A 279,995-nucleotide genomic window follows, 5' to 3' on the forward strand; every position below is an offset into this window, starting at 1 on the left:
GCGACGCGGGGGGTGCTAATTTCAAATCACGAACCTCTTTGTTGAAATGTTTTGGGTCTGTACCCACAGAGATGAATATCTACCAGCTGAAAACATATCCAGTTAGTGAGATCATTGTTCACTGATACATTTTCAGTCATACATCTAAATTATCAGTCTTTTATGCTTAAAATGATATTAACTTATACTGCTACAAATTAATCCAGACATAATGAAGCACAGAAGTGCTGTTTGCCTTTGGGGCCAGTAGCCAATACATAATTAAGACTCATTACTTTGTTTGAATAAATCCATAAATGGGATGAGCTTAATGGGTGAATCACTGCTGGTATGTATTTATTTAATATTAAACAGTGGTAATAGAAATTACACCAGAAAACATTCAATTCAGTTTTATTTATATAAAGCTAAACCACAACAGCAGTCACCTCAAGGCAATTTATATTGTAAGACAGAGACCTACAATAATGCAGAGAAAATAATGAGAAATATTAGGCATCAAATGCACAAAAGCAATACTATAAAAATTATAGATATTGTATTGTATCAGTGGATATAATTACTTTATGTTGTAGACTGTCAACATAAAACCATGTTAGAATAAACCAACAGCCAGCTGGTTTAGATATTCAAAACCTGTGTTATATATATATTATTTTTTTTTCTCTGGGAAATTTACCACGATGAATTTTAAAAAGTGAATATATTCAAGTAAGATAAAAGTACCTTGAAATTGAACCAAAGCACAGTACATGAGCAGATTGCACCTCTGCTGACAAGTACGTTGGACACTGGTTTAAATTGACAGTGTCCAATTGCTGCAACACAATTTTTATCTAAATCCTGTAATTTAAAACAATTTTTTTCAATAAATTCCCCCATTTTTCTTTGTTCTTCTGTGGGTTGTTGTTGTTTTTGTGTTACCTGTATAATCTGTGAGTCTCGAGTAAACATCCAGTGACCTTAATAGTAATACTCTACAGCTTCTTCTTTTTAAAGCATCTTCCATTGCAGTGAAACATTTGAACAAAAAGGCGCCAATCAGATGGAAAAACAACACAATAAGTGTATGGTTTTAGACTCATTTGACCTTATGTGGTTACAGTGACAGGGTCTGTGGGTTAGAGAGTTTTTAAAACTTTGTCTTTAACCTGGTTGACTGTAACAACTCACAGGTTCAATATTTAACAGCATTTTAGCGTTAAAGCAGAGCTGCTCTTGACTCATTTTCAGTTCAGGATATGTGACTATCCACTGTGAGGCAGCACAGAGCCTACAGTCCAACTTGCAGCAACACAATTGTTAAAGTTGTTATGTCCGAGAGATAAATATTCAGAGATAGTTGAGTAAACTTTCATGAAGTGTCAGCGATACTTGTTTTGCAGAACAACAGTTTTGAAATGTAGTTGATGAAGGAAGCGGTGCATGTATGAAGTGTTTTTGCTTCTTTTGCAAGAAATTTTATGTCGCATCAAAGGAGAGAGTTGGGAATTTGGAGGTATGTGTGTGGGGTGTATGCAAGGAAACAGAAACGTGTAAAACAAGAAGAGAAAAAGGAAAAGGAGTACAAAATATGGGATGGGGTGACAGAGTGAAGCGGGGGAAACACTGCCAGAGAGCGTGAACATGCCTGTGAACTATGAGAGAGGGATGTGGAGGGGAGAGACGGAGAGAGAGAGAGAGAGAGAGAGAGAGGAGGGGATTGCCGCAAACAGGGATTTGCAGCAGAGTGGACAGAAAGAAAGGGGGCAGTGGCACTCAGTAGCAGAGTGCTATACACACTCACATGCGCACGCACATGCACACACACGCTGTTTCCTCTGTGTCTCTTTCCAAACGTGTCAGTCAACCAGTCAGTCGATTATTTGTGTTTGTGTGTGTGTTCAGTGGGGACGTTGACAAGAGCTCGTAACCATCCTTCTCTATGACCGACGGTAAGATCTTTTCAGTCACTTTGCCTGTTTGACCGTCTCTCACACCGGGCCTTTATCTCGGCCTGCTTTCACTCTACTTTTTTCTCTCATGTGTGTGTTTTTGCTGTAACTCTGGTCCGGAGCCAGACTGAGGCCTCCATGGAGCCCTGTCACTGTTTGCTTTCTTTTACAATCCATTTTGAGCCACAGGGGGTGAAAGTAATGAGCAGTGAAGCAGAGGCACTAGTCAAAGGTGGACTTTTTTAATTAGGTGTTCATTTTATTAATAACAACTATTACATCTGAAGGAGTGTAATTAGTATTGGCGGAAACCACTTACAGCTTTCTTTGATGCACTTACCCCTGTAGCATAATGGAAGTGTTGAACTTTTCAGTTATATTGTGAGGACACTACTTTTAGCCTCTTCATTTGTTTTTGAATGTTTTGACTTATTATGTTAATATTTAACTCATTTATCGTCTCAGACTTTCTATAAGTTACTCTAAAATATTGTCATGTAACTCTTTTTTTTGTGTAAAACGAGTTTTTGAACATGAATTTGACAGCAAATGCATAAAAAAGGTCACATTTTACTATCTTGATATGTTACTTTTAACTTGTTATCAATTTTTGCTAAAAGTAAATTTACAGCTGTATAGAATTTTAGAAAGTCGTGGCCTCTGGATTAAAGTCTGAAGTGCTCGATAATTGGATTTGCTCTCTGAGACCTGTGGATCTTTCTGTCAAAAATGATTAAGCCTGTGAATTCCTCTGCTTCAACTGCTTATGAGTTCAGCGAGCGGATGTTTCTAGATATATTGCATTTCCTGAGCAACCTGGAAAGTATTTCTACATGGAAGTATTCCAAATGCAAAACCTGACATGCAGAAGAAGATGTTGTCAAAAGGCATCTGGCAGCACATTTTATTCAGTTTCTTCATTTAGCAAGGAGATCTTAAAAAGAAGAAATGTGACGCTCAGTACTGATATAATTACAAGAGAGGAAATGCACTTTTTAAGTGCACGAAACTTTGTGTTTTTTATGTACACAGACTGCTTACATGTGTGGGATGCAAGAGGTGTGTGCTGCAGATTCGTGTGTCAATATACAAACACAGCCTACCTTGATGTTTACCCATTTCTAACTGATCCTTTTTTTTAAGGCATTTCATGATAGAATCAGTTTGACTGATATATATATATATATATATATATATATATATATATATATATATATATATATTTCAGTCAAACTGAAATGGTTAAATTAAAGGGGGTCTTTAGATGTATTCATGAATGAGCTGACAGAGCTTGGGAGTAGTGCAATATCTAATTTAAATTCAAGGCTGGAAATTAAGTTCAAATGAAAATAATCTGGATGTAGATGTAGGAGGAGCTTACCACTCCTCTGCAGCCTAAGGCCTGCAACACAACACACCTCAAAGATCATTGTCAGCTTTTATTATGGGTAATGTAGGCTTCCAGTTTTAATAAGGAAAAAGAACGAGTGAAGTTAAATAAAAAACACATATTTCTGGTTCGATGCATCATTTCTTAGCTTTCTTTTAATTAATTATGAGCGCTAAATCTATGCTGCACAAAATTAGTAACATTAATTACAGCTTATCAGCTCTTTATAGACAACATCAACCACCCATTACTCTTATCCCTTCCATCCAAACCCTTTTTTCCCTTTTTGTTTCTTCAGGACAAAAGAAACAGAGACAAGGAAAAGGGGACATACAGTTTCTCACAAAAGAAACTCACCAACCAGTGGACTTTCTGACATCACCGCTGCCGCTGTCTATGAGCTGCACTGAGTCAGAGGACTGGACTTTTCAGCAATCCTGACACACGTAAAAACCCTGTTGAAGCTCCCGCCAGCAGCAGCAGCGACAAACATCATGTCCTCTCCTTCCCTCCCCATGCCTTCTCTCCCCCCAAGCCCTTTGGCCATGGAATACCTAAACGACTTTGACCTTCTCAAGTTTGAGGTCAAATCTGACACTCCTCCGCTCCCACCTCCATGTGCGTACCCTAAATCTGGTACCCATGACCCCTCCAGCTCTCCGTACACCAGCCACCCACCACAGGACTCCAGCTTGAGCTCCAGCCCTTACAACTCACTGCCACCTTCGCCCACATTCAGCGATGCCCACCCACCCCCTTCGGGCTCTTCTTCTCTCTCTTCATCGTCCTCCTCCATCTCCTTTCCCCTCTCCATACCCAACAGTCTCACTTCCAACATCAGCTCCGGCTCTCAGGGGAACGTGGAAGGCAGTCCAGCCCATGGCGGCCCTCAAGGTCCGACCCCAGCCTCTCTGGAGGACCTGATCTGGCTGGCCGCACTGCAGCAACAGTTTGGAGGTGAGGTGACGGGGCCCGCCACTTTGCTGGGAGCCTTGGGAGGGGTGCCAGAGAGAGGGGACCGAGAGAGAGGGCAGGTGAATGGCTTCCTGGGGTGTGAGGATGCTGTGGAGGCTCTACTGAACTCAGCTGCAGCAGCTGTTAGCTCACAGGTAAGAATTTCTTATGCTATGTCAGTGTTATTATTCATTATACATATACCCACTAAACAACTGACTTTATACTTCTCTCTCCCTTCATCATTTGCACCTCCTCTTTTCAGTTCCCAGGTCTTTCTCAGAGTTCAAGCAGCAACCTGGGAGACTCAAGCAGCGACAGCGGAGGTGACATCTCCTGCGCCAAAGCAGCAGACATCTGCCATCGCCCACTCGTCTTCCTCTCATCAGGCCCTCCCTCCCTCCCCAACACTAACCCTGCTTCTGCTCCATACCCCCAACCCCTCAGCCCCCAGGGCCGCCTTCATCACCACCAGCATCACCACCAGCATCACCATCATCAGCATCACCCGCACCACCCCATGCATGGCAACCATCACCATCATCACCACCCACAAACCAATCAGGTACAAATCTATCCAGAATTGAAGAGAGGGCCTAATTATGATTATAATATTCAGCAGGAAGCGTTAATCAGTAAACCATGAGAAATTCCTGGAGGGAAAAGACGTGAAGCGAGAAAACAGTCGCATTAAAAGGCTGGGCGGAAGGAGGGAGCGATGGTCCAGCAAAGGATTAGGATTAGGCCATTACAACATGGTTATTAATGTCTTTGTCTATCTGAAGTATCACTTTAAGGATTGTTTTCCACATGGCAACAATAAGGGAAGATAAATCTTTACCTAAGGGAAAATTTGGGAACATTTTTTCCCAAAACAGTTTAGCAGCTGCAGGTATTCTGTAATTTAATTTAGTTATAATCTGACATCTGTAAATCTCTAAATGTTAGTATTTTAAAAGGTATACTGTAAATTTGCATTATTACAATAAAGGATGCACCAAGATTTTGGCTCAATGTTGCAGATTGTTATGTGATGCCAGTTTGGTGGTGACTAAATCTTGAAAGACCTAAAAAAAAAAAAAAAGTTAAGCCACTTTTTCTAATTACTTTGTAATAATTTCTCAGTTTTCGTTACAAATAATGGGGAATAAATAGAAGCAAAGGCATAGAAGCTCATGGGTGGTGCATCCCTTCATTCATTAACTGTATATACAGCCGGCCTGTTATTGGTGTCCTCAGGAAGAAAAATGTTTGTCGATAAGTATTTCTGCTTAAAACTACATTAGTATCTTATTAATAACTCAGTTGTGAATATTCTGCTCTGCATGTAAAAGGTAAATAAACTTTGTAATCTGTGTTCTGGTTGATCAAGATGTCTGGGTGGATCTCTATATGGAACACAGTGTGAGCTTATGATAATATCTGCTATTATTGCTGTGGGTAATCCTGATAACTGTCTCCCACACTTAGTCAGATTACATGACAGATTATAGACATGTGGTGCCAGAATGTGCCCCCTGACAGCCAGGCACGCTCACACACCACACACACACACTCAGTTTGACACATCATGTGTACACCATTCATGCCATATATGAATCTAAAGCTTTGCCAGAACCAGCTTCACACCCTGCACACCCTCCCATAATTTCCTGCATGTGTCTTGTTGCCAATTAATGGTGAGAAACAGCATATTCTTTATGTGTGTCGTCTCCATCTGTTCCTCAGTGCGGGGCGAACGAGCGTTTCTCTGATGAGCAGCTGGTGAGCTTGTCAGTGCGCGAGTTGAACCGACACCTGCGTGGAGTGAGCAAGGACGAGGTGGTGCGCTTGAAGCAGAAACGCCGCACGCTAAAGAACCGAGGCTATGCCCAGTCCTGCCGCTACAAGCGTTTACAGCACAGGCACGCTCTGGAGTCTGAGAAACATTTGCTTACCCAGCAGGTACACAGTCTTCAATTTCTTTTCATAAGTGTCAAACCTGAGATTTTGCCTCTTTTTCTACACTGGCATTAATCATTAATATCAGCCAGCTTTTTAATGGGAAATTCTGGTTTTAAAGTAGGTGAGGACAGCAAAAACATGCAGCATCTGACATAACTGCTGACACACTCTGCAGATAGAATAAATAATGCACTCCAAGTGAGCATCTTTGCACTTTAGCTCAGCGAAGCGCAGATAAATTACAATCTTTCTACTCCTTTCTCATCAGTTGGAACAGCTACAGTGCGAGCTGACGCGAGTGCTGAGGGAGAGAGACGCCTACAAGGCTCGCTATGAGAAGTTGCTCAGCACAAACCATGGTACCGGTGGTGACGCCCAGCCGACCCACACCAGCAACCCACCTTCCCCGCCCCCTGACTACTTCCTCTGAGTTTAATCCACAGGGGTGCACAAAGAAAATAGACAAGCCAGCGTGGAGCAATCAATAATGAGTAATCAGACTTGGAGCGAAGAAACAAGAACGCGTGTGTGTGTGTGTGTGTGTGTGTGTGTGTGTGTGTGTGTGTGTGTGTGTGTGTGTGTGTGTGTGTGTGTGTGTGTGTGTGTGTGTGTGTGAAAGAGAAAATGGAAGAGAGACTTTGGAAGGCTGTTTTGGGGATCATACAACTGTGAAAACCACCCTTGAATGACTAAAGGGGAACTGACTGTTAATTGATAGGGTTAGACTCAGCCCTGGGCTGCTTCACAGGCTCAGATTTATTTAAATGTGAATCATGGTTGCACAAAAAACTGACTGAGAGTTTCCTGAGAGCTTCTGCTGGTGATATCAGTGCAACAGGTGACAAACAGTACTCTGAAAATGGATTTTAAAAAACAGCTTTATCTTGCAATAAAACTATTGTAGTGTCTGATATTGTTATCTATGCAATATTACATATTTGCAATGTACTTTGCAAGTGAGTGATTGAGGCTCAGTGTAGTTGTTTTTTCTTTTTTTCTTTTCTTTTTATATTAAGCTGCTAAAGCTGCAGAGGTCTGAGTAGTGCAGTGGTGTTGGATGTGGAGTGGTATGGGCTTGGATAAAGTATCCATGGCATGCAGTTAAGCTAATATTTCACAGTTGCCTACCAAAGTGTTTAAGCTCACCAAGACCTGGTATTCTTTGTAAGATTAATAATCATAGATTAAAGAATGTACAAGAATATCTTCCAGTGATTGTGTTAAATGAATAGCGGGGAAACTGACCTTTTGTTTTAGAAAAGAAATGTACTTTTGCCAGTTGGAATTGGCAAATTTCAGCCATTAACAGACTTGCTGTGTGCTCTCGAGAATGGGTTTTTACATACAGAGACACGGGGATGGTAGTGTGCTTAACTCAAGCAACTGCAAATGAAAAAAGAGGCAACCCATTTCAGCAAGCAAAAAGAAAACAAAGTGTGGCATGATTTGTGTGGTTGTGTCCAGTTCTTCAGACTAGGAAGCTATTTTTGGGCAGAAGGAATACCTCTGTTAAAAAAAAAAGAGAGAGAGAAAAAAGGAAAAAGCATTGCTCTGTGAAAACACAGATCATTTTCATATTACTACAACATGCAGCACCACAGAGCTGGTCACTGTGGACTCGGGTACTGTGGGCTACTGATGCAACAGAAAATTTATGGTGCAGGGATGAAAAAAAAATGCAAAAAAAAGATTTAAAAGAAAATCTTCATGGAGACACATTCTTAATTGTCCCATGAATTTATTGCCAGGGTTAATGCATTAGAGTTATTTATTTTGTTTGGGTATAGGTTACATAAATTGTTGTTTTATTTATTCACTTATTTATTTGGTATTTATTGTTTATTTATGTACTGATTCTAATTATTTTTTTGGTTTTATTCCATTAGCGTGTATTTTTACTTTCCTACAGTTTATTCTTTTATTCATTTGTGATTAGAATTAACATTATTTTACAACAAAGGCCCTTATCATGGTTTCCTGCTCCTGTTGTAGTGTGGTTTCATATGCATATACAATAAACCAATTACTTTACCATCCCTGTGATGTGTCAGGGTTTTTTTTAACACCTTGCACACAGGTTTAAACCTCATCTCTCGATTCACCTATCCTAGCATCTGCCACTGTCAATCTCCTGGAAGCCTTTTCTCTGCAGCACCATGTCCGGCTCCATCTCTCTCTTTATCTCTGCCCCTCTATAGTGAGGCAGTGACCCTGGGTGTGTGCTGTTTGGGATGACCTCATCTTCAGCTCTACCTCCCTCTCTGTGTCTCTCGCTCTCTCTCTGGCCTGTATAATAGGAGCAGGATTAGGGCTATAATAGCGCCCTGGCTGCTCACTGCCGGAGTCTATTGTGGCTTTGTGTGGGAGGGACACACCACTGCTCATGGCCATGTTCGCACTCTGACAGAAAACATGTTCATATACACTCCTTCGATAACAGACTAGAAAATACTTTGGTGAACTGGAAATTAATCTGTCAAATAAAATATTGAGTGTTTTCAAAGAAAATAAAAAAATAGGGCTATTAAACTTTGTAAGCAAATGGGTAGGCAATCAAGTCTCTGTTTTACAGCAGGGATAACCTAATAACACATTTTAAACATTCTCACACACACACACACACACAAGTCAATTAGGAATGTGATTACTTATGTTATAATGCCCCCTAGCGGCCGCTTCCTGCATCGCCTCCATCTACCAGAGGTCAGTGAATGCTTCGTGACTCTGAGCATCTTCCTACAGCACTGCTCCCTACATGCACGCATGCATCACGCTTCACTGCTATCACCGGGCTGCATGCACCTGCAGTAAACATTTCCAGCACGTGGTAGTGGTGTCACCTCTCCTCTCTAGGCAGCAAATCAAGATCTGGAGAGCTTTTTAGGCGTCAAGTCAGTGAGTCACAGTAGTCAGTCTGTGGAGTGCTGATGATGAATGGCAGTACTGACTTACCGATCTGGACCTGGGCCCTAACCTGAGAACACAGAATGACAGCGAAGAGCGAAATGAAGAGAGAGAGAGAGAGTGAGAGAGAGAGAGAGGGGGGGGGGGGGAGAGAGTGAGAGAGAGAGAGAGAGAGAGAGAGAGAGAGAGAGAGCGCTAGGGAGGGAAGATTGAGAAAGAGAGAGAGACCGCGCTTAGTGCTTACTTTTTAGTAGCTGATAACCACCTGACAGGTGAGAGATCATACCGGGCTGTTTGATAAGGGGTTCATAAAGTGAGAGTGGTGGGTGGGGGTGGCATGGGTGAGGAGGAAGAATGGTGATGATGCTCTTCCCTGTATATCTTCTGGAGTCCTCATTTCCGATCGCTTGATTTCAGTTTGCAGATGCCGACAGATGTGCCCGAAGACAGCGAGGAGAATGCGGCCACGGTAAGGTGCAGGAAAAGAAAAAAAAGAAGGGAACTGAGGTTATGTGCTGACGGTGTATGGTATTCTTGCTGAATCTCTGTGTGTGTGTGTGAGTGTTGTAGGTAGGTGGTGGTGGTGCAGGGAGGGGGTGTCCTGCATTACAAAATACAAGGAGTCAGTTTATAATGGAGTTACGGCTACAATGACTAATTTTAACCACAATGCAATAAACAACCGATTATAATGGTGCTCAATAATTAACTCACTCGGTGGCTTAGTGCAGCTCAAACTTTAAATGTCATTTCAGCCCTCCAAGAACTTTATGTCGCCTTTCGACTGATTTTGGTTTTCATTCAACCTTTAATCTCAGGTTAATTGTCACCACTTCTCAATTCTTAGTTACATCTATTTGCAGGGAGGGCGGGATCTGCTATGTTATGGTTGTTGCTCAGTTCCAAGAACTGAAGGTTATCCTTTAAGCAACAGGTTTACCCCATTAATTAACATTAATCCTCAGAAATCCAACCAATAAATCGATTTATTAATTTCTGAAAATATATGCATTTTCAAAAATTACTTATTAAGTTGCCATTGTTGTCAAGGCAGCCACTAAAAATGAAAAAAAAAATTATACCACTCAGTAGATAAAATAATTTGGTGTGTTTTAAAACACCCTCTGGCTAAATAATCGACACAGTAGAATTTAGCAGCTAAAATGCCAAATTTTTCTCTTTAAGAATTTCAGAAACAGCTAAAACAAGAATAAATATTGTCAGATGGACATAAATCTACACTAAATATTAGAGGTGGGAGAACTGATCCGAATACCAATAGTTTATCGATATACATACGGTGCTATCGGTATCTGATCGATACTAGCGCAATAGAAAGGATACTTTATTTCTAACCACTAGGATTCAGTATGCAGCACACATTTACATTTCAGGTCTCCAAAAAAAGAAATCCAGTTTCAAAATACATGAAAAGCTGAAAGGCCTGTTTTGTTGTGTTAACTTATTATTATGGAAAATAAAAACCACAGGGATTTAGAGGTGATCTCATAAAACATGACATACTGATCTCACCTACATAAGCTGCCTTTATAGGTTAAAGTTATCAGTATCGCTATCGGTATCAGCAATACTGGCCCTCTATTTACTTGGCATTGGATCCATGCAATATCGCAAATATATCTAAAAGACTGAGGTAGGTTCTAAATGGACTGAGATTTAAGACAGTCACAGTGCCTTAGACCTGCATTATTTCCAAACACCAGCAGAGGCTGAGTCATCTGGTTGCCATTGAAAAGAAGTCTGTAGGAAATAGACCATAATGCTCTCTTGCTCTATGGTCCCATTTAAGATGTTTCTGGTGAGTCATGGTCCCAGTTGCTTGTCTCAAATCATGTTAAATACACCAGGGTCTTCATTTTTTTTTTTTAAATAATGGCTCTAATTAGATACAGAGAGACAATTAAGCAGAGCTTTAGGGCCGGTCTACCTTATGACTGAGAGGTCATTTACAGTGTTTTTTGGTTTCTCCATTGAATCCCACCCTCACTCATCACATCTGGTTCAAAGTGCTAAATTGGGATGAATTCACAGGACTTCATAAACTAAAAGGCAATGGCAGGATAGCTTTTATAGACAATCTATAGCACAAATTTGATCCCAGCTGATTCAATGTGTAACAAGTTTATTGATGTCCGAATAACTTGGCATTGCATTTAAACCCATCCAACACTCATTTAATATCTTTAAGACTTACAGCCAAATCTGCCCTGTGGTGTCATGCCAGTGACAATGGTGGAAAAAATTGTAAGGCATAGTTGTAAACCTTTTGAAAAGGGTGTCTTATAACACAACTCTCAATTTTTGCTCAAAGGTAAATCAATAAATAGTAGCAGGAGAAGAAAAGCTAAGATTACAACACCTGCTACCTAACCCAGATACCCATGTGTTATCATCTGATGACTCAGCCTTTGGGACAACAAAGCCTATTTGGGCCAAGAATTCCTGTTCTGTGCACCTGTAATTGTTTGATAATGAAGATAAATAAGATAAATTTGTTTTTAAAAAACCTAATAAAGACATAACTCTTCATCACATGACAGCTGATGGTCTTGAAATTTAATCTAAGCAAATATAATCTCTCTTTTGCTCTTTGCAGGGTTTGTTTATTTCCATGCAACCCAAATCTACTCAAACATGATTGCTCAGCACTGCAAACAAAAACCAAAAAGCTTTCAGTACCAAAGCTCTTGCCCACAGAATCTGCATATTTATATCCAGAGTCTATTTATTGTGAGGCCACATTGCTTGCCTCCTTTCGCTGACCTTAGTCAGCTGTCAGGTTGACACTAAACGGTTTCTCTAGGTGTTAAAACGTGAACCCAAACTTCACAGTATGTGTGTGTTGCTAATGTGAGAAACATTTTCACAGAATATCATGAAGAATATGATGGACTGGATCAATTTGAAATAGTATCATCACATAGTTTGACTACTTTGGGGATTTTACTGCACAAATAGCAGACTATGTATTACAGTTAAGCAAACTTGTCTTTGTGTAGGCTATTTCACTACTTAATCAAATGCATTGCTAAAAAGTCTATAGACAATAGCCATGTCATAATTCATTATATATCTAATGTGTTCCCCTTGGGCTGCTTGCAAAGAGTAATATCAGGTCCAGCGGTTAGTCAGGTTCTACTCCATCCTAGTATTGCTGTGTTGACTGGGGAGCTTTTTGTTCATTATGAGATTTATTGAAGCAAGGATTTCCAATGCTTCACTTATGTTAGTGACTAATAAGTATATCTCCCTGTACACTCTTTGAATTTTCAGGGTTTTAAAAAGAAGTTCTTTCTGTCTTTGCAGTCCATTTAAGGGGAACTGCTCATTTTTAAAACTACATTCTTTCCAGTTCAGAATAATCCTTATTTATTTTTATCCCAAACCTTAGGGCAAAGCCACAGCCAGTGCTGTGTGCCTGATGATCCTATCAGGGATATCTACAACCTAGAGCCCGAGCTTTATGATCACAAACATTTTTGCACATAGAATCCACAACAGTAAAGATATAGGGAAAAAATAAGGAGAGGTTCATGTAGATCAGGTTTTGGGATTTGCTCTGGTTGGCATGTGGGAATCACTATTTCACGAGTGTTACACTGTCTGTCTATGTTCTTCTTTCCCACCAGTGTGACAGTATGACTCTGCCCAGCACTCCAACCGTTCGCAGAGGAAGCACTCCTCTGCCGATTAAGCACCAGCTCAGGCGAGAAGAAGCCGTCCACGATGAATGCGACTGGGCGTCAGGTGCGGCCGGGCCTTCGGTGTCCCCAAACAGTTTCAGCCCTGCCTTGGATGATACTCCAACCGTGACTGTGGAGGGCAGACCTGACGGGCCACTAAGGATTGCTCTCCTGGGGCAGAATGGCGTCGGGAAGTCCTCTCTGGCCCTGGCCCTCGCGGGAGACATGGACAGGACTGCATCTGTGGATTCTGATGGTACAGTGCTGTTTGTATGCAGAGCAATGTATTGCAGTGGAGTAAGTGAGCAGCAAGTAAATAAATCACAGTGCCCATTTCCCTCCTGAGACCTAACTGCTGCTCCCTTTGTCCTTAGGGGAGGGTTATGTGCACACAGTTACCGTGGATGATGAGGAGAGCACCATCATTATCTATGACAACTGGAGACAGGTGAGCCAAACAACACTTCATAGCTCCCACTCTGCTTCCTGCTCCCTCATTAGGCCAGTGAGCCCTCTGTGCAGCTGTATACAGTGTGTTCAGCTGCTCCTCTGTGCTGAATACTTGGACTGCTTTAAGAAGAAGAAGCTTAAATTGCTCCTTTGCAGTTTAGATTTTTCAGCACTTGGTTTCATTTGCTTTTCAGTATTTGAAGAACTCTGTGTGCTGGGAGGAATAAAGCTTCGCTGTATTAAGAGATTAACTGGGGTAATAGAAAAAGAGTTTGAAAGAGCGTGTAGAGAAATTTGCAAGCAGAACTGACAGCATATTAATGCATGAACACGAGTATATCACAGCACTCGTGAGCACAATTTTATTGTTGGGGGCAGGGTAGACTGCCTCTGATAGATTACTAATACAGCTTACATTTGACATAAAAAATGGTTCAGTTACAATATATAAACAAATGCTTACTGCATATTTAGCATTTGATCTGCTCATAGTGTGCACAGTATTTGGAGCACCCTGTATTGTTTATTGCCATCACTGTAACAAAAACTGTCAAGCTCAGAGAACTGTTGGACAAAAAGGGGACAGTCAATCTGCAGCATCTGCATCTGGTCGACTGAAGGAAAGCTCATTATCAGGTTGTTTTCCACACTTTCTTATTTTCCCGTGAGTGCAGCTCTGAGGCATCAGCGTGAGGATGTGAATAGGAGAGAGAGAAACATACAGAAAGACAGAGAAGGAGTCGCCCACAGAGCTGGTGTACCAAATGACTACATTAATGTTTCTGATTTACTGTAGGTGCATGTGCGAAAACGCTGAAGCTACACTCTTGTGGCACAATCTGTCTTTTCTGATGTGGGGGATTATAATGTGTTACTCCTTGTGCTACCAGATGTGAGAAATGCTAAAACACACTAAAACTGTGGCTTTATAAGGAATCTCCATCCGTCCATCCTTCTAACTACTTGTCCAATTTAGGGTTGTGGCAGGAGCTTACCCCAGCTGTTGTGGGGCAAGAGAGGTTGGGTACAGCTTGGACAGGTCACCAGTCTGTTGTAGATTTTACATAGCGAGACAAATTTACTATTTATGCTCGCATTAACACCTACAGCCAATTTAGAAACGCCAATTATGGCTTTGAACCCTGGGAGGAAGTTGGAGTACCTTGTGAGAACCCACGCAGGCACGGGGACAACATGCAAATGCCACACAGAAAGGCCTCAGTTGGCACATGGATTCAAATCTGCCGTGAGGTTGCAGCGCTAACTACCACACCAAGGAATCTACTTATCTAATTTCCCAGTTACACCATTAGGGTTCATACGTTCCTTTTGGTCTGTGCTCAGTTGTAGACTTAATTAAAATTTAATGAAAACTCAGTGGACCATGGCAGCACTGACTAAAGACAAAGTGATGGTGAGTTCAGTTTGTGTGAAAAAATCACTCAGGAATTTGATATTTTTGGAGTCCCTTTGCTGCTGGAAGAGGAGTGTGCAGCTGTTGACTAACAAGGGTTTCAGGTAAAGTTAAAAAGACAGATCAGCCACCTGCTGGTTCTTCAAACACAATCTTTCTCTTTTCTGTATTTTTAGGGTTGGTGGAAATATTCATCAGAGCACTGGAAAGTAAAACATTATGAAGGAAAAAGATTTTGATTCATATGCAAAACACTACATCAGTTTGAATTAGAATCTTTGAGTTTGTTTTGGGTTTTTTAAATTTCATTTCTATTTTAGTGTCTTATATTTCACAAAGAACAAAAATGCATCATCCTCTGTCCCTGTGCTTGTCATTAAGGACCTGTCGGCTCTGCAGAGTGAGGTGTGCGTCTTGGTGTTTTCGGTGACTGACAGGCGTAGCTTCCACCGTACCGCGCAACTTCGGCTTCTCCTGAGAGAGACTCAGCCCCAGACTCCAATAATCCTCGTTGGTAATAAGAGTGACCTCGTTCGCACGCGTGAGGTCACCTCTCAAGGTGAGACGATTATCTTTTCCAAGTCACCTAAAAAAAAAATATTTTTTTTGATACATTACACTTTACATTACTCTTTCATATAAAGTATAAGCATTTCCTTTGGGAGCAGATTCTTTTCACAGTTTAGTTCTGTTTTGGCTTTCTTCATTACACTTGACATTGACATTTTACGCTCTTTCTTTCTCTCCATAAACAACGTAAATGTGAATGTCATGCTTTATTGCAGTGTGGGAGTTTAATTACAGTTAAAGCAAAAGCCTGTTCACCGTGACTACGCTGCTTGTCCACACGCCACAGTTTTATATCACACAGGCTATGAAACTACATACTTTTCAACCCAGTGTATGCCATTCTTCCTTATTTAAATGACCCTGCAGACCAATACTGCAGAGGGAGATCATGGTCTGCATTGAAGATGAAACTAAAGACAAATGTGCTACAGAACTATATAAAGAAACTAAAGCAAAAAATTCCAGCTTGATTTAGCTTACTTTATACAAGCTCTGTCCTGTTTACTTAATCAGTAAATATTAACTATCACTATCACAGGCGATCCAGTCGTTGTATAAACCTCTTGATGACATACTTCGTATTGCGTGTTTTGCACAGTTGGAAAACTATGAAAGATATCTCACTTAGCATGCAGACATCTTCCCTCCAGCACAGTTTTCATTACCAAGAGATAAAAGCTTGCTCTTGCTGTTTTAGTTATCTTTTTGAGACTTTAACCCTGAAATTTTCACTTTTAAAGGGTAATTGCTCCTTTGAGTAGAAGATCCTTCCATAACCCCAGCTACAAGCCTTAGATGATACACAACATATCATGGTTGCTAATGACTTACGGTGTAATCACAATATTTACAGCTACCTGTCCTTATTGATTCAGCTGTGTACACACAAATCTATTTCATTTATTCAGCCATACTTTACAGTGTGTTTTACGATGTGCTGACTGGAAACAGCGGTGGGCCTGGGATAAATGGGCACCCTTTTGTTGCTTAAGGCCAGGTTCGTGTGATGGTTTATGTTGTTATAATGGCCTTTTTCTGTATTCTGAACACAGATTAAGGCACGGATCATAAACCTGCAACGTAGTGCTCAACATTTCAAGAAGGTTTTGTGACCATAATATTTGTGACAGTATACATATTTTTTAAACTGAACATTTTCTTAATGCTTGCCTGACTCAGTACATGGAGTGCATGTACTGAGTGTTGTTAGTAAATCTCAGTGGAGTCACTCATTTGTTTTTGTGTTGGACATCTGGTTGTATTCCCTGGTGTGTTTTTGCCTCAAGTGGTGAAACATGTTTGTTGTTTCCACCTTAAGCGGGAACATTTTTATCACATATTTCCCAAGTATTGTGCTTTGTAAGAGTAGCCTTCTTAGTCGTCACTGAAGGCTGACATGCAGCTCTTCCTCTTAGACGTGCCCTGGCTTGGAACCTCTACTACCAACAATCTATTACAGGTGAAGGAGTATCAAAAGGTTTATATGGATGAAAAGACATGTGGCTCTGAATATAAGCTGTGACAGCTGCCTTTTTTCTGATCTCCTCCGTCTCCTGTTTTCCTCTCACAGAGGCTATGTCTAGTGCTGCCCTTTTCAACTGTCTGTATCTGGAGATCTCCGCCTCTCTGGATCACCGTACCGTGGAACTCCTGGAGTGTGCGGTGCGACTAGCCAGGGGCCAGTCTCCCTGGCCTCCGGGGACAAGCGCCGAGGACATGAGCGGAGGAGGGCAACGTGAAAGCATCACATCTCGTGCCAAACGTTTCCTGTCCAGTCTGGTGCCTCGGTACCCTCGAGAGCGAGAGGTGGGGAAGTTCCTGAGGCAGAAGTCCCGCTCCTGCCACGATCTGGGAGCGCTGTGATGGTGCCCCACGGGGAGCAAGTGGTTAGATTGTTAACAGGGATAGCTGGAAGGGATGTATTATACCAACAAAGAGAAAAAGATGTAGTGATGCAAATGAGTAGACAAGACAGGAGGAGTGACTAAGAAAATGTGAAGGAAACAGTGATAACAGGACAATGTTGTGAGGCTCACTCATCAGAGGATAATTGTTGATAGGATGATATAGAAACTCTGTAGACAGAAAAGGAGATGATAAAATACCGTTGTAGAAACATGTAAATAAACTGTAGTAGTGACATTTAACTGCAACCTTCACAGCTTTGAGAACTAAATAAATTGTTTTTTTGAGTCTTGAGAAAGTGAGTGCACAGTGGCCTTGAGGTCTGTTATTTTACTATCTGCCACGCGTTTTATACACTGAATAGGAAATCACATTAAAAACAGTCCAAGCCCCAGATAAAGTCATGACCACACATTTTCATAACTCATTTACAGGTTATGCTTTTCTGATGATTCATTCACTGTTTGTGAGCTATTATAGTGCGCAGTAAAACAGTGAAAGGCCAGTGATGACAGGCAGGAATTAAAGAGCTTTCTTTTTTAAAAATGGACTCAAAGAGCCCAGCATGAGAATAAGAAAAGGAGCAGAAAAAGGAAAGGGAGATTATTGTATATGGAGTGATTGTTGCCATGTTACTGTTGTCAAGGAAACCTGGAATCGTTGAGACTTACACATTATGTCCATTTCAGCTCTGTGACTGCACCTCTACCCTTTCTGGTGCATGTCGACTGCGAGAGAAGAAGGATGATTCGTGCAGCAAATCATATTTTTAAGTATGGAATTCGATCCAAATTAAAATGCAAAGACTTTTTTTTATTATTATTATTATTATTATCAGATATCAGCCTCCATGCACTCATGTGAACCACGCTCGGAACCCTCAGCACTTCCATCCTCCCACTGACACCCACACGTGAACAAAGATTTAGCACATCACAGGTCATTATACCCATCATTTGTTATCAAAGGGAGAACTGGGCTATAATACAAGTAAAAAATAAAATGGTGGCATGATATTCTGACTCATTCCCTTGGCTGCAAACTACTGGAACGAAATGAAAGGTTAAGATTTTGGATCGTGAACATGGGGTGCAAGCTCCCTCGTGTGGCTGATTTCAGGTCCTGCAGCATGTAGAACATGAAGTTAGGCATAAGAATGAGACGCAAACATAAGGTGAAGGTTTAGTAATAGAAAAGAAGTCTGCATCCCAGTTCATGACTTGCTTGCAAGCTACTTAGCTTAGGTGAAAAGCAGCTATCTTGCATGCCTCCATGCAACAAATCGCCATATTTACTACATGCAGATTCACACGGGAACCCTTTTGATTTTTAAAAATAAATACAAGTACAGATGCTTTAAGTGCTTAGACTGATATTGTAGGTATAAAAAGGATGCAGCGACTCTGTAAGGAGCAGATGAAGATGTTGCACCTGTGCCAACATTAGTCTTTTATACCATGCCCAACATTTTGCTTATTTTTAACTTGTCCTCTGTTGAAATTATCCATATTTAGCAAAGCTACTCCAAATTCAAATTCAAATTCAAATTCAAATTCAAATTTTTATTTGTCACGTACACAGTCATACACAGTACGATATGTAGTGAAATGCTTGGACAACTGCTCGTGACCTAAAGAAAACAAAAAAGGAAAAGGCTATGAATAAGAAAGGAAATAAATATGAAAAATTAAAAAGGGTAAATTTAACTAGGAAGGAATAAAATATAAATTAAGGTTAAAAATGAAATAACTGTACAACACAAATTAGAATGAAGGGTAAATTTAACTGGGAAGAATAAGATAAAATATATAAATTAAAGTTGAAAATAAAATAACTGTACAACAAAATACACAATATAGAACTATATAAGAATGTATGAAGAAATCTAAATATAAATAAATATATACACAATAACAGCAGCTGTACAAGTATTAACCGGAAATGAAGAATATAGTGACCAGTGTTGTGCAAAACCAAAGTCCAGAAAGTCCAGTGTGTGTGTAAGAACTGTATGTGTGGGTCAGTACTGTGTGGTGGTGTGATTGAGAGACCGTATCGCCTGCGGGAAGAAGCTCCTCCTCAGTCTCTCTGTGTTGGTCTTCAGGGAGCGGAATCGCTTTCCTGACCTCAGCAGAGAGAACAGTCTGTTGTTGGGATGGCTGAGGTCCTTCACGATCTTCCTGGCCTTGGTCCAGCACCGCCTGCTGTAGATTGAGTGCAGGTCAGGGAGCTCGGAGCGGATGGTGCGCTCAGCTGACCGCACAACCCTCTCTAGAGCTCGTCTGTCCTGCATGGTGCTGTTCCTGAACCAGGTTAAGATGTTTCCCGCCAGGATGCTCTCTATGGTGCACGAGTAAAAGTTCCTGAGCACCTTGGAGGGCAGTTGGAAGTCTCTCAAGCGTCTGAGGTGGTAGAGACGCTGTCGGGCCTTTTTCACCACAGTGTTGATGTGACAGGACCATGACAGGTCCTGCGTGATGTGAACTCCGAGGTATTTGAAGCTGTCCACTCTCTCCACTGGGCACTCGTTGATGACGGGGGTCTGGTAGTTCCTCTCCTGCTTAGTGCTGAAGTCCACTATCAGCTCCTTTGTCTTACTGACGTTTAGAAGGAGGTTGTTCCTCTGGCACCAGTTCTCCAGATTCCTAATCTCCTTCAGGTAGGCCGTCTCGTTGTTATCAGAGATCAGGCCCACCACGACGGTGTCGTCAGCAAACTTGATGATGGTGGTGGAGCTGGTAGTGGCCACACAGTCATATGTGTACAAAGAGTACAGCAGGGGGCTCAGAACACACCCCTGGGGGGCTCCAGTGCTGAGAGTGGTGGAGGCTGAGACATGTCCGCCCATCCTTACTGCCTGTGGTCTGTATCTCTTAAGATGAAATCCTGCTCATGGTGATAAAACCATTGGGAAAGTATCTGCAGAAAAACTGTCTTTCTTCTGGTTTTAAACTGAGGTAAAAATTGCTCCTCCTCATCTCCCTACATTAATGATTTAAATAGCCCTAAAGTTATCTGTTCCCAAATGTATACCATGACATTAAATGTCTTGGTAATTTATTCATTTTACAAGGTTGAATGATTGTACAGCATAGATCTAAAACAAGAACTAGGTACACAATTTTCAATTTATGTAGATTTTCATGGCTACTACTGTTTGATTTAATGTCCCTTAGCAAGTTGCACTTTCACCAGGCTTTTGGTGGCCATCAACAAGCTTCTTACATAGTTCTGGTTGGGATATATGACCACTCTTACTGGCTGGATTGGTAGAGTTTATTTCCTGGCACTAACCCAGCCTTTAAGCGTAGTCCGCACATTTTTAGTAGAGGAGAGGTCAGGGATTTGGGAAGGCCATTACGCCAGTTTAATATTGGCTTGCTTCATGTATTATTTGAACAGCTTTAATGTGTATTTGTGGTCATTGCCCTGTCGGAACATCCAATTGGGTCCAAGTTTTAACCATAGATGTTAAATATAGCTAATGTTGAATTTTGAGGTAGTCCATTATACCATCGCTTTTGTGCAATGTGCCAGTATTGCTGGCAACAAAACAGCCCGAGAGCATGACAGTACCACCCCGACACACAACAGTTGGTACAGTGTTACGCTTGAAAGCCAAACAGTGACAATAATGTGAAGTGGTCTAATAAGGAGTTAACAGGCCTTGGCATTTTCAGCTTAAGACATCGTAGAACCTTCAACTCCATTTTTTTTTAAAAAAAATACATGCATACACTCACTCATATCTGTATGCATGTATGTAGGTGAGCCAGTATGTATAATTTAGAACCTGGGTAATTATCTCAAAGCTCTGCACCTTTTTTAAATCATTAAGGACATATGAAGTGCACTCATTACAACCTTGGAAAAACAAAAGTTCAAAGAAATCATGAAATCCTCCAAACTATCATGGGATTCATGAATATGAGTATATAAACCCATAAAAATTAGTCTTAAAGAAAGAAAATGCGCAGAAATACATATAAGCTTTAATCATTTGTCTCTTCATGGAATGATATGTGTGACAAGCAACTACATTTAATGGGTTTTTAATAGTAAACAAAGACAGTGTGTTAAAGTGTGAAGCACGCTGGGCTCTTCAGAGGCTGCAGGCCTGTAACTTCTTGTCAGCCAGCTTGAGAGACACCCAGGTGTTGAGCATGGATGCCCTCAGTTTGCACCACACCAGGTGGTCACTCAACCCGAAGATCTGCGCTGCAAACTGGGCAGAAGCTTCTGGAGACAATACTGTGGAGCAGCCAAGACCTGCAGGACAAATAAAGTAGAGAAAGACTTGGTTACCATAAGGGGGAAAAAATTAAAACCGTATGTATGATTCACACTGCACATGTATATATTGCTGCAGAAACGATGCACCCCCCCCTTCTTCTCCAACATGTTTGCACCGAGTAGGAGATCATCTGTATCTCATTGTACATCTGTATAGTGACAATAAAGGCATTCTATTCTAAAGAGCTCTTCTCACCACTTGGCATGCGGAGGGATGACCATACATCTTGCGATCCCCAGTCTGGAGTGAGAGGAGGGCAGTTGATAACAGGGTAAGCCGTGTTACCAGACATCACTGGGCCGAGGCCGTTACTTCTCCCAGCCACAGCCACGAATACAGTGGGTATCCCATCACCTGCAAAAAAGCATAGAGAAATTATCACATTATCAAGAATCCCTAGATCAGTTTAAAGATGGAATTATGTCAATATTAAAGCACACCTTCATATTCAGCCTTGATTCGGAGCGTCTCATCTGGACCCTTGTGTGCCGAGGTGACTCTGAGGACGCAGGGGATCCCGTAGGAGGTGCACGCCTTTCTTATCTTCTCACAATGGGCCATGTCTGAGGTGGAACCCATTAAAACCACCACCCTGCTGCTTGCCTGGGGCTTCAGCAGCAACTGTAGATGCACAGAAACCATTGAATCATCAGTTTATTTCAGTTTTTGACTGCTCAAATTGTACTCGTTTTTTCCCCCGAATTGCATAAAAAGCAGCTGCAGGCTTTTGTGATGTTAAACAATGTCTGTTGGTTAAGATATTCAAAGCAAAATACTCCTACAAGATAAAGAAGAATTTAGAGTTTGTTTGCTGTACCTTGACCCTTTCAGAGACCCACTCAAAATTCCTCTTCACCATCTGCATTGCCTCTGGGGTAACCTCCTTCAGGTCTCTGTACACCTACAAAGGGGAAGAAAAAAAACAGTTTAAGGCTTGTATCTTCCCCCCCCCCCCCCTCATATCAGCATGAAATGAAAGTCAATGCATGACCTGTTTATCTTTCTGCTGGCTCCGATCTCCAGCTGGCCAAAGCCTCCATGAATCATTATCAATCACGTCAGCGAGCACAATCTCTTGAGTTTTAACATTGACACCAAATTCAATCTATAAGCAAAGAAAAAAGTCCTTAATTGTAGTTCTGCTGTAGGTACAGAAGAAAAGTGATTGCACCAAGATATGAAATTAACCAGCAGGGGGAGGTGCTGCACAGCCTACCTTCATGTCCACCAGGGTGCAGTTCTGAGTGGCCCAGGCCTTCTCCAGAATCTCAAAAATGGCCACAGTGCTGCGATTCATTATGTCCACCTCACACTGACCAATAGTGAGCCCAGCCAGACAGAATTTGGCCTCCAGCAGCTGCTCCTCTGACCACTGAGGATCATTGTTGGCATCATCCTAAAAACAATCATTGATGAGTTTGCATGCAACACTCACAGACTGAAAATGCATCGAGAGAATCACTGCACGCCTGGAAGACTCACTTTAAAGAACATCTCCATCTTTAGAGGAGAAAAGCGGTAGCCCTCTTTGACTCCTGGATTCCTCTTGAGGAAAGATCCAGTCGCCACTCTGCGACATACCCACTCAATGGGTATCATCTCACAGTGCGCTGCAATGAACGCCGTGTCCGAGTGCTGCTTAACAAAAGCTGTCTTAATGCCTGGGGGGGGGGAGGGTGGATGTTAGGGCAACCTCAAACTAATGGACAAATTTCAATATGTGCAACCATGTCAGATTAGAAAAATATAGATTTTATTTAATTTTTTATACACTGGCACACAGATGGCTCTTCAAGTTACCATGATTTAAACCTATCTTTGATTAGGGTCAAGTGGATGGGATGTGGCTGGTTGGATCGGGTTAATTCTAAGTGGAAACACATCAAGTCACAAGGCAGCCATTACTACAGCTTGACTGACCTACGCGTCACACACAAGATGGTTACAGTTAGCCAATTGCTTATAAATTAAAGTCATATGGAAAGTAATTTTGGGATCATGTAAATCTTGCATGCCCTTCACATTTAAGTATTTTTGCAAGATTGTCATTTCTGTTCAATTCACCCCCCATCCATCCATGAAACACAACATAAAATTCCGTTCTTAGTGGATTGTCATTCAGAAGGTTAAAAAAAAAAAAAAAAAGTCATTTTTAAAAAGTTGCAAAAATGAGAAGAGCCGAACTGCTTCCCATGTGTGGAAAACTGATTACCATGTACTTCTGAGATATTTAAATAAATCCAATGGCATTTCAGAAAAATCCTGCAAACTGAATAAGTGAGCCAGGGCTCTGACAAAGTGTGACAAACGTTTTATATTTTCTTAACATTCAAGCCCCCACATTAACTGAAACTGAAAAGATCAATGAGTCCAAAGTTTGTTTTTTTCCAGTAAACTCTACTGAATCAATTTACCTTTGATAGTTTGTTGCTCACAAAAACTTCTGCAGAAACAATGTGCCTAGATACTGGCCAAGTGTAAGGGACTTTTTTTTTTTTTTTTTTTTTTTTTAAATGGGAAAAAAAAGAGAGCTGCAATAATTATACACATGCGTTTGACAGAACTGCCCCAACCCACTCAGACTGCAGAATACTGTCCCCCCCCTACAAACATTCAATAAGTCCTCACCAGACTCCTGCAGCAGCTGGAACACGCAGCTCGTAGTTTTGTTGGCAATGGCAGCTTTGCCCTCCATCTGATCTTTCCTCACGGCATTCCCAGCCGTGATCTGGTCTTTAGACTGGACTAGAACCAGTCCCGGCTGGTCCAAGAGCTCGAAAATCTGTTTTGTCTTGCCCTCATTGAGCTTTTGGCCGACTTTCAACTCTGAAAAAAAAGAGGAAAAAGTTAAAACACGCACATCTAACTTAAGCGCTAACGTGTGTATTAAGGATCGTGCAGTACCTGGGGTGGATGCCATAGCGCTCGTCGATCCTGAACAGTCCTGAAAGACAAATCACAAAACACGCCAGTTAACTTATTGAGAAGCAGAAGGTGTGCAGGCAGCGGGGAGGGGAAGTGGGCCGTGTCATACTTGCGCCGGGAGCCAATCACAGTTCTCAACTCATCTAAACAACCAATCACAGCGGCGCATCTGTTACCACGTGAAAGGGAAGCGCTCAAACGTCAAGAGAAGACGTAAAAAAAAAAAGAAAAAGAAAAAAACTTTTGGAGGTTTTTCTACCAAAGTTCATCCTTTTACTCTTTGATGAGAAGGTTGTCTTATCAAAAGCTCCAACAGGACTAAATAGTGTGGTTTTTGACCTAATCGATTAATTTGATTAGAATTATTCGTAAATTCCACGTATTCCATTTAATTCGTTATGATTTTAGTTATGGCGGACCGGTTGTTAGGTTAAAACGTGTCTAGTCTGATTTAACTCTGTTACTCGTGATTTCATGCCCAATTCAGCAGTGTCAGCTGAGTTTGGTATGTTTTAACAAACCACGTTGTATCGCTGCAAGCACGTGTTTGGTCACGAACGTGTATCAGGCAAGCGCTCATACAAACACGCGCGCGCACGGTAATTGCTCACAGACAACTAGGCGCGAGACTAGACCGCAGTTTATACGAGAGGCATCGGCGACAGGCGAGCCCATGGAGTTCGAGGAGTCGGGTATTGGAGAGGAGTGCGGAGTCTTTGGGTGTGTCGCTGCGGGAGAGTGGCCCACACAGCTGGAGGTGGCTCAGGTCTTAACTTTGGGGTTGGTGGCGTTACAGCACAGGTAAGTAACGGAAAACCAGTTACTCCAAAATTGGTAACGACTGAAAAGTTACCACACTAGTTAATGACGTCCAAGCTTTGCATTTTAGATGAAATGTTTGGTTTAAATTTGAATCTGACCCAAACTTGAGCAAGAAAAACAAAAATGCAAGATGTGAATTTTTGCAGAAAGCAACCTCATGCATCTACAGTATTGTGCAAAAATATTGACCCCCGCTCCCCCTTTTCTTTATATTTTGCAGAGAAATTAGAAAAAAACGGTAGCGACTTTTTAAATATGCACAGAAATAGGCTGTATATGACAAAAACTGAGTTTTTACTACTCTAAAGAGCATCAAAGCAAATATTAGTATGACAACCTTTATTCTTCAACACAACCTGAATTCTCTTATGGAAACTTTCTTGTAACTTCTGTAAGTAGCCTTCGACACTAGTTCTCCTGGCTTGTTGAAGGACATTCAGAGTTTGTCTTTGGATGTTTGTTTCCTTGTTCTGTTTTCCCTCAGTCTGTCAATTCTGCCATCCCACATTGCTTTAAAAATGTTGAGGCTGGGCTCTGGAGAGGCCAATCCATGACTGACCATGTTTCATTGTGTGTGTGTTCTTTCTGTCCAGGTATGCATTTCCTGCATTGGCAGTGTGTTTGGAATCACTCCTGTGCTGAAAAATGAGGCATCAATCAGATGCTTCCTCGCCATGCTAGATCAAAATCTGTCAGTATTTTTCTTTATTATAATTGAATCAGAGGCAATACAACCATGATAGAACCTCCACTGTGTTTTAAAGATGGCTCTCTATTTTACCTCTTGGTTTTTTTTTAACACACTGATGGCAGTTTGAACCGACAATTGAATATTAATTAATCACATCACTGTCGTCACAGATTTTTCAGTCCAGTTCTTGTGTTATTTGGCATACCTCAGTTTTTCCTCCATGCTCCCCCTCCTTAAGAATGACATCTTTACAGACACCCTCCCACTGACCACTGAAGAACCAAATCCATCTCTTAGGTCCTTTGACAGCCCCCCCCCCCCCCCCCCCACACACACACACACACATTTTTTGTTCATTTGAAAAATGAAAAACATGAAGAGTTAAAAATGCTCAGTGACAAGGTCTACACTGAAAAGGAGTGAAAGAGCAGCCAATGTCTAGTGAAAACTATAAAAAAACTTATGTATGTGTAAATACATTACTAAGGCAAGAATAAAAGTGAGCTTTGCATATTTCCTAAGGTTTAGCTATATAAATGTACATGTGCATAAGTTTAGGTTCAACACTGTGGACAACAAAAAAAAAATCACTTTGTATAAAACCAAAAAACATATGTATGAATTAGTTGTTCCAGTATTGGAGAGTACTCAGCCATTTGATTGCTATACCATAATTTGACTGTATTTAATCCCTAATGTTTTGTAATAATTCTTGCAGTGTTATTGGTTTTCAAAATGGAACATTCCCTTAGCTATCTATATTAGAAGGACATGTTATTCTTAGAGGATCCCAGGCAAGGATTGCTGTGTTAAGTGTAAAGAGCTGCAGCCACACCATGGTTCTCTACAATGTTCTGGCAACCAAGCACTCAACTCTTTCTGAGTGGGCATTGGATTACTTCATATAAAAGCACCAAATATGCCACATGCTTCTTTGCACACTAACTTTCTTTTTGGGATAACCAGCTTTTTTGGTGGTTATGACAAAGTGCTATATATTTCTGAATGCAGCCAGGTCATCCACTTGCTCAGCGCAGTAAAGTACCTTCCCGATTCAGAGGAGGTGAATGTTATAATAAACAACAACCTTAAACTCTGCTGCAAAACCTGTATTTCTACAGGTTCTGTCCTGTGACTGATTGGGTAGTAAAGCCTGAACACGGGTAGGACAATTTCTGGATATTTATCTACCACAGAATCAATTTTTTCAATAAGCAGGGTTTTTTCCAGTTTCTACTGTGTCAGTAGACCATTTTGCTGAAATGCTTTGCAAGCTGTGCGAAAAACATCAATCACTTACTTGGGTGGTTGCCTGATTTGTGGCACTGTGATCTACCACAATGGTAGATGCCTTCTCAAAAAGGCTTTGGAAAGCATCATTAGTTTTGCCTTTTTTGCCTCAGTGTGGGACTCAACAGACAGCCTGCATACCAGAGTTGGTTTGTGACGTTCTTTGGAGAGAAATATTGAGATTTTGTAGCTCTCCAAACTGATCTCCTGCATCCTGACAGTTTGCTCTACATCATAGGACTGGCAAAATTCAGGCTGTGTCTTTAGCCATTTTTGAAAGGCTGTCTTACCTTCTGCCTTGTGTTTAAGAAGTTGGCACAGGTTTCTGATATTACCAAGCATGACCTCTTGAAGCTCAATGTTCTTGGGCTAAATACTTGAAGCATACATTCTTAAGCAATGAAGGCCTTGCTTTCTTCTGTTCTTCTTGAGCACACACTGAGAAAAAGACTACTCAATAGCTTTTCTCTTTTTTGTACAATTTTTGAGTCTACACTCATAAAAGCCAGATTTGATTGCCTAGCAGTTAGCAATTTTTTGTTTTCTCATCGACTCTGGTACAGTGGAAACACAAAACACCTTTTAAAGTGTCACTGTAGTTAGCAACATTTTATCAAGCAGCTTTTCTGAAAACATATCATATGATTGCCACATTCTTGGTTCTGATGAAATATTCGATACAGTTGTTGAGACCATGCTAGTTTTAAGTTACTGAGTTGAAGGCAACTGGATTTCTTTTTTGGTTCATGAAGCTGTCCCACATAGAATTCACACTTAGGTCTTGTGACCGAAATAACCCATCCATTTAGTCACATGTCAGCTCAACTGATGTGACCCTTAACGACTTGCATAAAAACCGGGTGGGTCAACGATCCTCAGGACACCCTCCAAGAGCACAACCCCACTAAGGGTTAAAATACTTTGTTTTTGGAACTGAAAAAGCTTCACACATGAGAGGTGAAATGTCTTCAAGAACCAAAAGGCCTGGTTTCCTTCATCTAGCTTGCAATTTAATATATCATTCTTTTTCTCCCAATTTCATTGAATTTAGAAAGCCAACCCGACAACCTCCGGTTAGCAGATTGGACAGCGCAGAAGAGCTAGCTCATCAGGACAGGGCTGTTTACACCTACAGGCCAGTGGCCACTCTTTCAGTGACGATGTGCACATCCTGGTTTGAGTGGCGAGCCGTTATGTGAAAAGGGGATGACATCTTTGAACTATTGTTCATCATCTTAGAGTGATGTGATTGCAGCCAATTCCTAACACTGTCTAAATGGTACTCATGCTACCAATGGTCATGACAGTTTGCATACTAACAACCATGGAACTGAATTTGTGGCTCATTGTTAGTCAATGGTGCTGGTTTCAGTTGTTATGCAGCTATACCGCTCAAGTACTGTACTGTAAAGTTGTGGAAAACTGCAGTCAGTCGATACTGAAGAAGTCACCTGGATAAGCGATGAAACATTTCCATTGAAAATGCTGTGACCAGATGAAGAAAATCAACTTTCTGGGATTTTCTGACATGGATTAGTGAATAACCCTTAAGACATAACAGTTTTCATTCATAAAAGCAATAGAGCTGCAGCTTTTTTTTTTTTTTTTTTTTTTTTTTTTTTATGATATATGCATTAATCAGTTCACCTTTGTTTTTGCAATCTGAAACAATCTAAAACCTAAACATGTTCAAGTTTGCAATCATAATTTTAATGTTCGGCATTTTTATTTAAAAAATGATTAACTGATTATCACAATGTTCGCCAAATAATCTGTCACTCGATTAATCAAGTAGTTGGGGTAGCTTTTAAAAAGTTGCCACAACAGCTTTTATTATTTAAAAAATACCTCAGTTTTATAATGGTCACATGAGATCAGTATATGTTACCTGTAATTCTGGCGACGGAGCAGGGGTGGCCATTGAACAGACTGAGTTGATCTTTATTATTGGAATATGGTCCGTCTCTTCTTTACACTGGCTGTGGAGTCTTTCAGCAACGAGAGGCCCAATGTTCAGCTTTTTTAGTGGTGTGTGCAGTCCAGGGTCTGGAAATAAGAAGGACAAAGGTTTACATTAACCTACTTTTTAAGTACTACTAGTGTAACATGTTAGCTCCTAGTAGGGTTATGCGAGTTGTGCATTTTATTAGAAGTCATGACCATATCCTTATCCATAATTTAATTATGAAGCGCCATGGCATATCATGGGACTTAGCCAGAAATTACAAAAGCTTCAGTCAATTGTGGATGTCACGTGACATTAAAAGGGATTACAGAAGGAGACATATTTCAGACCTTCATCTACAGCTTTCCTCTTGATTCTTCTGTGTGTTGAAGTAGTATCCTCTCTTTCCACCACACTCTCAGAAGCACCTGCAAAAATATAATATTAAAGGTAGTTACAAAAATACAAATATGCATTTTTTGCTACAAAAGAAAAGAATTGTCTTGGTACTAAACATAGTAAGACTGGCTTAAGACCACCTCGGGACTCCTTTTTAAATAAAATCTTTAAACTATAATAATAATATATTTTATATGTATATAATAATATATTTTAAAACCAAGTTGGACCAAGTTGTCTACTAATTGGAAAGTTGTTGGTTTGATGTCCGACTTCTCTGGACTGAAGTATCCTTGGGCAAGATAATGAACCTAAAGTTCAGCTGATGCATTGATTGATTTCTCATGAAGTGGTTAGAAATCTGTGCATTTTCTATCACATTTGGTAACAGATTCAGTGCCTTGACTTTGCTGGGGCTAATCTTGCATACATGTGTCATAAACCAAGAAAAGTCTGTTGTGAGCCAGGGAGAACCCTGAACTAAATGTCATTGGTTTGTTTTGTGTATGGGAAATATATTAAGACATAATGTAAAAAAAAAAAAAAAAAAAACCACATTTGTTTTTGGCTGTCCAAGATGGTCCTGCTTGATTATCTTACTCATGGTAACTGACCACTGAAAGCATTATGTAATCTTTTTCATCTAATTCATGCTGATAATAATGATGATGATTAAATGATCAGCTCACTCATCAACATGTGTTCTTGATCCAGATAATGCTCCTTAATTTTATGTCGCTTTGGCTCATAAGCATTTGATGTAGCCTCGATGGTTACTGATAAGTCCGAATCAGAGGTGCAGGTTTTGTCCTCCAAGGCTCCCTCCACAGCTCTCCTCGTGTTTGTCAACTTGCCGTCCACGTGATTTTTCTCATCACAGTTGTCAGATGTAGTAAGTCCGCCTGAATCTGCAGACTCGGCTGCTCCTGTGTCTCGCAGAGAGTCGTTAGCCGTGCGATTCATAATGGAGTCCACTTCCTCATAGAACCTCATGAGGCGTCTCGGGTCAGCTTCATCAGTCTTGCCCCTTTGAAGGGACCTGTAGAGGTACTTGAGGTTCTTGTACTTTGTGTGGCACTGTTTCCAGTCACGTTCAATGCCTTGTTGCATTAACCTGTTCGAGATCTGGACAAAGATGTCCCTCTTTCTGGTTGAGCTCTCCAGCTGCCTGCGTATGCGCTCATCCGACCAGACTTGGATCAGGGCTCGCACCTCTTGGTCGCTCCAGTTTCGACCCGTGTCCGACACTGTGACTACTTGGAACTGGTCAGAGCTGGAGTCTGTGTGTGCTAGATGGGCGTCTGGGATAAAAGAAGAACAGATATGGAAGGAAAAGTTTAATTATGCTGCTAAACTCCACAGTTGATTTGGCAGATTTTTCTTTTTCGGCATACCTGCACTTCTCCATTTTACTTCCATTTCTCCATCCATGTCGTAATCGTCACTGTTGTCATCTTAAATGATAAATACATAAGAAAATTATTTTCACGAAGTCTTGAATCTAAAACAACTGCTTGCAAACTTGATGCTTACCATCATCAATTTCAATGACCACCTCACTCTCAGAGCCCGTTATCTGCCCTGTGTGGCCTGCTGCTGTTTGTAGCCTCCCTGCTTCCATTTCACCATCATACAGTCTCTTCTGCATTTCCCTGGTCCCATTTTCCAGTCCTTTGTCCAGTAGAATGGCCTCCACTTCATCAAAAAACTTCATGTATTTCCCCGGGCTTCCTGCACTGCTGCCTCCCGCAGCGTGTGCACTTTTCGCAGTCTTATAGTCATATTTCAAATTCTTGTATTTTGTACGGCATTGTTTCCAGTTCCGTATCACCCCAAAGTTTCTCTGCATTTGACGAGCCATCTCTTGGAATATGGATTTGTTGCGCAGCGTGCATTTCAAACGTTCCCGAATGTTGCGGTCAGCCCAGACGCACAGCAGCGCTCTAACCTCGTCATCCGTCCAGTGGCGGCCTCCCTCTTCAGCCACATTAGTAGAGTAAGAAACAGCTGAATGAAATCGAGTCTTCATTCCTGTGCACACATGAAAACATTGTAAATTTTGGCTAAATGTTGATGTAGAAAAAACCCAAAGAAGAACAAGATGACTTTTATGTAAGTGTTTGAATTACTTTTTAGCACAAGCAAGCTAAGAATAGTTTTAACTGGCGTGTCTGTTTATCCTTGGATACCAGTTTTTGTTTTTTCCCAAGGTGGAAAAAGTCATGTTGTTATCATCAATAGTACAGTGGTGTTGTACATGTTTACCTTCCTGGACTGGGTAGATTCTTCTTTGATTATCCACATCTTCTTCCTCCCATGGCCTTTCAAGCGGCCTTTCTTCCACTCCTTGGCTGTAGTTTGCCGATGTGCCTGCGTCAGCCTTCCTGCTCTGAAGTCTCATGCTTCTGCATTTGGCCTGACACTCCCTCCAGTTGCGCACAACACTGAGCCTCCTCAGACGCTCTGAAATCACCTCAAATGTGCTTCTGCTCTCTACTACGTGCTGAGCTCCAACCTGGTCCCACACTGAGAGTAGAGCCAGCACTTCTGCTTCCCCCCACTGCCTCTCCACTGAGCCTTTTTCCTCCCCCACCTCACTATCACCTCCTCTTTGTCTCTCTGCTCCTCTCTCCATGTTTGAGCTGACCTGGAAACGCTTTCTTTTCCCCCAGCCTGTCTGTCTCTGCTGCCCGGTTCCCTAGGCAACCAGGCGGTTAAGCCTGAAAGCAACGCCTTCATGCTGAAAAGCAGCCTCACCACTGGCTTAAGCTGTGTGCTGAGGGGGCGGGACTAAGTGTAATCTGAGAAGCAGCTTGGTAATGGATTGAAACTGCAGCAAGGCGACTCTCCATATATGGCAGCCTCACCGCAGGGAAGCAAATCTGCTTTTTCCTTTTTTGGGGGGGGATTTTGTTTCTGCTCCATTTGGCCCTCGTTAAACCAGTTTTGATTTGCCTCAAGGCAACCGTAACTGACTCAAGTTTATTCTTGCAGAGAAGAAACAGAAATCATTCATGCAAAAAAACACACTTCCCACTAATACATGAAAATTTACACTGTAATTGTGTGTGTGTGTGTGTGTGTGTGTGTGTGTCTCTCTACTCAGGGGACAGGAAAGTGCTGGGATTGTCACAAGTAATGGAGCCAGTCCACCCACGTACACAGCACACAAGGTAACACTGAATCATGATCAGAAGCTTCTTATATGATAAAACAGAAGCACAGTTTAACCCAGCATCTCAAAAACAGACCCAGGACGTATTTGGGTTGCGTCCTGAATATATTTCCATTTGGCACAGTTACATCAAAACAACCCAGCTGGTCAGAATCACACTGAGCACTTTAATGTTTGGCCTTTACAGACATGTTTTAAAGCCTTCAGACATCCTCATTGTTTGCTGATTTTCTGCTTTTTAACATCACTTTTATTTATTTTAAAATATTTTTGTGCAAGTTAAAACCTTCACAGAGCAATGTTGTCATTTTATAGGGAATGGGATTAGTGAGCACCGCTTTTTCACCAGAGGCTCTCACTAAACTGCGCTATGGTAACCTCGGCATTTGCCACACACGCTATTCAACCACTGGGATCTCAGAGCTGCAGAACTGCCAGCCCTTTGTGGTGGATACACTGCATGGCAAGATTGCTGTAGCACACAATGGAGAGCTGGTTAATGCCCATGCCCTGCGGAAAAAGGTGAGGAGGGGGCTCTGCTTGTCCACACTGAATGTTGCGCATATCAATGTGACATAAAAATAATGAACTGAACACACACAGACACAGTTTTTCTTTCTGCTGAAATATTTATTTGCTATATCCAATCTTAACGAAGGTTATGGGCTGGATGTCAACACTTTCACATACCAGAGCTGCATCCATCATCCAGTCAAAGGATTTGTTTGACTATTAAGTGTTTTGCGCTCTCAAAAAGAATTTGTATCTGCAGTTAATGCTCGCATTAATGAGAAACAAAATGAATAGCTTTTTAAAATGTATATCTCTTAAGAACATTTCAGGCTGAAAATCTAAAAAAAAACCCCAAAAAAACCCCAATCTATAAAATGTAAGCTATATTAAACTGATTTTGCCCCAGGGTGGTTGTGACTACAATGTAGCTTGCCATCACCAGTGTGTGAATGGGTGGATGACTGGATGTGTAAAGTGCTTTTGGGTCCTTAGGGACTAGTAAAGCGCTATACAAATACAGGCCATTTAGCATAATTTAACAAATGTGTTCCCATCCTGTCTTTTTCTCAGCAACCTCTCTTCCAATCTGAGGCTAAAATACACAGGAAGTTTTGACTATATTTATGAGAATGTGCACTGAGTGAGAATTCCACACATGATTTGCCATGAAAAATCAGTACCAAATCATTAACTGCTCTCTTAAACTTCACTCCAAATTTCAAAAGTCTGAACGCTCAAACAGGCTTTTTGAAGTTCTGCCATCACTCTGATGGTTCAGTAAATCGATTACATTTACCTTGTCAAAGGTGATTTGAGACACTTACTCATGCTGGTTGTATAAGTGGATCTTGAGAAAGCTGTATTACCATAATCTGCTCGTTCGACACTGCCATTTCTATGATTATGCTTTCATACAAACCTGCACATTCACTGAGTGCATATTTATAACTGTCCTCTTTTTTTTTTTTTTTTTTTTTTTTTTTTTTTTTTTTGGTTTAAAGTAATCTTATGACAATCCATGCACTTTATATTATATATCTAGTCGACCAATTACGATGAATTAATAAGATTTTTTTTTTTTTAACGCAGACCTTGTCAGCTGGATTTGGTTTTTAACCAATTATACATAACTAACCTTTCAGAAGGAAATTTAAAGCTTTACATCAAATAAGTCCTATTCTTTAGGTAAATTTAGACTGCCTCCCCTTTTTCCTAACAAGAAGTCAGTATCTCTATTCATAAGTGGCACTGAAACATGCTCAGTCCAGCTGGATCACATCAACGTCCCTTCTCGAGTGCACTTTGTGATCACTAACAAAAATCTGTGTGTCATGTATATGTGTTGTGTTTTTGTTTGTTTTTTTAAGACAAGCCAGACCTTTATATGGAATATACAGTACGTACTACCTATTGAACTGGACGGTGAAATAGATCATCAATAGACCAATGGATTAACTTCATACTCTTAGTTGTCCTTTATGCTCAGCAGCCATTTTGGAAACTGCTTCAGGTGATTATGTGGACAATTATTTTAAAGTGATTTAGTTGATAACATTCAGTTGGCAAGTAAAGGTCACTGTTTCATTTCCAGCCAGAGACACAAATCCTCTTTGTGCATCAAGAAAGTCAGCCGGTATAAATCTCTGCCAACTTAAACATGTGGCCAACCTCTTGTGACAAGCCAGAATCTTAAAGTAGCTTTGTCTGATCTGAAAAACCCATAAATTTCATTTTGATGGCCGCTGAGACGTAAAAGCAGGACTGATTTAGAAATAAAATGTAAAAAACACAAAACACTTTTCTCCAGAGTCCTGACTCACATTATAGATGCAATAATTGAAGGAAAAATAATAAGTAGACTTATGTATATCTTTGTGTCATTATATAGCAGCTGTGCCTAAGAGCAGTTAAAACTATCATGAACATCAGGCGAGCCTAGACGTCAGTGCAACAACATGATTGGCCTGTGTCTCTTTCCCAGAGTGGCTGTTGAGTGGCTCTTTGAGGGCAGGGGTGTGACAACCATTTCCATTATAAAATTTTCCAAAGACTGCTATTCCACAGAAAATAACATTATTCCATAATTAATCAGTCACTATAAATGTGCCTTGTAGGTGATGCGCCATGGTGTCGGCCTCTCCACCAGCTCAGACAGTGAGCTCATCACCCAGCTGCTGGCACTGACTCCACCTATGGAGGAGCTAGACTCACCTGACTGGGTTGCCAGGTGACTGTTGTGACCTAATGATACATAAGCATATAAGCATAAATATTTTTGCTTTACATTACTTTAATGCTGTTTTTATTTGTTTTTTTTGTTTTTTGTTGTAGAATTAAAAACCTCATGACTGAAACGCCAACATCATACTCACTGCTGGTCATGTTCAAAGATGTAATCTACGCAGTGCGTGACCCTTATGGAAATAGGCCACTGTGCATTGGGCAGCTCGTTCCCATCTCTAAACTGCACAATCCAGGTATCTACACAGTTGTTGCATGTGACCGTTGCATCAGAATTAGTGCAACTGCAGAACACAGGCATGTTTGCTCTCAAAAGACTAGCTTTACTGATAAAAAGGACGCCTCACGAGAGGTCAATGGTTGCAGCAGAGCTTTTGGCCCTTTTGATTTTGTCAGAGGTCAGATGTGTAAGCTGGTGAATGATTAACTTGATTCTTGTTTTTTTTTTTTTTTTTTTTTTTTTTTTAAGCAGGCGCTCAAGAGGAAGACACTGAGGGGTGGGTTGTGTCATCAGAGTCGTGCAGCTTCCAGTCGATTGGTGCCAAGTAAGCATTTGTTACCTTTGCAAAAGTATTCTTTAGTATAAAAGGAACCGTAATGCCAGGTGTAAATCATTTTTATAACCTTATTTTTTTTTTTTCTTCCTTTCCCAAAGGTTTCATATCATTTGCCTTAGGCCACGAGTACTTTTTTTTTTTTTTTTTTCTATTTTGGCGCTTTACTCCCCCCCCCCCCCCCCCCCCCCCCCCCCCCCCATAAAGATGGCTTTCGATAACAATCCTGTAACCTAAATGACAAGTTTTGACTAAGGCTGTCAGTGTTAATCGCGTTAAAATGACATTGACGGCAAAACCGCGTTAACGCAGCATATCTCCGTTAACGACCGACATGATTAATGCCGACAGCCCTAGTTTTGACACCTTAGTATATTCTAGTAAAGACGTGATTCAATGACCATCGTAATAGTTCTGGTGTTTCCCAGTGGTAACGACATAGCTTTTGATGCACGCCCATTGCTGTTCGGTTCCGGGTCGCTGCTCGTGCGGCCAGCTACCTAGCCTGACTTGTCTCCCCAATGTGATGTTTGTGTATTTTATATACGGTCGGCAAGGTCAGTCTCTTAATTGCCCCTTGGGGATAAATTCTTCTGAATCTGAATGCATGAACAGTGAAATGGTGTTCCTTGAGTCCATCCGTTCATTGTACTTTTTTGTCGTTATTGATTAACAGGTACTACAGAGAGGTCTTGCCAGGAGAGATAGTCCAGATATCCAGACATGGTGTCAAATCTCTGAGTGTTGTGCCCCGACCTGAGGGAGACCTCCCAGCCTTCTGCATTTTTGAATATGTTTATTTTGCCAGACCAGACTCTATTTTCGAAGGTATGCATATTTATTATGGGTAACACACTTACTGATTACTCATTTCTTAAATGTATTAATACTGAAATATCAATGTACTACAGGGCAGATGGTCTATACTGCCAGACAGCGATGTGGGCGGCAGTTGGCCATCGAGTCTCCGACTGATGCAGACGTTGTCAGCACTGTGCCAGAGTCTGCAACCCCTGCTGCTCTGGGCTACGCTGAGCAGGTCTGTCTAGTGTGTCTGCTCCACCTCAGTAATCTTATAATATACCGGGTGGACTTACAGTCTCACTAGTTTTTCTTCTGTCTTCTTCTCACAGTCTGGTCTTCCATACATTGAGGTTCTGTGTAAAAACCGCTATGTTGGAAGAACTTTTATCCAGCCAAACACCCGCTTGAGGCAGCTAGGAGTGGCCAAGAAGTTTGGAGCACTGACGGACAACTTTGCTGGGAAACGAGTGGTGCTCATTGACGACTCCATCGTCAGAGGCAACACAATTTCCCCTATTATTAAGCTGCTGAAGGAAGCGGGTGCCAAAGAGGTTCGTTTAATAGTGTTTGGCAATAGTTGTTGATATAGCACACAACATTTTGGCAGAGTGGCTCAGAAACTGGTTGGTTTGGATTGTCTGATAATTCAGACTGTAAGTAGACTAGAAGCACAGGAAAGTAACATAAAACTGGAGTTTGTTTTTTTTTTTTTTCTTTTAATGGCAGTAAGTGGAATAAGTGAGAAAAGCCCATGTGTTTGTCACATTGCGTACTATACTTACATCAGGGGTTCATAGAAAATATTAGGCTCATTAACTGTCAACTCAAAAAAGTGGGCGTACCACAAGAGCAGTCTGAGACTGTATTTCCAATAAGACAGAAAATTCCCTCCGCACTATGCATGAATTAAAACCCCAAATCCAGGATATCTGGATCCAAATTTTGGGGGTATTTTCTTGAACATCCCAGTTATTATTTCATTGATACATGTTTATTTGGGAATATCTAATCTTGTAATACTAAAGATAGGAAGTGATTAACTTTTGGATTTTTTTAAAAGTTGGGCCAAGCCCCACGTCTGGTAAACCATTTTTATGAAAATCGGTCCCTAATCAGATTTATGGCATGAGTAACATACTCTCATTCATCATTTTTGGGCCTACTAGTCAATCTGATCTGAACCGTAATTCACATTTTAACCAAACATTCATGCAGCACTTTATTGTCTCTTCTTCTATACACATCAAGTGCTTGATGTGTATAGAAGAATAGATAAATGCTACATTTTTGCCACACTTAGTAAAGGTAAATAATCATTGTTACATGAATTAACGGAAGATACGTTTTGTTTTGTTATTTCTGACCATTTGAAGAACAAATATTGGTCCTGAAAAGGGCACCTAACTGTGTGTGACCAGAATATAGTCACACACTAACTTTGTGTTTATAGTAACCTAATTATTCTTCTGGACAGGTCCACATCAGGGTGGCTTCTCCACCAATCAGGTTCCCTTGCTACATGGGCATCAACATCCCAACCAAGGAGGAGCTCATTGCCAACAAGCCGGAGTTTCAGGACATTGCTGGTTATATTGGTATTTAAAAATGCACATCTACCATTCATTTCTTTGCCTGGTCAGAACAAAAGCTTGTGTTTAATGCTAACGCTGTTTACAGGTGCTGACAGTGTTAAATATCTGACTGTGGAGGGCCTCGTATCTGCTGTCCAGGAGGGTATTGCTTTCCATATTGAAAAGGACAAAATTAATTCCAATAACAAGTCCAACAGGAAAGTGGGCCACTGCACTGCCTGTCTGACTGGGAAATATCCAGTGGAGCTGGAGTGGTAACTGCTGCACCAACAGTAGCACTGTGGATGGTGCTGCAAACTTTAAATAAAAAAAACCCCCCTGTTCTACATATGGTTTATCTCAACATTGCCAGCCGGAACACTAAGATGTTGCACAACTACAGAAGGTTACTTTATTCAGAACCTCAGGAAGCTAAAAGTGATGCTTTTTCCTCACCTGTGGTGGCTAAGCTTTTTTTCTTTTCCTGTTCCTGGATGTGACTAATTCCAGGTGTGTATTTCTTACCACACAAGTATGTTTTTGTTTTGCAGCTGCATTTATTTGAAAAGTAGATTTCCACATGTATTCAAAGCATTTACAATGCCAGAAAAAGCGCACACGATAAATGACCAAAACATTAAATCATCTTTATTTCTGTTATTTACTTAAGACTGTTTTGTTTGGGTTTTGGGCTGTTTGCTCAAATTTGAACAATACAGGAATATGATGTATGAATAATAAACAATAACTACAATGACAAGTACTTTTTTTTTTTTTTTTTTTTTTTTTAAATAACTACATTCTCCCATTGACAATTTTATTTCAATAATGAATAGACAGAAAAAATGGACATCAAACATATATTCAAGAAATGATAGAACATATAAGAACAATTATAATCAATTAAAAATAGTTCAGAGAGATTAATTATCAGCGGGTTTCCATCGCAGAACTAGATGGTCATACATTTCATTAAATTTCATCGGCCCATCTCCTTGATGATCCCCTTCATCGCCATTTTCTGTATGTGACGGGAAAAGGTGAGTAAGAACACATCAACCCCCAAAGGCCAAAAATATCTTGTACATGGGAATTATTTTAGTCACCTGGGAGAGTAGCCACAGGTCATTTTGCTCTCTAGTGAACTTCCTGTTGAATAAAGCATAATGATTAGGTAATCAGAAACAAGTCAAGAAAACTATGAAGATCAGATGTGAAGGGACAGACAAACTTCACAGGTGCAGTGTTGGTCATTTAGTAGCTGTCATTTTTGTGCGAGTTGTATGCTACAGTGACCTCTGTCTGCTCCACTCAGTATGAGAATGAATTTTGGCTTGTACGGCCTCTCATACAAACACACAGGCGTGCTCTCTTTCTCTTTCCCCAAGTGGAAATTCACTGACAAAATACACGTCGATGGACTCTTTACATAGTTGTGATGATTAAACTTGCATAAAATAAGTCTGACTTGTAATTTCAAAACCCAAACTTTAAAGAAATATTGGGGGTTCTTACAAAGTAAGCTGACAATCAGTTTATATATTTGTATCTTCTTTAGTTTGTGTTGTCTGGGTGAGTGGTTCCTTAGAAAGCTGCACCCTAGAAAAAACATGCACAATCATGCATGCATGCATGCATGCATCCAAATTCAGTGGGTGTGTCCTCATCAAAGTCCTCTTCCCAAAATACCTGCCTGCACCTGATATGTTTAGGAGGCATCTTAACTGCACTTTTGTAGCTATGCAAAAATACATAATTTGAGCACTATCACTTGACTTAAAAAAAAGGATGAGGCTTACCCATGCCAGAAAAATCCACTGCAGATTCAGCCTCCACATATTCCTCATGTGCTGGATACTGCTGGCTGCTGAACCTTTGAAACATGTTGTGCTTACTGGAGCTACCACCACGAGGCAGCTCCAGTTCAGACAAAGGCCTTAGCATCGCTCTGCTGTGGCGTTTGGACCCTGGGGAGTATGTGCAATACACTTCCCTGAAGCGTTTGGACTGTGGATGGCTGCTCCAGTCTAGGTCCCTGTGGCGTTTCCTCAGGACAGACCGGTGTGGTGACAGTGCAAGAGCAGCCAGAGCTGATGAAGAGTGACCTCTGCTGGCCTCAGAGCTTCTAGCACAGAGACGGCATGCAGGGCCATTGAAGAAAGTTGACTTGTTCTGACACACAAACTTGTGGTAAAGTTTCATGAAATCCTCATCAACTTGTTTTGGTGAGCACGAGCCAGGGGATGAAGGCAGGACGGAATCAATGGAGAGGTGTCGTACGAGCCTGCGATGACCCCCTGCTGCTGAGGCTGACTGCGGTGAGTGTGGCAGGAAGGACTGCTGGGAGTTTTGAGAGTAAAGCATCTTCGGTGGCAAAACAGGCCTTTTTGTCGGGGAAAACAGAGAGGCCGTGAGTGATCTGGGCCTCATAGGCTCTCTGGAAGTCACAGAATATTCACTGGGGCTTCTGGAAAACAAATGAGGTGATCTTCCCAGGCTGGTCACCACTCTTGCTTTTAGGGGACTCCTGTCCCTAAAGCTCGGCGCCTCCTGCCTGACTGGGGAGCCATAGATATCAGGTCTCTGTATTGCAGCAGTGAATTCTGGTGCAAGGATGGAGCTCCCAGCTGTCTCTAATAGAGAAAGACTTGATCTTTCCTCAGAGGCTTTAGCACAAGGTCGTGAAGGACTGACGCTATAGGCAGAGGCCTGGTCTTCCAGCTGGGTTTGTTTACGAGAGGACAGCTGAGACACAGTGAAAGTCTTGTTTAATGGTATCTCTTTTGGTTTAAAGGACACAGAGGAAGCAGAGAAGTCCATTACAAGGACAGGCTTATGCTGGTGCCTGCTCATAAGGTTTTCCTCCCTATCAGGAGATTGGTGCATTTCGTGCCAGTCTCTAGGACAGGTCACAGTCTGCATAGGCGTTGTTTTGGTCCTCGTGAATTGCTCTTTCATAGGCCTGCTGGAGCTTTTCTCTGGAAATGCTTTTGTGGTCATCTTTGGTTTGCTGTTTGTGTGTCTAAGTGGGACGACAAAGGTGTTGTTGAGGTTACTTCTGTTTGATTGCTGACGCCATCTGCGGTACCTCCTCAGCACAGAATCAGCGGCTGTAGAGACATGCTGCCGATCCCAGGCCCTCTTTATCCGACTAATCATACTTGGATAGAGCTCCACCCAGGAACTGCCATGACTTCTAAGAGACATTTCCAGCTCCTCATCTTGGTCTTCAGGTTGAAGGTCCACATTGGAAAAGTTTCTCTGACTCTCATCCAGTGAGCTCACAGTCAGCTGAGTCACATCACTTCTAGTCATCCCTGTGTGTGATGCACAAGGGGAAACAAAATTGGGAATTAGACAAATAATATACTCAGTGCTTCTCTTGGATAAACAATCTTTATATATACACTAGTGGACAACCCTCTGTTTTATTTGGAAAGTTCACACACTACCAGCTTCCAGCTGCCTCACGGGCCAGGTTACCTAACTGGGGTAACCGGATGTACTCCAAATCTTCTATCTTGGATTGCAGTTGGCGATAGTGGTGTTTCTTTTGCTCCGAGGGTTCACTGTGAGCTGGAGGCCCACTCTAATTAACCCTCGCCAAAGCTAAGAGCAGAACAAGGATTACCTTTGCCAGCTGCTGTTCAAGGTGTTGGAGTCTAACACTTAAAACTACCACAATGGTCAACTATTCATTTATCACAAAGTACAGGGAAATCAAAATGTTTGTGGAGGCAAAACTTATTAAATATATTATTTAATAATTAAAGAGAGCGTGCATGTGTAATTTAAGAAAGCAATCACGCATTTCTGTTGTGCATTTCTTTGTTGTCACAAATTTAATCCAAGACTGGAAAACACTGAAACAAAAGGATTTCCTTTTTCTTACCACCATCTTCCATAGACAGCTGGATGCTGGTATCAGATGACAAGTCCAGCTGTCAAAAACAAACCATCATTAACTCAAGTTATGCCAGATATTTTGATACAGAAGGTAATTGCAGGTATATTTACCTGAGAGTCTCCTGTGGGGTCCTGTGCTGTGTAAGAAATGTTCAAGTTGTATTAGATGAACTACACAGTGAAGCAAAGAAAAAGATGCATGTTGTCATTTAAACTCTTAATTCTGAGAAATTACCTCTTAGTGACTCCTCTCTGACATCTGTCGAGCTCTGAGGAGAAAATGTGGGTGATTAAATAGTAGTAAACGCAGCTTATGGTATTTTGTGTCGTGCATGGCTGCAAAGGTCGTTGTTAGTAACCCAAACCTTCAGTTGCAGTGAGATCACCTTCTTTTTAGATAACGTCATGTAGCTGTCAAGCTCTTGAGGACAGAAAATATACACAATGTGGTCAGACAACAAAAAAAAGTGAACATTACAGATCGTCAAATATTAAGCAGTGTTTCAGGTATCAGGCCTTCACCCATTGGACACACAAATACCTATAATTGAAATCTGGTGAAGAAGATAACAGCTGGAGGACGTAACATTTTCTTCCATTAAATACAATCAAAATCACAAATCATGCAAATTGCATCAACCACTAATATTCTAATTGGAGCTGACAGAAACAGTAAAATGTATCATGTGACATGGCCTTAATGTCTGAATGACATTAAAGGAAAGCTCTGCAGTTTTGCTTCTTTCAAATTATATCCAAACCTTTAATCCAAAATTAAAACAACACTCAAAATTAGATCTGGGAAAACAAATCATCCAGGTTTATGTTTTTTCTGGGATAGACCACCTCAAATCTCTTACTGCTGGTAAAAATCTCACCTTCAACTAATTAAAAATGCAGCAGCAAGACTTAGCACATAGCATTGCATTACCCCCGTTCCTGGCTCCTCACTACTGGTTCCCAGTACATTTGATTTTAAGGTTTTACTGATCACTTTTAAGATATGTTTTGATCTCGTCTCCAAGATACTTTGCAGAAATATTATCTTGTTTGTTCTTCTTTTTTCAGCTGCTCTCTTTAGGGATTATCTTTAGCAGATTATCTACCTTCATCTCAGCCAATCTTTCTGCTCTATCACATCAACCCTCTGCATGTCCTCCTTCAACACATCCTCTGTCCAGTATATCCACTATACCTCCTCTGCTCAAACCATCTCAGCCTTGCCTCTTTAAATAATGTCCAAACCACTAAACCAGAGCTGTCCCTCTGATGTTCTCATTTCAAATCATGTTCATCCAGGTGACTCCCAATGACAATCTTAACATCTTCAAATCGGCCACCTCCAGCTGTGCTTCCCGTCTTTTTGTCAGTGTCACCACCTCTAAAGTACACATTGCAAAACTCACGCACCCCAAGATATTTAAACTCATCTACCTTCCTTAACTCTACTCGTTGCATCTTCATCCACACACATTCTATCTTGCTTCTGACTTTTAATCCTGTCCTCTCCAGAGCATACCTCCACATTTCCAAGCTACTATTATCTCACTTTATTGTCCTCTCATCTCAATGTTTGTTTTCCGTTTTTCACTGTTTCTGAATTTAGCATTTTGCTTTTGCTTGTCTGTCAAACTGCTTTGCAAACTCAAAACACTTTTCAAAGATTTATAATTAAAGTCTATTGTTTTTATTGTAATAAAAGGCCCTTCAGGCGACTATTGCTGTGAATTAATATATAAATAATACTGAACTTCATTATTCCAGAAAGAAAACAAGTCCTGTGATTGATCTAGCTTACAAACGCATCTAATTAGTTAGTTTTCGGTTACCTTTACTAACACAGACGATGTTATTAAAACCTTTCCGGCTCACTTACTTGTGGGGCTTATATCGTCGAGATCAACCTCTGTCCCCGCGTCCTGGTACTGAAGTTTTGAATACTATCAGAAGGAAACAGAGGTTGGTTAATTCTGTTGCTTTCATTTGCAAAACCCGCTGATAGTTACGTTCATGCTAACCGTCCATAGCCTTATTCACACACCTTGTCTATGATTCGATCCAGGGAAAGTTTGAACTTTGAATTGTTATTTTGCAGTTGTGTCTTTACAAGCTCATCCATGTTTGCATATAAAATTATTTTTTATCAAAAAGACGACAAAGAAAGAGAACAGCTAAACGAAGAAGAAAAATGGCGCTTTCGATTTTAAAGATTCTACGTCACAAAATAGTGGAATGTGATTGGACAGTGGACATATGGTGCCTTCCTTGATACTAGGAAATTGCGGTTGTTTCTTTATTGCGTTTAATTTGAAAGACAAAATTAAAATAGAAAACTCCGGGATGTTAGCAGTGATAACACGTAGCGGTTATTGTTCATATGAAAATGACTGCAAGTATTAATAATATTTTGTAAGCAAAATTTTAAAACGACATTTAAGGACAAATTGTTGTTATGGCCGAGCTTTGAGACGAGCATTTGAAATAACCGTTCATTGCTTACTGTAAAATCCGCGTCATCAATCTTCGACAAATGTGCTTGTAAACAAATCCAGCTTCTTCTGAAATTAGCAACACTTGAATGTTTAAAAATTTTCGGGTTTTGCCAGAATGTACACCGACAGAAGATGAGCATTTGGTCACTAAAGGGCTTCTCAACATGTCTGCTCGGACGCTGCAGGAGCTGGTCGCCGCCGCTGCCTCCCTGCACGCCGACAGGCTGGCTGTGACACACTCGGTGTCCGGAAAACCATCGGCGTCCCTCACCTACAGAGACCTGGTTCAACTCGCCGATGAATTCTCTCGTGCTTTGCAAAATAACTGTTCTCCTAGGAGCGGGGTGATCGGGCTTTACTGCAGAGATGATTTGTTTGTACCTGTCTGGATTTTGGGGTGAGTGCAAACCTTAGAGATCGACCTCTGTAATTTATTTATGGGCGATATTAGTGATCAGAATCAAGGAGACGGAAATTGAGGCAACAAAAAAAAAAAACCCACAAAAAGGAAAGTTGTCATTCCAAGCTACGATAATTTATATCAAAATATATACAGTGAATTCTTATTTATGTGACAGGTACAATGCATGTTAATAAAAGAGAGTACACAGAAGATTCAAGGATGTAGTAGAGTAGAATTTGCAGGTGACAAGATAAGATAACCTTTAGTTGTCCCACATGTGGAAAGTTTGTTTTGTTACAGCAGAAAGTGGACAGTGCAAAGTTACATAGCAAAACTTAGAAAACACTGGAATAGAATAAGATAAGATACTGTACACAATAGAATAGAATAAAATTAAAAATAAAGAATAAAATAAAACAAATGCTATATGCAACTGAGTATAATACAACGATGTCAGAAAAGAGTATTGCACTTAGTTTTATTGCTATTGCACATGCGTGTGTTTGGTCAGTTGGAAGTCTTTGTTGTGGTGTCTGACAGCAGTGGGGAGGAAAGACCTGCAAATCTCTCCGTCCCACATCGTGGGTGCCGCATCCTGCCACTGAAGGAGTTGCTCAGTGCTGTCAGAGTCTGCATGGGGTGGGAGATGTTGTCCAGCAGGGATGACAGCTTAGCCACCATTCTCCTATCATTCACCACCTCCACTGGGTCCAGAGGGCATCCTAGAACAGAGCTGAAGAGCTGTCATATTCAGAACTTCTCATTATTTTAATATTTGTCAGTGCCTATGTGCTTCTTGTGTGTTATGGCTGCATGTGCCTCACTGCTCTATAACAAATCATAACTCACAAATGACTCTGCTTTGTTTGTCAGGATCTTGCAATCCTCTGCTGCTTACGTCCCACTGGACCCAGAATCTCCTGGACTCCTCTCTGCCAGAGTCATGAACCAATGTGGCCTCAAGTACTGTGCTGTACAGACCGACCTCCTGCAGGTTGAATTTTGTCATATTTTATCAGCATTAATACAACAGCTGTGAGTAATTTTGCAAATGTAATACTCAGGCCTCACTTAACCCTCGGAGTAAAAGAGTAAAAAAAACTCATAAAAAATATATATGTGGGGTAATCAGGTTTTTAGTTTTTAACTGTTGCAAATCTGCAACGCCTGCCTTGAGAGGGTTAAAAGGTTAAACCATCCAGATGATGAAAACACACGAGAAAGGCCATGGTCTTATTTATTTATTAAGGCCAACAGCCACCTTTGTCTTTCCAGATTTAGTACATAAAAATACACACAGCCATGGAGACATCCTGAGAAAGAACCCCACCCCAAAAGACATGGAAATATAAAATAATGATAAAATTAGATATTCACAAAGCTGACACTGACCTATTACAACAAGGGCTCCACAGTGGGACTTTGATTCTGTCTGATTCTGTCCATCTAGTATAACAATCTGTGCAATAGCCAACCCAAGATTCTAATTAATTAATCCAGCTACGTAACCTGAGAACATCTTACTAGCCAGATGACTGTGGATTTTGGGGTGTTTGGGTTGAATTTTTCTTTACAAAACCCAATTCAAGATCCCCTCCTGTGCAGTAACAAAAAATATTCCAAGTGTATGTTTCCTACAGATGACTCGTCTGTAATATTAAGAGTTTTTTTTTTAATGCAATATCAGAACACCTTTGTAAATTCTTTGTTAATGAATTGTGTTTTTTTGTGAATATTTATATTGCTATTGTTTTTTTCAACTTAAAGCAATTTCAGGCAGCTCTCATCAAACACGTAACTGTGGAAGTTTGTGTGGAGCTGCTCAAGTTCAAACTGACTCTGATTCACATCAAGCCGCTGCGAGTCGCCCAGCGTGAACGAGGAGCAGGACAAACTTCATCAGTAAATGATCTCAGCGGTTCAGCTGTGGAGCAAGACGACGCTGGGCGCAGGGAGTTGGCGTATGTGCTGCACACATCGGGAACAACAGGCTTTCCAAAGACTGTCAGGGTACCACACAGGTGTATACTTCCCAACATACTGCATCTGAGGTCAGTAAGGAATCATTTATGCCTTTGCCTGTTGTAGAGTGGCATTTTCAGTCCAAGACAAATCCCTTCTCTTTCTGCTCAGATCTTTGTTTCAGATGAGGCCGGATGATGTGGTTTTCCTCGCCTCACCTTTAACCTTTGATCCCTCAGTAGTGGATATTTTTCTCGCCTTATCATCTGGGGCTCAACTCCTCATTGTCCCTAATGTGATTAAGAAAATGCCCAATCGACTAGCTGAACTGTTGTTCAACGATCACAAGACAACTGTCCTCCAGGCAAGTGTAGAGCCAGTTGTGTTTGTGAGGCAGTATTCCTTGTTTGTGCAATGCTTCATTTTCACTGTTGTCACAGGTCACGCCCACTCTGCTGTTGCGCTTCGGCCATCGTATTCTAAAACAGGACGTGCTGTCGTGCGGCTCTTCACTGCGGGTGTTGGCTCTGGGTGGAGAAGCCTGCCCGTCGCCCGCTCTGCTGGAGAGCTGGAGACATGAGGACAATAAAACCAAAATCTACAACATCTACGGGATCACTGAGGTTTCCTGCTGGGCCAGCTGTTACAGAATACCAGAGTCTCTGCTGCGGTCAAGTAACCTGTGAGTGGACCCCCCGTTTTAAAATGTTCATGACTTCTACAAGTTTGTCCTACAGATGTAGGAGTTATCTAACATTACAAACATCTCACAGCACGGTGTCTTCTGTGCCTCTCGGGACTCCTCTGATGGGCACAGTGGTGGAAGTCAGAGATGAACATGGCTGTGTTGTTTCAGAGGGTGAAGGACAGATCTTCATAGGTAGGAAAAACACTGTGAGTTCTCTGCAAATTAATCACATTGAGATGAAGAAAAACCTCATGAATTCATATGATCGTTTGTGCAGGTGGAGAGGACCGAGTGTGTCTCTTGGATGATGAAGACACTGTTGTCCCTGGGACGATGAGGGCTACAGGAGACTGGGTGAATGTTAAAGATGGACAGCTGCACTACCTGGGACGGAGAGACCGACTGATCAAACGCAATGGAAAACGAGTGAACTTAGACAGCCTGCAGCAAGTAAGATGTTTTCTGATGTATGAATTATAAGTCACGTGATTGATTCAAAAAAGAAATAAGTCCACTGGCTTAGCCTCATGTTAGACCAAGACTGACACATGAAGGAACACACATCACTCGTGCTTTTAACATCCAACAACTTTTACGTCTTATCCAGGTCACAGTGTCAGCAGAGAAGCCCAGACCTTGGTTTCTGAGGGATGAGCTTGACCACCTCCCCAAAATACCCTCCCCAAGCTCAGTCAGAGTTGTAGCAACGTGTTTCCGAGCTAGCCAAGAAATATAATCTCTCTGCCTGGCCTGGGTCTGCTCCAGGGCCTGTTCTTGTTAGAACATGCCTGGAATACCTCAACTGGGAGGCGCCTTAGTCAGTTTCTCGAGCCACTTCAACTGGATCCTTTTTTTAACATACTGAAGGCAAAGCTGATGTACTGATTGTGGTAAATTAAAGGAAAGATTTGAATCCTTAACCCCCACCCTAAAGAAATCTGGTGTCTCTGTTATGAACCAGTTTCCTCACTCAGATTCACTGTTACTAAAAATAATGAAAGACTATTTTTTCAATTTATTGTCACATACACACAGCAATAAGAAAAAAAGAGCAAACAAGAGAAAAGCAGTTTTAGCTGATTAATAATTGCGTTTTTAAACTGGTGGCACCTTTTCTTAATGCTGTACTTTAATGTGGATACTTTTCATTAATTCTTTGTAAACAAAATACCTTTTCAACATCTTTTTAACACCTTTATGATTTTGATTTACATCTCCCCTCCTGCAGGTCCTGCTGAGTCTCCCTCAGGTGGAAGCCTGCGCTGTGGGTCTGCACCAAGGATTTCGACTTCTCGCCTTTGTCGTGGCATCCACATCTGGACACCAGAAGGCAGCTTCCACCTCCGCATCTGTACAGCAACGTGCAGAACAAATTCCCTCTGCTTGTGCTTTTGGTGAGCATGCTGAGAACCTACCCTCTTCTGTCAACCCCCCCCTGGAGGAGTCAGGCGGTGCAGACGGAGATCTGAAGAAGCTCATTCTGAGCCAGTTGTCTCTGCTGCTGCCTGCTCACAGCGTTCCTGACACGCTGGTGCTCGTCCCGGCTTTATGCCTGACTGCTCACGGTGAGCTTTAGACACGCTGTCACTGCTGAGGAGAAACAGCAGCTAATTCATTCACCACTTTATCCATTCACCTTTCTAACTATCGTTTTTTGATAGGCAAAGTCAACATGGAGGCATTAGTCCGAGTTTATGAAAAACAGAGACAGTGTTTAGAGTCTTCACAGAGAAATCGCAGTGAACTGAGGCAAATTCTTCAGACTCTGTGGCGGGTATTTTCATTTTTGATGACAACATTCATGCTCTAAATTTAAATAAACCGTTGTCTCCTTATGTTCATTCTCTTTTAAACTATCTATCAACAGGATACTTTAAATCTTGCTGTAGATGTTACCGTTGACGAGAAGTCCAAGTTCCTGTTCAGTGGAGGAGATTCTCTGAAGGCTCTGCGTCTCTGTGAAGACATCCTCACTGCTGTGGGAGTGACCTCACCAGAGCTCCTGGAGGTTATACTTGATGGGACCTTCTCTGACATCGTGAATCATGTTGCCAGAGCAAGAGGAATCTTGGAGCATGAGAACAGCCAGTCAACGCCATCTCAGGCCAAGAGACGGCACGTCGAATCCACGTCTCAGGTACTAGAAAAGAGAGTGCGCAAAGACTGGACAGCAGCTGAGAGTCTGCAGGTGGAGAAACAGGCTGTGAAAGTCATAAGAAGAGGGGGCGAGGTGATAGAGATGAACATCAGATATACAGAAGATGATAAAACAGTGCAGAATCAACTCCTCGGAGAAAGGGAGTCTTGTGGAGAAGCTGATTTGGGCCTCAGTCTGAGCTGGTCCTCAGACACAGGCAGATGTGTGGACGCCTCCCCGGTGCTTCTAGTACAAAACAGAGCTGATCACAGGTCAGATTTGTTCAAAGCAACAGTGTTTATCGGCTCACACTCCCACAGGATCCAGGCTTTAGAGGTCGCCACCGGAAACCTAATGTGGGAGCGAGTTCTTGGAGACAGAATCGAGGCCTCTGCTGCCGTGTCTCACTGTGGTGCCCTTGTTGTAATAGGTAAGTGTCAGCTTTGTGAATACCTAATGTTCAGGAGGTTTTATTACTTTATATTTCTATCTTTTTTTTGGGGGGGGGGGTTCTTTCACAGGATGTTATGACGGCTGTGTGTATTTTTTATGCACTGAAACTGGAAAGACACAGTGGGTGTTTGAGACGGGAGATGCTGTGAAGAGCTGTCCTGCTGTGGATCCTCTCACTGGTCTGGTGGTAGTGGGCTCACACGATGGGTACGTTTACGCCCTAAACTCAGAGGTGAGTGCTCGATGCAAAGAGACACAAGGACTCGAATGATTCAGAAAAGTCACAGATTGATGGTTGCACTCGATACCTGTCTCACGTGTTTGAAGCAGACACTCTATTTTCTGTTTTCAGGTTCAGAAGTGTGTTTGGAAGTGTCACTGTGGTGGAGGAGCTGTGTTTTCTTCTCCACGTCTTCACGCGTCACGCCGTCAGGTGTACGCGGCTTCACTGGGAGGACGCCTGCTCTGTCTCAGCATCGTAAGTGAAGGTCGTTTTGCCATTTGGTGCACAAGTGGAAATAAGAAAGGAAGAGGCACGAGTCTGTTTGAATCACAAATTTTTGTAAAAATATTTCTATGATGACTTTGAGGGTGTTAGTTTAACGTTTAAAATGAGAAAGCTCTTCATCTTTCAGCTGTTCCCTTTAGGAGTCGCCATGCAGATCATCTGTCTCCATCTCACACTATCGCTAGCATCCTCCTCTGTCACGTCAACCCTCTGCATGTCCATTTTCACTACATTCATGAACTTTCTCTGTAGCCTTCCTCTTTCCCTTATGTGCACATTTGTCTCAAAAGAGAAATTTGCTACTGACTATAAAACATTAAAAAAGGAGAATAATAAGAGTGATGGCCCTACATGTCTCACGTGTGTTTCTCTTTCCCAGGACAGTGGAGATGTCTTGTGGTCTTACTGCAGAGACACTCCTTTCTTCTCCTCACCAAACTGCTTCTCTGAGCACATTGTGATCGGCTCGGTTGATGGACACATCTGCTGCTTCAGCAACACAGGGAAACTTGTAAGGAGCTCACTTTTTGTTATAATATTTTCCAGTTACTATATATACAAAACCTGATTTGCTGAAGATTTGAGCGATTTCGGGGGTTTTGGTTTTTTTTTTTGGTTTTTTTTACATTAAAGTCACAACCATTCATTACGACAACATTCAAATGTACTCGTATGGTGAAAAGGGGGGAAGGGGCCTGGCTATTTTCTGAATCCTCTGTGTAATTCATAACTGTATGACCCTTGTGTGTATTTGCAGCTGTGGCAGTTTCTAACAAAGGGTCCAGTTTTCTCCTCTCCATGCATCACGTCAGACCAGCAGAGACTTCTGTGTGGATCACATGACGGTTGCCTGTACTGTTTGAATTGTGCAGATGGCTCTTTGGTTTGGACTTTTCAGACGACAGGCAAGGTGTACTCCACCCCATTTGTGTTTGACGGCTCAGCTGTGGGAAAAAGGGGTTCACTGGTGGGCCTGGCCTCCACTGACGGCACAGTCTGGATCCTGGATGGAAAAGACGGACGGATGTTGGCCTCGCATACCTTTCCCGGGGAGCTGTTTTCATCCCCGGTGGTGTGGGAAAGGTCACTCCTAGTCGGATGTCGTAATGACTATGTGTATTGTCTGAGCCTGAGTGTAAAAGAGGAAACGTAGAAGGATATATTTTATTTTTGTACCTTTTTTAAAAAAAAACAATAAACACAACTTGTTTGTCAGTGAAGTGAGGTGTTTTGGGAAATAGGATTTTTAAGTCAATTCTACTTGTTTTCTGAGATCCATATGTCTTGTTACACATTACAAGCTTAGTTGAGGCATTTTTTTAGAACTCATCAATCGTTATAATTTCAAAGGGAGTCCACATCCCTGATGTGACCATCTCAGGCATGCACTCTGCCCCACCCACTTTCCGTTTAAACCAGGGTGGTGTTGGGGCCCGCCAAAACACACAGAGCTGTAAATGGAAACAGCTGTGCTGATTACTGCACGTCGCAGGTCACTGGGTTACACTTACACTGGGACAAATCTAGTGAACATACACTATATTGCCAAAAGTATTTGCTCATCTGCCTTCACATGCATATAAATGTTGGAGGAGAAGCCCTAGCTCACAGTGTCCACTCTGATTCATCCCAAAGATGTTCTGTTGGGTGGAGGTCAGGCCTCTGTGCACCATGCTTTATGCACCTGTAGCCATGGAAGTAATCGAAACACCCGAATTCAGTGGTTTGGATGGGTGAGTGAATACTTTTGATGATATAGTTTACCAAAAGTATATCAAAACCATTTTTAGATTATGTCCCAATTAGAATAATGTAAAACAGAGAAGGAAGCGAGCTAAAACAGCTTGTTTCATTCAAATATGAACTCAAGGGCTGCACCGAGACTTAGCAGTAAGGTAAACGGATTAATTTGAATTATGAATCATGTAAAGCCACTTCAAGAATAGAAATATGGAGTTTGTAATGAGCATAGTACTTTCCCCTTCGTGATTTTGAACAGTATGAGACGGCAGTTCTGTGGTTCAGACATCAGTATTTAATTTACATTATTCATAACATTTTGTATCTTTTTTTTCATATCTGTAAGTGGGACAAAAAAGTGCAAATAATACCAAACATTTTTTGTTACATACAACACTGCGTACACTACACTATTGTGCACGACCAAAGTTAGAAACAAAATGACAGTGAGTCCACCTCTTTTAGGGCCCTCTTTTTGACCGAACCTCCGGCAATGCCTTTCACTTACATACAGTACATACTTACATAGATACAGATCATTAAGTGAGTGGCAGGAAATAAGAATCAAGTTTTTTTTTTTCTTCATAGAGGAAATGTTTACATTATGTAGGATCATATCACATTTAAGAGAAAGTGATGGCGCAAGCCTACTAAGACGAGCGTGTTACAGGAGGACAGCTATAAGAGTCGTAGGTCTACAGCTAGGTGTCACATCTGTCTCCAATAAGCAAAGCCTAAAAATAAAAAATCCAAATTACATCGGCACACAGCTGTGAGGATGAGGTGCAGGTTCACCATAAATGCCCAGTAACACTTGTGGTCTTCAGTGCTGTGTTTAGGTGCACCCACCATGTTTCTTTTCTTTTTAAATCATGGCAAAATTGTACAATAGCTCCTTGGACAGCTATCACAGTCGTCACGGGCACAGTGAGAATTGTTAAGCTAAGATTTTCCAGTATGTGTTGATAAAAAAAAGGCATCTCTTGTAGATGAAAAACAAGGCTCAGAGAAAAGACACAGGAGAGGGAGAGCTGCTGCTTTACATAAATAACGCCAAGAAGGACAGAGGGGATGCCTGTAACACTTCCAGAAGCAGGTTCGTGCTGAGTTTAAACTGGTAGCCCTTAAAACATGATTCAGACAGTTACCCTCTGTTGATTAAACACTGTCATAGATCAGAGCTTCACCTCTATAATAAAGAAGTGTTATATTGTGTTGAGCAAATGATTTATTTACAACCATGGTGACACAGTTGGCTACACAATTAAAAAAAAAAGAAAAAGGTTGGCTATTGCAGTGGCCAACCATGGTTGCGATTGGCTGCAGGAGTTTAAGAGACATATAATTTATGTTTTTATACAGTATGTGCATGCTCGCATCAATTGTTTATATCTGTGTGGCTGTATCGGATTAAGTGAATGTGAAGCGCACTTTAGCATGATAATAGTACCAACCAGTGTATGTGGGGGGGTTAGGAGGAGATGGAGAGCTTTACTGGTTTCACAGTCGGGAAGAGTTTTCATTGTGAGAAGTGAGAGGTGGAGTTCTCAGAGGGGGGGGACAGTTAATGGTGACACTCCAAGTGTTTCAGAGTCTGTGGGCAGTGTACACTCTTGATGCAGGCCGGAGTGTCGTGTGTAGCTGGTGGTTTGAGGTGTTATTTGATGATCTGAGGACAGTCGCTCCAGGCTTTGGCCTTTCGTTTGGCCAGAGCAAGCCAGGCCGGCTCTGTGGAAACCTGCGGAGAGTCACTGGAGGGGAAGCGCTTTGACACCTCTTTGACAGCAGGTGGCGACGGTGTAGAGTCTGCAATCTCAACTGCAACAACAAACATGTAAAAATGTGTTACTAATCTGTTTGCTTTCTATATCCCATTATTAAACTCATTTTAAAAAACAGATTAATTTTGAAGAAGAGCTTCTGGAAATAAAGAAATTTGCCTGACTAATAACAGCAACTGTAATCAGAATAACCAGAAATCGCAGAAAAAGAGCTCATCCTGTTGTTTGTGACGCTAATAGCTACTTAGTATATTCACTTTACTACGATATATGACAATTTTACCAGTGACAGAGCTCGGTAGAGTGTTGGCCTTCTTTAGGTGCTCCCGGCGTTCAAATTTTCCCAGGAGGCTCTCTGGTCTCTTGGGCTCCTCTGGCGTCTGAGGTTTAGAAGAAGGACTGGTGCTTCCACTTCCTTTGCTGTCTGTGGGGCTCACCAGTGTAACCTGCAAAAGAGATTTGGGATCCATTCAGAAGATGGACAGTATGTTACGGAGATCACGAGAAAGTGTGTAAACGTTTATCTGTGGGGCATACACTGTCTCGCTCTTTAGCTTGTTTTTCTGCCAGCTTGGCCTCTCTTTGGCTACGACGCTCCTCCCGGTTCTGCTGCTGCTCCCTGAAGCCTTTCTGCTTCTGAAGAGCCAGTGTGATCCACAAAGGTCCAGCCTCCTTCTCCTGGACCCTCGCACTGTCCAGTGAGTGCCTGCTCTGTAGGGATGGTTTTTCTGCAGATGAACACACGATAGATGTTGTTGGAAAGCTTTGATACTACAAAACACTATTTTTAATTTAACAAAACATTCATCTCAAAATCATATTCCAAATTTTTCCACAGGACCTTTTTTTCTTTCTGTCCGACAATGCGTGTAGGTTAGTAGAAAGAAAATAGCCATTTACATAAAAACTATTCACATAATTGCTTGCGGATTTATCATTTAGTCCCAGTATATTCACGGGAAGGCAGACATCTCTACTGCCAATATCACCAACTCATGCCAAAACAATCTAGATGGATAAATGGTAATTTGATTTAGGTATGGAACATCCTTTTAAGCAGTAAATGTTGCCAAGGTATTGGCAAATCAAATGGATTTGCATTATGTAGATGAGAAGATTGTTGCTTATGTCTCTTTACTTAAATAGGAAGCTACGGTCTGGAGATGCTTGGGGATGAAGCAGCTTACACAGTTTTGTCTAAAAGTATCAAGATAAGCTTACAGGTTCATCTAAAGCTCGTTATTTCACGTGATAATTTCAGCTAACTAACAAAGATGCTGACCTTTCCTGATGAGTTCTGTCTTTCTGTCTGCCTTTTCCCTCCAGGGTATGTTAATGGAGGGGAAGAATGACCTCTTCTCCTTGGGCTCTTCTTCCCCTTGGACATGACTTTGGCTGCTCTTGTGCAGCAGGGCTGAAGGTTCCTCACTCCTTCCGGCTTGCTCCTGGATGGATGAATCCACACCCATTGTACTCTCCACTGAATCATCACTGGGAGACTCATGAGCTACCTTAGGTAGTGGTGATGGGGGAGGTGTTGGGGCTGCACCTGTAGGCTTAGGTGATGTCACTGGTCTGCGGTAGAGCGGTGGCTTGGAAAACACTTTCTCACCCTCACTGTGTGGAGTCGGGCTGGTAGACTTAGTCAGTTTACCCCGGGGGAATGCAGGAGAGGCAGATGCATGTAAATACTTGCTGACCGCGCCTTCTTTCTGAGGTGACGTGGGGCTTGATTTGTCAGAAAAGACAGAAGAGGCATCAGAGTCTGGCTCAATGGGGGTAAGAGGCGAGGGGACGCCATCAAAGCTGTCCCCAGCACTGTAGCGCTTCTTCTTTTTCTCTGTGGACTGCTCGCTGTGAAAACGCAGAGAGTAGTTGGTCCTCCTCAGCTTTATGCCAAAAGGAGAAGGCTTCTCCTCACTGTCCTGGCCCTGCTCCTCTCCCTCCACTCTGCTTTCAGATGTCTCTGTTTCACTCTGAACCCTGCTCTTCGACTCTGCCTCTTCAGATTGAATTTCAGAACTGGGAACGAGGAAAGAAGGAAGGTCTTTGGCAAACATACACTCATCTGACCCTCTTTCTATGATGCGGACACTTTTACTTGTCCTGTTCTGAGGTTTACTTGATGGAGAAGGAGAGGCTACAGTGGGGCTTCCAGGTGGAGCAACCTCCTCTCCTGCTTCCTTATCTTCTGCACCAAACACCTCAGAGTTCCTATTTGAATCTCCAAACTTCTTCCTTGCAGGGGTGATGGAGAACTTGGCGCTAGCAGACATGGTCTTCCTGAGGTTCGTGTGGGCAAACAGAGGCTGTTCTTCAGCGCTGGACTGAGACTGGCTCCTGCTCGGCTCTGGGTACTCGTCGTACTTCCCCTCTTCTACCCCCTTGAATATCTTTGATCTGATGCTTGCCCATTCTGCCAGGACAGCTGCACTGGACTGATCGGTAGAGAGCACAGACTCATTGAGTGATTTGGTTTTTCCAGACTTGCGTTCTGGGGAAGTCTTGCTCTTTGTTGGCGGTGTTCCTTGGGCCTTTCTATCCTCTCCCAAACCCAGCAGGGACTTGCAGGCGGTGTCTTTGATCTGGTCTAAATTGACAGCTGTCCCACATAGCTGGGCGCCTGTCACTAGGATAGCTGTATGGGGGACATATGGAGATGCTGGCAGGTTGGGGGAGTCTGGTCCTTCAGAGGAGGAAGCCTTTGCTCCATCTCTTTGATAAGCGACAGCAGCGCTCTGGTGGCTGGAGGCCGGCGTAACAGGCGTCAGATTGACCTTCTGGAAGAGAATCTGTTTCTCACCAGAGGACACTTTAAAAGTAAATGGCCTCTGTCTCTCCTCCATCTCCCTCCAGCGTAGCTCTTCAGCTCTTCTCTTCATCTCTTGTGGATCAAACTTCCCATCAGCCTCCTCCAATGACATCCTTCTTTGCTCCTCTTCCTCCTTTTTCCTCTTCTCCTCTGCTACCTTTTTCTTCTTTTCTTCCATTTCCCACAACCTCAGTTTCTCTGCTTCCTCCTCTTTCTTTCTTTCCTCTTCTTCTATCAGCTTCCTCCTCCTCTCAGCCTCAAGCTCCTGCTGCCTCCTTGCCTCTTCCTCATGTTTCCTCCTTTCCTCCTTCTCTTGCCTCTTCCTGTCCTCTTCCTCTTTTCTCCATTGTTCTTCTAGTCGTCTCCTTTCTTCCTCTTCTTCCCTCTGCCGACGCTCCTCCTCTTCTCGCATCCTCCTTTCCTCCTCCAGCCTTCTCATGCGCTCTTCCTCTTGCCTTCTTTCCTCCTCCTCTCTGATCCTCTTTTCCTCCTCCTCCCTGATCCTCCTTTCCTCTTCTTCTCTGAACCTCCGTTCCTCCTCCTCTCTGATCCTCCTTTCCTCCTCCATTCTCCTTCTTTCTGCCTCCTTTAGCAGCCTCCTTGCCTCCTCTTCTTCTCTGATCCTCCTTTCCTCCTCCTCCTCTATTCTCTTTTTCTCTGCCTCCTCTAGCAGTCTCCTTGCTTCCTCTTCCTCTCTGATCCTCCTTTCCTCCTCCTCCATTCTCTTTTTGTCTGCCTCCTCGCGCAGCCTCCTTGCCTCCTCTTCCTGCTGTTGCATACGATATCTCTCCTCCTCCAGTTCACGCAGCCTCAGCTCCTCTGCTCTCCTCTTCCTCTCTTCTTCCTCCTGTCTGAACCTCAGCTCCTCAAGCTCTCTCATCCTCCTCGCCTCCTGTCTTTCCTCCTCATGGAGTCTTTGTTTCTTGAAGCTTTCAGGGGACTCAACAGACGCTCTACGCTGGTCGTCTGTGGAGATGCCAGCTGCTTCGAGGTCATCTTGGACCAAACCAGGAATGGATACCTCTTGGAGGTCCTGGAATGCAAAAGTCCAAGTAGTGTCAGCTTTTTTTAACAATAACAAAGGGTGTCACAGAATAAACAAACATGCAAACCCACATTAAAAGAAACTCACCTGTGTGAATCGTCTGTGCTTGCGGGAAATCCTCTGGTTTTTCGGCTTGACGGAGAGTTTATGTTTGGCGGCAGCGTTGTCTAAGCGAGGAACTGATTGAGGGACGGCATCAAGGTTGATGGACTCAATCGTGCCAGTGAGTGGAAGAACTCGTTTGGACCTTGGAGACTTCACAGGGGGGCTGTGTGGTCCAAATGGCTGACCTCCCTGCACCTGCTTATGTCACAGTAAGAGCAATTAAACTACGACTTAAAGAGATCTCTGTAGACACAGTACACAGAAAGCAGAGGTGTCCGTGGTGTGATAAGGTTGTTTATTTATTTATGTGTTTATTTAATATTAATACAATCCCCTGATGTGGAGTGATATACCAGAATCACAAAAGGTTCTAAGCAACTTCTTCACATGTTTAGTGCTACCCAAGACTTAAACAGAACAAATGTTGTGTTAAATTAATCAAACTTAAAACAAACAAAAAACCTACCAGTCAGTCAACTCATACCTTTGGCTCTGTTCCTGGTGGCTCCGCTTCTACCTGGGCCAAAACTTTCAGAGGGCTACGCGGAACCTCTTCCTCATCTGAGCTGCCCTCATCTCCCTCACTTCTTCTCAGAGAAGGAGGCCTTTGGCCAAACTTTATACCTTGTGCTATCTGCCTCTGTGAGGATAAAAAGCAATTAATGATTACAACATATCTAGTTGGAGCAAAAAGAGAAGTGAGTGTACACCTCTGCACGGCCCACCTGCAGATTCCTAACTTTATCCGACACGTTTTCCTGGGACATGCTGTGATCCAGACCAGCCTCCTTCACCGGTTCCTCTGGAATGAAGATGCTGTCGTGTGAGAGAGCTCGAGATCCGATGGGATTCAACTCCCTGCAGGAGAAGGAGATTGTCTTCAGTGCTGCAGCGTGTCATCTGTCAGTCATTCATGCATTTATCACAAACTTGCAGCAGCAAAAAACTTTACACAGTGAAATGATTGACCCCGCAGTCCTGTTACAAGTCGTTACAGGTAAGCTCGTATTGTCAGTGAAGCCTTTTGCCTTTAAAGTCATTTCAAAGCACAGCCTCACCTTTGTCTTTACAGATTATGTCACCTTGCAGCATTTTGCAACCGCGTGATTTAACACTTTCATTTGTCTAGAAGTGAATAAGAAGCTGAGTTGCTTTTAGCAGAGAAAAAAAACAATGTACTGTTTTAAAAAAGCAACAAATTCCAACCTTTGGTAGTGTAGTGAATGGACAATAAGCTCAGTTTCTGTGTGTATAGTATAGATGAATACATGTTTTAAAAAAAACTGATCCATGTACTAACCTCAGATTTTGATCGGACTCCTCATCAGATGTAACACCATTGCACACTTCCCCTGTGGAAAAACTGGTTTTTAGCTCTGCTCCATCAAAGCCCTCTCTCGCCTGTCTTTTCTTCTTCTTCCCAAACAGTCGTCTGAACGGCTGGAACTTGCCCTGTCGCCTTCTCTCTGGCGGTAGAAAGGAGAATGGATGACAACCACAGCCACATGCAATCACATCATTAATCTTTATATCTCACCCTCGGGCGAGATAACGAGCAGGACTGTGCCTATGAGCATATTCATTGTTACACGCGTGTACTTAATGAAATGTGTTTGACGGAGTTAAAAGAAAACGAAGAAAACAGCAGATGGAATGAGAAGAAAACCTTGGCTCTTTGGTTCATACTTGTATTTACAGGAAGTGTGAAAGATCGACACCACACATAAAAAATAGAGCACCAACAGCCAAAGCAATTAAAAAAAAAGGAGGAGGTCACTAGCTCCCCTACTTACAGACTGAAAATAAATGCACAACTGAAAGTAGGGAAAGCTCAGTTATCGTCACAACTCCAAAAGCTATTACAAACTAGCCACATGTGTGCAGCACTACAGTAAATATAAAAGTTCAAGGCTACACATATCACAGGTACCACTGGAAGATTCGCTAATCTATCAGTCTGTGAGGTAATCACTTCAAGTGTGTCGATTTAGACACAATAAAACAGGGCAGCTGTCATAAACCCTGCTATTGCTACCAAGATCAGTGCTGATTCATGAGGAAGTGTTTGACAAAAGCGAAGAATTTAACTTTGGACTTTCAGTAGGTATCTTTACCACCTCGTCATTGTTCATGCCAGTAAGTTATAAACTCTTACACTAAACTTTCCCATGTGTAAACGCGAAAACGTGTCTGTGCGCTCTCTTCTCAGGATCCAAACAATAACATAACAATAAAAGTTTGCTTGAAAACATTTAACAGAACCTCATTGAAACAGTAGCTCGTGCAATTCGCGATCCATCATAATTCAAAGCTTATTGCGCATAAAAAAACAAAACAATTATGATTCTGACCTTAAGCACAATTTGATTGAAGATGCATTAGATGATAATTGTGTTTAAGTGTGATTAAATCCTGACCACTACTGTAGCAGGAGAAGCAATTCTTGCTATTTGAACATGGACGGATGACACATTATGGCAGGAGCTCATTGGTTCTTCGGCTAAAACTGTAGACAAACAATTTAATGATCTCCTCCAAGAAAATAATGTGATTGCTTCCTGTTTTTTTTCCTCTTGGTTACCAGGATCAAATAGTTAAAAACAAATTACGAGAGTTTTGGCTTGCTTCAACTTCTGGAGTCAATCCAGTCACTAAAGACTTCCTGGATTCTTGCTAGATCCAGGAAGTTTTTTAGCAGATTCTTTATCATTGAGATATAGAGCAAAACTTTGACATTTTATGTGATATCATCACAAATACATACCTAACTGAAATTGGGAGACATCCCCTGATGTTCTTAAGCTAATATCACAAACTAATCTGGATCTGGATTCTCTCTCCTGATCCAGGGATTCAGTTTGTCCACAGAGTGGAGGGACTTTTCAGCCTTGGTTGAGGTGTTTCAACAAGTACTGCAGAACATTTCTCCTTCAAAACTACAGCAGCTACCCAGCTGTGTGTCTTACTTCTGTGTGTTTGTGTAGTTGTGAAGGTCCACTCCCTGAACTAAGTGAGTGAGGTTACAAAGCTACAAAGCTACTCTACACCACTGTGCAGACAGGCATTCTCTGGGCTCTGCGGGTATCCCTTTCAGTGCTATAAGTAGAAACCGGTGTGGGATTTCACTTTGCATGCTGCTCACTAAACGAAAGGCATGATGGGAAATGATACAGTAAACTAATTTCCCCACTCCTTGACCCTGAAGAACTCGAGGGTTTTTTTGTGTATGAAAGAGGACATGTTTACACAAAAAAATATTTTAGAAACTCAGTGTCAAGGGACAGATGTTTCCATCTTGTTCATCTTATATTTGACTCTGCTGAAGTCCCCCATCATTCCAAAAAAGATCTATATAAAGATCTATATATACACCTTATCTTTTTTACCCTGTCCCCTAGCTTAAATCTTACCTAAAAAACATAACCCTCATTTTCTTTTTGAAAAATGTTCACAAGTATCAGCCAAGATAAAAACTATTCCCATTTTTTTCTATAAAAACTTAAAACTACTGTTGTTTTTCTTCAAAACATGGATGTGACAGGGTTACCTTCCATTGTGATGCCCCAGATCCCAAAGAAGAACATGTTCATTCCTTTTCTTGCAGAGACTTCGAGACTTAGCTACTTTCATGACTTAATGTGAAGCTTAGCTTAAATCTATGGGAGAAACTGCCACCATGGCTCTTTCCAAATTGAATAATAATAATAATAATAATAATAATAATAATAACTAGCAAATCCATGGCACACAAATCAGCATTTTATATTTATTTGCTTCTGTCATAGTAATACTTAAGTGTAAAACCTGTAGGTAGATGTTTGCTTGTAAAGCAGTGAATCACCAGCAGTCATTGTCTTTGGTCAGCGATGATATTATGAAAATGATGAATGAGCTTACATGACTTTGTATCATATTTGTATTTTTTTTCCCCAGTTTCTTATGGATATAGCACATGTAGGTGCAATCTGTCATATGTTACTCCAAAGGCAAACAGGAAGGAACAGAAAACACCTTCAGACATTGTGCTACGAAACCGCCCTTCAATATAAAATAAATTTTCAACCTAAACAAATTTTTAAGTCAAGATTTGTAAAGGATTCAAGACAAAACAAGGTCTACTGCACAAAACATTTGTACTCTAAATAAATAATTTAATTATTGTTTTTAATATTGTGGCTGATCTGTGTTTCTGCTGCCTAACGTGGCTTCTTGTTATGTAATGCACCCTAAAATGACCAAAATGGAAGAAAATTGATAAAATCAATCAATCAATCGAGACATATGTCCACACGAGTCAAATGGATTTGGGTTTAAACTGTGCGTTTGATAAAATGGTTACAAAACACACATTAGAGTTAGATTAGTATCTAAATCTAACTCTGAGCAATACGCAAATCTATTAAAATCGTAAAATAAACAAGTATTAGGTATTTCTTATATTTGAGGAAGTGGAATAGGATTGATAACTAAAATCATGAGTCCCTGTATCTGCATCCAGACTGACAGCGCTGTCTTTGCTCCTGTCAACAGCTGCTGAGGTAGTTTAGATTCACAACACTGAAAAAAAAAAACATACGAGAACTTTCGAGAGGTCACTAATGCTTTTAAGTGTGAAACAGTTCATGAATTATAAATATTAATCTTAGCCGTTTAACTACTAGCAATTACCCGATAGCCACATTAGCGTGTATTACGGTAGCAGCTAGCGGCTATGGCTAAACCTTAATGTGAACGTTAGGTAGCAAGCGTTATCAGTCCTGCAGATCTGTAACGGTAATAAACAGCGTGAATTTGACAAAATAACCCATTTTGTTAAGCTAAAAAGTGTTGTGTTTCTCTTGAAGTCAAAGATTGAAGCTGATAAAAGCCTACCAGCAAGTAGACAGAAACGTTGGCAGCCTACCTTAACAGCTCTAATTGATGAGCAACGACATATGGAGGTAAGGGTCTAGAAGTACAGCACTGCCTCAAGCAAAAGTAAAATAATAAGAATATATAGTAATGACAACAAATTTGTTAGACCACCAAATGAAAGGTTTATTCCCAGCTGCCAGAAATCAAGCAATAATTTTTAATATTTCTATTAAGGTTCAACCACCAGTATATGCACAAGGTCCTCAATCAAAATTATGCATTTTAATGCTAAATTTTAATGCTGTGTTTTCCAAAAAGCTCATGACATAAAGCACATCATCATTATTATTAGTATTTTTTATTTATTAGGCTACCAAATTCTCACCTCTTCAACAAAACCTTCGTTTTTTTTCTACTCTTGTGTAAAGCGCCCTTTGAAAGGCACTATACAAATCTATTATCATTATTAGATGTTGCACAAATGGAAGAAAGCAGTCTTACATATTTGTTTAATATGTGCATTGAAGGACATGTCCTGGTCAAAAATGACTCCAAGGTTCCTCACAGCGTTACTGGAGGCCAAGGTAATGCCAGAGTAAGAATCTGGTTAGATACCATATTTCTAAGATTTTCAATAACCTCAGTTTTATCTGAATTAAGAAGCAGAAAGTTAGTGGCCATCCAGGTCTTTATGTCTTTAAGACATTCCTGCAGTTTAACTAATTGGTGTGTGTTATCTGGCTTCATGGATTGACATAGTTGGGTGTCATCTGCATAGCAGTGAAAATGTACACTATGTCTTCTAATGATACTGCCTAAGGGAAGCATATGTAATGTAAACAGAAACCTCCAAAGGACCATTGGACTCTCCATTTACGTGCAGAAAATTGGAGTCGATTTGATAGATATGATTCAAACCACTGCAGTACCTGTAATATCTGTAATACCTACAGCGTGCTCTAGCAGGACAAGCACAGAGATGAGTCTACTGTCAGAGGCCATAAGAAGATAATTTGTAACCTTCACTAAAGCTGTTTCTGTGCTGTGATGAGCTCTGAAACCTGACTGAAACTCTTCAAATAAGCCATTCCTCTGCAGATGATCTGTTAGCTGTTTGAGCTGCCAGTAGTAGAGGAAGAAAAGGTTGATGAGCTTCAATACCCGGGGTCAAACATCAAAAGCAAGAGACATGAAGAAGAGAGTGCTAGCAGGGTGGAGTGGGTGGAGTTGAGTGTCAGGGGTGATTTGTGACAGAAGGATAGAAGCAAGAATGAAAAGGAAGGGTTGCAAGGTGATAGAGACACCTGCTGTGATGTATAGTTTGGAGATGGAGGCCAAGCTGAAGATGCTAGGAGTTTCGCTGAGAGTGACCAGGATGAACAAGATTAGAAGTGAATATATCAGAGGGACAGCTCAGCTCAAGTGGGAGTTAAAGAGGAACGAGTGAGATGATTTGGACGTGTACAGAGGAGGGATGGTGCAAAGATGGTGGAAAAAGGATGTTGAATATCAAGGTGCCAGGCAGGAGAAAAATGAGAAAACCTGAGCGGAGGTTCATGCAGAGGGTTAGTGTGACTGTGAGATGGAGGCAGATGATCAACTGTGATGACGCATAAAGAGAGCAGCCGAAAGAATAAGATACCTTACAGTTACAGCATTTTTTTGCACTGCGCCAGACAGCTTAAAAAGTGTTGTCACTGATGTTATCTTTTTTTTTTTTGCAATACCTTATGTTTTTGTCATTTGTCCCCTGTGGTTTTTCAAAATAGAATCAAATACATTCCTTTCTATCAGTATTGAGTGTAAATTTCCACTATTGTAACACCCTAGTTTGGAATCAGGTTAAATTTGGTAAAAAACAGCTCACTGAATGACAGAATAGTGGACTGCCTAATCTGTGGATAATCTCAAAGCAGTACTTTTGGGATATATTACAGAGTGATTATGAGGAGGCCTCTGATATTTTTTACCTTGGCTTTGTTTCTTTTCATGCCATTCTTGTGTCTCTTTTTGATCAAATTGGTGGCATCGACCTGTTCACTCTCAGTGCAAGTGCAGCGACTCATATTATGGGTACGACGGTGATGCTCTGTTTCCCTGCAGCACGCTCTTCCAGCATGAGGGCCAATCCAGTGGTACAAAGCTCATAATACACCGCCATGGGCATGCTCACACACTCATGCATGAAACAAGGCAGGACACATTTTTTCTGCAGAGAACAAGACTGTGCAGCAGCACAACCTATTTTTGAGGGTTACGTCTTGCTTCCCATGTGCTCGCAATGCAGGATGCTTTGACCCTGGTAATCCAGGATTCAAAATCTGGTGAAGGTAAAAGACGGAAGCAGAACAAAGCAGGAGGAAGCAAGCTAAAAATAACTATTTATGCAGTATGCAGTCTGTGATCCTTGATCCATAAATGTAAGGGGGAAACCAAAACACAGCAGCTGTGTAATATTCAGGTGATAATACCTTTTTTTTTTTTTTTTTAATTTAAGTGTTTATTGAAGTTAAACCTGAAATAAAATGTACATCACTTGACACATACCTTAATTTTAAGACTCACTTGGTGAATCCTGTGTTAGCCACCCTTTGGTCAGTGCCTTTTTACATGCAGCCAGCAGCACACCAAGTATTTATCTATATCCAACTTATTTTCTTTTATTACCATTTTCCAAACCTCTAGTGTGGCTTTTACCCATGGATTTCCTGTTTTAACAATCAAGTCCTGTAGAGTTTTATCTGCCAGAACTGCCTGTATATGCATATCGGTTATTGTTTTGCATTCAGTTTCCTTCCATGCTGCTACATATGATGGATCACACCAGTGCAGCATTGCTGAAATATAGTACTTTTTGTAAACATGGTAGGCCCCTGTAGGGCTGTTCGATATAACGATATATATCAGATGACGATATAAAAACATCTATTGTTTCATTTTACGCTATCGTTTGTTTCGTGGTTTCGCAAAATAAACTGTTTACGGCAATATTTTTTCATCGTTTTGATGGTCACTGTAGTGGCTATATTAATTTCTTAAAGTTCTCTCTTTCTCGTATATTTAATATAACCACAATACGGATGGACAAGCGCCTGTTTTTATGCGTTGCGGTTAGCAACAACGACGGTAACAGCATCGCGTGTCCGCTTGTTTATGTTCCACATAAACCTTTCACAATAAAGCTCAAGATCCTGTTGAAACCTTTCAAAATAAACTGAATCACATGAAAGAGCAGATTATTTACGGATGAGAAGTAAAAAAAAGAGCCGTCGGGTGCTAAAAAAATAAACCTTAGACTCAAACGTTAGAACAGGCTTTTCCCCGCAGCACGCCGTGTAATAAATACTCACAAAGAAAACGGCGGCTGTTACAACTTATGTCTAAAAATGTATCGTTTCATGCATCGGTTAAAACACTCGACTCCAGCTACATGACGCGCAGCTGGAAACACTTCCCGCAAGTCGAGCTGCCCGAGATTCACAGAATTTACAGAAAATGTTACATTTTTGTGATTTATATCATTATCGGGACGATAGAATTCTTATATCGGGATATGAGATTTTGTTCATATTGCACAGCCCTAGGCCCCTGCCACCATGCTAGGAAATAGAAGTATAAGATGTCCACTCTTTCCTTTTCCTAAAATAGGAATCTGTGGCACATAGTGGACTTGGTTTTTAATAAAGTGATTGATGCTCAGAATAATACAAACACTGCAATTCTACATGTATTTGGAAACCATATTAAAGACAATAAATATAAAATAAACTACTTTTAGACTCAAACTTTTCATTTCTATCTCATCATAACAAAACAAGCAGTGCCAGACTAAAACTAAAACTTGCTATATTTCAGACAGAAAGGGTGTAAGCCATAGAAATGTCTTATGTAACCCTAGCCCTCATATGTAATACAAAGTGACAACTTTTAATGGTAAACGTAATGCTCTGCAGCATTCACAGTTCACAATAATCCCTATTTATCTTATACTGGGCCTCATTCCCCTCGTTTAAGCTAACTTTCTCCTGATTGGTTGCTTCTTAAAAACAACACTTTGAAGAGCAGGCGGGAGGGGCTTATGAGCTCAAAACCAATTATGTTGATTTGAGATGACTATATGAGGAATATCTGCTGTCACTTACATCATAGTGAGCCAAAAGTGGGGAAAAGAATCTGCGGCAGTTTGAAACGTTTAGCTGACAAGAATTACATGTAAATTAATTGAAATTATTTATTCAAAACATAGTCATATTTAATATATATAAGTTTAACCACTAATGCAGAAAATATGAAGCATCACAGGTCCACTCTAATAGTAATATTAATACTGACATGAGAATAAGAAAACCTACAGTGTTTCTTTTATATCGACAAACTCCTCAAGCTCCAGGTTGACAGGGCCCTGGTGACAACACTTTATCTCTCTTTTATTGAATTTGAACTCACTTTCCAAGCTGTCATTTGCAATCAGTCTCTCGAGATCAAACAGAAAACATACTGAATAAGGTGATTAATATCTGCAGCAAAATAACTGGAACAGCACTGAAAACCCTGCAGTTACATAAGAAAGCAAAACCCATCATGTCTGATTGTTCCCACCCTTTACATCATCTCACACTAGTACATTCCCTAATGTCCGCAGCCATCTCTTCACTAGACCCTTAAGATGAAAAGTTTACTCCCATATATAATCTAATGAGTTATTTTCCTATTTTTTCATCTTTTAAATAGTTGGTTTCTTCAGCTCTTCTTCAGTTTTTTCCTGTGCATTTCTTTTTTGTTGTTGTTTTTGTTTTATCTGTAAGCTTCAAACTGCTGTAAATGAATTACCTGATCGAAGGCTGGGAGATTCAAAAAACTACAAAAAACCCAACTAGTGTCTAATCTTTTCAAATGTTTTTATGCTTTTATAACAACAGCAAAAATATGCACTGTCTATAGCTGGGCAGGTAGTATAAAGTAGAGTTTTGTAGCTTTTTTACTTAAAGCATCAGCAGAGCAGTGAACCATTAAAGCCATGGTTTTCATCTTACAGTCACTAATAAGCGGTATGAAACTGATGAGGGACATTTTTAAAAAATATTTCTCAGAATAAGCAACATTCAAAACTCCCAAATTGCCTATAGAGGATGGGGTTTACAGCCACTATAAACTCCTGGACATGTTATTTACAACCAGTTTCAAATTGTGATCGCTGCCAGGAAATAGTGCATGCAAAAAGGGCATGATAATTCTTTCATTTTGTGTCCATAATATTTTATTATATACACTTATTATGCCTTTTCAGCTCCCTTTCCCCCTCATTCTTGGTTCTATCTTTGTCTGAAATGTGACATTTTATCTGCTCTCACTTAAAGTCACCTGTCAGCTGACTGGCTGCCCCTCACAACTAAAAGGTTTGCACTGCATGTTTGTAAGATGACCTTATTAGGGATATCCAGTCTCACTGACATCACAAAGATCCAAGAGTAAAAGTATCCACCACTGAAACAGCATATATGTCAAATAGTCGAATCTGTTAACATTATCATTAAGACAGCTATCGATTATGTCCACCAATAAATGTACAGAATCTGTACACTTGCAATTCCTGAACACAAATGTGTTTTCATGATGTTTTAACATTGATGTGTTACTTTGTTCAATTTGCACTATGCTGTACTCACTCTCCATGAGGGTCATCGTGACCCTTGCAGGGATCACAGACAAGCAAGAACAAGGCGATTAAAGAAGTCAGAATGTGGACACACCACAAGTGAAGTAAATCTCTTCTATGAAGTCAAACCCATCACCACACCATGCAGTTCTTAAAGAGACAGTAAAAAAAAAAAGGTCATGATGCAATGAACCTAACATGTTTTTTTAAAAGGCCGTCTCTTTAAGATGTCTATAAAACTACTTTACCTGGGCCTTTGGATTCGGTTACCTCTAGGACCATGTCATGCTTAGTTTCCATGGTGTCCGTTGCTATGATCACTGCCCACCTTGGCTGTGATGAGAGAAAAAAGGAAGTGAACATGGGGATGCTGCTATTAAGATTTTAATTCAGGGAAAAGGAGGAAGAGGAAAGGGCCTGTGCGCTTTCCATTTTACTCTCATCAGAAAGGTCGGCTTTGTTAGCTCTTGCAGAATGGCTCTTGTGATTGGCTTTCCTGGGGTATGATAAAAACAAGATGAGCTCTCTGAAGTCTCTCTGCTGTGGCTGCAAAAATAGTGATTAAAACCCCCAACAACTCAGGTCTATCCAAAGTAACAGTTCTCAGCTAAGATGCAGGTATTATAAGTTGCCTCATAATTAGAGATCCACACAAACCACCTCTTATTTGCAACTCCTAAACTGGCAGGAACCAACACACCACAGATGGCTTCCTGAACCCTGAAACCCCAGCGTCCTCTGGTCAACACCTGTCTGCAGCACGCCGGCCGAGCCAGAGGTTTTCTGATGTACAGCAGAATGTGTGTTGTGTTGTAAAAAACCACAAGTGGTCAGGATAAAACCAGAGAATATCAGAGACAGTACTGAGAGAGCTGGAGAGAAGCCCGCTGCCTCCAGTGGGATCAGCATGTCGTGGGCTTCCTTCCTGAGTGTGACAGAGCTGCACAGACTCTCTCAGAAATGTCTCGCTCCAGAAAAAGGCTCTTTGTCCTGTCTGACTCCAGCCAGCACAGGACAAGGAGCAAACAAGCATGTTTGGAAGTAGGAGTGTGAACACAGACAGAGAGAGCGTGTTTTGAGGAAAGAGACTGCATGTGTTTGTGTCTATAAACGGAGATATTGTGGAATCTTGTTTTATTGTTTGTCTGTTTGGCTGCTTGTGCCAATGTTGAGAAAGTGTCTGTGTGCCGAGAAGCTTTTATTTCGTGTTTATGTGTAGTCCGATTGCTGCAGAGGACAGAGATGGGATGAGAGAAGCACGAGGAGCAGCCATGTGCTCTACAGAAGCAGAGAAATGCCTTTGACAAGGATACAGCTGCATCATAGTATGGCGGTGGCATAACACGATGCTGCGTCTCAGCGCTTTTGAACGACTCAGCAGCTCAACATCCTTCAGGCCAGACAGCTACCAGAGTCCTGATGGCATAGCTCAGAGTTGTAGCAGCTATGTGCCATAATCGCACAGCACAGGTAGCTTGCTGACAAAGCAGACAGACGAACGTGTTGGAGCTGTGTTAACAGTTTACCTATTTCAGCTGCGCAGCTCGAGATGGCTGCGCACCACTGCAGTAAAACCTTAGGGAACATCGATCTGCCCTTTTGCACAAAGCTCGTTTTACCCAGATGAATGTTCCTGCTGCCTCCGCTGTGTCTTTGGGAGAAAAACGGTGAAATAAATACAGTGCAGTGACAAAACAACAGGTCTGGGTTTGTTAGGTGTATAAGCATCAGGTGTAGACTGAAGAATGGGAGCATGGATTGGAAAGTGAGATGGTAAGCGATGGATGAGGAAGGAGATGCAATCCCAAGATCTGTTAGGTGCCCTTAGGGTTTGGACTTCGATCGTGTCTCAGCCTATACTAATCATAGAAACAGGCAGGGCCAAAGGAGACCGAGAACGTACACAGAACAAGTGCTTATCACTACAAATAGACTGAAATGGTTCTCTAGGTGCACACCTGCATATGTGCAAACACTGCTCCTGGTTCTCCTGATGTAGTTGTTTTAAGAACAGTTGCACAGAGCAGCACAAAGTGGCAAGCAATGATAGTAAAAGGAGCATGCATGTGCACTTGCTATCTAGTGCACCCTATATTGGTTAAAATAAATATCAGTGGCAAAGCAAGTGTAATGGTGTAATCAGTTCCTCATGTTAAATGTTTCTATGAAGTGAGCCGAAAGCCACAGAAATGACAAAAACTGCAGTTTGCGGTGTGGCAATTTGCAGCCATGATAAAATCACCAGTTTAACAGAATTAACATCACATTTACAGCCTGCTACAAAAAATAGCTTTGATCTCTATGTGTAGTTTCCCCTTTCTTAACAATTGCACTTTTCATAAAGCTTTGACAGGTGTGCCAAACAGACAGACAGCAGCTGCCTGCTAGGCCTCAACTCCACTGATCTGAATAACTGAATACGACCTCGCTATTGCGTTTGTAGCGTTGGCGCCTTTTGAAGAATTTTTAATGGAACTATCGAGCAAATGTCATGGTCCACTAAGAAGTACAGCTCATCTATGAAGTTTGTGCTTTAATTTTGGTGAAGGAAATTCTTGTAATTTTATTAGTTGCTGTTACATAGTATTAATTAGCAGGTGGCTTTCCATGTACGTATTTGCTGCACCCATATACAGTATGGGTGCAGCAAATATGCAAATATGGTTCCAAAAAATCCAAACAGCACCAGCTAGTCAGACGTAGGCTGTATAGGTGCATACCAAAAACAAAGACACCTCTTACAGTGGGGCAAAAAAGTATTTAGTCAGCCACCGATTGTGCAAGTTCCCCCACCTAAAATGATGACAGAGGTCAGTAATTTGCACCAGAGGTACACTTCAACTGTGAGAGACAGAATGTGAAAAAAAAAATCCATGAATTCACATGGTAGGATTTGTAAAGAATTTATTCCTAAATCAGGGTGGAAAATAAGTATTTGGTCAATAACAAAAATACAACTCAATACTTTGTAACATAACCTTTGTTGGCAATAACAGAGGTCAAACGTTTACTATAGGTCTTTACCAGGTTTGCACACACAGTAGCTGGTATTTTGGCCCATTCCTCCATGCAGATCTTCTCGAGAGCAGTGATGTTTTGGGGCTGTCACTGAGCAACACAGACTTTCAACTCCCGCCACAGATTTTCTATGGGGTTGAGGTCTGGAGACTGGCTAGGCCACTCCAGGACTTTCAAATGCTTCTTACGGAGCCACTCCTTTGTTGCCCGGGCGGTGTGTTTTGGATCATTGTCATGTTGGAAGACCCAGCCTCGTTTCATCTTCAAAGTTCTCACTGATGGAAGGAGTTTTTGGCTCAAAATCTCACGATACATGGCCCCATTCATTCTGTCCTTAACACGGATCAGTCGTCCTGTCCCCTTGGCAGAAAAACAGCCCCATAGCATGATGTTTCCACCCCCATGCTTCACAGTAGGTATGGTGTTCTTGGGATGCAACTCAGTATTCTTCTTCCTCCAAACACGACGAGTTGAGTTTATACCAAAAAGTTCTACTTCGGTTTCATCTGACCACATGACATTCTCCCAATCCTCTGCTGTATCATCCATGTGCTCTCTGGCAAACTTCAGACGGGCCTGGACATGCACTGGCTTCAGCAGCGGAACACGTCTGGCACTGCGGGATTTGATTCCCTGCCGTTGTAGTGTGTTACTGATGGTGACCTTTGTTACTTTGGTCCCAGCTCTCTGCAGGTCATTCACCAGGTCCCCCCGTGTGGTTCTGGGATCTTTGCTCACCGTTCTCATGATCATTTTGACCCCACGGGATGAGATCTTGCGTGGAGCCCCAGATCGAGGGAGATTATCAGTGGTCTTGTATGTCTTCCATTTTCTGATGATTGCTCCCACAGTTGATTTTTTCACACCAAGCTGCTTGCCTATTGTAGATTCACTCTTCCCAGTCTGGTGCAGGTCTACAATACTTTTCCTGGTGTCATTCGAAAGCTCTTTGGTCTTGGCCGTGGCGGAGTGGCGGAGTTTGGAGTCTGACTGTTTGAGGCTGTGGACAGGTGTCTTTTATACAGATGATGAGTTCAAACAGGTGCCATTCATACAGGTAACGAGTGGGGAACAGAAAAGCGTCTTACAGAAGACGTTACAGGTCTGTGAGAGCCAGAGATTTTCCATGTTTGAGGTGACCAAATACTTATTTTCCACCCTGATTTACGAATAAATTCTTTACAAATCCTACCATGTGAATTCATGGATTATTTTTTCACATTCTGTCTCTCACAGTTGAAGTGTACCTCTGGTGCAAATTACTGACCTCTGTCATCATTTTAAGTGGGGGAACTTGCACAATCGGTGGCTGACTAAATACTTTTTTGCCCCACTGTATATATGTATGCAAAGATATAATTTGCTAGGCAGTTGCATTGAAAATGCTGCAAAAGGCGCCAGGGTCATAAACTGTTGACACTTCTAGTGACTATGGCTTATCAATACCTGCTGGTGACTTGTACTACAATCTTATTTTGATTTGTTATTTTTTATTTCAGTCTTCTATATCTGTGGACAGACGCACTTACACCTGCTAATGCAGTGGTTTTACAGCAGCAGGCTGGTTTTCATACAGACCATCCAGTCGTCCACTGATGGATTCAGAGTTAATTACAGATCATTTGACTTCTACTGTCACAGTCAACTTTAAATTTAACCTGAATATCTAAAGATGATGCAAAGTATTTCATCAAATTATTTGTTAGCAGTTTCATTATTGTCAGGGCTGCACATTTTCACTTGCATTTAAAGGTGGATTAACCATTAGCTCCATGCTCTAAGCTGATTTCAGTCCACATGTGTCTTTTTAAGCTTTTTTTGCAGCTAATTTTAATGCAAATCTCCCCTCTTACAACCTTTGTACCACACTTGCTGTACAGGGCTTAAGGAAGACAAACATAAACATCAAAACACCAACATGTGCTGATGCTGTTTCTGCTGCCATGAAACCAGAGCCCCATGTGAGTTAGTGAACATACTCAGTTGTGCGAGTTAGATCTAAACCTACTTCTGCCTGAGTTAGAGCTAAGGCATAATCTACTGACAAAAGATAAAAAACTGCCATAAGGAAACGTTCTTATGGATGATGCAGTAGCACCGATATTTACAACCTCACTTCCAAAAAATGTTGGGTACAAAATAAATACAGCGATTTACAATTCTCATAGACTCATATTTTATCTTTGATAGACCATAGAAAACGTACAAAATTTTCAAACTTAAGACATTTTACTATTTAATGAAAAAATATTTAACCCATTTTGAATTTGATGGCAGCAACATGTCTCAAAAGTTTTGCAACAGAGGTAACAAAAGACTGAAAAAACAGGTATAAAAAGAGCATTTTAGAGGGGCAGAATTTCTCAGAAGTAAAGATGGGCAGAGGTTCAATCTTCAAAAACACTGATCTACAAATTGTGGAACTTTTTAAAAGTAACATTGCTCAAAGTAAAATTGCCACAACTTTGAACATGTCATCGTTTACAGTACACAATATTATTAAAGAGTCTGAGAAACTGAAAAAATCTCTGTGCGTAAAGGACAAGGCTGAAAGTCAATATTGGACACTGCATTAAAAATGGACATGAACTCAGGAACACCTCCATAAATCACCTGTGAACACAGCCGTGCATTCCACTAATGCAGGTTTAAACTTGTATCATGCAAATAAGAAGCCATATCTGAACATGATCTAGAAAAACCACTGTCGGCTCTGGGGAAAAACCTCTGTTAAAACTCAGTTTAATACTGCTGTGTGTTCAGATGAGGCAAAGATTACATTTATTTTCAGACTAAAGAGGAGGAGGACAGTCCAGTTTGCTATCAGCACTCAGTTTAAAAGCCTCTGATTGTAAAGGGGTGCAGTAGTCCTTGTGGAATTGCAAAGGCATCATCATTGCTAAATGCTTTTTTCTTATTCTTAAAATGGTAAATTTTCTCAATTTAAACATTTAATATATTTTCTATGTTCTATTGTGAAAAAATATGAGATATGCAAATCTTTGCATTCTTCTTTTATTGACATGTTATGCGCATTCTAACTTTTGTGGAACTGGAGTTGCACATGGCATTTAGAAGACTACATACAGCTTCATGAGGATGCACCTGTGCACAGTAGTGCTTGGAGCTAACATTACTGTACTGAAATTCTCATAATGCCAGTGCTGACAAACTAACATGATGCAGGTAGTCAATATCATTGACCATCTGGGGAGTATAACTGCCAGTATAGCTGTTAACTGACTGTAACTGACATTTCTCCATGGACCTCATTAATGGTCTTATTATTAACTTATTGCCTGAACTCCGCAGCCATAAAGCGTAGTGTTGAAAAACCTTAACAGAAGCACTAAATGTACAGTTTGGTCGGACAGGTCTGGAGTAAACACCAGCTGCAGTGTTCTTGGTATTTGTCCCCTCCTTTGAAAGCCAAAGGCTGCGTGTGGTGTAACAATGGATTTAGGAGTCACGTGCAACATGTATCACATGACCGTGGTTATATTTTCCACATTAGGCAAGTGTTAAGTGACTATGCTTAAGTTTTGCAAATAAGCAAAAAGCCCCTTTTCTCCTGCCTGACCATCTCACACACTAACATCATGACTCAGCATATTTTATTAGACAAATAACATACAGTAACATTACTGCACATAATAACCTTGTACAGCATGAGCAACATGATAGGTGTCTTTCAAGCAGAGAGAGACTGTCTACACCAATCTACAGCTTAAGTCAACCATCAAACAGCATAGAAGAGGCAAACCTAACTGTGTGCTCAAGATTGCTTTCTTACCCTTGTGAAGTCGCTTTGTGCGCGAGGGGATCTGCGAGTGTGTGCCTGTTCCACCTGCCTGCTGTCACTGTGGATCTAGGGCATTACCTGGAGTCAGGTGTCAAATGCGGTGAGCACTCGGTTGTGTGCGCATGTACGTCCATGTATGTGGGCGCACGGGAGAATGACTCGGTAAGCATCCCTTGATATTCTCACGCTGATGAGAATATTATTGTCCCTGTGAGGTGACGTCATATGATGAAAACTCATGTCAGTTTTGGCTCATGTGTGTCAGAGAGTGGAGCACACGCACAGTCTGAAGGGAGGAGGTGTGTCGGTGGGTACAGGGGCAGTGAGAGTGCCTAGCGAAGAGAGATGGGCGTTCTCCTGTGTCTGTTAGTGCTGCTGTGCTGAGGAGGCACAAAGTGACACTTTGTTTTCCCCGCCAGATATCCAGTGCAGGAGAACAGAGTGGCATTCAGCATTTCAACTGGCTGATGCTCATAAAGACTTTCTTTGTGGGTTAACTGCAATCATGGATGCACATGTGTGATTATAAAGGTCTGTAATGCGCCCCATCACAGCTCCCTAATAGTGTTATGGTCACAAATGTCTGTAATAGACTAGTCTGTGAAGCTCACAGCCTTTAGAGCTATCCAACACTATCCAACACACACAAGTCAGCTTGTGGAACTATTTAGTGGCTTTTTTTTAAAGTAAATATCCTTTTTTAGGAGAACAAAAGGAGCTAATTGCCCTCAATCCTTTTTTTTACATTTATAATAATGTGACGTGGTACCATAATGGCTGTGAGAATCACCACAGTGTTACTGTGTAATAAGGGCTATTCCCCCCACTCTCCAGTTTTGGCAGGATCACACTGCAGTCTCACAGGGATATGGTAATGATGGGGCTTTACCAACCTGGATGCCGCCTATGTTACAGCAGCACAGCACTTCAAAGACAGACTGTTCTCTGACTGCCTATGTGCATAAATAGAAACCTCCCAGTAAAGCAGCGCAAACATGCTCTAGTACAGATATTCACATCCTCGTGTATTCGCGCACACACGGCGAGCAGAGTGTCTTAACGATTCCACTTTGTGCGAAAAAGGCCAGGATCAAACAGCCTTCTCTATGCTAAGTGATACTGTAGCAGCCACTACACTTGGCATGTGGTAAAGCAGCCATTCAAATTTTTTATGGAAATTGGAAAGCATGGCTGAATATGTTTCTCCGTAGCACGGAAATTTGTTTAGATGCAATGTGATGTCATCTTGTGATTTATAAGAAATACACAGAGGGGGAAATGTCCACAAATAAGAACATTTTGAATGGATCTCATTAAATATACAAACCTACACAGATATGTGATCTACAGCCTGCTGCAATCCCTTGTCATTTTGATATATGCTAACATTTCTGTGGTGACCTAAATATATGACGCATGTCAGGAAAATAAGAATAACAACATAAACACAATAAACACTGTGCGGTCATATTATTTAGGTCAGAGATGTGTTACATAAACATTTCTAAGATCATCCAGGAAGGAAATTTCTAAAGAGTTGATATTAACTTGCATCACAGAGGACTGAATAATTAGGACAGGCCTCCTAAGGAACTGACTGCCAGACTGTAATTACATTTTTTTTTTAGCTTTGGAGAAGAACAGCAATAATCGTAATGCAAACCTCTGTATAGAATAAGAGAACTTATGCTTTAGATGGGCAGTGCGGAGCTTTGCACAACATGATTAAAACTGTGATTATTTAATCAGGTTAGGTATCTAGCAAATTCTTTATCATTTTTACATTTTTTACAGGGGCTGGTGTATTGGTTAGCCTGGTGGTACGGGCTGGTGTCAGAATCCAGTACTTTTATCAAATCATTTAGGCAGTCTAAAAGGACCCTGGGGCATTTTGACTCACTAGAAGCAGTAGGGTCTGTATAGTGCCATATAAATAAATTAAAATGGAATACAATTGAGTTTTGTGTTAATAACATACTGTGAGTTATTCTGCTACTATTTTGAACTAAAGGAGGACAAATCGTAGTACTTGTTTCATTTCAGTATACAGAGTCAGGTGGGTCATGCAGTAAGATGCAAACTACAATCAAATGCTGGATCCGGTCAGTGCATCACACGCTGTGCACATACTCTTGGACAGTCACTCGTTTAATGAACAACCAACCTTTCTAGGTTATCATGGGGTTTTTCAGCTCTGTTTTTCCTGATATTTAAAACACACAGAGACCAGAGTATCAGACAGACATTTTTACATCTTACAGAATTTCAAATTAAATCATTTTATTTTGAGGTCCCAGGGCCATACATGACTCAAATAAAATAAATTCATGTCTGGCACTACAAAGACACTCAGCAGATGTCTCTGCAAAGAAAAAAAAGCCAGTTAGTCACCATTGGGTGGTGATGATACGATAACGGTTTGTTGTTTACTGTGCATCAGTGGATCTGATACTCTAAAGGCTGGATATGAAGCGGCTTGTTGTTATAGCTGCTAAGTAACTCCACTTATCTGCTATCATCGTCTTTACTATCATATCTTTCTCCTGCAAAGCACGTGCTTCAGTCTTTCTATTGATGACCTAAAACATAAATACTACAGCAGTCTACATCTTCATGTCAGTCAAGCACTGAATCAGCCAACCAGAAAACAGACCAGTTTACTCCACACCAGCACCATAAACCCAGCACCAGTAACCTGTGAATTAATATCTGGCAAGCTGACATTAATATTCGCTGCCTGTGTGTCTCAGCCTCAAAGTCCATTGGTACGACAGTGTTGCAGCATTGATTTAAAGGCTTTAAATGACGCGTGGGAAAATAAATCCATAATTTCCTTCATTTCCCCCCCGCACATGTAGGCCCGCACCATATGGCCTGCGCATGGTTTTCAAGCTGGCATAAACATCCTTATAATTCATACCGACTGCCCATCGTTTAGGGGAAGACAAAGTAAAGGAGAACATCAACATACACCCTAAAGGCACCGATCGATACCTAACCGCTGATTGCAGATTAGCGGATGCCGCCGCACGGGGACTACAGTCTATTAATTGCAGACTAAAAAGCGCGTGGAGAACAAAGAATGTGGCCTCTGCTTTTCTCACATTTTTCACTGATAGCATCCAAACGGCGTTTAATTGATGAGGATTGTTTTGGGGTTTAAAAAGTAACGATTGAGCACAACCTGGCCTGTTGACATCGGCGTTTGCGCATTTCAAACCGGATCAAATTGCAAGTACCAGCCCATTTACAGCAAACACACACACACACATACACAGACGAACACACACGGATCTGCGATGGATGGAGTAGAAGATCTGAGCAGGTCAATGGGTAAAATGAGGGGTGGTCTACAATGACAAGGTCAATAGCGTCGTGAAAATGGAAGTCAGTAACCATACACACAAACCGACATGGAAGAGAAGAAGATAAAAAATCCCACCACCTTTGCTCGGAAACGCGATCCCCTCCTTCCGATCCGCGCTGAGGTAAACCCAGCTCCAGCTCCGACCCTTTTGTGTTGCTGATGCTGCGGGTGCCCGACACGGAGACGCACGCACCGCCCGACGGTCACAGCTGCACGCGTGAGAGATGGAGATGAAGATGGGAGGGTGTGGCTGCCAGAGAAAGGCGAGTGTCGGCGAAGTAACAGCGCATATATGAGCTCCGGTCACGATGCGAGCACGTTACTGTAACGTAAGCTCGTGCCTGTGGGTGGTAATGAAAGGAATGACGAACTGAATGGAAGTGAAAGCACCGAGGAGGGAAGGGAGGGCAGGGTGGTCTTCCTGCAGGTGTAAATCCTGCAAGGGTGTCTTGAGTCTGTGGTTTTCTTGTATGATGCCCAGTGATAATACAACCCTGAAGCATCACAGTTACACAGCAGACCGCTTACACCGTACTGTGGGCTGCGTGTAGGATAACCGGAGAAGGGCACATATATTCACCCCCCGTTCACCCATCCAGCATATTAAGAGAAAGACTCATGTTTTGTCTCCAATCTTCAAAAGGCAAGAAGGCATGCGAGTCTCTCAAAAACTAATTAAGTAAAAAAGATTTGAAAAGACATCTGTAATCAGCAAAGCAGCAAAGGTGTCAGTAGTTTGAAAGTTACTGCCATAGAAAAGGGAAATACACAAAGATCACAAAAATAAACTACTTTGGCAAATTTTAACTAAGAAATTCACCACCAGGGGGCAGTGTTTTACCAGCCGGTGTGTTGAACTCTTTCCGAGGTGCTCAGCTGTTCTTTTAACTTTTGGCTGCATCTCCTGCCAGTCACTGGTGAATTTCTAGCTGTAGTCTCTCTTATATACAGTGGTATCAATGATTCCAGCTTTGGGCCAGACAGTTTTGTGGAGCAGTAAGGTGCAGCTGGATTGAAAAGGTGGATAAAAACAAGGAATGCTGTACATTTTAGGCTTTGTATTGAGTGCCTAGCAGGATGTATAGTTTTGAAATATAAACAGTTTGTGTTCACAGCTGATTCATACTATATAAATGTTTTCAGTCTAAGGACCATAGATTAGTTGAGGATCTACCAAGCTATGTTTGAATGCGGAGATAAAAATCAGAAAATGCTAACTGGACTACATACACCAGCATGCATAGGGATACTTTGGTCCCCCCCCCCCTCTCTAAAACAAAGCAGTAAGGATTTTATTTTGAAACTGTATATTCTAGTTAGCTTGATCAGTTTGCGCAGTTGAAAAACAGCGAGCAAAAGCACTTTACAGAAATTATTACATTTATTTTTCAACGTCAAACAATCTAGTTTGCATCATAAATTTAAAAAATATACATTTTTTGTTTTACTACAAAAATTCTACATGGGGAAAAAAAAACTACACAAAGTTTTGTGCCTTTCTCCTATGATCTGTAACTTAATGCACATGTATTCAGAGATGATGCAGACGAAGACTGGAAAACTTAAATCATCACACTAAAAATTGCACTTATTTCTCTTATGAAATCTCAAGTAGTTTACCGTCTATGTTGTAAGTGTATTCTCAATAAATTAGAAATGAAACCTTCTGTGGTTTGTTAGGCAATTTTGAGAGTGTTTTTTTTTTCTTAGCAAAAACTGAGACTCCGATTTACCCCTGATTGAGGGGTTTTTATTTTGACAGTCAAAACAGGAAGTGCTTATATTAAAACACAAAAACACTTTTCGTGCACTTTTGAACTTAAGTATGGGTACGTGGTAGGTATTACTGTAGTTAGAGAGCAACTTAGAAAACCTGGTAGGCATCAAACAGACAAGCCGGACACAAACTATGCTCCCTCGGAGGCAGGAGTACGGCATGAAGAGGAGCGGAGGAGCGCGGAGCGGTTCGGTTATAAACTTCAGGTCAGCGATGAAGTTGAGCTCTGGCCGCCGCAGCTCCGCCGTGCTGCCGTCGCTGTTAACCTTCTTGGTCATCGTAGCATCCGGAGGCCTGCTGCTCATGATAGAGAAGGGAATGCTAAACGGCATGGAGACGCCTTCACCCCGCAGTAACGGCAGGCGACTAGACTTCCACCGGGGGCAGGCGGGGGGACGCAGCCCAGACGCGGCGGACCTGGAGTCCCAGGTAGAGGAATGTAACCCCACATGAAGATTTAGCTTAGATTTAGTCTGAATATTTCAGCATTTCGTAATAGTTGCTGATCGGTGATAAGCCGGAGGCTTAAGAGCCTTAGAGCAGTTTCCTCAGTGAAATGGTTGAAAGGTAGATTTTTGGTTGGTTTCCGTGAACGCTCGATTTAAACACCATCTTTGAATCCCTGCAGCCAACTTTGACATCATGGTACCCCTGATCAAATGTAGTTTCACTCCACATTCATGGGCGTAACTTTGTGCTGAACATTGGTGGTGGGGGGTGTAATCATCTGGGTAAATTCCCAAATGATTAAACATGCAACTATTTTGCTGGTAATAACTGAAATGAGTAAACAAAATCAACAGCCTATTTATTAATAACTGTATTGGGGGGGGGGAATCATAACCCTCCTGGAAATTATGCCCCTGTCCACATTACTGCAGTAAATAATATTTAAAGATCTTTAGTGAACTAAAACTAAACTAAAATTAGAAATAAAAGGAGTTGGTGAGTGGCTGTGAATAATACACGACCACCCCTCGGTAACACTTACTGGACATGCTCTGAACACGTTTCAGCTCCCCTCTAACAGGGACAGATGCACAAAGTGTTTACCACCTTAATACCAGCATTCACGTTAACTTTAAAGCTCCTTACTGTCATATTACATTGTGAATTACTGAGATTTTCCCGTTAAGTATAATATTCTACATTTCTGAGACATTTCCTTCTGAGATGTTTTTCCATACTTTATCTGCTTTAACACATTTCCAACTTTTGGGATAAATAATTTAACTCAAACCAGAAATCATTTTAAGCACTCAAAAGTGAACTGAAATGGAAAAATACACAGGAAACGACCATGTCATTATCTGCCTCATGAGATTTTGGTGCAGATATTTACTGACACTCAGGAAGTCCACACAACTGAGTCAAATGCCTTGAAAAAGCACTGTTTATATTCTTAAATTCAATGTCCATATTATTTTAAAGAAACTAAAACTGGAAACTAATGGGACTTCAAATTAAAAATTGTAATTAAATAAAGTAAAAATCAACTATAATAACAACTTAGTAAATTCACCAGTCACATCCACCTATAAAAAGTTTAAAGTGGCCAGAGTCTGTAACGAAAGATTAAATCGTGACATTTTTCTGCAAAACATCTACCCAGTAAAAAGTGTTGCACTTTCACACCACTGGAGGCCTCTTAAAGGGGATTCACACCATATACGAGGCTTTATTTGCAATTATACAGTTGCTGAAATGCTTTGGAAACCCACAAATACTGACATGTAACCACAAATGGGAGGAGGAGACATACAAGAAACAGCCAGAGTCAAATATCTATATAAAAAGATTTAAATGGTCCAGCTGTCCTCAAACAGCACCATTAAGGTTTCCCTGTTTATATTGATTGGTAGAATCACAAGTGAAATCCAGTCTATCAGCTAATAGACACGGTCAAAATTTCTTCAGGCTGGCTCGGCAAAGTATTTTCTACTTGTGCAAACATGTATTTGCCATACCCAACTTCAGGTTTATTGCGAACACAATACGAGGAAAACAGAAGGACTGAGATATCCTGAACCTCAGTGACAAATGTTTCAGTATTTTTTTTTTATTTGATGCTTGTTCAATTAAATTCAGTTTTATTTATAGAGAGCCAAATCACAACAATTGCCTCAAGGCTCTTTGTAATGTTAGGCAAAGACCAGACAATAATACAGAGAAAACGAGATCAGATGATACTCTATGAGCAAGCGCTTGGCAACAGTGGGAAGGAAAAACTGCCTTTTAACAGGAGGAAGCTTGCCAAGACCGGCTGTGGCCATGGCAGATGTGAGGGAAGGGAGATAGGACTAAAGACTCACAGTGGAAGAGAGCCAGAGACAAATAATAAGTAATGATTAAATGCAAAGTGGTATATGAACACAGGGAGTGTTCTTACTGTGTAAAATTAATGGAACACAGCTTGAAGTCACTGATTTCTGTTCACTTTTAGATCCTCCAGGAGATCCGTAACCGGACCATCAAAACCATGTGCAGTCACAAGAACATGCCCCACAGTGTGTGGTCACTGAGCCTCCTACAGAGGAAGACGCTGCTGCAGCATGTCCTCGTGAACGACGAGCACCGCTTCCTCTACTGCTACGTCCCCAAAGTGGCCTGCTCCAACTGGAAGAGGGTTCTGAAGGTCCTGAGCGGAGCCCTGGAAAACGTGGACGTCAACATCAAGATGGACCACCGCAGCGACCTGGTCTTCTTGTCCTCTCTGAAGCCCGAAGAGATCCGCTACCGCCTCAAGCATTACTTCAAGTTCATGTTTGTGCGAGAGCCCATGGAGCGCCTGCTTTCCGCATACAGGAACAAGTTTGGCGAGATAGAGTCCTACCAGAAAAAGTACGGCGTGGAGATCATAAAGCGTTACAGAAAAGGCCGCGCTAAGGATGCAGCTATAACAGGAGACGACGTGACTTTTGCAGAGTTTGTTCGTTACTTGTTAGACGAGGACGTGGAGCGCATGAATGAGCACTGGATGCCCATATATAACTTATGCCAACCTTGTGCTGTTTCTTATGATTTCATCGGGTCCTACGAGCACCTGGAAAGCGACGCGGAGTTTGTGCTCCAGCATGTTGGAGCGCCTCCTCATGTTCACTTTCCAGAAAGGCAAACGTGGTACAAGCCGGTCACCACGGAAACAATACACTATTATTTATGCAGCTTACCACAGAAGCTACTGAGAGAACTCCTGCCCAAGTACATTTTAGACTTTTCTCTATTCACATACCCTCTCCCCAACACAACCGCTGCACACTGTCGGCATTAAATGAGCAATGCTTTAAAGTTGTATTTTTTTTTTTTTTATAGAAAACCGTTTGTACTATTTTTAAGGAACAAATTGTATTTTCAGAGCTGTTACACAGGTTTACTTGATGTCCGCGTGCCTTTTAAAAGTGCTGATTATTGGACGAGAAAGACCTGACTTCAGAACCACTAAAGCTTGAAATCAAATTCAAAAGAAAAGGTCAACCAAACCATACGTTATGTCAGCTGTTACAGTAATTATATCTGCTCAGTATACAACAATGGAAATATTAATATGGTTGCAAGACCAAACTCTGTTTTTATTTGTTGCTTTATACACTGTAGACCTTAGAAAAAAATTGTTCAGTGGTTTTAGTGGGCATTCAGTGGTTTAGCAGGCTAAAACACGCACCATGTGCTGGGATGGTCAAGGGTTTCATATCAAGCTTATTTAATGCTCAATCGCAGCCTCTCGTTGCCAGCTCCTCTCCCTCTTTGATGTAACTGAGATTATTTACCATGTAATAAAACTGAAGTTTACCTTTTCTGATGTTCGTTTGCAGTTTTTAATTACTTTATTTATGAATAATTTAAGCATAATATACATAATACAAAAAAAACCTCACACAAAATGAACACTTGCTACATGTGGTTAAAGATGGTGGGAATCACATTCATTTTTTTGGGACTTCTTTATGAAGCTTTTGTTTTTAAATCAATAGAAAATACTTAATCTACAGTGCAAGTAACACATTCAAAAAACATTGTTAGAAATGTTAGAAAAATCTTCACCTTTAGTACAAACGTTATTTAAACAGCCCTGGTTGCCCTTTTGTTGAACGGAACAATAAAGTTTCTATGAGGTACTCCACAGGTTAAACTGTGGTTTACAGAGGCCTTCATTTTTTATGTCCAAAGTCAAGACATCACTCACAAGCTTCTAGTGGGTTCTGACTCACTTGTCAGTGCCTTCATTTAATCTTTGTTCCAATCAATCCTTGAAGCTCACACTCCTAAAAACAGAAGGGAGGAAGAGAGGTTTTAAACACATGATAATAGTCATAATAATGGCAATAAATCAAGCCTCAACATTTTCAGCCTCAACTTAAGATCATATTGGTTTTAAATGTCTTTCACCTTATTTCCCAAACTGTTATGTTTATGGCTTACTTGTCTGCTGATTTATCAGTGGAGTGATCAAGAGATCGGAGGATGGAGCGTTCTGGTGAGATGTGGTGAGAGCTGCTGGAGACGCTGAGGGATGATGAGGTTTGCAGGGTTGAGAACGACAGACCCTGTCTGCGCATTTCCTGAACTGCCCTTTCACTGAGGTGAGAGAGAGAAAGGAGGCAACAAAACAGCATCAGAATATTTGTATCTGCGGTCACGTCCTTGTAGCTACAAAGTTGATCTGACCTGATGGGGTGATGACAAAACCCCATCAGTCTTCTACGGCTGAGGGGTAAAAATGAAGAGTGAGGTTGTTTTGGAGAATTAAATGTCAGAAATCGTTTCATCCAACTTCAAATGTATTTGGCCAGTTTTTTACAGCTAAAATTAAAAACCCAATGTAATTACTCTTTTTTTTTTTTTTTTTAGTGGAATGATATTTAAGACTGCTGTTACATCAGCTGTATTTACTCGTGTTATGAAGCTGCAGTAGCTGAGTGATATGATGGAATATTGCATCAATCCTGACAGATGTGGTGCACTCAGGGTGAAATTTTGATAACCAAACATTTCTGGTTCAGAGTTAACATTACATGATTACCCAAAAAATTAATAATGACATTTTTCCAATGCAACACACTGATATCACCTGCTCTGTATTAGTAAGTGGTTTCATGGGATGGATAGAGTTGCAAAAATACTTTTTTTTGGCACTTTTGAGATTTTCGGTCTCATGTAATGAAAATATTGATTTCTTTTTGATTAATCTAGAAACAATTGCTATCAGATTCATCAATAACGCCCACAGATAGACTGATAGGTTACTTTATTAATCCCCAAAGAGAAACTGCTGTTATAAGCATCACTGTAAAGACAAACAGTCGTGTAGCTCACCGCTCAAAGCGCTCAGTGGTCAGCTGCCTTTTCAGAACGTCAATCTCTGTCTGCAATTGAGAGACTTTGCCGCGAAGCTGGGACACCTCCCTGGCATGCTCTGCACTTTACACAGACACACAAGTTACCAACTTTTTCTTTAGGAAGGAGATTTCTTTTAACAAGTAGAGTGAACGGGATTTATTTACGTTTTGCTGTCAGCCAAGGTGAGCCTGTCTCGTAGCACTTTCAGCTCTGACTCTCGTTCGCTGGCTGTCAGATGTGTTTGAAACTCCTTTTGCCGATTTGTGGAGAGCAGTGTCTCGAGGTTACGCACAGTCAGCCGCTCGCTGGCTAACTGCTTCTTGAGAATCTCCGCCTCTGACCGGACATCCTCCAGTTCTCCTGTAACCTAAAAACAAAAAGCAAATATCATAATTAAGTTTGAAGGAAAACAGGATGTGAACAGTTTCCTGCCAAGACCAGAAAAAACACTGTAATAAATAAGCCGGCACCACAGCAAGCCTCACCCGCTCGAGGTCCATGCTCCTGGAGGTGAGCTGACGTGCAGTGAGCTCCTTGCTCGAGTCTAGTTTGACACATAGCTCCCTAACTGAAGCCAGATCTGCGAGGAGAGCAGCCTTCTCTTCCTGTGCTTTGTGTAGCTCTTCCTCTAATCGGGACATCCCACGAACCAACGAGGAAACTTGCGCCTCGTAAGCCTGGATCGCCTGCATGTGCTTGGATAAACAGAAAAGTGAAAAAGGGTGCATTTCAGACACATTTGTTTAAAGACTGAAATTAACATTCATTTAACTTGTTTACCTAGAATAGCAGCTAGAAATGTCTCTGTAATCTTTTTCCAGTGCCACATCTCACCTGTTGGATTTCCTTTTCCTGTTGGCCGACTGCATCTCGGAGGTGTCTGCGTTCTGTGTCTGAAGAGAGCAGCTCCAGGCGGATGGAGTTGCTGAGGCCTTCAGCCTGCTGTAACTTTTGGTTCCGCTCCTCCATCTCCATGTGGGACAACCTGAACCGCTCCAACAAATCCCTGTTCTCTTGTTCCTGTGGGTCAACAGAGCTGTCAGAAGAAGGCTTCTACAAGGGCTTCCAGGTAATTATAATATGTGTAAAGTCGCAAACATAAAATACAGGAGCAAAGGGATATGTTCTTGCCTTTGTGGCAATCAGCTTCTCTACTCTGGCCACTTCAGAAATGTAAGAATGGAGCCTCAACTTGAGCTCATCCTTCTCATGTAAAGACTCTTCCATTTCTGCATGTACAGCCTGGACAAAAAAGATGCAAGTAGCTAGTGTCACTTCTATTATTTTGGTACATGACACAGAAGACTCAACATTGATTACAGTAATTGTGATTTTTTTTATTTACTTGGTTCTCCCTGGTCATTGTGGCTAGGTCATCTTGCAGTCTCCTGTTCTCTCGGACTGTAATTTCCTTCTCTCTCCTGAGTCCAGCCAGCTCCTCCTGAGACGCATCCAGCTGTCTCCTGAGGCTGTTCAACTCCCTCTCACGACTGTTTAACGCTCCTTGAAGCTGACTGAAAGAATTTAAAATATTGGTTCATAAAAAGAAAAACTTTATTTCTTACGTTGGGTTTTTATCCTAATATTTACTTAAATAAAACCGACATTGAACCCCAAGAACACAGTACTCACGCTAACGAGCTGTCCATGTTTGTGACTGTGAGTCTCACGTCTTCAAGGGTCTTTTCCTGTGTAAATATCAAGAGTTTACCTCATTAATTTTTTAAATAACATGTTTTAGATGCAAATGCAAAGTGCATTTTAATAGAAAACCCATGTGTATTTAGTTACTGTATTTATTCCTTCCTCATGTGATTCCAGTGTATGAGTACAACTCATCATCCAAAGCCTTCTTTTTGTACAAATCCATGGTTTGTTTCTTGAGCCACAGATTAGTTCATATAATATGTTCTTTGCAAACAATAGCTAGAGTGGACACATCTCTCCATTAGTTATGTAAAAGCTTTCAGTTATAAACCGGTTCTTGTGTGACACACTCAATGTTTCGATCATGGATTCAGTCTCAGCTTCAGACCCACTACTCCCATAATAAATCCATTAAGTTTATCCGGAGGGACAAAGAAGACAGAGCTATTTAGTTAGATCCACTCTTCTTTTGACCCAAAAGACTGGGCCACAAAACACTGAACTGGTGTACGCGTACTAGGCACAGTTGACTTACACAGCGTCCAAGCACAATTCCCCATCCAGGTCCAAGTACGCTTGTGTTTCTCTCAGCATCTCAACTCCTCTCTCGTAGTTGCTCTCAATTGCACACATGGTTTTGAAAAGTGCTCTTGTAGAGCACAAAGAGGCTCATGATTTTATTTGAAATATTTTTCTTTTGGAAGTGGTTATGGAAGTGGTTGTCTTACATGCCTCAAAGAGTTAATTATTTGACAGCAATTTTCACAGAGACAGCTGGCACATGAACTGGACATTAGGGGTCAGATGTGAGATTTGACCTTTAAGATTTCACATATGGACATGAAATTCGATCCTTTCATAAAAGTTTGTAATCTTGAACCTTAAAAAAATAAATAAATAAATAAAATAAAAAATACTACCTTGTTGGATAGTTCCTCTTGAAGAGCAACCAGTTTCTCAGTCTTTTGATCCACCTCATCCTGCAGAGCATCTTTTTCTTTATCCAGGGCAGAGATTGACTTGTGAAGAACAGCTACTTCCCCTTTGTGCTTGGAACTCTGCTGACTCAGCTCCCCTGGAAGGCAAACTAAAATTCAGCAAACAGGAAACAGAGCCTTACAGAAAAAGAAAAAAGCGTAATGACTGTTTCAACATATTCACCTATTCTCTCCTCAAGTTTTTCTATCTGCACATGGGAAGCATGCAGCTCATTCATCTTCACAGATAGCCTGTGCTGAGTATCAGACAGTGACTTCTCCATCTGCTCCTGTAGCAGCCTACAGACAGGCAGGGAAAATCCCATCAGCTCTCCAACAACTGGTGACAAGTATAACAATCCCTTAGTGCAGCATCAAGAATGATGATGTTTCAGATGAGGAAGTCTAAAGAAACCAATATGTTCTATTTTTGAGCTTAATACATTTTGGGTACTTTTTGTATTTGGTGTGATTAAAAATAAACAAAAAACAAAAACGTTGCTACTCCGTCCTATAAAAATCATAAATCAAGGTCATATCTTTGTGCACGAGGACAGCTTCCAACACAGCTCCCAGAAGTTCTGTTCGGACCACTCACAGAAAACCATCTGCAGAGACTTGCACACAGAGCAAACATAAACTTGAACTAGAAGTTTAATGCTAAGAATCATCACTGATGATGAAAGCTGTGTATCTGGCTATGATCCAGTCAGTGACTAATGAGCAGTTTTCTTTAGAAAACCCAGCAATATCCAACCCCAGTGGTCAGGAGTGCCACCAAGAGAATACTGTTTAAAGACATTAGATATTCACAGGGTTAGACACAGATTTACACACAATTGTATCCTCCAGGGTCAAATTTAAATAGGGTAACTTTTTGTTTTGTGAAGTGTCGAGAAACTGTTCCACTGCACCACATATATAATGTGATAAATTTGTGATACAATATTATAAAGCATTTTACAGAACTGAACTATGGCACCATTAGTTGGTTACATTATAAAGATCCTCAAGTGGAAGTGAACACCGCTGATATAACCAGCAATTCAAACCTCAGAGCATTACACTCAACCCTCTGCTGGGCGACCTCCTCTCCATTGTGGACCATAGCAGCAGACTGAACCTTCAGCTCCTCCTCTGCAGCCTCCTTGCTCTCCTTTAGCAGGGATACTTGTGATTGGAGATCCAGTCTCTCCCGTTCCAGCTGCACTCCAAAAATATACATGAACATTACATAATATCACAGTATAGTGAGAATTCAAGTGCTGGAAGGTTCAAATAACTAAACCTATTAAATGAAATATCCCAACTCACACTCTTTACAGCATTCTCCAGGTTAAGAATCTTCCTCTCTTCCCCTTGTCTGTCTGTTAGAGCTGAAGTCTGTGCAACCTGCAGATACATGTGCACAGCATGTGTCTGCAGAGCTGTAACGGCGCATCAGAATCACGTGCAGATTTAAAGGCTGTATTCTTGCACTGACCTTTAACCTCTCCATCAGTGTGTCTCTTTCAGTCGTCATCTGCTCGAGCTTTGCTTCTGCTCGTTTGATCTCCTCCTGTAGTTTCACAACATTACTCGACGTATCTACTCTGCGGGTAAGCTTCAGCTCATCCTGAGTCTGAATGAAACAGAATCATATCATGTAAAAACAAAAAGATTTATTCAAATGTGTTATTGGTGCAAATGTAAAGCATCTAAAACTTACTTGTTTAAAGAGGGTTTTGAAATGATCCCTCTCATTGCTCAGGGCCTTTATATTATTTTGAATGTCCTCCATGTGCTTCTCAAAATCCAAGAGAGCAACCTTCAGCTCATCTCTTTCCTGAATTACACGAAGCAGCTCCGCTTCTGCAGCACCTCCCTGAAAATTTGAAGTCATTGTTCTTTAGTATCAGTTTAACATGAAACTACCTCAATTAGAAATTTGCTAGTTTCTTTTTTATTGACTCTTACCCTGACTACTTTGGACCCAGGACTCCTGCCCCTGCTTGGGCTACGGCTAGGGCTTATGTCAACACCGCCAGCTCCTCTGGCTCTTTTGTAACGCTCAGATTCTTTGCGATAGTAATCCCTCTCCTCCTCTAGACTCTTGACAAATGCATCGAGACGAGACGGAGAGCGTTCCCTTCCACAAACGCCATATTTAGTACGCATGGCCTCCAACTCCAGCACCAGCTCTTTGTCTAGGATATAACATCAAGTGCGTATATAAACACTGCAATGCATATATAGCTGCTGAGGTATTTCCACTGCTGCTCACCAGCTGACATCATTTTCTCTACTTTGTCCTGAAGCCTGTTTTTCTCATCCTCCAAGAAATTCACGAGTCCCTCCATCTTCTCATTCTGCTCTTTGAGCTCCACCAGCTGATCTCTCAGACGATCTTTTTCAAAGTCACTTTCAGATTGCTCCTGAAGTAAATAAGTAATAGAAGTTTAAGCAAAAGGTATATTATACTGTAAAGTAGGAAATCTAGAGTTAGAACAGTGTATACTACTACTTACCCTTCTTGTCTTTGTGATAATAGCCTCCAGATCTTCGATCATTTTCTGCTGCCTTTGAATTTCTTTCTGTTGAGAAAACAGTTTGAAGTCCATTCTTAATGGATGAATTACACTGAATGCTTTTAAGCCAAGAACTCCAGGATCATCACATTGCTTACTTTAGTTTCTTGTAGCTCCATGTCAGCAGTTTCCAGCACGCGCTCTTTGTCCATCTCCATTCGCTTTGCGAGGTCGTCGATGTGCGTCAGCTCTTCACACAGTTCCAGGTTCTTTAAAGACAGATTGGCTACTTCGGTGGAGGCGTCCTTTTTTTTCTGCTGCAGTCCGTCTATTTTCTGCTCCAGCGTCCTGTTGGTCTCCTGTAAGTAATCAATCTGCACACAAACATATCAAGAGATTGTACTAAACTACCAGCAACCATTCAAACCAAATTTCTTTACTCCACTTTTATGCTGTGACTGTAGAGCTTGCCTGCAGGTTAAGATGGGCGATTAGTTTTTCGTTGCTGATGTTCTGAGCCTCAAGAGAAATTATGTCGTGAGGTCGGCCGCCATGAAGTGCGCCATTCAGGCGGTCAATCTCTTTGTCCCTCTCCTCCACCTAACAGAAGTGCGTTTTAAAAAATAGAGCTGATTACCTCTATGACAACTTAAAATATTCACAACGTAACAAGCACCCACTTAACGTACCTGAGTATTTAAATGTTTTGCAACTTCTTGAGCATTTCCAAGGTCTAGTTTCAATTTGACAACACCTTCCTGCAACTCCTGAATTCTACACAAAAATTGGAGCGAGTCAGACAGAATAAATGCAGATACAAACATTAATAATCAACAATTTAATTAAGCAACTACAACAACTTTCAGTCACAAAAGAAAACAAACCTTCCATCTGCCAGCTGCAGTAGATCAGCTATGTACGGATCATCAGGTTGCTGCACAGGATAAGCTGATGTTGAAGACGGAGGTACTAGTTCGTCAATCTGCATTCTCTGCCGTCTGAAAGGAATACTGCGTTTTTTTCCACCTGTTAAAAGCACGAGAGGGGTCAAGATTAAATATACCTAGATGGAATATCATTTTAAGTCCACTATCTAAGAGTTTAGGCCTTACCCCTCCCCTGTCAGTACCTGGTGTCTGAACAACAGCTTGCAGGTTCTTCTCCTGAAGCTGCTGAATGCGTTCAGATTTAGCCTTGCTATCCTTCTCCAGGCAGCGAACCTTGTGCACATACTGATTATTTAAAAACTTCAGATCAGTCGTCTCATGGTCCAGTTTTCTGATGTTGGTTTTGAGCTCTGGAGCCAGACAGGAAAAAAAATGTTGTCTGTTGTGTATGCAGGTGATGAATATGAGGAAAATGATTCAAACTGTGCTGAAGAGCCAGTGCTTGCTTATTATAACGCAGTTATTACCACTAATGACACGCTCTTTCTCGTCCTTCAATTTTAGAAGCTTAAGGTGTAGCTCATTGTTTTCCCTGACCAACCGGGCATTCTCTGTCCTGTATGGCTCCAGAAGAGAGTCTACGTTTCGGTTTTCTTTGTCAGACTTCCCTGCTGACAGTTTGGCATTGCGCAGGCTTTCAGTTGTGTGGACCAAGTCACTGTAACACAAAGAAAGACATGGCTGAACTACACTGGACCACATGGTGATATTAAGAGAATGAGGGTACATGGTTCAGAGGTTTCACACCTGAAGAGTTTCTCCACAAGTGGCAGTGACTCGATTCCCAGCGGTTGCCGGTAGCCCAGCTGGTCCAGACGTTTTCGCAAATTAACAAACTTCCTTTCTGCATTGCTGGTCATGGTTGGGAGCCGATATTGACCTTGGTGACTGCTATCAGCCTAATCGCAAATAAGATGACGTTAAAAGGATGTCAGTATTGTCTCACATCTGTTTGTTGCTGTTCTAAAAATGAATGTAAATTTCAGGGGATACGCAGGGGACACAGGCCCCAAAAGATTTAAAACACGTTTGCCCCTCCAATAGGTTTAATGTTACTCATCAAAGAAACATTCTCATAGAATGGGTCATGTTTATTCCCAAAATGTGTTTAGGAACTTCAAGTTCCAGACACTTTTGTGCTTCAAAACGGGCCCTTCAGGATGATTACATATGCAAGCACAATTGATCTGCATGGAACTTACATTACCTACCTATGAAAAAAAAATACATAAGTTAATATTTTAGAATTTTTCTGCTAAACATAAAAATACAATCACTGTCTTCTAGTTTGCCAGCTACTTTGGAGGTAACATTATTGCGTTAAACAATAAGTAACTTAACCTAATGCATTTTTTTGAATGTGCCAGATGATTTTAACATGACCAGACATTTTGCTGTAACACATCTGAGTTAAGACAGGTTTATTTATCACTGATCACATTTAACCAGGTTTCCTCTCCAAATAAAGTATCAAATCAAGTTAGACCACTCCAACTTTGACATTTAGCCTGTGGCAAGAACAGCCAAGAAAACAAATTCATAAGATATTTACTAAAATGTTTATTATTCATAATTGACTGTGTTGAGTTTATAGAATGGCTAAAAGAAGTTAGCAAGTTTTTTTAATGTTTGCTAACGTTAAGCAGCAAGTTTAACATTAAGCATGTTAGCTCATCAGAGACATTAGCCTTATGCGTTTATTAACACTGAGGTAACTTTTTGTTGTCGTTTTGTCGCCTGCAGTAGCCTGTTAGTTAGCAAAGCTTGACGACTAACGAGCTAGCGTTAAATCCCAGAACGATCACAGCTTGTCTTACCCTGGAAGTGCTTTCCTAGCGGCTAACGTTAGCCCGTCCAGCGTAATTCTACATCACCGACAGTAAGTTTCCATTTCCTTTGACCAATGACTTGCACGAGCCACATTATAACGTATCATATATGTTTTCTGGTAGTGTTAGACAATCTTCAATTCTGAGTTGACACGTTTCCGCGGTAAAGTGGTTTGAAAAGAGCGCCGATGGTCTCCGGTTTGGATTCGTCACCATGGAAGTAAGAGTCTAGGGGAAGTATTTGGAGCTGCGTGTTTTGTGCACCGGTGCTGCCCGTTCTGAAAGCGGACGGGTGGTGTCGACAAAGTTATTTAGCCCAAACAGTAAATATTAACGCAAGGGCGTTTCCAGATATTTTCGATCGGGGAAGGGGGGACTAATATCAAGCAGGGGAGGACCCAACAGGAAATCAGAACATCTGAAGAGAAGAACTGGAAAACCATTGAAAAAAACAGTCACAGACCGTCGGGCACAAACGTTTAATAGGCCCAGCCGACCTTTTTGTTTTTTCTGTAATTTCCTTCTTTTAGTTATATTTATCCTGGACTTTCACAGAGGTTTACAAAACACACAGCTTGCATCTTTTTCTGATAAAACTGAGAAACAACATTTCTGTGGTCCTGAGTATTATTTGCCACATTTATGTCAGGATCTTCAATTAAAAGTAAAATATCAGTTTAGCCCTGTTAACTTGTTCAACTTGGTTAATCTAATTTTAACCTTGTTACTATACTATATTTCTAATGGGGTTTTTTTTGGCTCACAAAGGTTTATTTAATAGCTTTGTAATATGAATAGTTTATTTGACCAAAAAATTGGAAATAAATACTGAAATTACCAATAAAAAATTTGCTTAAATTAATACTGTGTTAACTAGAGTATTCAGTAGGAGGGTGACTATTACCATTGATGGGTTGTTTTTCCTAAACACACTGTAGTTATCATAACCAAGTAGCCTAACAGTATAAAAGTTTTAGCATAAAAAAAATAAATTACCTAAAGCAAAAGTAGTCACTACCAAGTGTATGTATACATCACTTTATTGATGCAGCTGGAGATGTATAACCTTTAAAGTAAATGTGCGCAGTACAAAATGCAATGTTTGCATTCAACTGTAAAGAAAAAGCAAAATAACACAGATATACTTTAACAAAGTATATTAAAATTGTACTTCAGTAAAGTTACGCTCCACCACTGGTCCTATCCCTGCTCTCATCCAGTATCGAGAGTAAGGACACTCCCCTGACTTAACGGTAAAACAAACAGAAATGTGCGACAAATACTAGGAGGGGTTGTGCAGATGCTAATTTATTATGTACATATGGCATCAAAAAATAATAAAAATATGACAAACAAGAAGTATTTAGAGAGCTGTTGTTAAATCTCAACGAAACACACACACAAAAAAATGCAGCAATATCCCTAGCACTGTCTTATGTACAAATTCCCTTTCATTCAAATAAAAACACAAAGAGGAAATGTTCTTAATTCAAAAAGCATTAGATGGTAGTTTGTAAATTGCTAGTGTATCTTCAGCCAGTGTGAGCCAGTAATGAATCATTAAGGAAAGGTGCATAGCAGCAAGATTAATGAGACTGAGCAATGCTGGAGAAGTACTCCAGCATGTCCTGGATTGTAAACTCCATAGTGATCCCAGAGCCAGGGTAGCACCTGCCTATGAGATCTTCAAAGTGCTTGTACTGACGGATGAACTCGTCTTGCATGGAGTGCCACACCACCTAGAGGAATAGACAGGAAGTGCAACAGTTCAGAGGCAGGAAGAGGCATGCAATGATTTTAATCCCCTAAACTGTTTTTTTTCTCACCTGCAGCAGACTTTCTTCTTCACACAGGTGTTTGTCCACCTTCTTATAAAGATTGTCGAGTCCCTTTTTCACCTCTTTACCAGGATACTCTTTGATTACTTTTCGCAGCTCTTGCTTGTTGAAGGCCAGCTGATAGCTCACCTCCTCCTCACGAACACCCTGGGCTACACGTGCTTCAACTCCTTCAAAGAAATGCTGCAAGCGAGATGACAGTTTGCCTGTTATAAAACTCTGCTTATATTCGTAATACTCCAACTCAGGCTAATAAAGATGACTGAATTTTGTGGTCACTTTAACTCTTCTCACATTCAGTTTTTCTAGAGGCTGGCCCAGAGAATTGATTACGTAAGACTGTAGATGGTCTGTGTATTTGTGCTTGGCCTCTCGTCTCTCTGCATCCAGGCAGGAAATCTTTAGACGTGACAGCGTAGAAAAGATGTGGTGGAAATTCTCCATCATCACGACATCTCGTGGTGTTTTCTGGCTTTCATTGGCAACCTTCTCCACTGAGAAGACAATAAACAAGTCAGAAATTCCAGGACACCACATCAACTTCACATGATCCTTTTCCAATAAATAAAAACTTGCTTAATGATCAGTGGTCTCACCGTTCATGAAGACGGCCCTGATAAGCTTAACGTAAGCTTTGTCCAGGTCTCCTCGACGCTCTGCATTGCGAAATATGGTTTCAGCCAGTTCAGCGAATTCCTCAAACCCAGTGACAAAAGGCAGGATACCAACTTTGCTCTTCTTGGATATCTTAAATTCCTCCATTTGTCGGATCTGATTAGACTGTAAAAAAAGAAAAGAAAGAAAGTTAAAATTTATTCCCAAATTCAGCCCAGCAATGACTCCTTTGACTGAAAACAAACAAATAAACAACAACACTAGTAATTTCCCACAGGCCCTGGATTATCACAGAAAATGAATTCTGAGTAAAATTTTGCTTGGCCTTTTCACAAAATGATACTACTGTTATGATTTTTGAGGAGTAGATCGCTATAAATAAATTCCTCAGCATCAGAAAACTACACTTTGCCTTTATGACTTCATTGTAAACTCACGTGTTTGGTGTCACAACACTGAATGCAATATCCAGGCATGAGTAGCCGTGCTGCACAACCATTCCTGACCCACAGTCACCCAGCTGCAAGGCTTTCTACCACTTTAGTGACTCCAGGTTTAAGGCACGTCTGTGTTGCCCTTACCTTTCAGACCCAGAAACTTTGTCCCTCTTTTATACTATTTTGTGGAGTTTGCATGTTATCCCTCAGCCTTTTTGATTTTCCTTCACCTACTTTCACTTCTTCCTACAAGCCAAAGATGTGTTTGTTAAGTGGTGATTCTAAATTGGCTGGAAGTGTGGATGTCAGAGCGTGTTTCTGTCTCTTCGATGGACTGGCGAGTGTCCAGAGTGTACCCCCCCCCTCCACATGACCCCGAGTTGCTTGTGGGTCTGGAGTTGGATAGGCAGTTAAGAAATTAGACAGACACATAGTGTGGCAGCCTTCAATAAACCTACATAATATTCCTTAACCAGACTTGAATTTAGTGATGTCAACAACAACAACAAAAAAGGCACTACTCACAATGCATTTGTCAAAGTTTCTCTTGACAGTCACCAGCACATTTCCCAAAGTTGTGCTGAGATAAGAGGCCGGGTCAACGTTCTCAGCTGTCCACACATGGTGACTCATCTTCACCAGCATGTACAGAGAGTGGAAGCTGTCAATCTTGTCGCCCAAAGCGATGAGGCTGTTGAGCTCTGTCTCGATGCTCTGGAAGATTTTATTCATCATCAGCCGCACTATATCTTTCCTGGAAATAGAAAAAAGAAGCGAACAATTGCATTTAAAAAAAATAAAAAATTACATCAGAAATATTAGCAATGATCTGCAAGAACTCACTCTGATGACAAGGAGTGTTTGTGTTCTGCCTGGGGAGGCTTTTTAGATGGCAAGCTTCCATCGAAATCCTCCGCCTCTGGCTGACAGGACAAAAGAGATCAAACATGACAAACCTAAACAAACATCTGTGGATGCATATATGAATGACACTGGATCTGATAACACGCTAACATCTGTCATCACTGTTTTATTCTACGCTTTCAGGAGAAACAAATGCTCCAGTTTCAGATGCTACCACACAAGTACAAGCACTGCTATTGTTGTGAAGTATTATAATTCATTTAGATGACATTTGATCTTTCTGTTACAGCCATTTCCAGTATGTGATCAAAAAAATACCTGTGCGAGAGGGGGTGCAACTGTCAAATGCTGCTGCAGCTTGAAAAACTTGCTGATGAAGTCTTGTTCTGCAAGACACAAAGGCTCCAGCTCACTGAGGACCTGCTCAAATATCTGCAGAGACAAAAATAAATAAATAAATAAATAAATGTAATTTCTCAGGATGTACACACATGTTGCTTTATTTCCACTCCACTTAAATTTCTGGTAGTGTTACCTTGTCGAACTTGGTCCTGTCGGCCACATCGAGGTCAGAAGCGGACATGTTGCCCATGTCCAGTAGTGATGAAGACTGGGAACGCCGGCTGTTGGAGCCCTGCACTGTGAGCTTATTCAGGCTTGAAGTAGAGCCTGTCAGCTTCCCAGAGCTGCCATGTAGGCCTAATGTAGCACAACAAATATGGTATGAGTTAATGGCTATGTTTTGTGGGAAGGCTAATACAAGTCAGTTTTCCAAAAATTCTACAGTGAAGGAATCCAACTTAACATCAAATTAAATGGTTAGATTTTTGGCATTTGTTACAGAATGTGTGGTAATGTACTGTGATGATTTAGCCCAACCAACCAGGTACAGGGTGAGGTAATGGCTTGTATTGGAACAGCAAAGGGGTTTGATCAGAGGATTCATTTTAGTACAGCCATGTAGTGATCAGAAGCACAGTTGAAAATTGACAGTGGAACAGCTCCATTTCAAATGTCGTACTTACTTTCTGTTTCCTGTTTGAGTGCACTCTCTTTCCGCGGAAGCGTAGCTGCAGCCAGTTAGAAAGGCGGGCATCAAAGACAGACACAGGTTAGGCTTAATACATGCAGCATGGGAGGGGTAAGGCTAGATGTTAGATGTACACATATGCTGACGTGCACCACAGTGACTTAGGTAGTAGCTCGAAAAAACCTTTGGAAAACAAAGTCTTTGTTTTTGTTTTCAGAAGGAAAAGCTAATACAGAGTGCAGAAAGCAGAGTCCTATAAATCTGCCAAACCTAAGCTCATCCAGGGGTTCTGTGCAGATTATACATATTGAGAAACAAAGCATGTAAAGTCCCTGTGCAAAGGGAAAAGGAGACATTACTGAAAGACAAACTTTGGATGCAGGCATAAGATTATAAGATGGAGAAGCCTGCAACAGCAAAGATGGTGGTATAAGAATAATTTCAGGGGGAAAAAAGCTATTTATAATCTTATTTTAAAAGCTAAAGCACATAAATCTTCAAGTGTTTTGTTTTTTAAAATCATATTCAACTGGTGATTCTACAGATGCAGTTTTTAATGCTGCCGTGATCATTAGATAAAGCTTCAAAATAACTGTCCAAATAAGTGTCTAGAGGGATTATCAAGAAGGCTGCCAAGGATGCAGAGCTGTGAGACCTGTTCTAAAAAGATTTTGGTAATGCTTTTGGTACCAGACATGGTGCAGAAATGTTTGTAAAGGTGTGAGAACATAATATAAGAAGAGGATAAAACAGTCAAGAAATGCAACAAAATTCATTCCTTTTGAGTGAACTACATGATGGAAGACAAGCATAGTTCATGTTAAGTTTAACGTGGGAATCATAGCGCTTACCGAACTTGCCCTTCGGGTCTTTGGATGTACCCGCCATTTTTATTTTGGCAACTTCAAAGAACTCTTTGATTTCTCGCTCATACAGTTTGCTCATATATTCAACATATGTCTGTAAAAAAATGAGAGAATATTTGTTAAGATTTACGACTTGTTACAGCTAAAATGTGTATTAACATTTTGGAAAACATACATTCTAGGAAAGCATTATATTATACTAAGAATCATGTGCTCTCTCCTCTTTTCTTTGCTTCTAGTTTATTTCTTAGTCTTTTTTAACCACTCTCTGCTTCTTTAACTGTATTAATAATGCTCACAAATGTCCGCTGTACTATCCAAACCCCACAAAAAGCACACTTCCCAAAATGTCAAACTGTTTCTCAAGTATTTTTGCAAAGTAACACTGCACTGACCCTCGACAGGCCTTCGTACTTCTCCCTGTGTGTGTTCTTCAGCCACTCCATGAGCTTGGCGTAGCGCAGTAAGTCCCTGTGGAGAGGGCTGTGTTTGGGCAGGGTCAGCTCAGCTGTGTGCTGTGACAGGGTTGAGCTCTGGTCATGGCCCTGAAGATCACAGTGAGAACAGATAATCATTAGCAGTATATTCACCAGAAGTATACATTACAGGAGAAAAGTTATAATATGCATTTTTCCATATATGCACGCAAACACATGTTATGCAAAAGGAAGACTTGGCCTGCTTCCTCTTACAATCATCTGAAGCATTACCTTAGTGTACTGGATATCCAAATGATGTTAAAGTAAATAATCTAAGACGTTCTTACACTCCAGAGCCACCACATTCTCAGCCAACTTCCTGAACTGCATCTCTTTTGATACCGAACTGATGTTCTTCCCACTTTCCCCTAAGCTTGTTCAGTCTCTTCAAGACATGCACGCAGACAGGCACAGCATCTTATGATATGAGACTATTAGCAAAGAAGCCACGTTAGCACACAAACATAATGAGCCCTGAGCCGAGGCATTTGCCAGAGGAGGAGGAGGATGGACAGAGCCTCTTCAGCTTTGAGATCAAATGTGAGATGTTCAGTAGTTAGAAATATATCCCATGCAATACATAATGTGCTATGGTGAAAAGCTTGAGCTCTCATGGCATGTATGTTTGAGTTATATGTGAGAATTCAAACATTAGCAAAATGGGGCACGTGGGGATTGCTGTGAGGGTACTCACTGGAAGTGACAGACAGGAGGACCTATAGAACTGAGGGATGGTCATTTTGAAGTGACTGAAGTGGTTGAACTGACACAGAGACAAAGAGCAGAGTGGGATGATTCAAAGTGGGATACACAGAGAATCAAGGATAGGTGAAGGGAGACGATACAAGGAAGCCCAGGAAGTAAGTCTTAACTAAACAGAAAGCTCAGTAGAGGAGAAAGAGAGAGACAAAGAGCTTGGAAAAGCAAAGGATAGACTGATGTCCTCCATTTCACAGCAGACCAGGGACGAGGATACCAAAACATTTCATTATTAAATCTGCTTACACTACTTTGTTCAGCCAAACATTTACGAAACCAACAAATTTCAACGTTATCAGTACACCTTGTTCAATTTCACAGTTCAGTAGTGCTGGGGGATTCAAGAGACATTTATTCTGATGAGATTTTCCTTCTTTAAATGTTTAGAATAAGACAATGAAAATATATTCCTGACCAAGCTATGCCTGTTACCTGATGAACAAACACATTGTTGAGATGATTCGTGAGGCGGCGAGCAAAGGTGTCTCTCAGTTCAGCAAACAGGAGCTGTTGCTGGTTCACAGCCATGAGTTTTTCATGGCCTGCAGAAAGAAAACAACAAGACTTTAATCTCATTACTTGTTTTTTTTAAAGAGCACCGGCTCATCAACCCAGTCAGCAAGTAATCAAGAAAACGTCATTTTTAAACTTACCTGGTCTGAGAGCCACATTCATACACTGCAGGAGAGCCTCAGAGGCATTGATACAGGCCTCTATACCTTTAGGGGATGTCAGATCTCCCTCCTGTAAGGCCCTGATGTGTCCCTTTGATAAGTCCATGTAGTTCTACACAAGGAAAACAAAATGAAAGTCACAAATCAAAGTGTCGTTGTCTAGCAAAATCTAAATTTGGTTGAAAGTAGAATTGCTCAACTGATCCTCAAGTGGCCTTTTTAGACTGGTTCTAAAAGTGAATTTCATAAACGCAACCTTTTGAACTTTATCAAGTCCTAAAAATCAGGAGTGTGTCTGCTTTGACTATGAAGTGGACATGGGTGGCTTCACCTTAATTTTACTTGTCGTGTGATTAACTGAACTAAAAAGGCGCCCCAAAAGACTTTTTGTACGTTACTTCACTACTTCTTCTTCCTCTGAAAAACAACATGGCCATTCCCCAAAAAGTTTTAAATTTCCAATACCCTCAGATCCACTGAGGCTTAAAGTTTGCTGCTTATTTTGGAAAACATTTTAATGTGCTTCTTACCACTAAGAACTGGATCTCGTCCAGTAGTTTGCCATTGTTGGTGTTGCTGATCTGGATGAGACGATTGCTCTGTGAGATCTGGTCCATTTGCTCCTTCACACTCTGGAGCATCTCTTCATAGCTGCTCAGCTTGCCCTCGATGGTGTCCACCTCTCCCAGTGCCTCATCCAGCAGCTGCATTAGGATATTGACCTGCTTCTCTGATGCCATGATGGACTGAATGTTGGCCTTATTGTAAGAACAGATAAAGAGATATAATTACTATCATTTTCTTTCATTATTAATGAGAGTGGTTTTAGGTCATTAAACAGATGTCACTCTTAAAAATGGACAATGAACTGGCTTTACTCACCCCATCTAAAACCTGAAGCTCCTTGAAGAGCTTCTCAGCAAAAGCCTCTGCATTGGAGATGGCGTACTCGCATGTCACCATCATGCTCTCAATGTCTTGCTCTTCACGGGTGCTGAGTTCCTGGTATTCATCCAGAGCATCCTCATCTCCCCCTGCAACACTCTGGCTCTCACCACTTGGCACAGACTCTAAGCCCAGGAGAAGAGAACAAAAACATGTGCAAGACATAAGTAGAGTGGCAAAGTTCAAAACACATGATATGGCATCTTCAGACTCAATCCAGTTTTCTTCCATTATTGAAAGAACATCTACAGGCACAATTACACTGAGTAAGGGATACCCAGATCTTTCATGGTTTTAAGAGTAAAGCTGTACTTATTTTGTATGAGTGATGAAAGCGTAGCATGACTATGAGCAACAAATGAAAAACAATATTAGATAGTGGCAGGAGGTTGAAAATATGAAGCATGTCTATCAGCTTCCAAGTAAAGAAATTACTGTAATAATTAATCTGTATGCTGAAACAACTGAACTAACAATGTACTTTACTTCTTTTAGCTCCAATTAAACTACAGGTGTGCATTAAATAGTGTGGGATATATTACTAAGGTTATATACTGACATATCCATATGTATGAAAAGGGACAATTCACAGCAAAATCAAATATAAATATTTTCACTCTGGCCTCTAGAGTGCGACTTGCCCAGTTTTGGAGATAAACAGCTGTAGAGATGCCTTGAGGAGCTCAGGTAACAACATAAGTACATTTTAAAACTCTGCATCAATATCTTTCCATAGTATTATGATCCAATTACTTAAAAAATGTACCCACCAGGTTAAGAGCAGTTTCATGTAGGAACTATTTTCAACCTGATAAACTACACCCAACAAAAGGAAGTACACACATAGTCATGAGAAGAAGTTCATGCTCAAGGCTCAAGAAAATGACACAGGATCTACACATGAAAGGAGACCTATTATACTTTCCTACGATTTTCAGATGTGGCTACTCATTAAGAAAGGTTTCAAATAAGTCAGTCAGTATATATATGCTAGAAAACCCGATAAACCAAAGGCTCATGCTTCAACCTGCTTGCTTTTAAGTACATTTATGCTCAATTAAGAGGGTTTTTTTTACTCTTGTATCTCTATGATGTCAAATAGAAGTAAGAGTGCTTGGTCAGTATAGACAGCAAAAGGCAAATAGTCCCAACATCAAACTGTTTATAACGCTTGTTTTTTTTTGAGCAATTGGCTCATGATTTCTAGAAAGAGGTATACTGCTGATTGTTTCAAAAATATTCTGTGCACATCAAAGTTCACATGATATCTAGTTTAATTATAATCAAGAGAAGACTGGTTATTTCCTCCAAAACTGAGTCCTTCCATCCAATTTTTTTAGTTCAGGGTTGTTGTGGAGCTGGAGCCTATTCCAGCTGTCATAGTGCGAGAGGTGGAATAACACATAGAGACATACAACTATTCACACTCAATTCCACACCTATGGCCAATTTAGAATCACCAATCAACTAAACATGCATGCTTTTGGACTGTGTGAAGAAATCAGAGGTACAGAGAACCCACACAGGTGCAAGGGAAGCATGCAGATTTAATTCAAACACGCTCTTGCTCTAAGGCGATGGCACTCAAAACAATATAAACAGATACACAGCTACAGGCCAGAGGACAAGTATGTAAATTTGATTTTGATACAAACAGTCATTTTAATGTGGAACGAACATGGGAAACAAGGAGATTAAAAACATGATCTAAATGTCTGTAGACAAACAAAATGAATCATTTCTATTTACTTTCTAAGGACAACGAGCCAAATAGCAGCAGTTTTAAGGAGGTGAAAGTCTCTGGTGAGAATGGTGGTTTGATGTAATGAAAACACATGAGGAACGAGGAGGGGGAAGTTAAGTCCTACCAACCTTCCGCTTTAGGAAGTTCTGGCCAGAGAAAGTTAAAGAGAAAAAAGTGAGAATAAAGAAAGACTTTAACACAGAAAACCATACCACAAACCAGGAAACAGAGAAGAGGCAGAATCTTTTTGAAAACATGCCATTAAAAATTTTACTTAAAAAGAAAAATCCAGGTGGAATTCTCACTTCCATATTAGATTACCTCAAATATGTGCACTCTAGTGTCAACGGCAGTGGTTTGAGATAAACAGACACACCTTTAAGCAAATGCAATCAAATTGTAGCAAGAGGCATGCCGTCACAGGGATGGCTAATGGTGGAGTATTTATTTACGCACCTTCAAGCAGCTGAGAACTGACATTCACAAACTCCACCTTCTTCCTCAGATAACGCTGGTTCAGCTTCCAGATGCAGGAAATGAAGGAGTTTTTTTCAGCTGTACTGCTGGCCACCCACCGGTAAACTTTCTCAAAATGAAGATCAAACTCAGGATTTTCCTAAACCATAAAAGTAAAAACAATATCAGCTTTGAAAACATGTTTTCTAAGTGAAAACACAAAAAAAAGGTCAGAGAAATGTATTATTTCTCACCTTGCTTGCATCTTTGGCATCTACTTCTGTCAAGTCTCTGAGCTCCCAGGTCTGCTGTCGCTTGTAGAAGTCCCCCTTGTCCGATTTTTTCACTTTTACTACTTTAACCTGGACAGGCCTCTCTGTGGTAACTGGAAGAGCAAAAAAAACCAATTACTTAAAAAATTACTTCAAAAGGCTTCTTATCCTTACACATTATTTACAGCCATTTATATGGTGACTACCTGTAGCACACAAGAAGCAGTTCTTCTTCTTTTTTCCTGCTTTGCAGACATTAACAATGCCAAGGAGACGCTCATCATTGGGTGTGAAGATGTCCCTCTGGAGAGCATGCTTTATGGCTGTCATGATGGATGCTGTCATACAGAGACCATGACATAAATAAATGCTTCTTTCAACTTCAGGTACTTGGAAAGTTAAAGCTGGTTGTCTGTTTTAGGGACTTTGAATGGTTATCCACACCTTAATTTCATCCTGAGTGGACTACTTGAATAGATTTTATTCAAGTATCAGTCTGTCACTGCCTGGGTGACTACAGCAGGTCCAAAACACAGCAGCTTGGCCCAAGCAAGTTTTTTTTAATCGGATGTTTCCTAGAAGCACATTGTTACTTTTTAAGAAAAATGCTATATAAATAAAGTTTATCATTTCCTTCATACAGAAAATTTTGGTGATTGCCCCAAAGAAGTTTAGCCTCTCCCAAAGAGGTTTTTATACTCTTTTGGGAAATTTTTGTGTATCAAATGGTAAGAAATAACAGGATGCACACTGCAGTTTAATAAGGTAACATCATTTCACTGCCTTAACTATAACTGATGTGCCAAAAAAAATGATAAGTAGTATCATATAAAAATTATTTGATTTTGATATTATTATATTATTTTATATTTATTTCACATTTATATATCCTGTATTTATCGAGGTAAAAAGTATAACTGACACTAAAAATGCCTTTTCCAAGACAGTTCCATAAAGATCTTTTAATGTAGAAGACGGAGTAGGTACAATAGTGCAAAGTCATCAGGATACTAGAAAAACTGATTTCTTTATTTTATATATAGTGGTGTGAAAAAGTGTTTGCCCCGTTCCCGATTTACCATTTTCTTGTAAGCTTGTCACGCTTAAATGCTTCAGATCATCAAATAAAATTAAATATTGGAGAAAGATAATATAAGTAAACAAAATTCAGTTTCTAAATGAAGGTGTTTATTATTAACTGGTTGGGCCACCCTTAGCAACAACTGCAATCAAGTGTTTGCAATAACTGGCAGCAAGTTTTACAGCACTGTGGATTAATTTTGCCCCACTCATTGTTGCAGAATTGTTGTAATTCAGCCACAATCGGATTCAGGTCAGGAGTTTGACTAGACCAAAGTCTCAAGTTTGTTCTTATTAAGCCATTCAAGGGTGGACTTGCTGGTGTATTCTGGATTGTTATCCTGCTGCAGAACCCAAGTGGACTTTAGCTTGAGATCACGAACAGATGGTCGGACGTTCTCCTTCAGGATGTTTTGATAGAACCATGAATTCTACTGTCCATTTACCACAGTAAGTCTTCCAGATTGTGAGGCCGCAAAACAGCCCCAGACCGTCACACCACCATCACCACATTTTACTGTTGGTATGATGTTCTTTTTCTGAAACGCTGTGTTACTTTAAGCCCAATTAAGATCAAAATGAAGGGTGGTCAAGATGTACATTTAGTTTCATATCCCTGATTGAAGAGGTTACGTCAATGCACATAAATAGTCGCTTTGTGTCTTTGTGCATTTCTAACGCTGACATATTTAAAGGACGTCGATTAAAACTACAACACAGTGCCCCAAAAACTAAAATAAACGTGCTTTCGAGACAGCTGGTGAATACTGCAGCCCTGAACCCAGAGACATCGGTGACCCTTCCTGCTGTCCTCTCTGTCGGTTAGCGTCTGTTAGCTGGACAAAGCTAGCTGCTGCTGTTAGCATAAATGACGCCGGTTGCATAAACCAGGCGAAAAGAGTGCGTACACCCGCGAAATACTCGTATAAACCACTGTCAGGGTTTTTATTCAAAATGCACTCTGTGTCCATTTTAACAGAGATATAATACAATAGCGGTTACCTTGTTTTTTCAGCCCTCCAGCCCTACGAAGCACCGCCCTCTTACTTCCTGGTCCTCAGATGGAGCGGTCATGTGACAGCAACATCCTCCTCCACCAGCAAACGCTAAAAATAACACTACAAGTCACATAGATTCTGTGCAGTTGTTTAACAGTTGCTCCTCGTAATATAACAGATCTCCTCGCTACAGAAGTGTAGATTTGTTCTTTATGTTCATTATGTTGAACAACAAAGCATTTATTAGTTGAGTCCTGTACCACATGTTGACGCAATGTCCCACGCACTGAAGTCAAAGTAAACTTTATTGTCATCTCCGCTACATACAGTCCAGTATATAGAGAGACGAGACGACGAGGCTCCAGTTACAGCAGTGCAAATAAACAAACAACAAATATAAGAAGAGTAAGAAAATAAATATACACTTTAGGACCAGGGGTAAAGGGATCAATAACGATTTAAAATTTATAATTTACAGTTTGATGATTTAAAGTCTCACACACAACCTGTCGACAGGGCAGTGGGGCCGGCTGCTTCCAAATAGAGCACATTTCATTCATAATGTTGTAAATCCAAGCCCATTATGTATTCATGATTTGTTCCTGGGTTGTGCGAAATTCCAGAAATACACCTTAGACAAAGTGAATCTGTGAACTAGGGTGTAGGTCAATTAGGTTCATACTGGAGTGCAAAATTAAAACCAATGGAAGATGGACAAGAAAAGTTGAAAGCCATCAGGTGCTCAGTTTAGAAAAAATAGGGGAAAAAAAGAGGAAGAGAAATGAGCAAAAGATAGAGGTAAGCAGATGTGTCATTGGATAATGGCAGGTCATGTATCCTGAAACAATCAGAATCACAATCAGAATACTTTATTAATCCCTAAGGAAATAATGTGGGTTACAGTTGCTCCAAAAAGAAATGGTAAAAATAGTAACAGTACAATACATAATGTTACAGATTTTAATATTAATTAGTCATTGTCAATTGTTGATTTGTCCTGTTCTCATTGTATGACGAATTATGATGGCTGTTTGGTAGCTGTTTGCATACTATGCATACTTTCTCTCTCTTCATGTTGTTAGTGTGTGCGCATTTTTCTCTGGTGAAATTCAGTATGGTTCTGACAACAGTTTTATGTGGTTGGGGGGAGGAGGGGGGGAGGGATGCCAGAGGGAGTGTTCACTCAGGGCGCCAAACAGGCTAGGACCGCCACTGGGTAGACCCTACAATAATACATGCAGAGAAAAACCCCAAAATCATCTGACCCCGCTATAGGCCAGCACTTTGGAGACAGTGGGAAAGAAAAACTCCCTTTTACTGGGAAGAAACCTTCGACAGAACCAGGCTCACGGGCAGCCATCTGCCATGACCAGCCGGGGAGAGAGAAAAAAGATGCGATAAAAGACATGCTGTGGAAGAAAGCCAGAGATTAATAACAAGATTCATTGAAGTATGATTCAAGTATGATAAATGAAACCAAAATATGAAACTCTGAGATATCTGTAAAACTACTCCTCTAAAACACTGCCAGACAACAAAATGTTTTATTTTCTGTTAAATTATTTTTCTCTGATAGTGAGTATTCCCTTTGTCTTAAAAATAAATGTAAAATCAAAATCATTGAGTCTGCTGTGATCAAGTGTCAAGCTGTGGAACACATAAGTGCAGTTTTGATAACCAAATATGTCTTTTATGACTTAAAGAAGTCAAATTTACCAAAGCAATAACTTTGACACCCTTGCTCAAATAAATGATCTGAATATATGTAGCTTTCATAATCTCATAACTATGTACTTTTTAATTATGGCAGGAGAAAAAAAGGTTTATGCCCTAAACAGAGGAAAGAGGAAAGTTTTGTAGTGAGACATCCATTTCTGTCACTTCAATTAATTCAAGAAGGGTCAGCCATCTGCCATGACCAGCTGAATAGAACATGGCTTTACCCAGTATAGGTCAGCTGGACAGCAGGAGGGGTGCATAAAATGGTTAGAACTGCCAAAGTGCAATAACCATTTTGATATTGACTAAAATATCGTGTAAATTAAAGTAACATCGTGAAGTTATATACATTGTCTTTGAACTGAGATTCAAAAATAGGAGCCTTCCTAGCTACCAAAATATTTCATTCCTTGCTGGTGGCTCAACTTTCTCAGGCGATGACAAAATTTCATGTCATTCAAACATGATCAAACATGATAAGGACAGCAGGTGGCATTATTAAGCCACGAAATAGATATTATTTCTATACTTTCAATGGCTTATGTGTATTTTTTTTTTCATAAATACACTGGCCAAACACCATGTGTTTAAGAACACGAGGGTGTTGTCAGTATTGTACAGATGAATTTGCCTTTTTTTGCATCAATAAAATTATATTTGTGGTCCAGTTTTATAGCAAAAGTCCACTGAGGCCATACAGAGACCCGAAGCAAACCAATAAACAAGTCAAATGAATGTCAACACAATGAGTCAGAGATGTGACACAGATTAAGATCAAGGATTAACATTGATCTGCAGACAATGCCTTGAGGTAAATGGCTGTGTTGAAGTTATTGTGCAGAGACAATGCTGAATCTCCCAGCTGGCGTATGTAGCGTGCACTGTCACCATCAGTTAGCTTCAGAGCTACTTGCTCAGTGTGATGAAATTGGGAGATTTCAAAACACATCCAAAGTGTACAATGGGTGCTTTCATATTTTCATTTCCACCACTTGTCATGTGTCATAAACTGTGCCTCATATGTCCAAGTTAAAGAAACTATAAAAGTCATGCATTATTTAGGGAAATGAATACAGCATCAGTGTAGGATGTGATGAAAACCTCTGTTGTAGCTCATTGATGTACATTGTACAGACATGAAAACATTTTATGGAGTTATGGCTGTAATAATGGAAATATCCACGGAGTATAATACACTATAGAGGAATATGTAGAGGAATTTAAGTCTTGGCCAATTCTGCTTCATACATTTAAATAACGTTTAATCTGTAAATATTTTGTGACAATTACACACATTTAGTCACAGAAAAAGAACTAGTGTATTTTGGGGGGGTTATTTTTTGTGTAAAAATAACACTGTTTACAGCCCATGTGTGCAATATACACCTTTTTATTTATTTATTGTTTTCTTGTCTATGGACAAGTCTGTAACATGACCCACAGCACAGCATTAAAAGGCTAACTATTTTTCCAGCTAAAAACAACTCGCAGCTACACATACATTACAAAATATACACACACTGTAATTGTCTTCATTTTTTTCCACCACCACCTCATTTTAAGGGTTCACTCAGAGCTTCCACATATGTCTTCCTTTTATGTGAATGCGAAAGTTTATAATGGTCGGTACTGACGTTGATGTTCCTAAAACAGAGCGATGCTTTTGCAGTCGCAGGAACTTCAAACTTACTGAATTGTGATAACTGCCGTTTAGTGGGCATAGCATCAATTAAAAGTACTCAATTTAGAGGAACAAAACAAAGTGGAACCTGCAGGTAAGAATTTTCCCCAACTCGTGTCAGGAGGCCATTTCTATGATGTGGGCGCCCCGGTGACATGCACGGGGTGACATGCAGATGTGACAAAACAAAAGGGCTTTTCACGCTGGTGCTGCAGTGTCAGAGGACGGTGATTGCATCTGTGTAATCTACATTTGACATTCACACTGGTGATTAAAGGCTGATAGCATTTTCTGCTTCTGTGTCTGTTTCATTTGGTATCAGGATGACATTTTCGGCAGCCTTTAATATGCTTGAAGAAGGCATCATTGGTATTGTTTTCAAGTCAATTCAATTCAGTTTTATTTATATATTGTCAAATCACAACAACTGTTGCCGCAAGGCACTACATATTATAAGGTAAAGGCTGTGGCGACAGTGGGAAAGAGAAACTCCTTTTTAATAGGAAGAAACCTCTGGCAGAACTGGGTTTAGGGAGGAGCAGACATCTGCCATGACTTATTGGGGGTGAGGAGAGGGAGACAGGGCAAAAGACACACTGTGAAAGAGAGCCAGAGATTAATAATAATTAATAATAATTGATTTTAATGCGGGCAGCACGGTGGCACGGTGGTTAGCACTGTTGCCTCACAGCAAGAAGGTCCTGAGTTCAATTCCACCATCAGGCCGGGGTCTTTCTGTGTGGAGTTTGCAAGTTCTCCCCGTGTTTGCGTGGGTTCTCTCCAGGTACTCCGGCTTCCTCCCACCGTCCAAAGACATGCAGCTTGTGGGGATAGGTTAATTGGATAATCCAAATTGCCACTAGGTGTGAATGTGCAAATGAATGTGAGTGTGAATGGTTGTCTGTCCCTATGTATTAGCCCTGCGACAGGCGACCTGTCCAGGGTGTACCCCGCCTTTCGCCCTATGACAGCTGGGATAGGCTCCAGCACCCCCCGCCACCCTGAAAAGGATAAGCGGAAGCGAATGGATGGATGATTTTAATGCATAGTGGTGTATAAAAGAGGTGAGTGAAGAAGAAACTGGGAAGCCCCCATCAGCCCAGGACTATTGCAACATAACTAAGGGCTCAGGGCCACCTGATCCAGCTCTAACTGCATACTAGAGTTTTAAGCCTAACCTTTAAAAAGTGTCTGTCAGCTGAATCCAAACTGGGAGCTGATTCCACAGAAGAGGGGCCTTGAAAGCTGAAGGCTCTGCATCCCATTCTACTTTGAAATACTTAGACTGCAGGCTAACTTGTGGTTAGTCTGAGAGCAAAGTACTAATTTGGGGTCATATGGTACTATGAGGTCGTTGAGATTAGACTGGGCCTGAATGTTCAAAATTTTGTATGGGAGGAGAAGGATTTTAAATTCAGCATTTTGGATCAACTGAAGTTTTTTCGGGGAGTTTTTAGAACAATCTCATGGTAATCAAGAACAATACTCCAGCCTAGAAGTAATAAATACTAGACGCGAACCAGTTTTTCACTTCAGACAGGATGTTTCTATTTTTTCCAGATATTATGTAAATGCAAGAAAGAAGTCATATACATTTGTTTAATATGCACATTGAAGGACATATTCTGGTCAAAAATGAGTTGAAGATTCCTCACAGTGTTACTTGAAGCCAAGGTACTGCCGAGTAAGTATCTAAGACTCATATTTATTGTAATGTCAGGACTCACACAAAATATTAAATTAGTATTCATACAGGGTAACTTTTATTGGTCTTTTATTGGCAGCAGTCTTTTATTAGTTGTTTTAATTTTTTTTTGAAAATCAGACAGCAAGCTGTAATAAACTCCTATTCAAATGTATGTTGATGGAAGTTTTCTTTTGCCACTCTTTTCCCTCTCAACTCCCATCATGTTTCTTTAGCTGTTAAATTATGGATCAAGTATGTAAATGATAGTGACACTTGACTCTTGGAGCAACACAGCAAAGCACTCACATGAAAACTTGTATGAATGGCATCCCACTTGAGTAACCTCATCCCAACATGAGGGCTTTGCTCATCACTGGCAAATTACACATAAAGAAGAACATGCTAGTCATCCAAAGCGAAGTAAGCATGAGAGCTGCTATTACATGAGCAATGCTCCATGTAGAGCTCTTTGCTCATTATGAGGGTCAATAATGTGTGCGATTTTGTTTTGAAGTAATCATGTAATTTAAAATGTGCGCGCCTCTGTGTTACCCGGTGTGCTCTGCTGATTGTTTATGTAGCTTCCTGAAACATGGAAAAATATAAATTGGGAAATTGCTGTCATTATGACCGAAAAGTGAGTAGTTTTGCAGGACTTAGGACCCAGACACTGAGAGGGAGAGCAAGGGCACGAAAAGCAATTCTTTTGTTTTGGGCTGTTATTGTTGGATAAATTCTTTTCTTTCTTGCTTTTTTTTTTAGTCTAGTCACAGATTTTTATTTTTATTTTTACTGGCATGAAAATGCTTCCATAGACTTTGTGTGAAACAAAAACAAAAAACTTTCAAAACCATAACATTTTTTTTTAGGTAAATGCAAAGTGGTGTATAAACACAAAGAGTATAAAATCCAAGTCTCAGACTACCCCCTAAGACCAAGCACCTGGCGACAGTGACAGAAAATCTCATTTTTAACAAGGAGGAACATCCAGCATGGAGGGACAGCCACCAGTTGGGAAAGAGTGAAAAACAAGAGAGCAGATGCACACAGGACAAAAGACACACAGGAACAAGAGCCAGAGTTACTAATGAAAAATAAAATATGTTGTATAAACAAATGGAGAGTGAAATGAAGTGAGTGAAGAAGAAACAGTGCATGATGGGAAGCCTTCAGCATCATAAGATTAACTAAGGGAGGATTCAGGACCACCTGATCAGCCTCAACTGTATGCTTCATCAAAAAGGAAAGTTTCAAGCCTAATCTTAAAAGTAACGAGGATGTCTGTCTCCCGAATCCAAACTGGGAGCTAGTTCCACAGAAGACAGGTTGGAAAGCTGAATGCCTCCCATTCTACTTATAGAAACACTGGTAACAACAAGTAAGCTAACATCCTGCAAGCAAAGTGCTTTATTTTGCCAATATGGTAATGATTTGGTGTGAAGGCCCTGATTATGTAAGACCCTGTATGTGAAGAGAAGGATTTTAAATTCAATTGTGGATTTAACAGGTAGCTAAATCCACAATGAAGAGAGGCTTATATGGAAGAAATGCAGTTACTCTTTCTAGTCCCTGTCACTACTCTTGCTGCATCATGTGATTTTTATTGCAGGACAATAAAAATCACATGATATGATAGTCCAGCGAAGAGGTACAGGAAAGAGGATAGTTCTAGTTTTAGAGATATTGCAAACTACAAGAAAGTAGAAAACACCTCAATTCTCCAATTACGAAGTATCCATATAAGGTATATTTGTAATCTGTGATCATATTAAGATAATAGATTCTGGAGCCTATCTCTGCTGACAGTGCCCAGTAGACCTTGGATAAGCTGCAAGTCCACTGCAGTGCTAATACAGAGAATCCACTAACTACACACTCTTGCATCCACGGCCATGCGCAGTGCATATAGTCACCACCTAACCTAACATGCATGTATTTGAAATGTAACAGGACACAGGAGTATGCAGAGACAACCCATGCATGCACATGCAGAGCATGCAAACAAAACAAAAACCAGTAGGTTCAAACCATCGTCTTGTTCTAAGGCGAAAGTGATAATAAATGAATCACCAATGTGTCTTGTGTGCGATGCAAAGTGTTTCACGAGTCCAAATTATACTGTGTATAAACCACAGTATTGGCTAACTGACAGTTATAATGGCATCATCATGTGTTGGACTTTAGGCCCTGTGATATACTAAGTCAGTCAACAGCTTGCTATTGCTTCATGTGTTAAATATGTGATATTAGCAACATCAACTCTTGGATTAAGTTCAGGAAAATATATTTCCTTTGATTTAGTATGTGGCATTTCAGAGTTCCCCTATTATATTATTTCCAGCTAATCTGGTGGCATATAGATAAATAATAAAGTAGCTAGCTGATGATCCAATAAAATGATTGTGAAATAAGCTCAAAGTGACTATGGCAACGGGAAATCATCTGCACTCTGCAGTGTGAACAGTTTTTAAAGTTTTTTATTTTATTAGACTAGAAATATTTTTATTGTACAAAACACAGCATTGGTTGGGCTATCAACAGAGGCTGAATTTGATTGTATTACAAACATAAACATATTGAAGGGAACAAAGGATCTTTGTCAAAAAACTGTAATAAGTGTGGGACATTTCCCATCGATTATGGTGAGGGGAAGAAGATTGCCTTCTGTTGACATTAATTTAGCAGATTCTGCCTACACAGGAAGTTGTAAATGTGCCTGGTCTGAATGCAGTAGTCAGTGTAATGATAAAACATAATAATATTTATAGCCACGTGTTGAAGTATGACTGCAGATAATCTCCTGTAATATATGAAAAAATTGATTTCTGTTACTTGATACGACCAACATATGTAGCAGCATTCAAAAGTAAAAATAATTAGAATCACAGTAAAGACCTCCTTTAGTTTGTTGTTTGATTAAGTTAGTTTTCTCTTTTTTTACATGTGATGTCAAACCTGGTGATTTAATTTTCAGTTCAATTTAAGCTTTAGAATATTAACATGGATTGTTACATGAATAAAACTAATAATATACAAAAATCTTTATAGTTATTCTATATATTTATTCAGAGATTTTTCTTCATAAAGCCACTGCTGAACTGGAATTACATTAACATTTTACATAACACAATGAAAATTTCTTTGTTAGTTATGTACATATTTTAAAAGCCCATTATTTCACTTTCACACTAGTTTGCAGGATGATTCTCACAATTTTTTTATTGCTTTGATTTTCTTCATGAGAAAACACAATAAACTTAGAGGTTTGTCATATTTTATAAAGTTAACAAATCATCTTTGATGACTTGCTAATACGTTACGCTCCCTGCTAATTTTCCTCATTTCCAACCATGAACATCATTTAAAACATCCTGCTACTGTGTAAGAAATTGATGCGTTTTGGTGGGTCTAATTTTTTTTAATACTTTAATTGATGACACTGGGCCCAGTAGTTACAGTAAAGGTTTCTGGTTGAGCTGATGAGAATTATTATTCTTGTCATCTTAGCACAAACCGTGGACACAAGAAGAAAAGGCTGGCCCTGTCCACTTTTTTGCTGTGCAATAAGCTTTAGAACCAAAAAACCTGAAAAACCATAGAAGACACCTAAAGTACATAGCGACAGAATTATTGCCTTAGTGAAGAAAAACCCCTTCCAAAATCTAGCCGGCTGAACAACGCTCTATGTAGGTGAACATTAAGAGATTCTTCAAATATAACTATACTCTCGGCTCAGATTCAGCTAAGTTGATCAGACGGTACTTCATCTCAACAGAAAATAATACTGCAAAAGCAAGTCAACGGTTTCTCAACGCAAATAAAAGACATACTGTATTATTCAATGGCCAATTACTCAAGTCAAAACTGCAAGCACAACAAGCAGTAACTGAAGACAGTTACAACTACAGTAAAGTCCTAGCAGAGTAGGGGAGACCGGGGATAGTTGTAACGTGGGTCAGTTGTAACACTTCCAATTTCTCCAGTCAGGGCTAAGTTTCAAATGATGTGACTCATCCTGTGCATGCCCAATTCAGTTCTGCTATCACATGTGAAAAATCAGCACATTTTGTCAAACACAGACAATTTAACACGAAAAAAAGTAATTTGTATGGCAAAAAGTAAGTTTTTCTACTTTATTTCAATTTCTAATAGCATTATTTGCTTTTCAGTTAAACTCATCAAACTTAAATTGTGTTATTTGTATGTCTATGGGGATATATTCTGTGTAGGTCTTTAGTGCTAATGTTTTAGCCGTTGGCTGTAATGTTAGCTAGTTCATGGCTATAGGAGTCTGGGTCAGTTGTAACAGCAACAGTCTGGGTTAGTTGTAACAATAATGCAGATGTTACAACTTACCACACTATTACTTTAACTTATATTAAACAAGTTGGGGCAACGACATCAGCAGAGAGAGGTTCACTGGTTTCATTTGTATATGCGGTTAATGCCATTGGCAACACAATTACTTCACTGTTTGTGTTCCCACACATACATTATGCAGACCACTGTGTCAGAGATGGACCAGTAGGAAGTACTGGTAGTGGAAATAAATCAGGATGGGTGCAAGAAACAGATTTCCTCATCTTTCTGAAGCACTTTGCAAACCACACCAAGGTAAGCCATGATAAAAAGTAATGGAATTGCGATGCTGGTGAACAACTACATTTTTCCAGCTTCATTGTTATGTTCAAAATTGGTGCAAGAGTTGTAGGTTATAATGCCCACTGAGCCAATGAGGCCAAACTCAAGGAAGACCAACCAAAATTAATGAAATATTCAGTTGCAGAAAATTCCATAACTTGTCTTTTTTGGGGGGTTGGAATATGTTCAAAAGCTAGATTTCTGCATTCTGTCACACACACACATAACTACATAAATGGCTCTAAGTGCATTCATGTGTTGAATAAACAAAGATTACATGTTAATGTTTTGTTAGTACCCTTATTTCATTGTGTTACATTTCACCCCAGGATATGTTACAACTAACCCAGACTATGGGGTTAATTGTAACATTTCACTCTTTGTGTTTGAGACCATACCATGCAATGGGTAATTGTGCTGTTTTTCAACGTTGGATACCCTTCCCATCGCACCGCGGATGACGTCAGTGCGCACACTGTGTCTGAGGAGGATGTGCGGAGGTGCTTCAGGAAGGTGAACGCACGCAAAGCTACTGGTCCAGACGGGATTCCCGGCCGCGTCCTCAAGTCATGCGCGGCTCAGCTGGCTGGAGTGTTCACGCACATCTTCAACCTTTCCCTCTCTCTGTCTGTAGTCCCAGCCTGCTTCAAAATGGCCACCATCGTCCCTGTACCCAAATCCTCCACCATCTCCTCATTGAACGACTGGCGACCTGTAGCCCTGACTCCCATCGTAAGCAAATGCTTCGAGAAGCTGGTCAGGGACTTCATCTGCTCTGCACTACCCGACTCACTGGACCCTCTACAGTTTGCATACCGCCACAACAGGTCCACTGATGATGCCATAGCCCTGACACTACACACTGCCCTGTCACACCTGGAGAAGAGAGACACGTATGTGAGAATGCTGTTTGTAGATTACAGCTCAGCATTCAATACCATCGTTCCCTCGAAGCTGGACAGGAAACTGCAGGATCTAGGACTGAGCAGCTCCCTCTGCAGCTGGATCCTTAGCTTCCTGTCTGACAGACGCCAAGTGGTCAGACTGGGCAGCATCACCTCATCCCCCATCACACTGAACACTGGTGCTCCACAGGGGTGTGTACTGAGCCCTCTCCTGTACTCACTCTACACCTACGACTGCACAGCCACTAACAACTCCAACATCATTGTGAAGTTTGCGGACGACACTACAGTGGTGGGTCTTATCACCAACAGTGATGAGACAGCTTACAGGGAGGAGGTCAGCGCCCTGACCCACTGGTGTCAAGACAACCATCTCACCCTCAACGTCGCAAAGACAAAGGAGTTGATAGTGGACTTCCGGAGGTGCAGAGAAGTACACACCCCCATCACCATCAGCGGCGCTGCTGTGGAGAGAGTGAGCAGCTTCCGGTTCCTTGGCGTACACCTGGCTGAGGATCTTACGTGGTCAGTACACACAAACAAAACAGTGAAGAAGGCGCAGCAGCGCCTCTTCTTTCTCAGGAGACTGAAAAGATTCGGCATGAGCCCCCGCATCCTCAGGACCTTCTATCACTGTGCCATTGAGAGCATCCTCACTGGATGCATCACCACCTGGTATGGCAACAGCACCGCCTACAACTGCAAAGCTCTCCAGCGAGTAGTGCGGTGCTCTGAACGGATAATTGGAGGTGAGCTTCCCTCCCTCCAAGACATCTACAGGAAGCGGTGCCTGAGGAAAGCGGGGAGGATCATCAAGGACTCCAGTCACCCCAGCCATAAACTGTTCAGACTACTTCCATCAGGAAGGAGGTTCTGCAGCATCCGGTCCCGTACCAGCAGACTGAGAGACAGCTTTTTCCATCAGGCCATCAGACTGCTGAACACTTCATAGACACCTCAGCTTCACTACTGGAACTTTAACATTATGCACTCCATACTGTACAGTAATGCCACTGTTTTGCACATGTCTCACTCTGTATATTTTATTTTATTTATTTTATATATTCTATTCATTGTTTACTCTATTTAATTTGTAAAATATGTGTACACACACACACACACACACACACACACACACACACACACACACACACACACACACGCAGAAAAATATTTAGTATACACATCCAGAAATGCATATACTATTATATATTGTACATATATTTATTAGTTTCAGATGTAGCCATTCTTGTATTTTGCTTGTTTACATTATTGTATTTTGCACAACTCTGTTGCTTGTGAAGCTCGCACACAAGAATTTCACTCACATGTGCTGTACCAATGTACCTGCACATGTGATGTGACAATAAAAGTGATTTGATTTGATTTGATTTAATAGAATCCCCAGGAGTCTTCTAAGGTGAATGTGTAAACCACTACACTATGAAGCCATGGATAATTTAGAAATACTGATGAAATGTTAAGTTCCCTTTCAGTCGATTCACTCGGTACAACACATAAGTATGGGATATCACGCCCTCGCGTGTCCTGGCTGAAGAAACCTTTATTCACGCCTTTACGGCAGATGACGTGTGATGACACGCGCAAGGCCCCGCCCGCACATATAGCCGCTGCCATCACCGTCATCCCTCAGTTCTTACGCTCTTCACCTCGCTGAGAACACCTCTGCTGAGTTGGGCTAGCTAGCTACTGCTAGTTAGCTCCGTTGTCTGCCAACTTGAACCTAGCTTAACTGCCCCTGTTGGTGTTAGCCTCCACCGCCCAGCTGGTGCGTAGGCTGCCCGCGGAGCGCTATTTTCAAGTTTTTCTTGTGCAGCGTTTCGCTTTGCGTTTTGGGAATGGACTCCAAACCGAAGCGAGCAAAGCAGAAATCTTCTGTTCGCCCCTGTCCTCAGGGATGTGGTTTCTCTTTGCACGACAGCGACCAGCACGATGCCTGCCCTGTCTGCCTGGGGATCGTCCACGCTAGGAGAGCGTTGACGGAGCCCGAAGCTTGTGCGTTTTGTCGCCAGCTCCGACGCTCGACCCTGGAAAGACGGGTGACGTTTGTGGAAAGAGTGCTGGGACGCTCGGCTGTCGCACGGCATGACCCTCTTCTTTCCGAGTCTGGAGCCCCGGCTTCGTCCGAGTCCGAAGACGAAAATTTTCAGGTCGATGTCCCCGCGATTAGCTGGGCTGACCACATGGAATACGTTGACGGGTTAGCCGATGACGGACCGGAACCATGCAGGAGCGCTGACGGGCTTCAGCCTGGGTTGAAGCCCGCCAGCGCTCCCCAGGAAGACGATGACGTGCTGGACATCGGCCTGGACATCCATGGTTTGTCGGAGGATGAGCAGGAGAGCTCATTGTCGACCCAATATGCCGCCGCTGCTGTGCCGGTCGGCCACGATGACACCTCTCTTTTCTCCCTGTTTCGCCGTGCCGCTGAGAAGCTGCAGGTGGACTGGCCCTCTCCTCCACCAGCTCGGAAGCCGTCGCGGTTTGCGGGTTTTTTCCTTCCACCGGAGCCCGCAACGGCCAAAAACTGCCTCCCCATGTTCCCAGACTTTCTCTGCGAGCTAACAGCGTCATGGGACAAACCTCTGTCTACCCGCGTCACTGTGCCCGGCTATGGACAGTACATGGAATTGGACGGCGCCGAGGGAGCTGGTTTAGCTAACCCACCCCCTATGGAGCCGTCTCTGGCTGCTTATCTGGCCCCGTCCCATAACCATGGTGTCGGTGGCCCCGCAACTCTGCCGTCCAAGCACTGCAGATTCTCGGCCTCGCAGCTGGAGAAGATTTATCGGGCTCAGGCCGGCACCGCTCGAGCCATGAGCTCCGTCACCATGCTCCAGACGTACCAAGCAATGTGCCTGGCGGAGCTTGGATCGCTGGTTCCGGAGGACAGCCCGCTGTCACCTCTTCTTAACGAGGTTAGAGTCACCACGGATTACATCCTCCGTGCGTCTCGCTGTGCAGCGCTCTCCCTGGGCAGAGGGATGGCTTCGACAGTGGTGGCGCAGAGGCACCTGTGGCTGACCCTCTCCGACGTCCCTGATAGAGACAGAGCTGTGTATCTGGACGCACCAGTGTCTGCGGCTGGGTTATTCGGACATTCACTTGAAGCCATTCAGGCTAGATTCGATCTGAGGAAGAAGCAGACGGCAGCTCTGCGCGACATCATCCCCATACGCCAGCCCCAGCCCAAGCCCACTGTTAGCTCTCACAGGCCCGCCGCTCCTCTGACAGCTGGCAAGAGACCGGCGCCCACTGCTGGAGTGGGAGGGCCGCCGGCGAGAGCACGTACTCCGGCCCGAGCTCCACGCCAGTCGGCCTGGGGCAAAGGCCCTCCCCCGGGCCCCCGACGGGACCCGACGCCCAGGAGGAAGAAGCCTCAGCCCTCCTAGCTGTGATTGCGAGTGGGGAAGGGATCCGGCAGCAGGGAGACGCTGCTCTTACCCCTCTGTTGCCGCACAAGAGGTGCCGCTTAAGTTCTGTTCAGGTTGTCAGCCCCAGAAGGCGCTGCACTTCCCTATCGCGGTCTCCCAAGCACATAACCCCTGCACACGGTTCAGATGTGTTGAATGTTCAAGCGACCACATCGAGTGTTCCCGCTGTTTTTCATTGTTATGCCCCGGAAAAGGTGCACCCAACAAAATGTATAAATGTACATGTTCCCATGTTGCAATCAATAAAGAGTGTTGTTTACTCTCAAACAATCTCAAATGCTCAACCTGCAGGCGAAATGAGCCAGGTCAGGCAGGGGATGCAGTCCCCTGCAGACACACTGGGGGGCGACGGCGCCCCGCCGTCAGTGCTGCAGGCCAGCCGGCTGGCTGCTCACTTCCCTCAGTGGCGCGCTTGCGCCCCCTCTCCGTGGGTGCTGCAAACCGTTGCCATGGGCTACCGGTTGCAGTTCCGGGTCAAGCCGCCTCGTTTCCAAAGAGTCGTGAACACGATTGTCAACCCCGAGGCAGCCTTGGTACTCAGAGAGGAAATACAGGCGCTATTACAGAAGAGAGCAATACGGGTGGTCCCCGCTTCGGAGACGGACAAAGGTTGGTACAGCCGTTATTTTGTCATTCCGAAGAAAGGGGGAGGGCTTCGTCCCATCCTCGACCTGCGAGTCTTGAACACGTACCTGCGAACGTACAGGTTCAAGATGCTAACACTCAGACAGCTCCTGAGTGCAGTCGGCCCGGGAGATTGGTTTGCGACAATCGATCTAACAGATGCTTATTTTCATGTCGCTATACACCCGAAACACAGGCAGTTTCTGAGGTTTGCATTCGAGGGCGTAGCCTACGAATACCTAGTGCTGCCGTTCGGGCTGTCGCTCGCTCCCCGCACCTTTACGAAATGTGCCGAGGCAGCGCTAGCGCCCCTCAGGAAGAGGGGCATCCGCATCTTGGCCTACCTGGACGACTGGGCTCTCGTGGCTTGCTCCAGAGAACAGGCGGAGACGCAGCTGTCGCGGGTTCTGTCACACATTCAGACACTGGGGTTCTCTGTGAACTTTCAGAAGAGCTCGCTAATCCCAGGTCAACAGATCGCTTTTCTCGGTCTGGAAATATGCTCTCTTTCCAGCCGCGCACGGTTGTCAGAGCACAGAGTGGCCGCGTTTCATCGCTGCCTCGCTCAATTTCAGCTGGGACGCAGACTGCGTTTCCAGACGATATTGCGCTTGTTGGGCATGATGGCATCTATGATCGCCGTAGTGCCGCTTGGGCTGTTGAAAATGAGAGCGTTTCAACGCTGGACTCTCTCTCACCGTTTGTGTGCTTCGCGTCACCTCCGGAGGAGGCTGCCGGTAACTGCGTCTTGCATGCTAGCTCTCCGTCCTTGGAGGGAGCCCGGGCTACTGCACCAGGGCTCTCGGATTGGGAGGGTGTTGTTTCGCAAGGTGGTGTCCACAGATGCTTCCCTAAGTGGGTGGGGAGCGCTGTGCGAGGGTGCGTCAGTGAGAGGGATCTGGTCCGCGGCTCAGCGCCAGCTGCACATCAACCACTTAGAGCTGTTAGCAGTGTTCTTAGCTCTAAAGCGTTTCCGTCCAGTCCTGCAGGGCCAGCATGTCTTAGTCAGGACGGACAATTCAACAGTGGTGTCTTATATAAACAGGCAGGGAGGAACACGCTCTCTTCCCCTGTTGCAGCTGTCTCGCTCTCTGCTGTTATGGTGCAGTGTTCATTTTCTGACTCTAAGAGCCACCCATGTCCCGGGCCACCTGAACCTGGGGCCGGACCTTCTCTCCAGGGGGGGTCCTCTGGTGAGAGAATGGAGGTTACACCCTTCAATAGTGGCTCAGATTTGGGATCTATTTGGCGAGGCGCAAATAGATCTTTTTGCTTCCAGGGTGAATGCTCACTGCCCCCTGTACTTCTCCATAATCGACCACGATGCACCCTTGGGCTTGGACGCGCTAGCGCACCAATGGCCAGACGTGCTCCTGTATGCATTTCCCCCAGTGGAAATGATATCTCCAATTCTGGAGAGGGTGCGTCGGCATTCCCTCTCTCTGATCCTGGTGGCCCCTTGGTGGCCCGCGAAGTCGTGGTATGCAGAAATAATCAGCCTGCTTGCAGCAAGTCCTTGGCAGCTTCCTCTCCGCAGGGATCTCCTCTCTCAGGCGGGGGGGGAAGTGTTTCATCCGCGCCCGGATCTGTGGCACCTTCATGCTTACCTGCTGAGAGGTTAAACTTGGTTGCTAAGGGTCTGCCACCTAGTGTGGTAGCGACGATTCAGAGCGCCAGGGCCTCGTCTACTAGAGGCTTGTACGCTTACAAATGGCGAGCCTTCGAGCGATGGTGCCAGGACCGCCACACTCTCCCATTTCAGTGCTCTATTGTGGATGTTTTGACATTCCTGCAGGAGCTGTTGGATAAAGGCCTTTCGTTTTCGACGATCAAGGTTTATTTAGCGGCTATATCTGCTTGTCATATCGGTTTTGACGGGGTGACACCAGGTGCGCATCCCCTCGCCGTGCGTTTTCTGAAAGGGGTTCGCCGGCTGAGGCCCGTGCTTAAGTCCAGTGTCCCGGCTTGGGACTTGTCTTTGGTGCTGGAGGCCCTTTGTGGCCCTCCGTTTGAACCCGTTGAGTCGGTAGATATGAAACTTCTTTCGTATAAGACCGCATTACTTCTCGCTTTGGCCTCGGCGAAGCGAGTGGGGGACCTTCATGCGCTGTCTGTGCATCCTGCCTGCACACAGTTTTCTCCTGATGGCCGCAAGGTCGTATTGCGTCCGAATGCCGCCTATCTTCCCAAGGTCATGCCTGCATCTTATAGTTCAATGGAGTTTGAGTTGCTGAGCTTTTGCTCCCCTCCTTTTGACTCTGAGGAGCAGAGGAGGGTGCATTCTCTTTGTCCGGTGCGTGCGCTACGCACCTACATTGAGCGCACTCGGGATGTGCGTTTGTGTGACCAGTTGTTTGTCTGCTTCGCTAATCCGAATAGAGGTAGAGCTCTGTCCAGACAGAGGCTGTCCCACTGGATTGTAGAAGCTATCTCGCTGGCATACAGCACCGGAGGTTTTGCGTTGCCCCACGGGGTGGGAGCTCATTCCACCAGGGGGATGGCGACCTCATGGGCTCTTTTTAGAGGGGTGCCTGTGGCTGATATTTGTGCAGCGGCTAATTGGGCGTCGCCGCACACTTTTGTGCGGTTTTATCGGTTGGACGTTACAGCCCCTTCGGTGGCTCATGCTGTCCTTTCTGCTGGGTCTACCACTCACTAAGGATGTGGTGGTCCCGTTCCGGTTCGGTGGCTGCTCTGCGGGGCGTGTATATAGGTCCCATACTTATGTGTTGTACCGAGTGAATCGACTGAAAGGGAACGGTTAGTTATGTCTATAACTTCTGTTCCCTGAAGGAGAGGAACGAGGTACAACACAGGGTGGCCCCACTGAGCAGTTGGCTCGGTGAAGAGCGGCTATCGAACTGAGGGATGACGGTGATGGCAGCGGCTATATGTGCGGGCGGGGCCTTGCGCGTGTCATCACACGTCATCTGCCGTAAAGGCGTGAATAAAGGTTTCTTCAGCCAGGACACGCGAGGGCGTGATATCCCATACTTATGTGTTGTACCTCGTTCCTCTCCTTCAGGGAACAGAAGTTATAGACATAACTAACCGATTCCAGTAAGTAAGGTAGCTACTGAGTCAAACGTCCTGATTTCATTTCTTTGAAATAATTATTGCACAATAAAGACTGTAATCTGTGTTTTGGCTTCAAGTAATGTGTGAATCATAGACAATAACCTTCTCTAAATACCTTTGGGTTTTAACTCCCAAAAAATATTTTACCCCAACATACGCAAATGCCAGTCAGCTTCATGACAACACAGAACTCGTTAAAGGTCGTGACATTTCAAGACTTCTCCAGAATGCTGGACCAAGGGGAGCTTTCATAAGCTCAGCAGGTGTTTCTGAAGTAACTTTAGCATCCATTTCACTTCAAAAGACCGTGAAAACTTGTGTTTATCTAACAAATATCAAAAAGCAAAGAACAATATAGCTTGTCATCCTGCTGTTATGCTTGCACCGTGACCTCCCCTGTTTGGTCTCCATTCACAATAAGGAAAAGTGGGAGATAAAGCATGGTTAGCGAGATTAGTGTAGGAGGATGACAAGGGTGGAGATGAGTGTGATGACTCCTTGAATTGCTCCATTATCAGCACACTCCATTTGTTTCTACTTGTGCCAGTAAGCAAACTCGCATCAGATTTCGAAGACAAAGCTGTGAGCAGATTACAGCCCTCTGTCGAGTGCATCTCTTGTTTCCGCAGCAAAAGTGACTTAAAAATGACCTTTAATCTTTTTACAGTGAATCAATATATATACATTTTATCTGGTGGCAGGTAATGAAAGTGGTAAATGAAAGCAGTATTTTAATTTCTCAAGTAGCTTTATATGTACATGTAAGTGGCAAAGGTGCTTTTCAAATCTTGAGACAATGAATCACATATTGCTGTGTGCACAAAGTCCTTATGGAGTATCTACATGACTCCAATAAATCTTCAGAATCTTTGTTGCAGCATCTGTTTCTCATTTGTGGTTCGTGTCATGCCTTCTTAGTCAATCAATCCAAGCCCCTGCTTGTAACAGTGAAGCCAATTACAGCCAAAATATACCCACCTTGCTTTGTAGTATCTCATTAATTCATCTTATATTCATATTGGGTTGTTAAGAAAACAGAACAGTGGCGATCATTATTTCCTTTTGTTACACTGTCTGGATCAAAATGAAATGTAGCGTTGCCAAGTGTGTCTGCTTTTACACACGCTGCTTCACACAAGGGCCAACAATTACCTGGTATTAGAAGAGATAATTCAGTAATGATCTGTAATGACTCATCCTAATAATGATGTACATTTAACTATACACGACTGCGTGAATGCATGAAAAGTTTAACAAAAGTTTGAAAAAAAAGAAGACATAATTCACTATACTATACATTATGCTCCATGCTTACAGTGAGGGAAATAATTATTTGATCCCTTGCTGAATTTGTAAGTTTGCTCACTTACAAAGAAACGAACAGTCTCCAAATTTTATAGTTGTTTCATTTTAATGGAGAGAGACCGAATATTAACCAAAAACCCAGAAAAAAACACATTAGATGAAATGTATAAATTTATTTGTATGTCATTGAAGGAAATACAGTGGGGCAAAAAAGTATTTAGTCAGCCACCGATTGTGCAAGTTCCCCCACCTAAAATGATGACAGAGGTCAGTAATTTGCACCAGAGGTACACTTCAACTGTGAGAGACAGAATGTGAAAAAAAAATCCATGAATTCACATGGTAGGATTTGTAAAGAATTTATTCGTAAATTAGGGTGGAAAATAAGTATTTGGTCACCTCAAACAAGGAAAATCTCTGGCTCTCACAGACCTGTAACGTCTTCTGTAAGAAGCTTTTCTGTCCCCCACTCGTTACCTGTATGAATGGCACCTGTTTGAACTCATCATCTGTATAAAAGACACCTGTCCACAGCCTCAAACAGTTAGACTCCAAACCCCGCCATGGCCAAGACCAAAGAGCTTTCGAAGGACACCAGGAAAAGTATTGTAGACCTGCACCAGACTGGGAAGAGTGAATCTACAATAGGCAAGCAGCTTGGTGTGAAAAAAATCAACTGTGGGAGCAATCATCAGAAAATGGAAGACATACAAGACCACTGATAATCTCCCTCGATCTGGGGCTCCACGCAAGATCTCATCCCGTGGGGTCAAAATGATCATGAGAACGGTGAGCAAAGATCCCAGAACCACACGGGGGGACCTGGTGAATGACCTGCAGAGAGCTGGGACCAAAGTAACAAAGGTCACCATCAGTAACACACTACAACGGCAGGGAATCAAATCCCGCAGTGCCAGACGTGTTCCGCTGCTGAAGCCAGTGCATGTCCAGGAGTGGCTCCGTAAGAAGCATTTGAAAGTCCTGGAGTGGCCTAGCCAGTCTCCAGACCTCAACCCCATAGAAAATTTGTGGCGGGAGTTGAAAGTCCGTGTTGCTCGGCGACAGCCCCAAAACATCACTGCTCTCGAGAAGATCTGCGTGGAGGAATGGGCCAAAATACCAGCTACTGTGTGTGCAAACCTGGTAAAGACCTATAGTAAACGTTTGACCTCTGTTATTGCCAACAAAGGTTATGTTACAAAGTATTGAGTTGTATTTTTGTTATTGACCAAATACTTATTTTCCACCCTGATTTACGAATAAATTCTTTACAAATCCTACCATGTGGATTCATGGATTTTTTTTTTTTTTTCACATTCTGTCTCTCACAGTTGAAGTGTACCTCTGGTGCAAATTACTGACCTCTGTCATCATTTTAGGTGGGGGAACTTGCACAATCGGTGGCTGACTAAATACTTTTTTGCCCCACTGTAAGTGTTTAAGCTACACGTAAAACATTACTAAGTACTTGGTGGAGAAACCCTTGTTGGCAAGGGGGATTTTGCCTCTCTCCTCTTTACAGAAACTCTATAATTCTTTTAGGTTTCTTGGCATCGCAAAGCTTCGGTTCCCTCCACAGGTTTTCTATATGATTGAGGTCTGGAAACTACCTACACTACTCCATGACCTTAATGTGTTTCTTCCTTAGCCAGTCCTTTGCTTCCTTATCGGTATGTTTTAGGTCATTGTCATGCTGGAAGACCCATCCACGACCCATCCTCAGTGTTCTAGCTGAGGGAAGGAGGTTCTTATCCAACTTGTTCCAGTACATGCCTCCATCTAAAGTACAGTCTCAAAGCATGATGTTTCCATCTCGGTTTTAAGGGTCGCAATGGTGCTCTTTGGGTTATACTCAGGATTTCTCTTCTTGCAAACATGGTGGATTGAGTTGATGCCAAAGAGCTGCACTTTGGTTTCTTCTGACCACAGCACTTTCCCCCCCCCAAGGCTTTACTGAATCATTTAGCTGTTCACTGGCAAACAGTTCTGTACATGTGCAGTCTTGAGCAGGGAGACGTTGCAGATGTTGTAAGATTAGTGCTTAGTGTTTTACCAGCGGTGTTCTTCTTGACTATGGTCCCAACTGCTTTCAGATCATTAACAAGCTCCTGTAATGTAGTTTTGGGCTGATCCACTATCTTCCTCATGATCATCCTCATCCCATGAGTCAAGATCTTGCATGGAGCTCAAGACTGATCTATAATTGATTGAGTAACCGGTTGTAATATAATTTGTTTTTTCTGGATTTTTGCATATATTCTGTCTCTTTTCATTAAAATTAATAGCCATTGTTATTTTAGTTATCATTGGGCACAACAGTGTGTTGGATAACTAGCACCAGCACTAAATAATCCATGCTACAATATCATATTGCATTAGTGTTTACCACTGATTATTAGAGCGGGTCTCAAGCGTGAAATAACATTTTCCATCTCACAGGTGAGGTGATGTTTTGCTGATGACCACATAAAATGAAACCAGAACCAATTTCAAGCTTTAGGAACAAGGTGAAAAGTCATAAACAGTAACTGGGATATAGCTCTGCTTATGTCTTCCCAGCAAAGCTATGGTCTACACCAACTCTCAGTCCTTTCAACTTTTTGTTTTGATTATCCTGAGTGTGTGTGTGTGTGTGTGTGTGTGTGTGTGTGTGTGTGTGTGTGTGTGTGTGTGTGTGTGTGTTTTTTTTTTTTAACCCCTTTAAAACCTCTCTTATATCACTTACCATCTTTCTTGTTTTTTACTGGCACCTGTGTTCAAACACACGATGAAAGTGTGACTTAGCATAAAAATATGATTAAAAATAACTACAATCATGTGAAAAACCAAGTTTTCATAGGACTTAATGGTGCATAGCCCATGTTTTGGTAGTTTATAGAACAATCTTTAACAGCAATAATTTGAAGTTAAAATTTTCAGTATGACCTTATTGGTCTCTCACATCACTGTAAGGGAATTTTTGCTTAAAACATTGCTTCAGTCCATTGACCTCTCTAATGCACCTACCACAGGATTTCGTTTAGGTTGAGATCTGGACACTGAGCCATGACACGCATATTCTTGTATTTTTCAACCATTCTGTTGCAGATTTGCTCTCGTGCTTAGGATCATTGTCCTGTTGCATGACCCAATTTTAGTGAAGTATTGGCCATCTGGTGTTAGCTGTTTAACAATAGTTAGTTTAGAGGTTATAAACTGTGAGCTGAGTGTACAGGTCTGTGTCAAAATGTTTTTTTAGGATTTTCCTTTAAGAACATTTTACTTGTGGAAGAAATACAAACAAGTGCTTTGATGCACATTAATACATGCACAGTGGATATACAGATAACTAAAACAAAAACATGTTTGCTGTTAATATGAAGATCTTTTGTTTACTGGGTTTGACCTTATTGGGTTTGATTTATTTTGATTTCTTTGTGTTTTCTACTTCCTTCTGTCTCCCCTGGCTCCTTCATGGTGTTATGTTTAACTAATACTTTATTTTTCATAACATAGCCTTTGCCATAACGGGATGGGCACCTTACTAGTAATGTAACTACACAATGTGGCGGCATAGACGTCAGCAACCTTGATAAGTCTGTTTGGTGGCAATATGTAGTGTAAACATCATATATTGAATAGCACAAGGACACTACCTCAGTGAAACAAAATGTAAAAGATTGCAGTTAACATGCTCATTATGCTAATAAAATAGATTGTGTTTTGCCAGTGTGGACATGTGCAGTTTTTGTTGCTTGCGTAACTCTGCTCTGAAGTCAAATGATGACCTTGCCCACCATGGATTCAATACAGTACTATAAATCGCCCTTTAGTCTTTATGTGTAAATGTTAATGTTGTGTGTTTCTTGTGCTTTAGGTATATTGTTTCATTTATTTATTTATTTATTTTTGCCAAGGAAGGCTCAAATCTGTTGTTTACTTTAGCTGAACCTGAATCTTGTGACCTCTCTCCAAGACCACACCTGAAAAAGTTTGCATAGCATAAGTGATTTTAAAACGCTAACATGCTAATATTAGATTCCTGAGCTCATGTGATGCAATAACAACAAGCGTGCAAATTGATTATTATTAATATAAAGACCGAATACTAACTTATTTTGGGAAAAATAAGTTATTAATGATATTAATAACAAAAAATAAATAAATAAAATCCACAGCTAGTGGAGAAAATTTCTCATGATTGTTATGATATAAATACTTTGTATACTTTACAATAGTTCATGTGGGAATTTTTACAATTCTAAAAGAAGATAGGCACCGATCTGAAACTAGATATCAATTCAAAGACATGAGTAATACTGTAGCCTACTTTATCATATTCGTATTTTTCAAGTTCGAAACGAAAAAAAAAACATGTTTATCTTATTTATTGATTTATTTTCTGATGGACGTGATACAACTTTACTCACTTCCTGCTTTACATCCATCCTTCATCAGCCTGCCCGAAGCACCTCGTTCCGCCAACCTGTTGCGGCAATCAAACAACTTTTACGCGCGCCGAGCTCCAGTGACGCAGTCAAGTGTCAGCACGAGAGGCGGGTGTTTGACACGAGCCTTCATATTTCTCTGACGTGAGATACAAGCTGTCAGAAGAGCAAGAAGTCAAAAGACAAAAGACACCAAAGGCCAGCCAAAGAGAGAGATGAGAACCTTTCAGAGCCAAAGTCAGCGCGGAGCCTTCAGTACCCTGCACAGCCTCAGCAGCAGCGCCATGAGTCCACTCCGCACGGCCAGCATCACCTTCGCAGCCCTCCTCATCCTCACCATACCAGTCTGCCAAAGTAAGTCAGTCAGCTTATTTCCTTATAAGCAGGTTTATTCCTAATTTAAAAAGTTAAAGAATAACGTCTAAATCTATCTATCTATCTATCTATCTATCTATCTATCTATCTATCTATCTATCTATCTATCTATCTATCTATCTATCTATCTATCTATCTATCTATCTATCTATCTATCTATCTATCTATCCAAGTAAGCTAAGAAAGAACAAAATAAAAATGATTTGTGATAAAGAAATTTAAATCTTAACTTTAACATGAACTTCTTGTCTATCTTCTGTATCAATATTACCTGGATTTAGTTTCTGATATGATATCAAACTGTACAAGACAGTTTGGTGAAAGGAAAAAAATCTTAAACCCCTGACTTTTTGCGTTTACTAGCTCACAGAAAGTAACAAATGACTGAGATGTACTTAGATGTAGATTGACAGTCAGTTCTCCAGCTGTCGGAGTAATCTGTGAGTTTGCGTGTAATCTTTTGGAGTCAGTGTCAGTGCTGGAAAATGTTGACTTATTGTCTTCTGCAAAAGTCATTCTCCAAGGTGAAGGAGTTTACAAAAGATTTTATTTTGTAGATCAAAAATAGACTTACATTTATATGTGTTGTGAGGAGTTGGGTTTGTTTTACCTTTATTGTAAGGGCAACATAAGAGGTAAAAAATAAATACAGAAATAATAAGCAAGCACTTACACAGTAAAATAATGCTGAGATAGTAATGAGCATAAAATTTGTCAAGTGAGGAAAAGTCAAATTGATTTTCATCATAAAAACATATTCAATTAATTTATAATTTCTTCAGAATATAGAAAAGTGTTCTCAGCTATTTGCCTAATGTGGTAAAACATTTTAAATGTCTTTTTTTTTTAAATTAAAATTTTATTTGATGGGGATAATACAGTTTAACATACTTCAGACACTGACTTGCTGTACAGAGAGTTTTTTATTACTCCTAGTTGAACATTTATATACATGTATTTGAATACATTTAAAGATTTTAGTCTCATAAATACAGTCTAAAGGTCTAACACATACATAATACATATCATTATTACTATTGTTAATAATAATAATAATAATAATAATAATAATAATAACAGTTCCTGTTCTTCCTTGGTTTTAGCTGACCCCTGAATCATAGAAATGACAAATTGGGCAAGGGAGAAAAACTGTAAATCGGTTGCGTCAGTTTCTGTATTAACTGTATATTGTATGTGTTTCTGTATGAAACAAAAAGGTGCTCCAGCAGATCTTCAGCAGGCAACAGCAGATCAGGGGCAGCTACTCAGAGAGGTAAAGCACACTGATTTATTCTTTTTAATCATTTCTGTTGCTGCACTCCTCCACCATTCTCTGTGTCGCTTTGCAGATTGATGCCATGTGCTCATCCTACCTCTCTGAAGACCTGAGGTTTTTGGTGAGTTATATATATCTATATCTATATCTATATCTATATATATCTATATATCTATATATCTATATATCTATATATCTATATGTGTGTGTGTGTGTGTGTGTGTGTGTGTGTGTGTGTGTGTGTGTGTGTGTGTGTGTGTGTGTGTGTGTGTATTTTAATAACTTGAAACATTTAAACAACTCTCTGGTCTCTTTCCAGGCATCTGATGTCTTAGGAGAACTCTGTGTGTTGATGCTGGTTCAGAAATCAAAGGTACCTCAGAGTTGTTTACTTGAAAAGTAACATGAAGCACTTTTGTTTTGCAGAATTTGGTACACAACATTAAAACATCAATTATGGCATTATGACAGAATTCACAAAGAACGACCAAACCATAACTCAGAGAATTCACAGTATGAAGACTTTGGACTAAGATACCCTGCTTTCCCTATCCAATACAAAACACTATGAAAACTATATGTGGAACTATAAAGACACAAATACTGTGCAACAGTCATAATTTTAAAAGGATCTATTTTGCTCTTTCTCCAGTCTGATGTCTTTAATCTTGGACTCTACAAGAGCAGCTTTGCATAATTCATAATTTAAAAGGATCTTATACTTGGATTTGGTGCCGGCTCACAAGCAGTTTCATATTCCACCGCCTTCCTGTTTATCGAGATCTTTCTGATTGGCTGCTCCTCGTAAGCAACATGTGAACAGCATGTGGGTGGAGCTTCAGTGCTCACAGCTACAAACGCATGAGATGACCCTCCCACTAACATCATACAATGTCAACAGTAAAAAAAAAAGACATGCAAAAGACCAAAGACTAATTTAGTTGTCAATATTTCATTGTGTGTTCAGGAGCTGAATGTGAGAGAAAATAGCAAAAGGGTAAGTAAATGTTTTCTCACACTTTAATGCTTTGCCTTATATGGCTATCATTATAGATTAAACATTGCATGTGTTGTGCTGGTTTTTGAGTGGGTTTGGTTGTTATTTTTATATATATATATATATATATATTCCTGCCCTCTATGTGCAGTTTTTGTTTCATTACTCTAGACCACAAGGTTCTGTCTTGTCAAAGGGAGGGGTAAGTTAAAAGATTGAACTGGATTGCTGCAGAATGCTGCTTGACCTAAAAAAACCACCTCTTTTGTTTTACAACTGAATCTGCACTTCTTGTTGTGACGCCTCTTAATCGGCTGAATTTAGGCCTATCAGAGCTATTAACACCAGCAATTAAAAGTAACTGCACGTCATGCCCCTAACCACAAATGCATGCCAGACCAACACTTGGAAATGTAAACATGCACGGTCCTAATATATCTAAATATGTACATATGTATGATAAAATTTTGCTCTGTGTTTGCTCTGCATGTGAAATACCTATAGATCATAGATTAGTAGGAGGCTGTGCTTCATGATCGCACGAGAACCTGGATGTATTAGGGTTAGCGATCCTTCCTGTCTGCCCTTCATACCTGACACCTCACACAAATGTTGTGTCAAAAGCAAAGGGGATTGTGTCTGAAGTTGCAGATGATATTTTAGCGCACAATTTTATACTTAACTATAAGGAAAATATGTCATTATTTATTTGTTTGTATGTTTGTTTTTGATGAAGATGAATCCTTGTTCATGTTGTTTCTGTATGCAAAAGACTTTCTGGCTGTTTACCACATAACAGAACTCAAGCTAGATGATGCAGGGAGCCTTTTTCTACAGCTAATATAAAATAGAATGATACGTTTACATCGTCAAATATTATACGCAGTGTGAAAAACAGATGTCATATTTACAAACATCATATTTTTTTCCTCGGTGTGGATTTATGGTTATTGAAGCCAGCACAGACAGGAAACATCCTTTAATGCACATGCAGCAACTTTTACTGAAATAACACAGCATTTTGCTTCGGTGACATATGATGCTGTTCGCTTTCTCACTCCACCATCTCTGTGATACAGAATGAGACACAGAATGTGATCTATTTATACAGGCAACACACTTTGCTGCAGTGAGGAAGCATTTGTACATTTGTATTTCTGTGTAGCATGCGTTTATCTGTTGAGAGAAAAAAACTTGTTTTTCTCTTTGCCCTTGTACATTCCATAGTCTGTACTTTCTTTTTTGCTGTTATTCATGTGTGTGTATCTGCCTGTATCTATCTATGTGTCTGTATATGTGTATGTTTGTCAGTCCCCTCAGTTGCACCCTCTTCTGCGTCTAGTTTCCCAACTAAATACTAGAAGACAGAGAGGACTCACAATGCACGTATGTACCACTCACATCTGTTCTCCACAGCCACTGACTGATAAAACAAAGAGAAATACTTTGTTTTTTGAATGCAAAATGCAATCAGTGGCTCAAACTGTCATTAAATCCTGTGTTGTTTAATATCCCCCTACACTGTGGGACAGCTATTATGCAAAGTTACTTCTTAAACGTATATATTTGGATATCTCAAGAGCAACAGGATGGTATAGAAAGAGGTGATGAATAGATGATGATAATTGCAGCAGGCACGATGAAAGCAGCTCCACTTTTGTGCGCTTGCTGCAAATGTTTATAGTGAAATGTGTGTGCTCCATTCTGTAATTGTTTTCAGTGTGTTTATCCACATCCTGAGCGTCCACATCAATCATGCTGTTGCATATCTGAGAGCTCTCCTCACTCTGTGCAAACTCACTCTACATTAGTTGTTCTTTCCCAAGCTGAGAGTTATTATGGTCTATAATTGGTGTGGCAAGCCAGGTGAATTCCTCCCCCACTTACTATCAAAGCACTGACAAACACAAAGTGGACGCCGATAAAACGTGAGCAAGAAACGTGGAGAGTGTGTGTTTTCAAATCCAGATGTGAGTCTTTGAGTGGGTACATGTTGGTGGTGAAGAGGTGCTGTAGACAACACTAAGAGCAATTTTGCAGGTGGCTAAATTGTGTGTTTTTTAAATGTTTTTACAGGCCGACCTCCAGGGACCTGGAGGAATCCAGAGCAGAGGCTACTTTCTCTATCGGGTATGTTTACATTTGTGCCACTAAAAAGGAATTAAAAAGCCTACAAAATAGGCAGAATTTGAAATTAAATTAAAAATTGTGTTTACACTTACAGCCACGGAATGGGAGAAGATCCTTAGAGTATGAATGAACTAAAGGTAAAAATTTGGTTATAGTTTTTTTCCTGCCTTCATGTTATGTTTGAAAGATTAAGTAATTGTACATGAAATTTAGAGTAGAAGAAAAAGCTCTAGGAGTTTATTAATGATTATGTGACTATGCTAAAATAAGCTAAAATATCAAAAACCCAAAGGCACTTTCATGCACAGTGCGTTTTGGCATATACGTCTTCAACAATTAAAAAACTATATCTATTCCATAAAGGCATTTTAATTTTACATGAAAAGAGAGTGCTTTGGAGTTTTTGTGATATTTATCCTCTTGACTTTTGTACTAGACTTGTAGGACCGCGTTTATATGCCGTTTATATGTCAAATGCATGTATCTGTATCTTCTACTCATACACATCCTGCATGTGTTTTAGAGTCTCCACCTCTGAAGCTTAGTGTACAGAGACAAAACAGACCCTGAGACCCAGGCTGCTGTACCGCCACTGAGTGATCCAGACATCAAACACATCCCTCTGCCTCTGCTTTATAGTGATGTTTGAATGTACACAATGGATATTAATTAAAACACTATTAATTTATCCATATTTTGTTTTGTGTTATTAAAACTGCTATCTGTGGCTGGGTGTAGTTGTGTAATTTTGTTTCAGTGTGATTAGTTCTATTTCAGTACATTTGAAAACAGTGTAAAATAGAGTGAAGGAGTGAAGGGGTGAATTAAGTTTTTACATAAAATAGTAAGAGTAATTTAAACATGAAAATGGCTTTGTTTGATGTACAGTTGTATAATGTGTAATTTTAATAATAATAAAGTTACAGATGGTAAAGTAAGTTCCTCCTACTGCAGAAGCCTCAGGTGTTGAGGCTCTGATACTAAACTAGCACTATATCTGCTTGGTTTTCTGGGGGGTTTGGCTGGGATATTTTCTTTGTTGTTCTCCACCTTTTGTGGTGACTTTTCATGTGTGTGACATCAGACAATTTATTAAGTACATCTGGAACTCCACCACCAGCCTGAACCACTGATAACAACGCAGGTTGGAACCATGCTTTCATGTTATTTACACCAAATTCTGACTCTACTCTCTGCATGTTCAGCAGAAATCAAGACTCATCAGACCAGACAATGGCTTTCCAATTTTTATTGTCCAGTTTTTGGCCACCTGTGTGATTGTAGATGACAGCAGTGACACCTGGTGTGGTCTTCTGTCGATATCACATGCTTCAATATTCAACATGTGAATTGAGAGATCTTCTTCTGCATTCCTTGGTTGGAATGAGTAGCCATTTGACTTAGTATTCATCGGGAAGGCGGTCTGGTCATTCTCCTCTAATCTCTGAAATCAATAAGGCATTTCAACCCAGAGAGTTGCTGATCATTGGATATTTTCTCTTTTACAGATAATCCTTGGTTTACAGAGGAAGTTGTGGTTAAAATCCCAGTGGATCAGCTGTTTATGAAATACTCAGTCCAGCCCATTTGGAAATAATAACCGTGCCACATTTAAAGTAACCTGAATTCCCCTTTATTCCCATTCTGATGCGCAACATAAACAAATAACACGACCATGTCTACGTTCCTAAATACATTGAGTTGCAATTGACTGATTAGATATTTGGTTATAAGGTATTAGATAATTACTGGCAGGATTTTATTTTATTACTTATTTGGTGCAAAAAAAAGTGCAAATTACCAACCACGGAACACGAATGTGTAATTACTACTATCAACAGTAGATGTCGCTATCATCAGCCAGTTAAAGCCTCTTTCTTTGTATTCTGTTTTCGATGCTGGTGTGTCGCTTTAAAGAGGAAGGAAATGTATATAATGATGTTTACGCGCTGTATAGATCTATAAATAAGTACATTCCGATTATTTCACAGAGAGTTACTCACCTTTACCGGTGAGATAAGTGAATGAATTTAAAAGTGTTCAAATTCCTTTAGTTCATCGTGAAATATTATTGTTATGGCCTATCTTTATCCAGGCAAGTCTCACTGAGATGAAAAAAAAAACAACAACTCTTTTTCAAGAGTGACCTCACTATAATGATCGAGGGCAAACACTGTAATCAGTCTTTTGGGTATAAACAGTGACAGCACGATAAATAAGAATGTGTTTATCTTTAAGGCGTAATTAGTGTGCGAACCTAAAAAACAGAAAGAGCAGTTGTGTAAAATACCACAGGAGCTCTTGCCAAGTCAATAAAATAAAATCCAACTGCAGCATTTCACACAGGACACCAATCAATAACCTCCAGAAAGGCTATTTCTTCTGTGTACTCAGTGGGTTCCAGCCAGACTGAAGACTATCATCACATAACTGGAAAAACGAAAAACGTTTTTTGACCAAATTGCCCGTCTGCCATCCTTCCTTAGAGATGAGCACATGTGAGCAAGAAATCATATTATAGCCCTTTTAATTGTTTTTGTAGCTTTGAAATTGTAAATAAAGCTCTGTGGTGATTTTTCTTATTGCTGCCTCTGTATGTTTGCTTAAATTTAAGACGCTTGCAGGGGAGGCTTGAAGAAGACGCAGACTGTGATAAGGTGATAATGCTGTAATTTATAGGGTTTATAAATTACAGTATTGTTCTTTGTCCCTGGCTTTTCATAATTAATCTTAAAACCGTTTTAAAGATAATTTACTGTGTAAAATCTGTTTGTTTTATCCCGAATAGTTAAATTTCTAAACCATTAATACTTGTGGTCCAGGCCAAACTGAATGCTCTGTTATAGACTGAGTTTTAAATGTTATAATTTGTTTGGGGTTTGCAGTAGCCTAGGTATGACAAACTTAGGCGAAGTGTAAACTCTTTCTAATAAGTTTTGCAATTATTATTTTTTTCCTATTTAATTTAGAATCGTTTGGTGTACTACTCCATGTTTATTGCGTACAATTTCGGAAAGATTGGTTGTTTCTAATTCCTAAAGATCAGAAAAAACTGTAATATCTCCCTCAAAGTATCGGAAAAGCGCCACACATCCTTAACGTGGCCAAAGGTGGCATTGCAGGGTTTGCTACTTCCTGTTGTCATGGAGATGAGTAGGCTACCCCGGAGTTGGCCGATAAACATAAAGACACACGTCCAAAGGGCAGACAGAGATAATTTATCGACAAATAATCCTGTCTTCAAACAAACTTGACACAAAGAACAACAACGATAAATAAGATATAAAACAATGACATATAAAATTACAACAATAGCTTTTATTTTGTCCCCTGGCTGTGAATTACCGCAAAAGTAACACGTGAGTCTGCTTGAGAAAACTTAGAAAGCGTAGGCCAAATGCAAGCGGAATTTATATTCTTTAAACAAACAAACAAAAAACACTCCTATGCATGCAGATCTTCTTTGGACATCAAACTGAAGAAGGAAAATTATTCAAATGACTAGTTTTGAAGTATGCACAATCTGAGTTATTACTTTTATTAGTTTAGTCACAGTTTTTTTTTTCCAAGTGTGGTCGTTTTAGTTTAGGTTTCATTGTTCCATAATGTGCTTTTTTAAGTTTCAGTTTCAATTTTAGTTTATAGTCTTAGTTGCAGCCAGCCAATGAGGGGTATGTGTCAAGTGCAAGATGTAAAACATTTAGTACTAACATTTTAAGGCCTTTGACTCATAGTAATATAAAGACCTCAGTCTCAGTAAACACACACACACACACACACACACACATATGTATATATATATATAACACAATTCATTTTACTACCTATTTAAACTGATTATGTTTGATTAACTTGAACTGATTTGCATATTAAGTAAGCTTCACTTAAAAGTGTAGTTTCCCAGTTCTCATTTTTATTGTTTCAGGTTGAGTGTGAGGCCAACATTGTGATGTGAGTGATGGGAATGCATCAGTGTGAGAAAGGCTGCTAGTTGTTAGCTGAATACTGTGCATTTCTTTCTGTTTCTGTTAAACTGTGTCCACAGGTTTTGTTTTATTACCATCAGTCACGTCATGAATGTTGGCTGGTTGGTGCAGAGAGGAGTGACAAGGTATTGCATGCTTTATGTAAAAATAAAGCCGGATAGACGTCAAGCTCTTGACATTCAAATTTTGCAAAGCAAAAGTAATGCAGAGACCTGGTTTTGATTTTGTATAGGGTCACTCCATCTCAGCTCATCAAAAAAAAAAAAAAAAAGGGGGGGGGGGGGGGGGGGGGGAAGACAGAAAATGAGAGTGATCATCAAATGGCAATTAACAGAAATTTGCTCTTCTTTCTAAAAAAGATGATTTGGAAGTGACAGGGTGTCGTACCTGGGGAATAACACTGAAGATAGATGAATTTCTTCTGCAAATCAAATAACAATTGTCTACACGCAGAATTACGATTGTCACAGACTTTCAAGTCTGCTGTCAGAGGCTGGACATCTTAAGGACTAATTAGCTTGAGCTAGAGAGTTGAATCATCATAGTATCATTAAATCATGGTAACATATATTTACCCTAAAGCAATGGACCTATAACTTCATGTTTATTAGATAATGGAATTAAAGTGGCCCTGCTGTAAAAACAAACAAACTAAAAACAAAAATAGGAAGGACCGGAAACCTTGCAGTATTCCAAAGAAGTGTCGCTTACTCCTGGAATTTTTTCCCCGGTAAGTCTTAAAAGTTCAAGGTGGGAGGAATTTGATGGACTGAGAGGGAATAATTGCATAATGATCTAATTTCTTTAATCACATTCCTGCATATAAGCTCACTCCCTTCCAGTTTATGGTAGGCTTAGTTTATTTTCATGTTTAATTAATTACTTACTTATTAGATGTCAAAAAAAATCCACTAAAACATTTTTTTCTTCTTAAAGGTTTAACAAATTCAGTATTTTACCTATTTTATGGCCAGTCTATTAAATATGCCATAATCAAGTAGACTTCAAAGTTAAAGACGCATTAAAATACTATTGTCAACTCATTATTTACACGTTATTTAAGTTTAAAGCTAGGAGAATGGCGACGGGAAAATAAATCAACGGAAAACATTTGACTTGTCCTTAAAGGCATTTTGAATACACAGTAATCAAAATACAGAGACGTTAATCAAAAATATTTGAAGCATGAAAAAAATTAATCTGCTGAGCTGGAGGATATAGTTACTTTCATTTTTGGGACTTCTCTATTAACTTTTTACGGGTAATGTAATGTAGGTAAATCTGGATTTGGATCAGGCCTCTCCAGCCAGGTGTAATTTATGTGTAAACAGTGGATCTGTAGGGAGGTAGGCTCTCTTGGCACCGTTTCCAGCTCCAGTGAGTCTGCCTGAGCGCTGCGCAGTCAACCGTCTGCAGCGCCACTGGCTGCAGGGATATCCCGATGAAAGAGGAGACTGCTCGGGGTAAGTGTCAACTCGCAACCGTTTGGTTCCGCTCCGTATTTGTGTCGCTTTTATCCGCAGCTTCTGTGTATACTATCGACAGACGTAAATGTGTAAACGGAACAGTTTTGCTTCGGCTTCTTTGGTGACAGAGACTGGCCAAAGGCCCGGTGACCCACATTCTTATCTAATGCTGCACGTTAGCTAGCTAGCTTCAGCTGAAAGTGGGTTGACACACATACAGTACATTGTTGCCGACGAGTCAAACGGGCTACCTTCTATTATAAAGTCGCGAGTCAGCGACGTACGATACAGACAGGTATGTTGTTTTATCTTCTTCTTCTTCTTCTTTTTAAATCGGGTGTACATATATTCCCAGTGTGTGTCACACGTCTCGGGAAGTGTGTTAAAGTATATAGCTATTGGTTTGTTGCTGTAATTGGCGTTAGCGAAGCAAGCTAGGTGGCGTTAGCCTCCAGGCAATCAGTACCCGGTGTACCGGCCGGCATCACAGGCAGGAGGAGACGGAAGGAAACATGAGCTGTACCTGTGTTTGTCGCGTCAAGGTTCAAGCTCAGTTGATTTTTTACAAACGCTACCACCGTGAATACCTCATCGGCACATATTTCTATATTTACGCGTCTTTTTAAAATTTTTTTAATTTAGACGTATGTCTTTTATTCCCCCCTCTGTGTTAATCTTTGTGACTCTTGTCATTTCTCTCAGATTTCGAGCCCTATATCCGCCCCGGGTGCTCCTTATTCACCTGTCCTAAAATCGATCGCGTCTCATCTTCTGTCAGTCTGGTCCAGAAGTGTCTGGACACAGCTGGATCATAGCTTGTAGATGCTAATGAGAAACTGTATAGTCTCATACGGGTGTCAGCAAAGCTTTACTTGCTGCGTTGCTGACACTGCTGCCTGCAAACTGAACACAGTGGAGAGCTGTGGCAGCCCTATGATATAAAAAATAAAGCAAGATTTGTTTTTCTGTAATTAGAAATTGATTTTTACAGTAATTTATTCTGAGCAAGACACCAGTAACCACGCTGTATTTCTGAAATGGTCACTTCAAAGCTAAGGTTCTCTCTCAGACTTTTTGTTTTTCTTCCTTTTTTGTTGTCCCAGAATAAAGAGTATTTCTCCTTTTGACACTAATTGGATACACAGAAGACTTTCACTAATCAAAGTTATTTGATTCTGTTTAGTTAAGTTCAGATTTAATAAAACATGACAGATCTGTTTTTATACAGTACATAAACTGGTGACTAACATGCCAACCTGGCGTCTTTATACAAACGGTATTGAAATGGTTTATACGCTTCACTTTGTGCACTCTGTTCATTTCGAGAACCACAACTGCAAATCAGTATTTATTATTTGTCACTGTCATAGCTTTTTAATTGTGGGCAAATGGCATAGACTTTAACTTAAGCCTGGAAGCTGAAAAATACCTTTAATTACAATGCTGTCTGTTGTGATTAAGAACAACTAGAACCACTCTTAAGGTTGTGTGTTTTTTTTTTTTTTTTTTCTTCCATGCTTACCCTTTATTTTTTTGCCTGTGGTGATGGGCAGTAAACGCAATAGTGAGGATTTGATTTCATTGTTAATCATTAAACTAATTAAACTATCAAGTTGGTATCTTCCTTTTTATCATCTTTCTATAGATATATACAAGTAACAGATATATCTATTTGGCATGATATTCATTGACTGATGAGTAACCGTGACTGTAGAGAAGTACTAACCTGAAGTAATTTGGGAGCAGTTTCCCTCTTCCTTTGTTTCTCTTACAACGGAAAATGTTCTAATAATGGTCGGAAAAAAGATGGATCAAAGGCATCTTAGTGTGTGCCTTTGATTACTTTAAATGTGTCTAAATGACTTGTTGTTTTCAGAATTTTTAAGTTAAAAAAAGGGTCCAGTGTTGGTCAAGCTGTATTAACTGATAAATCTTTGGCAGCTGTGTTTACAGACGGTACAGTCTCTGTACTCCATTTTTACCCATAAATAGATGTTGAAGCTGTTAGCAGAGCATGGAAAAATACTTTGACACCTTTTTAGTTGCTGGCACTACATTGTGCTGCAGGTAAAAGGAGGAAGCAGAAATTTTCTCTTTCTCCACTTTCTCTCTGCTTTGGTAGATTAGATTTTACTTGTGTTATCTGTTTCTACTTGGCATCTTAATTTAAGCGTCACGTTTTTTCTACTTTATTCTAAAACCTCAACTGCACATTTACATTTACAGGGAATAAGTGTTTTGTGCGTTAGATGCTGTGGCTATTTGGAATAAAAAGCAGCAGTAGAGCATGGCAGATTTTCTTTAAACGGAGGAGGAGGGACTGGCAACACCGTGAGCTATGACGGAGGTAGAGGAACACATACAGATTATATTATTACCTGCTATGCCTAATAATGTAATTACTGAACGCCTGTCATATCAAGTTTTCCTGATAGAGAGGAGCCTGTGTTGATTCAGTGCAATGTTCTCTGGCAGCTTTCAGCTATTCAGAGGACAGATAAAAGGTAATGGCACTACTCGGGCTTTATATCTATAGTTGATACTGTTAGTCAGCAGATTGGAGTGCTGTGCTGAATTTTGGAAGTTGCATTAGTCAGTTCACATTACAGAGTTTGTGTTTTGCTTGAGTAATCATTGATGCCATGAACTTGGTGCATTTGTTTTGAATGTGAACTGCACACTGTGTCAAGGATGACTACTAGAGCATCGTGTCCTCAGGGTCATTTTCCTCTCAAAATCTGTGCTACAGCATCCATCTATAGAATTCAAGCACCAGATTTCCATTCAGAAGTCTTTCGTCCAACCCTGTCTTAGTAATATTATGTTTCTTAAGTTCTTAACCATGTCTTTGCTGCATTTTGTCAGACAAACTAATTGCTTTGTTTTCAATCTCTGCCAGAGGATGACTTCTAAAGCCTTTTTCAGATGAATCTCTTGCTTGTTGCTTTTTTTTTTTTTTTTTTCCAATTACTACAAATAATTATTGTATGAGAGTTTTGGCTGTTGATGGGTTTTACATCTGAAGTTGTTACTGAAAACAGGAGTTGATAAGTCAGCATTTAACTTGACCTAAAAACCTGAAAAAATTTGACAGGTATTTCCTCTTTTGATGTGAAATGCAATTTCACAATGACTCAGAGGTTTCAATTCTTTTGTAATGAGATAGATCGACTTATCATTACAGCCATTTATTATGCTGATTTCACTAGTAGGGAACCTTACTGCTGTTTTAATAATTTTTGTTGTGTCATTTGGATTGCATTGCCTGTTGAAGTTGTGTAAGATTTTGTTTCTGCTGAAATACAATATCCATCCATTAAGCTATCTATCCATGGATCCATTTTTCTGCAGTTTATCTGCAGAGGTTTCCCTCTTCCCAGCCAACTCCTTCAGCTAATCTGGGGAAACACAAAGTGTTCCCAGGCCAGCCGAGAGATGTAATCTCTCCAACTTGTCCCGGGTCTACCCTTGGCACTCCTTGCAGTACGACATGCCCGGAACACCTCACCCAGGCAGCAAAGTCAGATGCCCAAACCACCTAAACTGGTTTCTTTCTCTGTGAAGGAATAGCAGCTCTACACTGATTCCCTCTTGTAAGAACTCCTTACCCTATCTCCAAGCCACCTTTCAAAGAAGACTCATTTCCTCCACTTGTATCCGCAGTCTCATTCCTTTAGTGACTACCCAAAGCTTATAGGGACATAGATAGACCACTAAATCGATAGCTTCAGTTTTACGCTTAGCTCTCGCTTCACCACGACAAACTGGTGCAATGCCACAGTCAGTCTTTTAATCTCCCGCTTCCCTCACTTTGAATAAGACTCCAGGATATTTGAATTTCTCCACTTGGGGCAACAACTTGTCCATAATCCACAGTAGGTTCCTGCCGAGAATGTTTTGGCCCCTAAGGCCTGGCCACTAGATGCTCTCTCTTGAGCTACCTCTCTTGGCTCCAAGGTTGGGCCCCAGTAACCACAGTAATTTCTTTTCACAGGGTACTCGGAATCGCTCTTCATTTGTCTACCCACCCAGGGCCAGTTTGCCTTAGGAGACCCAACCAGGGCTAAAGCCCTTGACAGTATAGCCCCTGGGATCACAGGGACACAGAAACCCCTTCCACTAACATAAGAGCGATTTATCTTGGGGTGAAATAAAGTGGTATTTGTTTAAAAACAAACAAACATTTTAACTGCTAACATTTGATGTTTACACTTGATGAAGCCAGTTATTCAAAAGCTCACTAAGAAATCAGCTACTAGATTGTTTATGTTGACTGTAATGAAGTGATATGTCATGCTGTTCTAAAGCAGGCTACACTTTATTTTGTTTTTGATGGTAGTTAAAAAAGACTGGAGGTCAGTGGAATAATAACAGTCCACCTTTAATAAGAAGACCACATTATAAGATCTAAATAAATTTATCACTGTTTTTTGTAATAATGTATTATAATAAATATGATGTAAATATTCTCAAAATAATTTTCAGACATCAAGATGGTACACTGTTAAACAGTATTTTTTTCTTTTGAAGTTTTATTGAAACCAACATATTAATTACCAAATTAATGAATTATGTGTTGGCTCATAATTAGTTTTTCACACAGAGCAGTGGCAAGTGAAATATTAACAAGCTCGTGAAGATTTCTCTTTGCTGTCCCCAAGCCTTTAGAGGACAATGATCTCTGACAGCAGCATTAGTTGCAGAGAAATCCTTTCACCACACAGGGTTGTTTGTGTCACACTGACCTTTCACTGAGAGCTGAGAGGATTTTTCCTCTTCATTCAGACTTTGTCAGCAGTTGTTTCTTTGTGTGACCTAAACACTAGTTCCATTTCTTAGTAAACAATTTATCTCTTTGGCTCAGTATGCGCAGTGATATCGGAGTTATGGGAGCTGACGAGGTGCAGGCGGAGGCTTGTTTGATGTTGAACTTTTGAACTTGTAAAAATGTGTAAGGACTGAACTATATACTTATGTTTTTATTATACTCATTGTTTGTGCTTTACCAGAATGGATATTTAGTGAGTAGTAAAAATACAGTGCAGTCTTGCTTATGTTTCACCTTCTTTTTGCTGCTAGTAATCTGTTGGTTTAATTATGATATTATTGTAAGTTAAACATCATAAATTAAATTTAAATGCAGTAAAATCTTTAAATATACAATACAGAGCAAAGGTAACTTTTTTTGACAGCAAGTAATTCTTGTAAAAATAAAGAAGCTGATCTACATGGAGATTAGGTGGAATTGAAAACTGTCTTAGAATGATGCTACTATGATGAAGAAAAAAATAGGTCAAGTCTACTGGGGTTTCCCTTAAAAGTGACGTTAGTATACCAGCAACTTCACTAATGATTTTGTATTTCTGAAAATGACTCGTTATTTTTTTAGTAAAAGACAAAAGCACAGAGAAATGTGACAAAAACCAAATAGATGATTTGTAAAAAGTTTTTTTTTGTGTTGGAAAATGTGGAAGTTGATCAGTTGCGTCTTGTGCCAATGTTGCCTAAGCTGAACCCAAGTTTTTACATTGATGCTTCCAAGTCTGTACTTACACATATTTGTATGCTACTGTTTGTTTGAGGTTATGACTGTTTGCACCCTGTAGGCTGTAAAAGCATCATGATTCTATTTAATGATAAGAAGTCAGTTAAATATAGACGGTAACTAGAACATCCATCCATTATTGCTGAAACAATATTATTACCTGTGGAGTTTTTCCACGTATAAAGTAAATTAACATTTGTAATTACCAGCATTAAGTTGGGCGCCAAGCGAGATATTAAACAACTTTTGGCTGCAGCTTCACATTTTCTAGAATATTCTGTTTTGCTCAGTTTCTTTCTGTTTAATTAATGCATTTAAGATTTTTAATAGTTTTTTTTTTTTTTTTTACCAAGATATTGATTTAATTTCAGGCAAATGTGACATTTTTGTTGACGCTATTTTCTTTTTTTCTTAACTAATGAATTGGCAACTGAAAAATAAAAATAGTTAGTGGATACTTTTCTGTGGACGAGTCCGCACAGTTACAAGAAAATAGACATTCAGGCATAATATGTGACAATAATTATTGTAAGTAAGTAAAGTAAGTAAGTAAAATGTATTTATATAGTGCTTTTCACAGATAAAAATCACAAAGTGCTTTACAACACAAGAAATGGAAATATAAAACAATGTAACAGTAAATAAAACAACAATGTAAAACAATAAAAACAACATAAGAGGAAATTAATAAAATGCTTTTGTATTTAAAAGAATCAATGGAGTCCGTGCAGCGTAGAGACAGTGGAAGAGAATTCCACAGCCGTGGTGCCACTGCCTGAAAGTGCGCGGTACCACCAGCAGTCTCTGATATAATGACCTTAAAGCTTGAGAAGACGAATGTGGTTTCAGCAGGTCGATAAATATTTCGGAGCTTGACCATGTAGGGCCCCAAAGGTTAGAACTAAAATTTTAAAATGAAACCTAAAACTTACAGGCAACCAGTGAAGGGAGGCTAAAACTAGAGTAATATGAGATCTTCTCTTGATGCCTGTTAAGAGAGGTGCTGCAGTATTCTGCACAGTCTGAAGACGATTTAAGGCTGATTTGTTAAAACAAGTAAAAAGACCATTACAGTAGTCTAAACGGGAGGAAATCAAATCATAAGGGTCTAGGAAGCTGATATGCTGTCTAATTTCTGAGACCATGTGGCCTGGAGCAATAATTAGAGTTTCAGTTTTATCACAGTTTAGTTGGAACCGTGGTTAAATTGTCATTTAACCATGGCTGATTTCTGTCAGGCAATTACTTAAATTAAACAATTTCTAAAACTCAGAAATCCTGAAGGAACAGTATAGTTGAATGTCATCAGCATAGAGATGATAGGAGATATTTTTATAGCGCTTAATAATTTGGCCTAGGGGGAATATATAAAGTAGAAAGAAAACTGGACCCAGGACAGATCCTTGAGGTACCCCACATGGCAAAATTGTTGATTCTGACGTCACATAATTCATGCAAACAGTAAAAGATCTCTAAGACAAATATGACATAAACCATTTTTAAAACAGTAATCCCAAACAAGTTCTTGAGTCTGTTTATCATGCTACTGTGATCTACAGTATCAAAAGCAGAGCTGAGATCCAACAGAACCAGAACTGTGTACTCTCCAGAGAGTATCTATATAACTAGATACTCTAAGTAAGGCCGTTTCAGTGGAATACAATTTACGAGTGTGGTGCTGAAACACACACGCACACTCGCACACTCCTTCAGCATCACTTTTTCTTACGATTGCACAAACTAACATTCAGGTTAACATATTTTTTTATTTATGTTATCTGTAAAGAGACCATTTCAAAGCTGGTGAATGAAGTGTGTGTCATCTTATTTCTGCAGTGCTGTGGGAGGCTCGTGATGACCTAGATGTTTTAGCTCTGAGTCAGTGATGACTCTTTTCTCAAAGCCACCAATTTGTAATTTTAGCTTTTTTTGTTTCTGTTCAACAGGTGAATTCGGACAAGTTTTAACTACAAGTTTTAACTATATTGAGGTGGAGGAGTTGGCGAATTAAGCACCACTCAAAGACAAAAGGTAAGACTTTCTTGGAAATTAACCACTGAATTTAGCTCCGGGTTGCAGCAGTGGACTGTTTAGAGCTTGTGCATATTCGCCTGGGTTAATTAGGCTGTTTAAAGTCTAATTCATCAGAAGCTGTTACAGAGCTATTATTCGTCCATGTTTCAGTAGTGCTCTATTTTTGATTTGCAGTCTGTCATGAAAATGATGAATATGGAAATGAGAATGGTGCTGGCTGAGTCACCAGAGAATTTCAAATGAATTTGTCATGCGAAGATGCAAAGTAGTTCAGTTCTTTGACTACATCTTGCTATAACCTTGATTAACTTCAGACAAAAGCTCTATCACTACTGTTGTTATACACATGTTGTGTCTCGTTAAGCTCTCTAAAGGTATATTACAAGAGGCCTAGTCTGGATAAATGTAAATGTATAATCTATTGTATGTATTTATCTTTTCCTGCTTAATAGTTAAAACTAAACTGAATCTCTCTTTTTCATATTTTTAATCTGGATTCCCTGTGTTACTCTGTTAAATATTAATTAGATTAGGCTTAAAGTATAGGTTTAAGGTGGCCTTAACCCATAATAATTAGCTTTTGTTAAAGACGGCTATGTCCGTGGCTATAGACATAGCTGATTAGATGCCATACTGTTGGGTAAATCAGACCCAAGATGGGTTGTTTAAATAAAAATATCAAATATCCTTCTAGAAAAATCTAGAAGTCTAGGCATCTTGGAAATGCCTCCAGGCAGTTATTTGAAGCTCTTTTGTGAATCAGTAGGAGAGAGCCTGAGTATAATAATTTTAAAGGTCACTCTGACTTAAAAACTAAAAGTACAGAAACATCACTCAAATGAGATTGAGATTTTTATATTAAAAAACAACAAAAAATTGTTTTGGCCCAAATTAAGGTGCAAGTTATTCTTCTACAAGACGTGTCCATAGTTTTTGACAACATCATGGTTTTATTAACAACTTGATTCAGAGCTCAGTGTCTGTGGATCATCAGACTAGACTGTTATAGAATTGACTAATATATTTTTATTTTTTTGGATTTTGTATTCACCATATCACTTTATGACTCTGGTTATGCCAACGGTGACTGATATAACTTCAAGTACAAATGGGCTAGTAGCCTCTTTCTTTTCTAACTTGCTCTTCTTTTTAGTGTTTGCTGTAATTGTTTCATAAGAATATACATTATACACATTGAAAAAGACTTAATGTGGTGCAGTACATGAGGGAAAAATGTTTTATTTGCACACATCATTGACATTATTTGACTTTGTCCAGTAACGGCAAGTAAAAAAAAATGTTTTATAATTATTTATTCAGTGCAGAAAGGCGTTGGATTTGGGGGTCTTTATAACAAGTGTTATTATTAGGGCTGAAATTCATAGAAATATCTAACACTATATGTGCTATCACAAGCCACGGTCATGGGATTATTAACTATTATTGCAATTTCCTCTTTAGTTTGTGTGGAGCGAAATTCTTTTATTTTTAAACTTTAAGTCACAACTGATTCTGCAATTATATGGGGAGACTTAAAATACAACTGCACACAGCTTAATAAAAATATGTATAATCGGTGCAATTCCCATTTCACGTAATGGCGTTAATGGCATATAAGCATTTCCCTTTATTATGGAAGTTTTGCTCAAACAAAAGTGGACAGTAGATGTTTTATAGTTTAGAAGCTGAGGGGTTGTTTAGTTTTAATCAAAATGACAATTTCTTGTTGTTCAAACATTACCTTTTTATGCTAACACTGTTTAATGAAAAATGGTAAAACGTGTAACATCTTCAGAATGATTATTTTCTGCCTGTAGTCAAAAGATAATATGGTTTAAAACTAAGACTGGATTTTTGTACATGCATTGCAGAAATGTCCTGTTACATTCAAAGGCTGAGCTAAAAGCAGATATGGCTATCTTTGGCTATCTCTGAAAAGTTCAGTCAATCAATAAATGTAGTCCAGCGTAGTTAATGCCAAAGAACACTGTAGATAGACATACCCACTGCATCCGCTTTACTTTATTTCTAATGATTAAACAATAGCTCAACTGACGTGTAAGGATGTTTGCTACATTGCATATCTACACAGGTCTTGTTAGACTTTTAGATCCCATGTCACTTGTTTGTGAGTTCTGCATGATGAATGATGTTTAATTTAAGCTTGTGTAGTGGCAGACAACGGAAGAGTGCACTCTTTATCTGAGATTAACTCCAGTCAATAAAGAGAGATTTTGGCCAGAGCAAAGTTGTTTGGGTGTGCCCTGATATATTAATCTGTGGAAAATAATGTTGCTAAGTCATCTGGAAAAGGACAAGCGCATAATCTCAGACAGAGCAGTCAAGTAATATCATTACTTGTGCAGGTTTTCTACTTGTTCAGTTTGCTCAGAGGGCTACTGCTTGTACGGTGGGAATGCAGTGTTGATTCTTATTTAAGTGGTTGTCTTCTTGTGGTCAAATGTTGGTCATATAGGGCTGCAAGTCCACGTTTAATTTTGATTGCTTTCCCCATGCTGCCAGTCGTCCTCCTGAACTCCAGTGACCCACTTGGCGTCAGGATTAGGCCCCTGGCTCAGGTCCTGCTCTTCTGGGAGAGGAGGGCAGCAGTAGTCAAGGGGCCCCTGCCAACTACTGCGGCTTGTGTCTCAAAGATTCCTGTCTGTGGATTAGGGCTGCCACGATTTGTTGACTAGTCACGATTACGTCGACTATCAAAATCGTCGACGACTGATTTAATAGTCGACGCGTCGTTTGAAGCTTTGTAAGATCACAAAAGACGCAGGAATAAGTGGCAGGATTTAAGAGTGTAATAACGGACTGAAACAGAAGATGGCAGCATTGCATGTACAAGGATGTCAGCTACCGCTAAACCCCGAAGAAGAAGAAGAAGGAGCAGCTGTGTCCCAGAATTCATAGCGCGGCCCAGCGCAGTTTCCAACAATGGCGGCAGCTAGTTAGTTTTAATGTTACTCTTATTATTCTTTCTGGGTCACAAAATAAACGTTTAACATATTTTCAGGCGAGAATGTAGCTGTGTAAACCTCAAATATCTGCTCAGTTTATCAGGACACCACATATTTTCAAAAGCGCTCCGACGTTTTCGGAGACATCTGTTACCCACTAGCTCGTTAGCGAGCCGGGGGCTAGGCTCACTAGCGCCGTGAGAACACCGGACTCCCCGCAAATCGTTTTCAAACCCACCGCCGTCTTTCGCTACTCAGGTTAAATATATATGAGTCACTTAGATAACTTAAAATGTTATTGTTTGGCTTTTTTTTTTGTATTTTATTTGTTCCTGAGTAAATCAGTTTGTCTGAGATTAAAGTTATAGTTTTTACACAGCTGAATAAACGTCAAGCAGACAACTGATTATCAGAAGTGTGAGATGCTCCAGAATATACTCCAGTGTCCTGTTATATTTTAGATAGCAAGGAGTTTATTAAACTTCACCGAAACAATCTGCAAATTTCATTAAAATTTAATAAACTATCATCTTGTCTTTATTTTTAGTTAGCACAGACCTTAAACACTTAAAGCTGTAAGCTAATGATAGTTATATGAGAGCAGATGCTGCTGGTGCAATAAGCTGTAGTTTTACGTCCAATGGATGATGATCTGATTAGTCGACTAATCGCAAAAATAATCGGTGACTAGTCGACTATCAAAATAATCGTTTGTGGCAGCCCTACTGTAGATTAAAAATGCAAAACAAAGACTCCTTTTGTGCCGCTGGGCCTGAGGATGTGTGTGCAGTGAGTGGAAACACAGCTGGCTGCCCTGTGTTTAGTTTGGTTGGTATAACTGTGCAGCAGACTGGTGGGCAATGTTGACAAGCTTGTGATGTGGATTTTATTGCTTACAGGCCAAATGAGTATGACATTATTAAAACCATCGAATCTTCCACTAGCCACAGGAAAGACTGCTCTGCCTGTAAACTGAGAGAATCGCATCATTAATTGCTGTGTGAATGCCACTAGGATGTGCAGACCTTGAAGCTGCCTCTCACAGGATGTGTGACTGAGTAATTTATTCACCAAAGTGTTGTTGTTGATTTGTGTGACCTGCTTGGCAGTGAGGCTGTTGCTGTTGCTGCTTGTTAAAACGGCATAATATTATCCTAGATATTTGCTATCACTTACAGCAGAATGAACACCCTCTCTTCCTTATGGCTTTCTAAACCCTGCATTGTGTCTGTTTTGCTGAAAATTGTGTGAGAATAAAGGGTGAGGCTTATAAGCACCACAGGTTTTTAAGTGGTTGACAGACTTTCAAGAAATCTTGTTAAAGCTGTGGTCTGTGCTCCCACACTTGGGATCAATGAGAGTTCACCCATCCCCTGTTCTCAGGTATCGGGGTTTTGACAGATGATGGGGAAAACACAAAGGTTGCTATGAAACCAGAGTTCATCTACTCATGTGATATAAGACCTGCTGGACAGTGTTATCTGTAGTTTGGGTTCAAAGTTTCACAAAATGTCCCTTTTTAAACTGTTTTGCCTTAACATTATTTAGGGCATTGCGTCATATTTTAGACTTGAGAAAAGCATCTAGAGCATAGGTGTCAAACTCTGGCCATACCAAATTACTATTAGAGCAGGCCTACTGGTATTATACAGCTAATGTATATATTGTTTAGTATTAAGCTTTGCTGTTCCATATTCAGTTTTTCAGATAAACTTGTTTGAGTCCATAAGAAAAGATTTATTCTTATATCTAGAGGAAGATTTTTTTTTTCAATAAATATTAATGTTAGCCCGTGACTTTGTTCCATTATGAATTTTGGCCTACTGTGTATTTGAGTTTGACACCCCTGATCTAGAGAGCCATTAAATTAGGTTTCTAACAGGCTGGAAGAATGTTCAAATGAATTGGACTTAAAGTATGAGGATTGTTTGCAAGACTGTCTGGTTTGGTGCACAGACAACTTCCTGAGTTAAATATTTAGTTATAAACTGACTGGTATGCAGAATCTTTTGAGATGAGATTTTTTGATACCGGGTTTTTTTCTGGTTTAAATTGATTTGATTTTAATTTTAGTCATAATTAAGGCATCTGTTTTTTTTTTAGTCTAGTTTTAGTCAACTAAATATTGTAAGATTATAGCTGAGTTAAATATATAATGTGTAAATTTTGATAATAAAAGTGATTGATAATCAATCTAATAAAACCAGGAAGTCTTGGCCCAAATATTTGGTGTTAAAAGCGTCATATTCACAGGATAAGTCACTGAAAATAAGTGATGGGTTTTCTGATTGTCTTGTCTAGATTACTGATATATTTGTTTTTTATGAATGTAAAAGGCAAAAACTTTTCATTCGCATCTGCAAGCTGCGCATAACTGCAGTCTTCTTGACTTCTTTGAATGCTTCGAAGACAGAATACTGATGAATAACACCATAACAAAAGGTCTTGTTTTAATAACATTGTGAGGGAGAAAACATTTTCATCCTGACATTTTCATTTTAAATAACCATGACAGGCGGAGCTGTCTGGGGCTTTATTGTGCATCTGTATTAGTAGCTGCTGCTCCAGCCTGCATATGAACAAATGGTTCCTGCTCTCATTAGAGTGGAATATAATCATTATACAGTTATTTAATACTGTCCAGTGTAAACTAGGGATATTCCCTGTGACTAATTTACCAGTTGTTTATTGCTATAGTCACATTAGGCATTCGGAAATTGCGGCATAACCAAAATTATTGCAAACAACCACAGAGACATGTCGCAGGCAATTTGTGCTCACCAGTGCAGACTGACTAAGATTGAGTGCAGCATTTTGGCAATGAATTGGATGAGAATTAATAATAAAACTTTCACCAGTCTGTCTGATAGTAATTCTAGTCATTCCATGTCACACTGCAATTGTTGTGATTGAGACAGGTTTCCCTCCACTTAGCGACCTTTGTAGTAGTTTTGTGATTGAAAGCGGGTGCCGAGAGGTTGCTGCACGCTCAGAATCTCTGTGTAGTTGGTGGAAAATATTCAAAGCAATCACCACTGATGATGTTTATTTTATTTATTTAATTTTCTCTCTTGTAGGAGGTTGGTGGACTATTTTTACTCTAGTTTGGTTGAGCCATAAATGAGAGAGAATTATAGAATTTTGGGCTAAAAGCCAAAAAACAAACAAAACAAAATATCCAAACCCGAGGACAGTCTAATTTTTTTAAATCAAACAACATCTGTACAAATCATCAGTGTATTTAAGGACCTTAAGTAACATTCTTCAGTTATAAAATTGTGTGCTTTCCTCACTGTTAACATCAACAGACCAGTGCAGAAAGTTAATACAACCACATTACATGCACATAGGAAGAGGCTGTCAGTGATGTGGGGACCAGTGACTGCAGAATGTTAGTGAAATTCAAAGACTTTCAGCGACAGCAGGAACAGTAACTTTTAATGACTAGAAGCAGCAAGTTAAAATTTTCTCTGCTCTGAGGGGAAGTGATTGATTTGTTATCTTTCGTGACATGACCACGAAAGGTAACAAAGGATACCACTGACTAATGCATAGGTAACCTTGTAAATACATTACTGGGTTACCGACACAGCTGAAGGCATTAATGCATACTTGTGACCTACGGTTAGCATTGTGTTTATTGCTCTATATGTGGACAGGGCTTTAGAATAATTTAACTGAGTATTTCTGGTCAGACAAATTGTAGTAATCTAGCGTTTTGTTAATTTTTTTTTTGTTAATTTCCGAGCTTACTGAGTCATATGTGAAAGCTGCTTTTGCTGTATTCTATCTTCTATCCATTTTTGGATCTTTGGCTCTTTTTCTCTGCTTTCCACGACCCCCTTAACTGAGAAGTAAAAGTGCTCTGCCTCACAAGTAGAATCTGCTTTATTATAAGTTAGGGACAAAAAGTACTGTTTGAATTGGTGCGTAGCCATGTTCACTGCATGAAGACAACAGTGCAGTAATGTTTACAGAACACATGTGTTACTGCACTGCTGCACAGGTGGAACCTGCAGAGTGTTTCACATCCACAGACTCCAGTTCATGACAAAAGGAGTCGCTCGCGGTAGTCTAATAATTCTTAGTGTATGATGGAGAGAGTATCAGCTGCGGAGGAATTCGGCTGAGCTATTTTTACACTGCACGGTGAGGCCGGTTGCTATGGTGTTGCCCATTGGCACAGTTGCTGTGTTGGCATCTCAGCGCCGGGGTGTGGCGGAGTGCGTGACGAGCGGCGCCATAGATCCACTTCAGAGTGACTCATATCCTCAGAGCTCTGGTGCCCTACATCTGAATGCACACACCCACATACAGGCATTCAACAATGTTGTGTGAGCCACATAAAAATTATGATAAATGACTGTCGTCAGTCAGTGCTTTTTGAGATGTTTTGGTGTGAAAAATGCATATGTGAGTGAGGCTGTTTGGTTGATGTTGTTAAAGCCCGATGAAAATGCAGCACATCTTCATTGCTTTCTTCCTTGACGTTGGTCCCCGCTGAGGCTTAGGAAACACCAGGAAGCCTTTTCAAATCATGTGATTAAATGAGGAAACGTGAGATGCAGGCAGTTTGACTCCCTCTTCACACCTTTTGTGAAGTATACACGCTGTGGAATACTAAGGATTTGTGTTGACAGAGTGTAGTGTTATTAGTGAGAAGAGGAAGGTGTTGCTTGTGGAGCTGTGATTAAGTTAGATCGGAGGAGGAGGAAAGTAGGTCACTGGGCCAGCAGGTCAGTGAAGCACAGATGACATCACAGTTATACAACGCCTGTTCTCCCAGTTACACAACGTTCGCTCTGTGCCGAAAGCTACTGCTTCAACTACAATGTTTTCTTTCTGTCTTTCATTGTGCTCTAATATAGCCAATTTATTTATGAAATTGTCTTACATTCGATGGCCTCTGTTGCCTTTTCTTTTTTTCTTTTTTCCTTTTTCCCCCCCAGTCTTAATTTGCAATCCAGTTTAGCTTGCCTGCTTTTAAGATGATGTACAGCCAAAAAGGAAAAGCTCTTTGTGTCTGTTGGTACAAAATCTTTAGACAATGCTCTTTACTACAACTCACCGCTCCCTTTTACAGTGCTGTGCCAATGTGTAGTTGGCCACTTGTGTTGACAAAGGTTTAATCTCAGTTAAGACATCCACTCTCTAATGTATTTGTGTGAAAAGCGTCACATGTAGGGTGCAGTAAAATAACACTGCATAGCTGAAAGTCAGTGGGCCATGACAGAACCTACTCCTCCCTCTTACCTTCATTTTTTCCACTGTCCCAACACTAAGGTGTAAACACTTCCAGTGCCAACTTCCTTCCTTATTTTGATTGACTTGACAGCAAGTTTATTCCAACCAATAGAAATCCTTTTTTTAAACCAGTATTGTCATTGCTGACTGAAGTTTCCATTACACACGTACTATACCTGCTAGTTCATATCTCAGTTATTTGTGTACTTTAATCAGTTTTAAGTAGACAGTGTTTGCATCTGTTTAAAAATGTTTCAGGCTTCTGAAGTTCTGGCATCACCATATATGATGGTGAAAATTGTTTTTATGTCATTATTTGTAGTCCCCCCCTTTTGACAAAAACCAAAAATCCTGTACATATAAATAAATAAGATCCATCCGCTTCTTCTTTTCAGTGTGGCGGGGGGGGGCTATCCCAGCTGTCATAGGGCGAGAGGCGGTGTACACCCTGGACAGGTCGCCAGTCTGTCGCAGGGCTAACACACAGAGCCAGACAATCATTCGCACTGACACTCACTCCCGCATTCACACCTATAGGCAATTTAGACTAATCAATTAACCTATCCCCACAAACTACATGTCTTTGGACTGTGGGAGGAAGCCGGAGTACCCGGAGGGAACCCACGCAAACACGGGGAGAACATGCAAACTCCACACAGAAAGACCCTGATGGTGGACTTGATCTCAGGACCTTCTTGCTGTGCGGCAACAGTGCTAACCACTGTGCTGCTAAACAAGATATAAACTTTAAATGAATGGAAAGAACAAATTACTGAATGAAAATGTGCACATTGAAGCTCTAGCTCATGATACTCTTTTTACAATGCATTTTCTGAATTGCAACACTTTGATGACTAGATTTCAATGGAATATGAAAAGTAAATAAGACAGAAATATTTTAAATCACATTAAAAAGAACTATATTTTAATTATGTGAGGTGGCTGATGTATATTTTTTGAAACGTACCATAAATATGCATATTGGATCCAGAGTTATGTTTATTATTATTGTTGTTTTTTAGCTTTAATTTTCAATACACTTTAGTTTTAGTTGATTTCAAGGGTGGGTTGATTGCTTGATTCAGTTTAAATATGTAATGCTACCTCTGTGGTGACTCCTTGTGAATAAGGCAACTGCTGAAAGTAGCTTTATTTTTATTGGTTTTTTCATTCATTTTCATTTTTTTATTTCAATTAACTGAAGAGCTTTGTTTACTCTAATAATACACCTACACTCACTCATTCTATCGGTGAGTGTAGGTGTAATTCTTCTTTTTGGCTTTACCAAATGTTAACAGGCCTAATTTAAACTCTTTAAATTATGTCTACCAAGATTCATGGGGAAAAACACTGAAGGGATTTTCTCACCAACACAAATAGGCCGTTATGTTGAGAAAGCCTCCCACATAGGTTGTGACGGTAACTGGTTCATGAAGTAAATGGGTCAAATATTTAGGCTAGAGACCCAGCGGGCTTTCTCATTTTAATTTGAAATCTAGTGTACCTGGGCAAAGAGAATAGATAGTAGAGATGGGTGGTAGAAAGAGTATTTCAGTTATTGATGGTTGCATTTGTGGCTTGTTTAAATCAAGACAGATTCTGGTATATCTGACACAGCAGCACACAAGCAGGCAAATATTTGGTAGTAAGTACCCTAATTTATTTTTTTTATTTTTTTATCGCTTTTAAAATGACTTCTGTCACCATTTTAATTTTTTTTTGGGATGTTGCACTCGAGCCAAACCCTACTAGCCAAGGTTTTTACAATGGCCTAAAAAAGTATGTTTGTAGTTAAACCATAATGTATTTGATTACAGTTATGACTATGACGATCAAACGTCAATTTAAGTAATTAATTCAAAAATTGTAATCCACAGGATTTTTTTTTCTTTTTTTGTGCAACTGCACATCTATTAATATTTTTTTATTTTACTTTTTGTTTTTGTTGTTTGAGTTTGTTAGTATTTAGAGTCCACTTTTGCCACACTTACTTTAGATTGCTTGGGTGATTTGCAGTTAGCAATGGAGCATATAATCCAGTGTAATTTTATGTAATTGATAACAGCCTCACTGTTTACTGTTCACTCTCTGTGACAGAGCTGTTTGAGGTTACAGCTATTGCAAACCCAACACATTCTGCTGCTGTTTCATTGGCAAAACACACAAAGAATTGCCAAAGAAACTACGCAATGACTATTTGATGTAGTACAAAACTCCACTTGGTTTTATTAAAGTAAAGGGATGTATTACCACATTATACTATACAAAAAGAACAGTCTCATTGATGCTGACCCACTGCAAACACAAAAAAATAAATTGATGAGAACATCAGCACTCATAATTGTTTACTATATGTAATGGTTTTAATATTACATGGCAGCAGAAAGAAACTGACTCATTTCAGCCTTTGGCTTTCCTCGGCGTCTCTGTTGCACATGTAGGATGTGACCCCTATTAAAGCACCACCTTAATATAAGCTGTGGTGGATGCAGGTGATTATAGTCATACATTCAACAGCAACAGCAAAATTCACTGTGCTGATGTGAGTGCTGATATTGTGCTGCCACATTAAGAGTGAATAACAATTGCAGGTCGACAGTTCTATTCTTGAATTCAGGTAAAGCAGTTTTGCAGGATTCACAGTTCAAACTTAACCTTATCTTATACTGGACCTTGGTGTTGCCCATTAGTTCATCTGGTTCTGAAATAAGCTGTTTTAGCTCCCTTCCCATTTGAAACTGAGCTTTATCCTCTGTCACTGACATCATACAGAGCCAATAGTAATACAGTAGTATTAAAATAAACTGTAACCAATAACTCTTAACCTATATCTCACTTCCACACCTAGTGTTAAGAGTCAACTCTTAGAACCAGTGTTCTCACACAAACACGCAGTGCTATTAGCTGCCTAACTGCTAGCTCTTTATAGAGTGGAGAGGAGGCAAGGAGGTTAAGGGGTGGCTGTCCAGTCTGTACACAGCAGTTTCTTCAAACCAGCCAATCAGCAGTCTCGCCTGGTCTCAGCAGCAAACACACTCACCTACCTGCCTTGCAGAGAGGAGAGAGAGCTCCACACAGCTGCATATCTAAACAAACATGGGACATGATCGTTGATCATATTAGCATCCACCATTGTTATAATGTATTTATATTTATGAAAGAATAAGGAGTAATTTCAACCCTCAGGCATAAATGTAGGCAGAATTCTTATAAATGCTTGTTTTTTTTATTTTTACTTTTTTAAAATATAAATCAATCTCATATATCATGGTTCTCTAATCTTTCAATAACGGCCTCGGTTGTTGTGTCTTTTTGTCTCATAGACTCAGATGTTGCTGCCATGTGCCAGACTTACACCCTAAGCAGACGAAAGACACAGCACCCCGAGGAACTTTTAGCTATTTTCTGCAGCCTGGTAAGAGAGACTTTGAGAGAATATCCTCCAAGACTCATAAAAGCACACCCCTATCACAGAGTGTCCACCTGTACTCTACCTTCACCCAGCAGCACCTTCCTCATCCTCTCACAGAACTGGCTGTACTGTCAGTAAGGTGAAATGTCTTTACCATCTTTGCTCGTGTCTGAAGTTTTTTGATTCTTTGACACTCTGCCATTTTATGGGTGTTTTTTCTTCAAAGGTTTATTCACAAATGTCTACCTCACGATTAAAAGACCCCTCACCGACACTGCGACCCTGAACAGGATACAAAATGACCTCGAGCATTGACCAGTGAGTCAAACATTTGGCTAGTTTTTTTTTTTTTATTGTTGATTTAAAAAAATAGTGGGACATGAAGAAAATCCAAAACACATTCAGCCCACAGTTCTCATGCATCTAATTAACAGTGATTTCCTTTTTTCCTTTTTTTGAAGATTAAGATCAAAGTAATTTAGGGATTTACAGTGCCTGAGTTTGATGTCTTCATGTTTTCTAGGAGAGATTTTCTTATCAAAGAGCTCACTGTAAATGTTAAAGGATCTGATATAACTGTTGGTTTGTCCAATCTGCAGGGATGACAGTAGTATTTTTGATGGGTTAATGGAAGAAGATGAAAAGGACAAAGCAAAACGGTAAGATCTTGGGTTTGTTTTCATATCAAATGCATTCAGTGAAGTTACATCCTCCATAAAACTGCTATTGTAGTTGTTACAAGACTTGATTTTAGATATCGTTTTGAATTATTACAGCTACAGTGAACAAGATTTTGATAAGTGTTCCTAGTTAAGATGTCATCTAACTTTTACTAATATTTGTTCTTCTAAATAACCAGCGTGTCCCGTAACAAGTCTGAGAAGAAGCGCAGAGACCAGTTCAATGTCCTCATCAAGGAGTTGGGTACAATGCTGCCGGGCAACACCCGGAAGATGGACAAGTCCACTATTTTGCAGAAAAGTATCGACTTTCTGCACAAACACAAAGGTGAAAAACTCTAATAACCACTAGAATTAATTATAATGGTAGTGGGTTTATCCCTCAGTTCATCCTTAGTTTAAAATGAAATGTTTTAGCTCTTTCTCTTCAAGCCAACTTGCTTCTGTTTGACTGCCTCTTGCAAACAAATTCTGTGTGGACTCATATTAGGGCCACCATACACAGCCAAAAGTAGAACAAAAATGAGCTGAAACTGATTGCTTTGTGCATTCTGAAACTTGAACATTTTGCTTACTGGGATTACATATACTGACCACTTTAATGGTCCATAAGGTAAAGCATAATGGGTGCCTTTTTAAATTCGCAGAGTTATAAGTTACATGCGTTATGTCTACTTTATCAGAAATCGCAGCTCAGTCAGAGTCAACTGAGATCAGACAAGACTGGAAACCTCCTTTTCTTAGTAATGAAGAGTTCACTCAGCTGATGTTGGAGGTAAGGCAGTTTCTTGCACTTATTTTTCTTGTGTTTCTATGCAAAAATATAGATGAAATATTATCTAACCTTTGTTTCTATTAGGCGTTAGATGGATTTTTCCTTGCAATTATGGCTGATGGGAATATAATCTATGTCTCTGAGAGTGTGACTTCCCTACTAGAACATTTACCAGTGAGTATAAGCTTTAAATAATAGATAAAGTCAGTAGTTCACTGATGAAACATTTGGTAATAAACATATTCATTGGTTTTGTTTTTCCCCAGTCTGATCTTGTTGATCAGAACTTGTTAAATTTCTTGCCTGTGGGGGAGCATTCAGAGGTGTACAAGGCTCTGTCCTCTCATGTCATGGAAGGAGAAACATTGACACCTGAGTATCTTAAAAGTAGGTTGGATATGTTATCTGTCTTCAGCTGCTGTTTTTGTTCTTCAATTCTTATGTTTAAGCTGCTATTATTATTATTATTATTATTATTATTATTGTTATAGCAAAAAATCAGCTAGAGTTCTGTTGCCACATGCTCCGAGGGACAATCGACCCCAAAGAGCCCCCCGTGTATGAATATGTAAAGTTTATTGGAAACTTCAAGTCCCTGAATAATGGTAAGTTACAGTACACGGAGTCAGAATGTAGAGCAGAGATGTTGTGTGAAAGGATTAACTTTGCTTTGTTCCCATTCTTTTTTACCAGTGCCTAACTGTACCCGAAATGGTTTCGATGGAGTGATCCAGCGATCACTTCACTCTGCCTTTGAAGACAGAGTGTGTCTCATAGCCACTGTGAGGCTAGCCAAGCCACAGTTTATCAAGGTGAGAATCTTTAACTGCTTCTCCTTTTATCTGGTTGACACACATTCGGTTTCTTGCTTTAGGGCTCTTAAGGTAGCTTTAATTAGGACAGGGCTCAGCAGTAATGGTCACCTGAGGAAAAATGATTTGGGCCCTTGTCATTTATCATGTGTAGTTCCCTCATGCCTCTGCTGGGAATAACTTTTTTTACCTCATTTAAAAAATGGGGGAGGGGTTATGTTGACATATCGCTGTCGTAGAAACCTGGGCTGTTTTACTGGAGATGGCAGAACCTAAATGGATAAAATAAGTTGAAAATAAACCAGAACTTGTATTGCTGAACAAACAGGGATGATTGATCATGTAATTTGTCATACTGCACAAGTTTAAAAGGCTCTTTTTAAGACAATATACTGTGTGTCGTTTAGAGTTGTGTATGTGTATTTTTATGTCTTCTAAGTTCTGTTTTCTCCCCTTGCACCAATAGGAGATGTGCACAGTAGAAGAGCCTAATGAGGAATTTACATCCAGACATAGTTTAGAGTGGAAATTTCTCTTCCTGGACCACAGGTAATTCTTTTCCAATTTATCAGTGTAAATGCATAACTTAATTTCCAGTTTGTGCTACAATGGATCAGTATTAAGTGTTTAGTCAAACCTAACCTACTTGATTTGGTGTGAAAGTTGCTGACCTATATTTATAAAGAATGACCTTTTTTTTTTTTTTTTTTTTTTTTTTAACCATGGTTACGGTATGTGACTGTGTGGCTTTTTTGTTAAATCAGAATTGTTGATTTTTGTGAGAGACCAAATCGAAAAAACTCGTGTTTTGTAACACTTCTGTCATTATTTATTACACAGCAGGCTTGCTTTTATGAAGGCTTGTGGTCAGGAAACATAATTATTATTATAAAAGAAGAGTGAGGTCAACCTGGCCCGCTATCGGTCACCAGCATTTTTGCTTTATTTCCCACGGGGCTTCGACGTGGTGCTGATGACTCGGGGTGATATCACTAACACTATCCAAAACCTGTCAGTCACTCTAACTTCAGGATTGATATTTGTTTTTGTTGACTATGTACACAACTACATATTGTACAACATATTGTTTGTAAGCTCATGGATCTGGAATATTTATGTATATATTTTCTTACACAAATAGATGTTTGGGGGGGATAAGAGGATTTGAAAGTAAGCAAGCATTCACTTTTGTATGCCTCTGAAACCATGCACGTTTCAGTTGATATCCTAGGTTATGTTTCAGTGTAGCTAATTCTTTACCTTTATAAAAATAAAATGGAGTAACTTAATAATTTTATTATTTCAAAGATGTTTTTCATAATTAGTGCAGACATTCCTGAGTTTTGGCTGAAATCTCGTTTTGGTAGATCAGAGTGACCTTTGTCCAAAAAAAATGAGTACATTTTAATGAGTTCATCCTTAATTCAAAGTTAATATTTATCCCAGATGTGACGACATTCCCTCCAGGCATTCCTGATATATTACGTGAATGGGATAGACAACCCAAAAGATCCGTTCTGGCCACAGCTGTCTCCAGCATGGAAGAATAATAATAAAAATCCTAATCAGTGTCGAAATAATGCCTGCATAATGATGCAATAAACAGTGTGACGTGCAAATGTCATTCAGTTAAGGTTGAATGATAGAAGTCCAAGGTTAAGGTGTGTAAGATAAGAATAGTAGGTAGTTCAGAAGTCAGATAGCCTGAGGGCTGAAGCTCCTCCTTCAAGCTTACGCCACTTAATATGTTTAAAAAAAAAAAAAGTGTGAACATGAACTCAGAACAACGGCGTCGCGTGTGTTTTCCTTGGGACAGGCCAAATGAAATGAACTACAGGTATAACTGTAACCAGTAGCTAATTTAGACACAGATGTAGTTGGCTCTCATAGTTACAAAAGCTCAATGATCTTATTCAGGGATTTAAAAAAAAAAAAAAAGAAGCTTTATCAGCTTTATCAGTCTCATTAAACATTACAGCAACAGCTCTTCTGGGCTGGTAGAAAGGTAAACTGTACACCTGAATACAGACATTTCATCCTGGTGAGTGGTGAGAGCTGGGAGTAGCAAATTATCCCAACTCTCATTACTGAAAATGTTTAGGCATGCTACCCTGAACCATTTAGAAAGACACTTATTTTCCTTATGCTGTGAAAGCATCAGGTGAAGCTACATGCATACATACTCCTTTATTGCTTTATGTTGTCATTTAGGGGTAAATATGGCTGGATGTATGACTTAACGTAAGAACAAGACATTTCCTGATTGACTTCCAGTTAATCATTTCAATAACGTTTACTGTGTTTGTCCAGAGCTCCGCCCATCATAGGTTACCTCCCATTTGAGGTCCTGGGTACATCAGGATATGACTACTATCATGTAGATGACCTTGAGACACTAGCCAAGTGTCACGAACACTGTGAGTACACTTCTGTCAGCGATCACTGAAGCATGGTCAACTCCAGTTATCAACTTCCTCTCGAGCTTCCAAAGCAGAGCATTGAAATCTTCTCTTTGCTTCTGTGTAGTAATGCAATATGGGAAAGGAAAGTCCTGCTACTACAGATTCCTCACCAAAGGGCAGCAATGGATTTGGCTTCAGACCCATTACTACATTACTTATCACCAGTGGAACTCCAGGCCAGAGTTCATTGTCTGCACACACACGGTCGTAAGGTGCATGAAGATTTCCCTCTTGACCCTTTGATATGACATTGCTCACGAGCTAAAACATACAGTCCTCTGTAAAACCCTAGAGGTAGTATAATGACATGCTTTGCTTCCAGTGATGTGGTGTTTTTATTACTATGGAGTAGACAAAAGCTACTGGAAATATTTTTACATATTGAAATGTATAAGAGGCAGCCAAATGCAGCAATATATATATTATTATTAGTAGTAGTAGTATTACAATTGTATTAAACTTTATATTAAAAAAAGTCATGATTTGTTAATTTTCCATATACTTCTGTTCAAACTTTGAAATCAGAAAGTCTGAACTTGAATTGTTTTAATTCAGGTGTATTCTGGTGATTTCCAGAGCCATAATTATGAAAGTTGTGTCCAACCCTAACTGTGTGTGTCATTAATTGTCTTTGCGCTGCAGTTATGCTGAAGTAAGAGCAGAACAGCGCAGAGAGCTGGGAATTGAAGAATCACCACCTCAAATCACCGCTGAGAAGGTCAGACCAACATGAGGTATGATTTGTAAAAATTAAAGAGTGGACAGCATAGTGACCTTGTGACAATGCATTGTTTGCAGCAATCCCAGGATTCAGGCTCTGAGTCCCAGCTCAACACTTTCAGCTTGAAAGAGGCCTTAGAGCGATTTGACCACAGTCGGACCCCATCGGCCTCGTCTCGCAGCTCACGTAAATCTTCCCACACGGCTGTGTCTGACCCAGCCTGTAAGTACAAGCATCTGTTCACTACTGAGCAAAGCTTGATGTATATTAACTATTTCTTTTTTTATTATTATTATCTGAGCATCATGTTTATATTTGCCCTTCAGCATCACAAATGAAGCTTCAGGGAGATAGGAGTACACCAGGTCGCCAGTCGGTCTCTGCTGTGGAGATGACATCACAACGGAGATCATCTATCAGCAGTCAGGTCAGTGGATGGACAAGCGCACACGCTCTGGTCTTAAATTTCACGATACCTGTATTCTGGGTCATGAGGGATTTCATTAGGACTTAGGACTTTTGTTTGGTGTCTTTAATTCCATCAGCAGTCGATGAGTTCCCAAAATACAGGACAGAACGTGGCGTCATCCATGGTTTCACAACAACAGCCGCAGCAGCCACAACAGCAGCAACAGCAACAACAACAGCAGCAACAGCAACAAGTTCCGACCAACAACCAAGTAAGATATTCACGTCATTTTTTTTTATTGTCTAATATTGCTGATTCTTGAGTATAACTAGCAGACAATGACTGCAGTGGACAGCGTTTTTTTGTTTGTTTGTTTGTTTGTTTGTTTTTTTTAATGCTCAGTTTCACTTCACTATAAAGAACTTCTTTATCCATCATGTCTTATGTCTTCTGTGTGGCACTTGATAAACTGAAGGTCCAACAGCACAATTATGAACAAGAGTAGCCTATGTGTCTGTTTGACACTGCCTTATGACATGGGACAGCCAATGAACATGGATCTGCAAAGCTCTGTATAGCTCCCACGCACTGACATGATGGGGCTGTTAACCCAGGAATGCCTATATTTATATATAAAACGTAGACGTAGTCCCTATGATGCCACCTATTGGTTTGTGGACTACTGTAGCCTGTAGTCTGACCGTCAGCATGTTGGATTTTTAAGTCTTTAAAAAATGTAGGTGAGTTAAATAAAAATATAGCCCCTGCACACAGTTGTCATGAACCGTCAGTTGGCTGTAGAGAACAAAGGAAAGTTTGCAGGCTGTAAATATGTTTATTTTTGCTTTAAAGCTGAGAATTTTATGGGTGTTCACAAATTCACTTGCTTTTATTGCCAACGTTAAGCAGATATTCTTGGAGCTGCAGTTTGAATTGGTTACATTTTTAAGCCAGTGGTCACTGTTGGTTAAAATGTGTTCTGTGGTCAGCATGCAAGAAGTTGTTTGTACTCAGAGAATGTGACCTGAGCCTTAACAATTTGTAAAATATACGTATGGAACATTTAAAATAAACTGCCATACTGTTATGTCTTTATTCTTTAACAGTCAATGGTCCAGTTCTCCAGCCAGTTAGAAGCCATGCAGCACCTGAAAGAGCAGCTGGAGCAGAGGACCAGAATGATCGAGGTCAACATTCAGCGGCAGCAGGATGAGCTGCGGCAGATCCAGGACGAGCTACAGAGGGTGCAGGGACAGAGTCTGCAGGTAGGACTGAAGAGCTGCGCACAAGTGTTGCAAATGAATGATTACATAGCCTAGTAAATATATGAAAGGTTTTCTTTTTAATTGTTTTATATTCAGCTTACATGATGGATGTGTTGCTGTTATAATTAGAGCTGGAGTTCGAATGTGTGATGTGTATCTCAGATGTTCCTGCAGAAAGGGCCTGGAGGACTAAATGTGAGCTCTGTACAGATGGCCCAGGGGAATGGTGGGCAGCAGGGGGGTACACTCAGCATGCAGGGCCAGGTGGTTTCTGCAGGATCTCTGCAAAACAGCATACAGCAACAACATGCTGTGCAGCCCCCATCCCAGCAACAAACACTCCTACGGGAACAGAACACAGCACTCTCGCAGGTCAGACAGGCTAAACGGTTCTCATTTTGCCTCTCACTGACCCGCTGAATTCATAGCTTAGCTGTGTTTGTTATAGATTTTTCCATCCAGCATGCTCGTGTCATAGACTCCGGTTCTGTTTATTTCAGCCTCAGAGGTCGTCGCACACAGTGCAGCCTCAACAGAATCCACTGCCTGCATCTCTCTACAACACGATGATGATCCCTCAGCAAAGTCCTGCTAACGTGGTTCAGATTGCCACAAGCCTGGCGCAGAATACTGGACCCAACACTCCTGCTGTGGCAACATTTGCACAGGACCGTTCGGCTCAGATTAGGTGTGAATCTTCACATAAATCTATTTGTTATATTTCTTCATAATGAAAATGTTATTAAGTAGTGCTCGAGTTCATTGATGGCACCCTCTGTGGTGCATAATACTTCAATTTAATGTAGTACTAATTTAGGTACAGTGCACTTTTATAGTGAAAAAAGGTCATATATATTGACCTTATGTCAATTTGGGTTAATTAGACTTATCAGACCTGACTAACTTCCTGAACCTTACAGGTTTCCTGCAGGCCCCCAGCTGCTCACCAAGCTAGTGACAGGGCAGATGACATGTGGGGCAGTTATGGTCCCCACAACCATGTTTATGGGTCAAGTGGTGACGGCCTTTGCACCACAGCAGGGCCAGACGCAGACAATTAGCATTTCCCAACAGGCTCCGCAGCAGCAACAGCAACAGGAGCAACAGATTCAACCGCAGTCTCAGGTCACAGCCATGCAGCAAGGGCAAGCTCCACTGACCCAGCAGCAAACACAGTTCCTACAGGTAACACTGACACAGTAACCACTTATCAGGTGAAGTTTTACTGTATGAAGTTGGCTCGCATACAGGCAGCTTGCTGTTTACGTGATTTAAAATATCCTAATGAATTTTATTTTATATAAATTGAAAATTCTTTGTATGCTCAAAGAACTTGACACAGGAGATGGAGTTGAATGTGAATATTTTTTTTCAGATCTGTTGACAGACGAGGACATTTTCAAAATGTGATTTTGATTAAAATACAATGTTGAAAGATGCAGCTTAGTTTAGATGAATTCCTGTTGACAACAACGATGTTTCAGTTCCATATCACTACTCACTGTTCAATCGGACTCTAACCACAACAAGAGGATGGTGGATGACAAATTAGATCTAGAAATTAAAGTTTAACTTAATGCCACAAGTTACTATTTTTTTTAATATAATTAATATACGAGGAGGAACTGATATGCTTTGACTGATGGCCTCCAAAAGCCTGTTTTTTTTTTTTGTTTTTTTTTGGTCGCACTACAATCATAAGGCTAAGTATGGTGAGACATAGCGGTCCAGATCTTTTGCTTGTTGTAGTCTATTACATTTCAATAATCTGTAATCTCTAAATAATGGTCTGCTTCAGATACTTTTAAATGGTTAGAAATCCTCTGGTTTAGCCAAGGGACCACCCTGAATAGAGCATGAAGAACGCAGCATGCGCACTCATGTCTCAGTGTCTGTGTATTGTTCAGCCATTACACAGACACTGATTTGCCTGCCTTTCTTGCTTTACAGTGAATCAGCAGAGTCCTAGTTACTGCAGCTTTAAGTTACATCTTGGCTCGTTAGGCTGTGCCGACTAAGCTAATGTAACTTTTTCACTTAAGGCTCCTCGACTCCTTCATGGAAACCAGTCCACCCAGCTGATCCTGCAGGCAGCGTTCCCTTTGCAGCAGCAGGGTACCTTCACTGCAGCAGCCCAACAGCAGCAGCAACAGCATCAAACACAGCAGAAGCAGTTACAACAAAAGCAGCAACAGCAGCTGGCTCCTCACAGAGCAGATAGTTTGTCTGACCGCTCAGCGACACAGCCGCAGTAACTAGCCCAAGCCTATCAGAAGTGCAGTTAACCAAACTCAGGTGTGGTTGATGGGAGTGTAAAGTGCAGTTCTGCTGAAAGTGCACCACTGAAACATCAGAGGATGAGAAGTGGACACTCTGTTGCTCTGCTTCTCTCACGCGAATCTTGTGCTGTTTGCACTTCACTCCTGAGCCCAGAGTACACCAGAGAACCCGGGATGGGGCTTGCTGTGGCAGCAGGTTTGGCTGTGGAATGAAGCCTTCCCTCCAAGAAAACAGGGCCATACAAGGCCTGCAAAAGACTCCCCCTTACGCCTCCCCTTGTGTCGTGTGTGTCTGTGTTTGGGTGTGTGTGTGTGTGTGCAGGCGCGCATGTGTGCTCTAGTCACCCTCACAGGATTATTTCACAGTTCTCCCGTCAGTGCGGTGGAGAGCTTCACTTCGAGGACGTCCTACAAAACAACCAATTGTTTGTTTTGTATGTTTTTCTTGTAAAACTAATTATGGGTCAGAAAATATTTTTAAGAATGTGGTGTAGATTGAACTTTGACTGTACAGAATATCATGTGTAATATATACTGTAAATATACTGAAGAATAACTAATATTTTATATGATGCATGAAATGAAATGCATAGTCTGTTATTTGCAGCTTTGAATATGCTTTTTTTCTAATACTCAGAAAAAAAGACCTGAAAATGCTTAGTGGCTGATATTTTCACAGACTTCCTTTCTCCTAGGGGATGTTTGTTTGTGTGTCTGCATCAGACAGTGCCGATGCTGTTTGTTGTGTCACAGTTTGTTTAATCCTTGACCCCTATTTTCACACAACTTCACAAAATTATCGACAGAATGATAGAAAAATACTTTAGTTTTTTTAAAGATGTGCTCAAGCACTTAAGACTTGAAATCAATGTGTGAGATTTGTGAATAGAATGGAGGCAACATTAAGCTAAACATATGCAACAGTAAGATCTGCTAACCTTATCCTTCATATCATCATTTCTTAATTTTTAGAACTTGAGATCCCTCCATTTCACAGCCATCCATATCGCCTGTGTTGGCACCCAAGGATGCTTTATTTCACCTGTAAACATTTATACTTTTAGATGTATGTAAATATAAAATACTAACCCATTAAATAATTTAGTAAGAGACATGATCTAGTTTTAAGGCATCTAACTGTTTTAGCTGGGCACGCAGAACAAAAAGCATCCACTCTCTCTAGGACTTTCTGGGAGACACCAGTCATCCTGTCAACCCGATACAAAGATCCCATCCTATTCCATTATACCCTTCTCTGAGCTCTGTGGATTATCGGGAGAAGCCAGTTGCTCTGCTTTTTGTAGCTGTGCTGAGTGGTCTGAGATTGTCTTGTGAGAACTGCAGTAACGTTATTTGGCCCCTTGATGGCAGTGACATGGATATATTATGGCTTTTTACATTTAGAAAACAAACGTATGAGTTACATTTGGGATTTCATTTGCAACCTCTCTTCCGCAGACGAGGTGCTGAGCCAGTTCTACCATTGTGCCTTTTGAGAACCAGCACACATTTTGGCAGAGAATCTAATATCATGAAGTGTTCCCAGTAGAAGTAGGTGTTGTTTCTGTGGGAGGAAAATTGAGGCTGTATCTGACAGTGTCTTGGTGTAGACACTTATGTCACTTTGGGTCCCAATTTAAGGGGGCCTTTTTTTTTTTTTTTTTTTTTTTTTTTGTAAAACGGTGGAAAAACATGTGAACCCAGCTCTACATCATGCACTGGTACCACCAAACCGTTGCTTTTCAGCTCCTTAACACTTGATGGTATTCAGCAGCTGGATGCTAACATCGTCTGCTGATTGATGCTTTGCAGGTAATATTTATTTTTCTAAACTGCAGTTATGGATCGTAAAACATTCAGAGTGAGGACAATGCAAAGCCAGTAATACTCTTTAGGTTCAGAACTGCAAGCACTTAAATATAAGCAGTCATGTGAGCAACTGTTATTGTAATAACACTGATTAAAGCTGCCTTAAGTTTAAAAAAAAAAGGAGATTTTTCAGGACACACTTATATAATATTAGGCCAAATCCAGCAGTACCGGGAAGACGTTTTAATTACCCATTAAATATTTGACAAAAGCTAAAAAGAACCTTGGAGTTCTACAGTCACAATGGAAAGTTGGGGTAAGCCAGACTTTTAGTACACTCACCATAATTTGTATCACTGAGCTAAAGATGGCATTGAGGGGATCAGTGTTACTGTAGACGGAGACCATCACCAGGATCCCCAGCAGACTCAGCCCTACATGTTCTGGCTTAGTAGGCTTGCTTTGCAGCCTCCTCACCATCTGATCTAATGCACTGCCAGATGGTATGAAGCTGACAGTCCAACCTCCTCTTCATCTGTGTGAAATGATGGGCTGAGCTCAACACATGGCCACAAAGTCAGTCTTTGACATCTGCTACAAGATATCTTGTAAAACCGTGCACTCTTATATCATCTTCCCAGTATTAGAGTGTAGTGTTCACAAAGGGGAAACCCTACCCGATAGCATACGTTTATTTAGAAAGTCAGTTTTGTTCTAGGCCACCTTGAATCCAGCCATTTTCAGAAGACGGAGTCAGTTGTACAGAGTGCTTCAAAGCACTGAAAAGTGAACATTTTATTCCACTGTTCCCAGTTTGTGCAGTACAGCATAGAAAACCCAAGCAAGCATCGAGTGTCAATAGAAAGCGCCTCTACTCTTATTTACTGTTTATTGCTCGAGGATAGAGGAGCCTATCATGATTTGGCACAAGCAGCAGCTTTTCTTAAAGGTTGATGCTGCTCAGGTTGGATTAGGCTGGGAGGAAAATCAACTGTCACATCAACAGCTACAGTTTCTACCACGATAATACCTCTGGGCACTTATGATTCTTCAGTCTAACTAGGCTGTTAATGTCTGAAAGTTCATTATTCAAAACTTCAAATACATTTGGCCTTTTTTCTTTGAATTATTTCTGTGACTTATCATTTATCATTGGCCACATGTAACTACCATTTTCATTAACCTTCATACTGCAGATGGGACCAGATGAAGAATATAGATTTGTATATTTGTCTTGACTTGGAGAAACAATGCTTCAAAGTATCTTCCTTATCTCACAAATCACCTTTTTTTTTTTAAACTTAAAATGATAACGGAACAATAATTTTACAAGATTTATCTGTATCTGATTTAGTAAGTTCCCTAAATTACTGTCAAGTACAGAAAAGAGTGAAAGCGAACGTACAGAATGCACCTTTATGATCCCAGATCCCACAAATGATGACAGAACCATTCTGAGTTAATTATTCAATCTCTTTCTTCAGGACAACTCTAAATAAATAATAAAATCCAAATCCGGGACATTAAACTATTAGACATTCTCGCTTGCTATCTCACCAGCCTCCTGTCAGTGCAAAAGAAAAAAACAAAGCAAAAAGCGCTTGTATAAACTGCCTCCTTGTTTTTAAAACCCACAAATTACATTTTCATTGAATCTCCAATACCTGCTTGCTCCACTGTGATGATTCTGTGCTGCATAAATTGGATTATAATTGGACCTCGTAGTCCTAATTTTCCACATGGCATTTCTCTCCCTCCTCCTTTAAAATCAGTGATCATACTACAACAGATCAGTGTTTGAGTAAGACAACCGCTATCTCCTGTTACGAATTTCTGTAGAGTGGACCTCGTCCTGTGCTGCATGCAAGCAGCACATGCCTACAAGAATGTATTCAGTGTCATTAACGTGGGGACTTCATTTTTCATGAGGAGGCGTATGCCTGTGGGAGGCTTTGCACATTGTAAGATAGGAAATACAGTAAATAAGAGAACTTAATTATTTTTCTATGTGTGGTATAAACTTTATGGAACTATATATATATATATATATATATATATATATATATATATATATATATATATATATATATATATATATATATATATATATATATATACACATATATATATATATATATATATATATATATACATACATATATGAGAAATCAAATAATCTAACTTTTAATGTGCAAAAAAGACAATAATAGAGGTTTGATAAACATTTGAAGGATTTAAACTAACTGTGACATAGACACAAAGACCCCAGAAAGTGCTGGTTAACACTTGGAATCAAATTAAAAGTGTGTGTATATATATATCCATATATATATATATACATACACATACTTTTATGTATATTTCTTTTCAGTCTTTATTCAGTGTTTATACTGAGTCTTTCCCTGCCAATTAAGCAATAGTGATTTTTAAAAAAAAACAAAAAAACAACCCACAATGACCAATTTATATATATATATATATATATATATGTATAAGGGCAACTTGGGCTTTTAAAGTTATCTGTGGGTCACTGGCAAGTCTCAAAAACAAGTGGGGGAAATGTTGTCCAGGGAAACCTCAGGACACAAACCCTAAATCAAAGAACACAGTGAATTATGTTCAGTGTTGTGTAGTTCTGATGAAACTCGGTGTTCTCTCTCTCTCTCTCTGCTTTCAGTTCATATTTTTGTGGCTTTTTTTTGGTGGTTTGGCTCAAGTAATTAACTGCTGCAATGCGCTCAATAGCAAAAAACAACATTAAATCTTTCATGACTACATCCCACACAATGTGGTCACACCCTGATTGATGACGGGAGCAGGACTTTTGAACTCCTGTAATGACGTCAGTAGTTCAGGTTTGACCAGAAGATCCAACTTCTGATTTAACTTTGGTAACACATCTGAGTATGAATTGAAATCTTTGGTTACATTTGAGATAAAAAATACACCCTTTGTAAAGAGTTTTAAGTCATGTCTTTTTGAGTTGTTAATTAACCTCTCTCACTACATTATAGGCAAGTCTGATCACGTGGTTCTAGAAAAATGTGCAGATATGAATTAATATATTTAATCGTTATGTGAAGCTGAAAAACACATATGCATGGATTGTTTACTTCAAGCAGAATATTTGAGTTACAAATTGGCAAAACTAATATCTAACTCTAAAACAATCAACTCAATTCAGAGCAGTTAATCTCTTAATCATCAATAAATGCATCTATTACAACTTTATAACCACATAATAGAACCTATTCCAGTTTTCTTTCTAAAAAGCTTTAAGAGTTTGTAGTGAATGCTAAGGCTTCCAGTTTGTTCTTCTATGAAGCACAACTGGGAAATGTTGCACTAAGCATCCACTACTGACACCTGCTGTTTGTTATTAGGTTAAACACCTCAGCTCAACTTTAATTACTGATTATATCCAACATTTAGAAATTGTACACATTAGCATTTTATTGCACTCCAGTGTTATAAAGACACTTAAAGATGACCTATTGTGCTGATTTCCAGCTTCATTGTTTTTTGGTAAATTCTTTAACAACATTACCGTAGCTTTGCATGACTCAAAGTTCAAAATAATCCGTTTACATTTCATACTGGATGTTGGTGCAACCCCTCAGTACATCCACTGTCTGAAACCACTCATTGTAGCGCTCATCCCTCTGCTTTTCTGATTTGCTGCCCTTAGCAAACAAAGTTTGAACAGCGTGAGATGTGACGTGTTAAGAATGATTAATACTTATTCTCACTGACGACATAAAGGCATGAAAACTTGTTTCAACCACTGAAAAAAAATTTTTTTTTTTGCCATCCATAAATCATTAAGTTGGTATATGTATGTTTATTTCAAAGGGACAATGCATATTAATTAACATGAGCACTAAAATTAATCTTGTAAATAGCCAGATGGATTAATTTTCATCTGTAGTCCCTGCCAGGTTGATGGCATATTAAATGAATCAACAAAACCAAACCCCAAAGTTTGACTTATGGATGTCATTTTTCCACCCATGCAGTGTCTGAAATAAACTTCCATATACAGAGCAAAGTGGAAAAAATACTCTAAAATGAGCTTTAGTCACTGTATCAGTAAATAGATGACAGTAATATGATGAAAAGTATAATGGGTATCCTTTAAGGTGACTTGCATTAATTTCTTGAGCCAAATTATTCATGGACCTCAACATAACCCTTATGAGGCAAATATGTCGATCTTTTGCTCCCCTTGGATTCAAAAATAAATCTGTGTGAATCATCTTTGGTGCTGTTCCTATAATTGACTCTGTATTCCTCCTCACCACTCAACTCAAACACGGCACTAAATGTTAGTTTAGAAATCAGACAACACATGAAACTTTTATTGATCTTTTTTTTTTTTTTTAAAGACTTATAGGCATTTCAAAGAACCTGTATTACAAACAGAAGTAGTTCACAGCCTGTCAAATATTGACAACACAGCTTTAGCCTATTCACTTAAAAAAATATTTCCATTGCTTGTACAGTAATATCATCCACCCTTTGTCAATACATATGCCTAGAAAGGAAAAAGAAAAGGAAGCTAAATAAATACGTACCATTTAAAAATGAAGGGTGAAATTTAGGTCTAAATTAAGTTGGATCTGCGGTGACAGCTCGACCTAACACACCTAAGAGAAGTGGCTTCTACTGCAAGTCTTGTGTAGGATAAATAATTTTTGTACCTGATGTAGTCCTCTTTACAATCTGTCTCAGTAACTGAGGTTCATGCTGGAAATGGCTTTAATCGCAGAGGAAGACTGAACCTGTCAGGGTGACTCCTGGCCCTTTCTTCAACCTAATCCCACGCCTTGTTCACCGTTACCGTCTGATACCATTATGAGTAAATACGATTATCATTTCTGAAGAGGTTCACGTGAACTGTAGATAAACCCAGGATGCTGACATTCAAATACAGGTAAGTAGAGGTATTCTAGTGGTTCAGGTCTCTGTAAAGGACTGCTCTTATGTGAAACTAGAGGGAAAAAAAAATCTTGTATTTACAAAAGAAAAAAAAAAAAAAATCTTAGTGTAAGTCAGATCACAGAAACTGTTGCTATAAATGTGCAGCTGGTTCTGGTTTTGGTGTTTTTCCCTCTGAAGTAAACAAGCTCTGTGACAATCCGCAGAACACCAGACGGGGATATGCTCTACAGCTGTCCCACATCTGACATGTAGCAGCAGTAAATAGTACTCGAGACATGCTCACACCGTTGGAAGTAATCTGTGTGGTAACCACAGGGGAGCTATCTGGATAGTGTGATGTTAGCTGTGCCATTTGCACACTGGTCCAATCTGACAGAGAATCTGAATGCACTGTCACATGCACCTCTGTAAGGTGTGCGTTTAAAAAAACGAAGAAGCTAATAACAGATAGTGGAAACAACAGTAACACCAGCCTCAACTGCTGTACTTGGGAGGAAACTGGCAGCTCATATTCTGCCAAAAGTCACCTGACAGCAAAGGGGCTCATTCTTAACATTTAAAATAGACATTAAAAACGGAAAAGATTTTTTAAATGGACTAAGTTCCTTTGCTGAGATATTACTATGAGGAAAGTTGGCTTCAGTTTCTGAGCCACCTGTAGAACGTTATAGGGCAGCAATCTGCAACAATCTAGTTTTCTCTCACACACCGTGTGAAAAGAATACAAGTTTTAAAGAGTGTGACAAAGTCCTCCCTCCTTTCTAAGCTCGCACCTGTTAATCAGGCCTCTGTGATTCAGTCTTTCCTTCACTAGACGAGATGAAGATGAAACACACCTTGTAAGCAGTCAACAAACACATTTCCCATGAGGTTTGGATGCCACCTACAGGTTGTTAATTAACCTCTGAGAAATCCAACTGATTCACAGATCACAAAGGAACAGAGACGTTCAAGGAAAGGAAGACAGGACTCCAACTCTTTGTTGAGTCCTTTAGACTAAGAGGGTCGAAACTAAAATGCATCTACAGCAACTTGATCAAATGTTACGAGTATTTACAGAGTGAACCTGAAAGTCTTTTCTCCAATTTAAGGTCCAGTTTCTGGTGTGATGAACAGGGCAGACAAGGCAAATGCCAGAAAAACAATTCCTCCAATGATTGTAACTACAGAAACAAAACAAGAAAACAAATGTCAGTTAAGCAAAGATTTTCAGTTTAAACAAGGCAGATTTATTTGACGCTAAACTGGTTTCTTTATTTTTTTGATCTTTTAAATCTGATATAGCTATATGAACAAACTACTGAATCTTTCTGTGAAGCCCCATCATGGGTCATCTTGAGGTTTTTGTAGCAAATGTGAATTTACCAGTAATTTTCATGATGGTAAAACCAAATGATTACAGCATTGCATCACTAGGAAGGACTCCCAGGAGTCTCAGCATTCCTGCGAGGGAAGTTAGGGGAGGGCAAATGGTCCAATATCGTCACAGACCATGTCAAGAAAATTTTAAATGAATCATATTAGGTGGAGGCAGCAGACTGAAGTCTTAGAAATAGGAGTGTCAATGGTGCAGAATCCAAACTAAAAGTGACTTTGAAATAGGTCTGCAAATAAGGATTCATTTAGTAATTAAGTATTCTATTGATTAGTCCATCGATTAACTGAGCAATCAGATAAGAACTTATTAATGAGCAATAATAAATATTCAAAAGAGGGGGAAACCCCCCCGCAACAGTTCTTTCAAAATATACTGCTCGTGGGTTTCCATTTTATATAACGGCATCTGTCAAAAAACACCTAAACCCTTTAATTAGTAATATTTTATCTTCTGGATGAGGTAGGTTTCATGTGTATGTGTTTGTCTGCATCTGTGTGTCTGCATGTTTGAGTGTGTTAGTGAATGAATGGGGTTGTATCTGTAAGCCTTTAAAGGACCATGCGTTGGCTGAAGTTTGTCCTATGCTATTATGAAAAATTTTCGTGCTGCTGAAAACAAGACGTTATGATGGTGCAGATGTTAATAATGACATGTTAATAATAAGTCAGTGTCTGACTTAACAGCCACAGGTCAGCAAACTTTATATATATATATATTTTAAAATATTAACATGTGTATTCATATTTAATTTCACTTTAAATCTGAAAGACAAATTTGTGAAAGCCTTGAAATATTGTCTAAACACCCCATGCCCTCCTTTAGACTCCCTCCTGCTTGTTTCAGGAATCATTATGATACAAAATGGGACGGTTTTCGTCAGGCTTCAGCCGGCTGCCTAATTTTAAACATGGTATCAGGCCAAGTTAACAGCTCATTTGGATATTTTAATGCAACTTCTGTAGCTTTACTATAGATTTTCACTGTATAAAACAAAAGCTTGGAGTTCATTGATTGGATGGTTTGATGAAGACTCCCATTAGCTTTTTCCCAGTAAAGGTTTTAATGGTGACCACAAGAACAGCGCTGCTGTTTTGGACACTAGAAAAACGTTTTCTTTCACTCTAACTGAGGTCACCATCTCAGTAACGACTCCCCCTCTTTGCTCTTCACCGTGCGTGTAGACAGACTCCATGTTAAACATCATCATCATCATCACTGCTGCTGTTGTGTTATTATACTCTTGTTGAAAAACATGGGCCTAATACTGACATATTTTATTCACATGCCTGCTCCTAGATACGTTTCTAATGAAAGTGTTAGTGGTGAAACGCTCATGTTTACATGGAGATGACTGAGCGCCACACAGCCGTGTGTTAAACAAAGGAGAAAATTTGTGTCGAAGATTTTCTTTAAATCGTCTGGTTATTTGAATTATTCAATGAGTCATTACAGCTCTACTTTGAAAGTTTTTACTTTACTTTTTATTTTTAGACTGCACTCTACAAATACCTACTTGATTTTTTAAAAATAAAAATGCATTTCAATCATTGTAAAACGTGGGCTGTAAATTGTGTGTGTACCATTTTTGGGCAAAATGACAATTAGTTTAACAGTAGATCGCTGTTTTCTCTCTCTGTTTGTTTTTAAATCTGATCCACCTAATCCATCAAACCTTAACAGGATTGTCTACAAATATTTTGATAATTATTGTGTGTAAACAGAGCTGCCTCCAGAGGAATTCTCCCAGGAGAATAGGAACCCACTTCTCCTACCCGTCTTTTTTTTTTTTTTTTTTTAATTAAAAAAAATAAATAAATTTTTTATTTTATTTTATTACACAATTTAGGCCATCTTACCTGTTCTAACCGATATCTTCTGGGCAATCATTCTCCCTCCTATCACAGCCAGACCTGTGCACAGACAGTGTCCAATGGTGCCGCCCACTGCGACTCCAAATGGATCCTAAGAATAAAAAACAAAAACAGTTTATATACCATATTTTTATTTATTTTTTTACTCTTTTCTTAAATATTACCAGTGTATTAATACAGCAGCAACTAAAAGAAACAAACAGCCAATCAAAGTGAAAATGTATGGCCTCTATTTATTGTAAAATATATTACAAAGCATTAAACAGCAGCTGTCTAACAGTGAAAGTCACAAACCTCCCGGGCAGCTAGAATAATTGTAGTTAGCTGCGATCGGTCCCCCCACTCTGCGAGGAAAGTGAGAGTGAGGGATTGGATGAAGATGGGTGAGATGAAGCTGTGCCACTTTCCCTGAGGAACAGCAGTCCCTGTTCCAGCCTCCACATCTGCAGTCCCATTAGCGAGCTTAGTCCGCTGGAGCTGCACAGACAACAAGGCATGAGGTTTGAAAGACAACCCAATAGAGTACTTTCACGGCTCAGTACCTGCAAGAGGCAGGGTTCACTTACAAGGGTGCTATACTTTGATCAAAATTTTGTCATGAGGTCCTCTGTGGATGGTCCAACTATATTCCTTATAACGGATTTGTTTTGATCAAGAGGATGTAGATTTATGTCCTCTACAAGTACACCTTAGAATGCAGATCTGCACGGGAATATAATTAAGCTTGACTTTGTATGACAAACTGTCACTATTGCTAAGAGGTTCAATCAGCCATCTGTTTTTTTAATTTTTTTTTATTTAGTCTACAGTACAGCACTTCGATTACAGCTCATAATGGTGCCATTCAATAAGACAGCCTCAGGCAACTTTAAAGTGTCCATGTGCTCATATAGCCTGATGATAAGATCAGAATTTCCACACAACAAAAACTCACATCAGCAGCAGCAAAATGTAACTAGGTCTTCTGGGTGATTAAGTAATATGAGCCATTTGCGAATCGCTAATTACTAAGCAAAATGGTGTCAGCAGTTAGTAACTGGACCCACTCAGGAGGCGTTTCTATTACTGAATATGTAAATTATGTATGTGGACTGGAGTTGTACTACTGGACATTAAAAAATGTTGTTTTTCTAGATAGTTTATAATCAAGTTAACTTGCCTCTTCGTCCTTCTTCTTGATCTCTGCCTGCACCTCCTCCAGCTCCTCCTGACCTTCATCTGGACTCATTTTTAGCCCCTCTCTAAGCATGCGAATACCGAAGATGGCAAACAGAGCAGTGGATACATAGTATGTGTAGATTCTTGGGATGATGGTAGTGGCATAGCCAAACAGTACTATGATGTGGGAAAGAAAAAACAACAACAACACGTATTTGTTATTTCTCAGGATCTGATCGAAGGGTAATGCCAAAAAAACAAAACAAAACAAAAAAACAGTCAAGGCCAAATCCAAAGTTTTACAAACCAGAAAGACAAGTCATGAATCCTAAGGCCAGCATAGCCCCGGCCAGCACGGTGAGGCGGTTGTAGCGCATGGCCATGATAGCAGCGATGAAAAAGGTCTTGTCTCCCAACTCAGAGACAATGATGACAGATAAAGAGGCAGCAAAGGCATGAATGAAGCCCAGGTTCCCTTTGGTGGAGACATCTTCAGAAACCACTGGGCCCGGTGGCTGGGGACTGGAGACTTTCTGCAAAGGAAATGCACACAGTGACTGTCAGCTGAGTTACACACAGTTTGTAATAAAAATCAGTATGAGGTATCCAAGTTTGCCCTTGTTGGCTGTAACACTTCGGCCACAATGTTTAAATAGGTAAACAAAACTGGCGGGGACATGACGACCTTCTCGTCGTGACACCCAAATGACTGTCACCTTAACTTTAAAGCAATTTCTTCACGATTAAAAAATTCAAGTGCAACTTTGTCCACTTCTGCTAACGTTACACCCGGAACTCTGCGAGACGTATCAGTTAGCACGAGCTCGGCTAGCCCGGGGCGCGAGGAAGAAGCGCGTCAAAGACCGCTTCCTATACATGACGATAAAACACTTAATTAGTGACAATGAAGCAAAACCTTTCACCTCTTGTGGGGGCTGTTCCGGGACAGCTTTTTGCTCCTCTTGAATAGCAGTAACACCGACCGACAAAAACAAAAACACGGCGGTGAGCGGAAACAAGACACACATCACATTTCTGCTAGCCCCACCATCTCTTCTGCCAGCCGCGCGAGGCATTATTACTTCTTCCGAAACACCGACACGACTCGATTTGCGCGCTAATTTCTCTCCCTCGTATCACTGCATGTTATCTGCAACAAAACCGTATAACTCCATATTTAGTCACCTATACAATTTGAGGTAACACACGTCACGATCAGAGAGACCGACCGGGCCAACTCAACTCATGGGGGAAGTAGAACCGTGCTGCCGCAAAGAGGAGCAACGCAGACAGATGATTGGACGTTCAAATGAATGACGTGGTTTGTAAGCTGACGCACACAGCGAAGTGCTCAGTGAATGGACAATCTCATTGTCGATCATAATGCTATTTAAATATAGTTTCATTGTTTTCTTTCAATAGTTTTGCATTGAAAAAAAAAACTTGAAAAAGGACCTTCTGTTTATTAGTTACAAATTTTCTCTTTATATATTTTTATGTAACATTACTATTCTAATCCTAACAATAATGAGTGTTTGCCCCTCTAAATATCAGCCCATTTACTTTAAAAATATATTATTATTAGTAATAATATGATTTACTTTGAGCAGAAAATTTGCTTGGCAAATAATAAATTTGGGATAAGCAGAATAAACATTAAATAAAATTAAAGCGACTTTGAGGTCGCTGAGATTCCAACTCATCTGAGTTTTTAGTAGATGATGCTATGTTATCAATTTGAAAGTCCTATGTCGCCTTAACATTCACAAACTTTGGTGTCCAGCACGCCCGCCTGCCCAGTGGAATGAGGACAGTACTCCATCAGCCTTTTATAGGGATAAAAAGGAAATAAAGAACGTGACCAGAGGTGGCAAAAGCACAGATATTCTTTACTTAAATAGAAGTACTTATTAAAAGTCTTTACTCAAGTTAAAGTAAATACAACTTAACCTTGTTATATTATTGTGATATTAAAATAATATTAGTACATACAAATACAAACTTTATTTCAGTCCAAATTGTAATTCTAATAAAGTTACTCAGCTTTAATCAGTTAAGTAGAACAAGAGCAGAGAAAAAGATATATTTTTTATGTTCTTCTATGTTCTGTTGCCTACATTGTAGAGAGGGACTTTGCCTCAAAAAAGGAAAATGAGTAGGAAGAGGTTAAAATTGAATTTGGCAGGTGGGAGAACTGGAAGGATCCATCACAGCACAGCAAACTAGCCTGTTTATACAACATTAACCTGCAGCTTATTTTCATACAACCATTAGATAAGTTATTCTACCTCAGCTTCTTTTCCAGCAGGTTTCACAATATGAAAAACACAATGTCAAATGTACAGTGCCCAATATCTGATGTAGAAACATAAGAACTTACATTTCCAGTTCATAAATATCCCACTAAGCAGTCCTTGCCTTTACATATAACCTTTCTTTGTCCTCTCGTGTTCTTATGTTTCTCCATCTCTGAGTGAAGTTTGCTCTCTTACTTTTCTCTCCCCGTGAAATACAGCAGCACACAAACAGTTTGTGAGTTTGCTGATGTTTGTTAAGCTGACAGAAATGCTGCATTTGAAATTACCTGCCACAATATTACTCCCTTCATGCTCCTCGCTACTCTTTAGTAGTGCAAGCAATAAGTAATGCAATTTCATCCCCTGACTTTGGCGTAAGGTTTTGCCTCTTTCTTCTCTTTTTACCTGGTGATTAAGACACGAGTATGAATGTTTGAAGGTTAAAATAATAACTCTCCGCTGTGTAAGTAGTAGAAAATAGGGATATTTGTTTAATATTTGTTTTGTATGCGGTACTGAATCCGATACATATCTGATGTTTTAGAAAGCGACTGCTGTTTGAACGGTCATGTCGCATTAAATCCGTCTTTTACGACACTGACACAAGACAGACGCCAATTATTAGCGCCCAAGAAGACATCGCGAACGCTTTCGGGCCATCCAGTGTAGATGTTAGTGAACCTGTTGGGAAGACGGCGCTGGAGAAACGTAAACATTTTATTTGTACTGTATAATCTGCAGATTCTGACAGAAATTTCCAACTATCATTTGAAGAACCGCTCCTCTCTAAAAACAGAAATAAGGATCATTATTAGGCCAGTTGTAAATAACACAATAACGTTACAACTTAAAGCAAAATTGGGAAACGTAAAGTCCGAAACAAGTCTTTATATTAAGGGCCATCAGTCAAACAATACTGTTTGATCTGGGTCTAAACAGAGCGCGTTGTGTGTGACGTCTTCTTTTGTGCATGCGGGCCGCTTTGAGGGTTCACACTAGAGCGCGTTTGCTGTCACATTTTATTTGTAGTGTGAACAAGCAGACAAAACAATCGGATTTGATCAAAAAAATCGGAATTGAGCATTAAGACCTGCAGTGTGAACGTAGTAAGTGGAGTTCTTGTGAATGAATCAGGGGCAATTTGTGGTTCAGTATCTAAAGGATAATGAATACATCATGCAAACTAGTGTACCTGGGGATTGAACCACCACACCCCTGATTGGTTTATGACTTGATTTCCCTCCTGAAAGTAACATCCCCATGTTTGTGCCTCTTTAAACAACAATAATACTTTTTGTTGAATAAAGTTTCTTTATTCATTACAACATGTCCATGTCATGTTACTTTTCGTTTTAAAGTAAAACTCCTTGTCGTTCCGGTATTAATACAATACATTCTGTTTTGCTATAAAAGAAAAATATTCAACACCACAGTGTTTTGCAGGTTTCTTTTTCACATAAACATTTAGAGATTACAATACCAGTTATAACTCGAGAGGTTGGCATACTGTAAAAGGAAGAAAAAGATTTTTAAGTACTTAATCGTAAGAAAAACAAGTTCTTAATGTAATGAACAAATGAATTCCAGCAATGTTCCTCACAGTGTCTTCACATCAGTCGGAGAAAGTTCTCACCTCTAGAGTCTTCTGCCAGAAATCAAACACAGTGTTGGCCTCTTAGCTGTCAAGCCGATTAGTTAAATTTGGAGGTTTGAAAGAACGTTTAGAAAAAGATGGCTTTTGCTCCTAAGGTTTCTGCTCCTCCGACATCTCTGGCAGTTTTCTTTACAGTTCCCATTTATCACCACAAAAAGACCAATACAGTGTCTGAGTATTCATAGCACAAAGGGTATAAATGCTCTTCTATGCCTTGGGTATGACTTGTATTTGCTAATGTAAAGGTCATGACAAAGCTGTCCTGCCAGTGCTTGGTTGAAGAGCACATACAGTACCACAAGCCACCAGGTGAAAGAGAGGCCTCTGAAAACAAAGCTCAACGAGATGTAGATCAGCAGCTCAGCAAAGTAATGGGGACAAGAAACCAGCTCAAACCAACCTCCCTTTGGCACTCTGTGAGTCAGCGTTTCCACTGTTCCTGCATGACATGACAAAAAACAAGAAAAAGTGACATCAGCAACTTTCAATGTTTACATAGACTGGTTTACCATTTCCAGTGTGTATCAGGTTAAAGCTGTGCTAATTAACAACTGATCAAATTACTGTCTGTTGTGAAATGTCTCACTCACGGCGCCAAACCCACAGAGAATTATCTCGCAGCTCTGCAGTTCCACTCAGCTCTCTGCAGTTTTTTAGCCTCCTTTAGCTAATGTTTTTTTAAATATTCATGCTTAAACATGGCCTCGGTTTTCAAAGAGCAAAGATAAAAAAATCAAATAAAAAATGCTGAAAGTGGGTCAATTGGCCATTTTTCAAAAATATATGTTTTGAAAAGTATTTGATACATAAATCTAAAATTTAACAAAAATCATTACATGTATCCTAACTTTGGACCATACGTTCTTTAGGAAAATATAAGCTGGTTGAGCTAAAGGCAATTTGGAGATGGGATGACCCATGTGCTTTATGGTTAACACATAAACAGAAAAACAGACAGCAGAGGAAGTTAACTTCAAGCTGTTAGTTCCTTGATCATTAATATGCAAATTCTCAGTGATAGCAATAATGCTGGAGGCAGCAAAGAAAAAACAAAGAAAGAAACAAAGAAATAAAAAAACAAAACAGAAAGACAGAGAGTTTCCTAGGTTTACCTGACTTTCCAGTGCGAAGTCTGGCCAGCAGGACCATAGACTGATGCTGCAGCCACGAGGCCCAAATGAAGAGTAAAAACCCAGCAACAAGCAGCCAGTCCAGCTGAGAGAGGAGGGAGCTTCTCTCTAAAAGAAATGGTGGAAGCATCAGTACCACAAAGCAGATGAACCAGGGAATTGTGCACATAGAAGCACACAGAAAGCACCAACTCAAACCTTTTTCCATACGATCACAGCAGAGGATCGTCAACCCTAACATGATGTAATACCCCAGGCCGAACATATATTGTACCAAGTGCATCGCCCCATCAGAGAAAACGCTGACAAACAGGCACTCCAGCAGCCTCCTGAGGGAGTGGACCCACAGCAGCAGCTGCACCAGGACGGTGGAAAGCTGTGGGACTACAGCCAACACTAACATCAGACACAAAAATGAATTAAACAGAAAAACAACCATTTTTTTCTTTAGCTTACCTTGACTGTCACTGCTGTGTGCGCCAGTCAAAATGTCTAAAAAGTCGCTCAACCACAAAGGGTATGACTGATGCTGAAATATAAAGCTGAGGTACAAGACCAGAAGAAGACCATTCCAGCCAACAGAGACTGCATAGAAGTGCCAGAACCACCTGGAAGGCGAAAAGCATGCCACGTTTAAATATTTAAAAAGTAAATAATGATTCAAAACCACCTAAATGTTCGGTTAGATATAGTAGGATATAAAATACATTACAGTAAAGTTCTGTCATTCACTGTCACCTTTTTGGGACGTCAAAAACCCGCAGCCATTCGTCTCGCTTTAAGCTCTGTTTAGTTTTTCCGTAACGAATAAGGTCCTGAAATAAAACGTAAGCGGGACACGTGTCAAATATTCCCGGCAACAGTCGCGACACTTTGTGAGCACAAAAAGCAACGAGGAAGCACAAAGCCAGAGAAGACCACACAACGTTAATCACACTCAACCCTACTGAGCTCCACATCGTTTTGAAGCTGTGCGGGTCCGCAGTTATTGTTTTGTGCAACACGGAAAAGAAGCCGCCGGTAAAACCTATCGTTCCGGAATAGCAACCGGTTATTTCTTTATAGCACAGTAAATGTATGTATTGATTTAATTAATCAATTTAATTATTTAAACATCTATATATTTATTTAATTGCAAAGTATTTTTGCATTTATTTTATTCGGCACGCACGGCTTTGAAGTGAGCATTACGACCCATTTAACGTTCGCACAGCAGAGGGCAGCATTTGAATCTTTCCCCATACACCACCCGAAAATAGAGGTCTAGCCATGTAAACGGAGTCCAAAAATGTTTATGTTTGTGTAAGGAGAAGTTTTATTTTGAACAGGAAATGTTTAGTAATGTGCTAAGCAGGTATTTGGGCAAAGATTTCATCATTTTATTTTTTTGATTGACTGACTGATAAATAAACATCAACGCTAATACAGAAGTTGTCTATATAAAAATAAAGAACAAACTCAATTAGAAAAAAAAAAAGAAAACCCAACCCTGTAAAAATGTGAATAAAAACAGAAAACAATGATTTTCAAATCTTACAAACCCATATTTTATTTACAATAGAACACAGAAAAGATCAAATGTTTGAACTGAGAAAATTTACAATTTCAAGAAAAATGTTGCAACATGTTTGCAACTGATTTTGGTAACTTGCAATATCTCAGTAACACGACTGAGTATAAAAAGAGCACCTCAGAACAGATGGGCAGTGGTTTGCCTTTCTGCAAAAAGCTGAATCTGAAAATTGTGGAATATTTTGAGAATAATCTTTTTCAATATAAAATTGTGAAGACTGTGAATATCTCATCACCTACAGTACATAATATCAAACAATTCCCAGAATTTGAAGAAATGTGTTTGCATAAGAGACAAGGCCAAAAATCAATATTCGATGCCTATGATTTTCAGGCCCACAGAAAAATTGACATTTTCAATTGTTTTAGCCAAACAAATAACACCACGTCCTCCAGACAAAAGAGGAGATGGACAATCTGGCTTGTTATTAGAGCTCAGTTGAAAAGCCTGCATCTCAGATAATATGGTGGTGCACCAATGCCTGGAACTGGCAGCTTGCACATCCAAAAGGGCATCAAAGCTGAAAGGTATATACAGGTTTTAGAAAAACAAATGCTCCCACCTGAATGTTGTTTTTGTTGCATATTTCAGCAAAACAATACTAAAGAGCTTACTGCATCTATTACAGCAACATAGGTTTGTTGTAAAAAATTCTGGGTGTTGAATTGGCCTGACTGCAATTCTGATTTTTCACCAACCGAGAACATTTGAAATATCATCAAACAAAAAAATCTTAGATGTTGAGCAGCTAGAATCCTGTATCAAGGTATATATAGCAACATGCCTCCTCAGTTCCCAGACAGACTGTTGTTAAGAGAACAAGCATTACACAGCACTAAAAATGATCCTGTCCCAAGTTTTTGAGACATGTTGCTACTCTGAAATTCCAAATGAGCTAAAATTTTCTTAAAATGGTACATTTTCTCCAGTTTAAACACTTGATCTCCTTTTCCGTGTTCTATAGCGAATAATATATGCATTGAAGACGTGTGCATTATGTTCTTTTACTTACATTTTACACAGCACACAACAACTTGGAACTGAATTTGTATAAAATAGATTAAACCTACAAATCTGGCCAAAATAAGTATAGATTGGTTTTGCTGTTTTGTATACTATATTGTACCAGGGAAACAAATACATTGGAATTCAAAGATCTTTATTGCACGATTTATAAACAATCCAAAATTAATTTGACAAAACACATGCACAGCAGCCCCTCCTGATGAATATCAGTATATTTTATCTTATTTGTATATGAATATCAGTTAGGGAGTAGTTTGAATGTCCTATTGCCAAACTAAGTTAGTTTTTTAAACCTGTTGCCATTTGAGAAACCATGAAGCACTTTTTAACTAGTTCTGTGAAACATTTAGTGGATAAGAAGTATTGCATAAAATCTAATGTGTATTAAGCAGAGGTTCCCAAAGTGAGGGGGCGCAGAGCCATTGCAGGGGGGTCCTGGTATGAAAAGAAGAAAAAAAAAGAACACTTGGACACTGCTAACATAATGAACAGGTTTTTGACGGGGCTTCCACACAAAGGCATAGCAGGAGATGAAGCATCGCCAAATATGTTTCCAAAACAGCTTCCTTCCAAGCCAAAGACAAGAAAATCTGGTGAAGCATATCTTCCCTTTGGCTTCACCTGCACAAGTGCCAATGTAGGTCTCTGCGACAGCATTAGTTTCCCCTGCATTGGGAGCACGTGCTGGACTTTCCAAATCAGGGACAAACAGTATCCCACATTCTTGATTTTTAGTTCACAAACACTTCTTGTAATGACTAACTACTCCCGACATTTTGGGGATGTTAAGTCTTTATACAGTAAAGTTACAGCAGGATACAAATAATATCAGGCTGATCCTGCCACAATTTGTTCCCCCTCTCCAAATCACGGACTAACAGTATCCCACAGTTGTTTATGTTTTTGAACCCATTTTGCACAGAGACATTTTTTGAAAAATGTATTGGTAGTAATGTTGAATATTATTACAGAGGAAAAAAACACAACTACATGTAAAATAATCACATCGTGATGCCTCTGCCTTTCTAAATGGAGGGACAGTAACTGCGTGTGTGTATGTAAGCGGGTAAAACCTGAAGATAGTAAGATTAACAGTATTTTGACTCTATCTGCCATTCTGCAATTCATCTCATGTAAACAATAATGTGGCGCACAGCATGACGTGAAAAAAGGCACATACCAGAACATTTTTCTTCTAAAACAAAGGGGGGGCAGCAAAGAAAGTTTGGGAACCACTGGTATAAAGTATTACATTCATGCTTTAGGTGGTAGGAGTTCTCACCCAAAGCAGTTTTTTTCCATAAACTGCACAGTTTCATAACACATGATTTTAAGGGCATGATTGAAGACGTTTAACTGACCTTGCAGCTTCAGTTCTTGATGCAGAGCAGGAAAAGTAAGTGTTTGTATGAAAGACTTGCCGAGGTCTTTGAGGCATTAGATTCCAGGATGCCTCTTAGAGGAGCACAGTATCCTGCCCGAGGAAGTGTGGACAGTTTCCTGCCTCCCTCCCTTCTCTGTCCTCAGTGTCCTTGTCTTTTTTTTTCCTGTGCCAAGAGCTGGATCTCCATTAGGCCCCAAAAGATTGCATAAATATCTCGCCAAGCTGGGGTTGCTTTCATAAATACCCTGTGAGCACATTTTGAAAGCATTAAAGGAGGAAGAAAAACTGAAATTTTCCGGTTCAGAGACAAAAGTCAGAAATCTTGTAATGACAAAGTTTTTCATGTTGTTCTTATGTCGTTGATCTTCACTAATGATTTAGTAATTTTATTGTCTTGTTACAAATATAAAATGATTAAAATAATAAAAGACTAATTTTCTTTACTGTATCTGGACTGATCAAGTTGTGTCACCCCATTCATAGCCTGGAAAAAAGCCCTCAAAGAAATCCAAAATATCAGACATTGTACAAATGAGCGTGATACAGAAACACATGTAACTGACTATGCTCTTCTCCTTTCTTTATTCCACTCAAGCATATAAAAGACTATATCGACGTGTGTATGTTAAGTGGTAGGCTTGTACAGGGAATTCTGTCACAGTCTGGCTGCGAAGCAGACTGTGTGGGGTGAGGAGGTGGAACCAAGAGTTTTGTCATGCGAAGAGACAAAATAAAACTTGAGAGTGACAAAAACCAGCTGTTTGTTAAGGCTGGCAAAATAGTACAGAACAAAAGGCAAAGCTGAAACTAAACAATAACCTAAACTGGGTGAACTAAGATTAAAACATGGAAAAAACCTGGCACATGGGCACAGCAGACAACCTGACCACAACTGAATGAAAACACACAGACTAAATGCACACAGGAGGTGATCAGGGGAAGTGGAAACACATGGGGAAACAGCTGACACAAATGAACATAATGATGGTACAATGGAAGCGTAAAACTAAACACATTGAACATAGGAACACAAGATCTCTTCAAAATAAAACAGGAAACATAATGAGTGGCAGACATGAAACACGAACTTGACAACATAAGCCACGCAGACATGACACACAAAGGCAGAGGGAGATTTAAACACAGGGGTAGGAGACACAAGGGGAATCTTAAACCATAAACCATAAACATCAAAATAAGCTAAAACTCAAAATGCTGGGTCAAATGACCCAGGACAAAGTACATCCTGGCAACAGTTATGAGAAAACTGATCAAAATTTCATTCATCACCAAGTGTGACCATTTCTATAACAAAAAAAAGTTTTTTGATCTGGAGCATCCAGATGTGTCTTAACACAGTGGCACAATCATTCCAGGACTGGACGTCTCCACAAATTCACCCCAATTCCAGACCGTGTGATTCTCGGAGAAACAAAAAACCAAAGGGCCCCATCTCAGACTCTGCGGGCTTCACTTAACATTTTAAAGTCAAAGTTCATGACAGCATTGTTGGAAAAATGCTGAAAAAGTATGGCTTGCTTGGACAGTTTGCAATTGCAGTTCAGGTTAGTTCAGTTACATCTATATAAACCACAAGACTTCTGGAACAGTGTCTTTTGATGAGATGAGACCAACATGAAGACGGACCTGGGCACCTTGCAGTCATTAGGGCAACTGTGAACTCCTGTGTTTACCAAAATATTCTAGAATCAAAATGAAACAGTAAAACATGACCTTAAGAGAGCTGTGCAAAAACGAATGCACACAAACCTGAACTGAAACAACATGTAACAACTGATTTAATCTTTTTTGTGTGTTTATTTTGGTTTAGTGCATAATGTTTGATATATTAATTTAATTAAAATCAAGTAGAATTTCTCCCTTTTTATAGTGAGGTTGGAGAGCAGAGACGGGAGAGTGTGAGACATCTGGGAAGCTGGTGGACATATGTGCCAAACCAGGAGAACAGTATAAGAGTGTGAAATCAATAAAAACCATTAAGCAACACGGGAACAGTGTGTCAGGTCACAGTTCTTTCTACAATTACAATTAGAATGGACAGGACCAGAGGACAGGAAAGAGAAAGACGAAGGAAAGAGAAGTTGGGAAGAGACTTAACAGAAGGAGAGGGAAAGGAAAATAGAGGAGAAGATGGTCACCTGCTGAAATAAAAACAAGCAAAGAAAACAACATTGTAGGGAAACCAGAGCAACGACCAACATAAGCACAAGTAACAGTAAATAATAAATACTGAATGTTACTGAGCAGCATTCAGTACTAATAATGCATGATAGGTTTAGAGCCAGAAGCCAACCAAGATAATGTGTGTCTGTGAGTACCTGTTGTACACTGGTTTGAACATTTGTGTGTGTGAGCGCGTTTGTATTCATAAGGTTTTTCTATGTGAGTGTCTAATAGTGGATGTGATTATTTAAAGTTAATCCTATTATTAATAGCTCTATAAACTGGTGAATCATTTGGTGAACTTGTCATATCACAGGACTCTTGTGAAAACTTTCTTTTGTAACGTCACCGATGTAATTCAAGTCAGTAATGCCATATGGGAAAATTAAGGATTAAACATAGTGATCCGTTAGTAGGACTGAGCAGTGTGATACTGTTACAAAATGTAATCATGTACTTTATTGTTGGTAAGAAAGAATACTTTTACTTATCATGTCAAATTGTCCTTTAATTAACCTAACCCGCTAGATGTTTGTAGTCTCTCCGTGCGTTGCCATTCTCCCTCTTCTTTTTGTCTCGTTTTGTCTGTTAACCATTTTCTATCATCTTCTATATCGGATACAAAGATTAAAAGTACCTGTTCCAACCACATTTACAACACCTGTAAAACTATGAAAAAAAGTTTTGTTGACAGATGATGTTTTTCAGATTATAAATCTTTGAAAATTAGCATTTACATCACACTGGAAGACCAAAACTGCCCTAGGGAGAATATCTATGTTTTTAGAGCTGCTGAGATACAGTAGTTTAAACTACTTAGAGAACAAAATAACAGGGTATTGTACATGCAGTATAGAAATAGGAAATAATATACAAAAAAGGCCTCATGCCAACAAAAAGTGACTGGTTTGAAAGCCACTTGTTCACAAGTCAACATTTCCTGAAGGTTGGTGCAGTGCGCACACTGAGCGTTGCCTGCTCTTTTATAGATTTTACACATGACCTGTGTGTAATTCTGTCCCTGATGCCATCAGTGTGCAGATTGTTTTCTGCAGCAAGCAACAATGCATAATGAACACACATACGCGCTCGTTCTCTCTCTCTCTCTCTGCACGTTTGTGCTGTGGACATTTTGTTCGGTATTGAATTGTGGGACACTGACCTTTAAAATCCCTGCTGTGCCTTCAGACCACAGGGCAAAAACTCAAATGCTGCCTAAACAATTTAGAGCTTTTCACTAAGAAAAATAAAAGAAAACACAAAACAGCATACGGGATAGAAACAATTACAGCAGTATGTTCTTTGTTCATAGAAGGTTTAAAAAATTTATTTTATTCATTGTTTATTAATGTTGTATTCTATTTTATGAAATTTTAGTGACAGTTTTAGTTGGGATATATATATAATGTGCTATATAAATACATTTGACCTTGACTTTTTTCTTTTTTTAAAAACTGTTTTTTTCCTTCATGTTTTTTTTCTTTGTTTTGATGTTTAATTGTTTGAAAGCTTGCAAATTTTATCCTTTTCATGGCACACACATTATCCTACATACCATACAGTTGAATACCATACATAGGCTTATTTCAAAAGAAAGTATTAGGGCCATATTTATGTTAAATAATCCAAAGGCATATTCCAATGTAAATGTTTAATTTACAGTCATTCATTTAAAATTTTTGCAATGGTTATTTCAGTACATGATTGTTGTGGATGTGTGATATAGTTATATTGTGTGTGAACTTATGGAAGTAAACAAACATGGGGACACGGATGACAGGACATAGAAATGAAACATACATAGATAGACTGGACACAAAGGGGGAACTAACATCATTAAACAAGAAATCAACTATAATCAACTCAAAGGCACAAGAAGATAACATACTTAAGAAATAAAACATCATTTATCTTGTACTTTCAAAGAAATCAACAAAAAATCCAGAACAAAACTCAAAATACTGGGTCAATGGCCCAGAACCATGACAGCCATACAGAAGCAGCCATGCACCTGTGATGTGAGGTTTTGTAATATTTTGTCCAGGAAAGACAAAAACCTGAACACAGGATACAGGTTCAAAGTATAGATTCATTACACCTTACTAGGTGGTCCTCCTTTTACCTTCAGCACTCCCTTTTTTTTGGGATAGATTCAACAAAGTGCTAGAAACATTCCTTAGAGATTTGGGTCCATACTGACATGATAGCATCACATAGTTATTGCAGCTGCCATTTGATGTTGGCAATCTCCTGGTTCAATACATATCAAAGAGCTACTGGAGTTAGATCTGGTGACTGTTGAGGCAGTTTCAGTACACTGTCATTGTCACGTTTACAAAACCAGTTTGATTTCATCTGACTTTTGTGAGATTGTGCTGGAAGCAGCCATCAAGAGCCATCAACAAAATTCTCACGTGTGGGACTAATAAAGGTTATCATATCTTATCTTAAGATAGTTCACTGTGATCATAAGGGAATGGACATTGTTATGGCCCCTGGCCTTGGAAGAAGTGAACCAGCCTTCCTTCAAGCAAATTCAACCGTGACAACACCCACAGACGATTGGCTGTCTGGGAACCCGTGTCAGCCTTCCTGCATGTAAATTTGAATTTGACAATCCTCTCAGACAATTGCCTGCCTGAGGACCTGTGGTTTGCACCTCCAGGGAGAGAGACCAATCTGCAACCAATTGTGCACACCTGTGCCTTCAAATGGGCTGAAGAACTTTCATTCAGGGGCTGCTGCTTTGAACTGAATGTGCAGTTTTCCCCACATGCTTCTGTCTGTGAGCCTAGCTTGTGAAACCCTGTTTAAGGTGTGGAATTTGTTTGAATAGCGTTTATTCGTGTTACTGCCCATGAGGCTAGCTTTAATTTCTACTTGTACGTGAGCAAGTTATATTTGTATTGGTTATTTGCCAAGTAATTTGTAGTAAATGTCGCTATCGGTTTTCAGTTCTGAGTTTCTTTCTGTAAATGAAACTTTGTCTTAACTGATCTCCCTCGTGAGGGTCTCGTTTATGCTATCTTCCCTGTCCCCTAGCAAAACCGGGTCATAACAGACATGTTCAGCAACAATTCTCAGGAAGGTTATGGTGCTTAAATGATGTTCAGTAAGTGCTAAGGAGCTCAGAGTGTTTCATGAAAATATCCCCCATGCCATTACATCACTCCAACCAGCCTGAATCATAAATGCATTTAGATCAAATTCTGACCCTACCGTCAAAATATGGCAGCAGAAATCAACCAGGCAACATTTTTCAAATCTCTTGTTGTCCGATTTTGAGCCCTTGTTAGCCCTTCAGTTTCCCGTTTCCTGTCCTAGCTGACAGGACTGCCACACATTGTGGTCTTCTGCTGTTGTGGTCCATCTCATTCAAAATTCAACATATTGTGCATAAAGATATGCTCTTCTGCATACTGAAATACACAGACCAGCCTCTCTTATTCACAAACAACCAAAGTCACTTAAATCAGCTTTCTGTCACATTCTGATGCTCAGTTTGAACTTCAGTAGGCTGTCTTGAACATGTTTAAATGTCTGAGTACAATGGGCTGCTTCCATGTGATTGATTAGATATTCACTTGAACGAACGGTTGGACAGCTGTGCCTAATTAAGTCACAGCTTACAACAGCTGAAAGTCTTATACCATTAACCTCTTAAGCCCCAATGCCCCCTGATACAGGGGCAAAAGGCAGGAAATCAGGTAGGCTTGAGGCTTAAGAGGTTAAGCTCACATTTTATCCATATATCTCTTTTGTAGATTTTAGTACAACAGTTTAATGGTGGACAAATTAGCAGTCACTACTACTACTACTACTACTAATAATTATTATTATATTGTAATTTTTCAGGAAAATTGCAAAATACAGTAAAATATTTTCTTTCACACAACCACACACACCTCATTCTTTCCTCTCCTTTGCTGAAATGCTTTAAACTATGAAAACATTTCTCTTTGTCTGTGAGTGGGCCAGAGTTCAAAGCAATCACCTCTCTTTGGATTTAGAAAAATAAACAGAGATAGAAAAATGGAAAAATGTTTCTGATTCCAGCTTTTCCAGAAAGGAATTCAGTGTAGACTGTCCTCCAGGAAATGATGGTTACAAGGCAGCTAGGCAGTTTAGTATTCAGAGAGTCCCAGTAGAAGTGACCAGGCCAGGAAACATGTGGATGCAGTGCATAACACACAGCTCTCAATCATCTCCCTCAACCCTCCTGAATCCATGCCAGCATCAAAACACAGCCTCCTCCCTCCTCATCAAATGAAGCACTACATTCATCACACGTTTGAAGTTCTGGAAAAATACAAAAATGGGACACAATCTGATGTTAATCAGTTCCAGGTATTACCTTTATCCCTTTCCTCTTTTCAAGGCAGCAGTCCTAATGTAAATGTCAGTTGGGTTTGGTATAAGCTGCGCCCTGCTTTCCTGACATGTTTTTGGCACTGTCCCAGATTATCTGTTTCTTTTTCCAAACCTTAACAGATATCTTTGGGTAGGTAATGGAACCCGATCCACTGATATATTTGACCCTGTAAAAAGGCCCAGTCTGTGTCACTAAAGCTTAATACTTTGATTATTTTACAGCTGTAATTTATTTCCAATTATTAAGAAGCTACCCGATCAGCATTGGAGGGACATTAGTCATTAGTTAGGTTTAGTCAGTCATACTGCATTTCACCATTAATGCTCCATTTTCAGCCTGTTCCAGGAACTGTAAACTTACATGAAAAAGCCTAAATATTTTTTTCTTTTTTTTTGTGAATAATCATGATGACTAAAATGCCGAATTGTAACACAGTTGTTACATTACTTAATGTCTGTATTCAGTAATCAAGAGATCCTGTAAATTTGCAGGTTATTAAGGTGACATTAATTACAGAATTACATTAATTAATTAACCGGTTAATTAATTGTTCTATGAATATCTTAATATTGTTTTATTTGATTATAAAATATCAAATTTTTTTTAATGCATCTTCAAATTCATGATATGGTAAAATGGTAAATGGCCTGTATTTATATAGCGCTTTACTTGCCCAAGGACACAACGACCAAGACTGTCCAAGCCTGGGCTCGAACCGGCAACCTTCCTATTACAAGGCAAACTCCCAACTCTTGAGCCACGATCAGTGCAGTCTTTTGTTACACAGTTAGACAACACCATACTGTATTTGTAAAGAGGGGGACTTCATATAGAAACTAGAAAAATTTGCATTTCCTGCGAAAATGCTGTGTGGATGCCTTAATGCTGAAGATGTCGGCTGAAAAAAGCTGAAAAAGTTGAAACCCCCCCCCCCAAAAAAACATTGCCCTGAGCAGAATTCGAACCTGGCCCTTCTGGTCTCAAGGAGGCAACGCATCTCACCTCGCCAAACTCATTCTCACAAAGAAGAGGTGGAGAGACTGACAATTCTGGTGAAATTAGCAGAAGCTGCTTAGAATTGTGTTGATAAGAGGTGAAAAGGCTAAAAATTTTGCAGAAAAGAGGTGAATCAGAAGAATTTCTGCTGAAAAGAGGTAAAGAAGCAAAAAGATGAGCTGAAAAGAAATGAATCAGCAGAATTTCTGCTCAAAAGAGTTTTTTCTGAAAACAGCTGAGATTTGTGCTAATAAGAGGTGAAAAGGCTGAAAAATTTCAGAAGAGGTGAATAAGCAGAATTTGGGCATAAAAGAGGTGAAAATTCTGCTGAAAAGAGTTCAATCAGCAGAATTTCTGCTGAAAAGAGTTCAATCAGCAGAATTTCTGCTGAAAAGAGGTTTTTGCTGAAAACAGCTGAAAAAGCTGGTATTTGTGCTGAAAAGTGGTGAAAAAACTGAAAATTGTGTTGAAAAGAGTTAAAAATGTTTAAGTGTTAACTGAAAGAAATTTTGCCCTCTGAGGGCATCTACACAATTACATTAAAATCATATTTAACCAACATCCTTGATATCCATTGTCTTTGTTTTAAGTTCACAAGCTGCAGCACACACAAACAACATGTTTAAATATGTTTTTACTCGTCGAAGAATACATTTTTAACTGCGTCTGTAATATAGCGATTTCAGCGCATTTATTAATTAAACGTATTGTGCTTTCCACTATTTCTTGTATTTACAATCCTCCCACTGAAAACGCTGCACCCAGATGAAAAGAATAAACTTTCCGGTTATGCACCAAAACTACATGCAGTAAGTTTCTGTCACGTGTTTGGCTGATTGAAGATTTACGTTAAGGAACAATTTAAAAGTTTTCCTTAACAAAGTGGCTGTTAAGCACAAGTAGCCGGTTTGTTTTGTTGATTGAGAATCACGCAAAGCAACTCCAGCAGGATACACGTGAGGAGCACTGTGATTGTATGGAAGTGCGTAGGGTCTGTTCGCTCGGAGATGTACGCCTCTTTACGGCGCTGGAATAAAGTATGATCAACATGAACTTTCATGTGGCGTTGTAACTGTGTGTTCTAGAAGAAGCGTAAAAAAATAAAGTTATTCTCATTCAACCATAGTAACCTGCTTTTTTAAAGTTGGTTGTAGCAATAGTGAATCTACAAGGAAACAAGGATTTAGTTATTATTAGGCCTCATGACTCTGGTTCTGTGACCTACAGCCTACTGTTTTTTTCGTTCTCATCGGTTTCTATTTTGACAGCACTTGGCATTTATTTAAAACTCTTGCGAAAAGGATCCGAAAGCACATTTCCTTCAGCAGATGGCAATCAAGGCAAAAATGGATCTTGGTGTTGGTTTCATATTGGTGAGACCTGAATGCTAATGTTGCTTTAGGTCACATGGAGGAGAGAATAAGCAACTCTTGGGCTTCTTTCTACTTTTATGCAGGAGGGAAAACAGGTCCTTAACCCTAACTTATAAACACACGTTTTCTTAATGCTTTTGGTAATGGGATTTTCCTTTTAATAAATGTATAATTTTTATGATTATCACTCTAGGAGTCAAAGTTATGGTGTAAACAGTTTTACGACTCCTCAGTAGGGGGTTATGCGTCCTGGCTGTCACTAGTTCTTAAGTCTCCCAAGTTTCTCTCAAAGTTCAGTAAGTCCTCCCATCAACTGGGCAATAAGCCCAGAAGTTTATTGCAGGCTGCATTCGCCTTGGTAATTTTACAGAGAGTCAGAGAGAGAGACTCCTCCCCTGCAGGCACGCTGCTCAGCCGAGGCGCGTCTCTCCATCCTCAACCGCAAAAGCTCCATGGGGACACGCACAGTCACACTTTAGCCACTGCTGATCACCATCCACTGCAGGCTGTTTTTATGACTTTCAAACTTTCTCTGGGGTGGAATATGAAACAGCTTTTTTTTTTTTTTAATGGATTGGTAATGAGGCAGTAGGATTATCATTATTTCTACGGTAACGTTATTAATTGGACTTTGATGAGGACTTTGTCCTTGTCTTTTGTCGGATGATGGCACAGACACTGTCCGTCATTCCACTACTGGGCATTATTCTGGAAATCACTTGTTTTGCTGGTAAGATAATAATATTATCCCCATTTTAATCGTCTATCTTAATAACGGATTAAGCTGAGAAACATGAAATATATTAGATTATGATCTCTGTCTGATCTTTTCTTTTTAAAAAAAAAATCTGTCAACTCAAAGTCACCCTCCAGCTCTATAAAAGCTTTTGCCGCTTTTCTAAGACATTTCAAACACTTTGTCCTCAGTTGTTCTATAGTTTTTGTCTTTGCTGATATCACTTTAGAACTGCAGTCCAGTTTGAGGAAACATTTAAGGAAAAGCGTTTGAACTGTGGCCTGATTACTTGTTCTTATGTTGTAAAATGTAAATGACAAAAGTACCCAGTTTCTGCTAATGTGCTACGTTGTTCAACAGTTTAAACTTTTTTTTTCTTCTGAGATCATTAAGGTCCACTTCATCAGCTCAGCTCAACACTTAGTTTTTTTTTTTTTTTCCATACAATGTATTATGTCCTTTAGGGCCTCACAGGGAGGTGGTGGGCAGGCTGTATCCTCAGAAACAGGAACCCCACCTAAGGCACACTGTGCTAGACTATTGAGCCTGACCCGGCCCATCTTCTCCTGCTTCCTGTTTTCACACAGCTCCGCCATTTGCTGCAGCAATGGAAAAAGGGCCCTATGTAGCCAGAGACTCAGATACAAAGCACATCTTATAATGGAGACTGTTTTTTTCCTGTGCTCTACTTTCAGTTTTTACCTTGTGCCGTTTGATTTAATCTTAATCTTATGTGCATTTATTTAAAACAGCAGGGCCATGATCTCTGAAACCTTCATTTAATCATTGTTTGTAGAGACTTATGTCATCACCCTGATTGTGTTAAAAGTAAGTCATTGCTGTGACCGATTTGTACTGTTAATCTCTCCAGCAGCGGAACTGCGGTTTATATCTGATCCACCGACACTAAATATCTATGGCATCCATAGGATGAACAAATCTGACAACCTTGAACTAACATGCAGGTATGTAAGGCTATGCATACACCTTACAGACGCTAGTGTTGGGGAAACTGGTTTTACAAACTTTTTACTTCACACCAAAAGATTTGCCAAACAGCAAAACTACCCTAGAACTTATTCATGCCCCCATCACATGCAACAAACGTGTGCGTGTCATTGTCTCTGTTCAAAAGGTGCCTGCACAGTATGTGTTCTCAAGAACTCCTTATATAAACAACATGAACATCTGACTGGCGTAATTGTTTTTTACAGGAAGACCAAGTCAATAAATGAATAACATTTAAGTAAAAACATGGCCATTTGATAACATTTTGTAAAAGTTAGATGTTTTTGGTGTTGGTAGTTTTTGGCAGCTGTTCACTGGCAGGCTTGAAAACGAAGACCTGGTTTTAGGCTTATTATTACAATTAAGGTAAAGTAAGGATTAGACATATACAGATGTGTCCAGGAGTTTACATTCATCCTGGAGATGAAGGTCATGCTACATTTTGGCTATTAATGATTACACAGCATTCGTTTTTAATGATTAAAACAAAACAAGGATAAGGTGCACAATTTTTCCACTTTATTTAGTCTGTTCTTTAATCCACAGTCAAAAGTAAGAACATGGATGCTAAAATATATACATTGAGTTAAATCCTTTAATAAGAGGTGCTGAAGGTTCTACAATGTCTTTTAACTTTACATGTCCAAGGCCTATTAACTTGTAATCATGATTGACTACAACTGGTAGTTTCGCTAGGCTCGCATAAAAGAGATTTATTTGACAACACTCATTGGACTGACCAATACTCAGACCAGTGGGAAAGCCCAAGGAACTTAGGATTTAAGATGGAGAAGTGTAGATTTACACAAGTTTGGAAGGTATCTTGGAGTCATTTTTAAAAATCTGCAGTTTCCAAGATCATCAGTTCCTACAACTGTACATAAACACAAGTTATTAGGATGTGTCACCACTTTGAGAGGAAATTGGTTAGGATTTTCAAGAACAACCCAGGGAAACCACTAAGGCTCAAACCTGCCATAAAATGGGAACTGCTGGAACAACAGTGTCATTGTCTCCAATGAAGTGAGCTGTACATCAGCCTGGTGGTCGGGTGCTGATCAAGAAAGAAGCCCCTGCTCTTAAATCAATACCTTCAAGCTTGACTGAAATTTGCAGCTGCCCACATGAACAAGCAAGAAGCCTTTTGGAGAAAACTTTTATGGTCAGACAAGAGAAAGATTGAGTAATTTGGCCACAATGACAAGAAGTATTGTTGGAACAGTAAATATGAGACTTTCAAATCTAAGGGCGCTGTACCATCTGTCAAGCAAGTTGGTGGTAGCATCATGCTCTGAGGGTGTTTTGCTGCCAGTGGTACTCTTACATTGTACAAAGTGGATGGAATATTGATGAAACACTATCTCTAAATTGTTCAGCATCACTAATAGTGGACAATGATTCTTGGAACGGGTAAAGTAGGCTAACATTAATCTTCTAGAATGGCCCTCCCAAAGCCCCGACCTCAGCCCTATTAAAGATTTATGAACTATTCTTAAAAGCCAGATCTGTGCAAGGAAACCAACCAGGTTAAATAAAATTTACCAATTCTGCCAGGAAGAGTGGTCAAATATTAACCCAGAATTATGCCAGAAGCTTGTTGATGGATACCAAAAACATTTGGTCCAGGTGCAACTTGCTAAGGGACATTTCCCCAAATATTAGTGGAAATGTATGAATATATATGAGCCTCTATGTATAACTTAGACCCTGTGTGGATTATAAAAATCCCAAGTAAATTCAAACTTTTGTACCCAATCTTGTTTTTAAAGTCATTAAAGGTATACAGTTTCAAGAGTTCATTAAAACCCCCCAAATACCATGGCATTCTTGCCTATTTTGAGTGTATATAAACCTTTGACCATAGCCTATGCTATATAGTGTGATCTTCCCAGAACTATAACTACACTTTTCGCCAATAGAAACCTCAGCAACTGTCTATATATAGGAAAATGTGGACTAAACACAGTATTGATCGCACAAGGACAGTACCGTCACTAAACAAAGTGTAATAGGTTATTACCGTATAGTTGACTAATTTTGCTAATGCAGTAACTAGCGTTCTTCCAGTGTAAACATTCAGCTTTTTCTATTGTCATAGCTCTGAAAGTAAGTGTATAGTTTCAGAGTTGTTTATGACATCATCTCTCCTTCCTGTGTTTCAGTAAAAGTAAGTATGACTCAAAGTTTATTAGCTTCATGCCTATATGAACAGCTCCGTTTCACTCTTAATTGTAGAGCAAACTTTCTCCGCAATCCTCAATATAGCCCTTTAAGTTCCACTTTACTTTTAATCATAGACTGTGGATATAAAACGGACGCAGTTGTAGATTCTCAAATATGAACGTAATGTGAATGCGCCTTAAACTTGCATTCTCTCTGATGGTCAGCAGGGGGCAGCTACATTCGTTGCAAAAACAACCATGCAACTATATTTAGGAAAATTACAGTCTGCTCACTTGATCTCTCCCCTTAGTAAAAAATCATGAAGAAAATAAAATGGAACTTTTTATAGGCAGATATTACAACACTGGAACAATAATAGTAATTAGTAAATACTATAATTTAATATACTGTACTTTCTTTTGCTTAAAATTTAATGTAGTAATAATAATGGATTGGATTTATATAGCGCTTTTCAAGGCACCCAAAGCGCTTTACAATACCACTATTCATTCACTCTCACATTCATACACTGGTGGAGGCAAGCTACAGCTGTAGCCACAGCTGCCCTGGGGCAGACTGACAGAAGCATCGGCCCCTCTGGCCAACACCAGTAGGCAAGTAGGGTAAAGTGTCTTGCCCAGGGACACAACGACCAGGACAGAGAGGCCGGGGATCGAACCGGCGACCTTCCGGTTACAGATGCGATTCCCAATCCTCTGAACCACGGTTGCCCGCAAGAGTTATACCTACCTAGTAGTGTTAGTAGTTGACTACTTGAGTCAAAATGTGAATAAAAAATTTGCTAAATGGCAAACTACCTCAAAATGCAGATAAACTACTAGATTAGAGAAATGTTGTTTACTGCTCCCCATCACTGGCTAAATTCACCGACTCGGTCATGTAGCATGTGCAGTATAATTCTCTTGTTTCTTCTCCTGCAGAGGTCGGCAGAATTTGAGGTGGACCACACCTGCTATAAGCACTCGTTACTCTATCAGTGACTGCAGCGGATCAGGACTGTTCTGCAAAAGGCTCACAATCATCAATTCAACTGTCAATGAAACTGGACAGTATCAGTGTTTCTACATAGGCCTGAAAGCTGAAGATGGTAAAACCTCAGCAGCAGTTTATGTGTTTGTTCAAGGTATAACTCTTTTTAAGTTTATTCTTGTTTTTTTGTTCTTGTTGTTGTATTTTTTTTTCAAGCATCCATTTATATGAAGGAAAATATGGGATTTATCAACTTCACACACTGAAATACATCTACTATTGTGATTTGTTTGTTAATTTTTAGATTATAAGGTGCCATTTGTGCCATCTGAAAAGGAATATGAGGTGGTGTTTATCCGTGAAGGGGAGCGAGTGGTAATACCATGCCGGGGCTCGGTGGAGAATCTCAATGTCACACTAAACATCGTAAGAAGCTGTTTCTGGTCTTTGCTTCTTGTCAGTAAAGCAGTTTTATGAAGATGTAGGTTGGTAAACAGTTGTGTTTACCAGATGTGGTGTTTTATTTACACGCTGTGCTCATGTGTAAAGCAATTGGTGTGAAATTCTTTAAACATTTCTGTTTGGAATCATGAAATTTGTGTGTTTGTCAGAAGTATCCAGTAAAGGAGTTTCATCCGGATGGGAAGGATTCTGTGTGGGATGCCAGGACGGGCTTCACTGTTCCCACTCATCTGATCAGCTACGCTGGTGTTGTGTCCTGCCAAACTCATATTGGAAACGAGACATTTAAGTCCCCGCTCTACATTGTGGCTGTTGTTGGTAAGATGGAAAAAGATACAAAGAGAAGTTATCAGTTGTCAATGCTATGGCTGTAAAAACACCTATATGTGACTTTTTCGAGCTGAATAACACCGAAACTTACCAGGAATTCTAATTTTGACTTTGTAAGGTGAAAGACTCTCTGCACTAACACTCTGTTGCTCAGAGTGTTGGTGCAGAGAGAGTCTGTAGTCTCAGGAGAACAATAGTGTGTCGATTTACTATCTTCCCTCCTTTTTCCGCAGGATACAAGATTTATGACCTCACCCTGACCCCCAACAATGTAAGGCTGTCTGTGGGGGAGCAGCTCATACTGAGATGCACTGCATTCACAGAGCTGAACGTGGGCATCGAATTCAACTGGACGCACTCTGGTGGGGCTCTGGTCAGTACCCCACACTCTTCTGTTCTCATTATCGTTGTAAACCTGTAATGAACTTATGTAACAGTCTTAAAGAAAAGTTATATTGCTCATGTCAAGAAAGTACTAGCTGTGGATTATTTACAAATACAAACTACAGAAAAATAATTATGAGCACCGGTGAAGCTCCTCAGTTTATCCATTGTCTGAAAAAAGAGACACGTCAGACAACTTTCATAGTTTTGGATCCCCCTGAGAAACAAAAAACTTGAACTTATTTTGGGCCTAAGATGCAAGTATCAAAATTATTAGAGGATATCTGCTCTCAGAGGCATCGTAAAGATCTAAAGAGTACAAAAATGGTCTGAAATTGATTATTTATAGCAGTCTTAAGCCTGAACTTTTGTCTCACAAGAATTGTTTTTGTATATACACTGATCTCATTATTTGGAGCTTATTTGGAACATAAAATTTGAGCATTCTCCATTGTAACAGTATAAACATGACAGAAAATAAGGAAAAGCGTAACAGTCCACCTTTAGGTTGGCCTCTTTGACTTACTGATGAGAAGAGACTGAGATACCAGAAGTGCTGTATCTCTCTTCCTGCTGTCTTTGCACAAATTCATTACTTCCTGCTTTCAGGAATCCATCAGCCTTCATCTTGTACCACCAAAGTGCAAAGGTGACCAGATGTGTTTTTGATGTTCTGACTGCTTACATTACTGGGAACAATAAGCTGTCTGGACTGAGGCAACACTTGATCTTTAATTTCTGTAAAACTAGAAAAAAAAACCCTCCCACATTCTGTTATCACAGCCATTATGAGTGTCACGTGAGTTTAAAAACTGTGTGTTTATACATTATGTCTTCCCTCTGTCAGACTTCGGTCAATGGTTCAAGGCCGCCCCACACAATTCCCCACAAGAAGAAGCTGTGGAACTCTCTGGAGCTGTCAAACACGCTGATCGTGGAGAATGTGACGGTAGCTCACGGAGGAGAATTCATCTGCTCTGCTTCGAGTGGGCAGATGGAGAAAAGCGCTTCAGCATTTCTTACAGTTTATGGTGGGTGCTCTGAAAACAAAACACCTGTTATGTTGGCTGAAAACTTTCAAAAAGTTCCAAGTCAAGCAATAATTCAGCATTCACAAAAAATATGTATGTAGTTGTTAAGCTCGAAGACAGCTGAAGATTGTACTGTGTTAAATATTCAGAGTAGGTTTTAACTGAAACAAATTATTTAGTTTATGTTATTTGATTACTGGCGTTTTATGCATTAGAAAAAAATATCCTACAGTATGCTGTATGCTGACATAACACTTAAGCAATATCAAAGATGCTTCTATATTGTTGCTGCAGAGCCTTCTGGTTGAGCCAAGTTCAGCCTTTACTAGTTTGTGATGTTTCCAGTTAGGATGCTTTCTGTTCCTACTTGGTAAAACTTAACATTAAGTTATTCATGGGAATTTAACATCATTGGTTTCCTGAGGAACTACAGATGTTACTGAGATGGTGTTGACTGTAGTACTTTGGATTGGGAACCTAAATTGTTAGCTAAGGCAGATGCCACATCTTTAATCTTTGTCTCTGTTAGAGTGGCTTTGCCTGATTTACAGTTCAAAGTATTCCTTATAGACAAGTTGTTTTAGCTCCTCCATCTTTTGACTGCCCTTTGCAAACACAATGTTTGAGCAGCAGGTGGGTTGGGCTTTGTGCTTGGAGAGATGTGTCTGAGATGTCTCTCCTCACTGACATCAAACAGATCCTAATAATTAAAACCCTAATTCAGCCCTCTTTGAAACCCCAGAATTTCTGCTAATATTTTTTTTAACATTAATAATATTTTTCATCTTTATAAACTTGTTTGTGTTATTTTCTCAGATTTTTAAAAAATACTTTTCCTTTCATTTTCTCATCTTTTTTGCACAAATTTAATCTCTCACAACATGCTGTTTATTATTTGTGCATTTATCTTGATGACAGTGATACAGGACAATTAATTTTAAGTATCACACCGATGCAGTTGAATTGTAATATTATTATTAGTAATAATAATACTTGTTCTTGTTCTTATTCCTATTATTGCAATCAGTTATGCTTTTAAGCCATCTAATAAATTTTAATACCACTTTCAAGGATTTGGAAATTGTCTAAATTGAAAATCTCTAACTTCCCTTTCCTAAAATTACATTTGTTCAGCATCAGGAGAAAATTACACGTGAAGTTTGAGATAGATTTTCCTAGAAACAATTGCAAAATCATAGAATCAAATGAATCATTTTGTATGGTTTTGTATGGTCTCAGATAGTTTTGGGGTTTTTGCTTCATTTGAAGCCAAAATAATAATTGTAAGAAAGTCATTAAAAAATTGATCTTTTCTCTGTTTTTGTGATTTTTGTATTTCCAGAAAAACCTTTTATTGATATGGAAGAGCCCTGGACAAAGGTGTGGGAGGTAAATGTGGGAGAACCATCTACATACATCCCCGTGAAGTACTCAGCTTACCCTGAACCCATCATTAAATGGTGTGTTCACAGCAATATTTGCTTTATGCATAGCAGTTTCCATGCATTAAAGCTACAGTTTCAGAACTGGATGGATTTTGTAACTTTACTCTTACTTTGTGTTCCCAGGTTTAAAAATGACCTCCCATTGAATGACTACCGAATAAAACAGAAGAGTGATGCCCTCGTCATACGTGAAGTTAAAGAAACAGACGCTGGCATTTACACAGTTATCCTGACCAATAAAATTACAAAAGAGGAACAGAGGCGCTCTTTCCAGCTGCTGGTCAATGGTGTGTTTTTTTTCCTCTTCTTTTCCTTTTACATTCATTTTCGGCTGCCTGTTGTGGATATGACTCTACGTCTTCCTTTGCAGTTCCTCCTTGTATCATAGAGAAGGAGATGGCAGTGGACATTGATGTGTACCTGTACGGCAGCAGCACGACTCTGAGCTGCACCGCTCGTGGATTTCCCGTACCTACACACATCCAGTGGGAGTGGATGTCCAAAGAGGACTGCCCAGAGGCTTTCATGCAAGTCAACTCTTCAGTGTGAGTGTAAAAGAGAAACAAAGAGGCTATTTTCACACATAAATGTTAAAGTTGGGACTTTTTCACATGTGGCACAGTTAGACAGGTTCAGGGCAGAAAGATACATTCGGTTCGGGACTTTTTTTTGTGTATGCATGGAGTAGTCACATGACTTTGAGTCACTCATTGTCAACAGGTTGTTGATATAGAAGAGGAATAGCTGCTTTCGTGATGTTGACCAAAACAAGAGGGGAGACAATGAGAGCACACTGTGACCTGATGCAAATCAGCGGATGTGATTCATTCTCTTCACAATGTCCATTTTTAGAACCATGTCAGTTATTCAGACTTAGAATGTGCTCACTAATTTTGGACGACTTGTACTGACCTAGTGTTTGTGCTCACTCGATCAGCTGTTTAAGATAACAGCCCTGCCGATGCAATATTCAGCCGGTTACACAACAACCTCACGAAAGACTCCTGTTGTGATTTCACAGTGTTGATAGAAAGGAGGATGGTGTGTGTGTGTGTGTGTGTGTGTGTGTGTGTGTGTGTGTGAGGGACCAGACAACACCAGCAGCAGATTCCTTATCATCTTTCTACACATCTGAGCACTTCCTCTGTCCTGCACTACGTTTCCTGTTGTTCCTGTCATGTTCTTTTTCAAAAAAGAGGTTCTTCCTGCTAAAGCTAAACCTCTTCTTATTACTTACTTACTTTCTTTCCCTGTTTACTAAATTTTATGGTGTTTCTCGCTGTATTTGGGTGTATTAGCAGTTAAAAATGAGAATAACAATTAAACTAGTAGGATTGGTAAATAGAAAAAAAGTGGAAAAACAAGTACTTAGCCGTCATTCTGAAAGACCTGCCAGCTTCTTTTCATCTTCTTTTTGTGTACCATTTGTCAGTGCTAATTCGGTGTATCAGAGTGAAAGAGGAAACTGCTGTGCAGCTATTTACACAGCTGGTGTTTTTGCATTTAATAAAAATTAAAAAAAAAGATCAGAGCTGGATATTTGTGTTTTATGATTCTTCTGTTCACTTTTGTCCATCAGGTCAAGACTTGTTAGGTCTGAATCACAGCTGAAGGAGTGCACAAATTGGAGAGATGTCAGCAACAGAACTGGTCACAACCACGTACAACCAATTAGAACTGACACTGATCAAGCTCAAAAGGTAACAAAAAGTCTGTGATTACACCATATTTTCCCTTTTGCTCCAAGAATTTTACGATATCTGAACGATACGGTATTTGGAGTTTAGCTAAATAATAGTAACTAACAGATGAAATGTATTTCTCTAGAAAATCACGAGCTCTTTAAAGATTCAGAAAGCTGAGGCTCACGCCCTCTACAGATGCACGGCTGCGAACAAAGTAGGCAAGGATTCACGTGTCATCTTTTTCCATGTAACACGTAAGTTCCATCCTTTTTTTCTCCTCTTAAAAAGCATCTTGTTGTAATCGTTTTGTGTCTGATGGTGTGACTTCTGTCATCATATAAACAGCCTTTTCAGTATTCTTCTTTTTCTTATATCCTTACTCATTCTTTACCCATGTGTTTCCATCCCTAGGTGGCCTCGAGGTGACTATGTCTCCCTCTAACAGGCCTTTGGAGGAGGATCACGTCATTCTGCGGTGTAAGGCAGACTCGCTGATCTACGGCAACCTCACCTGGTTTCGTGTGACCAACGTTTCCAAGTCAGAGCAGGGAACATTGGCGCAGCCTTGTCGCTCACTGACTCTGCAGCCTACTCCACTGTCGCATGCTGTCCTGACCCCCCAGCCTGGCACCAATGTGACTCTGGAGCTGTCACTTCGCAATGCGTCCCATCAGGACGAGGGCCTGTACGCCTGTCAGGTGGTAAACATCATCACTGGGGAGAAAACCTGCCTGCTACACAGTGTTTCTCTCAGAGGTGAGATGTACTCACAGCATTTTCTTTTTGTAAGGAATAGGTCAGGGTTTGTTAAGTGAATCATACATTTGTTTCAAAATAATCTTTATAATTTTGATGTTTAGACCTTGAGGCTCCAAGGATCCTTAATAACTTCACTGACCAAAAGGTTAGAGTAAGTTCGACAGTCACTCTCCGCTGTATGGCTGCTGGGACGCCAAACCCGATTGTTGCCTGGACCAAAAACAACCACACTGTTGTGGAGAGCTCAGGTGAGACATTCGCAGCGTTTCACTGAAAACTGATTTACTTCATGAGTTACAAGAGCTGCAAAACAAAACATCTGGTTGCCTTTCAGGTGTTACTCTGAATCAGCAGAACCGTAGTCTGACAATTCAGCGTGTGACGAAGGAGGACAGTGGTCTGTACACCTGCACTGTATGTAACAGCCTTGGGTGTGACACAGCACAGGCCTCTTTGAGTACTGAAGGTCAGTCACTAAGTAAGATGATGCCTTTTATTGTAACTCATGTCTGCTTCTTGCAGATGCTTTTTAATGTGTTTTTTTTTCTCTCATTGGGGTTGTGTTTTGTCTTGTTTTTTGTCCACCTGCAGATGTTTTTTTTAAAAATCTTTGTGGTTATTTCTTGCAGTTTCTCTGCATGTTGCATGTCATTGTCATTGACTCAGGGTCTCCCTGACCTTCTGGGCCCTTGGGCCTGTCCCGGGTGTCTTGTGTTGTTTGTAATACATTCTCAGCTTAAAATCAGGAATATCTTATTGTCTGTGTGAAAGGTTTTGGCCTAAACCCTTTGGCAATTCCACCAATACTAAAAAGACTGTATGGTTATATCTGGCTTCAAGGTTTCACAAATTCACATCGCACATAGTTTTACTTTTTATATGTCAAAGATCTAAATAAAAATAGCCTTGCTTCCTCATGACAGGAAGCTACCCCAGTTAACGCACATCCTCCTGGGAGTATCTAAATCTAAAACAATTAAGAGACGGCAGGACAAAGGGAAAGGCCAGCCCTGCCTGAGCTCCAGCCTCTGCTCTCTTGTCCACAGTCTTTTTGTACCAAACACAGGGACACAGCGAAAAACAAACAAATGAACTGACTAGACGCAGAGCCTACGTGACCGTCTCCCCGCCAGCAGAATGTGCACCCAGTTACAGTAGCTCACAATTCTGCTCAGGCGCCAGCTCTGTTAAAAGAGGGGGTAGAGGGACAGACCTTCTCACAACAAAAGCCCTGTGTATGAGGGTGGGGGGAGGCAAGCAATTGCACGTCACTTTAATAACATTTTTTGATTTTTACATATTACAAAAAAGTAATACTCACACATTTGACCAGCTTTTAACTAAAAAAAGGAATACCTAACCAGCTTCTATTACAAATATACCGTAGCGTAATGATGTAAATGGCCAACAAATAATATAGCCAGAGAGTAAGTGAAACTAGCACAGGTGTCTGTGGGGGTGTGCTGTTAACGAAAAATTTGTGATCAGAAATCTGACTGTCCATCATGTCTGTCATATTCACAAAGGGATGAGAAAAATCCCTGCAAACAACCCTTCAGTGTAACCTTCCCATTTTCTGACCCCATCTGCCCCCCAAATAATTCAAGCTCAATAGCAGTGGAACGAAAGGGCCCATTACAGCACGCAGCGACACACTACAATGGCTCTGATAGACCTTTTCCAAGTTGTCTTTGGCAGTAGTTATTCATTCTGACTCCTGACCATTTGTTATGACTAGATAAAATATCGGTTTGCTTACAGTCCAGATTCCAACAGTCTCCTTTCTCCAACCTAAACACAGACATACACATGTGAACAGGCCAAAAACAATGATAAACCTGTCTGAACTTTAGGAAATGCTGCCAAGGCACCTCACTGAAATTATAACCAACATTCCACTGCGACTGTTTTTTCCTCAAACACGGGCCTCAAATTTGTCATGCATGTAGTAAAATCTGTTCTGTGATACCATTACACATTTTATGTCATGTACCTTTAAATTCTTATTTTAAAAGTATTCTTTGTGTATATCTAAGGTGCAGAAGAGAAGACTAATGTGGAGCTGATTGTTCCTATTGGGTCAGTGGTCATCGCTATGTTTTTCTGGTTACTGATCGTCTTCGTCATCCGCGGGAGAAAGAGAGTAAGAACTTCCTCATCCTCTTTTTCCTGTACTTTTCCTTCCCCTTTCCCCTCCAGTTACGCACACGGATGATGTCCATTAAAAAAAATTACAAACACGGTAAAACTGACGAGTACAATGACATGCACTGTAAGGCATTTACGGCTGATTGGAAGTGACTGCTCTGGCCCTCAGTAGCTGCTCTCTTTTGTATCCAGGAACAACAGGGAGTCTCTCTGCTCCCCTAAGTCACGTAGGCCCACCACACTGAGTAGGCCCCTTTTATTGAATGGCCACGGGAGTCACTGGCAAACTGTTGTACACTTTGATTGTGGTGAAAGGGAATAACTGAGAGAAATGGCAGCTCATTAATTTACATGTTACATCTCTGTTTGTCTTTAAAATTTGCCACTGCATCACTGTTTCAGCCAAATGGAGTGGATCTGAAGACCGGCTACCTCTCCATGATCCTTGACTCAGAGGATATGCCAATGGATGAGCAGTGTGAGAGGCTCACCTACGATGCTAGCAAATGGGAATTCCCCCGGGACAGGCTGAAACTTGGTGAGACATGATTGTCATTCAAACAATCTTTGAGAAGACTTGTTAAAACAAACATCTGCACTGCTACCAACCAGTGCCTACCTTATGAAAGAGTTTATAAAACATTACATGAAGTTACAGCCCACATTTGATTTAAACTTTCAGTGTTTTGATCACTGGCCAGCCAGAGGCAAAAATAGGCAATCATGAGATTCTAAATATTGTTTTTAAGCCCATAGACCAACAAGCCAGTCAATCAAGACTTGCACCATATACATCAAATACAACAGAAAGTCCAAGATCAGTGCTGTGATTTGAAACACTTGTTTTTGATACTTCCTGTCACAATGGCTGATAAGATGCTTGAGATGGTCAAAGCAGACACTTTGACATCCCCCCCCCACAAACAAACAAAAAACAAAACAAAACCTGATGAATTTTTGTCTGTTGCCATTTTGGCATTTTGAAACTGTGCCAATATTTGGATAGGAGAATGATATTAAATGGCTAATGCTAGCACTACCTACTTCTGAGTTCTGAGCTGCTATTTGAACTGGGCTGATAAGTCTAGCTCAGGGGTGCCCAATCCCGGTCCTCGAGAGCTACCGTCCTGCAGCTTTTAGATGCATCCTTGTTCCCACACACCCGAATCAAATGAACGGCTTGTTATCAGGCCTTTGCCAAACATGATGGCATGCTGAAGAGGTAATCAAACCATTTGATTCAGCTGTGTTGGAGTGGGGATGCATCTAAAAGCTGCAGGATAGTAGCTCTCGAGGACTGGGATTGGGCAGCCCTGGTCTAGCTGATTAAAGTGAAGTGGTAATAAGTTCCAAAGAAAAACTGCATCACATCTGAAGGTTCTGGTAGCCATCGTGTTAAGTTTGAAACGAGGAGCAGTCAATAGAGCTGCTGAGTGTAGGGCAGCACAGGGAAAGGGTATAAGGATGAAGGAGGTATGATAGATATGGGGTACCATGTAACTGAAAGCTTTAAAGTGAGAAGCAGAATCTTTATTGGATATGTTAGCAAATGGGGAGCTAATGAAGGTGTGATATTGTCAGTAGACTCTTGCTGTAGAATTCTGTATCATTTGGAGTATCTCAGAGACCTTTACACTTACCTACAAGTGTAGAAAGATCAGGGAACAGCTCAGCTAACATAAATGGCCCTATAGCATAGTGGGTTACACATTTGCCTAACATGTGAAAAGTCCCTTTAGTGTTTTGTCACGAAGGCCATCTGAGCTATCTGCTGTGGTGACCCTTTGTGAATAAGGGAGCAGCTGAAAGAGGCTTCTCCTTCATGTTCAGCATGCTAACAACCATCATACCTGCCAGAAGCTTTTTTTTACCACCTTAGTTTGGCATTTTAAAATTTCTAGCACTGTCCTCACTAGTTGCAATATTTCTATTAAAAACTAGTTGTTTTAAAATCATAAGTACTAAAAGTATTTTTTTTAGGGATTTTGGTCATGACAAACATTTTACTTTAAAGGTGACCCACTGGGACGAGGGGCATTTGGCCAGGTGGTAGAAGCAGCTGCATTCGGCATTGAGAAAGCGACCACATGCACCACAGTTGCAGTCAAGATGCTTAAGGGTTTGTATTTTGTCCTCCTTTTATTACACACAGCGAGCAAACACAATAAAAACCTTCAAACACGCAGAACTAATGTTATCTCTACGTGCAGAGGGAGCCACAGCAAGTGAGTACCGCGCCTTGATGTCAGAGCTGAAAATTCTCATCCACATTGGACATTATCTTAATGTGGTCAACCTGCTGGGAGCCTGCACGAAACCTGGGGGTCAGTCAAACCAAGTGCATTATTTACTTTAGCTGACTAAGCATGTCCTGTATATGCAACTTTTCTTCACATGAATTTGAATCTTATAATCTTTATAAATCAACATCAGTGTGCCATCTGTTGTCCTTTAATGTGTTAATGTTCATTCTTCCTCTGATAATTAAACTTCTTTCTCTTCCTTCTGCTTGCAGGACCGCTGATGGTTATTGTTGAATACTGTAAACATGGAAATCTATCCAGCTACCTTAAGAGCAAGCGCGGAGAGTACAGCCCCTACAAGGTAAATTATGTGTAACCCACATGCACCCAGTAAACCACAGTCAGTCCACTGATGTGGTTTACAATCCAGATGGTTGCACACAATCAAATAGACTGACCGATCATTAAGTAGTAGTGCAGTTCTGTACTGTCCACAGATTGTATCTAACATGAACCATATTGCAGGCAATACAAACAATTCCTGCATGAAATGTTGGGATTTTTTCATTAGTTTAACTGTTCTGTGGTGAACAGAGGAAGCGAGTAAATAGCCAGAGGTGGGTGTCTGCAGAGGAGGATGTGACTGAAGGGGATCTGGGTCTGGGGAAGATTGCCCAGCTGGACATCTGCACAGGAACAGCGGTCTGTTCTACCACTTCAGACAGGGCTTCAGGCAGCAACATGGACATTCAGAAAGGTTCTGAAGACAACTTAGAATAACATTACTGTGGTGCCACTCAGGCTTCGTATTTATTCCTGTGAAATCCCGTTATTACAGAGAGTTCAGATGATGACCATCTAACCATGGAAGACCTGATAAGCTACAGTTTCCAGGTGGCCAAAGGAATGGAGTTTCTGTCTTCTCGCAAGGTGAAATCACAAGTGTCTGAATTTTTTGGTGCACAAATCTGCATTGAAATTGGAGATATTACTTAATTCTTCCATGCTTTGAATATAAATGTCTCTGTTTGGTCGATAGTGCATTCACAGAGATCTGGCGGCCAGAAACATCCTTCTTTCAGAAAACAATGTGGTGAAGATTTGTGACTTTGGTCTCGCTAGAGATGTCTACAAAGACCCGGACTATGTCCGCAAAGGAGACGTGAGTCCTCTTAACCGATACTCCACCAGTGTGTCCCTTCATTAGAAGCACTAATCTAATAGCGCTTGGGCTGCCCTCATGCTGTAAATCAGTTCTGACCCATTGAAGCTGAGACTCAAGTTATCCTATCACACCATTCACCAACACATTACCTGAAGTTCATTTTAGTCAATGTTAGTGCCAAATAGGATCCTGTCTTGCCTTCTTCAAAAAGTTCATCCTGTTGCTTTCTCCTCCCTAGTTAAATGATCCTTGTGCACCCAGGTGTTCATATGATTGAAAAGACAGTGAAAGTCACCAAAGCTATCTGCCATTCTTCCATAGTCAGCTTCTGATGCTCTTGTGCCCATTGTAGGTAGACCTGGGTCAGCATGGGCGTTCTGACCTGTCTGATATCTTTGTATCATGTTCACCTGCTATCCACTATATCCATGCACATTACCAGATACCACTGTATTAGGATAGTAAACGTTATTCACTTTATTACATACTCATTTACACAAATAAAGCATAAGAAGGAATAATTTGCTGTTTTATTGTTACCACAGGCACGTCTCCCTCTAAAGTGGATGGCTCCTGAGACCATATTTGACCGCGTATACACCACGCAAAGTGATGTTTGGTCCTTTGGCGTCCTTCTCTGGGAGATCTTTTCCTTGGGTAAGGGTTAAGTTTAGAAGTAATCACATAACACTGCTTAATGACCACTTTATATCTGCAATGAAACTTCTGTAATGTCTTCTTCAGGGGCTTCTCCTTATCCGGGTGTTTGCATTGATGAATCATTCTGCAGGAGGCTTAAGGAAGGTACCAGGATGAGACCACCCGAATATGCCACCACTGAGATGTAAGTAGACAGTGACGGTTGAACGATTTACAGAAATGTAACTTGAATCATTTGCTCTTATTGCGATCCTCATTGTCCATATTCTCAGATACCAGACCATGTTGGACTGCTGGCTGAATCGTCCCACAGACAGGCCAACATTTACCGAACTGGTTGAACACCTGGGAAACCTGCTACAGGCTAGTGCCCAGCAGGTCAGTTCAGGCCTAAACAAAAAGGCAGCAGTGTTCATAAGTAATAGGATATTTAAAATTCCTTTGTGCTTCAGCAACACTTAAATATTGTCAGCTACAAAGAAGCTTCCTTAGTTTCATCTCTTTCTCTGTGCTATTGTTACATCTGTGCAGCATACCCTGAATGCCTTTTATGGGAGCTTTGGCAAGTTTTTTAGGTGAAACAAAATCAAAAAGCAAATGACAGCAAATATGAAAATATCACATATATTTGAAATGGATTTATAATGTGGCTTATGTATTAGATTTTTAAAGGTTATATCTCTAATTGTTTATGTATAATTATTTAATTCAGTGTGTATTTGAGCCAGTAACGTACTCTGTATCTCCAGGATGGGAAGGACTATATACCTTTGACAGTAGGTGAAGCAGAAGAATGCCAAGCAGCCCCTGACCCCAGGAGACCATATAGCAGGCCTCAAAGTGGCGAAATTCTTGAAGCCCGGCTTAACTATGACAACCCATCATCCCTTGGGTCAGCGTCATGCTCTTACCTCCTTCTGTCCACTGCTTCTCTCATTTTGTTAATGCTAGAGCACTCAGTTGTGGTTTTATTGACACATCCTCTTTGTACAGGTTGTCCCAACAGAATGAGAGGTGCAGTCGTCCCCTCAGTGTGAAGACATTTGAAGATGTCCCTGTGGCGCACAGCAGTGTCATGGTTAGTGTAAAACTACACATTTAACAACCACCTCATTCATAAAACAAGAGCACAGTTAATCTACATAGTACAAAAAGTCTTCAAAAAGTCTACAAAGAGCAATCAGCACCTTTAGAAGGAACAAGATTTTATGTGTCCTGAGTTGTAGCTCTCCTTTGAAATGTTGAATTGTTGAAACGCTCAGAAGCATTTCCAGTTTTACTGGACTTTACACTTTTGTGTTGTCTTGTGTTTAAAGGTTTTCTTAGAGTTTAGTTAAAACAACAGGATCACTGATATGGGAAATAAAGATTATTTGTTAGCCAGAGAGGACACTTAATGGATGTGACATTTTAGCAAAATCCCTGACTGACATTTTGGAGAATACAAGAATGCAAAAAATCTTTTGAACTAGGACAATAACTTTCAGACGAACAAAAAAAAAAATCTAATTTGTATTAAGCAAAACTTTTTGTGCAATAGAGAAAAAAACCCTCAAATATCTATTAATGAATTTTCTTAATTGCTTAATATTTTTTACAAATACAGCTAATTGATAATTAAATAATCATTCAATTCCCATTTCATAAAACAACAAAGTGGGCACTAACAAATGTGATTGAAAGTTAATACCTTCCCGCCATGCAGCAACCACTTAAGTTCATTTAAGTGCTGTCTTCTTGGCAGGAGGGTCACACAGACAGTGGCATGGACTTCTCACCAGAGGAGATGAAGGGTCTGAATCAACATCTACCAACCACACCCAACTTAAGGTGGGGACTAAGCCTTTGCATGCTTTCTTTGAGTGGTTTATTTCATATTGTTTTTTTACCCTGTGAATCTGTTTTAAATGTGTCCTCGTCTTGCTTTGACTCTTTAGCCAACTGTTGCGGTGCAAGAGTAAAGAGTCTCTGGGTTCGGAGTCATCCAATCAGACGAGTGGATATCAGTCAGGGTACCACTCTGACGACGCAGACACCCCAATATATGCCAACGAGGAAATCATCATGAAGCACAAAATGCTGAAGAAGCCTCCTCTTCCCAAGACGCCGGACAAATTCAACATGGAGATCCGCTACAGCACGCCACCAGTCTGACCCCATTTTTTCCCCGCAGTTGTTTCACTGTACAGTATTCATTTACTCTCTGCGGGTATTTCACACAAGGAACGATACAAGTAATAGAACTTCACGTGTTCACTGTGGAGCTGAGATATTTTCACAAGCAATAATGTAATTATTCAGCAGAGAAAAATGAAGGTTGTATGATAAGTTTGTAAGTGCAGCTCTCTTTGGACAGCCGGAGAAATGCTATCGTGTTTACTCAGCGAATAAAAAACCCCAAAATGTCTAAGGTGCCCAAATGTGAAGGAATGCCTACTTCCTGAGGCACAATCCACCCACTTCCTTTACTACAGGAAATGGCATCTGGAATTTTTAGATAATTGAACCAGCAAATATTTTCTTTCACTCTTTTATCCTTTTTTATTGGTGGCACATTGAATGGCTGATAAGGAGGCAGTTCTCTGATATCGATATTTTTAGAGTATTATTTGTACAGTTTCTTTATTCATATTACTTGCATTATTTTATTGAAAAAACATTAGTAAAATGGCATTAAATGTAAGTAGTTTCATAAAATAAAAATAATCATAGATGAAAGCTCTTCTCGTGTGTTGTTATTTGTTTCCTTTAAATCACTTATCACTTATTGTTCATCCCACTATGATAATTCGTGAGTGTGTTTGTCTGTTTCTTTGTGTCATACATGTCATTTCCTTTCTGCGTCAAAGCAAACAATGTTTTCCCAGCCTTGGTCATTTATTGTTCATGTGTGTGGGTGTGCTATCGGAACAATGCCCTTCTGCCTTGGTTATTTTCTTTGGTGTATTCAGGTCTCGGTGCCCATAATAACAACCAAGGTCACTGTGGCCACAAACACATTTAAAGTGCATATTATTAAAGCAGGTTTGCAGGCTAATGGCAACGGTTGTATTCCACACTTTACTCCGAATGTTATCATCTTCCTGGGTTGTTATATGTATTTTTAAATAGCTAATGTTTTTAAGCCTTGTTGCTGCAGTTACTGAGGTGGGGTTTAAAAGCTGAGTGGGTGATGAATGAATGGGATGTATGACAACAAAACATATTTTGTCTACAATCAAGGACAACAAGCCCAGCTAATTATAGCATAGACTGGAGGAAACGATACTGTCTCCATGGAGTTGTTTCCAAACTTTAAAGCGGTTATATTGTAGTTAAATTTAGAATGTCCTCCCAAGTGCTGCCAGAGGAGGCCAGAGGATAGTCCAATGCAGATTTACTGAAAACGACAAATTAGAATTTTTAAACCTAATTTGTGTAATGCATATTCTAACTGAGATCTGATCAAAGGCACCAATAAAGCAAACCTTATTCATATTAAAGAAAAGTATTGACTGTATAGGAATTAAGCACAAGTTGCATTAACCTCATTCTATTAACTATAAGTGAGCAACAGCGCCCTCTGTTGTGGAAATGATATAGCTACACCCCCCCTCTCAAAAAAAATACAGTAGATTAGATACACCACCAATTAATTATATGAAAAAGAACGTTGCTGGAACATTTAAAAGACTGAACAAAATTTATATCTGCAACAAATAAATGACAGCTGTCCACTGCAGGAATTTGGAGCAGTTTCCTCAGGAATGGATAAGCAGGCCAAAGACAGAGCTCTGCACGGGCAGGAAATACCTTGGCATCCACAAACAGACTGCTTGTGAACATCATCTCGTGTTACACCCCCAACAAACCAGACTGCCAGCTCACCAAATGTACCCAGACATAAAAGAAAACACATGCAGACAGACATCCTTCCCCAGCATTAATGCTTGAATTATGCTGTAATAAAGTTACAGGAAGAGTGCAGATGTGAAATTGCTAAAGATGGTATTCTGAAACATAGACAGAGTCTGTAAGGTGTAGCCAATGTGGAAGTGCTGTAAACCTGCATTCTTTTATGGCCAACAGAAAGATGTGGGAAGAATGATCTCTGACTTCTATAAACATTCTTCTAGGGAGTTTATCATTGTAAACACTAGTTTCAAGAGTTCTTTGCAATATGATATTCATTTGATCAAAACAAAAAAAGAAAAACTTAATAAATTTTTTTAAAGTAGCTTGTCTGATGGCCCTCCACTCCTCAGTGGTTCTTTGCGCTTCTCTCATCTGTCCTCTTTTTGCTTTCTCTCTCTCAGTATGTTTGTGTGAGTGTGTTTGAGTGTGTGTATCTAACCACACCCTTTTCTTGCAGGGGCAGAATAGCTTTTGGTTTCCTGCCGTTTTTTCTACACACCTGAGGCTAATAAGCTCTCCTGTTTGTCATCAGGTGATTGTCTCACCACTATTTTGATTGAGGAACGCCTTCTGTTGTTGACTGAGTTTTAAGCTATGTTAGTAAAACTGGCTCCTCATGTGGTAAGTATGATCTGGTTTTGCACCTTGCCTGCAACTTACCAGTTTTCTCCTCTGCATAGAACACTTGGTTTTGCCCTTGTGAGAGAGAAAATTCTGGTAAAGTATCTGTGGAGGAGATTTCTGACTTGGACCTGAAGCCAAGTGGAGCCTGGACCTTTACTGTTGGAATCACCTCTCAATGTTGTAAATTAAGTTGCTGAAACTGATCTCTCAGAGTCCTGTGTTTGGGTCCAGTCTGCACATTGGTTATGACAGAGTGTGCTTACCATTGGACTGACAAGTTTCTAGGCATGTATGCAGTGTTGCACATCGTGGACACACAGGCATCTTGTTTTAGTGACACAAAACAATAATTTTTTTAATGATTATTTTAGGTGTGTTACGTGTCTGCAGGCTGCATGTTTTCTTTCCCTCTCCTTTTGTTTGCCGTTCCCTTAGGTCGCAGACTGATGTCAATCTGGGGACGTCCAACTAATTAGAGGAGGGAGGCCCTGATTGGACAATCCAGGAGTGCACACCTTGATAAGGAGACTCACCTGTGGCTGGGTGTGGCTCTCTTCCCTCCTTTGAATTATTTGGTACATGTGTGAGCGTTCTCTGCTGTCCTGCTTTTGTTTGATGATTGTGGTGGGAGTAAAGTGGACTAGGTAAGTTTGGGGACCCCATACACTTACTCACGTGGAGTCTTTTTGTTAGAAACACTAGGTAAGTAGGTTGGTAATGTAATTTTGAGCTTGTTTTGAGTTGAGGTTTAGGGTCTTTCCCTCTTGTTTTTGCTATTCTAGGATAATAGCTCAGCTAAGTTTTGGTTTTGTCTTTTTGGTGTGGTGTGTGTGTGGGTTTTTTTTTTTTTTTTTTTTTTTTTTTTTTTTTGGCACAACCTAACTGTCCCTTTCTCCCCCACATTTGTTGTTTGAATCTGGGTTATTTAATCTGTGAGAGCGCTGCCATTAAACCTTTTTCATAACACCTGTACAGAGTTTCCAGAGTTGTTGTGTTATCCCCTCCTGCCCTCGAGGAGACTTAACAAGGTGGTTTAAAAATGATCTGCTTTAGGTTTCAAAAAATCTTTTCCAATGGTAGACAGCTTGGAAACTATAAAAGTCCAGTTTCTATTTCATTTTAAAAAGGACAAAAAGCATTTGTAGAATTAAATTTGATGTAAAGTACATGAAATCTGAGCTCTTGTGCTAGTAGCAGAATTCTTCTCATTTGTCTGTTGGGGTACATCTATTATACTGTTGTGCTATAAATATAGCAAACAAAAGTTATCACCACTTAAACTATAAAACAAGAATTCTCATTCAGGGACTTTGATCTATCATTTACACCACTGAGGGGCAGTAATGTTCTAACATCCAGTCTAAGATCACAAAGAGCCAAAGGGCTCTTGATAGGTGACTGCACCTCAATTTTGGAACCCCAAGGTCCTGATGGTATGCAACATCAAGTACGAGCATGAAAACAAGAGGGTAGCAGCACCATTCTGGATCATACAGGCGATCTACCTTGCTCTTTCACTCATCTAATCATATTTGAAAAGATTAGCTGAAACATTTGTGCACACACCCAAAGTCTGGAGTTGACAGAATGCCTTGTTAAACTGTCAGACCTGGGTTAGTGCGTCACTCACAGATAACAAACTGTGAGGTCTTATGACCAGGATGTCATTAGTCTGTCAGTGTCTAAATGCCTGCATAGATCGAAAAAAGAGTGAGTCAGAGAACTTTTAACAAAGAGGCTTAGGTGCACGCACCGCCTCACTTGCAACCCCCATCAATCTATCTTTGTCTATATATGTGCATACACACTTATTTACAGTTTCACTCATGCTTGTTTGACTGACACCTTTATCTGAAATGCCTGTCATTTGCCCTAAGCGTTCAGAGGCTGGCTGTCAAGATTGCTTTCCATGATACACAAGTATTTAGCAGCAAATTAACTCCTGTGGCATTTATCAGAAGAGGTAACCTGGAAGCAAAATGTTATGAAATTTTCTAAGAAAAAACATGGGAAATGGATGCCAAGGGAATATGATTGAATTACAACATAATTAACAAATTAAATCAACCACAGCAAAGAAAATATCATGGACTGTGCAGGGAGACCATGGGATTTAAGCTACACTGTCGACTGTGCCTAGAAGGAGAGCTGAGGTCTGATAGGAGTGGGAGGTGATATGGAGTACTGTTGGAGCCTCTGGGCTTGGCTTGGAAGCAATGTTTCTATCAGTCTGTCAGTCTGACCTGCCAGCCTGTGGGATATGCTGCTCAGTCATAAGGAAGATCTCCCTCCAATATGCAATATGTGTAACTGACTGAGACCTGCCAACTAAGCTGCTGATGCAGTGCTGACTTAAGTCATACCTGTGGTTTGCAAACTTTCCAATGTAATCAAATGCATTTCCGTTGCAGGGATAATTATTATTAAATGGTGAAAAAACCGCTTTACTTTTATTCATTCATTGTTGATTTAATGTTTATTTATTTAACTGATGTGCCACCCATCCACTAGTCAAACCCAAGATTCCTCTTTAATGAAAAGGAGACATCAGAATTATGGACAGGTACTAGCACACACACTGACTATAATTTGCCAACACATGTTTGAGCTCAAGTCACAACATAATCCTCAACTGCCAGAAATCCAGACCCACCAGGTATAAATGTAAATGAGCGGTGTGATTGTAAAGACTGATTTTATTCTCGTAAACACTATACTAGCGTTTATTCTCATAAACACTAGTGTTTACGAGAATAAACGCTAGTATAGTGTTTACGTGATTAAATATCATGGGTGATATCAGGAACTGTTTACAAAAGCAGAAACATACTTGTATGGCTTTGATGTGTCAATTATTCACGACACGCCACAACGTTGCAGGAAACTGTCGGACATTTGTGAGCAGAGACCTGTATTAAATGGTGCTTGGAATCATACATATTAACAAGCTGGAAATTGAATCAGATTAATATCCCAGACAGCAATATGAAAAACTGTCATAAATTACATTACAGAAGCTTTCAGAAAGAGATAACATCTATAATTTGAATACAATAAGATTAAAGTATTTTTTTTAAGCAAGAGGTTCTTTTGTCTGCGAGAAAACATGGATGTAATAAAGTTGTTTTATCACGTCAGATGGCTTGGGATAACGACATTTCAGAGACACATCACATGAATAATGCATGCTGAAGAAACAGGCAGGACGATATTTGAATGTACGTTTATTTAATGACACCAAGCCTCAGATTTCCCATGGTACTTTTTAGTCACATCGCTTTGTTTTCAAAAGGGAGCATGAATAAAATGGCCCAGCTCCAGCCCAACATTGTTAGTGCAATACTGCTATCTGCAGCTGGTATCAGGTTATAAACTGAATGATTCCTTCACAACTGTGCTGTATATTCACAACAATTGATTGCACAATTATCCATTATGTATTGAGCAGAGCAGGATGTGCTGCCACACTGTTATTGTGTGTCTTCCTACAAGGGGGTTGAAATCTGCAAAGCCAGATAAGAGTGCCGGCCGGACTGTCCATTCACAAATTTCTCATGAGGTCACTCAACTGTTGGATATTAAAAGCCAGTGGGGAGGCTGTGGTAGTGCTGGTAGAGGAGGGGCAGTAAAACAGTAATAACCCAGAGGATGTTTTTCTCACTGTCATGATAACACTGCTAGTTCCTTCCTTAGAAAAAGGAATGTCCAGGTACTGTAAATACACTTCATATCAAGGAAAAGAAGACTATCGGTGTCACAATTACCTCTTTAGGTTTGTGAGTGTGCGCACGTGTCTTTGGTGAGTAATCGCTGAGAAGTGTTTTTGTGCCGGTCAAACACAGCTGTACAGGAAGGAGAACCTCTTAGGTTATCACTGCTCTCACTGGACGCTCACGTCATTGCCCAGCTCCGCTGCAGATGTGTTTTTCTGTGCCCCAGGAGGGAAAACACGGCAGGAAAACTATAGTGGTGACAGGGACATTGCACAGAATGACAGTTGCACAATTCCTAAACACAAAGTGATAGTCAAAAGATCATAATTCATAACTGTTGCATTACATTCCTGTTAAACTGTATGTTCATGTATTTTGTCTTTCGCAAGAGATAAGCAGTACTGTCAAAACACTGTTTGATGTGGGGACCACATGCCTGTAGCTGCTGTATTTATGCTAATTCCAAACCAGCAAAGCATGACTTTGTAAAGAAGAATTTTGCAACAAAATTCCTAAATGTGAATGTTCTTGTTTTGCTATTTAAAGTGACTTTTTTATGAAGTGAAACAAGATGAAACTATCAAAATCATTATGGTAACAATTGTGTGTGTTTTTTTTTTAAATGCAAGTGTGTTGTGGGTTACATAGAGGGTGATGATGAGTTTAATAGCCCAATTACTGGAGAAATCCCATAATTGGAGAGCAGATTGTGCTTTTTATGCTGCACTACTTCCCTTCTTCCCTTTCCACATTTTTTTAATCTTCACAAGATTGATTTTGTATCTGGTATTTGCTAATAGTGCGTTTTATCATCTAATCTTGAATACTTTTTAATGCCACACAGATACCTGGCAATGTTAATCTGTTCTTTATTTTGAAATGCACAGCCCCTGCTAACATTTTCTTTCACCAAACGAAAATGAGAAAAATCCTGCACTTGGTTGTTGCAACGACAGATGTTCAAAAGCTAAACAGCAGAGCATGACATTTAACAGGTGATTTGGTGTTTTGCAATATTGTACTGGGGAAAAGGTGTTGACTTACTTTAGCCTCCCCCCCCCCCCCCCCCCCCCCCCACACACACACACACACACACACACACACATCTCACAAGAAAAAGCAATAAACCCTCAAACATCTTAAATTAGCACCGTAGTCTGAAAATGCAGTGTTGGGTATATTTTTAATTCAAACTGAGTACATTAATGGAGTTAATTTAATCTAAACATAAAATACAGATTTTGTTACCATGCAGGTTATTGGTTGAAGAGTAAGTTCTTTGGTTGACTAATAAGCCAGAAAGCTTTACTTTGGTAAGAAACACTTGTATTTGTTTACTTAATTCATGTGAATATACCTCCTGCCTCAATAGACAACACGCATTAGGAGGCAGTCTTATTGTTTCAAAGTAGGCTCTCTCATCCTGAACCTCTGGGGCCAATGTGGTATCCATATGTGCAAATCTATCATGTTTACCAATAACTCATTCCTGCACAGGAATGACGTATATAGTCATATGTGAACTGGCCTGTTAGTGCACTGACACTCTGACAGTCTCCACATGTTTTAACTTATTCTGTATTTCTTGAGATTGTGAGGTTTTGATCAGATTCTTCACTGCTTGTCCATCACTTTTCCTGTTTTTCCAGCCTTGGTAAAAGAAATAGGGCAGGTAGCAGGAGCCATGGAAGAGTGGGAGACACTCTGTCAAGGATGGCACAAGATTAATTTCCTAATCTGCTACAAGCATTTTCTTGTCCTCTCTTGTTCGTTTTCCCTTTAAAAAAGGTTCACTTGGCACCAATATTTATGTATGCTGTAAAGTATTCTCCCTTCACTTCTTCGTTGTTATAATTGAATATGATCTTTATCTCTGTGGGACCTAAAATACTGGGAAGTACCTCTATGTTTACGTGTCTGAAAAGACCCGTGTGAAAGAAACATCTCTATGATTATATGTGTCCATTCACTAGTGTAATGGAAAACATGTTGACATACATGCAGTTTAGTTCAAGTATGAATTTTCTATCCAGTAACTTGAACTCCTTTATTTTCTGCAGTTGTGATAGAATGAACATGAAAGAAAGGGACTTGGAGCAAAAGTATATGCAAGAGTCACCTGGCTATGCATTGTTATGAGCATAAATAGGATCGATGAACTACAGCACTTGGACAGAAGATCTCACTCACTGGCAGATCAGAGTTTTAAAAACTTTAAATCAGGAAAAAGAAAAGAAGACAATTGTTAATGTTGTACACCAACCCCAACTTGACTCAAACCAGATGACTCAACAATGTGCTTATTGGCTCTGAAATTTTACTTCATTACTACGACAGTTTCCTCACATTGTAACAATTTAAAAGTATTCCTGTGGTTGGCTCAGCTGACAATTTGACATGTTTAATCAGGAAAGGCACAGGTGTCAGCAATCATACTGATGATGACTGATCTGCATTTGAGTTCCCTGTGCATTGTGCCAAATTACCCACTAGCTAGCCATATTAAAGCACCTAATAAAGTAGACTGGGTTTTAATTTTGTTAGTTAAGACATGCTTTTATAAGTCCAAGTGTTTGCTTGTATTTGTAAGTTGCTAAGAAGAAGATCTTAATTTAGTTTATTTAGTTAACTTACAGTAGCCAGGTGTCATACAACTACAGTGGTCCACACATTCAGCAGGTCGCTTATGGCACTTACAAGAAAGCGGTCTAAAGTTAATGGAGTAGTTGAACATATTAAGACATGCTTGCTCTCTCTTAGATGGAGCTTGGTTTTAATTGTTCTTTTTTGAACTTGTCTGAGGAGGGTGGAATGACATTAAGTTAAACATCACACACAAACTCATCAATGTAGGATTGGAGGATGCGTGCATGCGTGTGCATGGATATTTATTTAGTCGTAAACAGCTCAGATTGGAGGGGAAGGAAGACCGATATCCTAACACTGAAAATAAAGAAAGCAGAAACAGGATGTTTGGTGTGCACAAGGGGAGATAACGCCATTGTGTCCAGCATGGTCAGTATGACAGCTGCAAATGCTGTGCCTCCAGTCAAGTCATTTAATCCATCTAATTCTATTTGTGATAAAGAATTTTATTGGTAATAATAATATTGATAATAAAAATTGTTATTATTATAATGCAATTCCTCCAATTTTTGAACTGTCAAACAACAGATTAATTTCATCATGTCATCCATGCATCTCTTAACCACTAATCCAGTTAAGGGGCTTTGAGGCGGCTGGCGCCTATCCCAAATATCATGGTCATGGAGTGAGATTTGTTAATCATTACTTTCCATAATCTTATTTTATTGAATTTGTCTTGCATAAACAATGTTTGATTAAAAAAAACATTCAATAAAGTATTTTTTTCTTTTTAGGTCACTTACCTCCAAACCAATCATGGATTCCTGAAATGACATTGAATGTTATCTGGACAGTCGGCCTTCTAGGAATCCAATAATGTTCAGTTATAATAATTCTATAGATGATCCAAAAACGTTCACTAATGCATTCAAAAACATCACAGTTTAACATGTCTGGCAAAGAGTAAAAGGAGAGACCAGGTCAAATACTGAATATATGATGAGACACAGGTGAGAACAGCTGAAAACAATGAAAATCAGGTGAAAAAATGAGAGAGGGGCAGACAGGAAATAAGACACAGGTGGAAAATATCAGCGGGAGGAAAAAAGACAGGGTGTAAAAGCATAAGAGAAGAACAAAGAAAATAATTTACCTGAATATACCATGGGGGCGACAGCACAAACACATAGACAAGACAGGGGATGGAAAAGACAGAGGACATCTGAAATAACAAAATCAAAACAGGAACCAAAGCTCAATAGCATCATAAAAGCAGAACAATAACAAAGGGAGTCCTTCCCTTCCATTTCCCACAGACAAGGGTTGGAGGGGTGAGGCTGCGGTTAATGTGGTCTCGAGTCACATCCAGGTTTTTCCTTCCCACTGTCGCCAAAGTGCTTGCTCATAGGGAGTCATATGATTGTTGGGCTTTTCTCTGTATCTACTGTACAATATAAAGCACCTTGAGGCGACTTTTGTTGTGATTTAAAGTATGAAAGTGATGTTTTTCATTGAAAAATAAGAGCAATTATAATTAGAAGAATAATTAGAATGATGACCTATCATGCTTATTTCTAGCTCCACATATGTGTTGTTGGACTCTAGATTAGCTTAGAGTCCAAGCTAACCTGTCTGCCCCTCCCTCATTAGCTTAGTATGATTCATATTCAAACAGTTCCTGACAATGAAGGGCAGAGCAGTCTGATGACGGAGCTTTTTGCTGAACCCATTATCTGAAACTTTAGCACTAAGCGTCCACCCTTGTAACTAATACACATGTAACAACTAGTCATTATATATATTGTGTGGAGCAGGGAAATTATTTTACTGCTATTGGTAAATAATCATCATTACCATTGCATTAATAATATAATTTACAGTATTGATATTGTATTCAGAGGTTTAAACAGTGTGTGTGTCTTTCAGAATGACTAAGTTGCAGGAGTTGACAGGAAGTTGCAGAGGCTTTGCAGAACTGAAACCGAAACCATTCAGCTTTTATGCTCCTTATATCTGGAACAAACTCCCAGAAAGCCTCAGATCAGCTGAAACACTCAGTTTATTTAAATCCAGGTTGAAGACTCACCTGCTCTCAGCTGCATTTAAATAAAGCACCAAATCCACACTGTTAAGCTTAAATTTCAAAACTAACATTTTAACTACTGATTTTATCTATTTCTGATTTTATCTGTTTTGATTTTATATACTGTTTTGTTTGTTTGTTTGTTTGTTTGTTTGTTTGTTAATTAGTTAGTTAGTTTGTTTGATTGTTTTAATCAATTTTAAATCATGCTTTTTATTTGTTTTTGTTTCTAATGTCTCTGTAAAGCACATTGAATCACCTTGTTGCTGAATTGTGCTATACAAATAAACTTGCCTTGCCTTGCCTATATTTCACCACACTTGCACATCACTTCTATGTAGAAATAAGTCTTCAACAGTGACTATTCATCTTTATTTATTTAGCAGAGCAGTCTTCACATGAATCAAAGCTACAATAAATGACATGTTTATGTCATTCTGGAACGCTAACCTTGTTATTTGTTGTCTGTAGTGCAGAATAGATTGGATTTTAACCTGTCATGACAAAAGTTGGTACTTGTCAGCATCTTCTTAGATACCACTTGAGAATGGAAAACAGCCTCAGGTCTTCTTTTAATCTAAGCAAATATCTAGATATGCCTCACTTAAATGTTCTTCAGAGGTAAAAAAAAAAAAAAAAGATTTGTCATCTTTGACATAAAACAAGCATGACATCACATACACAACATAATTTAAACTGTCGCAAACTACACCGCTTTAAGGTGTCAGTATCATTACTGTGCCAAGTTTTTTCCTCAGGATATTTTTCAGTCAACTACTTGCCTGAGAACTGGAGCCTCTCCCTGTCATTGGGCTAGAGGCAGCACGCATCCTGGACAGTTAGCCATCTAATCACAGGGCTAACACAGAGAGAACGAAAAGAACATTCATACCTACAACCAATTTAAAATCACCACGTAACCTAAAAAGCACGTGCTTGGACTGTGGGAAGAAGCCAGAGCACCTGGAAGGAATGTACACTCCACACAGAAAGTTGTGAGCCCGGTTTCAGACACACACAGCTCTTCTTGCTGTGAGGCGGCAATGCTAACCATTGTACTGTTGCACTATTTGCATAATGTTGCACTGTTGCATAATATTACTAAACTAAAAAGATGATTCTTTGCCCTCATAAAGATGAAACAATAATTTTGAGTAAAATGCAACTGAAATATATAAAATCAAAGGTTTATTTATGCAACTGATTAATCATTACGGTAAAGTACTTGCTATAAACGGAATGTACGCCAATCAAATGAATTTCATTTGATCAGAATCTGTTAAATTTAAACGTTTACAAAAATAACAGAAACACAAACATGAAAATATAAGAACAGCGGTGAACAAATAAATGATAAGGAAACATTTAGGATAATGAAATTAATTAAAGTATTTTTTGAGTGTGGAGAAAAACAAGGTCTCGTTTTAAAAATGCAGTCTGTGTTTGTGTGTTCCTTACTAGGTACTAGTGAAACAGTGAAATACAAATCAGGAAGTGATGTTCAAGTGATTCATGTTTGAAACAGAATATTGTTCAGACATACAAGACACTGCACAGTGGTTTGTGCTGGGGTTTTTCAGCCCTGGAAGGTGTATATTCTGCAGTTAGGATTACAAGGTAACAAATAATAGTCTGTCAACCTTCGACAAATACTTTCAGAAGTTTACTGTACAGCAGAGTCAGGTTTGGGTCAGGGAGCTGCTCACGTCTCATCTAATTGATGGCATTCTCACTCCAGTTTATTTCCTTTGGTCACGCGTGCTCCCACAGCTTTCCTCTCACATTTAGACCATATGTGAAGGGGATTAGAGGCTCTGACAAGCTGGGCCCTGCAACTGTGAAAAGTCATTTCACAGTCCTGTGCGTTCATCACCTGACCTGAGGAACTACATATTACATGCTTTACAATAATTCTCAGTAAACAAGAATATTGCTTCAAAAGTAGAATACATGCTTTACATAATCAAGTATAAGTATCAGTAACACCAGCTTTTACAGATAGAGTAACCCTAACCCTTTACCCCTGGTTTAGAGATAATTTAAATTATTATTATTTGTAGTAGTACTAATAATACTAAAATAGCTTTGATGAAATGTATTTATTTGCTTGGTCTCTTATTCCCAAACTGTGTTTGGCGTTACTTACAAAGAGAGAGAGAGTATCTGAGCTGCTCTAGAAGAATTTATCTTTAAGCTTCATAGATGAATTTCATGTAATATATCTGCCATCTAATTATAAAATAGGCCATTAAACTTTCTAGGAGAGAGAACAATTAAACATAAAATATTATCACTGTGAGTTTACTGTGACCACAGTGGAATCAAGACAAGTCAATGTTAGACAAAACAGTGGATCGAGCAAAGTTAAAGTTTAAATGGCATGTTTGGCAAACTGAACTCCGGGTGAACGTCATGAGCTGTGTGCAGTTTTCAATGAAACTGGAGATTAAAATGAAATGAACACCTTGCTTTAGTCAGCCTTGAAACACAAACTAAATGTTTAATGAGCAGACAGGTGATACCTGCACATACCAGTGGAATGTTCCAATGAACAAAAAGGCTTAAAAACATGTCACAGAAGAAAACACCGAACATCGAAAATGTATTTCCTGATAAGATAAACTGATAACCTCTATAGGTATAATTATTTCAAATACATGAAACTATGAGGCCTGTTGACAATTTATAGGTTTAATGTGAGGGAACCAGATGTTTCCATGACTCACACTGGAGAGTGAGAACTGTTTTGGAGAAACTTTGGCTCACCTTTATAGAGATGTTGCCTGGGTCCAGGAAAACGATGTTTAACAAAGTGGCAATTCTGTTTGATATCAGGCACAGAAATGTTAGCTAGCATAGTTGCCATGCTGTGCTGTGAGCTGGCACCAACAATGTGGCATCAGGTTAATGAATACCTGAACTGCACAAGGATGTTGACTTCTCTCACTTGACCTTTGAGAAAGATAAACACAATGCAGGAGAGTTTTTCAACTACCCCTCTTTATAACGCTGATTATAAATTTCCAGTTTGCTTTTTGGATTAATTTTAGCCTTTTATAAGTAAACAGAAGTAAAAGGAGGACCTGAACAAAAAAAACCAAACAAACAAACAAAAAGAAAAAACCCATGACAAATACAAATGTTTCCACTCAGGTGCACTGCATACTGCAATATAATGTCCGTAGTTAATTGCTTTTTTGACTCTAACTTAATTTCTATTACATTTTTAAATATATAGATTGTGCTTCAAGTATTGTAGGGTCTTTGAAATATAAAGCACTTTGAGATGATATATATGTAAATAAAATTGGAGTGAAAATTGAATTGAAGTACTTATGTTGAGTTACTGAGTTGTACTATCTGCCCCCATACTGAAGAGTATAGCTGTGCATTCTTCTGCAATGGTAATTGTAAAGATTCATGGTCCTGTTAATGTTCAAATCCTTTATATAGTATTGTTGTCAACTTATGTTATGTTCAGATTTAGATTCTTGTGAATTGCTTTGTGGTTTCCATGGTATGTGTAGTCCAGAACAGTGTAAAGGTTTAGCTGGAAGTGAAGAGCTACAACCACTATGTGGTTATTTTTAATATGTAAGCCTTTACAAATTTTTAATACATTGTCATTTAAAAAGCAGCCTCATTAAATTCTAATTTTTAACATATCAGGACAAAATAATTAAAATATTCTGAAAATGAGGTGAAAACAACCTCAGATGGACTACAACACATGACATATTACACTGTATCATTGTTTATTCCACAAATATTAAGCCAAAATGCAGAAGTACTTTATGAAAAACTAGGTACACTCTTGGTGCTTCCATAGGAAGTAAAAGGGTACAGAAGTTAATCAGTTGCATTTGGTTATCATGAGCAAGGTGTGAGCACCTCCATAAAAGCAGAAGTTTTGACTGATCTGGAACATGCAGGTGTGCTTTAACAAAATGCCACAGAGGAAAGATACCCATTTATCTGAGGAAGGTTATAAGGCCATTTCTCAACAATTTGAAGTCCATTATTCTGCAGGGAGAAAGATTATTAAGTGGGGAACATTCAAAACTGCTGCCAATCCTTCTAAGAGTGGATGTCCTCAGCAAATTCAGCCCAAGTTCAAAGAAACAACAACAATCCCAGTGCTACATGCCAGACTGTACAGGCCTCAGTGAGCATGTTAAATGTCAACTAAAAAAAGACTGAACAAGTATGGCTTGCTTGGCAGGGTTCTCTTCTCGTAAATGCTAAACTGCATCTAAACAAACTGCGAGACGTACAGAACAATGGCCTTTAGACAGTTGAGACCAGCATTCATGAAGAAAAGAAAACAATCTAAGTTTTCCACGGACTTTCTGCAGTTTGATTTTCTTTGTGCTAAATAAACAATGACATGATGTAAAAAATTGGCTCAAAGGTTAAAATCTGAAGTTACCATCCACCAAATTCGTGAACTTACTTTACTGTATGCCTGCTAGAAATCAGGATTTAACCTCTGTGAGCATGGTAATCTACTGACATATGCTTTTAATTTGTAGAAACACTGAATATAAGTACAGCTTCAGTCCTGTTTAAACCAAGCAATGTGAACAGGTTTTAGTTTTTTTCTGCAGTAGTGATTTATGTTTGTGGTTCTGTTAAAAGCACATCCCATCGTGTCATAAATTAGTGTCATAAATCTCTTATGAAATCCAATGGTAGGATCCAAAGCAGGATGTGAAATTTTGTGAGGTTTGTCAGGTTATATAAGTGAAAACTATACTTTGATTTAATGACACAAAGAAAAAGCAAGTATTTCCTTTTGTAATTAAGTAGAAAGATATGCTCTCGTATATAGTAAACAAGATCTACCATGACCATCACATCATGGCCCCGGGAAGACAACAGTGTGGCATTAAATCTCCTATAAAACCACAAAGTGTATTTTTTGGAAGAATTAAGCAAATAAAGCATAACATGTTCATTAGTTAGGTCTTCTGACTTTATAAGGTAGAATAGATCTCCTCATGTTTACACACTGAATCAATTTAATTAAGTAATTGTATATCTGTTATAAGAAAAACTCTATAAAATACTGCAACTTTGTTGGGGTAAAACTCTGTAAAAGACCCAGGAGAAATAAAGACACAATGAGACAAGATCACTTTTTATGCTTTAACGTGCACACGGGTAAGCTGTTCAGAACAACTCACAACGTGTACAGAGGCTGGGCACTTTTTATAGGAAAGACAGTGAGAACAGGATAAGAAAATACAAAACAGATAAAATAAACAACTCCATATGTGGCGCTAGTCTCGTCAGCAGAGAGCTGGGAGAAAGCTGTGAGAGATAAAACAATCTAAAACAATATGTCCCAAAACAGTATGTCTTTGCTGAGAAAGTCTAAAAAGATAATTCTAAACTAATCTAACCATAGACAAAAGGGCATCTTTGTACATTTAAAAGAAGGTAAAGAAACATAGAATCATTTTTCCTGTAACAAACTTAAACAAAGTCGGCCTTGAAGTTTGCTCACTGTTTTTGTATTTACAACAGAGTGATGGAAGCCATCTGCTGGGGCCCTGAGCCCTTCTGCCTGAGAGTTGCCTGTTAATGAACTGATACACAGTTATAGGAACAGAAGGTTCACTCTTAACACAAGAGGAAGTGCAGTGTACCTTAGATAAAAAAATTTTTTTACCATACCCACACACCCACACACACATGCAATACACACGCTCCTCCTCACCCACCCAAATCTGCCCACTCCCTCTGCGGTCTGCGTATCTCAGAGCTTCTGGCAGGCAGGCCACAGGAGCACCCCTCTTCAGCCCTGACAGGGTGCACAGAGGGGTGCATGTTTCCTGAGCAGCTTGAGCAAATATGGGAAGTGGTGGTGACCCAAAAAATTACCCATATGCTACGCTCCTTTCCATTTTCAACCCGACACATCCGTTAACTGCTAAATATGTGCAATAAAAACAATTTGGAGGCTTCTAGTGTTATTCAATTTGTGCAATTTAGTTTGAGAGGTATCTTTTTCTGAGAAAGACCTTCTTGTCATGTTATTACTAATGAAGTAGTAAGCTCCTGACTCAAGTCATGGGGGTCTTGTGGGTATGGGAATGTGTTTTGGTGTACATCAAGACAACCCTTTTTTTTTCTGAGTAAAGACTCGATGTTATCTCTGTTACATATTCGCTCGCTGGAGAAAGACAGAGCTCGCGCATCACATGGTAATGCATGAAGCATCACATGATGCTGAGTAAAGACACTGTGGTCAAGGAGGTCATTTAATAGAGGCCCTGGAGGGATATTGCTGAATGTTTCTTTCTGGAAATACAATTATGATTAGTCAATTTCACAGATACTGGAGGCAATTGTGTTACCGGGTATTGCAACAATATTTTACTTTCTGGAAATCTGAAAAAGAACAGACTGTTATCATTGTTTATCTCCTGAGAAAAGTCTTTGTAATGGCCACAATCCACTAGTTTTTCTGTTTCCTTCTTACCATGAGCTTAGAAACACACCGGAGGTTTTCGTATTAAACCGCCAGATTTACCATGAACAGCGTCCAAAGGAAAGTGACATGCTTATCAAATTTACAGCCACAGCAAGGAACCGCAATGCGTTGAGCAATTGCAGACACAAAATATTGACAGGGACGTTTTTGCACACAACACATGGGTTACAAAGACATGCTTTGATGTTTTTATTTCTATTTCTTTCTACTTTATGATGAAACATATCATTTGTGTCAGTTTTGTCTGAGCAAAACAGAGGATTATTAGAACATTTTTTGATACTGATTTTTGTTTAGGAAGAAAAGCTGCATTCAATGTCATTGTAAGGGATTATTAAAGTATTCCGATTCTGATTGATTCTGATTCTGATTAATAATGGTGTGATATGCTTTGGCAAACGTTTTTGCTGTCGTAGTAATAGTTTTCAAAAGAGTGCAAACCTGTTAATCCTAGAAGAAATGCGTAAGCCTAGAAGTCAGTATATCTATACACTTGCATAAGTTATGCAAAGAGAAAACCAGTTTTGTGACTGTTGTTTCCATTAAAATGCAAAACACTAGCCAATCCTGAGGGTAAGATAAATGTACTGTGGGATTAGTTATATGTGTGGATTTAAAATGTCTTGTTTTATGCTGTGGGAAATCTGCTAAAGATCTATATTTCTACCAGTGTCCTAATTACAGATTCATCTTAACCTTTCTTTCTAAAACTTCCTAAAGTCTGACTAACAAACATCTTTGCCTCAATGATGGGATTTCCTGGCAGTCTCTTATCAGCTAGATCCTGAAACAATGGACTCTGCCCCCGCAACTTTCTGAGGGGCTGCTTCAAGTGCTGCTGTCCTCCTCGTGGCTTTCCCCTCATGAACAGATGTCCTTTTCTGGGTTCAAGCCAAAGGATTTAAAATACAGCAGGAAGAATGGCAAAAAAATATCAGATAGTGTATCATCTGTAACTTTATTTGGCAAAACTGAGATCCAGTTAACCTCAATTTTCTGGTAATGTAGAGCTTATCAAAATCACTTGTGACAGCGGCCTGAGGGCAAAAACCTGCAGTGAAGATTCATCCCCATCCAGGTGGCAGAGAAACATATAAGGACATGTGTTCCTCAGCCTAGAAACCTAAGGATTTCCTTTATACTAAGCCATCATGTGTTCTCTTTATTCTAATGACTTAGTATAAAGAGAGTTAAAATTGCCAGAGCTATACAGTAAGTTGAATTGTGGGAGCAAAGATGTAAAATAAGGACCAAAAGGTTTGATTGGGAATTCAATATACACAAATTTTATTTACACTGACACGTGTAATAACAACACATCAAATTTACAGAATAACTCTAAAGCTTTTAATAAATATTCAGCAAAATGCAACCAAAAGCTCTTAAATGAGAGGAGGGAAATGCAGTTACAACTGATCTCTCTATTATTCTGAGACATCTTCTTCCTGGTTGTAGAATTGTATTGACTTTGTGATGATCACACATGACCATAAGGAGCAGTTCAGCTTTGGCAGTTACCAAGTGAACTGGCAAAACTGGCTGAGATAATGAATTAGCTAAAATTAGCCAGAGTGAAAAGTTGCAGTGGCAACACAGACAAAAGCAATTTCTCAAGTTGAATCTACAGTAGGAAGTTTGTGCGCACATAAAACACACCATAATAAAATTCTGTACCATATCCTCAATAAGATAAACATCTTCAAAAGCAATGTTACTTTAAAATATATGCACATTTATATTTACAAAAAGACAGAGCAGTAAGACTGTGGGGTTTTTGAAGCCTAAATGACTTGATGACTCTTTAGTAGTGGCACCTCTTGACAGTAATCATACAGACACATGCAGACACACACACACATGCACGCACACACACACAAACACACATACACACACAAGCATAGAACAAAGCACACATGTTCATACACTCAAACAGGACACTTTCTGGGTGCTCCTCATAACATCCACCACAAGGAAGAGGGGGTTTCATAAAGGTCTGGACTGATACAGACTACTGGCTGAGAGGTGCTGAAAGTCCCGCTTCTGGTGGAGGAAACAGCTGGATACAAAGAAGAGAGGTACTGCTGGGAAACCAGCTACTGGCCGGAGAACAATGAGATGACCGACACGCTGAATTCTGTACCCAGTGTCAATATCTGAAGTTAGAGCCTGGAAGACCCTGTGTTTTCCTCTTGCTTGTCACCTCAGGGAATACTGCAGTCCACTTAATGGCATTTCATATGACTTTAACCACTGTACTGCAATACAGAAGTACAGCGTTAGCATGGGGTGAAAACAACTGCCTTTCTGTTTCCTTGTCCTTTGTGAAGGGATAGAAGGTGAAATACAGAGAAAACACAGCGCAGAAATGGCAGTACCTGTCTCATGCTTGTAAACAAATATCATACACTGGATGTGGCAGGAGAGGAACTATATCAACCTTAACAGCTATTTACACCCTTAACAGGAGAACTCCAGCAATGCATCTGTCAAAAACGACCTGCTTGTCTAAGAAAACTAAAATGAAGACTTAAAGGCTTCAGGAATCGTCTCTGTTGTAAAGAATGATCTAACATCTCATCGTAAAGCATTATTACCTATACCTATATACAGTTAAGCAGTTAAAAGTCGAATAAATGAAAAGCTAGCGTACCATCTCTCTGAAGACAACTGTGTGTAAAGAATAAGTGCCACCCCAAGTCATGGTAATGTGGTAATATGGTTCAGCAAAGACAGGTGTTTAGTGTCTAGGAAATGACCTCCAGCATACAAAAAAGCAGAAATACGTTCTAACTAACATGAAGCACTTACGGACTCTAAGCATGGCATAACATGCTGTCTAATAGCTTATACACCAGAATCTTATCATCTCATTTTCAATTGGCCCCTGAAAAGTAGCTCCTTCATGTAAAATAGATCTAAACAGATGGGTATAATACTGATGATAACAGAACAGGATATCAAAAAAAAGTAAAAGCTGCATTAGTTAGTATGTGGAATGATGTGAAGTTCAAGTGCCTTGAGTGCTTTTTCCTCCAACAACTGCAACAGCAAACCACAGTAAAAATAAAAATGCTACATACATTTTCATGAAAGGAAACAACAAACAATAACAGAACACATAAATGCAAAAAGTATATATATATGTATATCTTAGTGCTGTCAGTGTTAATCTCGTTAAAATGACATTAACGGCATAACTGCATTAATTAAATCTCTGTTAGCGAGTTAGCGCAGATCGGCCCATGCGTGGGTCTGGACAGCACTAACGCGTTAACAAGCAAACCACGCTAACGAGCTAACTGCGCTAAAGCATTGATGCTGCGCAGCCCCACGCTAACTCGCTAACGGAGATTTGCCACGTTAATGCGGGTTATGCCGTTAATGCAAGATTAATGCTGACAGCACTACTATATATATATATATATATATATATATATCGGAGAGAGAAAAGAGACACTCCCCCCACGCCCCGGAAAAAACGCAAGAAACAAAAAGAGGTAAAAAAAATAAAAACACCAAAACAACCTGTATGAAATGTGTAAGGAAAAAATTAACTGGAAAAACAAAACAAAACTGATTACAGTGTAATATGGTTTTACATAATGACAGTTTTAGAGTAACGCTTGATGTCCCTCAATTCTCCCTGGTGCCTTAACAGTTCCTTCCTGGAAGCAGGGGAGCATTAGTCCAACTGTTCTCCCCGTAGTCGTCAACAACAGTGGCAAAGATAAATGCCTTCCTTCTGCAACACAGGACAAAAAAATGCTGCTGGTACCAGGTTGAGGAGCAGGTGTAGTGGTTGGGTGTTTTGTGGCGGATCATTACAGGCACTTTATGAGGCAGCCAGACAGGTCGGGTGGGTTCTCACACCCACTCGGCTGAGAGGATTGTTCCCTCCAGGAAGACCTCGTGTTGGACTAGTAAGGGCTGAGTTGGAGTGTTGTTACTGCCGGCTGAGTTGAGATGGTGAGACGCTGGGCTCTGAGAACTCTGCTCCTCCCTTGCTCTAGGCATCATAGGAAGCATGGAGCTGAAGTTCAGATAAATCTAAAGATAAGATGAAAGAGCGAAACAAAAATCTGTGACGGTTGATACTGTTACTGGCGTGTTTAACTTTAAACATATCAGTGATCAGTGTTGTCTCATCTACACAATTACTCTGTCTTTTAGCTGTGTTGTTTTCCTATTCATTCTTTCTTATTTTTCTTTTTTTTTCTCAAGATCAAAACCAGGTTTTAGGCAGAGCCTAAACAACCATCAACAGCATTGTAATAAAATTCTACAGCTCTGTTATCTTGACAATTTTCATACGGGATGCAGAATTACTCATCATATAATGCCTCTGCAGGAGACTTCACAACACATCTCTAACATATCGTGTCCTTTTCAAGCATTCTTGCTATTTCTAGGATTGCTGTAGCTCAGGTGGCAGAGCAGGTCAGCCACTAACCAGAAAGTCAGTGGTTTGATCCCAGGCCCTCCCAAATATCTTGGGCAAGATACTAACCCAATGTTTGCCTACTGGTGGTGATCAGAGAGCCCGGTGGCGCCAGTGTCCGGCAGCCTCGCCCCAGGGCAGCTGTGGCTACAATGTAGCTTGCCATCACCAGTGTGTGAATGGGTGGATGACTGAATGTAGTGTAAAGCGCTATACAAATACAGGCCATTTACCATTTCTAACTTGCTCGGTCTCATGTTTTTTGTCAGTGATTGCTGCTTGTGCTGTTACTCTCTCTTAGACATTAAGCTCCACATGTATACATGTGCAAGGCCTGGGTCCATCCAAAATTAAGCCATACTCCCAAATAGAAATTATTTTCAAATGTAATAACAATCCTATTTTGGCTAAAGTGGTCCTGTCACACAAAAGATAATACGGTATGAATCACTGCTTTTATTATATTTAATATGATTCCAAAAATGAAATGATATCTTGTTATTTCTAGGCTTGTCTAACAATAATTTCCTGTCCTTTAATAAACCCTACCAACTGGAACAAAAGTCTATCTAAGCTAAACTCATGGTCTGTGAGGTATTCTGGGTACATTATTTTCCAGGAATGTTGCCTTGGATAATAAAAGAAAACAACACTCAAATGTTGAAACCTACACGCTTAGTGGCATCTGACAGCTGCTGTTCAATCGTTTCCACGACCTTCCTGAACGGGGGTCTGTTGAAGGGGTCAGCATCCCAGCAGCACCTCATAATCTCATACCTGCACAGCAGTAATCAAACATACAATTATTATATCCTGTTTCTTTTGTGTATATTGTTTTCTGTTCTCACTTCCATCTGAAAGTTTTAACACATCCTCATTTTTATTTTTTCTTGTGAAAAGCCAAGCACAACAGGAAGAAAGAAAGCTGCTATTGATATCCTGCTCATTACACTCTTTCCTAGTCCTAGTCCACCTCCATCTGTCTCACTAAATCTCTCCTTTTGATGATCCACATTTCAATTCAACAAAAACTCACATTTCACTGGGCGCAAACTCTGGGGCATCCATTCTGTATCCTTCTTTTATTAGTTTGTAGAACTTGGCGTCCACCTGCATACCAGGGTACGGACTGTTTCCTATGTTCAGCCAAGATATTTAGTTACATTACACACTTGTGAAAACACACAGATAGCCAGACAAACACACATAAAGTGGATGGAGAGACATACCCAGTGAGAAGATTTCCCAAAGCAAGATGCCATATGACCACACGTCACTCTCGAATGTGTAAACACACTCAAAGATACTTTCTGGAGACATCCATTTCACTGGCAGACGAGCCTGAAAGGTAAAGTGAGTATATGGCAACTTGCAATAAATTACAATGTGACATGAAACCTTTTCCTGGAAATGTTTTTTTTATGTGGCTGGGGACAGAAAATGTGCAACAGAGGGTTGATAAATGAATAGCCTTGACAAAGTATGCAGAAGGTATTTGCCTGGGGTCCCAAAGAACACGCAGAGCTCGGCACAAATTTGTGAGGCTCATACCTCACAAATTTGACAATCAGTTTATTGGCTGTCATGCATAGAGAAATAAATTTGGGATAGAGGTCAGTCAGAAATAAGACTACTTGCATAAGAGATGTAAGTGTTAAAGTTTTTTTCTTTTTAATAAAGTACTGTGTTTGCAGCTGTCTAGCACCTGAGGGATACAGAACAACTGAGGCCACTGTTGAAACAAGGAAAAAATGTAATATGCTAAAAGAAAACTTTATCACAAAGAGATTCTTCTATAAAATGTAAATTAAATACAGTACAGGTTCTCCATAGACAGATAAGATCAGGTACCTACACTGGTTTGGGAAAAATACACGTAAGCTACTGTGTTCACAAAAGCTCGTCTTATAGACAGGTACGTTAGATAACTCCTGAATTTACATATCAGGAAGTGTGGCAAGGCAAATGAACCCCTGGATTTACAATTTGAGAACTACACAAACAAAAGCTTCCAGTTTTCCGGATTTGTCTGTACCATGTTCCTGCGAATCCATTACAAGAGTAGAGTTCATACTAGCAAGAAAGCTAAAATCAACAAACAAACAAACAAAAATCTTGTTCAAATAATCACTTATAAAGTCCAAATCTTTCCTTGTGACACTGTTGATGATTTTGATTCTGGTGAAATCTTAAATTTAGACTTTCCTGCTAGTTATTTTCTAGCACGTGAAAGTTTTGCTAGTGAATTCAAATGAAGCATCATTTAAACTAAATCTCACTTTCTAGTGAACTAGAATAGGTCATAAGGAAGGAATTCATTTTTATAGTAGGTCTGAATGGTGATGAATTAAGCGGATGACCTCCAAACCTATCAAACAGTCTTATCCTACTCCAAACTAGTGATACTAAAGATGTATCACGCCTCTAATATTATATCCCTGTGTGTCCTGCAGCTAGTGCAGACTTACATTGCCTTTGACGACATAATTAGAATCTGTGGTGATGTCTCGGGCAAGGCCAAAATCACAGATTTTGGCCACTCTTCCTTCAGTCAGTAGGATATTTCTGGCAGCCAGGTCTCTGTGAATACACTGAAAAACAAATGCATCATTACTTATACAATCCAGTGATACATGATACATGTTACATACATTAACAGTTAATCACATAGTCATGAATGAGGTGCTTTTTTTGAATGCTCTTTGCTACTGAGCTTCCACACTTGGGTCTGTAACATACAACCACTGACACTGATACATGAGAACACTGGCCTCAGTATCATTGCCTCCACAACCAATGAATTTTTCAGCAGCTTGCTTCAACATCCATTTTGGATCTGTTTACTAGCTGTGGAAACATGATCCATGTGCTGCGTTAAAAAGGTCAGATTATCAGGCATCAGAGTTTTATCCACAAATCTAATTTGGTAGTCCATGTAAAGAAAATGCATTTTATATATGGTAGAAAATAAATAGTGAAACAAATGTGGACTGCCGTTTGTGTCCAGCCTAATATTGTCATGACTGGACATCAAAACCTGCAGCACAGTTATGAGGAAAATGGACAAGAAATACTGATCTTATGCAAGCAATATAACCCTATAGCATTAGCTCAAAAGGACAGAATGTGGGGTGGTAATGATAATGTTAAAGGTGTACAGAAATTTAAGAGTAAAAACCTCCCTAGAATGTTCTGGAAGGACACCAAATTTTTTCACTGTGAGTGAAAAAATCAGAACATATGTATTTTGCTGCTTTATATGGACTGCCATTAAAAAATGACATTCAAGTGGATGCTCACATTTTTCGAGGCTAAGAACTCCATGCCTTTGGCAACTTGGTATGAGAAACTGAGGAGATCTTCGGTGTCCAGAGACAAACCGTCATCAGCAAACATCTCATTCTCCGTGTCTGCTTCAACGTAAGGACCACCTGAGAAGACAAACAAAATGAAGATGATTTTTCCAATGTGATGATGTAACCACCTTGGCGTGCTAATAAAGATAGGAGAAATTTGATGAATGGCTGGCCGGCTTGCCTTTGCGTAGCGAGTTTCTCTTCTCAGAGGATGAGCTGACCGGTGCGTTGCCAGCAACAGAAGGCTTCATGGTCATGTAGCTGTTCAAGCTGTCACTGTGAAGAGGAAAGGAGCAGTCTGGTCTCAGCTGAATACAGCCACACATAAGCATGCTGCTGTCCAAATAACTTCCTCCTACGCACGTTCTGGATAGTAAATACTAGTTCTGTCTTTTCCACAGGACAATAAATCACTTTTTAAAGATAAAAAAGAACCTGACCCATCCGTGACTCTCTGCTGCATGACGTTGCGGTTGTAGTAATCGTCCTCAAGCTTAAAGCAGATGCACAAGTCTCTCTTTCTGCGTAGAAAGTTGAGCAGATCTCCGAAACAGCAGTACTCTGTGATCACCAGGGTAGGACCTGCAGTACAGTGAAAATAAATCTCCTCAAAAGTTGCAGCAATTTATGAAGTTTACAACTTTATTCCAGTCATAAACAATAACGCAAGTGAAAATGGTTGCCTCACCTCCAACTGTGCAGGCTCCCAGCAGGTTGACAATATTAATGTGGTTTCCCAAGTAACTGAGGACTTTCAGCTCTGACATTAGTGCTTCTTTCTCTGTGGCATGAGCGCTAGCTGTGGAAAGAAAAATATGCAATGCACTCATTATTCACTGAAATATTAAGGGTACACTGTAGCCAAACTCATGTTAAGCAGTGCTTGCGTATCGTGATCTGGTATTTGCTAGCTTAAAATACATAATTGTTGAGAGCTAAATGAAATAAAAGAGCTCTGTTGAAATGTTTTAATATAGCTATATAGCATAGCGTGCAAACCACCAAAAAATATCCACGTAATGACTCTGTTTACAGGCATCTGCAGGCAAATTATGTTTTCATTAGAATTTCTGGACAGCGTGAAGCTACTGTGCACATTTCTCACATAGTCAAAACAGCTACACAGTGCTTATCCCACTTCATTTGCATGTGTGTTGACAGCACTTACATTTGAGCATTTTCACAGCCACAGTCATGACTGAATCTGCTTTGGAGAGTCCATATGCAGTGGCTTCCACCACTTTTCCAAATGCACCAGATCCCAGAGTCTTTCCTAAAAAATGGAGACAGAAACAAAACTGTTAATCCCCATCCTGTTTTTTCTCCAACAAACAAGTTCCATGGTAGTGTTCCTAGGACAGCAGCAGTTTTAACCCCCAGGCTGTGTACGTAGGCACCAGGACATGCAGGATCCTGTTTAAGGTTTGTTGAAAACACCCAGAATATGTCAACAATATTGTGTTTGCAGTGAGGGAGTGGGGTTTCATCATTAATGAACTGTGGAACTGGTTAGTAAATAAAGACCACAGACATGGCTAAGCCCCTAATGCTGTGTCCACACACAGAAACCAGAGTGGCTGTCAATCAATGGGAACTAGCCTGAGGGTGGCAACGATGATGTCATACCCACTGGACTGTTAGGCTTTATTACAGATACAAGCCCCCATTTATCTTCATATCATCCTGCTCCCTACTTACACCTAAGACATGGCACCCAGAACATAAATTTTAGGGCTGCAGTGTGTCAGAAATTATGGATTAATGTAATTACGGGAGCCTAGATACGGAACACAGTACAGATTTTGGTGAATAGGTTCCGGATGCTCACCAAAGCGCAAGTTGTTTCGCGGAAACTCCCACTGGTCATCGTACGGTAGCTGGGTGGGGTCAATGTCCACATAGTCGTTTCCGATAACTTTCCACTGAATCTGATATTTGGGTTTCTAGTGTGAACAATAAGATACGGAGATATCAAAAGACAATTCATGCATTAATTACACGTGGCATCTCTCTGGTCTTTCTATTCACTTGTTTATAAATGTAATCAAAGAGGGTGGGGCATGCAGGAAAAGTACAGTGCTTTCTTACCTGCATGTACTTGTAGAACAGCATGATAAGGATGAGGCAGAGGATGCCTGCTGCTGAAATGGAGCCAATTAGCAGAGGGGTGAACAGGTCATGTGGAACTCTTTTCTCTGCAGAGAGACAGAAACAGTAATGTTTGATAGAGCCAATCGGGGAATCTTTTCAAGGTTTGTCATGTTTACATTCTAAACGACATTGACACGGAGGCAATAAGGTAAGACAGAGAAGTCTAAGTCACAGTGAAGCCCACTTTGATCAAATAACCACAAACTAATCCAATTATACAAGTATACATACTGTGGAGTTCTGTGCTTTTATTCTTTGTTTAAAAAATTATGCACTTTGTTTTGCTAGTTGCTGAAATTCCCCTTGTTTTTAGTTTGTTTTTTTTTAAGCCAAGATGTTGTCCTTATTTTATACAGCTGTGCTGGGAATAATTAGAAGTAATCAGTGTTCTGTTCCTTTGTGTCTGGCTCATTGTGATGCCTTATTGTTTTGCTCCTCTGTACAGTGGGGTGTAATAAGCTCTTTAGCGATAAGAAGCTTTCTCTCCACTTCAAATCTGAGAATGCAGAGTCTGCAGGAACTAATCCCCTGTAAACCTGTCAGTGGTTTCTAAAGCTCTGCGTGTTCTCTGCTGCAGCTCACTGACACCTCCGAGCCTCCCACAGCCCCACAATGCCCGGCATTGCCAGGACTCCTACTGTGCTCCACAGTTTCAGCGCCTCCGTCTGGTCCGCTGTTACTCTGTAAAGCAGAAAAATCCTGGGCACACACTCCCAAAGGCCTGTCCTGTCTGGCCACAAACACTCGTCTTCCTCATAATGCTCGCCCACATACCCGCTGGAGCCACAGTTAGCCCCTGTGTCTTGCATAAACCCAGTCCTCCAGGCTCATTTGGGGACAACTCAGCTCAGACTCAGACTACTTTGAGGACACTGCAGAGCAGATGGGGAGGCCGTTACAAAAAAGTGGTTTTGGGGTCATGAAGTAAACAATGGACTCACCAAATGCTATCTGAGCCAATCATGTCGGTGGTATCTCTTCACCAATGTTTACCTAACAGATCATAGACGAACAACATCTAGTAGTAGGACTTCATTTATGGGTTAATCCCTGCCAAAGTCATGTTTTCAGTAAATATTTTGCTGAGGAATTATCCTTCCCCTCAGTGGCGTTCACTGAGGGGAAGACCTGCTTAGATAACTTAGTGCATGGAGTCACAGACAGAGTTTGCCAGATCAGTAATTTTTTTGTGTTCCAAAAAGTAAATAAATTCTTACACCTATGTCCTCTGTTGTTGTCCTATAATATTACAAAGAAAGCATGGAGAGGATTGCATCACTTCAGCAGCAAAACATGTGAACTGACAGACGTCAACGCCTCCTTTAATTCCACAACCCCTATTTAGACTACCTGTGCTGCTTATGTATGACTGGATGTATATCCGTGAATTCAACTCACCACTAATAGAGTAAAGTATGTAGGCTTGCTCTCCCTCCACTGTAGCCACACATTCCAGAGTATTGAACCGTGCTCTGCTGATGTTCACCCGACTCTCCACCTCTGTCTTCCCAAACATGGGACTGAACAGTGTGATGGTGATGACATTGAGCTCCTCCTGGGTGGAATTTACCTGCTGGGAGCACCTGAAGGCAGAAGATTATATACTGTTGACAAAAGAGTTGATGGGATCATCTAGATTTCAAAACGGTTGTCTGTTGTCTGGAATCTCTTCTGTATGTCTCTGAAAGATTACTTTCCTGAGGCTATAAAACCCTTTCAAATAACCTAACTTTACAATATGCAGAACCACAGAAGCATGCACTTCTATTTTAGTACAACAGCAGCTGTTAGTTTCACCTTTTGTGATGTCTTTTTGTGCTCATGAACCAAAGATGAAATATTTGTAATTAACCTTTGACGGTACTGTACTAATAAGAGTAGCAGTTATTTAAGTGCTCTCTGGTGATAGGCTGACTTAGATCAGGTTACTTTCTACTTGGATATACATGCCTTACATGCCTTTAATGATTGTGCATGTAGTGAGCGTTAAGTGGATTTGACTACAATTTTTTTTTAAAAAATGACTGGCTAAAGTTTGGATTATCAGCAGTGATTCATTGACCCAGCTGCTTTGGATTGGTATTGCTACAGCAACCCAGGGCTCCTCCTTCAGCACACTTTATGTTTGACACAAGATGAACCCTGTTCACTTGTAGCACCAACCAATCACAAATCAATACTTCTCAATCCCCTGTCACATGGGAGGGTCATTTTATCACAGTCAACCAATCACAGGTCAGCCCAGTCAAATCCCTCAATCTCACATTCCACCATCATCATCATTCCTGACTCTTTCCAATGTGTCTTTAGTGTGACCTTTAGGACCCTTGACATGCACTTCATTTCAGCCATGTTAAAGGTTGAATATGGAGATAAAACTCCAAATAAATAAATGGTTAGTGTTGTGTGCAAACACAGTGCTAAAATACGCAGTAAACCAAGAAGAATTCTCCGAAATGCAAAATGAAAATGTTGTATTTAGAAAGATTTTCTGGAAAGTATTTTGTTAAATTCACAGATGCATGCATGCCTCATTGCCTTGCTAAAGCCATGAGACTTTTTTTTGCAGACATAAATCTAATAATTGGATAACATTAGAGAATTTTGTTTGTTGGCTACAAATTACAGAGCTGCTATTGATTTTGGTTTGGCAGGTTTTCCTTTGTTTAGTCAGTTTATGAGACAGATGACCGATCTGGCTAATATGAGTTTCCAACCAGTATAATTACTTTAGGCTGGGGTTCTAAAGTGCAGCACATACCATTGCACTCTGCCTCTGCTAATTATTATTTTACTTTCAGCTGTGTTACAAATTGAGCAAATATTTTGTTTTTATCACAATGAAAATGTGTAGTTTCCCTTGAGGGACCACATCCATTTTTTCATTTTTGCAAACTGAAATGTTTAAAGCCTTACGAAATCACACCAGTCAGCATAATAACTGAAACTCTCTAGCTATATTATTTTTGGGAAAAAATGTTGCTCAACACTTAATCAGGGGCTTTGAAGGCCATTGTTTGGTCAGATATGTTTGGCAGTGCCCCAGCAGCTGTCATTGCTAAACGTGGTGCAGGAATGTATGACATGACATTTCAAGATGCAGCCCCGTCCACAAAAACATTGAGAAAAGCAAGACAAACAGAAACATCTTATGAGAAGTCACAACCCTTTAAAAAAATATTTTGACATGTTGGTAACAGTAAGTAGTAGTCAGTAAATAGAAAGGATTTTAGAAGCTTTAAAAATCTCACCTGCCATATGGATGCTCACAGTAGTACCAGGTGATCTGGGGAGCAGGGAAACCCTCAGCCACACAGCGCACCTGTCCATTCACTGGGCTGTCAATCGATACAATTTCTGGTTTACCTGATAAACACAAGTTAATGTCACAATGTGTTAGGTATGTGACAATGAACCAGAGGAAAAATATTGGTTTAAGCATTAGCAAGGTATATTTGCAAGGTGTGGTGAGGGTGGAGAGCTGGACTTCATTCCACACAAAGTAAGTGTAAAATACACTATGGGTGGGTCATGAAATTCATCCCATGGCTTAAGGGAATATGAAACCTTTCAAAAAAAATGTGAAAACAACTTACTGATCACAAAGACGGTGAATGTCTGATTTGCTGAAGCATCACCATTGGAGGCTTGAAAGGTGTAAACTCCACCCTCTAACATTTTCAGCCGCACTAGCCTCAGCTCACTGATGTAACTAAGCATAAAATAATTATTTTATTAGTGCATTTGTTGATTTTTAAGATTCAAATATCACAGTATTTCATTCAAGCTCTAATTGTGCCAAAACAGGAAAGAGCTGATTCTCATTTAGCCACCCTGTGAGAAAGAACATAAAATGTTCAGATATTTGCATTTTATATTGTAACCATCTTTTCTTTGTTTTCTGCTCTTTCATGTGCATCTGCAGTATGCATATTAAAAATATTATTAGATAAGTATTAAATCTTTTCAGTCTTTATTTGCATCTATTCACTGTTGTGGCCACTGTAGTAATAAACCTCCAAAAGTTGATTCTGTTCATCTGGTGAAGTTTTTTCTAGTTATCGGTATCAATTGTACAGTGGGGCAAAAAAGTATTTAGTCAGCCACCGATTGTGCAAGTTCCCCCACTTAAAATGATGACAGAGGTCAGTAATTTGCACCAGAGGTACACTTCAACTGTGAGAGACAGAATGTGAAAAAAAAATCCATGAATTCACATGGTAGGATTTGTAAAGAATTTATTCGTAAATCAGGGTGGAAAATAAGTATTTGGTCACCTCAAACAAGGAAAATCTCTGGCTCTCACAGACCTGTAACGTCTTCTGTAAGAAGCTTTTCTGTCCCTCACTCGTTACCTGTATGAATGGTACCTGTTTGAACTCATCATCTGTATAAAAGACACCTGTCCACAGCCTCAAACAGTCAGACTCCAAACTCCGCCATGGCCAAGGCCAAAGACCTTTCGAAGGACACCAGGAAAAGTATTGTAGACCTGCACCAGACTGGGAAGAGTGAATCTACAATAGGCAAGCAGCTTGGCGTGAAAAAATCAACTGTGGGAGCAATCATCAGAAAATGGAAGACATACAAGACCACTGATAATCTCCCTGGATCTGGGGCTCCACGCAAGATCTCATCCCGTGGGGTCAAAATGATCATGAGAACGGTGAGCAAAGATCCCAGAACCACACGGGGGGACCTGGTGAATGACCTGCAGAGAGCTGGGACCAAAGTAACAAAGGTCACCATCAGTAACACACTACAACGGCAGGGAATCAAATCCCGCAGTGCCAGACGTGTTCCGCTGCTGAAGCCAGTGCATGTCCAGGCCCGTCTGAAGTTTGCCAGAGAGCACATGGATGATACAGCAGAGGATTGGGAGAATGTCATGTGGTCAGATGAAACCAAAGTAGAACTTTTTGGTATAAACTCAACTCGTCGTGTTTGGAGGAAGAAGAATACTGAGTTGCATCCCAAGAACACCATACCTACTGTGAAGCATGGGGGTGGAAACATCATGCTATGGGGCTGTTTTTCTGCCAAGGGGACAGGACGACTGATCCGTGTTAAGGACAGAATGAATGGGGCCATGTATCGTGAGATTTTGAGCCAAAACCTCCTTCCATCAGTGAGAACTTTGAAGATGAAACGAGGCTGGGTCTTCCAACATGACAATGATCCAAAACACACCGCCCGGGCAACGAAGGAGTGGCTCCGTAAGAAGCATTTGAAAGTCCTGGAGTGGCCTAGCCAGTCTCCAGACCTCAACCCCATAGAAAATCTGTGGCGGGAGTTGAAAGTCCGTGTTGCTCGGCGACAGCCCCAAACATCACTGCTCTCGAGAAGATCTGCATGGAGGAATGGGCCAAAATACCAGCTACTGTGTGTGCAAACCTGGTAAAGACCTATAGTAAACGTTTGACCTCTGTTATTGCCAACAAAGGTTATGTTACAAAGTATTGAGTTGTATTTTTGTTATTGACCAAATACTTATTTTCCACCCTGATTTACGAATAAATTCTTTACAAATCCTACCATGTGGATTCATGGATTTTTTTTTCACATTCTGTCTCTCACAGTTGAAGTGTACCTCTGGTGCAAATTACTGACCTCTGTCATCATTTTAAGTGGGGGAACTTGCACAATCGGTGGCTGACTAAATACTTTTTTGCCCCACTGTATCAATGGATATTTACGAGTTATATTAAAGTCAGGCTTAAAGGTTGCATCAGGGTTTTATTAGGAACAAGTCTCAGCAAACATCTTGAAACTAGTCTGGGTGTCTTCTTCCTGTTGTAATGAAGCATTACTCAAATGAAGTTCAATTCTAATGATCATTGAGACATAAAAAAGTGTAGCAATAAACACATATCTTCTTTGCCAAAAATAAGTATTTTAAAAGCTGTTCACCCAACAGGATATACTCTTATTATCTTTTTTTCTGTTGCAGAATTTTTCAACATATTTCACAATGCCATATCTCCTGACAGTAATATTGAGGGTGGGAGGCACGCAGGATTACATCAGAATACACATTTCTATCTGCAGCATGTAGGTTACACTCCAGATATATCATGGTTTTATTTCTCAAGACAGTCATTCACAGTCTGACAGCTCCTGTTTCACAATAAACCCCAGGGCACTGTTTCAACTGTATATTTAAAGGGACTATGACCTGCAGCTAAACCAGAGATTCACCTAAAATAAACCTGGCTGAATATGATGTTTCCATCTTTCCAACAATTAAATAAAACAAAGCAAGTGTGTGCTTGTGTGCTGTCACACCTGTATTCATCACTGTGTGTGGTGATCACATGGTCAGTTGTGTTTCTCAGCTCGTGGCCTTTAAAGCTCCAGGAGATGTGTGGCTTTGGATAAGCCACTATTCGAACTTTCAGGGACAAACTCTCGCCGGAGCGGACGTGAAAGATGCTGCTGTTTGTGGGCATTAAGTCGATGAATCCTCTTTCTGAAAAATAAGAAAATTAAATTGTTGTCAAATTTGTAGATTAATGCACCGAAGTCTGAATTATCTAACTAGTGCTGTTCTCATCCAACACATGCACTCCAAAGGGTTAGGATAAATTTAAATACTGAAAATAGTAGGGGTGCAACGATATTCGTATCGATATTGAACCGTTCGATACAGTGCTTTCGGTTCGGTACGCATATGTATCGAACAATACAACATTTGTAATTTATTTTATCAACTTTCCTTCTGACGATGCTGTCTGTGTTGAGCGCTCAGTGAATCTGCGTTCGACTACTCCGCCTAGGCTGCACTGTCGAGGGCAAGCTAGCAAGACAGAAGTTAAGCTCTCCAGATCTGGCGTTTGGAATTATTTTGGTTTTCATGTGACGTATGACCCTGAAGGTAAGCGAGTCATGGACTAAAGTAAAACAGTATGTTGGATGTGCCGTGCAATGCTCAATTACATGGGTGGGAGCTAGTGTGTTAGCGCAGTTAGCTCGTTAACGTGTTGGCCGTCTAGCCCCATGCACGGGGCGATCGGCGGTAGCTCGTTAACGGAGATTTGCCGTGTTGTGGCGTTAAGGTCATTTCAACGAGATTAACCTGAAATCACTAGTGGGAACACAACGAATATGACTGCACATTTACGCCGACATCATCCTAGTGCAAAGACAAAAACAACAAGCATGCTACTAACTTTAGCCGAGTCATTTAGACAGCTGTTAGCACATGATTCTCCTTATGCTGCTGAGAATATAGCCCAGAAGAAGCGGATAGTATAGCTTTTATTTTGGAAAGAGACATTTCTCTGTAATAAACTCTCTTTTCCAAAGATGAGTGATTCCTCAATCAGATACAGGGCTTGCAATATCGCTAGCCCGACGTCCTGGGGCTAGCGATTTTTTTCAGTCGGGCTACCAAAATCTATCTCTTCCCTGCCCGTCGGGCTATTGTAGGAAGAAAAATATATGTCAATGCTTTTGCATTCTTTCAGAAATGTAGCTGGGTAATTATGTCATTGGCATCGGTGAGCCACTGTCAATATGTGACATATTGAAATTGCGTTTGAATTTGCGCTTGTTTTTTTGCTTTCACTTTGCAATCACGCGAACTGTGTATAGAGAGCGACAGCACTGATCTGTGAGTGATGAAAATTTGTGCACCAATTCCTCTGACATCGTCTTATTAATCGTTAGCTTACTATGCAAACATGACAAGTGAAATCTCCCGCAGCAAGCTTAAACATGTGAGAGGTTGATCGCGCAGAGAATCGCTGAGCTTATGTGAGTGCGTGTGTAAAAGCAGGAGGATATATATTTCATTTCTTCTGAGCCAAATAAGACAGGTCAGGGTGAAGAAGTGACAGCCAAAGAAAAGCTTACCACAAAACGGAGAAGTTATGACAAATCAGACTATAAGGCAAAAAGAAAGTGCAGCTTCATGGTTTCATGGACAAAAGAATTTCTGTGGCTGCAATATGACGAGCTAAATAACCAGGGCTGCACATAAGTGGTCCGCAGGTGCGCATTCGCTGTCAAAATAAAAAACGCGCACAAGGGTTAGGGTTAAATTTAAAAACTGTACTTTTGAGTTAAAATATATATTTATAATTTTAATAAATGACAAATTAAAAAGGCATGAACATTTTTTTGTATCGAAAAAATATCGAACCGTGACACCAAAGTATCGAACCGAACCGAACCATGAATTTTGTGTATCGTTGCACCCCTAGAAAATAGATCTCATCAGGGGTTGGGAGAAAATGTACCACTGTATGCTCTGATTGATTTGGTCTGTTATTTGGGGCATGATGTTACTTATGTATTTTATTATTATCACATGCCAGATAATCAGTGACTGTTTCAGGAATATTAACTTATTTTGTTGTCACCATAAAATGTGACTCTAAGTGGTGATGGTCCATGAGAGTTCATGATATACACAATACTAGTGCCAGATGCATTAACGTCTTTAAAGAAAGTGGAAGTGATAGTACAGAATCAATGCTATTTTGTTCCCTTAACTTCTTGTACAGTGGGTTACATGTAGTTCAGCCTAATTAATGTCTAATAATCACAGTGAAATATATCTTCTCATTTAACTGTTATGCTCTTCCTTTTTGTTTTAGTCATATCTGTACTGCTGCAATGGTGGATGCTTATATAAAACACTGGTAAAGTTTCAAGCAAGGTATGTTTAAGTATTACCAATGAGCAAAAAGCTCAACATTAGTCAGTTTTGTTCTTATTCTTGACTCTATATGGTAAATGGCCTGTATTTGTTTTTGCTGCCCTGGAGCGCAGTGACAGAGGCAAAGCTGCCAGACACTGGCGCCACCGGGCCCTCTGACCACCACCAGTAGGCAACGGGTGAAGTGTCTTGCCCAAGGACACAACGACAGAGACTGTCGGAGCCGGGGCTCGAACCAGCAACCTTCCGATGACAAGACAAACTGCCAACTCTTGAGCCACGATCGCCCCATGACATTAATGAGAGAGAACATGCTTAATTAATATGGTCATATAAGGTGTTCAGCTTTGGATGTGAGTGTAGAAACACCTACCTGATGTTCACATATTTTGTTTGTGAGAGGCAATCAGAAGAAAACGATTTTTTAAAAGCATGAATCATACAAAGCTTCATTAGTGGAATCAAAAAATACTGATACCATTGGAAATCAGTGTATTGGGTTCCCTTTAACTCATTTAAAACACTGAAAACTTAATGATGCAGAAAATTTTTGAGGAGAATAATTCACAAAAACTCTTAAGTTCATGTCCAGCTTTAAATGCAAAAAACAAAATTACATCACTTACTCACCATATACATCGAGCCACACCGACTTGCTGCTGACCCCTTTTCCATTCCTAACTTCACATATGTAACTCCCAGCATCCTGTGGCCGTACTGCATCGATTTGCAGTGTCGTTCTGTGGCTATTGGCAAATTTTTCCATCAGGGATTCTGAAGAACTGCCAACCTTTGCTGGTTGCTGTGGATACCAGACGGCACCCTGTCAACGCCCAGAGATCTCTAGAGATTAACCCTGTCTGCATGTCTATGCTCACCAAGCACAAACTACCACATGCACACAACCACCTGCATGCAAGCACACACACCTACGGTAGCTCACAAGGTACACTGCAAGGCATACCTGAAGCTTAGACATTGTGGACTTTTTAAAGACAGGCAACAGGAAGACGCAAGGACGAGGCTGTGCTACCAGTGAAAGATTCGCCAATATTATAAGGGACTTGAATTAATTTCCTTTGAATTATTTTCATTTTGGAGCACCAAATTGTAGCAGCTCATTTGGAATGGCAACAAATGCAGAATTTTAAGGCAACTCAAAAAGGGAAGCAGTTAAATCTTTCACTGACGGCAAAGCACACAGCAAAGACAAAGGCAGAAGGTTCTCACCGAGCCAGGTGGGGTGACCCACGTGATGTTGATTTCTCTATTGGCATTACTGGTGTTGCAGGTGAGGGAGAATCTCTCACCTCGGGTCAGAATCACTCTTGTGGATGGTTGGAGCTCAACTACAGGAGGCGCAGTGGGTACTGCAATAAAACAAACCTCATGTGATGTCATTCCTTTGGTTGATTTTAGCCAAATCGAAAAATGTACATATGCTGCACACCCACACTAGTTTACCTGGTACAACACTCAGGAAGAATTGGCCTGATCTGACGTCCTTTCCATGGAGTCTTCCTGCACACACATAGCAACCTTCGTAGGCCTTTTGTGTGTTGTGCATGTAAATGCCATGCTCCAGGCTGGCGGAGAACTGGAGACCAGGGGGCAGAGTTTTACTGGAGCATGTTTCCAGGTGCATATTCTCCAGATCTGGATCAGTTGCCAGGCAAGGGAAGGAAGCATTTTCTCCCTCACGAGTAACATATCTAGACACCTTTAGTTTTCTGAAGGGATTTCCAGGATCTGGCAAAAAATAAATAAATAAAAGAAATTGCAAAGGTAGCATGAAAGCAGGGTAACAGTATATGGGTATTTGAACTTTTTATTATAATAATGGGGATGTAATGCTGGCTATCCAATTCCTTTATATACGAGGAACAATGTACTTTGCTGTGACAGTCTTTTCTGTTTCACATTATTATTAAAGCTATGTTGCTAATAATCTCCAAATTCAACCATGAAACAGCTCTGATACAAATAAAATAAGTCCTCTTTTGATCTCAGTGGACCCCCTGAGTACTGTGAGATGTTGACTCGATAGATTGGTTTGCTCTGATAGATTCTGCAGATGCTTTATCAGACTGGGACTGAGGACTTTCTAGGCTGGGTCGATGGCTTTGCATCTCCAACTAATTTCTGCAGTTAATTGTCTTGCTGGGGAAGGCTCATCTCAGATGTTTGAGGTAATTGATAATATAAACTAGAAACTGTTGCTACTTAACTCAGACTTAACTTTGTGCTGTTTGTGCCCTGTGAAATCTGGGATCTGTAGTCTTAAGTCACACTGCTATTACCATGGGAACCATAATTGTTGCCAAAACAACCAACAACCAGGACTAACATGTGAAAGATTATCAATCTGTAGATATTCCTTTTGAATAAGTTCCTTAACGAGAAAACAGGATTATCTTCCAACACGATTTAAATGATTACCAAACAAATTACTTCTCAATATTTCTAAATATCATCTGCTAAGCAGTTCCTGCTTGTTGCCTCAAAGGTAGATGAACGGATTGTGGAGTGAATGATCAGCACATGATAGAAGCCAGCAGTGATGGCTTTGGGCCAAGGGGATATTGGGTCATGTAGAAGAAGAAATACAGTAAAACTCAGTCATACACTCAATAAATAGCTCTGGTAGCTACTGTACCTGTCCAGGGCAAAGTCACAAACACCTTCTTCTGCTAATACACCCACACACATAGATTTTGTCTACTTTTCCCTGCAGCCTGCGTACACGCTCCTTTCTCTTTCTCTCTCACAAAATTACCACACAGTCTCGAAAGGGTTTAATCACCAAGAAACATTTAGGTACCTTTCACATAGACGTAGATGGAGGCATGTTCCTTGGAACCCTCCTCCTGGCAGATATAGCGACCCATGTGAGTAGGCAGAGCCTTCTCAATTGAATATGTCAACATCCCATCGATGTTGTTTGCTGCCAGCAGCTTTGACCTCTCCCGCTTCCACTGTATCCTGTTTTCACCCTGGCAACGTAGTTTGAAGGGTTCGTTGAGCTGGATGACGACGTGGGGTCTGGCAGGGGTGATAGTGGGCTTTGTATCACCTTGAATGGGAAAAAGAATGTATTTAAATGAATGCCACGGGTATGAAAATGCAAGAAAGTGCAAAATCAAGGCATTATTTCTTAAGCCTTCATATGAACTTAAGGCCCTACAGTTTATCCATTTGGAGATTTGTTTTGTTTTTACTTGACCAAAGCTATTGTACAACAGTAAAATGTTTTCAGTACTGTGAAATCAAGATGTTTCCACTTATATGGCCCCACAAGCCTCCCATGCATCATGAAAGCTTAGGGATAAAATCTCTGATGTAAAGTTAAACATAAGGGTAGCCCACATCAGATTTCAAAACAAAAGATTTATACTGGCCATCATTCACAAATTGACCAACAGGGACATGAACTTTATATGTAAAACTTCTTCAGTATATTTATTTGCTCTCAACATTTATGACTTGTGACTTCTTGAAACAACATGAATTGTACTCATGGCTTCTGTACTCAGGATGTAGCTCCACAAAACAAGATGTTTTGCCAAAAAGTTGCTAGTCAATCAATGTCTGATTGTTACTGAAAGATGCTAGGAGACCAAAAAGAAAGATTTTCACGAGAAAAAACGAAATCAATCAATTTATTGATTAACTTAAAAAAACAAAACAAAAAGCAATTATGCACCCCTTAAATTAATAATAGGGTTCTCTGATGGATCCAGACCCTCAAGCTGGAAATGACTTTTCAAAACATTTATCTGCATCAGCGGTGTAAGTAAAACAGCTTCAGAATATGTAAACTGTTCTATGATAGTTAAAAGAAATGCTGGCATTATAAAGCAGACTGGTGGTGAAAAATGTGCCATATGAAAAAACACTCAATAATTAATATGTGCTTTTTACCAGTCATGGTATAAAATAAAACAAATGCCTGTAGCATGGTCTGTATTTAAAGGGGCGGGGGTTTTACCCAGAGTCTTAATCTGCTGCACCAACTGAAAACAGGTGGGGAAAGATTGAGTTGCTCGAGTAATGTTTTTGTTCCCTGAGAAAACATCACTGTCTTTATTGAAGCCACTTGTGATAAACACTATAGGACTGTGGTTGCAGCAGCAGTACAACAGGAATGAACAACAAGGTTTTTATGTGAATAGATGTGCTCTTTCCATCCTTTTAATTCATACTTGGATAAAATATATAAATGAATAAACACTGTTCAGAGAGCCAGTCTGGCACTAACAAGTCATGAAGAAAGACACTATTGTAAGAAGGAAGTGTAGCAAGAAAACATTTATCTTAAATGATGAAATAACACGGAATTTCAGGAATAGCAGGGTATCAGTATACAAATACACCCTGTTAAGAGACTGTAAATAATACCAACATTGCCCTGAGTTAAAACGTGAACATTTGGATATCAGTATAAAAGAAGGAGATTAATTTGCATGCGATGTATATTAAGCCTAACTGAATCTTCATAGCGTTTATTTAGTTGATCTGATTTCTTATATCCACCAAATGCAGAACAAACATGGTAAAACTTAATTAGGTCCACACTGTGCGTAAGCGGGCTAAAGGCAAACTTCATGGCGTGCCGTATTGCGTCATATGCCAGGTAAGCTTGTGCGCGCTCGCTGGAAATGTGGCAGTTAGTCGAAGCCCCTGGTGAAAATGTCGTGAACATCAACCGTCCCCTATGGGCGCATTATATGCTGCCAAGCTGTCGGTCAGATGGAAGTCCACCTGATGCCGCCCTGAGCTGGAAGAAGCTCCGTAGACGCACCATGTGCGCAAAAGAGCGCAAAGTTAAACAGCAACACTCGCGGTTCACCGCTTTTATAAACATGCATGGCCAATGTCGGTTTTTCATAAATTTCCATAGAGATAGCTCTGGGAACATCCAAAACTCTGTTTCCTAACAAGATTAAAAAACAACAACAACCCAAATCTAATTTAAAAAATGACAGGCTGCACATCAACCCACTTAAAGCGACCAAAAAATTGAATCGTGAAATAAAAAAAAACTGACACTGAGTATTTTTAAAAGGCAGTAAAGATATCATTAGCTGTTTATAGACGATTGACCTATTCGGCTGGACTCTGAAGATGATGCCAAAACACAACAGTTGCAATGTGTTTTTGATATTCATCCTCAGATCAAAACACAACCAACCAACCCGGAGCGCAGGCGAAACGTTTTACATTGCTCAGTGTTAAAAGTCACACATGTGACAATATTTATCTAAAAAAAAAAGGGAGAAATTACATGTGAATGCAGTCCTGCTTTCGACAGACGTTTTGCATACTTCCTGTGAATCAAGAGACGCCAATAAATTTTCATACTGACGGTTATGTGCAGCTCCAGGAAAAAAAAATCAAAAAACGGCTTCACCGTGCACAAAATGATCAAGAAGTCTCTTTGAAGCTCACTCTTGCACATTGTTCAACACTTTATCGTTTTGATTACTTTTTTTTTTTTAAATAGCGCCCTGTTTTCCCAGTATAACATAAAATATTAAAGTAGCTCCAGCGCCCAGATCGTCCGCATTAGTATCCACTTTCCTCATTAGGTTTCTCTGACTTCGGGTTGTCTTATTCAGCACCCTTCAGATCTGACTACTTCATAGAACAAAGAGAAGTACGGACAAATCGCGATGGGAGGCAAGTGCAGCGGTACGGTTCGCTATACGTAGATTATCTTTATCACACTGGGCTGCAAAATAGCAAGCATTAAAACAGAAACCCTTTCTTTGTTCAAAATTGAAAAGCAACAGTTGTCTGCGTAAACTGGCGCGTCAAGTGTAAAGGCTCAGTCTTACCTGGATGGAAGGTTAGCTGTAAAAACACAGAGAGAAGTATCCAGTGGTATTCCATAGTTATCATTCCATGGGTCTACCTGTGAAGGTGAGCCAATGCCTTTATATGAGTAAGGTAGCTCTTGTCTGCTTGCCTAGCGCGTCGGAGTTGTGGGCAGTTGACCGTGGGCTCTGATAGAGGCGCACTTAGAAGTCTTTAAAGGCACAGATGCTCAGTTCATCTCGCAACAGCAGCAGCCGTCGCCAATCTGCAAACATACTGTTCTCCTGGGGAGCGCCAGAGGGGACGGAGCAGGCCGACCAGGTATCTCTGACTGGCTGTGGCGTCAACAACATGTTTATAGGAGCCAGTGGTGGAGCCTATTACTCACACGATACAGTGAAAGAGGGAGGTGTTTGTGACCTGCAGTGTGCTTCCCAGCACACACACACACACACACACACACACACACACACACACTGAACTCAGAGAGAGACTGACAGATCAGGACAAGGATATATGCAAGGTGGCATATGCTGTAGATGATGTTATCGCCGATGTAGCCCGCATGCACATGCTCCAGATAATTTCACTTTTTTTTTTTAACCTTTTACGTATGAGTGGAAGTCAGATCGATAGATGTGCATTTTTTGTGGCTTTTGTTTTTATCAGATAAGAAGTGACTGCACACCACTAGCATCCATTTCAGCTTTAATCACACTAGCATTGGTCATTTTTCCCACGGCTTTATTATTTTACATGTTTTTTCACCAGACAACTCCCTCCTCCTAAGAACAGTGACCTGCAGTGTGCTTCCCAGCACACACACACACACACACACACACACACACACACACACACACACACACACACACACACACACACACACACACACACACACTGAACTCAGAGAGAGACTGACAGATCAGGACAAGGATATATGCAAGATGGCATAGATGATGCTATCGCCGATGTAGCCCACATGCACATGCTTCAGATAATTAACCAAGTGACTGCACACCACTAGCATCCATTTCAGCTTTAATCACACTAGCATTGGTCATTTTTCCCACGACTTTATTATTTTACATGTTTTTTCACCAGACAACTCCCTCCTCCTAAGAACAGATATGACTAGCCCTGTGAAACTCTCTCTCTCCCTCTCTCTATCTCTCTCTCTCTCTCACACACACACACACACACACACACACACACACACACACACACACACACACACACACACACACACACACACACACACTAATGTAGTCTAGTTTTCCGTTGCCTGTCACATCCATTGCTTTCTGACTGTCCGTATTTGAAAGCACGTGGCAGCGCGATTTTAGCTCAAAGCAACTGTTGCAATAAACCACAATACCGTCCTCATTAAGTTGATTAAGTTTACTCTGTGAGTTAATTATTCATTCATAACGCACCTTATCTGTCATCGTGTTCACGTCAAATAGGCATAGAACATACATTTTGGCCAGTAGGATAAATGGGGTTCTTTTCCTTCCTGCAAAATGTGAAAATAGTATATTCAGTTGAAATTAATGCAAAATTTTCATTTTTCTTCACCTTATTAAACAAAGATTTCAGTTCTTCCCTCTGTCATATTTAGTATTTGAGCATCAGACTAACAGATCTGGCTAAAAATCACATGAAAATTAAAGAAAGCCAATGTTTAGTTTTTAAACTATAATTTCCATAATTAGACTTTGCATTTCCAGTTGCACTGCTTCACAAAAGCAAAATAGGGCTGCAACATTCAAATAACCCCCAACACACACAAACTAAACCTTTGGTTAGATTTATATCAGATCTAGTGAACCTGCACAACCAAGCTCAGGCCATAAATGGCACTGCCAGCTCTTTGAAAATAGTGCCATGAAATCGGATATGTTTGCTAAGCAAGCAGGTAATTACTAATGCCAAAAAAATAGGGATTAAGTTAGCTTTCCGTTGATGAACATATATACTTTGGCTCACTCAGTGCATCATTTAAACAACGTTGGTGTGTAGAATGTATTTATAACTAAACCAGGATGTGTTCATAGTGGTGAAGGACATCTGTAAATATGTATTTGATGCAGTTGCGTGTTTACTTATAGAGTATATGCTTGAACCACAAAATCACCGCATGTCAAAATGACAGGCAAATAAAACCTGCAAATACTCTGCTGCGGCACATTATTTTAACTGATAAGAAGAACTCAACATGCACAAGTGCTCCTGTTTTTCATCTGTGTACAGTGCAGCAACTATCACACAGTTTCGAACAAGCTCTATGTGTCTGAAAAAACATATTTGTCATGTAAATATTTTAACAACATAAAAAAGAAACGAATTTCATCCTGAATCTTCTGACATTTAAAAGCCTCTCCAATCAATTCTTAAAAAAAGAGTATCACAGACCTCGCTCTAAGGCTCAAATAGCTAACACATTGAAACCAAATCTCTAATTTAACTTGCTCGAAACATTAGCTCCTGTGAAAGATCTTTCAGTTACCACACAGCAATTTTTCCATTTTGTATACGTGTTAGGATTACGAAAAATAAAAAACCCAAATTGTCTCATTAGCATGTGAAACACGACAACTTGTTGTCAAATCCACCATATTCTTTGTATGTTTAATTGAAAATTACATCTCATTCATTCACCTTGTGGTCGAGGAAATGACTAGACTGTATCGCAGCTTGGGTATTGAAGATAATGAATTAAAGATTCTTCTGAGAGTCACAGTGCCAATAATGCAGCAAAGAATTAAGATTAATGAGTTAAGTCAATGCAATGAAACACACAAACAACAAGCTTTTTAATATATTTGCAAAAAAAAAAGCAAAAACTTGTTGCCCAATATGTCATAAATATAGAAAATGGAACATGCTCTGAAAGAGTCTATGAACAAACCTTTGTTTTTCTTCTGTAGCCAGAACACAATTTCCACCCACAAAACCATGATTGTAATATTAGAATGTTTTGACTATTTCATGTCCAGGAGGCATCCCCTCTAAACTTCCAGAACAAGGTTTTTACTGTCTCTCTCCCCTAAACATTTTCTGTGATGAACACGGTACAGAAGAGCAGGAGAAAACACTGGGATGGAGAAGGAAGTAGGAACCTGACACTTGTTTTCATGCTGATTAATATTTTGGACTCCCGATCACCCTGGGCCAAGAACACAGTTTTGAGCCAAACCATAATTGCTTCCAACACTTCACTGAGAGTGACTAGTGAAATAAAGATATATGCAGGCACATTTAAACTTGTGGGAATACACAGATGAAAAGATTATGATGGGAGAAGGGTTTTGGTCAGGATACTGAGGCTTGTAAGAACTTGTGCATGTGATTCAGTCAACAACCCCTTAGGAGCCATCAGCTCAGTACCAAAGAATCTGATACCAGAACAAAAGCTCTTTGTTTCTTGTTTATAAGAATAGTGTACAAAATGGGCAGGCAATGTGTACTAGTACAACTAGTACTTTAAATATTAGTAGTAATTCAAGTTCTAGTTCAAGAAAATTTAAATTGCAACATATATAAAACTGAAAAAATGGAAATAGCATGCAAAGCATGTATCTTTCATCACACGCACTTTTTCCATTTTTTTTCATCCCCATACATGAGCTGCACCAAGATATGTTGAAGCGCTAAACTAAAATAGGCTGATCTCGCAGAGATACCATATGTCGTGTAAGAACCAGAGCCCATCAAATGAAAGAGCAGATTGAGATGTACGTTTGGGTAACTGGTCCACCTCGTTTCTCTAGTTATTTTCTTACCAGCCCAGTAACTGCTGCCTGTGCTTTTACAGAAATGCTTTCAAGTCCTAAAGTCTCTTTCACAGTTATGCTTGATGTACAACATCTGTGCTTCAGGCCAGGTGTGTCTTCACTACAACCAGCACTGGGAGATGCCAACTTTCTGTCATTTGCGTATTTCTAATCTCTTACTCTGTGACCTCTAATTACTGTGTTTTAGTGTTGAAAAAAATTCAGTTGATGAGTTGACATTAGGTGATGTGACATATATATATTGCTTATGCCTATAATTTACTGTCCTTTTTCTTCTTGGAACTATGAGATTATAAAAAAAATGTGAAACACTTTCATGAAGCTGCAGAACAACAAAATTTATTTCCTGCTAAGAGAAAACAGATGTACACTGAGTACAATGTATGTGTGTTTTTGAAAAGGCTTGTGCGTCTCCTGAAATGTTTCTAGTAACAAGATAGAGAGAAAGAAAGGGAGAGAGAGCAAGAGAGACAAAGAGGGAAAGAGAAAGAGAGAGATACTGCTCTTTCACAATAAAAGCCTTTGTTAGTGGCCCCTTGATTCATGCCTTAGGTCTTCAAGGGTCGTGCTAATTGGTATGTGAATGTGTATGTGTGCATGCGAAAGATAGAAAAAGTTCTCATGGTTTCTGTTGAACATCAAAAATTAAACAGCAGTAACAGATTGTTTCAGTTTTTGAAACAAGAAGGAATGCTGGAAAACTTTTTTTCCCAGTTCTGAGTTGTCAAAGCTTGTCAAAAAGACAAAGAGTGAATCTTAATAACTGACTTGCATAGAGTCACAACCCTAAATCCCCAAATCTTCTGGGAAAAGAGAATAATTAAAATCACATCAAATTATTTTTTAGGGGTTCTAATAGTAATTCTTCCATAGCCATAAATGCAGTGTTGAATCTGCTGCCACATATTGGTTGTTGGATGATAGCACCCTATATCTTGTGATTAACGCAAAGCTGAATATGGTTATACAACAGGAAATATTTGTATGACAGAGGACATATTTGGTTCCATGAAATGTTTCATCGGCCTTGTAATGAGATACACTGTCCTGGAAGTACAGAAAGCTGAAAAAAGACAAATCCATACCCAGATGGAGGTGCTGTAATTTGCTCAGACGTGTTTTATAATGAGCAGAACAAAAAGGACTGCACAAAGTAAAATCTTTTAAACAAAAGAGAAACCAAAAGCTGAAAAACTTCTGTATAAAAGAGCACCAGTGGGTAAGTACTTGTTGGTGCTATTTTCTTTTTATGTTCATGTATTAGGCAACCTGTTTTCTAAGTATGCTACACAATTACTTTTATTTTAATAACTGTAATGGGTGGGGATTTAATTGACAATATAAAATTAGTTTTCTCAGAGAGACAAACTGACTTCAGTGTCAGTACAAGGCTGATGAAACAATTTATTTCCTGGGAATTCCTGTTCGCATCAGGATACCAAACAAACACACACCGCACTGGCAGTTACCATTGACCGACATCAGCATAGTTAGTAACTGCTCCCAGACTGTCCCAGGAATCAAAATTGTATTTCTAAGAAATGAGCAATTCCTTTATTGATGCTTGGAAATGTCAGAGGGAAAAGGGGTTCAAGAGAACACTACCTACTATGGAATTGGACATGGGGCCTTTTGAGTGTAAGGTGAATATCTTATCCACCACAGCATGGAGCCACTAAGTACTTAAAGGTGATCATTTGCTTTTCAACTGCAGAAAGACCTGAGCACTAAAAATACTTGTGTTTTTGTTAACCATACTGCATGCTCAAAGTTACAGTCACACTGACACAGATGGTTAGAGAGACAGAAACCGTGTGCTAGTGTCCACCAACCTTAAAAACAAAACAAAACAGAAGAAGTTTACACATCTGTGTATTTTCTGTTTCTAGTGTTAAACATGTGAGATGTGATGATAGGAGTGAGGTAGTTTATGCTTTTCTTCAAAGGTCATTGATAAAATATAACTGGTATCGATTAGCTAGTTAATGACATTCCTCTCATTCTGAAGCCTACAGAGAAAACAGTTCAAGTCTGCTGGGTTTGACAAAGAGATCGTTTGAAAGAAGATACATTTTGCTTCAATTTGCTGATAAAATTTTGTCTGTAGAGTGAAAAATGCGTGCTTAGCAGCAGGCTAAAGGAGAGATTTTCAAACCCCTTTCTTAATATTCAGAGTGAATTAATCACCAAGCCACAGGGAGGCATAAGCCAGTGTACGCCTAGTGCCAGTTTCAAGATAAATGGAAATTGTTGCATCATGAAGGGCGTATGGCATAAAGTCATTTACAAATTAAACATGCAGATCATCAGTAAGATTGCCACAATGGATTGGGGTCGTTGTGATGACTACTAAAGGGAGCAATTGAAATAAGCAAGAGAAGACCTGGTGCAAATTAACAACTGGTCCAACAAGTACAAAAACTCAACTACCACATTGTGTGTAGTCAGAGAAACCTGCAGCTGGTTTACTGAAGAAGTGTGTTAAAGCCAAGTCAGTATATTCAAATTCAAATTCAAATTTTATTTGTCACGTACACAGTCATACACAGCACGATATGTAGTGAAATGCTTGGACAACTGCTCGTGACCTAAAGAAAACAAAAAAGGAAAAGGCTATGAATAAGATAGGAAATAAATATGAAAAATTAAAAAGGGTAAATTTAACTAGGAAGGAATAGAATATAAATTAAGGTTAAAAATGAAATAACTGTACAACACAAATTATATATAGATTGAATATCCATGTAATTGGCATCATTACATATTTTATCCTGCTTATCTTGCTGGCATGCTGCTCTTTACATTCAAGAATATAAACCGTAAGTCAGTTTGGCATTTATATATGTATGCATATATCTTTTAAACATCATTTTCTACATCTTTATGCTTCAAAAACTGTGCAGAGCTTTTGCACTTTAGCTTAGGATGATGTGCAGCATTTCTAACACTGTACAAAACAAAGGTTTCATCACACTGTTTATAATACTGAGCTTTGGCCAGTCTTATCAGCCTACGGTGGGGGTCTGAAGAAGATGATTTTCATCTGAGGGAACTGCTGGTGAAGATTGTAAGTCCTGTTTGATCCCTGGGATATGCATTGGTCCTCCTGATGTTTCTGATATGTCTTCTGCCTTAGTGGATCAACAGGACATCTGGCGCAGGAACTGTGTAATGAAAGAAGGAAAGAGGTTTCTCCCAGGTTGAGCCCAGCAGCCTCCCTTATTCCCATACTGTTCCCCGTGGGTGAATATAACTATTTATGGTAATGCAAGTTTCATGTCCTATTTGCTGGATAAATGAAACCTTCTACTCATGCATTTTTAAAGGTCATGTTTTATTAAATTTTTCTGTTTCCACATTACTAGGCTGTAGAGTGTTTTGTGAGCACCTGTAAAAATGTTTTAAATTTCAAAATGATTTGATTCATGATGTAGTCTAATGCTAAAACCTGACAAGGCAAGGCATACTATCCAGATAATTCTGATATTTACTGTCACTCTGGGCCTCTGTGGAATATTTGGTTGATGCTATTTCATTGTATAAAATGACCATAATAAAACTAAATATGCATTGAAACATGTTGACTTAATAAAAACAGCACAGGTGCACAGGTGGGTAAAATTGCTAACCAAAAGGTACGAACACATTTTATGCCTTTGGTAACTGCTAAATTAGTTTATCACTAACAGTAGAAGGAGCCAGTGGTTGAGTCAAATGGGTGTGTGTTTGATACAGCAACTCCTTCCCGTATCACTACTGTGCACACTAGCTCCAAAAGAGCAAGATGGCATCACTTAAGTGGGAAACCTTAGTTTTAATTGTGTACAGCGGGTCCTCCATCTTTTTTGGAGTCATTGACCCAGACATGACGGCAGGACAAGAAAATCATGGTTTCAGCCTAAGCTGATAATGGTCAACTGTAACGCTGAGCTGTCATAAAATAAATGTTTGATGTCTGGATCTTATGTAAAGTCTATGGTGATAATACCTTTAGCTTGACAGAATTCTCCTAAACACTGAAAACAAATGCTCTGTTTACTTAATTCATATGTTTTAGGTGATGAAAAGCAACCTAGTATTAGTGTTACAAATGTGTGGGACATGCTGACCAGACATTACAATAATGCTGTCCTTGCAAGCTATCACCAGAAACGCTAGCCAGCAAAACATATTATTCTTATTTTATTAATATACGACAGCAGTTGCCAGTACAAATATGTTGCCATGCCACCGGCCATGCTATCTGCAGCCCTCGTGGATAAGAGCTGATGGGTTAGTGGAGCAGCTTCAGCTGGCTTTAGCCCCCAGGCTAGCTGTACTGTAGCACTAACTACGGATGTTCACTTCAATCCACACGAAATTCAATTTATTTAGCACCAAATCGCAACAACAGTTCCCTCAAGGCCTCAATGTTGTAAGGTAAAGACCCATAATTTGCTAGTTGTTTGAACAAGAGAAAAACGTTAAAAGCTCACTAGTCTAAAAGAGAGTTTTATGTCTTTTAGACTAGTGAACTTTCAACGTTTTTCTCGAAAAGATTGTGAACTGAGCTCGCTTTAAATGGATGACTGTAATCAATGGCCAAACAAATATTTCCCATGTGTTTTAGAAGCTATATAAAACATTAAATATGTTTCTCAGGAATCATAAAATGCTTTAAACGTAATTGGAACCTGCATCATTTTGCGTCATGTATAAAGCTGCAAACACGCACAGTATCAGAAGAGCTTGCAGAGCTTAACCAACCTTTGCAGTGTTTCTTGGTTCCCATACAAATGTCCACAGCCCAGTACAGAATGCGGGTAATATAACGAAAAACCCTTTTAGGTTTGTACAGAAAGTCAAAATTAATGTAGAGAGGATGAAGAAGTCTCTGTGTTTCACTTTAAAAGTTGTAGTGTCAGGTCTGAACCCAGTACAAGAACAAGAATATTGATAGATTACCCTCACATAAGTTTTGTGAGATCAAAGTGGGTGATGAAGTGACAGATTTATTAGTCTTTATCAAGAAGTATTTATTTAATCAGTTATTCATTATGAACAGGAGCATTGTAATTTATTTTAGCATGTCCCCTGGCCGCTCTTCCCTGAGCCTGGTTCTGCTGGAGGTTTCTACCTGTTAAAAGGGAGTTTTTCTCTCCCACAGTCACCAAGTGCTTGCTCATATGTGCTCATTGTTGGGGCTATCTCTGTATTATTGTAAGATCTTTACCTTACATGTCTTCTGCTTTCACTATTTTATTGTTCAGTACTTTGGTCAACAACTGTTGTTTTTAAAAGTGCTATATAAATAAATCAACTTGAAGCTTGAAACTTATAATATGAATACTGAGGACATTTGGTCCTATAAAAATAACATTGAAATAAAAGTTGCACACAGAGATTTTGTGTAGTTCCTTGTCTTGCAGCAGTCTTCACTGAAGCCCCTGACCTGCAAGCAGTTTTATTTATGAACTGTCAGAGGTGGGGAAAGTGGCTATGAAAATGTAATCTTCTCCTAAGTGGTTACTGGTTAGAATGAAAGCAGTGTCAGGCTGAACGTGGATCGTGGGTGTAATAGACGACTTTATAAAGGATTTGTTTCTGCAGTCACCGGGTGTAACGAGTTGACATTTCTTTTTGACAAGCAACGTGAAGCAACCGATACCCTCAACTCCCTATTTAAAATTTACTGGTCTCGAAATGAGAAAGCAAGCTGCCCCTTGAAAGCCATAACTCTAATGTGTGACATCCCACCTTACTACATCCATGTTTAGTACAGTGTATAAACAGAGTTGTGAAGTTAATACTTTAAAAACTGCTATGTCAACGCTCCTTTGGAGGCAGAAGCAAAACAAAAGAAAAGCAGCATTTCCCTGGTGTACAGGATTAAGTATTGAAATAGATGTTTTTTTCCCTGATTCCTACAGACTGGCACACTGGCAAACAACAGGGCATTTGGGCTGACCAGAAGGTCAGTTTGCGGGCACTTGGGTTGTCGAAGTGGTCATATGATTTGACTTTAGGGCAGAAATAAACAGGGAAGTGTTTTGTTATAGAACAGGCACATCCTGGCTAACATAAGGCATTCAGAGAAAAACACTGACACACATACACAAACACAGAAGAAAAACAAACGCACTGGAAATTAAACATTTTGTGCACACAATGTTTGAAAAAAACAAAGAAATTGACATCGGGAGACTAAGTAGGATGATAGGAGTGTGCTTGGGAGTAAAAAACAAGAGACAATACTGACCACGACTTTGAATGATTTTACCTCAAGATGTGATGGACTCTTGGCCACCATCTGAACCAGAAACCATTCTTGGAAACTTGTTTTTAGAAGCATTTCAGGATCTTTTCTGTAAAAACCTGGAACAAATAAGCGACTATTAAACTTTCAGTGTTTATCAGCGTCAACCTCTGTAGTTTTGTAAAACAATGACAGCAGTCAAAACTAACAATTACAAGAAAGTAACAAAACAAAGATAGGGAAGGATAATAGGGAGCGCTTTTTTAGGATGTTGCTATTCCTTTGCACAGAATGTCCAACAAATTAAATACTGTTAAAACTCTAGTTTTATTTTTCTTGCGATTACCTTTGTAGACAGCTCATGTTTCCCAGGACTGTTGCACAGAATGAAAAATGAGCAGTTATCACTTCTAGTACCCCACGGTGGGAATTGTCAACTTTGCCCTTCCTTCAATTTTATATGTATCACATGAACTTGTTGCAATCGTTTCCAAATATAATGCTGTGTTTGTTATAGGCCATAAACCTATCAACATGATACTAACAGACTGCAGTGAATGTCTGTGAGTCACAATAGAGGAAGTAGCAGGTTGAACACAGCTATATTTTAATATTGTGCGGGGAGGTGCAGCTGACGCTTATGTATCACTTTGTAGACATTAAAAAAATGTTTCCCAGTGAGCGAGAGTGGGCTATTTGTTTCCAGACTTTAGACATATTTATGATCTAGATGCAATTTGCTATTCCAACTTTGAGAAAAAAGACAGCTTTATGTACTCCACCAAGGTTAGTATGATACTTTACTCAAGTTTCCTTGAATTACATTGAAGAAAATCTGTTAGTTTTTTCCCCCAGCCTTTTCCTTTTGTTTAAAATCTTTTCAGATGATAGGTGAAAAAAAGGCCTGTGAGATACAGCTTTAGCAGAAATTCCTACAGTATTCCTTACAGGCCTCATTGACTTATACCAATAATAACACAGCCAGAGAATGCAGACTCGACAACCTGGGTTTTGAAATGCAGGATCTGTCCGTCTGTGCATCCAGCACAATAGTTATTGATACACAGCCAGGACCAGAGTTTAGGTTTGCAGAACTTGATTATATCTGGAAGTCCAAGAACAACAGAACACAGACAAAAATAAATGATAAACTCTGGGTTTATTCATGGACAATTGACCAGCACAAGTGTTGTTTCTTAGTGCATGACTGGTTCATACACATCTGCCTCAAATACAAAGGACAATAAATAAAATTGATAATTCCCCCTCCTCTGTTTGTTTTAATCCTCTCTTCTTTTTCCTCTCTCTGATGTTTAATCAGTAGCATACGTTGCAAGTTTGAGCATATAACTAACACAAACTTCTGCATCAAAAATACAATGCTGAAACAGATAAAGATAAACTCGCAGTGTATAAACACTCCACTGGGGTCCTTTAGCAGTAGGGTGTGGTTTTTTGCTTATCTGCAGGTGGAGTTGTGGGACAATATCGTTTAGGGAACAGTGCCAGCTAGAGCTGATTGGCACAGCTGCTGTGTATTTACTTACCAGCTTCCTCCTTTTTTATGTAGTAGTGAGCTGGAACCTAATCACAAACAAGCAGCACTGTCACACACAACCACGGCAGATTATGGTGTTTATTTCCCAGTCAAGTCTGTATCTGAGTTGTGTGGAGGGAAATTGTCTAGAGACAGATATCTACATGTAAATATGTTAAAGCAGTAGAAAAGCCTATTGGTATTTGCTGTTACTGTTTCTAACCCAGGTTAAATTGACCAAACACATTTGGGCAGGCTTTGATTTCCTCAGGATAAACAGCTTTTGTCGAGAACAAATGATGGATTCCATCTGGTGAATCTATTGACTGTCTTCTGATGTCGATTTTGTGTTTTTTGTTTATGCTTTTTAAATCTATTTGCATTTGTAAACAACAAAGAAGGATGGAAACATGAATTTTGGCTGACATCTGCACCGCAACACCAGCTTTGAAATACAGGCTTTTGTCTTCAAAGAAAGACCCTTAGTAGACGCTTAAAGCTGGCATTTGAAACCATTAAGTCACCAGGAATGTTTACTGAGTTTGGCAAGCAAGTGGGGTCATTTTCTCATCTATGCCAGCTATGCCCAGCTTTTATATAGTTTGTTCTAACCTGTACATACACAGAGCTACAGCTGACTCACTGGATGTGCTGAACCAAGAAGCTGTAATACAATTCATTTCACATTAACATTTTGAAACAAAAAAAAGAAAGTTGTCGTCTTGCTCACCAACATAATATTATAAAAGATCACACTCTTTTCTTCATTAGAGATTATGATCGTTAATTTATTGGATTATGTCTCATGATCTCAAGCATGTGTTCAGAATGATCCTTTGAAGTAATTGAAGTTTTTACATGGATAGATAGATCGATAGATCGATCGATCGATCGATCTATCTATCTATCTATCTATCTATCTATCTATCTATCTATCTATCTATCTATCTATCTATCTATCTATCTATCTATCTATGACAACATCTTATTTTCATATGATATATGTTAAAATCCCACGCTCTTGTAATATCCAAGTTTTATCAACATAGTAATTATCCACAGAGGTTTCCATTTTGGCTCTCTATCTGTGACTAACAACTGCAAGTTATTGCAACAAAGGTTCACTGTCGATTTTCATAAAAGTGTGTTCTTGCTGGCTCTGGGATGTGGTTTTTCAGATTTTCTTGATTATCAGTTTAATAATACTTGCACAGATGAAGCTTAAATGAGGCTCTAGAGATCAGAATCACTATTTAGAATATATAATACTTTACTAAGGGACTTATTTGAAAATATAGAGAAAGTGTTACTGCAGTTAAAGTTTTTAGGAGAGAAGAAAATAGGAAAAATTCTGACATAAAATTATTTATGGTACTTATTTAAGAATACTTTGATTCGTATTACAGGGTAGTTTAAGGATGTAAAATTAACTGGTGGCCTTTTCGCTGGATTTCATTGTTGTAGGAAATTTTAAAATGTATAGTGAGAGTTTTTTTGCTAAGAATGAATTATCTATAGTTTTTTGTTTCTGTATTCTTATTTACCAGTGTATTCCCAGTACATATTGTCTTAAGGTAGATCTATGAAAAGTTGTGAGTATATTCATAAACTAATTTTTCTTTCATTCATCATTCTAAATCCCTCAAATCTCATTTCAAGGTCTGAGAAATGAAACATGATAGATCACAATGAAATGATTTGTAGAAAGCATGAATACATTAATTCCATTTTATATATTAACCCCCTGCTGACCCTTGACTGAAGCAAAAGAAGTCCGAATAATTTCATGGAGATTTCCACTGTAGCTGAACAATTATGATTGCTTTGGATGACTGCAGCGCCTTGGTGTCTGTTTTGTTAATAAATACGGTTCTGTTTCTAAATTACACATGGTATGAGCAATAAAACACTGACTGCAAAAACAATGTAACAATTCTCAAAGCAATTTATTCAGCAGCTGAAACAGAGAATGTGCAACCTGCTGCATTTTCTTCCAGCCAAAGTTGTGTGACTGCCCCGACAACAGTGAAAGTAAACGAGGGAAAATCTAATTAACTAAAAAATAAAGCCGAAGATAGCCTTCTTCCTAATTTTAGAGTTTTATTTTATTTTGCATGTGTTGTGAAATGATGCTTTGTCTGTCTTTTTATACTTTTACTGTTTGCGTGTATTTTATAAATTGTAGTGTGTCAGGCTCTCAGGCCTTTGTGTAACTCAAAAGTTTGACAGAAACTCTCATGGGAGCACTAGTATCCTGACAGGATGTGAGAGATATGAGTTAATATGGACATTTCTTGTTTAACTAGCAACACAAGCTGTTTTTGTTTCATAATTAACTTGATATTCTGAGGGACAGGATTCGAGTTATGAAAGTTAATGTAATCCTCCTGTCAGGAATTGAGAGACATGTTTTTGTTAAGTGTTCTTTGCTTTTTGTAAAACAAAACAAAAACAAAAAAAGCCTCATAAAGCTACTCAGAAAATAATTCCAAGTGTTGTCTGTGCCAAATCAATGAAACTGCAGCCGGTGCTCTGCAAAAAACAGGGAACCGGGCACATGAGAAATATGCACGCTGTTAGTTAGCCTCACGGTTGTGTTGGGAGACAGATGCACTTTGATGACTTCCATGAGTTTATTTCTATCAGTCTGGTATATGTTTAACCCAATTTAAGCCTGAGGCTTCTAGAGAGTACCCACATAGCCCACTGTCACCGATCACATGAATCTAAGGGTGTCATCCCCAGGCCAAGGCCACAAGTCAGTAAGCACATGACTACTACATTAGCTTGGTCGCAAGCATGTGAATATTTCCACAAAGACAAGCAGACCCATCAGAGAAAAGACACGGACTGAAGATACTATGGCACACAAAAACAGTTTTATGCACAAACAAGAGCTGGGAAACAAGCCACAATTGCTTTGAGTAAACATTGTTGTATCCAGGTCATATCTCCCCAGAGGAAACAAGAGGCACAGTGTTCCAATTCAAACACTACAAAATTGAGGGGGTTTAGTTAAAAAATATATATACAAAAACAGTCTTCCCTTTGAGATACAGGGGCTGGGTATGATGCAGATGTCATGGGCCTTCTTGCGTTCTGAAAGTCTGAAAGACCCTTTGGGCACTGTCACTGTCAGGCAAAGCAAAGAGTTGTCCAGTACAACTTTAGGTTTAAATGCATTGATCTCCTGAACTATCCAACTAGGGTTACATCAGCAAGCTTATCACCAATCAACCTGTGCATGTCTTTGAAGAGCACTCATTGAAAACCCCATGCATGAACAGCAGGAAAATGTAAACACCACACAGACAGACCCTCCTCTGACCGCAGACCACCCCATGCTTTTGAATTTGACCTAAATTATCACGGGACTAACTGTTTATAAAAAGCGTATCTGTAGTTTGTCATAAAACACAAAATATGAAACAACAATTTAATCTGAAAAACCTAGAAAACACAAATAAGTAACTGTTTAAATTGGCAAAATAAAGGTCTGCACGAGAACAGATTTTGTTTATATTTTTAACTTTGACCTCAAGAGATTACAACAGACAAATGATCATTATGACCAAAAAATATAAATATATTTATTTAAATTGACTGTCTTGTACAAAGAAGTCTAGGAGCAAGATGTGGCCAAATGAAAGTTGTCTTGGTAAGAGTAGATATAAAAGAAAATCATAAAAATGCATTTTGGACTTCCGTACTGTCTCAGCCTGGAGCTGTCTCATATGATTCCTGAAAGCAAACCCTCCACACAGTCATGAGTTTGCATGATTTCTTGGCTTACAGCAAGTTCTCAACAACAGGGCTTAAGTCATTACAGCTATAAATTCGAGAGATCACTGCAGCATATAGCCTACTGCATGTGTGTGGGTCTTTGGGTGGTTAGGCTAAAGGTGCAGTTTGTGTATTTAACATAGTTGCTGTTTGTTTTCCCCTCCTATTGTGCATATTAAATCAATTGCGATATCTCTTACGGTGATGGTGCTTTAATCTGGAAGTGATGCTCTGCTGTTAAACAAAAAGCCTGGGAAGCACACGCAGGGCAGGCCCCTCAGTGAAAAAGCTTGAAATGAGACACCAGCCTTGAGGATGTACAGCGGCCAAGAGACAAAAATGCCTCGCAGCAGATCTGTCGAAACCCTGAACTGCTCCTGGACCTGTTTTCCCCGAGGAGCACAGGATGGAGACCGCACAGACGGCAACAAGGCGTCGAGTTTCACGAAGGAGACTGATGTTACATATCAAACAAACCAAAGAGATTGCTAATCTAATTGTCTCACACTCACTCGTGCAGCCAAATATATCAAAATCAGATTCTCTCTCACTCTCGCAAAGTAAAACATTATACAATTAAATTTCCCTCAATCTCTTTCATGACTTATGATCTGGTAAGGTCTCGCTGAGTCTTTCCATATTGTTAAAAGAATCTTTATTTGTCATTGTAAATCCAATCAAGTGTCAGTTTGGTTCTCCAAGCATTTGGTTGATGAACGGTGTTATTGGGTTGTGCTTTGTTTATGACGTATGTGCTATTCACCATTCCATTAGCAACTCAGAGAAATGAATTGTGGAAAGGTAGGGTGCACCAGAATCCTTGGAGTCATCTGATTTGCTGCATATTGTTGCACACTAACTTTCTGTGTTTGTTTTATTTTTATTTTCTGCCCTTAAGGTGGGTAAAAGTGTACCGGCTGTGACACTTTAGACAGCGACGAGACTGTTTCACTGGACTGTTTTGAGTAGCTCTAAAGAATGAAGTATATAGTGGGAAGTTTGTCAGCAGCACGCAAAATCGCCTAATAAATAAGCAAACACTGACACAGTCTGTGTCTTTGTTTTGTCTCGCCTCTTGGCGAGAGAGTTATCTTTTCACATAAGCACATTTGTTAGTTGGATTTGCTTAACATTAACTGCAAGTGTGTGTGTGTGTGTGTACAATCTGTTAGGACATAAAACTCACGCAGTCACATTGTGAGGACTTGCCTACTTTTAGAAAACACTTCATTTTGTGGTAAAATCTTGGTTTATAACAACATTAAGGCTTGTTAAACATGGTAAAAATGTTTGTTAGACATGGTAAAAATGACCTGCTAAAGCTCTAACTGAGCATGAGAATTGGGAAGAAGGGTGATTTACACGACTATGTGGCTTAGTTGTTGGTGCCAAACAGGCTGGTCTGAATATTTCAGAATATCTACTGAGATTTTCCCAATCAACTCATATTTAGCACCATTGCTGCTCATAACAATAGCAGCAGTTCTCTGAAAATACCATGTCAGATGTCAGAGGTCACAGAGAAATAGCCAGACTGCTTCAAGCTAGTGAGAAGGCAACAGTGGCTCTATTGGTTACAGCCAATGCACGCAAAAGAGCATCTCTGAATGCAGAACACGTCAAACTTTGAAGCATATGGGCTACAGCTGCAAAAGATTACACCAGGTGCCAATGTTAGCTAGGGTGAATTCTGACCGAGTTAACTAAGGTAGGAACTCACACTAGCTCACCAAAATGGGACAATAGAAAATTTTAAAAGGGTTGCCTGGCCTGATGAGTTACGATTTCTGCTGCAGCATTTGGATGGTAGGTTAGAATTTGAAAGTGAAAGCATGAAATCCATCCTACTTTGTATCTGTGGTTCAGGCTGGTTGCGATGGTGTTAGAGCATGTGGGATATTTTCCTGGCACACTTTGGGCTCCTTCTTTTACATCATTTAAACAGCACAGTCTACCTGAGGATTGTTGCTGACCATGTCTGTCACTTTATGACCACAGTGTATCCATGTTTTGATGGCTGCTTCCAACAGGATAACATGCCATGTCATAAAAGTAAAATCATGTCAAACTGGTTTCTTGAGCATGACATTGAGTTCAATCCATGTGTGATGATGTCATGCCAATATGGACCAAAATCTCTGAGGAATCTTTCCAGCACCTTGTTGAGTCGATGCAAAAAATGCATGCACACCTTTGACATTGCAAGACAAAATCTGCTTTTTTTTCTAGAAGATGTTTTTCAAAACCTTAATTTTTAGTGACCTGAGGCAAATTTTACAAGTTGACAAAAAGATGAAACCTATTGAAAAAGTTACATTTACCAAAATACCTGTTGACTCTTGGACAGGGTCTTATATGCTCTCCTTTCTAATGTGTAGCAGTGTCACGCTGCTCACTGATTGGTTCACCCAATGACAGCTTTGCACGAGAGCAAAACATGTCAGCAACTATAGGATTAGATATATTGTCAAAACACATCATTAACTTTCTTTTCAGTGAATTCTCAACACTGGCATGAGGTTTGCATTTATCATATTGTGAAATAGCTCAAAAATGTTTAGATAGTTTTACATTACACCACTGACCCCCTCCCACTTTCTTAACACACATGTACTCACTTTGGTAATCTTTTGACAAATCCTCTGTCCTTAACAAGGTGAAGTCCTTATTTTGTAACCTTGTATTTCTAGGGCTTGTTTTTATACTTCGAAGTTTTGTTGTTGTTGTTTTTTAAATATGCACTTTATGTTGTGAAATAGTGAAATTTAATAGTCATGTGATTATTGACTTGTGGCTTTGGCCTGGTGATGGCTCTCCTGTGGTTCCAAGAGAGATTGTATAAACGTCTTTAAAAAATGTTCTCAGTTGATTGATCGCCTCACCAAACATTTTCCCAATGAGCCCCTGAGTTTGTCTTTAATGCATCATTTTGCTTACTGTGTAAAATATTTTCTCATATATAGTAATACAGATGATAAAGCAGGATAAATGGTAAATGGCCTGTATTTGTATAGCGCTTTACTTAATCCCTAAGGACCCCAAAGCGCTTTACACTACATTCAGTCATTCACGCATTCACACACACAGTCACACACTGGTGATGGCAAGCTACATTGCTTTACGCTTTAGAGCTACGCTGTGTTTAAGAAGTCTTTACGCTGTGGGCATGAGGTTTCCTCAGTTTTTTACCCACTGTTTTACCCTTTCTGTTGTGGTTTTAGGTTAAGTGCAATTAACCGTAAACTTGTTAGGCACAAAACATCTCAAATAGTTGATCAATTTCCAAATATAAATATAAGGCAGATATAAGGTTGTTTCAAATGATCAAGATCGGTTATGTCAAGCAGTGTTACATATGCTCTCTGGTCCGTATGGTGTTGGTAAGTGGTAGATGCTATTTCACATCACCTGCTTTGAAATAATAGAAATAATCGTCCAGTAACCACTGTGTGAATTTTCCTCTCTGAAATTGTTCGAGTGCATTGTGAATTTACAATTTGGTGTAATCAGTTCAGTGTAACACAAGTCAAAACTAGATACTATGCACACTAAGCCATTCAGGAAATTAGAGCAAGGTACGGAAATCTCAAGTTCTTACTAGCATGCTAAAACTCCACTCACATTTGAACGTATCTTCCTTCATGTTGTTTTAGTACACATGAAACGGCCCAGCTAACTGGGTGATTGCCATCTTTTGAATTTACTGACCTTAATGAAAAAATGTTCTTTGTATAATGTCGTAGCTAAAGGCACAATCTCCTTTTGGGATTGAATTAGTCTTGTTTTCACTGTGCAGTTCTGCAATGGTGTATGGGAAAACATAAGCACTGTTGCACAATGGAAGGCCAGCAGATATTGACTCCCTTGGATAAAAGAGCATTTTATTTCCTTTTAACTGAAACAGGTTTTTGAATTCAGGAATGCAAACAAGGACCAAAATTTGATCAGATATATTTCATGAAATAAAATGTATTCATACATGCAGCAGTTCCTTCTGTTATTTTATTGCACAAAGTTCACCACAACACTTTGCATGCATGTCTGCATGTCTCACGGCAGGCAAAGTTGTCTGAATGGAGCATTTGTTATCATCGTTGGGGGTTGGGTTGGCTAGTATCTTTCCACCACTCGAACAAAGTTTCCAATGCAAATAAAAATAAAACTTTAGGAATATTATCTTGAACTTTTTAGAAGCTAGTAACAAATACTTGTTTTGTTTGCAAGCAGCTGCCTGCTGACAGAGACAAACAGGTTTTCCTTTGACTGACTCGCTCAGTTTCATCACTGAAAAGATTTTGTTTTTTCAAATGGTTTGCTTTTTGGTGCTAATGTAAATGCAATAAAATTACAAATAGAACAAAACAAAAACTGAACGTAATGCTAGTTCATTTTGGTTATAAGACAATCTGCATGTGGAGTATTTTTACATGCGGGCATGTTTACTAGAGGTTTATCAAAACAAGACTCTTCAGAATAAGCTCCTTCACAGCTGTGGGTTTGAGCAGATATTGACCCTTTTGTGTACAAGTACAGGTTCGCCTTCAGGGTTCAACAGCTTGAGCAAACAGAAGACTCAAAATAAAACTGGGAAAACAGGCCCCAAATAAATAAGTCAGAAAAGTTGCTTTTGCTGTTAACGGTGTATAGCAGTGCAGATGGTGGTAAAGTTATAAAAGAATACAACCAGAGTGATAAAAAAAAATAAAAAATCCATTCCCAAACGGCAAATAGCTGGCAATTCACCACAAATTAATTTATTGCGTTAGTTATTGCTTTATGGCAGAAAACAGCTTTAGATTGTAGCTCTGGAGGCTTAAGGCTCTATTTCTAATGGCCTACAGGTGCACATGGCTTTGGAGTGATGCCGGCACAGCTGCCTCTTTCTCAAGCAACATCCTCATCACAACAGCTA

General features: G+C 40.0%; 17 protein-coding genes and 1 long non-coding RNA gene across 36 annotated transcripts; 10 read left to right on the plus strand and 8 right to left on the minus strand.

Moving 5' to 3' along the window:
* Positions 1–1,745: 1,745 nt before the first annotated feature.
* Positions 1,746–8,258, plus strand: nrl (neural retina leucine zipper). The gene is made up of 5 exons (XM_085265357.1): positions 1,746–1,934; positions 3,623–4,433; positions 4,544–4,843; positions 6,007–6,222; positions 6,491–8,258. The coding sequence occupies exons 2-5, from the start codon at positions 3,819–3,821 to the stop codon at positions 6,650–6,652; spliced, it is 1,293 nt and encodes a 430-aa protein (XP_085121483.1). The 5' UTR covers positions 1,746–1,934; positions 3,623–3,818; the 3' UTR covers positions 6,653–8,258.
* Positions 8,259–9,277: 1,019 nt separating this feature from the next.
* LOC146546630 (GTP-binding protein REM 2-like) lies at positions 9,278–17,471 on the plus strand. The gene is made up of 6 exons (XM_085265745.1): positions 9,278–9,398; positions 9,544–9,595; positions 12,777–13,086; positions 13,205–13,278; positions 15,076–15,253; positions 16,835–17,471. The coding sequence occupies exons 2-6, from the start codon at positions 9,551–9,553 to the stop codon at positions 17,125–17,127; spliced, it is 900 nt and encodes a 299-aa protein (XP_085121871.1). The 5' UTR covers positions 9,278–9,398; positions 9,544–9,550; the 3' UTR covers positions 17,128–17,471.
* A 3,678-nt stretch (positions 17,472–21,149) lies between these two features.
* On the minus strand, positions 21,150–32,185 carry paics (phosphoribosylaminoimidazole carboxylase, phosphoribosylaminoimidazole succinocarboxamide synthetase). Its single transcript, XM_085263997.1, has 15 exons — positions 31,801–32,185; positions 31,069–31,566; positions 30,930–30,989; positions 30,225–30,836; positions 29,487–29,564; positions 29,080–29,237; positions 24,368–24,407; positions 24,092–24,289; positions 22,946–23,124; positions 22,680–22,859; positions 22,455–22,568; positions 22,281–22,364; positions 21,904–22,084; positions 21,659–21,817; positions 21,150–21,438 (listed from the first exon to the last, which is right to left on the minus strand). Exons 1-15 carry the CDS (start codon positions 32,168–32,170, stop codon positions 21,272–21,274), a joined length of 3,078 nt encoding a protein of 1,025 aa, XP_085120123.1. The 5' UTR covers positions 32,171–32,185; the 3' UTR covers positions 21,150–21,271.
* Positions 24,582–38,948, plus strand: ppat (phosphoribosyl pyrophosphate amidotransferase). 2 transcript variants are annotated; one of them, XM_085263999.1, is made up of 11 exons: positions 24,582–25,189; positions 32,642–32,708; positions 33,026–33,232; positions 35,338–35,450; positions 35,555–35,700; positions 35,934–36,009; positions 36,695–36,846; positions 36,930–37,057; positions 37,152–37,373; positions 38,297–38,417; positions 38,500–38,948. In XM_085263999.1, the coding sequence occupies exons 1-11, from the start codon at positions 25,062–25,064 to the stop codon at positions 38,670–38,672; spliced, it is 1,533 nt and encodes a 510-aa protein (XP_085120125.1). In that variant the 5' UTR covers positions 24,582–25,061; the 3' UTR covers positions 38,673–38,948. The 2 variants fall into 2 exon arrangements, with proteins under 2 accessions (XP_085120125.1, XP_085120126.1); XM_085264000.1 differs by having other exon boundaries at positions 24,583–25,189; positions 35,937–36,009.
* A 71-nt stretch (positions 38,949–39,019) lies between these two features.
* Positions 39,020–44,504, minus strand: hjurp (Holliday junction recognition protein). The gene is made up of 9 exons (XM_085263998.1): positions 44,341–44,504; positions 44,176–44,239; positions 42,665–42,720; positions 42,535–42,568; positions 42,411–42,436; positions 42,286–42,334; positions 40,193–41,710; positions 39,500–39,542; positions 39,020–39,414 (listed from the first exon to the last, which is right to left on the minus strand). Exons 1-9 carry the CDS (start codon positions 44,416–44,418, stop codon positions 39,402–39,404), a joined length of 1,881 nt encoding a protein of 626 aa, XP_085120124.1. The 5' UTR covers positions 44,419–44,504; the 3' UTR covers positions 39,020–39,401.
* Positions 44,505–44,619: 115 nt separating this feature from the next.
* aasdh (aminoadipate-semialdehyde dehydrogenase) lies at positions 44,620–52,162 on the plus strand. 2 transcript variants are annotated; one of them, XR_014890742.1, is made up of 14 exons: positions 44,620–45,188; positions 46,068–46,188; positions 46,962–47,245; positions 47,328–47,520; positions 47,597–47,838; positions 47,930–48,036; positions 48,122–48,294; positions 49,073–49,409; positions 49,506–49,618; positions 49,712–50,411; positions 50,503–50,666; positions 50,787–50,912; positions 51,327–51,453; positions 51,700–51,840. XR_014890742.1 is itself a non-coding variant. In XM_085265079.1 (14 exons), exons 1-14 carry the CDS (start codon positions 44,878–44,880, stop codon positions 52,093–52,095), a joined length of 3,399 nt encoding a protein of 1,132 aa, XP_085121205.1. In that variant the 5' UTR covers positions 44,623–44,877; the 3' UTR covers positions 52,096–52,162. The 2 variants fall into 2 exon arrangements, 1 of the variants encoding a protein (XP_085121205.1); XM_085265079.1 differs by having other exon boundaries at positions 44,623–45,188; positions 51,322–51,453; positions 51,700–52,162.
* Positions 52,163–52,962: 800 nt separating this feature from the next.
* cracd (capping protein inhibiting regulator of actin dynamics) lies at positions 52,963–79,456 on the minus strand. 4 transcript variants are annotated; one of them, XM_085265075.1, is made up of 9 exons: positions 79,201–79,456; positions 59,726–59,891; positions 59,151–59,283; positions 58,910–59,065; positions 58,408–58,623; positions 55,746–58,308; positions 55,001–55,191; positions 54,747–54,909; positions 52,963–54,500 (listed from the first exon to the last, which is right to left on the minus strand). In XM_085265075.1, exons 3-9 carry the CDS (start codon positions 59,190–59,192, stop codon positions 54,340–54,342), a joined length of 3,492 nt encoding a protein of 1,163 aa, XP_085121201.1. In that variant the 5' UTR covers positions 59,193–59,283; positions 59,726–59,891; positions 79,201–79,456; the 3' UTR covers positions 52,963–54,339. The 4 variants fall into 4 exon arrangements, with proteins under 4 accessions (XP_085121201.1, XP_085121200.1, XP_085121199.1 ...); XM_085265074.1 differs by lacking the exon at positions 79,201–79,456 and adding an exon at positions 68,946–68,965 and having other exon boundaries at positions 58,408–58,620; XM_085265073.1 differs by lacking the exon at positions 79,201–79,456 and adding an exon at positions 68,946–68,965.
* LOC146546636 (uncharacterized) lies at positions 62,874–70,192 on the plus strand. The gene is made up of 3 exons (XR_014890743.1): positions 62,874–62,963; positions 63,270–63,365; positions 69,624–70,192. It is a non-coding gene; the product is annotated as an uncharacterized LOC146546636 (long non-coding RNA).
* Positions 79,457–80,902: 1,446 nt separating the features above from the next.
* On the plus strand, positions 80,903–84,693 carry chst14 (carbohydrate (N-acetylgalactosamine 4-0) sulfotransferase 14). Its single transcript, XM_085265085.1, has 2 exons — positions 80,903–81,328; positions 83,343–84,693. Exons 1-2 carry the CDS (start codon positions 81,032–81,034, stop codon positions 84,168–84,170), a joined length of 1,125 nt encoding a protein of 374 aa, XP_085121211.1. The 5' UTR covers positions 80,903–81,031; the 3' UTR covers positions 84,171–84,693.
* On the minus strand, positions 84,680–94,376 carry cep135 (centrosomal protein 135). 2 transcript variants are annotated; one of them, XM_085265078.1, is made up of 26 exons: positions 94,132–94,376; positions 93,062–93,213; positions 92,782–92,972; positions 92,497–92,664; positions 92,252–92,393; positions 92,057–92,141; positions 91,839–91,967; positions 91,526–91,741; positions 91,368–91,433; positions 91,124–91,274; positions 90,817–91,046; positions 90,569–90,724; positions 90,344–90,481; positions 90,175–90,252; positions 89,913–90,064; positions 89,045–89,160; positions 88,804–88,958; positions 87,869–87,924; positions 87,582–87,750; positions 87,368–87,478; positions 87,071–87,256; positions 86,722–86,922; positions 86,401–86,603; positions 86,213–86,317; positions 85,319–85,474; positions 84,680–85,161 (listed from the first exon to the last, which is right to left on the minus strand). In XM_085265078.1, the coding sequence occupies exons 2-26, from the start codon at positions 93,172–93,174 to the stop codon at positions 85,140–85,142; spliced, it is 3,495 nt and encodes a 1,164-aa protein (XP_085121204.1). In that variant the 5' UTR covers positions 93,175–93,213; positions 94,132–94,376; the 3' UTR covers positions 84,680–85,139. The 2 variants fall into 2 exon arrangements, with proteins under 2 accessions (XP_085121204.1, XP_085121203.1); XM_085265077.1 differs by having other exon boundaries at positions 86,722–86,931.
* A 789-nt stretch (positions 94,377–95,165) lies between these two features.
* On the minus strand, positions 95,166–107,331 carry exoc1 (exocyst complex component 1). Of its 4 annotated transcripts, XM_085265084.1 has the most exons (21): positions 107,205–107,331; positions 105,329–105,460; positions 105,105–105,235; positions 104,851–105,010; positions 104,523–104,540; positions 102,588–102,775; positions 102,236–102,463; positions 101,685–101,817; positions 101,464–101,573; positions 100,967–101,035; positions 100,189–100,338; positions 99,779–99,887; positions 98,923–98,967; positions 98,433–98,596; positions 98,216–98,329; positions 97,877–97,956; positions 97,559–97,787; positions 96,578–96,761; positions 96,276–96,475; positions 95,970–96,164; positions 95,166–95,882 (listed from the first exon to the last, which is right to left on the minus strand). In XM_085265084.1, the coding sequence occupies exons 2-21, from the start codon at positions 105,450–105,452 to the stop codon at positions 95,730–95,732; spliced, it is 2,784 nt and encodes a 927-aa protein (XP_085121210.1). In that variant the 5' UTR covers positions 105,453–105,460; positions 107,205–107,331; the 3' UTR covers positions 95,166–95,729. The 4 variants fall into 4 exon arrangements, with proteins under 4 accessions (XP_085121210.1, XP_085121206.1, XP_085121208.1 ...); XM_085265080.1 differs by lacking the exon at positions 100,967–101,035; XM_085265082.1 differs by lacking the exons at positions 100,967–101,035; positions 104,523–104,540.
* Positions 107,332–119,692: 12,361 nt separating this feature from the next.
* LOC146546640 (uncharacterized) lies at positions 119,693–123,668 on the plus strand. The gene is made up of 2 exons (XM_085263873.1): positions 119,693–120,973; positions 121,069–123,668. Exons 1-2 carry the CDS (start codon positions 119,693–119,695, stop codon positions 123,532–123,534), a joined length of 3,747 nt encoding a protein of 1,248 aa, XP_085119999.1. The 3' UTR covers positions 123,535–123,668.
* A 7,228-nt stretch (positions 123,669–130,896) lies between these two features.
* nmu (neuromedin U) lies at positions 130,897–136,396 on the plus strand. 5 transcript variants are annotated; one of them, XM_085264742.1, is made up of 10 exons: positions 130,897–131,076; positions 132,315–132,370; positions 132,447–132,494; positions 132,693–132,746; positions 133,341–133,370; positions 133,522–133,572; positions 134,682–134,756; positions 135,447–135,500; positions 135,595–135,637; positions 136,024–136,396. In XM_085264742.1, the coding sequence occupies exons 1-9, from the start codon at positions 130,938–130,940 to the stop codon at positions 135,628–135,630; spliced, it is 543 nt and encodes a 180-aa protein (XP_085120868.1). In that variant the 5' UTR covers positions 130,897–130,937; the 3' UTR covers positions 135,631–135,637; positions 136,024–136,396. The 5 variants fall into 5 exon arrangements, with proteins under 5 accessions (XP_085120868.1, XP_085120871.1, XP_085120869.1 ...); XM_085264745.1 differs by lacking the exon at positions 134,682–134,756 and having other exon boundaries at positions 133,542–133,572; XM_085264743.1 differs by lacking the exon at positions 133,522–133,572.
* A 4,431-nt stretch (positions 136,397–140,827) lies between these two features.
* On the plus strand, positions 140,828–173,393 carry clocka (clock circadian regulator a). 3 transcript variants are annotated; one of them, XM_085263589.1, is made up of 23 exons: positions 140,828–140,949; positions 148,444–148,528; positions 160,065–160,292; positions 160,380–160,471; positions 160,753–160,812; positions 161,013–161,161; positions 161,517–161,608; positions 161,693–161,782; positions 161,875–161,995; positions 162,100–162,213; positions 162,302–162,420; positions 162,887–162,969; positions 164,731–164,837; positions 164,947–165,094; positions 165,525–165,600; positions 165,681–165,825; positions 165,930–166,030; positions 166,149–166,283; positions 167,119–167,277; positions 167,440–167,649; positions 167,778–167,965; positions 168,198–168,462; positions 169,320–173,393. In XM_085263589.1, the coding sequence occupies exons 4-23, from the start codon at positions 160,452–160,454 to the stop codon at positions 169,530–169,532; spliced, it is 2,595 nt and encodes an 864-aa protein (XP_085119715.1). In that variant the 5' UTR covers positions 140,828–140,949; positions 148,444–148,528; positions 160,065–160,292; positions 160,380–160,451; the 3' UTR covers positions 169,533–173,393. The 3 variants fall into 3 exon arrangements, with proteins under 3 accessions (XP_085119715.1, XP_085119716.1, XP_085119717.1); XM_085263590.1 differs by having other exon boundaries at positions 167,488–167,649; XM_085263591.1 differs by having other exon boundaries at positions 166,152–166,283.
* Positions 173,394–175,694: 2,301 nt separating this feature from the next.
* tmem165 (transmembrane protein 165) lies at positions 175,695–181,977 on the minus strand. The gene is made up of 6 exons (XM_085264849.1): positions 181,637–181,977; positions 181,021–181,246; positions 180,715–180,890; positions 179,850–180,032; positions 179,541–179,646; positions 175,695–177,469 (listed from the first exon to the last, which is right to left on the minus strand). Exons 1-6 carry the CDS (start codon positions 181,787–181,789, stop codon positions 177,393–177,395), a joined length of 921 nt encoding a protein of 306 aa, XP_085120975.1. The 5' UTR covers positions 181,790–181,977; the 3' UTR covers positions 175,695–177,392.
* Positions 181,978–184,301: 2,324 nt separating this feature from the next.
* On the minus strand, positions 184,302–186,784 carry srd5a3 (steroid 5 alpha-reductase 3). Its single transcript, XM_085264730.1, has 5 exons — positions 186,533–186,784; positions 186,251–186,402; positions 185,993–186,178; positions 185,777–185,902; positions 184,302–185,103 (listed from the first exon to the last, which is right to left on the minus strand). Exons 1-5 carry the CDS (start codon positions 186,751–186,753, stop codon positions 184,844–184,846), a joined length of 945 nt encoding a protein of 314 aa, XP_085120856.1. The 5' UTR covers positions 186,754–186,784; the 3' UTR covers positions 184,302–184,843.
* A 12,351-nt stretch (positions 186,785–199,135) lies between these two features.
* Positions 199,136–218,629, plus strand: kdr (kinase insert domain receptor (a type III receptor tyrosine kinase)). 3 transcript variants are annotated; one of them, XM_085264592.1, is made up of 30 exons: positions 199,136–199,432; positions 200,310–200,403; positions 203,551–203,753; positions 203,904–204,025; positions 204,211–204,379; positions 204,625–204,764; positions 205,623–205,806; positions 207,149–207,266; positions 207,375–207,538; positions 207,622–207,796; positions 208,831–208,951; positions 209,079–209,190; positions 209,348–209,692; positions 209,797–209,943; positions 210,030–210,161; positions 211,732–211,838; positions 212,246–212,381; positions 213,858–213,962; positions 214,054–214,167; positions 214,359–214,447; positions 214,681–214,843; positions 214,925–215,016; positions 215,126–215,248; positions 215,797–215,908; positions 215,996–216,095; positions 216,184–216,289; positions 216,661–216,803; positions 216,905–216,989; positions 217,656–217,741; positions 217,849–218,629. In XM_085264592.1, exons 1-30 carry the CDS (start codon positions 199,366–199,368, stop codon positions 218,063–218,065), a joined length of 4,071 nt encoding a protein of 1,356 aa, XP_085120718.1. In that variant the 5' UTR covers positions 199,136–199,365; the 3' UTR covers positions 218,066–218,629. The 3 variants fall into 3 exon arrangements, with proteins under 3 accessions (XP_085120718.1, XP_085120719.1, XP_085120720.1); XM_085264593.1 differs by having other exon boundaries at positions 204,214–204,379; XM_085264594.1 differs by having other exon boundaries at positions 200,313–200,403.
* A 17,944-nt stretch (positions 218,630–236,573) lies between these two features.
* On the minus strand, positions 236,574–260,068 carry kita (KIT proto-oncogene, receptor tyrosine kinase a). 2 transcript variants are annotated; one of them, XM_085265932.1, is made up of 21 exons: positions 259,755–260,068; positions 256,739–256,990; positions 255,382–255,666; positions 255,148–255,287; positions 254,548–254,719; positions 251,541–251,724; positions 248,852–248,967; positions 248,507–248,621; positions 246,654–246,838; positions 245,193–245,299; positions 244,933–245,047; positions 244,273–244,377; positions 243,793–243,903; positions 243,545–243,686; positions 243,286–243,380; positions 243,049–243,179; positions 242,217–242,339; positions 240,978–241,089; positions 240,785–240,884; positions 240,420–240,525; positions 236,574–239,357 (listed from the first exon to the last, which is right to left on the minus strand). In XM_085265932.1, exons 1-21 carry the CDS (start codon positions 259,816–259,818, stop codon positions 239,175–239,177), a joined length of 2,943 nt encoding a protein of 980 aa, XP_085122058.1. In that variant the 5' UTR covers positions 259,819–260,068; the 3' UTR covers positions 236,574–239,174. The 2 variants fall into 2 exon arrangements, with proteins under 2 accessions (XP_085122058.1, XP_085122057.1); XM_085265931.1 differs by having other exon boundaries at positions 254,548–254,740.
* Positions 260,069–279,995: the final 19,927 nt, after the last annotated feature.

Source organism: Mchenga conophoros, linkage group LG23 (assembly GCF_057382185.1).
Source record: "Mchenga conophoros isolate Kocher_MC1m ecotype Shallow Benthic linkage group LG23, M_conophoros_male_GT1.1, whole genome shotgun sequence".
In the NCBI taxonomy this organism is placed as follows: Eukaryota; Metazoa; Chordata; class Actinopteri; order Cichliformes; family Cichlidae; genus Mchenga; species Mchenga conophoros.

What these genes read in the sequence shown, in the direction of transcription:
- nmu (XM_085264741.1), top strand. Translation starts at nt 130,938, where the DNA reads ATGAGAACCTTTCAGAGCCAAAGTCAGCGCGGAGCCTTCAGTACCCTG. An exon ending in CTGAAGACCTGAGGTTTTTG is followed by an intron (nt 132,495 to 132,692) that starts GTGAGTTATATA and finishes GTCTCTTTCCAG; the next exon opens with GCATCTGATGTCTTAGGAGA. An exon ending in CTGTCTTGTCAAAGGGAGGG is followed by an intron (nt 133,573 to 134,681) that starts GTAAGTTAAAAG and finishes TATGTTTGTCAG; the next exon opens with TCCCCTCAGTTGCACCCTCT.
- LOC146546630 (XM_085265745.1), top strand. Translation starts at nt 9,551, where the DNA reads ATGCCGACAGATGTGCCCGAAGACAGCGAGGAGAATGCGGCCACG. An exon ending in GCGAGGAGAATGCGGCCACG is followed by an intron (nt 9,596 to 12,776) that starts GTAAGGTGCAGG and finishes CTTTCCCACCAG; the next exon opens with TGTGACAGTATGACTCTGCC. An exon ending in TCTATGACAACTGGAGACAG is followed by an intron (nt 13,279 to 15,075) that starts GTGAGCCAAACA and finishes CTTGTCATTAAG; the next exon opens with GACCTGTCGGCTCTGCAGAG.
- paics (XM_085263997.1), bottom strand. Translation starts at nt 32,170, where the DNA reads ATGGAGAGAGGAGCAGAGAGACAAAGAGGAGGTGATAGTGAGGTGGGG. An exon ending in GGTCATTGAAATTGATGATG is followed by an intron (nt 30,990 to 31,068) that starts GTAAGCATCAAG and finishes TTATCATTTAAG; the next exon opens with ATGACAACAGTGACGATTAC. An exon ending in CCAGCTGCTGCAGGAGTCTG is followed by an intron (nt 23,125 to 24,091) that starts GTGAGGACTTAT and finishes CCCCCCCCCCAG; the next exon opens with GCATTAAGACAGCTTTTGTT.
- srd5a3 (XM_085264730.1), bottom strand. Translation starts at nt 186,753, where the DNA reads ATGTGGAGCTCAGTAGGGTTGAGTGTGATTAACGTTGTGTGGTCTTCT. An exon ending in CTGTGATCGTATGGAAAAAG is followed by an intron (nt 185,903 to 185,992) that starts GTTTGAGTTGGT and finishes CATTTCTTTTAG; the next exon opens with AGAGAAGCTCCCTCCTCTCT. An exon ending in ACTTCGCACTGGAAAGTCAG is followed by an intron (nt 185,104 to 185,776) that starts GTAAACCTAGGA and finishes CATGTCATGCAG; the next exon opens with GAACAGTGGAAACGCTGACT.
- cracd (XM_085265073.1), bottom strand. An exon ending in CACCAGGAACAGAGCCAAAG is followed by an intron (nt 58,624 to 58,909) that starts GTATGAGTTGAC and finishes CTGTGACATAAG; the next exon opens with CAGGTGCAGGGAGGTCAGCC. An exon ending in GACAGAACTCATCAGGAAAG is followed by an intron (nt 55,192 to 55,745) that starts GTCAGCATCTTT and finishes GTTCATCTGCAG; the next exon opens with AAAAACCATCCCTACAGAGC.
- hjurp (XM_085263998.1), bottom strand. Translation starts at nt 44,418, where the DNA reads ATGGATGAGCTTGTAAAGACACAACTGCAAAATAACAATTCAAAGTTC. An exon ending in ACCCCACAGGAGACTCTCAG is followed by an intron (nt 42,335 to 42,410) that starts GTAAATATACCT and finishes TGTTTTTGACAG; the next exon opens with CTGGACTTGTCATCTGATAC. An exon ending in GCTGTCTATGGAAGATGGTG is followed by an intron (nt 41,711 to 42,285) that starts GTAAGAAAAAGG and finishes CATCACACACAG; the next exon opens with GGATGACTAGAAGTGATGTG.
- clocka (XM_085263589.1), top strand. Translation starts at nt 160,452, where the DNA reads ATGACCTCGAGCATTGACCA. An exon ending in CTTCAAGTCCCTGAATAATG is followed by an intron (nt 162,214 to 162,301) that starts GTAAGTTACAGT and finishes CTTTTTTACCAG; the next exon opens with TGCCTAACTGTACCCGAAAT. An exon ending in CCAAGCCACAGTTTATCAAG is followed by an intron (nt 162,421 to 162,886) that starts GTGAGAATCTTT and finishes TTGCACCAATAG; the next exon opens with GAGATGTGCACAGTAGAAGA.
- LOC146546640 (XM_085263873.1), top strand. Translation starts at nt 119,693, where the DNA reads ATGGACTCCAAACCGAAGCGAGCAAAGCAGAAATCTTCTGTTCGCCCC. An exon ending in ATTCACTTGAAGCCATTCAG is followed by an intron (nt 120,974 to 121,068) that starts GCTAGATTCGAT and finishes TAGCTCTCACAG; the next exon opens with GCCCGCCGCTCCTCTGACAG.
- ppat (XM_085263999.1), top strand. Translation starts at nt 25,062, where the DNA reads ATGGAGTTCGAGGAGTCGGGTATTGGAGAGGAGTGCGGAGTCTTTGGG. An exon ending in TCACCTGACTGGGTTGCCAG is followed by an intron (nt 35,451 to 35,554) that starts GTGACTGTTGTG and finishes TTTTTGTTGTAG; the next exon opens with AATTAAAAACCTCATGACTG. An exon ending in ACCAGACTCTATTTTCGAAG is followed by an intron (nt 36,847 to 36,929) that starts GTATGCATATTT and finishes AATGTACTACAG; the next exon opens with GGCAGATGGTCTATACTGCC.
- aasdh (XM_085265079.1), top strand. Translation starts at nt 44,878, where the DNA reads ATGTTTAAAAATTTTCGGGTTTTGCCAGAATGTACACCGACAGAAGAT. An exon ending in TTTATGCCTGACTGCTCACG is followed by an intron (nt 49,410 to 49,505) that starts GTGAGCTTTAGA and finishes GTTTTTTGATAG; the next exon opens with GCAAAGTCAACATGGAGGCA. An exon ending in GCCTGCTCTGTCTCAGCATC is followed by an intron (nt 50,913 to 51,321) that starts GTAAGTGAAGGT and finishes TCTCTTTCCCAG; the next exon opens with GACAGTGGAGATGTCTTGTG.
- kdr (XM_085264592.1), top strand. Translation starts at nt 199,366, where the DNA reads ATGATGGCACAGACACTGTCCGTCATTCCACTACTGGGCATTATTCTG. An exon ending in ACACAGTGTTTCTCTCAGAG is followed by an intron (nt 209,693 to 209,796) that starts GTGAGATGTACT and finishes TTTGATGTTTAG; the next exon opens with ACCTTGAGGCTCCAAGGATC. An exon ending in GGCCTCTTTGAGTACTGAAG is followed by an intron (nt 210,162 to 211,731) that starts GTCAGTCACTAA and finishes TGTATATCTAAG; the next exon opens with GTGCAGAAGAGAAGACTAAT.
- chst14 (XM_085265085.1), top strand. Translation starts at nt 81,032, where the DNA reads ATGCTCCCTCGGAGGCAGGAGTACGGCATGAAGAGGAGCGGAGGAGCG. An exon ending in CGGCGGACCTGGAGTCCCAG is followed by an intron (nt 81,329 to 83,342) that starts GTAGAGGAATGT and finishes GTTCACTTTTAG; the next exon opens with ATCCTCCAGGAGATCCGTAA.
- kita (XM_085265931.1), bottom strand. Translation starts at nt 259,818, where the DNA reads ATGATAACTATGGAATACCACTGGATACTTCTCTCTGTGTTTTTACAG. An exon ending in TGTGAGCATCCATATGGCAG is followed by an intron (nt 246,839 to 248,506) that starts GTGAGATTTTTA and finishes TTCTGCCTTCAG; the next exon opens with GTGCTCCCAGCAGGTAAATT. An exon ending in CAGCAGAGAGTCACGGATGG is followed by an intron (nt 243,381 to 243,544) that starts GTCAGGTTCTTT and finishes TCCTCTTCACAG; the next exon opens with TGACAGCTTGAACAGCTACA.
- exoc1 (XM_085265084.1), bottom strand. Translation starts at nt 105,452, where the DNA reads ATGACAGCCATAAAGCATGCTCTCCAGAGGGACATCTTCACACCCAAT. An exon ending in ACTCAAACAGGAAACAGAAA is followed by an intron (nt 98,597 to 98,922) that starts GTAAGTACGACA and finishes GTGCTACATTAG; the next exon opens with GCCTACATGGCAGCTCTGGG. An exon ending in GAAACTTTGACAAATGCATT is followed by an intron (nt 96,762 to 97,558) that starts GTGAGTAGTGCC and finishes CTTTTTTTACAG; the next exon opens with TCTAATCAGATCCGACAAAT.
- tmem165 (XM_085264849.1), bottom strand. Translation starts at nt 181,789, where the DNA reads ATGCCTCGCGCGGCTGGCAGAAGAGATGGTGGGGCTAGCAGAAATGTG. An exon ending in CGGAACAGCCCCCACAAGAG is followed by an intron (nt 181,247 to 181,636) that starts GTGAAAGGTTTT and finishes TTTCCTTTGCAG; the next exon opens with AAAGTCTCCAGTCCCCAGCC. An exon ending in GAAGATATCGGTTAGAACAG is followed by an intron (nt 177,470 to 179,540) that starts GTAAGATGGCCT and finishes TTGTTTCTGTAG; the next exon opens with TTACAATCATTGGAGGAATT.
- cep135 (XM_085265077.1), bottom strand. Translation starts at nt 93,174, where the DNA reads ATGACCAGCAATGCAGAAAGGAAGTTTGTTAATTTGCGAAAACGTCTG. An exon ending in AGAAGCTGATTGCCACAAAG is followed by an intron (nt 87,257 to 87,367) that starts GCAAGAACATAT and finishes GTTGACCCACAG; the next exon opens with GAACAAGAGAACAGGGATTT. An exon ending in ACCTTGGCTGACAGCAAAAC is followed by an intron (nt 86,318 to 86,400) that starts GTAAATAAATCC and finishes GTCTGTGTAAAG; the next exon opens with TGCAGAGCATGCCAGGGAGG.
- nrl (XM_085265357.1), top strand. Translation starts at nt 3,819, where the DNA reads ATGTCCTCTCCTTCCCTCCCCATGCCTTCTCTCCCCCCAAGCCCTTTG. An exon ending in CAGCAGCTGTTAGCTCACAG is followed by an intron (nt 4,434 to 4,543) that starts GTAAGAATTTCT and finishes TCCTCTTTTCAG; the next exon opens with TTCCCAGGTCTTTCTCAGAG. An exon ending in AACATTTGCTTACCCAGCAG is followed by an intron (nt 6,223 to 6,490) that starts GTACACAGTCTT and finishes CTTTCTCATCAG; the next exon opens with TTGGAACAGCTACAGTGCGA.